At 43.5% G+C, this 265,361-nt stretch overlaps 6 protein-coding genes and 2 pseudogenes across 8 annotated transcripts in view; 5 read left to right on the top strand and 3 right to left on the bottom strand.

The window, feature by feature from the left end:
* The window catches only part of stard10 (StAR related lipid transfer domain containing 10), a 59,833-nt gene extending 15,993 nt beyond the window's left edge, over nucleotides 1–43,840 (bottom strand). The window contains exons 1-4 of the mRNA XM_080730854.1: nucleotides 42,876–43,840; nucleotides 16,998–17,145; nucleotides 8,527–8,630; nucleotides 118–235 (exon numbers count right to left, since the gene is read on the bottom strand). Coding sequence (XP_080586980.1) covers nucleotides 118–235; nucleotides 8,527–8,630; nucleotides 16,998–17,145; nucleotides 42,876–43,034 — 529 coding nt within the window. The 5' untranslated portion in view covers nucleotides 43,035–43,840. The remainder of the gene's footprint in view (nucleotides 1–117; nucleotides 236–8,526; nucleotides 8,631–16,997; nucleotides 17,146–42,875) is intronic.
* A 9,638-nt stretch (nucleotides 43,841–53,478) lies between these two features.
* On the top strand, nucleotides 53,479–56,550 carry LOC308290174 (FACT complex subunit SPT16-like; the record flags this gene model as incomplete). Its single annotated transcript, XM_080731949.1, has 1 exon — nucleotides 53,479–56,550. The coding sequence occupies one exon, from the start codon at nucleotides 53,479–53,481 to the stop codon at nucleotides 56,548–56,550; it is 3,072 nt and encodes a 1,023-aa protein (XP_080588075.1).
* Nucleotides 56,551–59,255: 2,705 nt separating this feature from the next.
* Nucleotides 59,256–60,008, top strand: LOC308290173 (14-3-3 protein beta/alpha-1-like; the record flags this gene model as incomplete). The annotated part of the gene is made up of 1 exon (XM_080731948.1): nucleotides 59,256–60,008. One exon carries the CDS (start codon nucleotides 59,256–59,258, stop codon nucleotides 60,006–60,008), a length of 753 nt encoding a protein of 250 aa, XP_080588074.1.
* A 29,287-nt stretch (nucleotides 60,009–89,295) lies between these two features.
* On the bottom strand, nucleotides 89,296–90,093 carry LOC308290172 (E3 ubiquitin-protein ligase RNF13-like; the record flags this gene model as incomplete). The annotated part of the gene is made up of 1 exon (XM_080731947.1): nucleotides 89,296–90,093. The coding sequence occupies one exon, from the start codon at nucleotides 90,091–90,093 to the stop codon at nucleotides 89,296–89,298; it is 798 nt and encodes a 265-aa protein (XP_080588073.1).
* A 6,168-nt stretch (nucleotides 90,094–96,261) lies between these two features.
* On the bottom strand, nucleotides 96,262–256,763 carry ryr1b (ryanodine receptor 1b (skeletal); the record flags this gene model as incomplete). The annotated part of the gene is made up of 107 exons (XM_080730859.1): nucleotides 96,262–96,357; nucleotides 96,907–96,958; nucleotides 97,185–97,285; nucleotides 97,429–97,493; nucleotides 97,619–97,775; nucleotides 98,333–98,467; nucleotides 99,079–99,225; nucleotides 99,723–99,783; nucleotides 100,402–100,538; nucleotides 100,655–100,697; nucleotides 101,191–101,321; nucleotides 102,124–102,393; nucleotides 105,113–105,199; nucleotides 105,635–105,803; nucleotides 108,686–108,783; nucleotides 108,974–110,280; nucleotides 111,384–111,465; nucleotides 112,823–112,852; nucleotides 134,240–134,344; nucleotides 134,523–134,651; nucleotides 135,128–135,216; nucleotides 135,855–135,935; nucleotides 141,704–141,777; nucleotides 142,702–142,778; nucleotides 143,778–143,857; nucleotides 144,313–144,412; nucleotides 147,768–147,845; nucleotides 148,021–148,072; nucleotides 149,669–149,778; nucleotides 149,907–150,003; nucleotides 150,511–150,623; nucleotides 150,963–151,097; nucleotides 151,435–151,494; nucleotides 152,197–152,367; nucleotides 157,778–157,870; nucleotides 159,863–159,950; nucleotides 160,589–160,829; nucleotides 161,492–161,812; nucleotides 162,240–162,370; nucleotides 162,983–163,064; nucleotides 163,246–163,354; nucleotides 163,503–163,629; nucleotides 164,066–164,126; nucleotides 170,674–170,723; nucleotides 171,178–171,299; nucleotides 171,621–171,688; nucleotides 172,650–172,765; nucleotides 173,062–173,185; nucleotides 173,568–173,643; nucleotides 174,170–174,247; nucleotides 174,591–174,740; nucleotides 175,067–175,156; nucleotides 175,760–175,838; nucleotides 176,375–176,535; nucleotides 177,527–177,667; nucleotides 178,948–179,038; nucleotides 179,563–179,783; nucleotides 185,520–185,689; nucleotides 186,087–186,207; nucleotides 186,757–186,868; nucleotides 187,012–187,195; nucleotides 187,882–188,017; nucleotides 188,338–188,432; nucleotides 189,335–189,467; nucleotides 190,739–190,856; nucleotides 191,384–191,657; nucleotides 192,226–192,366; nucleotides 192,739–192,850; nucleotides 193,247–193,447; nucleotides 194,012–194,212; nucleotides 194,870–195,166; nucleotides 196,344–196,788; nucleotides 197,915–198,141; nucleotides 198,455–198,541; nucleotides 199,167–199,329; nucleotides 199,835–199,995; nucleotides 200,346–200,481; nucleotides 201,477–201,826; nucleotides 202,530–202,735; nucleotides 203,241–203,415; nucleotides 204,176–204,381; nucleotides 205,031–205,178; nucleotides 205,522–205,681; nucleotides 205,794–205,877; nucleotides 208,257–208,360; nucleotides 208,917–209,021; nucleotides 209,226–209,442; nucleotides 209,779–209,971; nucleotides 210,607–210,848; nucleotides 211,356–211,489; nucleotides 211,946–212,064; nucleotides 213,179–213,274; nucleotides 213,883–214,018; nucleotides 215,057–215,243; nucleotides 215,769–215,890; nucleotides 216,799–216,963; nucleotides 217,594–217,750; nucleotides 218,196–218,270; nucleotides 219,413–219,509; nucleotides 220,238–220,337; nucleotides 220,851–220,963; nucleotides 221,489–221,567; nucleotides 222,327–222,401; nucleotides 226,413–226,430; nucleotides 229,184–229,285; nucleotides 229,722–229,841; nucleotides 256,716–256,763. 107 exons carry the CDS (start codon nucleotides 256,761–256,763, stop codon nucleotides 96,262–96,264), a joined length of 15,186 nt encoding a protein of 5,061 aa, XP_080586985.1.
* LOC308289403 (solute carrier family 15 member 2-like) lies at nucleotides 114,028–118,389 on the top strand (annotated as a pseudogene). The gene is made up of 3 exons: nucleotides 114,028–116,119; nucleotides 116,812–117,651; nucleotides 117,748–118,389. The product of its transcript is annotated as a solute carrier family 15 member 2-like (transcript).
* Nucleotides 120,533–124,896, top strand: LOC308289402 (solute carrier family 15 member 2-like; annotated as a pseudogene). The gene is made up of 3 exons: nucleotides 120,533–122,624; nucleotides 123,317–124,156; nucleotides 124,255–124,896. The product of its transcript is annotated as a solute carrier family 15 member 2-like (transcript).
* On the top strand, nucleotides 127,043–129,148 carry LOC308289401 (solute carrier family 15 member 2-like; the record flags this gene model as incomplete). The annotated part of the gene is made up of 1 exon (XM_080731094.1): nucleotides 127,043–129,148. The coding sequence occupies one exon, from the start codon at nucleotides 127,043–127,045 to the stop codon at nucleotides 129,146–129,148; it is 2,106 nt and encodes a 701-aa protein (XP_080587220.1).
* Nucleotides 256,764–265,361: the final 8,598 nt, after the last annotated feature.

Here is a 265,361-nt window from a genome sequence, read left to right as displayed (position 1 = left end):
TATACAGCCCTAGTGTGTGTGTGTGTGTGTGTGTGTGTGTGTCTGTGTGTGTGTGTGTGTGTGTGTGTGTGTGTGTGTGTGTGTGTGTGTGTGTGTGTGTGTGTGTGTAGAGTATACCTTTAGGGTCCACCTGGGCCAGGTAGGTGAGTGTACAGTGACTGGGACCCTGGCTCTGTACCATGTAGCCAGTCTGGTGGGACACGGCCCGCACCAGATCCTTCTTGGGAGGGTGTTTCTAAAACACACACACACACGCACACACGCACACGCACGCACGCACACGCACACACACACACACACACACACACACACACACACACACACACACACACACACAAAGCAAATCAATTACACACACAAAGCAAATCAATTACCGGTAGTTTATTCTCACGCTTCGAGTTAGAATAAAAGATGCATATACCAAATGATAATTATACCAAAAGAAACCAAACGATTAGACCAGGGGTCTTCAACGTTTTCAGGCCGGGGACCCCCAAACCGATGGGGAGATGGAGCAGGGACCCCTACCACCTCGTAGGGTGGGGGGGTCGGGGCTACGACATATTTTTTTTATTTTAAACATGTACAAGTTACAGCGAGCAGGGTGGGCCGTACCACTACCATTTTTAAACATACTACTTATTAATTGAGAACCAATGTCAATAATATCAACAATCTGTCAATTGCATAGTAATCATGTATTCAAGCTATTCAAAATGGATAGAATCATGATTTATTTTTAACATAAATGTGAAAAATGGCAAAAAAAAAAAAATCTTTTTTTTTTAAGCAATAATTTCGCGGACCCCTGCAGTACCTCCGCGGACCCCCTAGGGGTCGCGGACCCCTGTTGAAGACCCCTGGATTAGACCAATTTAACCCATTTCCACACACCGAGTGACGCTCTGCGAGCTTGTTAGATCTGCTATTTTTTAAAAACCATTTGACCCGATTCCATAAATGTCTTCTAAAATCCTTCTTCTAAATCAGTGGTTCTCAAACCTTTTCATGTCAAAACTACATGTATTTGGCCACAGACCCCCATCTCAAAATATGTTGTTCCAGGGACCCCCCAGAAGCAAATATTTGAGTTACAAATGTTTGCTTTTAGAAAGATAATATTCAAAGACTCAAGCTACAAGCTCGCAGCCGCGCTGTGAGCTTGTACATCTGCTATTTTTTCAATATTAAAGCATTAAATAATTCCAGCCCAGTCCTAAATGGGCTAACCTGTTAAGACCTGGAATGTTTTAACCACTTTAACCATTATTTTATGCTTTAGCTATTAAAAAATAGCATATCTTTTTTTTTTTTTTTTGCAAATCTTTGAATATATATATATTTTTAAGCGAACATTTGTAACTCAAATATTTGCTTCGGGGGGGGGGGGGGGGGGGGGGGGGGGGTGCCTGCTGCATAATATTTCGAGATGGGGGTCAGTGACCCCCATATAATTCTAGGGGGTCTTGACATGAAAACGTTTGAGAACATGGGTATTTTGAAAAACCCTAGAGGGATTTAGAAGACATTTTACAGAATCGGGTCAAAAATATCCAAAGACTTTCACGAATGTTGTGGAGTTTGTGGTCATCAGGCGGGCCGGAACCGCCAACCGGAACCACCGTTGCCGTGCACCCCCAGAATGATTACCCTGGGTTAGAAAGTAGGGCTGTCACCATTATGACATTTACATTTCTGTTTGGCTTGTAGGCTTTGAAGTTGCACATGGCAGTTATGACACATTAACCTAAATTTACAAAGAAATTACTGGCATAATTGACAACTTTATACTTAAAAAGTGCAATGTTTCGTTTTCAAGAGTCAGTAGCATTACAATGAACCTGAAAACCTACCACTTCCATACAGAATGGGATGAAGACTTTTTTCCACACCATTTCTCATTCCAAGTGTACATGTCTTTTTGGATGGATAGATCATGTTGCGATTTTAGATTCAAGACTGCTTTTGAATATATATATTTTTATAGTTTTTGAGATATATTGGCCTATTCAATTGACGTCTGCATCCTCACAAAACCTATATAAAAAAAAAAAAAAACACCTTGAAATCACACAAAACGTACCTCACTTCATCACAATGCTTTTGTGATGTTGGTGCTCTCACTCACAGATTTAATAATTTAGGTCCATTGTGCCATAATCCGTGAGCAGGTGGAGGGAGATAAGCTTATCATAATCATAATGGACCGAAATGACAAAATCTAAGTAAGAAGGGCAACGTCAGGGTAGCGTTTTGAGCTGATGTGATTTAAAGGTGTTAACCCATTAAAACTTGAGGTCCATTCTACAAAAAAACAGTAGTTCTCAAACGTGTTCATGCCAAGGACCCCAAAATATACAGTTTGACGAAAATGTCGCCAGGTGATGAGATGACCCCTGATCAGACATAAATGGTGCATTTATATGGTAAATGGTGCATTTGTATAGTGCTTTTCTGTTTGTGCATTACACTCACCCATTCACACACACATTCATACACTGATGGCAGAGGAAACCATGCAGAGCACCAACCTGCACATCAGGAGCAATTAGGGGTTCAGCGTCTTGCTCAAGGACAATTCGACACAAACTCTGGCATCTACAACAATCATGAATAGGCCAATATATCTCAACAATATGCCAATTTAACCACATAAAGGGATATTCCACTTTCAAAAAAACATTGGTCACTTTATCATCTAATCAGGCTTTTATGAACACCCTCAACAGATTTGAATTTACTTCATTCAATATTTAGATATTTGATGTAATTGTTATCTGCCCCCCCCCCCTCTCCACATACACAGCCATTGTGTATACACTCCATTTTAACCATGATAGATTCATTGAAAACACCCATTATTTTTCTGTTGACTCATACTACCCTCCTAATACGTGAGCAGGCCGTGTTTTCTCAATAACCCCTTTCATTTATTTTTGAGCGGTGGTTACACCGTCTCCTATACGTGGCCGTGTGTGTATGCGTGTGTGTGCGCGTGTGTGTGTGTGTGTGTCTGTATGTAGCCTGCAGGCCTGCAGTACCTTTTATGACCACACATGTTAAGGGAGGGGCGCTGTTGTTCAGGCCAGGCCAGACCAGGCACACACACACACACGCACACACACACACACACACACACACACACACACACACACAGGGGGGAAGGGGGGGGGGGGGGTAAACCACCGCTCAGTTCACACGGGTGTGATTTTTAATAATTCTTTGGGAAAATGAGAAAAATTAAATACAAAACAAAATTATTAAAAAATAAAAGAAAAATATTATCGAAAAAACACGGCCTGCTCAACGTATTAGGAGGGTAGTATGAGTCACCAGAAAAAATAATGGAAGTTTTCAATGAATCTATCATGGTTAAAATGAAGTTTGAAGTTATAGTGGGTGTGTATGTGGAGAGAGGCCCTGAGCCTGGGGAGGCAGACCCATGCAAGGCAGAGGTTTTTTGAAAGTGGAATATCCCTTTAAAGTTTAAACAGTACCGGTACATCGTCTCTGTCAGGTGTAAACCTGATACCTTTCAGGATTCAAAACCACAAAACATCAAAAGTAGCACATCTACAAGGTCAAAACGGGCCGCTTCAAGCCGCGTTTCCGGCTTGCGGATCTGCTACTTTTGAAGTTTTTGCGTGACAATGTAGTATGATCAAGTGGCATGAAATTACGACAAAACACAAAAGGTTATAATATGGAGATAGGAGGTTTCTGCCCGACAGCAACGATATATGTTGACTGGTAGGGCTATATGACATTTTACATGACGATTAATTGTCACTCAAATAATTGGCGATTAACGATTTAATTGTGTTTTTGTCATGGATAATTACATTTCTGTTTGGCTTTTAGGCTTTGAAGTTGAACATGGTAGATATGACACATAACCTAAATTATGGACATATTTGACAACTTTCTACTAAAAAAATAACATTGATAGTGGAAATAGCCGATCTACAAGCTCTCAATGCGTCGCATTCCACTATTTTTTTACTTTAAAAAGAATATATATGAAACATTTCCAACATTCACGATTATGAAGATTGTGAAAAATAATCGCGATTAGGTAAAATAATCGCAATTAGACAATTATGTAATAATTGTGACAGCCCTGTTGACTGGAGCCCACCAAAGGTCTCTTCCTTTTCTCCCTCTATAGCAAATACCTTTGTCGGAAAAAAACGGTTGCCAATATTGGCCTCAGAATATGGACACTACTGTCGGTTTCATTGATTGATTGATTGTTTGAATGATTGAATACTTATACTTATACTATTAACAGTTCGCATAGGATAACCACGTGAGTTCAGATACAAGTAGGGCTGTCACGATATGACATTTTACATGACGATTAATTGTCATTCAAATAATTGGCGATTAACGATTTAATTGTGTTTTTGTCATTGATAATTACATTTCTTTTTGGCTTTTAGGCTTTGAAGTTGTACATGGCAGATATGACACATAACCTAAACACACAAATACATTACTGACATATTTGACGACTTACTGCTTAAAAAATAACATTGATAGTGGAAATAGCAGATCTACAAGCTCACAACGCGTCGCATCGCGACGCGTTGTGACATTTTTCAACATTCACGATTATGACGATTATGACAAAATAATTGCGATAATGTCAAATAATCACGATTAGGCGATTATGTAATAATTGTGACAGCCCTAGATACAAGGTCTACTAATAGGATTTGAAACCCAAGAAAGCACTATGGCTTGTTTACATTGGGGTCCTTTGTGCTCAATTCATTGAGATCAAGTGGTTAATTCAAGTAGTTAAAGAAGCCAGGCCTCTTTAGAAAAGGGCTTCATTCTTTTATTTGCCCAGGTCTGCATTTTACATGTTATATTTTAGGGTTTTTTGCTGATGCTCCGTGAAATCCAGGGCGTGAAACTGGAATAACAAATGGATAAATATAAGCACAAACTGAATTAGCATTCACGAGTCAGCGAGTTTTTTTGCGAGTAGCAGCCATGTATGAAACATAAAAGGAGGAGGTTGGGAGCATGAAAGAGATGAATGCAGTGGTGTGTGTGTGTGTGTGTGTGTGTGTGTGTGTGTGTGTGTGTGTGTGTGTGTGTGTGTGTGTGTGTGTGTGTGTGTGTGCGCGCGTGTGCACGTGCGCGTGGCCTTGTGCAGTGTGCACAGTAATATCAACTGAAAGTGTAAAAACTGCCAATTATTACAGTTGAATTAACACTCAGGATCAAACACAAATTAACACTTCCTGTAATATCAGCTAATTTCCAGAAAGCATGAAGCTCGAAAGTATTTTTTGGTCTTTCGCAGATTTCGCAGAGTTGACAGAATTTTACTCACCAAAAGCTATAGTTTTACTATCATTAAAGGGACTACACCATGAATTTCAACCCCAAAAAACCCAATTCATTAACTCTAAGCATTGCCTTTCATTTCAGTGATTTTATGAATGGGCGTGTCTGAACGCTACTCTTTCGAAATCTTCCCACAGCCTAGGTAGGCAGTGGGCTCATTTCCTCGAGAAGTGGGCGGTACTTTTTGGGAGACTATATTCTATTGAGACTATTATATGAGGTGGAACCATGAGGTAACGTGGTGCTAAAATTGGAACGATACAGAGACGATTACGACTGACTCTACATGGTTCTCATCATGGTTCTCTAATATTCTCTGTATCGTTCCAATTTTAGCCCAAAGACAGCGCCCCGTTGCCAACAAAGGGCATTTTGGTATTGCATCTGAAACGGCTTGGAATTAGAGACAGAGAGAACATGACATTTCAATATCCGAGTGGTTGTTTAGGCTAAAACCGGTATAAAACCGTATTATGGAACAATATTTATAGAAAATATATATTTTGAAAAGCATGGTGTGGCCCCTTTAAATCTGATTTACATTTAGCCGACACTGCAAGACGGTGTCCCATGCCCAAATTAGGTGACATACATGCTCACGGTGTGCCACGTCGTGAGCTTGCAGGTCGGCTATTTCAGGCACGGGACGGATGGAAGTGGAATCCATCATTATTAATGGAATCCCTGGCCTGTAAAATGGGCGTGTTGTTTTTTACCCTCGTCAGTAACTTACAACCGAGGAGAACCGAGTCGTCATTCATTACTCGGCCTCCGCTCTCCCTCTCTCAACTCAATCTGCCCATGTTTACTGATGAAGCGTGCGCGCGCATGTGTACGCACGCACGCTCGCTTACTGACATTTTAAAAGGACACGAACGAACACATGCTGTAGGTAAGCAGTCTCACTAACTCATTCCCAACCACTTTGTGTGTGTGTGTGTGTGTGTGTGTGTGTGTGTGTGTGTGTGTGTGTGTGTGTGTGTGTGTGTGTGTGTGTGTGTGTGTGTGCGTGTGTGTGTGTAGGAATGCGGAAGGCCGACCGTCAACAGCTACCAGTCACATGAGAAGTCTTATCCTTCAGTAAACATTTAATTAGTGAGAGAGAGAGAGAGAGAGAGAGAGAGAGAGAGAGAGAGAGAGAGAGGGGGAGAGAGAGAGAGAGAGAGAGAGATTATGTCACACCAGCATCCATATTCTGGGGGGGGGGGGGGGGTACATGAACCAAAATCAGCAGATCTACAAGTTCACAACGTGTCACATTTTGGCAGCATGTTGTGGGCTTGTAGATTGGCCATTTTTGGGGGAGAAGAGGTTTTAGTGTAGACGGTCCAGGTACAGTCTAGAGCAGTGGTTCTCAAAGTAGATTCCGGGGACTCTGTAATAGTCCAAAGTGAAGAGCTATCACCTCACCGCAGTGTCGTTTTCTAGCTATCACCTAAAATGTTTAACAAAGCCTAGGTGATAGCTAGAAAACTACACAGCAGTCAGGTGATAGCTCTTCACCTTGGACCATGATAGAGGCTTTACAAGTCTGTAACTCTGAGAGTGTACAAATGGAACCAAATGAACCCGCTGTACACTGTCAGGGTTAAGGGGAAGACCTTGAATTTGAAAGTTTGAGAAACACTGTTGCTACAGTGCATTTGGATGAGTCTAGAGAGGAGTTGCATGTGTTTAAGGACTGAGTCTAGAGAGTTTCATGTGTTTAAGGAGGACTGAGTCTATAGAGAGTTTCATGTGTTTAAAGACTGAGTCTAGAGAGTTTCATGTGTTTAAAGACTGAGTCTAGAGAGTTTCATGTGTTTAAAGACTGAGTCTAGAGAGTTTCATGTGTTTAAAGACTGAGTCTAGAGAGTTTCATGTGTTTAAGGAAATGAATGGGAGAAAACACACGAGCGCAGGGACAGATAAGAAACTGTGTGCGAGGTGGACACGGAGAGAGAGAGAGAGAGAGAGAGAGAGAGAGAGGGAAAGAGGGAGAGAGAGAGAAAGAGGGTAAAATAAAAATCAATCATTTCGTTAAGCTATACCCTGTGTTTGTGTGTGTGTGTGTGTGTGTGTGTGTGTGTGTGTGTGTGTGTGTGTGTGCGTGCGTGCGTGCGTGCGTGCGTGCGTGCGTGCGTGCGTGCGTGTGACTCAACAGCGCCACTTGGTCACCCAAGGCCTGCCACTTGTCACCCAGCGGTATTGCAGCTCATGCTACGTACAAACATACAGACAAACATAGTAACATACATACACACACACACACACACACACACACACACACGCAGTCACGCTTTGTAGAAGGTGTGACCATTGCTCATAAAGAAGTGAATCATGCATCCTGTTATACAGGATGGTTCTCGGCCCGCTTCCTCTAATTGGCAAAATCTAGCCGAAATCTGGGCCTGTGTCCAACCTGGAACCTGAAACTACTGTGGGCCACATTCCAAACTGAAATATCCCCCCCCCCCCCCCCCCATCCTTTTTCCTTGCCTCCATCATTTACACTCGTTTGCGTTGGCTGCCATTCGGGGAGCTGTAAATTTGTTCGGATAAATAAACTGGAGGTTGAGTGAGTGGGAGGGGAACGTTGACATATGCCCTTGCCTGGCGGGACGCCTGGCCTGGCCCGGCCGCTTGACTCCGGACAAGGTGCCACGGGCAGGAGATAAGGGAGTAGAGTTTCAGTTTGGAAGGCGTCCAAAATGTCTCCTTCGATTCCTGGATGCTTTAGTTTTCTTAACGGTAGACGTGGACTTTTAGACGGTGCTGAGATATGAGTCTGGGTCTTATTATTCCTTGCACGCACGTGCACGCGCACACACAGACACCGCCTAAAAATCTTCCTTCAAACATTTAAAGATTATTTCACGGTCTGCACTCCGCCCACGAGTACACACAGTAAAGTCCTGGGAGTTAGTTTAACTGGGAGAGCGTACAAATGGAACCAAATGGACCCCGGCGTCCAGAGTTCACTTGCAGTGTGTTGTGAAAGGTTAAGTAGCTCGCCCACAAAACCAATGCGATTGGATATGGGCCATTCATTCCATAACGGTATTACCAAGTGCTCTTACTCACCCATACAGTACTATACCTTACATGCACTGTTCAAGGTCTGCGGCAGAGCTGTGTGTACCGGTATGTGTGTGTGTGTGTGTGTGTGTGTGTGTGTGTACTCACGATATGTTTCACAGAGTAGTTCATGATGATGTAATCTTTCCCGATCTGCAGCCAGGAGCGGAGAGTGATTACATCACGGTTGCGGAGGGGCTTTGGACACTTCCCTGTGGCACAGAGGGATCAAACACATAAAAAAAAAATCAGTTCTTTGGTCAAGAAAAACTTTTCTTTTTTACAGTTAGGGATACAATTATGAAAATATTTGGGTTGGGGTTAGGGCTAGTCATTTAAATGGTAAATGGTAAATGGTGCATTTACATAGAGCTCTTATCCAAAGCGCTTTACATAGATTGTGCATTACATTCACACACCGATGGCGGAGGAAAGCTGATGCAAGGCACCATAACCTGCACATTAGCAATTAGGGGTTCAGTGTCTTGCTCAAGGACACTTCGACGTTAACTCTGGGGGAGCCCGGTATCCAACTGGGAACCTTGCAGGATATTTCACTTTCAAAAAAACTTTTGGTAATTTTATAGTCTAATCAGGCTTTTATGAACACCCTGTTTTTTCGATAACTCTTTCATTTTATTTGGAATAATTTTGGGAAAATTGAAAAAGTTTAATACAATAAAAATAAATTAAAAAGGTCATGCTCACGACCTGCTCACGTATTAGGAGGGTAGTATGAGTCACCAGAAAAAATAATGGGTGTTATTAATGAATTTATCATGGTTAAAATGGAGTTTGGCCCAAGGCCTGGAGGGCCTGATAACATTTACATCAAATATCTAAACATTGAATCAAGCAACTTAAAATCTGTCCAGGGTGTTCATAAAAGCCTGATTAGACTATAAAATGACCAAAAGTTTTCTCGAAAGTGAAATATCCCTTTAAGTAAAAGTATCAATACTGCAATGTAGATTTACATAAAAAGAGTTACAAGCAAAAGTCAGGAATTGAAAATGTACTCGAGTAAAAGTATGAAAGCGTTGGCATGTACTTAAAGTACCAAAAGTAAAAGTACAAAATGTTTCAAAATAGGCGATCTACAAACTCACGTGTCGCAGTATATTTTTAAATAGCCATGGTATAAAATAGGGCTAAAGTGGTTTATATGTTTTATAATATTATAATTTATATCTGCAAAGTAACTAGTAAGTAATTAAAGTTTTCCAATAAATGTAGTGGAGTAAAAGTACAATAAAGGGATAAAAAAAGAAAAGAAAAAGAAGATAAAAGTACAAGTAAAAGTATAGAAAATTGCAAATACTCAAGTAAATTACAAATACCTCAAAACTGTACTTAAGGACACTAATTAAGTTAAGTAAATGTACTTAGTTACTTTACACCACTGCCACCCGGCCGCTCTACCCCTACCCCTTTTATGCTTAAAAAATTGTAGATCTACACTTGTAGATCAGCTATTTTTTGGAGCGGTGAAAGCGCTCCCAATAGACAGGTATGTCCGTGGGTATGTGGGTGGGTGGCTGGCTGGGTGGCTGGGTGGCCGTGTCCGTAGCCTGGCAATACCTTGAGTGGCCACACACAACACACTAGTTAAAGGAGGGGCGCTGTTTTGTGCAGGCCAGGCACACTCACCACTCACTCACAGGCACAGTTTACTCACTCACTCACTCACTCACTCACATAGGGTACAGCTGCTCAAATTCACCGCTCCACTTCGAACCGAGGTTTGATTTTTAAAGAAATATTCAAGTCTTTGAATATTTTTGACCCAATTCTAGAAATGTCTTCTAAGTAAGCAATTTACCCCGAGTGAGAGGACATTATGCTCTGATAATGTCCTGTGTGAGGGGGTGATCGGACGAGGCGAAGCCGAGTCCGATAACACCCTCACACAGGACATTATCAGAGCATAATGTCCGACCCCGAGTGGTAAATAGCTTTTCTACCACTTTTTCCCTTATACATGAAAGAAAACACATAGTTGTAACTTGCAAGGATCTTAAGTTACAATCATTATTGCCTATAAAACTTCCGCGAGACAGCAGATAGTTCCACCAACAACATCTTCTACTCACCAACAGATGGCGCCAACTCCATACTAATCCATGCGTCTAGCTTACAGCTAAGCTAACGTCAGTTAGAAGTACCGTTCCGGCCGTAAATAGAGGCTGTTCGCTTCCAGAAAGGCATAGGTTCAGAGAAAAGGGGCTTTAAAGTTGGCGGATTGCATTGGATCCAAATAAATCGGCGACTATAGCATGCACGTTAGTAAACATAGGACCGTTGCCACGGTCATTTGTTGGTTGGGGGAAAGGTGTTCCGACTACCTCCTGAAGTCCCCGGATGTACACTGAGGCGCATTGATCTCGGACAAGTCCTCACACAACTTTGCGGCAGTTGTTCTGTCATAACCTCCGGAATTTAGCCAATCAGAATCCAGTATTTGAACACGTGACTCGAAAAAGTGGTAGAAATCCTTCTTCTAAATCAGTGGTTCTCAAACTTTTTTCATGTCAAGGACCCCCAAAATGACATGTATTTGGCCACGGACCCCCATCTCAAAATATGTTGTTCCAGGGACCACCCAGAAGCAAATATTTGAGTTACAAATGTTCGCTTTTTTTACATTAAAAGACTTGCAAAAAAGTAAGAAAATCTATATTTTTCAAAAATAACAGATCTAGTGCTGTGAGCTTGTATATCTGCAATTTTTGAGCGGTGGTCACACCGTCTCCATAGCGTGGCCGTGTGTGTATCCGTGTGTGTGTGTGTGTGTGTGTGTGTGTGTGTGTGTGTGTGTGTGTGTGTCTGTCTGTCTGTATGTAGCCTGTGGTGTATGTAGCCTGCTATACCTTTTTTGACCACACATGTTAAGGGAGGGGCGCTGTTGTTCAGGCCAGGCCAGGCACACTCACACTCACATTCACACACACAAATACACACACACACACGCACGCACACACACACAGCCTCCACCGCTCAGTTCACACAAGTGTGATTTTTTCAATAGCTAAAGCATTAAATAATGCTAGGACTAAATGGGTTCATTAACGTGCGGATATTCTTCTTCAACCTTAATGTCTATATCGTGTACAGCAGGGGTCAGCAAGCTTTTTGAAATGAAGTGCCATGTTTTTATTTTCTAAATAGTCAGTGTGCCATGTCAACATTCATTTTAATGACACCACATCAAAATTCGGACATATTTTGATTGTCAGGACATTATTATAACGATCATTAGACTCAAGAGAGCAATAACCTACCAATCTCCCCAAATCCCTCCCCAGTCAAAATTCTGAATTTTAATGAATGTAGAATGTCATGTCCAGGATGTAATTTGCTGCAAATTAGGTGACTTTCGTTTAAAACAATATGAGTGCCAATGACGTCTCATGACGTCTTTTTTCAATTGGCCCTGGGTGCCAATGACGTCTTTGACGTCTTTTGATCAAAGGCTATAAAAAAATAAAATAAAATAAAACATTTTTTTTCTTTTTTAAGATGTCAAAATGACCTGAGATCAGAGAGATGCTTTTCTCGGTTTGTGTGTTGGCTCCCTCGTTTAGCTGATTGAGAAAATGTGTGTTCATTCTAGTGGATGGACCCTTTTTGGAGCGGTGAAAGCGCTCCCAATAGACAGGTATGTCCGTGGGTATGTCCGTGGCTGGGTGGCTGGGTGGGTGGCTGGCTGGCTGGCTGGCTGGCCGTGTCCGTAGCCTGGCAATACCTTGAGTGGCCACACACAACACACTAGTTAAAGGAGGGGCGCTGTTTTGTGCAGGCCAGGCACACTCACCACTCACTCACAGGCACAGTTTACAGTTTACAGTTTAGGCATTTAGCAACACACACAGGGTATAGCTGCTCAGATTCACCGCTCCACTTCGAACCGAGGTTTGATTTTTTGATTCAAACAGCTCTATCTATTTTTTTTTTCATTGCATAGTAAAGAAAAACATACAAAATCCTGGCACAAATACCTTGGGGCCATTTTGGCCCTTGGCACAGTTAAAATATAATTCCTCTCTCTCACACTTCTGCCAGTGTGCCAGTGATCACACTCCCCTGTGCCAATGGCACCCGTGCCTAAGGTTGCCTACCCCTGGTGTAGAGTACAGTATATACCAACCGCTGTGCTCAAGCACCTTATGTCTAACCCCCATGTACAAACTGTACCGGACGGATATGCCATAGGTAAATATGTAGATAGCTAATCTATTTGTGTATGATCTTTGCAAAGGGAATATTTGCACATCCACTTAGCTCAGAAGCAGACCTATGCGTTTGCCTGCCTGTGTGTCTCAAATGACCGCCAATGAGGAAATATCCCGCACTGACTCTGCTCTGGCTCAGCAGCTTCAGGTTCGCTCAAACCTTGACTGTTTCCGTGTCTCTGGACCTGGTGTGTCGAAACATTTAAAGGAGTAGTTTCAACCCCAAACTGACTTTTTAATCTATTGATTACTCACGCCATGGAGACTTGAGTTCAATGATATATTTTTTTTTGTATTTGTCGCATTCCTAAGACAACAATTTGATTATATTAAATTTGCCCCCATTGATTCCGGATGGGATGATTCTGGATTGGTCCGAATTGTCCGAATGGGGACCCAAATGAATTTGGGTCCCCATCCGGAATCAATGGGGGTACATTTATTGTAATCAAATTGAGATACGAGTTATAGGTGAGACAACATTTACGTTCACAGAAAAAAGCGTGAGAGCGTTTTCTACGGTCCACATTTCACAGCATGCCTGCCTATCGCTCGCTCGCTGGCATCTAACCCAACACGCTCTTGGAGGTGTGCGTGGAGGAATACAAGTTAGACGGGTCCTGCCAGATAGTCAAATACGTCTTATATAATTATATGCAATGTAATCATTGAGCCGTTATTTGAACGGTATTAGCACAGCCAGGAAAAAAAAATTTCTTTTGGAGTGCGTCTAGGAACCGATATATGGCACCGAAATTAAATTATTTGTATGGGACAATTTTGGTCCACTCCCTTGTCACTTCCCACCTGGACTATTGTAATTCCCTCCTAGGGCTGTCACAATTATTACATAATCGTCTAATTGTGATTATTTGACATTATCGCAATTATTTTGTCATAATCGTGAATGTTGAAAAATGTCAGAAATAGTGGAAATAGCAGATCTACAAGCTCAGTGAGCTTGTAGATCGCCTATTTCCACTATCAATGTTCTTTTTTAAGCATAAAGTTGTCAAATATGTCAGTAATTTCTTTGTATATTTAGGTTATGTGTCATATCTGCCATGTGCAACTTCAAAGCCTAAAAGCCAAACAGAGATGTAATTGTCAACGACAAATACACAATTAAATCGTTAATCGCAATTATTTGAGTGACAAATAATCGTCAAGTAAAATGTCATAATCGTGACAGCCCTAGTTTTGAATCAACTCCATTGGCTTCCCATCAAACAACGCATTGACTATAACATTACCTTCAAGGCCATCCATAACCTCGCCCCTCCATACCTGTCTGACCTCATCGATACCCGGTACCCGCCATTTCTTTATCGGTTCCTGCTTGGAACCGAATTTCAGCACCCATCCCTACTGTCCAGCCTTGCTGAATGACAGTCAGCCCCTGACAACACTGGCCACCTATCACACTGTTACAAAACCTGTATATCCACACATTTTGAGGCTAAACACGATAATGACATAACCTACCATGCATGTTTAAATCATGGATGCTTTAGTTTACATTATTCCCCAATTCTTTTTTAAGACTTAGGAAACAAATGCCTATTTAACATTGAGCTGACAACAATGTTTAGCTGCCCACTGGACCTGTATCTGTCTGGGGGTACAGGGGGCTTCCACATAGTGGAAGTGGCCAAACACAAAATACACCACTAACAAATGACTAAACATCGGCTTGGCTTCATAGATCATTCCAAAATGTACAAAGTGCATCTCAGATGCCTGCCTGTACAGTATAATCTGACATGGATGACTCTGAACACATCCATGACATCAGATAAGACACATCACACATACCAGACATTCTTATAATACCTACTGTATCCTGTTAGACTTAGAGGCATCTCAGGATACTGCAGCTAAGGTCTATGTGTGTGTACAGTATGTGTAGTGTAGGGCTGTCACGATTTACATGAGGATTAATTGTCACTCAAATAATTGCGATTAACGATTTCATTGTGTTTTTGTCGATGACAATTACATTTCTGTTTTTGACATGGACACGATCGTGGCTTCCGGGGCTCTTCAAAATAAAGCGCAGTAAATGGTGGCACTCTGTATCCAAATAATTAAAAAAATTATTGCGACCGTAGGTCGCATTTACTATCAAACCCTGCACAAAGTGTAAGTCCGTCCGTCAGTCCGTCCGTCAGTCAGTCTGTCTGTCACACCTCACACTCTTGCCCTGCTCATATCTCCGCAACCGTTGCCCCGATCCATGCCAAATTTTGCACACACCTTCCTTACCTGCCAAACTACAACCTCCAAGGACCCCCGGAGCTCCAGGGACCCCCAGGTCCCTGGGGGACCCCCAGATGTAAAAAATGACCAAATGTGCTAAACTGACCAAATGACCACCCCCACGGGGCAGCTCACGGGGAATTCCCGGGGACCACCCACTCCTGGTGCTCCAGAACGGATGCAAAAGTGGTGGCGCCCCCAGTGGAGGACCCCCTACACTGCAGCTCACATAAAATGCCGTAACTCCGGCTAGGAGCGACCGGGACAGCCGGGGCCGGTACCTATTCGTCCGCCTTGCCGGCGCGGAGACCCCACCCCTCATTTCTCACATGGCCCTCTTCTAGCGCCACCATGAGGCCGATTCTTGCAAAACACATTTTTGGACACTGCTCCTACAATTTTTGCCCTAAAATCACGCAAATCGGTACACAGTATGTCTACACTCATCCCATCAACATGAATCTCTCCCATATAGCGCCACCTCCAGGCCGATTTTTAAAAACACATTTTTGGACACTGCTCCTACAGATTTTGCCCTAAAATCACGAAAATCACTACACAGTATGTCTACACTCATGTCATCAACATGGATCAGGAAGATTTTGGCAAAACACATTTTTGCCCTATTTGTGGAGATAAGTGACCTACGGTCGCTTATCTCCCGATTAGGGAGTGTTACTGCTGTCTGTTACCCTGGTGCCTATTATCAAAGACAAAGCTGGCAAGGTTGGGAGCTTGGACAATTACAGACCTATTGCTCTTGCTAGTGTAATGTCCAAGGTCCTTGAAAGAGTTTTATTAGATCGACTTTCTTCTTTTTTTGATACTACTGACAATCAGTATGGGTTTAAGGCAAAACATGGTACTGATCTCTGTGTGTATGCTCTGAAAGAAGTCATTGAAAAATATAAAAGTCAGAATTCCTCTGTTCTAGTGGGGTTGGTTGACGCGTCTCGGGCCTTTGACAGAGTCAATCATCATAAACTGTTTTTAAAGCTTAAAGAAAAGGGTGTTCCTGATAGCATAATTTGCATCTTGTCATACTGGTATGCTAACCAGAGTATGCAGGTCAGATGGGGTAGTGGGGTCTCTGCTCCCTTCTCTGTTAGCAATGGCGTCCGCCAGGGGGGATTAATTTCGCCAGCCCTGTTCAATTTATATATGAACGATCTCTCTGTGTCTTTAAATAAGTGTAAAACAGGTTGTAAGATTGGGGACACCCTAATTAATCATTTTATGTACGCGGATGACCTGGCAGTAATATCTCCCAGTAGTGCTGGGTTTCAACAGTTGCTCGATGTTTGTACAGCGTATGGTTTATCTTTTGATGTCAAATATAACGCTAAGAAGAGTGTTGTCATGACCTGTAGGACGAGGGATGATAAAAATCTTTCCTTTCCATCTTTCTACCTGGCAGGCCAAGTGTTACCTGTATGTAGCAAAGCCAAGTACTTGGGACATGTCATAAATGACCAGTTGACGGATGATGATGATCTGTATAGGCAGCGACGAGCATTATATGCTCAAGCTAACATGTTGGGGAGGAAATTTCATTTCTGCTCTGTTAATGTGAAAGCTAACCTCTTTAGAGCATATTGTACTCCTTTGTATACCGCCCCCCTGTGGGTTAAGTTCAAGAAGACAAGCATGCATAAACTTCAGGTTGCCTATAATGACTGTTTACGTATACTTCTGAGAAAACCTAGGTGGAGCAGTGCTAGTGAGCTGTTCTGTAACCTGGGTATAAGCACTTTTCAAGCTCTTCGGAGGAATTTAATGTATAGATTTATGTGTCGTTTGAATGAGTCGCAAAACTCTATTATTGGGTTGTTGATCAACCCCTGCCTCAGTACTACCAGGTACCAGTCTCCTTTCTGGGAACACTGGTATGATTGTCTTGTGTATAGATGATGTTTTATTTATGATTCTGTACAGTTTTTAATTTTTTTTTTTTTTTTTTATGTGTTTTTATGTGTCTCGTTTTTAATGGACCCTGTGTCTTCTAAATAAAGTTGATTGATTACTGGTAATAAAAGTGTGTGTGTGTGTGTGTGTGTGTGTGTGTGTGCGTGCATGTGCGTCACTTACACGAGTAGTAGCCCACGTCTGCGTTGACGGTGAGCTTCCCGATGTCGAAGGTCTCGATGACGTTGGCGTCCCACTTGCGTCTGTACTCGGTGTCGTGCAGCACGTCGTACATGGACTCTGCTGACACGTCCTTGCACACCATCCGACACTAGAGGAGACGGAGAGACATTAATGGAGACATGACAGACACTGGAGGACACAGAGAGACATTAATGAAGACATGACAGACACTAGAGCAGTGGTTCTCTTCTCAACCTTTTCAGGCTGTGACCCCCAAAATAATCATATTTGAACTGGGGACCCCCCAACCTGATGAGCACTAAGAGTTGAGCCATTACATTTACATCATCACAGTTCTATTGTGAAAATAGCAGATCTACATGCTCACAACGTAGATCGGCTATTCTTTTGCAATTTCTGCCTCTAAAATTTGACAATTTGACCAATGTTTAATTTGGCATTTTAGAAGTATCAAAAAGTCCTTAAATGTGCAGATACCCTCTATACACGTAAACGTTATGTTGGTTTGTTTAGAGAGAAAACAATGTGGCACATTAAGTTAATCATCTGGGGACCTACCCACAGGTTGAGAACCACTGCACTAGAGGACACAGAGAGACATTAATGAAGACATGACAGACACTCAATTGAGTATGAGTTTCTTGTGGCGTTTATCGCTTTAGTTGACATTAAAGGGGAATACCACTATGTCATTAACTCAATCAGCGCCTTTCACGGGATGTCGCGTGAAAAGTAATAGAGTATCTATAGAGCCATTCACGCGATGTCGCGTGAAAAGTAATATATTACTGTAACGGCGAGTAAAAATACCTAGTACAATGGCCGACGCTCCGGAGACGAAATCCGCGCTGATTTGTCATCATCACGGCTCCACGAGCACACAATGGTCATCCCATAACATTGAGGTGGACGGCCGATCTCATCTTTAATGTCCATTATCTCAAAACTACACTTTAGAAGCTAGGATGGAGGCAGATGCTCGCTTATTTTACACAGTTATAAAAGCTCCCGGTCGGCCATTACACAACTCCACGTGGACACGCATCGGTTCCGGCGCACGATCCGATGACGTCAGACCGGAAGTACTTCCGGTCTAGACTTCTGGCCTTCAAAATAAGACAGCGGCCGTTAATGGGGCCGGGAGGGGGCACTCTGGACCCCCTAATCCGTTAATGTCCTGGGCTCAGAATGAGTTAATATACCTTAGGAGTTGTTGTTGTACCTTAGAGTCGAGGAAAACGTTTTTGAATAATCCTGAATCCTGAATTTGAAGTCATCTCCCCAGTAATTCAACATTTTAGACACAAATTCTAATGACTTGGATGTAGAGTTGTGTTGTAAATTAAAGGAGCTATAGTCAACTTTTTCTTGAAAAACGGATGCTAAAATAAAAATAATGTTTCGAAAATATTTTATAAAAAAATAAGCTTCATATATGTGTTTCTATTCAAAAATGACCACAAAAAGCGTAAAATAATGATAAAATAATCATTTTGGCCATTGTCAGACCGACACTTTGTTTACATTCTAGTATATAGACTAGGATGTAAACAAAGTGTCGGCCCTACAATAAAAAAGTTGACTATAGCTCCTTTAAGTTTAATAGCAAAACCTGAGGTAAATGCACCTAAATTTAGTCTGTACTGTAGCAGCACACAAACAGGCCTCTGCACATGCCTGCGAGCCCGCGCGCATGCACACACACCCACACCCACACCCACACACACACACACACACACACACACACACACACACACACACACACACACACACACGCGCGCGCGCGCGCGCAAACGCAACAAACACATGTTCATTGTTCACACCCTGCAGCTCCAGGGTAATACCGTTACTACAGTTACAACAGCCTCAGGGGGAAAACAGCGTTAATTATAATGCAGAGGGAACGTGACGCAGAGAGAGAGAGAGAGAGAGAGAGAGAGAGAGAGAGAGAGAGAGAGAGAGAGGGGAGAGACAGAAGGAGTAGGGTCTTCCTGTCCCCTTTCCAGCATCTTGGACACTCTACTGTCAAATGGACTCGACAACTAGTGCTTTAGACTTTAAATTCTCTTCTGCGATTGCTTAGGTTGCACCAATGCACAATGTTTGTATTCTGTTCAGAAAAGGCTGGAAATGAACTGAACTGAACTGAACTGAAAGGAGGGAGAGACAAAGACATAAACTTTGTTAGTGTGCGTCAGCGAGACAGAAACCAAGTCCAAGACAGACAGACAGACTGACAGAGAGAGATAGAGAGAGAGAGAGAAACAGAAAGAAAGGGGAGATTGTGTGACCCAGATGATGCTCACTCATTACGCGTCAGTCCAAGATGGCTATCGTTTCATCTTCTCCTCGTTCCCCCCAGGGCCTCATTTACAAAGACCCTCGCTGACTTTTATGCCATATTTTTAGCTCCCCTGGCTGCACTCAATCGTGTATCATCAACTGCTGATGAAAACTTATATCCGTGCATGTCTCTGAGTAGGAAAACTAATCGCTGTTGTCGGGTGGAAACCCTGTACGTCCAAAACCGTTTGTTTTGTACTTATCATTTAAAGAATTATTTAAACTAGTGAAAATAGCCAGGTGTTGTGTGCTTGTAGATCTACAGTTTTCACTAGTTCTGTGCGATAGTCTTGTACGATGAAGCAGGGCTTTACTTTATTTTAAAAAGTACAAATTTGAAACTTGGAGATGCAACGTTTCTGACAGTGACAGTCAGAAACTGTTTCAAAGAACAAAACTGAAAATATTTCTGACATTAGAAGAAGACCACTACATGAAAGTTTCTGAAATGTGCAAATACAAACATGTTTATAGACTTCCTCAGTTTTTAATTTTGTTTTTTGCTGTCGTTTCTGTTACAATATACTTCTGTGTCATCCTATTTTAAGCCGGCATTGAGAATATGTTTTTCTACTGAAAAGCCAAAAATAAATGATAAATCATGAAAAATACATGCAGTATACAAACACTGGAAAGATCCTCCCTAAATCGAAGGTAAAAGAGCTTTTAACCTCTAATACTGGAGAAAACAAATCTGTCAGCTACAGCTGGATATCAATATGAAGAATAAACAAATCACTTTGTTTTCCTCCACAAATCACATATTTTGGCTCTGCCTTTGCTGTAAAAAAGTAGATACAGATAGTATATTATGCGCCAAAGGTCATAAATTAATCCCCTGCTTAAAATGGAGCTTGCCTCACGGTGACGTAGGAAGAGAAGATGGAGGGAACCATGGGATAACATCCATATTCTAGGGCAGGGGACTTCAACAGGGGGTCCGGGACCCCTAGGGGGTCCTCAGAGTTACTACAGGGGGTCCTCCAAATCTTCAAATCCTTTTTATATTAACAACTTGAACCCTAGTGTCCATATTCTGAGAACTGTAATCTTCAAATCCTTTTTATATTAACAACTTGAACCCTAGTGTCCATATTCTGAGAACTGTAGCCGAAAATAGCAGATCTACAAGCTCACAACGCCTCGCGCTGTAGATCGCTATTTTCGGCAAAGAGGTTTGGTGTAGAGGGGAAAAAGAGCAGACTAAGTACAGAGTAAAAGGTCAAGTTCATTAGGTAATGTCGGCTCAAGTGGTTAAATATCTGAAAACACAAATTGACATGAATCCAAAATACACTGATGATTGTGCTGTCAAACGATGAAACTAGATGGAATCTATGAAAAGGTTGTGGGGGTCCCTGCTTCATCTCTCTCTCAACTAAGGGGTCCGTGGCCTGAAAACGTTGAAGACCCCTGTTCTATAGGGGGAACATCAGCCACAAATAGCAGATCTACAGAGTACAAGCTCACAATGGGCCTGGGACTCAGGTCCGTTCGACTCAGGTTAAAGAGGTTAAGTAAGGGTTCATTTGGTTTCATTAACACTCGGGGCGTTGGCCGTGCGGCCTGTGAGTCATTGAACACTAACACTTAGCTCTTTGAATCCAAATGAACACTGAACTCTTGACACTATAAACTGCATCTCTGAATTTCAATAGATCGAAAGGAGCTTAATTGCAATGTTTAACTCCCTTCAAGACTTTAAAGGTGTATTCAGTGATAATGAAAGTGGCCGGGGGTCATCTTGTCCCTTACTGGCCTTACAGCGTGGAAATGTTTAGTTTTTTTATAGATTTTTTTCACACCATTATAATGTTCTCGTTTTGATCATTAGACCAAATCACTGAATATCGGTAGGCCTACATCTCCAGATTCAGGATATGTATGATACTGATTTACCACGAGACTGTGGCATTTTATGAGTTCAGTAGTTTACAATCTAGGCATTTAGCAGACGTTCTTAATTCAGAGCGACTGTGGTTCTCAAAACTTTTATTTTGACCATCATAACTAAACATCATAACATAACTACGCCCATACTCTACCCTGATTGGTCGAGGACTGGCTGGCCACCTCTGAAAACCAAATCTAGCTATGCTCGTAACACGGGCCATGGTGAAAGTCCTTATATGGTCAGCACACATTCTAGTGAGGAGAATGAATGGAAAATGTACCAATTATATTTGTATTTGAATGAAATACAATCACTGAATATACCTTTAAACTTTGCAACTTTGCACAGAACATGATGTAGAGCCAGGGGTCTGCAATTGTAACTGTAACTGCAAGTTGAAGAAGTAAGATAGATAGATTTAGACTCTGTTATAATGTTCCTATTTTGATCATAATACCCAATTACTGAATGTCAATTCTCCAGATTTTCCTCAGAAACACGGATTCACGACGGCACTGTGACACATAGTGGTTCTCAAACGTTTTATTTGGAAGGACCTCCTTTGGTTCCATTTATACACTGTACAGGGGCCTTTTCCACCAAAAGAAACTTGGTTCCAGAACCAGTGCCAGTTCAACTTTCTTGGAACCTTGGTTCGTTCTTGCGAACCGTTTCCACCAGGTTGAACCATGATTGAACCAGAGGAACCAAGGATTTTGTGGTTTCCCGTTCGGAACCAACTTTTACGGTTCGGAACCAACTCCGGTTCTCAGTGGAAAAGCACACCTCTGGTTCATCCCATAGGTGGGATAAAGAACCAGAACCGGTTCTTTGCTGGTGGAAAAGGCCCCTGTGTGTCAGAGTTACAGACCTTATGGTCATTCAGGGCTGTCTCTTTATGTGTTTCTGGAAATATTATTGTCCACTCATTTTGAACGTCCATGGCAAAATTTGAATTTTGACAAAAATGTCCACCACAGGACATCATGGCGATGACCCCTGCATGGAGCAAATCTTAATGCCTTTTGTGTGTGTGTGTGTGTGTGTGTGTGTGTGTGTGTGTGTGTGTGTGTATGTGTGTGTGTGTGTGTGTGTGTGTGTGTGTGTGTGTGTGTGTGTGTGTGTGTGTGTGTGTGTGTGTGTGTGTGTGTGTGAGAATTAATGCCCTAATTGATCACACTACAGTGTCACACAAAAGTAACAAAAGTAGCAGATATTCAAGGTCGAGCTTGAAGATCTGCTGCTTTTGATACTTTTGAATTTGAATCCTGAAAAGTAACAATTCTTTGGACATTTCGTTCCGACCAGTGGTGGAAAAACTACTCGCATGTTTTACTTAAAGGTATATTCAGTGATTGTATTTCATTCAAATAAAAATATAATTGGTACATTTTCCATTCATTCTCCTCACTGGAATGTGTGATGACCATATAAGGACTTCCACCATGGCCCGTGTTACGAGCATAGCTACATTCGATTTTCAGAGGTGGCCAGCCAGTCCTCGACCAATCAGGGTAGAGTATGGCCGTAGTTATGTTATGATGTTTAGTTATGATGGTCAAAATAAAAAAAATTGAGAACCACAGTCGCTCTGAATTAAGAACATCTGCTAAATGCCTAGATTGTAAACTACTGAACTCATAAAATGCCACAGTCTCGTAGTAAATCAGTATCATACATATCCTGAAGCTGGAGACATAGGCCTACCGATATTCAGTGCTATAAAAAACTAAACATTTCCACGTTGTAAGGCCAGTAAGGAACAAGATGAACCCCGGCCACTTTCATTATCACTGAATACACCTTTAAAGGTAGGGTAAGCGATTTCACTTAAGTTTCAGTTTTCATCTAGGTGACAGGCCTTACTCCAATCATGATCAAGTGGGGTCGGGCCTTGGTGCGCGTAAGGCCCGCCCCCACCACATGATTGCAGGAAGGCCCCACTCTATCCTGATTGGAGGAAAACTTGTCACCCAGCAGTTTTGGTGGAGGAGCTCCACCAAAACTGAAACAGCTTTTTTCTCCTCACAGGGTATAAGGCTGAAGTCCAAATATGGACCAAACACTCTATAGTAACAAGTACTATCAGAACATACCCGCTGATGCTGGCCTTCAAAGCAGCCAAAGGTATGGCACCTCCATAAAAGCTTGATCAGACCCTACAACCCCACCCGTTCACACAGATCAGCTAACACAGGGATGCTGACAGTCTGACAGAACCCTCGCAAAAACCCCAGGACAACGATCCACTCGTCCTAGACTCTTTGCCCTCCTGGCCCCCAAACTGTGGAATAAACTCCATGTTGCACTTAGAACAGCGGAATCACTCCCTAGCTTCCGCCGTGGTCTGAAGACTCACCTCTTCAGACTCCACTATTGCCCATGGCACTTAACATAGCACTTGCCTACGCTCAATGTAGCACTTTCCTACGCTCAATGACCATACATGTATTTTTTTAGATAGCATCTTTTCTTTCTAGTTCTTATAACGTTCTTTTTAATTGAATAGGTGCCTTTTCTACCTATGTTCTTCTTAGATTACTATTGCTGTGCATCTGATGTATTGATGTATTATCTTGCCTATTGTAAGTCGCTCTGGATTAAGAGCGTCTGCCAAATGTCTAACAACAATGCCTGCGTGCGTGCGTGCGTCCGTGCTCGTGTGCGTGCGTGCGTGCTCGCGTGCGTGTATGCGTGTGATTCTATTACAGACTAATTTGGCGAGCTGGGCAGACAGAGGGAGAGCAGTAAACAGGTGAAAGGGAGGTCAGAGTTTTTAAAAGACATGGAGACAGACAGATGGGCGGGCTGAGCTCACATCTGCGTGTGTACGTGCATTCTGTGTGCGTGCGTGTGTGCGTGTGTGTGTGTTAAACTAATTCAGAATAGAGGGAGAGGGAATAAATAGAATAAATTGAAGGGTGTTCGTTGGATCCAGTGGCAGGTCTCTCCCTCTGTGGTAACTTAGCCCAGGAGTCCCCAGACTGTTTGCAGGGATGTGTGTGTGCGTGTGTGTACAGTGTATGCGTGTGCATGCCTGAGTGCACACGTGCATTTGTGTGTGTGTGTGTGTGTGTGTGTGTGTGTGTGTTAAGCAGGGGTGGGGTGATGAGCGATGGCCTGCCATCTGACGTTTCGTCAATCCGCTGAAGTAAACAAATCCTCCCACGCACGCACAAACGCACGCACACACACACGCACACACACACACACACACACACATACGCGCACACAGGTAACACACACACACACACACACACACACACACACACACACACACACACACACACAGTCTCTGCAAATAGCATAGTGTACAATGAGGATGATGCAGATGATGCTGCTGACTGGGGTAACGATGCTGGTCGTTATCATAGCAGGTCATAATAAGCGTGATTACATCCCTGCATGTATGGAAGCCATCATGGTCTGTTACGACGGTATGAACGTCGCAACGCCAACGAGAAGAAGGATGGTGATTGGCACGCTAACGATAACGACCATCTCAAGACGTAGTATAAGTATAAAGTTGTCAAATACTAGAAGGTCGGCCGGCTACGCCGGCCTCCCCTCTAGGTCGTCGCGTTGCGTCTATAGGAGTAAATATTCGTCGAAAACAAATCCCTGAGGTACAGGGTGGCCACGATCTGATGGTTTTTTTGAGGAAAAAATGTTTTTTGAGAAAAAAAAATTTTTTTAGGAAAAAAGTGTTTTGAGAAAAAAAAAATTTTTTGAGAAAAAAAAGTTTTGAGAAAAACATTTTTTTTGAGAAAAACATTTTTTTTGTGAAAAAACATTTTTTTGAGAAAAAACATTTTTTTGAGAAAAAAAAATTTGAGAAAAAAAATTTTTGAGAAAAAAAAATGTTTCTCAAAAAAAAATGTTGAGAAAAAAAAATCTTTTTGAGAAAAAAAAAATTTTGAGAAAAAAATTTTTTAGAGAAAAAATTTTTTTTGAGAAAAAAACATTTGCCCCCCCCAAAGCATTTCCCCCCCCCCCAAAGTGTGCATTTGCCCCCCCCCAAAGTGTGCGTCTCTCTCTGTGCATTTGGCCCCCCCAAAGTGTGCGTCTCTCTCTGTGCATTTGCCCCCCCCCCAAAGTGTGCGTCTCTCTGTGCATTTGCCCCCCCCCAAAGTGTGTGTCTCTCTCTGTGCATTGCCCCCCCCCCCCCCCCCAAAGTGTGCATTTGGCCCCCCCCCCAAAATGTGCGTCTCTCTCTGTGCATTTGCCCCCCCCCCCCGCCAAAGTGTGCGTCTCTAGCCCTCCCTCTCTGTTGTAAATGTAATTCGATACACTGCCCTGCTCTCTCTCTCTCTCTCTCTCTCTCTCTCTCTCAGTGCCTGGCCTGGCTTAGGCTTCACCACTGAGGCTTCACCACTGTCCTGTGTCCTGTGTCCTGTGTCCGTTGCTTGAAGTGGGCTGCGGCTTTAAGCCAATTGTAAATATAAGATGTCAGTAATTTTTTTTGTATATTTAGGTTATGTGTCATGATTGCCATGTGCAGCTTCAAAGCCTAAAAGCCAAACAGAAATGTAATTATCAACGTCAAAAACACAATTAAATCGTTAATCACCAATTATTTGAGTGACAATTAATCGATTCGTCATGTAAAATGTCACATCGTGACAGCCCTACTTCCTCCCTTATATTCCTTCCTGTCCAACGAGGCCGAGAGAGCTCTGCCTTCTCTAATGGCCCTGTCTGTCTCTCTCTCCCTCTCTCTCCCTCTCCCTCTCCCTCTCCCTCTCTCTCTCTCTCTCTCTCTCTCTCTCTCTCTCTCTCTCTCTCTCTCTCTCTCTCTCTCTCTCTCTCTCTCTCTCTCTCAGTCTCTCTCTCAGTCTCTCTCTCTCTCTCAGGATTCAATGCCTCAGCATTTCTCATGTCAATGTTCTTTAGCCGTGCCTCTGCTCTAGCACCCAGGACAGACAGACACACACACACACACACATTTTTTAGCGAGGGTTCTGTCCTGCATCCCTGTGTTAACTGATCTGAGTGAACGGGTGGGGTTGTAGGGATTGATCAAGCTTTGGAGGTGCCATACATTCGGCTGCACACGTCGTTATATGGGGCTGTTAAGTATGACATCATTTTGTAGGCAGAGGAGAATTTCTGCCCCCAGTTTCCATGAATCTTTTTACTATTTTTACTATTTACACATTTTTATTCTCTTTGTTGTTGAAAGGAAAGTGTTAGAATTATACTTTAGTCGTTATTTTTGTCTCGGATCTGTTGAAATAGCGAGGGACAGAAAATGCTCTGGGGGCAGAGTTCTCCTCTGCCTACAAAATGATGTCATGGCTTAAAAGCCCCATTGTTCTTATTTTGATCATAACACCCAATTACTGAATGTCATGTCTCCAGGTTTTCGTCAGAATACACTGTGGGGCAAAGAACCGGTTCTGGTTCTTTCTCCCACTTATGGGATGAACCAGAGGTGAGCTTTTCCACCGAGAACCGGAGTTGGTTCCGAACGGGAACCACAAAATCCTTGGTTCCTCTGTTTCAATCATGGTTCAATCTGGTGGAAACGCAAGCCGGTTCGCAAGAACGAACCAAGGTTCCAAGAAAGTTGAACCGGCACTGGTTCTGGAACCAGTTCTTTGCCGGTGGAAAAGGCCCCACTGAATGTTTTATCTGCAATGCCAAGGACCCCCATAACTCTGAAAGTGTACAAATGGAACCAACACTCTCAGAGTTACAGAGTTATGGTGATTCAGGTCTCTTTATGTGTTTCTGGTAAATGTAATATTATTGTGTGCATATTTTGTATGTCCATGGCAAAAAAAAAATAGGCCTAATCATATCTGAACTGGGGTGGGGATTGAGGCATGACACAGCAAATAAACAAGCTACAGGCGACGCGTTGTAGATTGTTGTAGTTATTTCCGGCAGCGTAAGATATACTTTCATACGAAGATGTACAAATCTGGGTGCACATGTTCACTCACCACTCATGCATCCGCGAACTGAGCATCCATGCTTTTATTTTTACTATAAATAGAAGTATCTTTATCTATCGCTTCATTGCACACACACACACACGCACACGCACACGCACACACACACACACACACACACACACACACACACACACACACACACACACACACACACAAGATGTACTGTACATTGTTTCAAGGCATTCAACTGGGGGGGAATAGAATATTGAATGAAATCAACGTGTTCTTTTATGCCTTTATGCCTTTATGGACAGTAGACTGACAGGAAATGGGGAGAGAGGTGGGGAGTGACACGCAGCAAAGGCAGTTGGGATCTGGAATCGAACCAGCGACACGCTGTCAGGCTACACTGAGCCTATACTGTATGGGCTGGACCGGTAGGCCAGCGGGTGCCCGAAATCAGCCTGTTTTAACTGTCGTGTTATTTTATCCTAATGTCTCCTCGCTGTCTCTGTTTGTAGAGGGGGAAACACACCTGTCCTCTTTGAACACACACACACACACACACACACACACACACACACACACACACACACACACACACACACACACACACACACACACACACACACACACACACACACACACACACACACACACACACACACACACACACACACACACACACACACACACACACACACACAATACAGTGTCAGTCCCTCCTTGAGCACACATAAAATACACTCCAAGGGATTAGGCAAATAAGGACAACTTACTCAAGTTACACACACACACACACACACACACACACACACACACACACACACTCACAGACAGAGTTTTAATGTGCTAAGCAACGTACTGTACCTATCCAAGAACATTCCGTTGACTTATTACTACACACACACACACACACACTCACAGACAGAGTTTTAATGTGCTAAGCAACGTACTGTACCTATCCAAGAACATTCCGTTGACTTATTACTATATTCGTTTCCATAACTGCATATCTTTGGCTCTCTCCAAGCGGTATGAATTTACAGGTGATAAATGGATGACTTTCTCCACAAGCACTGGAGGGTGAGAACAACGCAGCTGCATAGCAGCGCGTCTGGAAGACACAGACATGGTCTACCTCTACCACAGTGGTCCTCAACCTTTTCAGGCCGCGACCCCCCAAAATAATCCTATTTGAACTGGGGACCACTCCACCCTGACAAGCCTCAAGTCCAAGTGGCTTGAGGCATTCAACAATTAGTTTGACTTGGTTCCACAGATAAATGCTGTGAAAATAGCAGATCTACAAGCTCACAACACAAGGTGTGTTGCCTCTTTGTTATCTATACTATAATTTTGCGAATGTCTGAGTGAGTGAGTGAGTGTTTGTCTGTCTGTCTCAGCGTTTCTCCTCAGTGGCTGGAGCAATTGATCTGAAATCGCATCACCATCAGCATATGAACACACCTGACATAACTGTGAAGCCCGTTTGTCACTTTCACAAATCGTATGCTGTATATTAGCATTTTTATGGTGTATCTATATCTATTTAGCCTACAGTACCTTTTGTGACCACACATGTTAAGGGAGGGGCGCTGTTGTTCAGGCCATGCACAATCACACACAAACCCACACACACACACACACGGGGGGGGGGGGGGGGGGGGGGGTGTGCAGGCAGGCGGGCGGGCGGGCGGGCGGGGGGGGGGTTCTGGCCCGGGTATTTCTTACATTGATGCTCCTACATATTAGCATGCAAGCACCAGTTAAAGTTACTTTCCATCCCTCATATACTGTGTGCACAGTGCACATCCCATAACCCACACACTGCACATCATTTCGGAGCTCATATCTTTGAACGGGTAAGGGCTAGTTATATATTATTTGACAATTTGGCTAATGTTTGACGGGTTTTTATGGTATAGTTTGTATAGACCAATTTCTCAGAGTGGATGGTGAAAAGGGGAGGGGATGATATTATGTTGTCATTATATTGGTGTATTTCAAATGGGCCTTTTCACTCAGAGGCTTTCAGATTTCAGGAAGTAACCAAAAATACACAGGGAAGATATTTGCATAACCTGGGGGTCTATTAGAGTAATGTTAACTCCATGGACACAATACATACATACAAAACTATGGCACCACCTCTTTAGGGTATTAAAGGAGTAGTTCACCCCCAAAATGACTTTTTTTCTATTGATTAGTCACGCCATGGAGACTAGAGTTCAATAATATTTTTTTGGTTTTTGTCGCATTCCTAAGACAATAATGTGATAACAATAAATTTACCCCCATTCGTTCCGGATGGGGACCCGTTTTGAAACGGGTCCCCATCCGGAATCAATGGGGGTAAATTTACTCGAATCAAATTTTTGTCATAGGAATGTGACAAAAACCAAATAAATATTATTGAACTCTACTCTCCATGGAGTGACAATCAATAGAAAAAAAGTCATTTTGGGGGTGAACTACTCCTAAGGTCTTAAAGGTCTTTATATGACTTCAGTCTTTAAGCCTATATATATACATATATATATATATATATATATATATATATATATATATATATACACACCCCCCCCCCCCCAGATGACTCTACCAAACCAGGAAAGCATTGACCACTTCAACCCAAATGGACCCAACAACAACAACCGAAGTTGTTCACCTGCTGGCCTGGGGTTGAAGTGGTTAAAATGGACACGCACTGTAAGGGTCCACTGTCGGAGTTGAATTAGCACTCAGGATTTTGCTGTGTGTAGCTGAGTCCTGGCTCAGTGCGCACCTGGAACTGAAGTGTACACACACACACACACGCGCACAGCCGCGCACGCGCACACATACAGCAAAATGCAGAAGGTACTGTAAAACTACCCGTGCCACATCACCCACACTGTAAAAGCCCTGAGTGGTAATGTGAGGTACAAATGGACCCCAGAGGTTGTTTAGTTTTTTTGTTTTACAGCGCAGCTGAATAATCACACGCCTTTCACATCCTGTTCCACACAGACAGACACACGTGCACGCACATTCATGCACATATACAGTACATGCGCACACGCACACGCACACGCACACACACACACACACACACACACACACACACACACACACACACACACACACACACACGCAAGCGCACACACGTGTGCACACGCACGCACAGCACATACACACACAAGTACTAATTATGCAGAAAGTCCTGTGTCAGGTTTCAAAAGGTATATATATATTTTTTTGAAAATAGCTTATAAGTATAAAATGAGGCTTAGTTGGTTAATGTATGTATAATCCAAATCTGCAAATTAACTAGTAACTAAAGCTGTCAAATAATTGTAGTGGGGTAAAAAAGTACAATATTTTTGTCTCTGAGATTTAGGCCTATAGTGGAGTATAAGTAGGCTATAAAGTATATAACAAAATAGAAATGCTTAAGTTAAGTAAATATATCAGAATTGTACTTAAGTATGGAGTAAATATACTTAGTTGTTTTACACCACTGAAAACTAAAATTAAGTGCACACAGACAAAACATCTTTTCACCCACTCTCCTTTTACACCCATAAAAACCTGTGACGTGACAATAAATAGTAATTGTATATCTTCTGCTAGAAACAGGCAGAGCAGGACTTCCACACCAATGAATATCAGCTGATGTCATCAAACAAACGGCCGCTTCGTGCCAGCTGCAGTTTCAGTGTCAGAGAAATGAGGAACTGGCTCATTTTCATGGTCTGTTAAGATTCTACACCAACACATGTGACAAAAGTGGGCCGTCAGCATGTGCAAGTGTAATTTAATTTAATCGTCGCTGTGGGGTGGAAACCTTGTATGTTCAAAAGCGTTACTTTTGGACATACACAACCTGTGTTCCAATGTAGTTATTATCTAATCACAAGCCCAGGGCTGAACTGGGACATAAATTCGGCCCTGGCATCTTGCCCCAGACCGGCCAACACCACCACCAACCGGCGCGAACCGAAAGTCGACGATCTACAAGTCTTGTATCAGCTGTTATATGTTTGGGTGGGACTAGGCTGGGCTAGCTCTGGTCCATAGCGTTAGAGGAGCGTTCACCCTAATGCTATGTTTCTCTACCTCTGCTGCAGCTTAGCAAAACCGTAAAGCCCTCTTGTCTGGTCCAAAAATAACAAAAACTGTTTCGCTACACACCAAACCAAAGGTATCTGTGGCGGGTTGAAAGCTTACTCTACTTAGTGGACGCACTCTGGGCCCCCACCAAAGCCAGTATGCCAATCATGGGATGTCTCTCTGCTCTGTCTCTCTGCTCTCACAACGCGTCGCGATGCGATGCGATGCGACACGTTGTGAGCTTGTAGATCGGCTATTTCCACTATCAATGTTATTTTTTTAAGTATAAAGTTGTCAAATATGTCAGTAAATTCTTTGTATATTTAGGTTATGTGTCATGTCTGCCATGTGCAACTTCAAAGCCTACAAGCCAAACAGAAATGTAATTGTCAACGACAAAAACACAATTAAATCGTTAATCGCAATTATTTGACAGAAAATTAATCGTCATGTAAAATGTCATAATCGTGACAGCCCTAGATGATGTGTATGATGTTTACTAGTAAGACGCCTCAGGGCGACATGCGAAAAGGGCGAGGTCACGCCATTTCTTGGCCATCTGGCCAGTGACGTATATCGGACCAGTTACCCATGGAGACCCCTAATAAAGGATAGAAGCATGGACTTACAAGATGTTCTCAATACTCATCAATAATGCCAGAACGCACAGCTGTGGAGACTCCTCCACATGCAGCTCAGCTGGTGTAGTGAAATGACTGATAGCAGAAAGGATAGAGTTGTATGCATCCCCAGGATGCATTGATACTTGGTTTAATGCGTCCTTTCAAAAAAATATGCGTCAGGGACGCTGGATGCAGGGCTAGTTTCATCACTGGAGCTCCATTATGCCTCAGTCAAATTGGAACTCCCCAATGAAATGCATTGGAAAAACGTGGTGCCCCAAGTCAAAATTGTTGAATGTTGCTGCTAATATCTGGTAATTGTGTTATAAATCTCACAATAAGTTCATAGCGCAGCGTAAACAGGTGTTTAAGACACTCTGCTTCATGCCATTGGAAAAACACATGATACTAGTCACATTATAATATGAGGATCATCAAGGAGCCAGCAATGGGCAAAGAAGACGGTGAGTTCTCCAAGAAGTGGCAGTCAATCCTAAACAAATGCTCGTTTGATCTGATGCTGCTGATTATCCAACACTCGGATACTGAACTGTTTAAAATACGATCTGAAAAAACAGAAGTGGAGAATGAAATAAAAAATAAACTGAATGCAACTGAACTACAAGAGCTAACAGAAAAATGCGCAGCACTGAAAGCCACTTATGAGAAAGAAATAACTGAAATGAAAATGTCCAAATTTCGCAGAGACACTTTGGACTACAAACATGACCGCGTCTACACCTGGTGGAAGACAACAGAGGGCCGCAGACCACAATATCACCACCAAGAGCGGAGACAAGGATACTTCTCAGCCTCCAGTGGACTTTCCACAGATGACTCGGGTAGTGAGGGCCCACCATCCACTGCACCAAGGCGAGGAAACCTTCGTTTTTTAGACCCAACTCCGGCCACGGGCCGGTACACCACCAGATCAAGAGACGGCGGACCAGGCGGGGGGGCAAACGCCACCACCCAAAGACTCAACAGCAGCAGACGGGGTCAGAGGTACTGAATGTAATTAATTTATCAAACAGAACATTGACAACACAGGAGGTTGGGATCCTGTCTAAAGGCTTGTCATTCGTTCCATTCACCAGAGCGGACTCGTTCACGACGAGGATTGAACTATTTAAGTTCTTCAGATCAGTTAAATTGAAGGCCTTCTTTGCGAAGGGGGCTACAAACATTCCTTCTACGTCTCAGCAGTCTGTGGGGTCTCCCCAACCGACTGTGAATCCTCCTCAGCAGACTTTTAGTGATGCCTCGGCATCTACATCCTATATGGATAGAGTTAAAAAACTGAAACCTAAGAGTACGTTTGTCCCACCTGCTTTCAATCCCTCAGTAGCCACATTTTGCAGAATGGTGGAACAGGATGTGTCTTCTAACTTGGTTGTCAAAAATAAAGAAAAGGTACACTCTAATATAGAGGTTGATGAGAAAAATGCTTTGTCTGACTTGTGTAAAGACACCAATATTGTAATCAAGAGTGCAGATAAAGGGGGAGCTGTGGTTGTACAAAACATAGAGTCATACAGAAAAGAAATATTCAGACAACTTGCTAACACAGACTTCTATACTCCTTTAAAGGGGGATCCCACTGTGAAATTTTCACAAGAAATAGAGGTATTCTTAACTAGAGCATTGGATGAGGCATTTATTTCTCAAGACGAGTTCAAATTTATGTTACAGAAACATCCTATCAGACCTGTTTTCCATACTTTGCCAAAGATCCATAAATCCTGTGTCGAACCTGTACCTGGCAGGCCAATTGTAGCAGGAATACAATCATTGACAGAACCCTTATCTCAATACATAGATGTGCACATCAAGGATTTAGTCTCTCATCTCCCCTCTTTTTTAAAAGACACAACTGATTTCTTAAATAAAGTAGATGCTATAGAGAACATCCAATCAGATGATTTTCTTTGCAGTCTAGACATAACCGCTTTGTACTAGGGCTGTCTTCGACTCGGAATTTATGAAGTCGATTCGAGTCGCGGGGGTTAATCCGACGCGTCGACGAATCGTTTTATAAAAAAAAAAGGAAAAAAAAGTGTTGCTTTAAACCACGCCAATAGGCCTACAATAAAACAGTAACATGAACATTGTTTTAAGCATTCAAACTTGTTTTCAAAGCGAACTAAATCCATGAACTTGACGGCCGTTAGGCCTATTGCCGTGCATATGAGACACTTAACCTGCGGGCGGACATTAAATGATTGATGAAAAGATTGCGTCAGGCCTAATTGTGAATTGTGAATCATCAATCGCGGGGCAGAGAAAGAACAGAGACGAGAATAATGTATCTCTTTGACAACACAAATGCGTGTCATTTATTATTTTCACAGCCTCAGGTTGTAACTATTTTCTTTGACACAGAACAGTTAGGCCTACAGGACCTCAATGTAAATAAAATAAGTAATAATAGCCTATACATCTGTACCTCTGCTTTTTTTGTGCAAAAAAATCAAACGAAATGTTTCTTTTCTGTAAACAGCATTATTTAAGAACAAATTAAATGACAACATGACAACAGTGTCATAACGGTGCGCACCGCGCCGAACGGCTGAAGCTTTCTTTTTCAGATCGGAGGCCTTAGTAGTACACACATCACACAGACAGTAGCCTCTTTTCTTTTATATTAAAATAAAATCCAAGTGTTCAAATTCACTTCACACTGTTCAGTGGTTAAAAGAAAACGAATACTCAATTCTGACCTATCGTTGTAAACAAAATGATTAATAAATAAAGCCTCACCAGCCTACACTAGGCTATGAGTGTATTCATTCATACATAGAAAAAATAACACAGGCTACTGACCTTGGCTTGTATCCCCCCCACCCAAAACAAAAAAAAAGAAAACGCGAAAAGAGAAAAAGACAGCTTGTTACAGTGAGTCCATTGTTCTATTTGTCCTTCTTCTCCTTAATCCGTAGCTTTGGGTTTAGCTGTCTTAGGTTGTGGGCGAGAAACACAAGTTTGTCCACGTTTTTTGGAAGAAGTGAGCATCGGGATTTGTTAACAATAAAGCCAGCCTTTGAGAATATTCGCTCGGACGGCGTGGATGTGGAGGGGACGCAGTGCAGCCGTCTGGCTGCCAAAGCCAGCCTGGGATAGTGGTCCTCGTTTTTTTTCCACCAGCGCAGGGGTCCGCAGTCGTCAGCTTTCGTTTGGTTCTGCAAGTAGGCTCTCATTTCATTCTGAATAGACTCCTCTTCTTGTCCATCTTCTTCTGTTGACATTGACATTAGCATGGCAATCTCTTTCTCCTTTTCCTCCTTTTTCTTTTTTTGAGTCGGCTGACTTTCCTCTTCGGAACTTTCAACCTCTTCACGTACCGTTGCCGGTGTCGCGTCTTGTTTCTCCTGAGACAAGAATGCAGCCAGATTAGTCACCGTTACATATGCCTCATCTCGTTGAGCATCCGATAGGAATGTCAACTTTTTGAAACGTGGGTCGAGCACTGCGGCTTGCACATAGAGGCTGCTCTGTAGTTGTGGCCCTGTTAATCCCCATCTCTCTTCGAACTGTGCAGTAATCTTTCTCTTCAGGGTTTTGATGACCGCACTGTCGTCCTCGCACACTTTCAGGTGGCGTGTTTTCATATTGATGAGCATAGGTACAGTAGCAGACAAGGATGCATTCAGTTCCTGTGACAGCAACTCAGTAAGAGTAATCATGGGCTTCAGAACTGAAACGAGGTCTTCTGCTACTCTCCACTGTACCGATGTCAAGTCTAGGTCACGATGTGCCTTCTTGGTGATGAGGGGGTCAGAGAGCACTGCAGTAACTGGCCATCGCTGCTCGACAAGGCGATCGAGCATTAAGTACGTGGAGTTCCATCGTGTTTGCACGTCTTGGATTAGGCTGTTCTCTTTCACTTTCTGTGTGTTTTGTTTATCTGTAAGTGCTGCAGTGGCCTTCGCACTTTTTTTAAAATGACTGACGAGTCGCCTAGCAGCTGCGATGGTGCGGCAGGCCGGTTCCTCCTTTAAAGCTGCGTTAATGCACAGTTGCAGCGTATGCCCAGCGCAACGAACCGATTGTACTCTTCCCCAGGATGGATCGTCGGCTAACTTACTCATGCAGAGAGTCATATTTGATGCATTATCGTGCGCAATAGCAACCCGCTTCTCTCCTGGAATCTCATATTCATCCATGACTTCGCTGAGTCTGTTCGCGATGTTTTCTGCCGTGTGACTCTCAGTCATCTCTTTAGTTTCCAAAACATACGACTCCGGTTCCCAGTCAGCAGAGAGCGTATGTGCCGTCACTGTCATGTACGCTTCCATTTGCAGCGACGTCCACATGTCAGAAGAGAAACTTGTAGCTGCGCTGTCATTGATTTTCTCCTTAATCACCTCTTTTGTTTCGTCATATTTCTTCACAACATGCTCCATTACAGTCTCTCTTGTGGGCATCGTGTATTCTGGTTCCAGCAGTTTAATTAGATTTTTGAATCCCATACCCTCTACAATGTTCACGGGCCTCATATCAAGAGCAATGAATTCTGCAATAGCGTTGGTAATAGCCCTCCTCCGAGCCTCTGTGAACGGCGGTTTGAAGTCCAGTTTTCTCTGTGTTAACTTCGGGGAGTCAGTACTGTCATCACTGCTCGCCTCTACTGCATGGGCCTGTGGCAGAATGTTTTAAGTAATTAGACTTATTATTGTAGTAGTCATAATTAAAATATTAGGCTACAACGAGCCTATATAATAATAGCCTAATTAATCATAGCAAATGACAGCTGTGCAACTAACAAACTCACCCGTTCCAAATGTTTTGCCATGGATGTTGTTGACGAGTGGAACGCAAATTCTTGATTACAAAGTAAACACTGGACCTTTTTAGGGGCCTTGTCCTTCATAAGCTCAAAATGCTTCCAAACCTTAGACTTTTTTTGAGACATGTTTGCTTTTTAGTTGACCTTATAGCTGCGACTGTGCGATACAAACGCTCCTGCACGCATGGCCTTCCTGCTAGTTTACCGAGCATGCGCACCCCCCAAAAAAATAAAAGAAAATTAGGAATCGACGCAGGGAATGTGAGTCGACGCCAGGCTCATTTTCCGACGCGTCGATTCGTCGATTTTTAGAAGACACCCCTACTTTGTACACTAATGTACCTAACCATGAAAGCTTGTTATCTTTAGCATATTATTTGAACCAAAGGGACAACCCTATTCCCCCTACAGACTTTCTGGTAGAGCTCATGAAGCTGGTTTTGAACAGGAATTATTTTAAATTTGAGAATTCTTACTATCTACAATGTCAAGGGGTCAGTATGGGGAGTCCCTGCTCGCCTAACTACGCAAACTTGTTTATGGGGAAGTTTGAGGAAGACTTTGTGCACAATAACAATCCTTTTTCTACTCTGATAAGATGTTGGTACAGGTTCATAGACGATGTGTTTTGCATCTTCACTGGGTCCTTAGAACAGTTACAAGAGTTTAAGTCTTATCTAAACGGCAGAATGCCTACCATTAAATTTACCTCTGAGCACAGCCAACAGTCAATTTCCTTCCTTGATGTAGTCATAACAAAATCAGAAACACTGGATACTAGAGTATACAGGAAAGAAACAGATCGTAACAGTTTTCTGGATTTCACCAGTTATCACCCCCCAGCCCTTAAAAAAGGGTTACCATATAGCCAGTTGGTGAGAATAAAAATAATTTGTAGTTCTGAAAACACTTTTGAGGAACAGGCGGCTGACTTATGCTCAAGGTTCAAGGTCAAAGGCTACAGGCCAGATATTCTGTCTAATGCTCTACAGAGAGCAAGAGCTCTGGATAGGAAAAAACTGTTGACTCCAAAACTACATGGAGCCAGTAAGTCAAATAGAATCGTGTGCGCCACAACTTTTTCACCTGTCTCTAGAGACATAAGACAAGCCATTGAGAAACACTGGCATGTTCTAGCTAGTGACCCTAGCATAGGCCAGGCCTTCAAAGAGAAGCCGGTGTTTGCCCATAAGAGGGCCAAGAACTTAAGAGATACACTGGTGAGAGCAGATCTTTACAATCCCCCAAAACACTTTTTGTCCACGTTACCTTCAGGGAATTTCCCATGTCAAAACTGTATACAGTGTAATGCAATGATCAAAGGCGAGTCATTTCTACATCCACACTCTGGGAAAAAATACTTGGTCAAGGGCCGCATTTCCTGTAAAACCAAACATGTTGTATATCTACTAAAATGTCCATGTGGACTGTGTTATGTGGGCAAAACGATCAGAGAAATCAAAACCAGGTTCTCGGAACACAAAAGTTCTATTCGAAACAAAGACGAAAAGTCGTCAGTAGCCAGACATTTTAACAATGTGGGTCATGATGTTTGCACTCTGCGGTTCATGGGGATCGAAGTGGTTAAGCCACTAAAAAGAGGTGGTGATCGAGATAAAGCTTTGTTGCAGCGAGAGGCATATTGGATACACACACTCCAAACTGAACAGCCTAAGGGCTTAAACGAAGAGCTCCTACTGAGCTGCTTCCTGTAAATGCAGTATCTTGAATTTTCTTATTACTACTTTTCTTATATTTGTCTAATACTTAATACTTAATACATTGGAGTCCATCAAGAGGTTCCTACTTGGAGGCTTTAAAAAGACAGTGTGTCCAATTGTCCTCTTCCTCCGACTAACTTTTTACAATTTATATCTTTACTCTTTATATTACTATTTACTACTTATAGCACTATTCATCAGTGTCATTTTGGTCTTTACAAGACATAGGACTGGCCAGTCCAAGACCCCTAGGGGGCGCCTTGTCATAGCGAGTTGACTCTGTCATTATAAGTGGTATTGTATTTTGGTATTTTTGTATTGTACATTCAACTGGTTTTTAAAAAAGAAATTATACACATATTTGTCTTTGGTACCAAAGCATGTATGTAATTGTATTGCAAGTTGTTTATTTTTTATTTTTTGTGATAACAGCTTTGTCAGCTGACACGAATCACAGTGATTGTAACACAGCATACTTATATACGTCACTTCCAGTTTACATGCATGCAACGCTGAGGAAGGCCTAAGGGCTGAAACGCATCCGTACACTGTCCATCCATTGAGGTAAATAAAATCATGCAAAAAGGATATTCCTTGAGTGCTGGCGACTACTTCTTTCTCATTATGCTTTATTGAGCCGTGCACCTAAAAGCCTTCATCTAACTTGGAGTGTTGCGGGCTGTCTGCTTTATTGCAGATATCTTTCTCTACATTATAATATATACCATGGCCCCTCATGTATTATTGCGACCATCAAGTCGCAAGTTACTTTGGAAAGCTCCACCGGCTGTCTGTCTGTCTGTCTGTCCGTCTGTCTGTCTGTCCGCCACGTCACACTTTTGCCGTACTTTTATCTCCGGCACCGTTGCCCCTATCCATGCCAAACTTTGCACACACACTCCTTGGATGGCAAACTCACAACCTCCACCCCTCATTTCTAACATGGGCCTCTTCTAGCGCCACCATCAGGCCGATTTTTGCAAAACACATTTTTGGACACTGCTCCTACAGATTTTGGCCTAAAATCAGACAAAGCGGTACACAGTATCTCTATAGTCATGTCATCAACATGGATCTGTCCCATTTCCCATATTCCCTCCTGATTGGCTACGATTGCCTTCTAAAGTTTGTGTATGCAACCTGACAGTTGCTTATCTCCCTATTAGGGAGTCATAGGCGTCATTCACACAGGCACGTTTTATTGCGATTAAAACGAATCCTCTAACGTATTGTCAGAAAATACACAACGTTTGGGCATGTGTGAAGATGCATCCGTATTCTTTTTCGAATCAAAGAAACGAATGCAAATCCACAAAAAAACGGTGGTTTCGATTCGCTACAGCAAACGCTTCACTGTTGGTGTGAATCCATCCGTCTCAAATACAGGCAATATATAGAGCCATGTGCGGGTTAAATCCATAGTTATTTATAAAAGGTTAAATCCCCCTCCAGACCGTCCGTTCTCATTAGATTTTTAACCATTCTGGCCGCCTCCTCCCCTCATTGATTCAATTTCTGATCACCGCTCCCTCGATCGCACATGGTGTATTATTTGTGAGGAGTTGCTCACAGTTAGATAAAAGGAAAGTGCCACATGAGTCACTTGTATATCATAGGCTATAGGCCTAATATAATATAGGCCGATGTGTGGGTCTCTCGCCCTTGCTCGCGCGCGCGGCTCTCTGTGCCAAATAATGTCCAAATGGAGACGCTTCATGCGCGGAGCGCAGAGAGGGAACCAGCGGAGGGCAAGACGAGGGGCAGAGAGAGAGAGAGAGAGACAGAGAGAGAGAGAGAGAGAGAGAGAGAGAGAGATAGAGACGTTGATGTCCTCCTCTTCGTAGATATTCATATCTTGCTATTAAAAGTATTTGCTGTCTGGTTTATTGCTGGTAGATTTTGCGAGTCCCTCCAGCCGCAGCTGGTTTTATTTTTTGATCGCCCGTTTACGACCGTCGACCGCAGATAAATAGGCTGACGCCTGCGCCTCAATTTTGCGGCGGTCCTGCGGTTACATTGTGAGTTGAACTTGAAGAATTAATAAACACAGGGAGATGGAGGGGGCATTATTATGCAGCTTGGATACATACATGTCCCATGGACAGACGTGGACGATTCCTTGTTTCGGATAACAAAGTGCAGTGCGAGCGCAAACGTATCAATTAAATATGCAAGAATGTAGCAACTTCACCCCTCCCATTCGCACGACTAAACCGAATTATATTATGAGAATGTGGCCTTACTGGTTGGTTAACTATACTCTTTAGTTTCAGTCTCAGTTTAAACTATGCCCTAACAGTTAAAACTAACCTTATTCTTAACATTAACCTCAGTGAAACGGTGCCAAAACCTAACCCTATTCCTAATCTTAACCTCAATAAAACTATGCCTTACCCCAAAGTTATCTCCAAACTTATCCTCTGTAAAACAAATACTACAGAGTGGGCGGCGTGAGGTCAAAAAATGTGGGCGAGCGTGTATTGGGGCAAGCGATCTGGTTACCTTATGTGTCTGTGTTGTAATGATATAGGACTTCCCTGTTCTCACAATCAGTCATTATCAGTGAAAGTGACAGACAAGTAGAGACAACACATGGTGATGTGGCAGGAAAGACCAAAGAAATTGCATCATACGTGATCTCATCACATGCATCGAGGCTACATATGGTGTGAAAATAAACCAGCAGCTTACAGGATGGATGTGTTTAAACGGCAGCGTGTGTGTCACTGTGTGCGCGTGTGCGTGCATGCCACAAGAACTGTTACAGTAGTGTGCTTACAATCTGTAGGCCAGGGGTCTTCAACAGGGGGTCCGGGTCCGGGACCCCTAGGGGGTCCTCAGAGTTACTACAGGGGGTCCTCCAAATCTTTGTGTGATAGAAACTTCTTTTCTCTTTATTATATCAACCACTTGAACCCTAGCGTCCATAATATATTCAGAGAACTTCAGCCAAAAATAGCAGATCTACAAGCTCACAGTGCCTCGCCCTGCGAGGCGTTGTGAGCTTATAGATCTGCTATTTTTGGCAAAGAGGTTTGGTGTAGAGGGGAAAAAGAGCAGACTAAGTACATAGTGAAAGGTCAAGTTTATTAAGTATTGACGGTTTAAGTGGTTAAATATCTGAATTTGACATGAATCCAAAATATACTGAGGATAGTGCTGTCAAACAATGACACTATGGAATTTCTGAAAAGGTTGTGGGGGTCCCTGCTTCATCTCTCTCTCAGCTAAGGGGTCCTTGGCCTGAAAACGTTGAAGACCCCTGCTGTAGACACTTCAGCATGGCATTTCAAAACCATGTGCCACTGTTTTGGTCCGTTTATTTCATACTGGGGCAGCATTTAGGAACTTATTAACTTTTATGTAGGATCAGCATATACTGTAACACTGTCTGCAATCATCCATTTGCTTAGATGCCTACAATGTGTACACTCTACATGTGTACACTCTGACTCTGAGTTAAATTAAAGCTGCAATCATTCAAATGTCCTGATACCCTGGATTCAAACTTGTCTGAGCAGTATTAAGTTGCTTGGTACCGCTCAGCCAAGGCAGGTGGAATCCCCATTTGGCCATGGGGCTATGAGCTTCAAGCAGTAAGCCTACTAAAGTACTCAACCACTAGGTGTCCTACCCGACACCAGGCTCTCTAAAGGGCTCAATGGAAGAGTATAGGGGAGGGAGACCACCCCAAGCCACTGTAGGCTACAGTAGATCATGTGTTGTAGCCTAGGTAGTGCATTCATTATTAAAGTAAGTTCTGGATAGAAGCTTTAAAGGAGTAGTTCACCCCCAAAATGACTTTTTTTCTATTGATTAGTCACGCCATGGAGACTAGTCAAGAGTTCAATAATATTTTTAGTTTTTTGTCGCATTCCCAAGACAAAAAATGTGGTAACAATAAATTTACCCCCATTCATTCCGGATGGGGACCCGTTTCGAAACGGGTCCCCGGTCCCCATCCGGAATCAATGGGGGTAAATTTGGCATGACTAATCAATAGAAAAAAAGTCATTTTGGGGGTGAACTACTCCTTTAAGGGGCCCAGCCATTTGAGCCATATGGACATGACTTTTGATTGATCGAATACTTTAGAACAGTAGTTCTCAAACTTTAAAATGTCATGGTCTCAAAATGAAACCAAATGGACCCATAAGGGTCCATGGGTCCATTTGGTTTCATTTGTATGCAGTCAGAGTTAAATACTTGTAAGGGTCAATTTAGACCTCCCAAGGGACCCAGAAAGTCCCTGGACCCCACTTTGGGGACCACTGCTTTAGAAGTTCGCATAGGAAAAGCACAAGACAGTATACAGTTCGGATACAAAGTCTACTGATAGGATATAAACCCAAGAAAGCACATAATATGGCTTGTTTACATTTGGATCCTTTGTATGCTACTCAATTAGTCGAGAACATACTCAATGCGTTATTGTCACCGCTGGCGCTGGATGGCTTTAATAATAACAACGAGGAGGAGGAGGAGGAGAACTTACTTTGATCTTGTGGATGGACTTCTCCTCGTCCATGGACATGGTCCACACGGTGATGCCCGACTTGTTGTAGGTGAGCACCCAGCCCTCCTCGCACAGACACTCCGCCTTGAAGCTGGCGAAGGCCCGGTCGTCCGGGATGGTCACGCTGTCCCCTGACATGGATGGAGGTGATGGTGGTGGTGGGTGATGGTGGTGGTGGTGGTGGTGGAGCAACTCAACCAAACGGATGGCTGAATCGATGGATGATGAATGCAGAATGAAGCGACCAACCCAGGGGGAAAGGGGGAAAAAGAGAGTCCAGTCCCAGTCGTGCTCCTTGTAGCTGTTCCTTCTTCGGGTTCCTGCTGGGAATAACTTCTCTAATTGAATTTTCTTCTTTTGCAAAGAAGCTTTTGTAGCCCTTTTTATAAAAAGCCACCCGAGCCGCGTCTTGTGATGATGATGATGCGAGTGCGTGTGCTGTGCTGTGCCGGCCGGGGCGTGCGTGCGTGCGTGTTCCTCCTTCTTTAAACCACCTCCTCTCCTCTGTCTACTAGTACCTACCGCTATTCCTCAACAACAAACTGCGATCAAACAAAACAACACTAAAGTCCCCCCAACCCGACACAAAGCCTGTCAGAGGAGATCGACCTCTTCTCTCCCATTGATCCAAGCGTCGATTAGATAAGTTTCAGTCCGCAGACAGCAGTCGCTTTTCCACACAACCATATGGTACGGTTTCCGCGTCTCTCTCTCTCTCTCTCTCTCTCTCTCTGACTCTCTCTATCTCTCTCTCTCTCTCTCTATCTCTCTCTCTCTCTCTCTCTCTCTCTCTCTCTCTCTCTCTAATACAAAGCACAGTGCGGATAGATGTTAATATCTAGATAAATAGATAGATAAGGCTACACTACAGTGGAGGTAGAATGAATGGATCGGATCAGATGGAGCGGCTCTCCATGGTCGCTGCGTTGCGGCTATGCTTGCGGGCATAGGTTGTTGCAGGTGGTCGGGGATGGATGTGGTGGGTGGGAGGGAGGGAGGTATATGGAAGTGGGCGACCGACGCGTCGACGTGGAGGCTGGATTGACAGCCAGGGTGGGACCGCCTCCTCCAACACCTCCTCCTCCTCCGCAAGGCTGTGGTTTTCACACAGTGGTCCGGGGACCATCAGTGGACAGTGGTCCTTGAGGACATGGTGGTTCCCTAGCCTGATTTCAGAGAGTGGGCGGGTCTATGGGCTGCCTGGATCCCGAGGCTAGGCTACTATCGAACCTACGGTTCGCCACAGCAGCCAAATCAAGTTTGGCTCCCATGGTTGCATTTGTAGTCCTAAACCGGCCATATTGAGGACCAACACAGGTGTTCAATTTGTCTGATTGGCATAGATCCAATGTTCTAAGTTAATCAAAACACCTGTGTTGGTCCTCAAAATGGCTGGTGTAGGACTACAAATGCAACCCATGAATAGACCCGTTTCTTGTTGAGCGGTGGTCACAACCAGTGGCGGAACAATTCAGAACCGGGCCGGTATGCGAGCCACAATGCTCGGGCCCCCTTACCCGTCTCACACCAAACCCCCCCCCCCTCGGGGGGGGGTTGCCATTCTAGCTCTCTTAGGCCCCCGACTATACTGGTCAGAGAGTTAGAAACACATACTTCCCAGCACAGATTACACACACCCAAAGTAAAAAAAAAAAAAAAATCCCATAGGCTATAAAAGAAGACTAGACTGGAATGCAACCTAGGCTACAAACCATTTATTGACATCTAGACCTACTGCACATACAGTATGAAACAGAGCTGCTACCTGAGTTTTTGGAGCTGTGTGGAACACAAGCTCCCTATACGTGGCCGTGTGTGTAGGTATGTATGTTTGTATGTGGGTCTGTCTGTATGTAGCCTCAAGCCTGTGGTGTAGTACCTTTTATGACCACACATGTTAAGGGAGGGGCACTGTTTTCAACTGCAATACACACACACACACACACACACACACACACACACACACACAGCTCCACTTCGAACAGAGGTTCGATTTTTTTCTTTTCTTATACTATTTAAATTGTTATGAGGAAAACAGTTACAGTTTACAGTTTAGGCATTTAGCAGACGCTTTGTTTACACAATGCTGTAGCCTACCCTCTCCAACTGTTCCCCATTTCAACTGTTTTTGAGCGGTGGTTACACCGTCTCCTATACGCGGCCGTGTGTGTATGCGTGCGTGCGTGTCTGTCTGTCTGTCTGTCTGTATGTAGCCTGCAGTACCTTTTCTGACCACACATGTTAAGGGAGGGGCGCTGTTGTTCAGGCCAGGCCAGGCACACTCACTCACACACACACACACACGCACGCACGCACGCACGCACGCACGCACACACACGCGCAGCCTCCACCGCTCAGTTCACACAAGTGTGATTTTTGACAATGGCAATGTAAACGTATGTTTTCTCATGCCAATAAAGCTCCTTTTAATTGAAATTGAATTGGTTCCCAAACACTGGGTCGGGACCCATTTTGTGGGTTGCCGACACATTTTTGAGAGAGTTGGTAACCAAATGGACGGGGTCCATCATTTTACGCTCTGAAGAGTTAGGCTACATTGTTAAACATCTGCATGACTGCATTACTTCATTTAGAAAAAGTCACAATTCTACACGATTAGAAAACTGTTGTTTTGGCCTGGTTTCTGTATCCGATACCAATCCCAGTCTTAACTCAGAACCTTTTCAGACAAAAATGTGTTGGAAATGGGTTCATTTAAACATATGGGCATGGTTGACATCTGCTGGTGAAATGGGTGTATTGCAGTCATGTGTTAGCAGCGTGCTGCTGCATATTGTGCATGCATATGCCATAACTTGAGTTTGAAATTCAATTTGACTGAACTAAACATAATAGGTTCTTGTGAAATGGGCTCAACAACTAAATAGATAGGCTACAAGCTCGAAAGAGTTACCGTACAATACACACGGTATATAGCGTGCTTAGGAGAATAAAGTGCAACAGTGGATAGGCCTACATCAAAAGTGTCAGAAGTGACTCTCTGCATGGGCCTGGCCTACCTCCCACCAGTGGATAATAGTGACGTCGTAAATCTGTGTCATAAATATTTTTTGAAGAAAACCTGGAGATTTGACATTCAGTAATTAGTGGCCTCTATACTTGTCTGACTATTTCTTTACGGATAGATTTCATAATTTGCCTCGCTACTCCTCCCACAGTTTTGGTGGCACGCACTTGGGCCAAATCGACCAGCTTCATCGGGACACGCAGGGGTGCATTTTGCTAAGAGATACTTATTATAGTTTAAATGTATTTGTGAATTAGTTTTCTCAATTGACTGAAAAATAAACGTTTCCCAAATATGGAGATGACTGACATGATAGATGTCTGACATCATAGACCACATGAGACTGACCCGGTACGTCCATATATGGGCATTCCAAGATATGGGCTTAATATTGATGACATCAGGGATCTCCATATATGGGCATAAAAGGACTGACACAGAGATCTCCATAAATGGCCATTCATTAGGGGATTCATTTGCAAGTGTGACTCGAGAAGTGCCTATTTATTTTATATATTAAAAAATAAAGTATATTTATATTATCAACAAATCAATGGACGTTAAGCCCCACCAAAGCCACCAAAGAAGGTACGGGGGGATGAAAGCAATCCCTTCTATGAAACCTGGGAGGTGATGGCTTTGTAGATCAGGTATTCACCATTTTGACTTTTAGTTTTTAGTTTACATTTTTGCATTTATTGGCATGCCCAAAATAGGGATTGATTATTAATTGATTATTTTATAAAATTATCTATCATTAATGTTTTTGTTTACTGTAACCTAGGGGTCTTCAACGTTTTCACGCCAAGAACCCCTTAGTTGAGAGAGAGATGAAGCAGGGACCCCCACAACCTTTTCAAAGATTACATATAGTTTCATTGTTAAGACGGCACACATATTTTGGATTCATGTCAATTTGTTTTCAGACATTTAAGCACTTGAACCATCAATATTAATAAACTTGAACTTTCACTCTGTACTTGGTCTACTCTTTTTTCCCCCTCTACACCAAAAATCTTTGCCGAAAATAGCCGATCTACAAGCTCACAACGCTGCGAGGCGTTGTGAGCTTGTAGATCTGCTATTTTTTGCTAAAGTTCTCAGAATATGGACACTAGGGTTCAAGTGGTTAATATAAAAAAGGAGAAAAAAACGTTCTATCACTCAAAGGTTTGGAGGTCCCGGACCCACTGTTGAAGACCCATGCCCTAGGATACAACTAGTCTCGCATGGCCAGCCGCTATGCCTACTCGGCTGTGGAGGGGCCGGCCATGCAAGATTAGTATAGGATCCAACTAGGCTGGATCAATACCATGGGTCGTACACGGACAAATGTGCCCGTGGCAAGACTTGACCTCGTCCGTGGCTCTAGAGTTTGTTTTTACAGACTATTATTATTATGTTCTTATTTTGATCATAAAGCCTCAACGTCAGTCTCCAGGTTTTCTTCAGAATATGTATGACACTGATGTACAATGACACTACACATGATGGCACATTAGGAGTCCACTAGGACAGTGGTTCTCAAACGTTTTATTTTCAAGGACCCCCATAACTCTGAGAGTGTACATATTACACATGGAACCAAAATGGACCCGTAAGGCTTGATAATTGTGACTCCAACTGGTTTACGAGACTATAACTCCAACACAACACCTGAGCAGAATTATTTGAATTAAAAATTATATGGAGTAAATAAAACATTTGTCATCATATATTCAAAGATATCATGGCTATAAACCAAATAATCTGTGAACGAAGCAAATCATTCAAATCACACCCAAATTAAGTCATTGTCTTGTTGACTATTGGTTTATTGATTTATCCATTAGGACACTGATTGGCATGTGACATCAAATCACATGCAGCAAGAAAACACAGACTTCCAAGACGTACATACAATACACATAGCGTAGCACTATGACTTAACCTTACATTACATTCGCACCTTTCTTCCAATTGGTCTCGCATAGCCAGACAACTATTCCACAATCTCCGAATGCTATATAGTCTGGAACTACTGTAAATCCGAGTAATGGAAGCTGGCATTCCCGTTCACGAAAATATATTTTAAAATGTCTATTTCTGCTAAGCAGCAAGCTATATGCTAAGATGATATTCATTTATATCAGGGCAACATTAAAGATGAATGTGGTGAGAAGCCTTCACATACGCTTTATTTATTACTCATGATCAGAGCTTCAATGTGAGCATGTAAATTAGTCTCCACCATGATGCTTCACTAAAGAAAGCAGTTATGGTGAACAATGTTACTTGCCTGGCCACCAATCCACCATTGTGGTTTGTTTGCATGTGTTCACCAGTAAACTGCTGTTGCGTCACACGTCGTTGGTTGCTTGGTCACACGTGTCACACAACCATATATGGTCGCGACTTGCCCCTCATGACGTAGAGCATTTGACGTTGCATAATTCGGTCCATAAAAGGTAACTTCACAGCAATCCAAGTGTCAGTGTGCCAGCGACAAAGAAGAACAGAGGACGTAAGTGGACGTGTGATACGCCAAAGAAGGAGAACGGAAGACAAAAGTGAAAAGACTTTTGCCTGGTGTGTTTATAGATGTTGTTGAGCCAGTCTGGATTGCCACAATCCGGAAATGGGTCCTTTTTAGAGGTGGGTATGGGTCACGTTCCAGGAGCTGCCGAGAGTGGGATTGATGTTCAGGGAGTCGTGTTGGTCCCGGGTACAGATAGTACGCCAGCATACGGCAGGTCCGAAAGTGAGTGCAACAAGACGGCAGATCACCCCATGGGTGCGACTGCAGGGGACAGCTGGAGAAGTGTGACAGAGCGTGAGAGAGGGGAGGAGGCAGCATTCCCACAAGCGAAACGCAAAAAGACGCGTGGGCGTGTGAAGATAGAAATAAAATTCATCCAGGAGAAGTTTAAGCGTCTGACAACCTTCAGCAAGCGGAAGAAGTATATCATAAAGAAGGCCGAAGAGCTCGCCACGCTGACGGGGACCCAGGTTCTCGTGCTGGCGGCTAGCGAAACGGGACACATCTTCAGGTGGGCCACCCCTAAGTTCCAGCCCATAATCGCTGACGATCAAATTGCCCAGATCGAAATGTACCTCAAATCCTCGGACGTGCCACTGCAAAACGACCCGTCCACGTACCCACCTGAGAGCCCCGCAGGCTTCCAGGTGTCCGAGACAGAAGGCCAGGGGCACACTCTGGATGCCAGTCTGGCGGGCAACAGCAGCAGCGCCCAGCCTCTGGTACAACACACAACTACCACCACCATGCAGATGAGCAACAGATCATACTACCCAGTGTCTGTAATGCCACCAAACGTTCCATACCCATACACCTTCATCCCCTGGCACCACAACGTGAACGTACCAATGGTGAGTGGGCAGCAACCGCAGTAACATGACTGCTCTAGAGATGGTGAAGATGCACAGAACCTTTATTATGTTAACCACCCCTCTCGAGTAGTCGTAAAGTAAACTGTACGTGAGTTGACTGTGCACGGACCGTCTTTTTTCATCGTCTGCATCGCATTCCCTGTGGTGTCACAACATCATGCATTGTGAGCTTGTAGGTCTGCTATATTTGTTCCAATGTTCTGCCCGGGAATACGGATGCTGAGGTTGAAGTCATTTGCAGGGAGCAGCGGACCTGCCATATTTCAGACCTTTAAAAGGTAGGTCACAACCAATACAAAAATCCCCTCCAGTCCAAAACAAGCCCAGTGTCATAAAAGATGTTACAAGCTCCACGACTCTCCCAAAGTGGTGGAAGATGAAGACAATCACCATGAATAAAATCATGTGAATCAATATGTGAATCATTAATAATAAAATACTTCTGGAACCCTTATAAGGACCACCTATACAGTAGGAAAGAGTGAGTGGTGCTATTCTTGAGTTCATTTCATGAAGCGTCCCATGAAGCTTGGTTAATGTGACCGTGGGTGTACATCAAACTTTGGACACTTTGTGCAAAGATGTAGGCCAGATGTAGACCAGGATTCGCATCCTGGACAAAGCCATGCAGATATTGGCGCATCGCTGCTTCCAGGAGCACCCCTTAACAAACAAAACAAACTAACAAGAATGACTAGTTTTAAAGCCACAAAAACATGAATGAACAAACAGATATAAATAAAGTAATAATAATTAATTATTACTGTAGAGATCAGCCGAATATGCAGATATCAGTGGTAATGTCAGCAATGTATACCACGCTGTTGTGACGAAAAGGGAGCTGAGCCAGAAGGCAAGGGTCTCAATATGGTCTCAATATGCATGCATATGTGTGGCTCATGAAAAGAATACGATTTTCTCAGACAGGTGGCTTGCATCTCCTTTAAGGATAGCCTATAGGGTGAGAAATTCAGTTCAACCGAGATAGACAAAGATCTATGCACGGACCGTCTTTTTGTAGGCCATGGCTACACGGAGCTGGATATTTCTGTATCTAGACATTTTTTTGTGCTGTTGGGGCTTGCAGCCACATGAAGCTGGATATTTCGGCCGCGAAGCTGGATATTTTTTAAACCAGATAAAGTGGAGAGATTGAAAAATATCCGATTCACTGGATCCGTGTAGACAGGGAACCCGGATATCTGTGAAAACTTTACTGTGTGTGTGCTTGTTAGACCTAGATATCTTTGTCGTGTGGACCTAGATATTTTTCTATGTGGATATCTGAAAAATCCAGCTCCGTGTAGCCATGGCCTAAGAGTAGAGCCACTTCTTCACTTGGATAGGAGCCAGCTACAGTGGTTCGGGCATCTAGTACAGATGCCTCCAGAGCATCTCCCTGGGGAGGTCGATGCTGGCCTTGGAATGCCTTGGGATCCCCAGGATGAAGTGGGTAAAGGGAAGGCCCAACTACGGATTAGTAGTTGAAGATGGATGGATGAATTAATAATTATAAAAGGCAGGGTCGCGTGGCTTCAAGGGACCTCGGGCTGTGTCTATCTATTACGTCGGTTTTCTGTGATGTATCCATATTTAAGCAATGTTTCAGTCCACTGTTAGTTTTGGAGCGGTGCCTGCCGTTCCAACATTTGACCGAGTGTGTTTGTCCATGTCTCTATGAGCGCGGCAACACCAACTGCAGCCACACAGCGGTGCTGTTGAGCAGCCTGCACCGCTCACTTCACACTTCTTTTTCTTTTTTTTTTTTTAAATGGGGCTTACGGAGAACCTTGTGCCTCCATTTACAGACACACACTAGCCTTGTCTTCCTCTTAGGATTTTGCTGTATGCTGTGCATATCGCTTTGAAAGACAGAAGGGCTCAAAGCTTTTCCTTTTTTTGCTGTTCTTGTTCAAGGTGTTGGACAGCACTGGCAGAGCAGAACAGAACCCCTTTAAGACCCAGATGTAGGAAAACATCATAGCAACATAAGAAGACATGAAGCACAAGGTCTTTTTTTTCACTTTCATTGTTGTAGTCCCCTTGTTTTCAACCCTTTTCCTATCAAGGCTCATTCTTTATTCGGCATTTGAGCCATGGACCACAATGTGATGAGATTTAGCCTCTCAAATCCCAAAAGCATATTTTGTTATTGTTGGGTTAGATTTTGTCCACAATTCCATGCTGATAACTGATAACATGTCAATCAAAATAACAATTCTTCTACTTTCTGTAATTGTGTAGACTTCTTGTAAATCAAGTAATGATTTAACTCTTGAGAGCGGAAAATGAAATAAAATGTACGGGTACCATTAGACCTCTGTGCTCTGTGAATTTTATGTGGTTTACATAAGTTTTGTTTAAATAAGTGCTTGATAAACGACAAACTTACTATGCAAATGTGGTGCAACATTAACCTGATATAATAATATATAATATAATAATAACAGAACCCAATGGTGCTTGGATTGTCCAATCTTTATGATATACATACAGTATGACATCATCAATACATTTAACGTATAGCAGCTTGTTAGTGGGCAACACATTATAGTTCTGGCCTGGGGAAACTTTATTTACTACTAGGGTAACCTTTCCGCTGCCATTAGAATTTGACAAACAGTGTTACCTAGTGGGAATGTAGAGAGGCTTAAAAGTCAGTGAAAACCCATAAAAATGTCATTAATGGACATGAGGCAGATTTGCAGGTAAAAATAAATGTATTTATTACATGCCAGGCCTGAGCAACAGAAATAAACTGGAACTCAAAACATACAGAAACTCAAAATAACAACTTAACTTTTAACAGCGACTTAGGCATGTGTCAGCCTCTCCCCTCAGCAGCGCAGCCCAAACTCAAATGAGCTCAGCTCAAGTTATATAGACACAAGACTCCACCCTCTGACTCAAATTAACCAACCCCGGTGTAGTAGCAATCTACCCCTGGTGCTCCCCATGTAGCAATCAACACTTCAACAGTAATCTATTACTTGTAGCACCACAGTTAGGCTTCAAGGCAAAATAGACAGATAGGCTTCAAGCAGGATCCCCATACAGCATCTGATGAACAGATAAACAAAACATTAGTTTCCAGTCTGTCACAAACAGACAGACATCTGTCCGGGATAGGGAATCAATAGAATCAATGGGAGTGGGAATCAGTAGGGAATCAATGGGAGTGGGAATCAATAGGGAATCAATTGGTCGGACTTCACATGCAGTTATTAGCTTACTGCAGAATATAGTCACGTCAGCAACCACACTCTAATTTCCAATTGCATCTTTTCTAGTTATCATAATTAGCCAGCCATCCTCATTGAGAGTCAAGCCGTCTATTAGAGGAGGAGTGAATGGTGGTCAAATAGCCTTGAAATCTTGCCCAAATATGGAGTCACACATCACAGATACATCATAGACGACTGGCGTCACAGACTGGCCACATGAAGTCAGAAATCCAATAAAGCCACGTGATGTTCTTTAATCCGCATCTAGTTAATCTTACATAGCCTACTGCTGGACTGATCAGCACCACATTTCTTGTGCATGCTGCCAGTAGGGTAAGGAAGTAGCCTACCTCCACCCATTATGGACGGTACTTGTGCTTTTACCCCTCAGGCAGGGAACACATTTTTGTGTAGTACAGTACATGTACAGTATGTGGTTTTATCATTTTTGAAAAGGTATTTGAAGTTTTTCTGAAATGTTTCCATGAAAGCCAAATGTGTAAGCTATCAAATAATTTGGGAATTTTGTTTCTAGCTACTACAGAAGCTGAGTAGCCTAATACGTTTTCCAGAAAAACGGGGTAATTTTCAAATCGACCATATAGGTTTTTAAGGCTCAAATCTGACTTAGGCCCAAATGGGTTAACCAATAACGTATAAATAATGTAACATAACATGCCTGGCGTACTTGCCCTTGACACCGGGGGCTTTGTCAGTATATCCATACTTTCACATAGGCTGAATTCCATTCAAACCTGTGGACCTGGACTCCATATTTGGACATGCACCTTGTATTTGGGCAAGTCCGATAAGGAACTCCATATTTGGTCATGGTTGACACCATAGTGACTTCATATTTATTATGTGAGTGTCGAGGCTGGTTAGCTTAAAACCTACACTAGTGGGAGCAGCTTCTACAGATAGAGTAAAGCAAAAAGCAATGGCTCTCTACCCTGACAAGGAGGCGTACTACCGCCGGATCAGGCGACTGTATAGCAACTGGAGGAAAGGAGATGATTTCGCTAAGGTGGATGCCATTGTGGTTTCTGTCGGCGTGGTGGATGACATGGTTGTGTATTCCAAATCCACAGCTCTACAGACATGGCTGTTTGGCATTGAGTTGACAGACACCATCATGGTTTTCTGTGAAGCCAGAATCATCTTCCTGGCCAGTAAAAAGAAAGTGGAGTTCCTTAAGCAGGTGGCTGTCACCAAGGACAATGAGAGCGTTAATGGTGTTCCACCCATCACTCTGCTCACCAGAGAAAAGCATGGGAGCAACAAGGCCAACTTTGACCAGATGATTGAAGCCATCAGAGACAGCAAGGAGGGAAAGACGGTAGGTGTCTTCAGCAAGGACAAGTTCCCTGGGGAGTTCACGAAGAGCTGGAATGACGCAGTCACTGCAGAAGGACTACAGGAGGTGGACATCAGTGCGGTAGTTGCCTACACCATGGCAGTGAAGGAGGATGGAGAGCTGACGCTGATGAAAAAAGCTGCAGCGATCACTAGCGAAGTCTACTCTAAGTTCTTCAAGGAGCGAGTAATGGAGATTCTCGATACAGACGAGGAAGTGTGTCACAGTAAGCTGGCAGAGTATGTGGAGAATGCTATAGAGGAAGATGAGTACCTGGGTGGTGCAGACCCGTCCTTGGTGAAGATGTGTTATGCGCCTATCATCCAGAGTGGAGGGAACTACAGTCTGAAGTTCAACATTGTCAGTGACGAAAACAACATGCACTACTTTGGAGCCATCACGTGTGCCATGGGTGTCCGTTACAAATCTTACTGTTCCAACCTGGTGCGTACGCTGGTGGTGGACCCCACGCAAGATATGCAGGACAACTACAATTTCCTGCTACAGGTAGAGGAGGAACTCCTGAAAGAACTCAAAGATGGGGTGAAGATCTGCAACGCTTACAACGCTGTCCTAGAGCACGTCAAGAGAGAGAGGTCGGACCTCGTGCCCAAACTTACCAAAAAACTTGGTTTCGCCATGGGAATAGAGTTCAGGGAGTCCTCCTTGATGCTGAATGGTAAAAACCAGTCTAGACTAAAGACAGGAATGGTGTTGAGCGTCTGTTTGGGATTTGAAGACCTGATGGATAAAGAGGGGAATAAATATGCCCTTTTTATTGGTGATACGGTAAAGATCAACGGGCAGGAAATGGCCACGGTTCTGACGCAAGTGAAGAAGAAGATCAAGAATGTGGGAATCTTTCATAAGAATGATGACGAGGAAAACGAAGAGGAAGTCATGGACGTAGATGCTGTGGAGCTGCTGGGCAGGGGAACGAGGCGCAGCGCCGCCCTGCAGGCAGACAGAACCATGAGCGAGATGACAAAAGATGAGAAGAGGCGGAGCCACCAGAAGGAGTTGGCTATTCAGGTGAATGAGGGAGCAAAGCGTCGTCTGATGGGGCAGAAGGGAGAGCTGCAGCTTCAGAAGGCCAGGAAGTCCAACGTGTCTTACAAGGATGTATCTGAAATGCCCAGAGAAAGGGATATCAGGGACATGAAGATCTTCATCGATAAGAAGTTCGATACAGTCATCATGCCCGTCTTTGGCATCGCCACACCGTTCCACATCGCCACCATCAAGAGCATCAGTGTGTCAGTAGATGGAGAGTTTACCTACCTGAGGATAAACTTCCATATTCCTGGCAACAGCCTGGGTCGTCGCGAGGGGAGCATCTTCTCTAACCCCGATGCTACCTTTGTCAAACAAGTCACGTACCGAGCGTCCAACTTGAAGACGCCTGGCGACATGCCGGTCCCCTCCACTAACCTACAGAACGCCTTCCACGTCATAAAGGAGGTGCAGAAGCGCTACAAGACGCGGGAGGCAGAACAGGAGGAGAAGGAAGGTATTGTCAGCCAGGACTCCCTGGTCATCAGCCTGAATCGCAGCAACCCTAAGCTCAAAGACCTCTACATCAGACCCAACATTGCCCAGAAAAGGATGCAGGGCTCACTGGAGGCACACACCAATGGTTTCCGTTTCACGTCGGTACGTGGAGACCATGTGGACGTCCTGTACAACAACATCAAGCATGCTATCTTCCAGCCCTGTGAAGGAGAGATGATCGTTGTACTGCACTTCCACCTCAACAATGCAATCATGTTCGGCAAGAAGCGGCACACGGACGTGCAATTCTACACCGAGGTGGGCGAGATCACCACGGATCTGGGCAAGCACCAACACATGCTCGACCGCGATGAGCGCGATGCCCTGCATGCCGAGCAGATGGAGCGCGACATGAAGCACAGGGTCAGGTCTGTCTTCAATAACTTCATAGAGAAGGTTCAGGCGCTGACCAAGGACGAGCTGGAGTTTGAGGTCCCCTTCAGAGACCTGGGTTTCCATGGTGCCACTTTCAGGAGTACCAGTCTCCTACAGCCCACGTCTAGTGCTTTGGTCAATGTTACTGAATGGCCGCCGTTTGTGGTGACCCTGGACGAGTTAGAGCTAGTCCACTTTGAGCGAGTGCAGTTCAACCTGAAGACCTTTGACGTGGTCCTTGTGTACAAGGATTACAACAAGAAGGTCACCATGATTAACGCTGTGCCTGTCAGTTCTCTGGATCCTATCAAGGAGTGGCTCAACTCCTGTGACATCAAGTACACTGAAGGACTCCAGTCTCTGAATTGGACCAAGATATTGAAGACCATCGTTGATGATCCCGAGGGCTTCTTTGAACAAGGTGGTTGGTCCATCTTGAACCCAGAGAGTGAGGGCAGCGGAACAGAAGAATCAGAGGACGATGACACGTTCAACGAGGACGAGGAAGAGTCCAGTGAAGATTATGAATCGGAAACGACAGAGGAGTCCTCTGAGTCTGGTTCTCTGAGCAGTGATGAGGAGAGAGGTAAAGACTGGGATGAACTGGAGGAGGAAGCCAGGATAGCGGACAGAGAGAGTCACTATGCAGAACCTGAGGGGAGCAGCGGGAAGAGGAAGGTTCAAGCACTGTCCCAGCTCCCATCCAGCAAGAAGAAACTAAGGCAGTAAATGTGTCTGTTTTGCTCGCTCTCTCCCTCACGCACACGTGTGTGCAAGCCGCCACATCTCGTACATGCTGGCAAGGCTTGGGAACCAACTGTTCCCAAGCTATGTGGCCTATCTCCAGTTTCAATAGCATGAGGCGGCTTGATGTACATTTACATCCCCTGGACAAGACACTAGTATGTTGCAAGGTCTTTTCCCCAACCCAACCCTTAATAAATGCTGAGTTTTAAGCAGGGAGGCATTGGATACCATTTTTATAGTCTTTGGTGTGACTCGGCCATGGATTGAACCACAACCTCCCAATCTCTGGGAGGACACTCTAACCACAAGGTCATTCTTTTTTTCCCCAACGTATTATATGAGCCTAAATTGTTGTAATGTTAGATGCACTTTCAGTCAATGAGGCAATGAGGCTGAAACCGTTAGTTATTAAAACGCTAGCCTTGCGTAGCCAGACCAAAAATCTGCCATTACAAACACAAATTGCTAATATATATCAACGCAGTGATATTGTCTGGCTCTAAAAACTATAAAAAAAACTGTCTTTTTCATTTATATCCCGATACGAGTGGTGTTATACCGTATATTTCCTGTGTTAACAGGCTTGTAGGTAGATGAAAATCAAAACAAACTGGCAGCCAGGTGCTACAGGGGTAAAGGTAGGTACCTTTACCCCTGTAGCGCCTGGGTGCCAGTTTTCTCCACAGTAGAGGACTATGGAGCCTAGTAGTTTTAACGCATAGTTCCTCTAGCTTGGCAGTGTGTCTACAAATATGGTGTATATTTTGTTAGAAACAATTTAGGCTATTCAAGTTATATTATAAATCACATAATACTTTTCCGGTACATTTCTGGTGCCTTTAGCACAAGTGTTGTGGGCAAACTGGGGAAATCGCGCTCTTTCGAACAACCATCATTTCGATGGTTGTTCAACCTCTTCAAGATGAAAGAGGTTGAAGAGGTCCCTGAGCAGCCATGCAGGGCCGCTAGCTGCTCTATTAAGAATTTAACAGATTAAAAACTTCTAGTTTGTGGTTTACAGTCTGGTAAAAAAATATCTACCCAAAATGTTAAAATATGGACTGTTTATCATCTCAGGTACTCATTTATTGACAATAAACTTTTGGAATAAATAACCAATTTACCATTGAGGTGCCTATGGATTTTCTATCTAATCAGCAGTTCCTTGTTTTCCAAGGCGACCATGTCGTGCTGGGGGGACGCCCAGCGCAACACTTGTGGAACACTTCCAGCCGTCTGTAAACAAGGATATACTTTGTTTTGTTTTTAGTTTTGAGTCAAATTATACATTTTATTTAGTAGCCGGGTAATACGCGGGATAATGAATGGCTCCTTGGTGAATGACGATATATAGCATCCCTTCGGCCTGATAACGGCGCCTCTGGGAGTTATCAGGCCGTCGGTCTGTTATATATCGTCATTCACCGCGGAGCCATTCATTATCCCTTACGTATCACAGTCGAGCTCAAATGATAAATAAAATGACAACAATAGTGTAGAATCTGCCCAAAGATGGTGAATGAAACAACAGAGAGCTCTTCTCTCATTCAAAGGTTTGTTTGAATCAATTAAATATCAAATAGGTGTCTTATCTTCACCATCACAGAACAACCAGGAATGTTTTATCATTGCAGGTACCGGCCTTGCACACCACTTTCAATGGGAACCTTGTCTTTCCCCTGTGAATACAGACATGCAGGCAACCAATGTTTCTGTCACAATAGGTACTAACACTTTCTCAGATTAAAGAACTGTTGTATTGTGTCGTTGATGGAAATTAACATAATAATAATAATAATAATATATACCTATATATATGTATATATATATATATATATATATATATATATATACACCGGTAGAAAGATGCAATAGTGCAAAATTGCAAGTGTGGTTGCCATGACGCGAGTCACACTGGCAAATGAATTTTGTCTTACCATTAGAATTTTCCCCATTCAAGTCAATGGGGACAATTAATTCACTGATACATTAATGGCCATATATGGAGATCTCTGTGTCAGTCCTTGTCCCTTTTATGCCTGTATATGGAGATCCCTGATGCCATCAATATTAACCCATATCTTGGAATGCCCATATATGGACATACTGGCTTCCTATTTGGCTTCCATGTCAGTCTTACTGTGTGTGGTCTATGACATCAGACATTTATGATGTCAGTCATCTCCATATTTGTGAAAAGTTTAATTTTAGAATTTTCCCTTTCAAGTCAATGGAGAAAATGAATTCGCTAATACATTTATATAAATTAAACTATATTAGTCAAATGCAAGCACACGATTCCTGATGAAGCTGGTTGATTTGACATATATGGCTTGAGTGCATGCCACCAAAATAAAGTTTATCCGGAAAAAAGAATAAAATATACAAACTATAATGTATAGTCTGGTAGCCAAACACTCAACACAATTAAATGTGAGCATAGCAGCAGGTGTATGTAAGTTGAGCATATCACAACTTGCCCTTTGTGATACAGCGGTGACGTCACAGTGTTAATGAATTCGGTCCTTATAAAGCAAATCATAGGGCATGGGTGGAGTTTACAGGAAGCATTAATTGTAACAGCTAGACCCTATTACTCATACTGCGCTGAATATTCCGAGCACAGTGCGAGCAGCACTAGGACCTCCTTGATATCCTCCCACCGTTCAGAGAACAAACAGCAGAGGATGGATAAGGACGACCTGGTTCACAAGGCCAAGTTGGCGGACCAGGCCCAGCGCTACGACGACATGGTGGCTGCCATGAAGGCGGTGACGGAGCAGGGCCAGGAGCTCAGCGGCGAGGAGCGCAACCTGCTGTCCGTCGCCTACAAGAACGTGGTGGGCGCGCGTCGCACGGCCTGGCGCGTGATCTCCAGCATAGAACACAAGACTGAGGGCAGCGAGAAGAAGCAACAGATGGTCCGAGAGTACCGGGAGAAGATCGAGGCGGAGCTGCAGAGCATCTGCAACGACGTGCTGCGTCTGCTCGACAGCTTCCTCATCGCCAACGCCGGTCAGGCCGAGAGCAAGGTGTTCTACCTCAAGATGAAAGGCGACTACTACAGGTACCTGTCGGAGGTGGCCTCCGGAGACTCCAAGAAGGGCACGGTGGAGAACTCTCAGAGCGCGTACCAGGAAGCCTTCAGCATCAGCAGGAAGGACATGCAGCCGACACATCCAATCAGACTGGGTCTGGCGCTCAACTTCTCGGTGTTTTACTACGAGATCCTCAACTCGCCAGACCAGGCCTCCAGCCTGGCCAAGTCGGCCTTTGACGAGGCAATCGCCGAGCTCGACAACTTGAACCAGGATTCCTACAAAGACAGCACTCTTATAATGCAGTTACTGAGAGACAACCTGACTCTGTGGTCACCAGAAAACCAGGGTGAAGAGGCCGGCCCCGCAGAAGCAGAGAATGTGAAGAAATTAAGAAGTTAAAGGCCTGCTGGGTTTGAGTTTGTGTCACTGCCTTGAGCTATGTGATGTTGAAAATGGTCCTGACTCGCTGATCGTATGCATATATGTCTGAATGTGTAGTTCATAGTCGGGATCTACAGAGTTTATAATGATTAGTCCTAGCTCTTGTCCTCTACTGGTCCTGCCCTGCCTCTATTAGTGTAACATATATTCTACCTGCTTAGGTCCTTACAGAACTTCCATGACAGAACATTGAGACGAACAACACTGGAGAGTGGAGATGATGGACCATCAGAAAGTCTGTCTGTTCTTAATTATCCCATGACACGACTAGCAACCATAATATTTGATTTGACATATTATGTAGAAAAACACTGGAGATGACGAATGAAGAATGGCAAACAAAGCGTATTGGGTAAAATTATAATAAAATAAAATAAAATAATCCAAGGGCCAAGCAGTAAAACAAACAAAAACTAAAAACCCACAAATCACTGGAAATGATGGATCATCAGACAAGAATGCCAAACAACGCTTATTGGGGAAATAAATAAATAAGGCAAACAAAAAGAATCCAAGGGCCATGCAGTCAAAATTAAATAAAGTGTCATTTTAAATGATAAATTGTGCAATTATAGGAGCTTTACGAATACGATTGTGTATTACATTCACCCATTCACTCACACATTCATGCACCGATGGCGGAGGAAACCATGCAAGGCACCAACCTTGCTCATCACGAGCAATTAGGGGTTCAGCCAGCGTCTTGCTCAAGGACACTTCAACACTAATTCTGGGGGAGCCCTGGATTGAACTGGGCATCCGCTCTACCTCCTGAGCCTTGATTCTTCATGTCAGGGACATGCTGGGCCCCTGATTCAGCCCGGGAAAAAAAAAAGAGTTGGAGAGGCCCTCATTGCGCGCTACAGAGAGAGATCTCTCTCTATAGCGCTGCTGCTACTCATTTCAGATCATGACAAGTGGCATGCCAGTGGGACAATTACTGTACATGATTTATATTTCGTCGTTGTCGGGTAAAAACCTTGTATGTCCAAAACCATTTGTTTTGTATTTATCATTTTAAAAATGATTTAAACTAGTGAAAACAGCCGATCTGCAAGCACAAGTACAAGGTTTCTGCTCGACAGTGACGATTTACTTTGTTGGCCGCTCAGCCCCCAAAATGGAACGAATGCCGACGTTTTATTTTAATTTTTTTCATAATGGCATTCCCGGCCGTTCGGGAGCTTTTCCCAATGTCCCTGCTTCATGTGTTTCCTGATTAAAACGGATGGGCAAACGAGACTCCAGAAAAAGACAGGCGTCTCTATCGGGGTCGGTGACACAGTTCCCGTCCTGTACACTGCACAACAAATATGTTTTAGGGGGTGGGACATAAAATTCCATAAAAAGGTGTTTAAAGGTGTTTTCTTGGATTTTTTTTTTAGATAAGTGTTAAATAGCTCTATATTCTCAGTAATCATTGCTATAGTGTTTGTTCAATGTCATGGGTCTCCCATACTCTCCAGCAAAAGAGGAAACTACTAAAGGGCAGTCCTCAGAGCACCAGTCTTCACCAGGCTGGGTGGCCTACCCAGGGCTCTGAACATCCCGGCCACAAATCTTTTAAGCCAATTAGGCCTACATGCAAACTATGAAATATCAACACCCTGTTTGACGGTCATTGTTAAATGTCTTAAGACCATTGTACTTAATTGTGTGGAAACAAATGGTATTTGTAGCATTTGTGGTCCACCCTATGGTGGGGTGTGAAATTCTGTAGGAACTTTTTTTTGTAATATGAAAAATGGGGTAAAATACAAACAGCGAAAAAAGAAACTCGCAATTGGCCAAAGGGTTGCGCTGTAGCAGCAAGCCTTTGAAAGTGCAAACTTTGAACAGGTATAGCTTATGCCCTGTTTGACCTACAGCCATGCAACCTTTATACACATATGCGTCTCCTCATGCCGAACAAATTTGCCACTCTGACTTTTGACCTTTAGATCTCCCACGATTTTGAATTACTAGCCCTTACCCGTTCAAAGATATGAGGTCCGAAATGATGTGCAGTGTGTGGGTTATGGGATGTGCACTGTGCACACAGTATATGAGGGATGGAAAGTAACTTTAACTGGTGCTTGCATGCTAATATGTAGGAGCATCAATGTAAGAAATACCCGTTCCATTTAACAGCTACAGAGATACTGTGTACCGATCTGCATGATTTTTGGACAACATCTGTAACAGGGCCAGAACCCCCCCCCCCCCACCCCACCCCACCCCCCCGTGTGTGTGTGTGTGTGTGTGTGTGTGTGTGGGTTTGTGTGTGATTGTGCATGGCCTGAACAACAGCGCCCCTCCCTTAACATGTGTGGTCACAAAAGGTACTGTAGGCTAAATAGATATAGATACACCATAAAAATGCGAAAATACAGCATATGATTTGTGAAAGTGACAAACGGGCTTCACAGTTATGTCAGGTGTGTTCATATGCTAATGGTGATGCGATTTCAGATCAATTGCTCCAGCCACTGAGGAGAAACACTGTTTCAGACAGACAGACACTCACTCACTCACTCAGACAGACAGACAGACAGACAGACAGACAGACAGACAGACAGACAGACACTCACTCACTCACTCACTCACTCAGACATTCGCAAAATTATAGTATAGATATGAAAAACTGTTCAAATCCTACTCCTCCTGGGATCTTCGCGCCACATGCACGGAACTTTTAATACATGAACTTTGGACCAATATCTAAGGTTCTGTCTGAGCGGATTTCTTTTAAATTGAAACAATATTTTTTAATAATTCAATTAATATTGCAGTTTTATGAAAATTATTCTTCTAACCCCCTAAGATGCAAAGTCATATTTTCACAACACCTGGCAATAATGTGTCTTTGTCAAGTGAGCTCCGCCCTTATAGTTTTTTGAAAGTTAATTTTGTCTTGAATAAGAATCCACTTTATTCCGGTGAAGAAAAAGGGTCCTATTTTTATTTTTTTTCCCTCTGCCAACATGGCCTAAAACATGTATTTTAGGCACCGTTAAGATTTTCATGTAGATTTGTCTGTGTTAACAGGAAACCCTTTATGAGGAAAAGTCGGCATTCAGCATTTTTTGAAAGTTCAATGTGTCCCGATTCCAAATAAGAATCCACCGTATGCCGGTAAAAAAGGATCCAGTTTTTTTTGTAATTCCTCTGCCAACCTGGCCTAAAACATGAATTTTAGACACCGTTTCAATCTTTATGTAGGCCTAATGTAACTTTGTGAATGATATATAAGACGTACAGTTTAACACTCGGTAAAGTAGTTCTGCAAAGAAGAATGGTCAGACACTATAGTTTATACTGTGTGGCTTCAAGGCCTCTTGGACGAGCTGTACCATAACCAGATAGGCTTAACCAAAACAATAGCTACTGAGGTCTGGTGAAGGCCTCTCGACTCCTTAATATCAAGTATCACGTATCAGTATCATTATGTTTCATAAAGAACTAGATATCCCATCCCAACTACTAATTGAAGCTGAGGCCGATGGGCCCCGAGTCGCATGAACAGGGTCTCACAGCACAAGGTTGGTTCTACAGACTCCAACTTTCACACACAGAAAGGACTTTGCCTACATTAGCTACTTCCCCTGCCATTAATGTACTTGCATGATGTACAGTTGTACAACATTTCTCAGTAGAACCGCCGATCCAACATGCCCATAATTATTTTTCAATATAATTACTAATAACGTCACACATAATCAATCATGATAATAAAATCAAACCTCGGTTCGAAGTGAAGCGGTGACATTTTATTCTATGTGTTCTAGAGCTATGAAATCTGTGTTCTAGATCTATACATTCTGTGTTCTAGATCTATACTTTCTATGTGCTTTAGTTCTATATTTCTATGAATTCTGAATGAATGAATGATTTTGTCTGCAGGGCCAAATTGTCATGTGAAGTTTGACCAATCCTCAATTCTGCATGCACGGGACATGTACTGGACACACAAAGCCACTCCTTGGAAGCAGCTTTCACCGCTTAAAAAAACCACACAAATATGATGTTTATAGGCACTTCTGATAGCACGTGAAACCAAGTCATCAGGTGAGGTGGTCAAGCTGTCCATGAATAATGGAAGTATGTTCATCTCCATGCTGACTGTAGCGAAAGGTCTAATATGTATATATAATGTATTTGTATTAATTCTGAGTGGATGAATGGTTTTATCTGGAGGGCCAAATTGTCATGTGAAGCTTGACCAGTCCTCACATCGGGACGCACGAGACAGACAAAGCCACTTCTTGGAAGCGGTTTTCACCGCTTCAATAATGTCTTCTACAGCCACCCTCTATACAGTGCTTGGCTGTGTGCTCGTCACGATATATCAGCTATGTCATGATATATGGAGTTCTACATTAGACTGATTCCAGCACTAGATGTCTTTGCCAGCTCCATATATGGAACTAAAGATCGTCCTGGTCCAAATATGGAGTCCATGAGGTCAGGCCCAGATAAGTCAGTAGGATGTGTCGGGTAGCTCCACATATGGAGTACCAATATTTCAGGGAGCATCTCAGTGGGCGTGGTTTACTGGTCCCACTAAAAAGTCTCCCGTTCATTTCCTCTCCCCCATGCCTTCGGCTGGTGGAGACAACAATTATGTTAAAGGACAACTTTAGTTTTTTACAACAAGGTTTCATATCCAGGATGGCAGGGAATCATGAACATGAAACCTTTTTTTCTATGAAAAGAACATTTTGAAAATGGCTAAACAAAGGGTATTTATTAAATGTAGTTTATCAAATAATTAAATATTAAAATATGTTTTCATATAGGATCAAAGGTTTTATGGTCATGACTCATGGGGGACCAGTAAACCACTTCCACTGTGATGCTTTATACTTCCGCGTCTTGAAAGCCTTGGATCGGCTGCTCGCACCCGCAGGCCTAGAATGAGCCCGGCGAAGCCGAGCGAACTTCTAGTGTACTACATTTCTGGTGTGAAATGGCACAACGTACCCCCACAAAAAGACCACCCCAAAAATGTGCCATTTTCTTGGGTTTGAGCACCTGCCCTCTCAGTGCTCTCTGTACGGCCCTGGAACCTGCTATTGCTCACAGCCAACAATAGCACATCTACAAGCTACAGAGGCAAAGGTCAGTATCGTGTGCTGACGGTTTAAGTGGTCAAATGCCAGGAAGTCACTAGCCTGATTTCAGACTCAGCGCTGCAGTTCGCTCAGAGAGTGGGCGGGTCTATGGGCTGGAGCCAGGCAAGGAAGTCACATGAACATAACATGTTAATAGAGAAGATAATGTGCACATTGATGACAGTGCTGTCAAACAAGTGTGTGAAGCTATCTATTGGATGTACTGGTATGAAAAGGTTTAATCTGCTACACACTGTTATGCAATATGTAGTAATAATAATAATAATAATAAACTTTATAGAGCACTTTTCAAAACAAGGTTACAAAGTGCTTTCCAATGGCAGAATAAAATACAGTGCAATAAAATTCAATGAGACAAGACAACAGTAAACAGTAGAATTTAAAAGGTAAACAACTAAACTAAATAAGTAAAACATAATAATAAAAGAAAATATAACATAATACATCAAAGGCTAATTAAAAGCCTTGGTGTACAGGTGAGTTCTCAGTTGTGTCTTAAAAGAATACAGTGAGCCAACTAATCTTAGAGCCGGGCCTCAGGCAGGGCATTCCAGAGCCTGGGTGCCCGGACCGAGAAAGCACGGTCACCCATGGTGACAAGATTAGTTTCTGGGATTTTCAGTAGAGCCTTGTTTGAGGACCCGAGGCTGCGCACCTTGGGGGTCCCTGCTTCATCACTCGCTCAGCTAGGGGTCCTTGGCCTGAAATAAGGCATTAACTTGTACATTGGCTGTTTTCACTATATTTCAAACAGGGCTTAAGTGGTAATCACGTTTTTTATGTGCAATGAGTTTGAAAAAAGATAACACTTAAATTACAGTACTCAAATAAATAAATAATTACTGTTCATTGACTGTACAGTATGTGTTTTAAAAGGTGTGTATCTGGTGGTTCAGTGGTTCTAAAATGGGGGTACGTGTACCCCTAGGGGTAAGCAGAGGTACTACGTGGAGTACTTGAGATAAAAATGGCGAATGGAAACATTTCTTTTACTGTTATGTTTAATTATAAAACATTGACACATGTATATGAACATGCTACTCTGTATGGCTTTAAACCAAATTAAGTATGAATTTTAACTAGCACTACTGTTATTGAATAGAAAACAATAGGCTATATTACTTATATTTTCAACATATTGACATAAGAACTAATCAAAATGTTGCTGTCGATTAAAGGGGGTAGAGCAAATAGGAAAAGGGGGTACTGAAGCCCAAAAGGTTTGAGAACCACTGATCTTGTATGATCTGCTCAATGTATGTGTTTTATAAATCTTCTATCTAAGCCATAGTTTATACTTTGGCGATTTGTGACATTTTGTGTTCTTTTGAAATGAAATAACGGCACAAAAAAATTAAGGTTATAATGATTTTATTCAAGGCACACAGAAAGGCTTGAATCGCCCACACGTGTCATTGATGACTGATTGATGAATGAGTCCATGACACTCTTGGTTTCCCTCTGGGGCTGTGGAGGACACACATGAACACGATACGAACACGTTAATACAGAAATAATGGCAAATTAAGTGACATCACTGTGATGTCAGGAAATCCAAATCCCTTTTAGGCCCATATATGGAGATCCTTGTGATGCCAGGGGAACCAAATCCCTTTAATGCCCATATATGGAGATCCCTATGTGAGAGCTGACTACCATCACTTGGATCTCCATATACCGGTATGTAAAAGTCCATATATGGGTATTCCCCAGAATTATTTTTATGCCCATATATGGAGATCCCTGATGTAATCAATATTAATATGGTCCGATATACAGTACGATGGCCAAGACATGGCGCAACCTCACGTTTTGCCCTTGGGCGTCTTACTGGTTATTATTACAAGACATACATTAACCACTTCAGCCATATACATTTACATATACATTTGAAAATAGACGATCTATACAAGCTCAAAATATGTTGCAATGCAACGTATTGTAATCTTGTAAATCTGCTAACTGAAATAGGTATTGTAATCTTGTAAATCTGCTAACTGAAATAGGACATTGTGCATAATGAGAACTTCATAATTTTATTAATTAAAGTACAGGAACAAGAACAGGAATTTAACTACGTGGACCATTTCAGTGCAACAATGACAAGTTGACTTTCTGTCCTCACCTTAAATGTCGTAGTCTGCCTCATTCTCTACCATCCTCCTCCAAATAAGAATAATCCTCCTCGTACTCTGCCTCGTCCTCTTCCATATCATACTCCTCCAAATCCTCGGCCTCTTCAGCCTCAGGCAGGTCTTCAACCGCTGCAGGTTCAGGGAGGTCTTCATCAACCACTGCAGGTTCAGGGTGTTCAACCGCTGCAGGTTTGTCTTCAACCGCTGCAGGTTTTGGGAGGTCTGCCGCCTTCACGGCAGCTACAGCAGAAGAAGAAGAAGAAGAAAAAGAAGAAGAAGAAGAGTTTTGCTGGGTAAGTTTACAGTGTACATTTTTTTTTTATTTTTTTTTATGTTTTTTATCCCACAATTTTTACAACCCATTTTTCTCACCCGGTGACTACCTAACCTGTAGTCCTGGTTTCTGCTCTCCCCCTGCCGTGCCAGGGGACATTGGGGAGTACCCGGCTGGCTAGGGGGAGGTAGTATAGAAACCAGGACTACTGCATGTTTTTGTGTGAGGGCCTATGCCCAAGGAGACACGGGGAGAACATGCAAACCCTCTCACTCAAGGAACACGCCCCCAGCGCCCACAGCTTTACAGTGTACATTTAATGAAGGATATCGTTGTCATATATTGGACCACCCTTGGACTACCCTTTCAGCATATTGGACCACCCTTGGGAAATGTTTGAATATTGTTCGGAAAGTGTCTAAATTGTCTAAAACGGGGGAGTATTTAGACAAAGTATTTTTCAAAAGCAAGTACTTGCCATGCCTTGATATCACATCAGGTAAAAGGACTTCTTATGAAACTTAAACTATAGTTACCTGGCTTGTCCGCAGCTTTCACATTTTGCACTGCTGCCGCATTGATAGTAGCCAACACAGTCAAAAGAAGGATCACGATCTTCATTTTCTGTGAGAATGTAAAACAAAAGCTGTCAGTAGTTGTAGGACTCTGTATGTTGTTGGATCTGCTACAGTGACAGTTATATAGGTGACATTGAGTGTAACTGATACTGGAAAGAAAATTGGGCCCCTCCTTACTTCCTTCACAGGTGTTATGAGGTGTATGATACTAATGAAGGCTCTGTTCCATTCTGGTGTAACAGAGTCAGTGTGTTACCAATGATACTTATGAAGGCTCTGTTCCATTCTGGTGTAACAGAGTCAGTGTTCTAGTCTTCAGTAGTTTAGTATCTATTAGTCTTGTGCTTACCTTCAGTAGTTTAGTATCTAGTAAAGTCTTGAGCTTACTTTCAGTAGTTTAGTATCTAGTTGCGACCGTAGGTCGCAGTTACTTTTACACTCTCATACTATCCAAACCTCCACCAGCCGTCAGTCTGTCTGTCCTTCCTTCCGTCACGTCACTCGTCACACGTCACACTTTCCCCCTACTCATATCTCCGCCAGCGTTGCCCCGATCCATGCCAAAATTTCCACACAAACTCCTTGCCTGCCAAACTACAACCTCCAAGGACCCCCGGAGCTCCAGGGACCCCCAGGTCCCTGGGGGACCCCCAGGTGTAAAAAATGACCAAATGTGCAAAAATGACCAAATGACCACCCCAACGGGGCTGCTCACGGGGAATTCCCGGGGACCACCGACTCCTGGTGCTCCAGAACGGATGCAAAAGTGGTGGCGCCCCCAGTGGAGGACCCCCTCCACTGCAGCTCACATAAAATGCCTTAACTCGGGCTAGGAGCGACCGGGAGAGCCGGGGCCGGTACCTATTCGTCCGCCTCTGCGGCGTGGAGACCCCACCCCTCATTTCTCACATGGCCCTCTTCTAGCGCCACCATGAGGCCGATTCTTGCAAAACACATTTTTGGACACTGCTCCTACAATTTTTGCCCTAAAATCATGCAAATCGGTACACAGTATGTCTACACTCATGTCATCAACTTGGATCTGTCCCATATAGCGCCACCTTCAGGCCGATTTTTTAAAACACATTTTTGGACACTGCTCCTACAATCTTTGCCCTAAAATCACGCAAATCGCTACACAGTATGTCTACACTCATCTCATCAACATGGATCTGTCCCATATAGCGCCACCTTCAGGCCGACTTTTTCCAACTCATTTTTGGACACTGCTCCTACAGATTTTGCCCTAAAATCACGAAAATCAGTACACAGTATGTCTACACTCATCTCATCAACATGGATCTGTACCATTTAGCGCCACCTTCAGGCAGATTTTTTAAAACACATTTTTGGACACTGCTCCTATAGATTTTGCCCTAAAATCACACAAATCGCACAGTATCTCTACAGTCATGTAATCATCTGTCCCATCTAGCGCCACCATCAGGATGATTTTGGTAAAACAAACTTTTGGCCTATTTGTGGAGATAAGCGACCAACGGTCGCTTATCTCCCGATTAGGGAGTCTTACTGGTATGTAGTATCTAGTAAAGTATTGTGCTCGCCTTCAGTAGTTTAGTATCTAGTATCTATTAGTCTTGTGCTTACCTTCAGTAGTTTAGTATATCTAGTATCTAGTGAAGTCTTGTGATTACCTTCAGTAGTTTAGTATCTAGTATCTAGTAAAGTCTTGTGCTCACCTTTAGTAGTTTAGTATCTAGTATCTAGTGAAGTCTTGTGATTACCTTCAGTAGTTTAGTATCTAGTATCTAGTGAAGTCTTGTGATTACCTTCAGTAGTTTAGTATCTAGTATCTAGTGAAGTCTTGTGATTACCTTCAGTAGTTTAGTATCTAGTATCTAGTGAAGTCTTGTGATTACCTTCAGTAGTTTAGTATCTAGTATCTAGTGAAGTCTTGTGATTACCTTCAGTAGTTTAGTATCTAGTATATAGTAAAGTATTGTGCTCACCTTCAGCAGTTTAGTATCTATTATCTAGTAAATTATTGTGCTCACCTTCAGTAGTTTAGTATCTAGTATCTAGTAAAGTCTTGTGCTCACCTTCAGTAGTTTAGGGGAAGTCCTCAGAGCTGAGAAGAACCACGTCAGTGATGTCTGTAAGGTGAAGTCTATCTGCCTTACTGTAGCTACTGGAATATATACTGTATTAACTGCCCCGAGTGTTTATTGAGGGGAGTGTTTATTGAACAAGGTTTAGGGCTATTTGACACTCGTCACCTTAACTGGGCTCACAGCTGAATGACACGTGTCGTGAACAAGTTATTACATAGAGTTTCCAATATTCATTCAGCAGAGCTGCCAACTCGCACGCAATGAGCGTGAGACACACGCAAACGACCCCCTTCACATGCACTCACACCACACACCGTATCTCTCATGTTGCCAAATCACCACACGTGGAAAACTGCGTCAACACGTGTACCACTGAGACATCCACTTCTGACGCGATATGAGCGACAGGTCGAGGGCATAAAATATTGTATTTGACAGCGTTGAGTAGTGGAAAGAAGAAATGATAGATGCGTGTTACAATATGATCGTCGCCGACAGGAGGATCTACAACATACTGTCTTTAGATCGGGCAAGTGGGCATGACCTTTGGGAAAGCAGGCATGACCTTTGGGCAAGTAGAACATGACCTGTACTTGCATGACGGGCAAGTGCCTCTGAGACCTTAGTGTCAACCCCTGTTTAATGAAAAAGGAAAGATTTTGGACGTACATTGTTTCCATCTGAAAGAATTGATATGCAAGGATAATTGGCTGTGATGGAAAAAAGGGGGAATGCCCCATGGTTCGAACTCCTGTTGGTCCAAACACCGTCAGCAGGTTAGCTACTCACCAGTGTCGGCAGGTTAGCTACTCACCAGTGTCGGCAGGTTAGCTACTCACCAGCGTTAGTTTTACTGAGGTTAGGGTTAAGGTTAGGTTTAGGTGGTTGGACCAAAGGGAGTTCGAAACAAGGATATGTTACCGGAAAAAAGTAGTCCTATATAGAAATACTCTGTTACAAGTAGAAGTCCTATATTCAAACTATTGACATCAAAATTAATAATACACTTTAATCAATAATATTGAAAGAATTAAATAAAAATAAAATCTACAATTAGACTACACATTGTGTTTTGTAATAATAATCTAAAATATGCTAAGTTAAAACTCATGACTAAAGTTGTAATGTCTGTCACATGCTACACATGGAACACTCGTTGAGGCATTAAGCTACACAAACATGACCAACCCTGTATCTGTTGGCTGATGCAATGATACCTCTACAAATGACTGTAGGCCCAAAACTGTCAGTTTCTGAGGAGCAAATATTGCCCTCCACTCCACTAGCACTATGGTATATGCTTATAACGTTTTTTTTTGTATTGAATAGATGCCATGTTCTTCTTAGATTACTATTGCTGTGCATTTGATATACTGATGTATTATCGGTAGAAAGCACTGACAGAGCCTTTGGAAACACAGAATTAGTGTTGAGAGAAACATGTCCATACACTGTGGCAAATTCTAAATGTTCTTTTTTTAATTATATTGTCACATTATAATTGTCTTATTTTCATCTTAAGACCCAATCCATTTTTTTTCTTTCTTTTCAGAATATGTTTGACACAGACTACCTATTTACTATGACGTACGGCATGTTAGGAATCCACTAGTACCAGTGGTTCTCAATTATTTCATTTGCAAGGACTCCCATAACAGTGAGAGTGTACAAAAGTAGGTGTTATAGACCTGTTACTGTCATTCAGGGCTATGGGCTCTAATATCGTCCATGCCTTACTTACCCCTTATCCCTAAACTTCTTTGCCTTTTTTACTATTCTGAATGTTAAATCAATATGTATTATTATTAATTCATAACTGTACAGATTATAAGCACAAATAATATAGGGCTGTGTTGGGGCTATTCACTGTTTTGTACCCTCGGCTCCTGGACTCAAAGGAATCAAGCTACACAAATACATACAATTTACAATTTAGGCATTTAGCAGACGCTCTTAATCCAGAGCGATTTACAATAAGCAAGGACAGCACAAGGTAATAAATACATCAATACTAAGAAGAACATAGACCAAGCACATGTTCAATACAAAAAAAAACGTTATAAGAACCAGAAAGAACAGATTAAACTGCTATCCAAAAAACATGTATGGTCACTGAGCGTAGGCAAGTGCTACGTTAAGTGCTATATGGGCTAAGGTGGAGTCTGAAGAGATGAGTCTGAAGAGGTGAGTCTTCAGACCACGGCAGAAGCCAGGGAGTGAGTCAACAGGGAGTTTATTCCACAGTTTGGGGGCCAGGTGGGTGAATAGTCTGGGACGAGTGGACCGTTGTCCTGTGGTTTTTAGCGAGGGCTCTGTCAACCAGCCTCCCTGTGTTAGCTGATCTGAGTGCACGGGTGGGGTTGTAGGGTTCGATCAAGCTACTTACATGTACATGTGCTGGGTCTGTCTGTCACATGCTAGACATGGAACGCACGTTTAATTAAGAGGCATTAAGCTACACAAACATGACCAACCCTGTATCTGTTGGCTGATGCAATGATACGTCCACAAATGACTGTAGGCCCAAAACTGTCAGTTTCTGAGGAGGATCTGCAAATATTGCCCTCCACTCCACTATGGTATATGCTTATATTGAATAGGTGCTTGGTCTACCTATGTTCTTCTTAGATTACTATTGCTGTGCATTTGATGTATTGATGTATTTATTACCTTGTGCTGACCGTAAATCGCTCTGGATTAAGAGCGTCTGCTAAATGCCTAAATTGTAAATTGTATGTATTTGTGTAGCTTGATTCCTTTGAGTCCAGGAGCCGAGGGTACAAAACAGTGAATAGCTCCAACACAGCCCTATATTATTTGTGCTTATAATCTGTACAGTTATGAATTAATAATAATACATATTGATTTAACATTCAGCTGACGGTTTTTATTCATTTTGGTAGAATAATTGTGTTAAATGGATCAAAGTACTCTTTCAATTCCTACCAAAAGACTATTCATTCATCAGAAACATTGATTGATTGATTGATTGATTGAAGACTTCAGAAGTTTGCATAGGAAAAGGTACAGTTTCATGACAGAAAAAAAGAAAAAGAAAAGAAAGATCAGGGGGAGGTGGGGATATACTTTGTTTTCCTCTACTAGTTTCGAGTAGCAGCTGCCAGTAAGTGGCTTTTGACCGTGGTTTTAAAGGAAGATAGGGATTTACACTCCTTTAAGGCCTTTGGTAGGGAATTGCACATTTTAGTGGCATAGCAGGAGAACAAATTTGACCCTTTGCTTGAGCCAAATCTGGGTTAGTACGTGATCTGCGGAGCTGCCTCTGGTGTTGTAATTGTGAACGTGATTATGAAGACATCTTGATGAAAGTCTACATTTTAGGGTTTTGATTTGAGTATTTGTTGCATGAAATCTCATAACCCTGTTTTTTTTTATGGGAAATGTTCTGTGGATGGAGGATGCTCAAGATACGGCCCAAAAAGTACAAGCTCACAACGTGTCCATGTAGATATTTGAAGTATTTGGATAGTTAACCTGAAAAGCAGGTATTATTAGCATGTGACAGACAGCCCCAGAACATGTGAACATATACAGTATACTCAACATACTGTGTACACACCGTAGCTTACCTTTTGTGCACAAAATGTTCTACACACAAACTATGGAGCATTATCTAAAACCTGAAGTTGAAGAGAAACGTGTTCTTGAAAAGAAGAAGCCCCCATGAGCCGAAGAATATTGCAGAGGGCATGGCTTCATGAAAATATGAAGAATATTCTAGAGCAGGGGTCTTCAACAGGGGGTCTGGGACCCCTAGGGGGTCCTCAAAGTTACTACAGGGGGTCCTCCAAATCTTCTAATCCTTTTTATATTAACAACTTGAACCCTAGTGTCCATATTCTGAGAACTCTAGCCAAAAATAGCAGATCTACAAGCTCAAACTTTGGTGTAGAGGGGAAAAAGAGCAGACTAAGTACAGAGTGAAATGTCAAGTTTATTAAGTATTGACGGTTCAAGTGGTTAAATATCTGAACACACACATTAACATGAATCCAAAATACACTGATGATTGTGCTGTCAAACAATGAAACTATATGGAATCTATGAACAGGTTGTGGGGGTCCCTGCTTCATCTCTCTCTCAACTAAGGGGTCCTTGGTCTGAAAACGTTAAAGACCCCTGTTGTAGAGGGCATGGCTTCATGAAAATATGAAGAATATTGTAGAGGGCATGGCTTCATGAAAATATGGGCTCAGGGTTCATCGCCATGTTGGCTTGTGGATATTTTTTGTCTTCTTTTTTTGCCACGGATATACAAAATGAGAATTAATGAGTATTACAAGAAACACATGAAGACATACAGCTATATTATCCATGCCTTATTATATCCCTAAACCTCTTTGCCTTTTATTACCATTTAGAAAAATATCTTAAAATGCTTCAAATAGCCAATCTACATTGAAGCGTTGTGAGCTTTTAGATCAGCTATTTGAAATATTCAAAATGTTTTTCAAAATAGTAAAAAATAAAAGATCCCACCCAATGTGAAGTGAGCGGTGGTCGTGCTTGCATAACGTCTTCAGACTAGGATTTAGGTCTAGGATGTGTACAGGCTATGCTACACACACACACAATGCTATTAGCCCAGCAGATTAATGGGTCATTTCATCAGAATCGTTCACTTTGTGATACAAGCGTGAAACTTGGTACATATACTCTTCAAATCCCTCTCTTTTCAAAAATAGCGCTGGCCACACAAAATTCCAATATGGCGGCCCCCGAAATCCAAGATGTCTGTCCAAAAATCTTGTTTTTCCTTTATAACTCGAGTTGCATTCATTTTAAGACCCATATATGTATTGAAGTTGAATATAAAGATGGATATTGCAGATGTTTTGGTACCAAGTACATGTCTATATCTATTACGGTTCTTGAGATACAGCATATAGTCGGAGCAGATTAATGGCAAATTTCATAAGAATCGTTCACTTTGATGCAAGCATGAAATTTAGCGCAAATACTCTCTAAGGGCCACTCTTATAGAAAAAGGCGCTGGCCACTCAAAATTCCAAGATGGTGACCTTTTTTTTCAAAATGGAAGCCACCTTTTCAGAGGAGATCTTGATATAATAAGAATAAGAATCGTTCAATTTGTGATACAAGGATGACATTTGGCATATTTACTCTGTAAGGGCCACTCTTATGGCCTTTATAACTCGAGTTGCATTCATTTTAAGACACATATATGTATTGAAGTTGAATATAAAGATGGATATTGCGGATGTTTTGGTATCTATTACGGTTCTTGAGATACAGCATATAGTCGGAGCAGATTAATGGCAAATTCTGAAAAAGGAACAAATGATTCAGTGGCCAGTGCCTTTTTTCATAAGAGTGGCCCTTACAGAGTAAATGTGCCAAATGTCATCCTTGTATCACAAAGTGAGCGATTCTTATTCTTATTATATCAAGATCTCCTCTGAGAAGGTGGCTTCCATTTTGAAAAAAAAGGTCACCATCTTGGAATTTTGAGTGGCCAGCGCCTTTTTCTATAAGAGTGGCCCTTAGAGAGTATTTGTACCAAATTTCATGCTTGCATTACAAATGAACGATTCGTATGAAATTAGCCATTAATCTGCTCTGAGTATATGTTGTATCTCAAGAACCATAATAGATACAGACATGTACAATCCGCAATGCCCATCTTTATATTCAACTTCAATACATTTATGGGTCTTAAAATGAATGCAATTCGAGTTATGAAGGAAAAACAACATTTTTGGGCGGACATCTTGGATTTTGGGGGCCGCCATCTTGAAATTTTGAGTGGCCAGCGCTATTTTTGAAGAGAGCGGGATTTGAAGAGTATATGTACCAAGTTTCACGCTTGTATCACAAAGTGAACGGTTCTTGAGATACAGCATATAGTCGGAGCAGATTAATGGCAAATTTCATAAGAATCGTTCACTTTGATGCAAGCATGAAATTTAGCGCAAATACTCTCTAAGGGCCACTCTTATAGAAAAAGGCGCTGGCCACTCAAAATTCCAAGATGGTGACCTTTTTTTTCAAAATGGAAGCCACCTTTTCAGAGGAGATCTTGATATAATAAGAATAAGAATCGTTCAATTTGTGATACAAGGATGACATTTGGCATATTTACTCTGTAAGGGCCACTCTTATGGCCTTTATAACTCGAGTTGCATTCATTTTAAGACACATATATGTATTGAAGTTGAATATAAAGATGGATATTGCGGATGTTTTGGTACCAAGTACATGTCTGTATCTATTACGGTTCTTGAGATACAGCATATAGTCGGAGCAGATTAATGGCAAATTTTGAAAAAGGAACAAATGATTCAGTGGCCAGTGCCTTTTGGAGCTGTGTGAAGCACAGGCTCCCTATACGTGGCCGTGTGGGTCTGTCTGTGTGTCTGTGTGTCTGTATGTAGCCTGAACTTCCTAAACTTCGGCACGCTACTAGTCCCACAGTTTTGCCACCACACACTCGCGCCATATGTCAAATCGACCGGCTTACTCGGGAATAGTGGGCTAGTAACTTGCTAAGAGAAAGGTTCAATAGTTTAATTGATATTAATTTATTAGTGAATTAATTTTCCCCATTGACTTATAATGGCAATCGCAAAAACTCACATTCAATTATTTGTCTCTCGCAAACCATAGGGGCTAGAGTTTCAAGACTTGGAGAGGAGGTTCATAATGGTTTCAAGGATTAAATAAAAAATAATTGTGTCATTTGGGCGCATGGTGGCGCCATAACACCCCACTTTACGTTTTGGCCTGTAACTCTTGAACCGTAGGTCGGAAAATTAAAAATCTTTTTTCCCTGGATTCCTTGGGTCATGACGCATCTCCCCATATAGGCCACGCCCATTTGCGCCATGATAGATTTTCCGCCATCTTGAATTTTCTCCAAAACACACTTTTTGCTCCTTTTCCTACATATTTTCTTCAAATGTCACAAAAATCGGTACACATGATCCACACACACACACACACACACACACACACACACACACATACACACACACACACACACACACACACACACACACACACACACACACACACACACACACACACACACACACACACACAGCTCCACTTCACACGGGTGTGATTTTTGAGCGGTGGTAGACCGCTCCATAGCATGGCCGTGTGTGTATCCGTGTATCCGTGTATCCGTGTATGTATGTGTGTATGTAGCCTGAACTACCACTCAGTGACCAGAGAGGGTGCTCTTGAGTCTAGTCTGAGCATCAACTGCAATACTCTCTCTCTCTCTCTCTCTCACACACACACGCGCACACACACACACACGCACACACACACGCACACACACACACACACACACACAACCACCGCTCAGTTCACACGGGTGTGATTTTTTTCATAAGAGTGGCCCTTACAGAGTAAATGTGCCAAATGTCATCCTTGTATCACAAAGTGAGCGATTCTTATTCTTATTATATCAAGATCTCCTCTGAGAAGGTGGCTTCCATTTTGAAGAAAAAAAAAGGTCACCATCTTGGAATTTTGAGTGGCCAGCGCCTTTTTGGAGCTGTGTGAAACACAGGCTCCCTATACGTGGCTGTGTGGGTCTGTCTGTGTGTATGTAGCCTGAACTTCCTAAACTTCGGCACGCTACTAGTCCCACAGTTTTGCCACCACACACTCGCGCCATATGTCAAATCGACCGGCTTACTCGGGAATCGTGGGCTAGTAACTTGCTAAGAGAAAGGTTCAATAGTTTAATTGATATTAATTTATTAGTGAATTAATTTTCCCCATTGACTTATAATGGGAATCGCAAAAACTCACATTCAATTATTTGTCTCTCGCAAACCATAGGGGCTAGAGTTTCAAGACTTGGAGAGGAGGTTCATAATGATTTCAAGGATTAAATAAAAAATAATTGTGTCATTTGGCCGCATGGTGGCGCCATAACACCCCACTTTACGTTTTGGCCTGTAACTCTTGAACCGTAGGTCGGAAAATTAAAAATATTTTTTCCCTGGATTCCTTGGGTCATGACGCATCTCCCCATATAGGCCACGCCCATTTGCGCCATGATAGATCTTCCGCCATCTTGAATTTTCTCCAAAACACACTTTTTGCTCCTTTTCCTACATATTTTCTTCAAATGTCACAAAAATCGGTACACATGATCCACACACACACACACACACACACACACACACACACACACACACACACACACAGCTCCACTTCACACGGGTGTGATTTTTCTATAAGAGTGGCCCTTAGAGAGTATTTGTACCAAATTTCATGCTTGCATTACAAATGAACGATTCGTATGAAATTAGCCATTAATCTGCTCTGAGTATAGACAACATGCCTGGCCACGCCCCCTACTTCCGACCGGAAGCCCTTTTTTGGGCTTGATCGTAGCGCGATTTCCTGTTTACGTTCATCTGATCTGATTCTCCTCTTAACTAATGAGACGGGATTGTTTTACTTTGTAATTTTACTTTGTAACTTATGTTAACAATGTCACTTAATGGCAACACTCATCCACTCTGCTGATAAATAAATGAGTTGTGACGATACACACCTGTTCTGCCATCATTCAATGTTATGAGTTGGAGGAAAAAAAAAAGAGATCTCAATTGAAACAATTGCCATAGGCTTTCTTGGGCGTATGCTTTTAGTTGACCTTGTACTAGTGTACTGTCATGAAACTACCTTTTTTCATATGCAAACTTCTTAAAAAATAACGCTATTTAAATTGTTTCAAAAGCTTTATACCCTGTATATATATATATAAAATGTCACAATGCGACATAGCTTTTTACACAATGCTGTACTCCCTCCAACTGCATGTCATATTATATGTTCGCCATTTTAAACTGTTTTTATTTTATTTGACACTTGCTTTGGCAATATAAACATGTCTTCTCATGCCAATAAAGCTCATTTGAATTGAATTGATATAGGCCTACAAATAAACAGATTTGTGTATTTGAAAGCAAGCATTGAACCTAATCAGTATTTCATGGAAGCGAATGTTGTATGATTTCTAGCTAGCAAACCTTTTCCCTTCAGAACGCTGGTTGATCATGTCAAACGTTGTCATCTCCATTCTCCTCTGTTCTGGGATGAAGTCACAGTTGGCTTGTGTTGTGTGATATGCATTAATGTTTTTACAAATAGGCCTGTCAACAACTCAACCCACTCCAGAATAGACATAATACACAATAGCCCACCTATTATGTGCATCCTATGCTGTGTTCATTTCACTATATCACTGTAAATCATCGATTTAATCCTAATCAAGGCAATATAAATATCCATTCATATTTAATGCTCATTTAATCATTAAATCCTAAACTGTCACGTCAAAACAATGAATACATTTGGCTTTAATAGATACAAAAACAAACTGGATTAATTGAAAATGACAAGTGTTTAAAAGCATTCCTTCAAAGCATCATTGGGAACATTCCTTATCTCAATAACACAATATACAGTACAACATTTGAAACCCTCAACAGTTAAAAAAAAAGGCATGGACAAGTCAAAGAAAAGTGTGTATAAATATTTTATTGCAATAAATATGATGAGGAGACCCTCACATCTGGCTTCATTGGTCCTGGACGTACAGTACAGGTCTGAAAGACAGAAAACAATTGCATTCACAGATACAACACAACAGCGAAGAGCTTGTATTTCAATTATAATCAATGTTGTGTTGTCACAAGTGAAAATAACTTGTACTTAGTTGTAACAAGAGTAGTCCCCATACAGTAAAAGATCGTAGCTAACAAGGCTAATTAGCTAGCATGAGAGTTTTACCTTGTTGTTGTTGTTGTTGTTGTTGTGAGTCGTGCTGCTTCTCTGGGGAGTTTGCTGAGTTTAGGATATGTTAAGGATGTCATCAATACTATTAACTGGTGTAGATAGAATAAAAACATCGAAGATAGCGGTGCGCTTGCATATCAAGAGACCATGACCGCAGTCACCGCACCATCTGACAGCTGGAAAAAAATCCTCCGTTGGTTTAACCCTTTCAGTTCATTGTCATAATCTTTTACTGCAGCGCTGGGCAGTGTTGCCAAAATTTGTGAGAGAAATAAGCCAAACAAGCCAACTCTTGCAATATAAATAAGCAAAAAAAACAAGATAGTTTAGGTAAATAAATTGACTTGGCAACACGTTTATATGCATGCCTGACAGAGAGAACCCGGAAGTTCCCTTTCGACTTGGGGGCGGGGCGTCCCTCCTGCAATCGGCCAGGAATGTTGTCTATATGTTGTATCTCAAGAACCATAATAGATACAGACATGTACAATCCGCAATGCCCATCTTTATATTCAACTTCAATACATTTATGGGTCTTAAAATGAATGCAATTCGAGTTATGAAGGAAAAACAACATTTTTGGGTGGACATCTTGGATTTTGGGGGCCGCCATCTTGAAATTTTGAGTGGCCAGCGCTATTTTTGAAGAGAGCGGGATTTGAAGAGTTATGTACCAAGTTTCACGCTTGTATCACAAAGTGAACGATTGAACCATTAATCTGCTGGGCTATATAGCAAAACGCTGAGGAGAAATGGCTACAGACACACACCCAGCCACTCTATGGAGCGGTTTACCACCGCTCAAAAAAGGCAAAGAAGTTTAGGGATAAGGAGTAAGTAAGGCATGGACTAAAATAGAGCCCAAAGCCCTGAATGACAGTAACAGGTCTATAACAGTGTGTACAAAAGAGTGTACACTCTCAGTGTTATGGGGGTCCTTGCAAATGAAATAATTGAGAACCACTGTTACTAGTGGACTCCTAAATATGCCGTAGTGTCATAGTAAATAGGTAGTCAGTGTCAAACATATTCTGAAGAAAACCTGGATTTGGTCTTATTTAAGATGAAAATAAGACAATTATAATGGTGTGTAAACATTTTTTTTTTTAGATTGCCACAGTGTACGGATGTTTCTCTCAACACTAATTCTGTGTTTCCAAAGGCTCTGTCAGAAAAGAAAAGGTTTCTGGTTCAAACCCTCACCCTGACTACATTTTTAATTTGCTGCACAGAAATCACCACTTTTATGACATAATTTCCACCCGACAGCATTGATATGCAGGGGGTGGAAGAAGTAGAAATACTCTGTTACAAGTAAAAGTCCTGTATTTAAATTGTAGTAAATGTACAGACTTGTAGACATCAAAATACACTTTTATTTACTTTTATTACCATAGTAAAAGTACACATTCTTTTCAAAATGTTCACAATAAAAAAGAGATATTAAGCAGATCTACAATTGCAACATGTCACAACGTCATATTTAGTAATAATCTAAAATCTGCAAAGATAAAACTAGTAACTTAAAGTTTTTGCCAGACCCATGAAATGGGTAGGCCTACATAAGCAAATGTCGGTCTGTCCCTTTTCTATATAAAGGGTATATATGATGATGACATGATGATGACATGCGGAAGGCCAGAATTCTTTATCATACCACCACAGACAGCCTATAAATGTACCATTAAATTTATAGGCCCAGAGGGTTGGCAGAAACGGGGTCTGGCACAACCAGGTTGACCTGGTCTAGTTATATAAGCGTAGTGGAGTGGAGGGCAATATTTGCAGATCCTCCTCAAAAACTAATAGGTTTGGGCCTACAGTCATTTGTGGAGGGTTGGTCATGTTTGTGCAGATTGATGTCTCTTATTTAAATGTGCATTCCATGTGTTAGTAGCATGTGACAGACAGACCCAGAACATGCACTGTAGCCTACGTATGCTCAACATACTGTGTAGGCCTACACACTGTACCTCACAAATCTAAGTGCAACATTTGCAGATAACCCCCCCATATAATTGTAACTGTACTGTATGCGTTTGTCTGTTGACTTGTAATGTATGTGTTTGTCAAATTGTCATGGCCATCTTGGCGATGACAATTTGACAAACAAGGCTGATTTTTGCTGAGCAGGGAGCAGTGTCCATTAACATTAATGGACACTGCTCCCACAGATCTTGCTGTGCCACGATACACACAAAGCCACTCCTTGGAAGCGGCTTTCACCGCTTCAAAAAAAGCCTTTTCTTTGCAATTAGCCACGAACATTCCCTCAACACATAGGCATACATGCCACTTAAAATCTTCACATTTACCTGCACACATGGGCCACTATGAGGCTGATTTTTCCAAAACACATATTTTTATCTCCTGCACCGTTGGCCCTATCCATGCCAAACTTTGCACACACACTCCTTGGCTGGCAAACCACAACCTCCGCCCCTGATTTCTCACATTCCACTCTTCTAGCTCCCAATTCGGGAGTCTTACTGGTTATTTATATATCAGGTCGCACTCGTTGTTGGTGACGTCACCAAGAATGCTGGATGACGCTGTAGATTGTATCCTTTAAAGGGCAACTCGAGCCACTGAGGTCAGAGTTTTGTCCCGTTTTGGTCAGATTAAACAGGTTAAATACGGTTTTGTCACTCAGGAAGTCATGTTCAACCCGAATAATAGTCCACCTTCGCGCAGGTCCGAAACTGCATCGGCCTCTGCTTCGACAGTTGACGACCCAATGGGTTCAATTGCGGACAGCAGGAGAGGGCTAAATCGTGACAGGGGGGAGAAGGAGGCAGTGGCCCCACGGCTAAAAGGCAAGAAGACGCGTGGGCGTGTAAAGATCCCAATGACATTCATTAAGAACAAGTTGAGGCGATGCACAACCTTTAGCAAGAGGAAAACCGGCATAATGAAGAAGGCCAATGAGCTCGCCACGCTGACAGGAACCCAGGTTCTCCTGCTGGTGACTAGTGAGACGGGACATCTCTATACCAATGTCACCTACAAGCTCCGGCCTATGATCACTAGCGCGAAAGGCAAAGCCCTGATCGAAACGTGCCTCCGCTCCGAGGACCCATCACCGCTACACTATGATGCGTCCACGGACCCGCGCATAAGTATCGGCGGTTTCGAGGAGCCGCCCCTAACCAGCAGCCAGCAGCCAGCCGCGTCTGAGACGGAGAGCCAGGGGCACGCCAAGGATGCCGACTTCCAGCTGACTTTCAACGAGGGCAGTCTGCCGGGCACCAGCAATGTCCAGTCCATGGCACCCGCAACCCCCTCCACCCTACAGGGGAGCAGCATGCAACAACCGTACTACCTGCAGCCTGCAGGCAGCAACTATTCCTACCCTATTGTGCATGAACAATGGTTCCAGCAGTACAGACCTGATAAGGGGTATACCTATTCCCAGGGGCCCTCTCAGCTGCAGCTGACTCACCAACAGGCTCAGGACACTCCAGTTTATCAAGGGTACTACAATGTTCCTCCACCAGGCTCAGTTCAGAACTCTGTCCCAGTGATGCAGGAAGATCCGATGGTGAGTGGATGGAGGCAGCCGTAATCTGACAGAGCTCCAGGCAGTGAATATGAACACAACACGCAACTTATTACACATTTACAATGCCAACACCGGTTCAATGGTTTAAAACAGTGGACTCACAACCACTGGGCCTCGACTCATTCTGGTCAGCGAATGCCGGTCCACATGGAAAGAGAGTTTTCTCGTTTTTGCAGGGGAGGTCTTGTGCAGTCATTGGATGCCGATGACGCACCAACATGTCAAACTCTTTGATGTCTCCCAGTGCCCACAACGCGTTTGACACGTTTTACTGTACAAGGCACCCGCGCTGAAGAGAAACACTCCAATTCCCGAAATGCAACGGGGGATCAAGTGACCAGGAAGCCCGGTTTCCTCATAGTGTTATGAGATTCACAAAAGTGCATTTATCTCCTAATCTAACTTTTACATCACGTTCATGTTTAAAACGAGCCCTTCTCTACCGGCCGTTACAAAAGCACTGATGTTGTTATTTTTCTGTTCAGAGTGAAATACTCTGAGCCTCCGAAATATGGTAAAATCAATAGAATATTGGGCACTCAATGTGTTGTTAAGCACTGTGTCATCCATAAAGATGTTGTCTAGAAGATGGTCAACACAAAGCCATCAACTCATTTTATGAGATGAATGCAGAGCACTAACGGCTTCTCTTACATACCAAGGTCAGGGGATCAGGGGAAATCTCGCTTTTTCGAACACAAATCCTTTCGACAACTGAGCGTCGGCAGGTATCGCTACTCACCCCGCGGAGGTTAGGGTTAGGTTTGGTTGTCGAAAGGATGACTTGTAGAAATAGTGACACGCTCCCGGGGATCATGGAGAACAGCTGCAGAATAGTCCCAGCTGGCAGCACATTTCAAAGACGAGGATACAATCCGTGAACCCGTATGAGATGTTCAATTAACTCAAACTGTCACTTCAGGGGAGAATGCAGCTGTATTTAAGGTGGCAGATATAAAGCATTTGAATTCAAAGCCAAATTTGGAACTACTGACACCGAAAATGGCCTACTCGAGAACATGCAGGTTGGTCTGTCTGTCTGTCTGTCTGTCTGTCTGTCTGTCTGTGTCCCTTTTATGCCCATATATGGAGATATCTTATGTCATCAGATATAGATTGGTCAGATTGGGATCTCCATAATACCTATGCCTATATATGGACTTATCGTTTGTATCGGCAGTTCTGGACACCCGCCTATACATCTGACTCGGTACCAGGCATGCACTCCAATGGTGCGTAGTGTTGTTCCGACGTATCATTACTCTGTATGTTCCACACTTGGCTCATTGGCCAAGCTTTGCGGGACGCTCAATGAAACCAACTCATAAAAAGCACCTCTCACTCCATACTGGGTGTGATTTTTTTTTTCCAAGATCAACATTGGAGTCACACGAGACTAACATCATAGGAAGTAGAGACCGACATCACCACAGCTGATGTCACGGACAGAACGGCCCATACAAGGAGATAGTGAGCACCGCTCATTTCGCACAGGTGTTTTTTTTTTTCTCTCTCCAAGGCTTCATCATTGAGAGCAGCATTATTGAAAGACAGGGTGCTCTAGGTAGGTAACGTAGGATGTGAGGGGTCTAACTAGGGGATTGCCATGATGCTGAATCCTTTGCAAGCATTTGTTTTGCACAAAAAACATTCCTTGGGCTATAAATGGCCCAAGAAAATGCCCACAAAACGGTGAAAAGTGATGACTCATCACTTTTCATCACTAAACCATCGTTTTCTGTGGCCATTTATAGCCCAAGGAATGTTTTTCGTGCAAAACAAATGCTTGCAATGGATTCAGCATCATGACAAACCCCTCACATCCTTAATTTTTTTTTCTGGAGCCCAACTTGATTTGGCCGCTGTGGCGACCCCGAAGGTCGCCGACTTGGGCGCCCTAGCTAAATCATTAGAGCATGCCCTGGGCTACATCTGTGCAACATTTGGCGCTTTTAGACTAACTAGTCCTTACCCGTTCAAAGATATGAGCTCTGAAATGATGTGCAGTGTGTGGGTTATGGGATGTGCACTGTGCACACAGTATATGAGGGATGGAAATAACTTTAACTGGTGCTTGCATGATAATATGTAGGAGCATCAATGTAAGAAATACCCGTTTCGTTTAATGGCTACAGAGATACTGTGTACCGATCTGCATGATTTTGGACAAAATCTGTAACAGGGCCAGACAACCGGCCCTGTTACAGGGCCCTGTTTGAGAGTGCAAAATCAAACTACCGGTAAATGGACGGTTCCACGCATGGTTTCATTTTGCACTATCAAGAGTTAAAGATCTATAAGGGTCCATTTGGTTACCAAATCTCCATCTTTAGCTGGGGACCACCTGGAACCCCCTCAAGGACCACTGCCATAGAACAGTGGTTCTCAAAGGGGATTTCAGGGACTCTCTAGTTTCCTTTATGGGGGTCTAAATTGACCCTTACAAGTCTATAACTTACAATGCTATGCTATGAATATGATGATATCAAGACCCTGATGGTGTTGTGCTTGATTTCACAGACCTCATTTGCAACACTTGTCTGCGGAGGAGGTTCACCATGCTGTAATACTGGATGTCCTGGAATACAGTCAGAGCAGCAGGGTGGCATATACCCTAGGAAACATAAATACATGAATTGCAATGGATGACATACAAGACATGATAATATACAGTACACATTCATGCTGCCTACATATACTGTATACAAAAATGTGCGGTGCTATTTATTAATTAGGGTTAATTAGCCAGTAGCTATGCCCCTCCCAAAAAGCTTTTGTCCAATGCTAGCTTAGAATAACTTCCTGCTTGCCAAGGTTTGCCTTGGCAACAGCCTTGGCAAGCTGCCGGTTGCTAAGCTAGCATTGGACAAAAGCTTTTAGGGGAGGGGCATAGCTACTGGCTAATTGTGGGCTCGCTTTTGTTTTTGAGCTGCAAATTTCATTCAAACTTCAACTTGTTCAGCTTTACACCGTTATCATTGCTTGTATTATATATTGTTTTCATTAGCAATTTTTATACTTTTTGAGAGTTTCCCAGTGAATTCCTATATGGGATTTTGTCTTGGCACAATTAACTAGTCCACATCTTCTGAGCTACAAAATACAAATGTCGTTCAAACTTCAACTTGTTCAGCTTCACAGTTATCTCTGCTTGTATTTTTCTCAATACCAATTTTTTTGCGGTGGTCACACCATCTCCTAAGCGTGACCGTGTGTGTATGTAGCCTGTGCATGAGCTGCAATACCACTGGTACGCTGTTGCGTCACATGCACACGCATGCACACATGCACATTGCACACACACGCAGGCACACACACGCATATGCACACACAGGCTTGAGATTGATTTTTTTATGCATTTGTTATATTGATATATTGTTGTTAATGTACTGAGATATTATCTTGCTTATTATATGTGTATTACCTGCGTAATACACATATAATAAGCAAGATAATATCTCAGTACATTAACAACAATATATCAATATAACAAATGCATAAAAAAATCAATCTGGAACATACAGTAGGTAGACCACACACCTACTCTGTAAAAAACTTATAATACCTAAAAAAAATGCTATCTAGCTTCATGTATGGTCATTGAGGGAAGGGGGAGTGTTACAGTAGTGCTATGGGTTTAGGTGGAGTCTGAAGAGGTGAGTCTTCAGTACACGGCGGAAGCTAGGGAGTGAGTCTGTAGTTCTAAGTGCGACAGGGAGTTTATTCCACAGTTTGGGGGCCAGGAGGGCAAATCTAGGACGAGTGGATTTTTTGTCCTGGGGTTTTTAGCGAGGGTTCTGTCAGCATCCATATGTTGGCTGATCTGAGTGAACACCTGGGGTTGTAGGGGTTGATCAGGTTTTGGAGGTATGGAGGAGCCATACCTTTGGCTGCTTTGAAGGTTAGCATCAGTGTTTTGTATTCAGTGCGGGCCGCAACCGGAAGTCAGTGGAGGGAGCGGAGAGGGGGGGAGACGTGTGAGAACTTTGGCTGGTTGAAGACCAGTCGTGCCGCTGCATTTTGGATCAGTTGGAGAGGTTTAAGTGCACATGCTGGGAGGCCAGTGAGGAGAGAGTTACAATAGTCAAGTTTTGATATGACAGATGTCTGGATGAGGAGCTGATTGAAGAGAAGCAACCTGCACTCACGTTTTAGTTAAGAGTCTTTTTAATAGTGGAACAGCAGCAGAAGTAGTCAGCACAGGAACAGACGCGTATGGGCCCTTAGGCCATCATCAGTGTTACTAAATGGCTGGCTTAGGAAGTGACGTATATATATAGGATACATTGCTTTGTATATCTTACAATTAATACAGCTGTCTCATTATTAAATGACATCACTAGATAGAAAAACGAATGAGAATAAAAACAACAATCAATGTATAGGAAATACATAAGCAACAGATCCCACAAAGAAATCACACAAATGCAGTTATAGAAAACAGTTTAGCATTAATTCTTCATTTAAACCTTTAGGGAACTCTGTGTTCATGTAGTGGATCCAAAATGCCAGGATGAGGAGCTGGGCTGACTCCTGGGTGAGGAAGGGTCTGATTTTACGGATGTTATGAAGTGTATTTATCGTCTTTGCGGTTCAAATGAACATACCATGGAACATTGCAGTGTGTTTCTTTCTGTGTCTGCCTGGTAAGAACGGTCTGTGTCCTCCTGTCCTGTGATGATCTGATCTGATTCTGAATCTGCTGATTACTACACCTGTGACCCTTAAAGGGCCAGTTCACCTCTGGGACAACCATATCTTATTTTATTGTTGTTTGGAACACAATCAACACAATCCTGAGTTATTTTTTGTGTTCAATCTGTGTTTTGAGATATTTTAGCATGAATGATGATGCATTTTGCATCATATGATGCAGCATGATGAATCATATGATGCAAAATGCATCATCATTCATGCTGAAATACTAAAATATCTCAAAACACAGATTGAACACACAAAAAAATAACTCAGGATCGTGTTGATCTTGTCCCAAACAACAATAAAACTAAGATCTGGTTGTCCCAGAGGTGAACTGGCCCTTTAAGTAAACTACCCAGTGCTCAGAAATCTAAAGCCCGCCACCAAGTGTCCAATAAATAATATTACAACCAACAGATAATATGCCAACCTCAATAATGGCTCCCAGAATGAATCTTTGGGGAAATGACTGAGCCCATTGTTCTGGACTGGAGTGTGTTGTCCAGAGCCTTCTACCTACGGAGAGTTGCGTCACTCCCGTTCACTTCATGGGGCCAGGTCTTCTAGGCACACATCTATTGGTGTATAGTGACAAACGGCGAACCGGAAGTTTACAAAATGCATTGAAGTCTATGAGGTGTAAAGTGACAATGAACCACGTGACCAGCGTCCAGCGCTGTTTCTGACCCCGCAGTGGCAGGACTCTCTGATTAGACGACTCTGGTGTTGTCTTCTTCAACTCTCATGTGTGTAGTCGACAAGTAGGCCATGCATGGCCTACTTGTGAAGGTGCAAGTTGGCACCTCGACAGAGTGCAGTTCTAGTTGGCACTGCTGTTAGCCCACTGACCACCACATGCTCCTTGTGAGCCGTGAGGACCCGAGTTTGATTCCGAGTATGTCTCCTCTCTGCCCAAGGTTTTCTGTTCCTCTTCACCCTCCTATATTATCTTAAATAGGGCATAAATGCCTCGCCTACAAAAAACAACAACACACACAATTAAGGTTACATCTTGTATTCCACCTTCTGCGTGCAAAAGGGGCACGTCATCTTCTTGTTGGTCAGCCAGTAGTCTACGCACTCCCTATGGTAGGCATGAGAACATGGCAGGACCCTGAGTGCGTCTCCTTCCACGTACTCGGCGAGGCAGATGGCGCACACGTCGTACGGGTCCCCCGTCTCGTACTTGTGGACGGGGAGTTTCTTTAGAAGGTCCTTGCTCACTCGGACCCGGTGGAGATACCGCATGAACGCGGCGATCCTGAAAACAACGTAGGCGACGGCGATGATTTTGCAGTAGATCACCAGGATCGAGAAGACTCTTGAGAAGACCATGCCGTTCAGGAAAGAGAGCTTTCGATCTGCCAGCTCACCGTGGCCCCCCTTGTCATAAGCGTCGTTCTCTTTCAAAGAGTCGGTCACCTCCTCATTTAAGAGCATCCATTTCATAAGCCATATCATTTTACAGATGGGCCGCATACTGATCGATTCATTGGATTCCATGATGCCCAGTGCCTCGTGCCCAGTGTCCCAGTGTCCACTGAAGACCTTGATGTCAAAGATGCTGTCAAAGATGCTGTCAAAGCCCCAGGGGACGATGGAGAGGAGGAAGGAGGCTGCTGGGTCAATGGGCTCACATGCATTCTCGGAGGCGAGCGTGCTGAAGAGCTCACGAAGGTGCTCAAAGTGCCTGCTTTTGTTGTGGAATGAGTAAGCAGCGACGTCGTAAGCCTCTGCGGGCAGCGGGGTGAGGAAAGTAAAGAGCAGGACAGTAAGGATGGTGGTCTTTGTGGGTGACAGCATTGCTATGAACGCAATTCTGTTGAAACAATAGTAAAACATTTAACTAACTGTAAAAATCTAGTCGGCACACTTGCTCCCTATTTATATACCCACATATCCCATGCTGGTGTAACGCAGCTGCAGGCTGATTGGAGAGATCTCTGATGTCATGCTCATGTCACCATGGCTCAGCCATAAGGAGTTCCCAATGCAGCCACGGCCAAATATTGAGTGTGTGTTGTTTAACCTCATATCAAATCAATGTGTCGCCGACTCGTCATGGCATCAGGCACAAACAAATCCCTCAGCTCCATACGCATAGGCTACGGTATATGGGCAGTTTGGGCACAAACAGGGGGCCCATATGTGCATATACTGGTTAGCCTTGCATAGCATGACACTATCAGGCCGCGTGTTTCATTCACACACACATTCATACACGGACGGCGGAGGAAACCATGAAAGGCACAACCATGCTCACCGGGAGCAAACTGTAGGGGTTCAGAGCATGTGGCATCAGTTCAGCAAAAGCTAGGGTATGGCAAAGATGGGAGTCGGAGTCCTCATCGGGTTTTGTCTGTTTTTCCCCCGGGTTTCTATGGTTTCTTGGGCTGGATATGGCAGCCTGGAACGGTTGTTCAAGTGCAGCTAAATTTGTAATGTTAGTAAACGCGTCACAATTAACAATAATGCATTGCACCTGTGCAGCTGACCTCGGCGTGCACTAAATGTGCGGGGGTATTGCACATGCAGTGTAACTGGAGCTGTGATGGTGGAGTGTTCCAGCAGAGGCGCCAGATAAAAAAAATAGATCATGATCCGTTCTCAGTAGAGCGAGGTGTGTGTTTGTTTGTTTTGTTCTCTCTCCACTCATCACCTAAACAGCTGCAGGTTTTCTTTTATTTTCTGCATAGTGCTGTGTTTTTTTTTATTTTTTTTATTAAAGGACCCCAATTGAAACAAGCCCAAGGCTCTTTGGAGGTGTTTATCCTTTTAGTTGACCTTGTACCAGCTGTTATGAAACTACATTTTCCTATGAAAACTTCTAATAAAGTTTTAAATCAATCAATTGTGGGAAATAATTGGTCTTCAGAGGGATGCTTTTATCCACGAGTTTCCAACGCCCCATAGTGCATTGCGCAGACGTCTGCACCGAGCTTCCGCCGCCGATTTACAAGCTCACAACGGGTTGCATCTGCGACGTGACGTGAGCTTGTATGTCTGCTGTTAAACCAAGGAAGATCAAAGAAGGAACGGACACCAACGTCATTTTCGTCATTTCAGGCTCCATGGGACGCCGCCATGACACTTTGGCCACCCAAAATTAACATTAGCGTCTATGAGCACTTCGTCACTTCCGCCACCCAAAAGTGGCCACCCGGCGTGCCAACTTCCGGGTGTTGTCTGTTCCTTGTAGATATTCCTTGTGTTAAACCCGGAAGTTTGGTCCTGATAGTCTCCAGTAAACTCCCGGGGAAACTTGTGGATATAATCCTGTACTTTGAAGTAGTCTATGTCTTAGAACTTGTACTGTGTGCCGTACTTGTAGTCAGACTAATGTATGGTGCAAAAAAAATCAACAGACTGCACAATTTAATTTATTTATTATAAGTACTTACACAAAAAAAAAGTAAAACAGCAGTAGATGAGAATCCGATGGATTTCTATAATTTATGTGCTAATATTCCTTCAGGATATGCAACATATAGTTGTGCCTATTAGGGCACCAAATAAGCCTACTTGTTTTGTGGCATAAGAACATTTAATTTGAGCAAAGAGCAAGTCCCCAGCAGGCACTTAAAGTAGGACAAAACAAACACTACCATTTAATGGTCGCACGCCGCCATCTACTGAGCCAAAGTGTAGGTGCTGGCCAGATTGTACTGGGCATGTGCAATACCCCCCCACATTTTGATACACACCCTTCTGCACATTCCTTTCTTTTCTTCCTAGGCTGACCTGCGGAACCTGGGAATATACCATTTTGTCAAGATGGGGAGAATAGGTCTACAAGTGGGGAGAAGTAAAATTTTGCATTTGTAGTTATTTTACTGTCATTTAACAACATAATAACCAGCACAGCTAGACAAAGAGACATTCATGGATTTATATTTAAAAGTTACTTTTATTTTCCCCTCTGGACCCAGGGTATGGCAGCTGCATATCTCTGCCACACCCAATTGACACTCCTGGTTCAGAGTTTTGCTCAAGGACACTTCAACACTAACTCTGTGTCAGCCCGGGATTGAACTGGGAACCCTCAGTGTTTTAAGACATCCGTTGTACCCCTGAGCTAACTCAATCCGATTTGGGGTGTGGGAGAGTAGCCTACTAAATAAAACGTCCGTTCACTTCCGCTTAACCGGGTTGTGGTAGCCAGTAGTAACTCAGTCAGCACGTTTACTCACAAGCACTGTAATTAAGCACAATTTGGAGTTATTTGTACTTTACTTGAGTATTTCCAATTTCCAATACTTTTACTTTTACTCCACTACATTTATTTGAAAAAGTTATACTACTACTAGAGAGAAAGAGGACATGGTCGAGGGACCATCCCTTTGCATTGAGGCAGAGGGGAACCTTCTCTGTGTTGTCTCGTCGGTGTGGCTGCATCCAAAAAACATGTAAAAAAAACATTTTATTCTTAGTGGATCAAGGTGAATTCATGGGGTTCAAGTTTGGGTCCCTTCACTTACTACAGGAAAAAAGGACCTCCAAAGAATCTTCTCTAAGTAGCATGTGAGGGGTCTAACTAGGGGTTTTTCATGATCCTGAATCCATTGCAAGCAATTGTTTTGCACGAAAAACATTCCCCGGGCTAAAAAGGGACACAACAAAACTGAGCTGACCCCAGAAAAGTGATGACTCATCACTAAACCATAGTTTTTGGGGTCAGTTTTTAGCCCAAGGAATGTTTTTTGTGCAAAACAAATGCTTGGAATGGATTCAGAATCATGAAAACCCCCTAGTTAGACCCCACACATGTTACAGTACGTAATGAAGACTTTTGGGGGTCTTTTTTTCCTGTATTGTAAGTCAAGGGACCCAAACTTGAACCCCCGATAAATGGTAACCATGAACCATATTGAAATTTCTTTTGGGTCCCCTTTTTTTTTTTTTTTTTGCTTAGATTGACTGGCCTACAAGCCCCCTTTGATGTCTATGTGTGCAGTGCCCGTCACAGACCCATCGTGCCAGTGGAGATATGTTTTGTTTGAAATGTTTCTCTCTGGTGTAGATATGCCATCCTTTGTGGTGTGATGACCCAAGTTGCAAAGTAAAGCCATGTGCTTCCTTGACACACAACAAAACAAACTCAATTTCTCTGTTTTTCTGTTTATCTTTTTAGATTTGTAACCGTAATATCAGATAATATTACGGTTCATTTTTTACAACTTTAAACTTGATTTATTTCCTCTCTAAAACACTGTCATACTAAAAATAGTCTTTAAAAAAACATATAGACTATCTATTTATCTATTAATGTATTTCAAAACACAAGCATATGTTTTTGATTATTTTGAAACGCATCGGAAGGAAATCAGCAATGAATTTGACATACTCTTCCTAGTATTGCATTCAATTTACCAGGGGCACATCCCAAGTGCAAGTGATAGCATAATTTGGGCAAAAGGACTGCAACAATGCGACGCTTTGCTCTTTTCTATGGAACTGAATATCATTGTGGCACATGTATTGACAGACAAAGACACTCATGCTGCTCACACAAATCACACACACACCCCAGTCGTCTTAAAATATTCAGTTTATTATATTCTGTATTGAAACACAGGGTCAAGTCAGAGTCAGGTGTAAATCAGTGACCTCTATTCACTGGTATAGAACTCTGAGCGGCATAACCAGGAAAACGCACGCGTCAGCTTCTTATGCAAAACCAACACTGGCATATGCGGTCACTCTGGCATAATGAGTGGCAATAACAATAACAACTCAAGATGGGGAGAGAGTGTGCACGTTTGCGCTTAGGCAGTCTATTCGGAAGGTCACATAGTTTTACAAAACCGTTAAAACATCCCGTGCGACTTCATCGGTTGAGAAAAATAATCAATATGCACTTTTTTCCCCCTAGAAATTGCTATTGTAAAAATGTAACTAGCAAAAAAAAAAAAAAACACACACAAAAGCTCCCCCTGCGCCTCTGACTGCAAACTGGGCACATTCTTCAAATTCTTCACCCATGTGAATTTCCCAAAAAAAACAAGTACACATTTAATTTTTACTTTCAACAATGTAGCATGGATCGTTTTACATCTTCAAAGCCCTAAAGAAAAAATATATATGTATCTATCATTTATGTAAAATATGTAATTTTTGCCAGAAGGCCTCTAAAGCAGCCTTAGTCATTACGCCGTCATTACAGATGACACTTTGGCCACAATGTATACATCAAATACATTCCTTAAGCAATTCAATGCACGACAAAAACAAAAACGTATTTTGTGCATAAACTAAAGTGTCAGAATCTATTTAAACTTTTGACGCCTGTCGTCAGAGGAACAGGGCTAAAAGAGAGTCACACCTCAGAGGTTTACAGTAGACCTGTGTATCAGTAATAAATAAATATAACCTTGGCATCGTCCTATGAGTGTGAGGTTGTCGTTGCCATCGATCAGCGGACGGCACAGAGACACTGCCCGAGGAGGGGGGGGGGGGGGGGGGGGCACACTGCCAGGGACGCCTCGTAAGACTTATGAGTGCAACGTGATTTTGTTTACGCAAATGCGTCCTGTTAGTATACATCATAATAGATCATGACTACTCCATCTATCATGGCCGTCAAGAGAGGATACGTTTTAGTCATTTGAAGATGCACTGTATAAAGAGGGGGGGGGTAGAGGGAGCACTTTGCAGTGCCCTCCCACCACCGTTTGAATTATGCATAAAAAAGGAAAGGGGGGGTGGGGTGGGGGTAACTATGATCCGTGGTCTATCGGATGACAGACTAGTTGTCGTTACAAGAGGAGCAATAGTCCATGTTATAACATAAACTCACGTCACATTATTTGCACTTGTGATGCTTGCTGACTATTTAATCAGTAAATAAAGGCAAATAAGTTAAGAGCAAAAAAAATAAAATAAAAAAGCAAGCGTGTGGGCCTTCTAAGATTGGCCCCTAAAGTAACCATGGTTGGCCCTGGTGGCGGAAGACCCCCTGACCCCCCCACAACTCCTCTGCTACAGTCTTGAGAGAGGGAGGGAGAGACCAGAGCCTGGTGGACAGACATGTGTAACTGCTTGGGTTAGTCGAAGGCACTGCCGGGGAGTTGCTCTCGTTCCAAAAAATCAAAAACCTTTCGAATGCTCCCTACCGACTCCAAAACAGAGCGCCGTTAAGTCAGAATGAAAAGAAAATGCCACACAATACTGAAAAGAAAGCATGTAAAACTTTTGTCATCCTCGCAGAACGGTACCCATACAATGCATTCAACCGGCGATCTCAAATAAACATAAATGTCCATGGTTTAAAAAACCGAAACTACCACACAAATTAAAGCGCTTAAAATTATTAACTCTAGGCACTGGAAATGTGTGCAGCGACAGCTTCTGAGTGAGGCAGCTGGATGTACGTGCAGAGACGCAACTTTGATATGCTGGACAATTAATATTTTACACCAAAAAAGAAAAGGCTGTGTAGTGTATTTACAGAAGGATCCAAAGGCCCAAAACTCCTCCAGTCATATATTAATGTTAGATCTCTCTCTCTCTCTCTCTCGCTCGCTCTCTCTCTCACACACAAACACACACACACACACACACACACACACACACACACACACACACGTTCACTTCCCCTCTGCCTCTCTCCCTCTCTCTCTCTATCTCAAGTAAAATCCCTCAGAACTCCCCACGGCGATAATAAAGTGCAGTTGGAAGAGAGTGCATAGCATTGAGGACAGAGAGAGAGAGAGAGAGAGAGAGCTACCACAGATCAAGAATCCTGTTCAACACAACTACGGTATATATTATGTCCAGATTTCCATCTCTCCGTTTTGAGACTCAAGACAAAGACAAAGCGAAGTCTGAAAAATCTGAAATGCAATTATTTCCTTTCTCTAATGTCTGCTTAGTAGTGTTTTTTTCTCCTTCACTTCCTCCTCCTCTCCCCCTCTGTCGATCTGCTTCCGACGACGCACGACCGTGATGTGACGTGACGTGACGTGACGCTCTCTATCCGAGCTGATCCTCATACTGCTTCCTGAAGCAGTCGCCGGCAGGGAAGAAGTCCCAGCATCGTTCCGAGTACATCTTCCACACGTACGACTCCTGAAAGCAGAGTTTTGTTTTTTTAGATTTCATTCATGTAATCATCAACAACAGTGACTCCCATAACTTTTACAGAGAATAGTACACACAGTCCCATATATTCTTGAACGCTTATTTAGGGCTTGTTGTGTTGTGGCTCATCTGGACCCCCTAATTAACATGTATTTGTCTGCAGACCCCCATCTGAAAATACTTTATGCTAGGGACCCCCAAACATGATCCGTTTAAAAAATAAAAAATAAATATTCAATTTTTCACATTTTCTTCACGTCTTTTTTTGTTGTTGAGAGATTGTAGATCGTCTATTTTCAAATGCAGGTTTAAAAAAAAACTTGGGCTTGTTTAAATAGACCTAATTGCTTGTTTCTCTCGCAAAATCTGGCAACACTGCAAACAAAGGCTTTTCTAGATGTCTGGCTTCTTCTGCGTCACACAAAGCTTCTGCGTACGTATGGTACACACCAGGGCTTGATTGGTATACAATGCTAACATTTAGTGAACACTGTAGAAGGTTCAGGATAATGAATGTGTTTTGTCATTTGAACTGACCTGTCCTGTGTGCTCCGTTTCATCCTTATTGATGAGATACATCAAAAAGAACCTGCAGGGAAAGAGAAGGAAAATTACTTAACACTGAGTCTCTCTGTCACACACGCGCCTGCACACACACACACACGCACGCACGCACGCACGCACGCACGCACGCACGCACGCACGCACGCACGCACACACGCACACACACACACACACACACACACACACAGTTTACAATAAACAGAAAAGGCCTCATTCTAGTGTTTCATGCATGTTAACTGTAGATAACTCACATGTAGTTGGCTAAATTGTGCTCTTCTAAGGTGTGCGTCTCGAAACCGTGCGGAGTCGTGTCAAAGTAGTCGCTGCCGATCCCACAGATGAAGCATTTTGTCTGGACAAGAGGACACAGATGGACCAGCGTTATTGTCAACCGGGGATAACATTTAAGCTGGCAAAAAAGAATTACGGTGGAATTTGAAGGCAAAAAAAAACGATGATGATTTGTGTAAAAAACGGTGTAAAAAGTGGTCTTACCTCCATGTCCTCTCTGACTTGCTCCTGTTGATCTCTCAGCTCACCAAAGGCATCAATGATCAGACCTGATAGACAGACAGACATACAGAGTATTACATGATGTTGTAACTACTGGAACTTCAGTTTCATAGAAGCGTCATAAGAGCGTCTGCTAAATGCCTAAATTGTAAATTGTAATTGTAAATTGTACCCTGGATGATGGCCAGCAGGATGACGATGACGAAGAAGAAGAAGGTGATGTCAAAGACCACACGGTAGAGCTCGAGCTCGTCTCCGGCCGGGTCCTCGAGCTCGTCTCCTATGCCGCCGCCGGCACGCACGCCCACGTACATGTGGAACAGGTAGCACTGCAGGACACAAGGACACAGCTCACATCACACTCTGTGTTTAAAACTAGCCTTTTAGAATGCAATTCTTTTGTATTTTTCTTTGAGGACTTGGCAGGCCGGACTGAGATGGTCAAAGGTCCGGGTCCAGTCCCCGGGCCGTATGTTGCCCATGTGTGGACTAGACTCTAGTGTTTCCCGAACATTTCAGGTCGAGACCCAAAAGAGAGATTTGACGTTTGCCCAGGACCCAAACTAGTGAAAACAGCAGCTCTACAAGCTCACAACGCGTCGCTTCACGCCAAGTTGCGAGCTTGTAGATGGGCTATTTTCAATACTTAATTAAAATGTAAAAAAAAAAAAAAAAGTTGTTTAAATATATATATATATTTTAAATATAGGAAAAGAAACTCAATCAGGGCCCATAAAAATGGGTTTGTGACCCACGGGTCCCGACCCATGGGAAACAGTGGACTAGAGGGTTTAAGAGGTTAACAGAAAGTTGAAGGTTGAATTGTTAACTGTGGGGTGACCCATGACTGTGTGCACGGTCAATGGTCGACATCATCACCACTCACAGTCATCATGTCGTCACACTTCATGTCCGGCTCGTCCTCGTCCTCGCTCATGTTGTAGAACTTCCTGAAGAAGTTGAAGGCCACCACGGTGTAGAGGTACACCACCACCGCCAGCAGGCCCACCGTCATCATCAGCTGCAAGGCACAACGGCACAACCAGGGTTACTTTCAGCCAGCGTTGGACAAAGTACGCCAATGTATCAATACAATCAATGTAGAAATACATCTGTCGCAAGTAGAAGTCCTGAATTCTAAATGTACTTATGAGTAAAAGTACACAAGTACTGGTATCAAAATGTAAATTAAGTACCAGTAGAAAGTACTCATTAAGAAGGTCCCTTTTCACAAGTTTTCAAATGTATAAAATGTATAAAAGTCCTTTGAAAATAGCATATCTACAAGCTCACAATGTACTTGAGTAAAAGTACAAACGTATTGGCATCGACATGTACTTAAAGCATCGCGACGCATTGTGAGCTTGTAGATCGTCTATTTTCAAATGGCCAAAATGTATATCGGGCTGAAGTGGTTAATGTATGTTTTTTAATAATAATCAAAACCAAATCAAATAAATGTAGTGGTACAGTATTTGTCTCTCAGATGTAGAGGAGTAGAAGTAAAAGTACTGGAAATTGAAAAAATGTCTGTCGAGTACAACTGAAATGTTACGACTGCTTAAAGTTGGACAAAACACCACAGGGATGTGGTTGATAATAACGTAGAAGCGGTTCAAACTTCAGCAGCACCTGTTTGCCGTTGTGGGTGACGGAGGACAGGATGGTGCGGAGCGTCTTCACACCCATGGCGATGTCCAGGAGATGGGTGGCGTAGAAGAAGTTGTTGTAGTGTCCCAGAATGGACATCAGCCAGTACCAACACAAGTACAGGAAGGTCTAGGACAGAGAGGCAAGAGGTCTCAGTCAAATACAATCTTCACCAAAAATACCCGATCTACATAGTGGAGGTACTAAGCCCAAAAAACAAGCTGTTAACTTCAAGTCATGATGCAAAGGTCCGCTTTGGTATGGAAGTACCTTAGGACCATAGGAAACAATTTATCCAAAGAGACAAGTTAGATCACCCTTAAAAATCAAATGTAGTAAATGGAGGGTGATCTAACTTGTCCTTCGCATCATGACTTGAAGTAAAATGTGTCTTAGTGCCTCCACTAACAAGCTTGCAACGCGTTGCAACAAGACACATTGAAAGCTTGAAGATTAGGCTATTTTTGCCAAATGTTCGCGTATCATGGCATGCCCAGAATAATGTACCTATTCTGGCCATGTTGTAATAGGTGAACATTCTGCAAAAGTAGGCAATGAAATAATACTTCCAATGAAAGTCACCTTTTCTCAATTTCCACAATATACAATGCTGCTATAGTACTTACATTGTCAGTGAACACAACTCCGTTCTTCCAAATCTGATACTTGATGTCAATAGATGTTATCCTGTAGAGACAAGATCAGAGATGATGTTCCTTTCAGCTCTGATGCATACAATGTACATCATTTTACATTTAAAAAAACAGGGTCCATGAGGTTGAGTGATTTAAAAGCAGATACAGTATTAGTTGAGTCTGTATTGATTGCATTTAGTGTTGATTTAGACTATTAATAATAATCAGACAATTGATTAACATTCAATCTAGTTTTAATCATATTTTAGGCATCTGAAATGTTTTAGTTTTAGTCTAGTTTTAGTCAACTAAAATACCATAAGATTTTAGTCGACTAAATCTACAGTTGATTTAGTCACTAAAATGTATTTTGGCCGGCCATGATGCCGTTGAAAAGCGTGATTTATACTCAGCTGTGTGCTGAAAATAGCAGATCTACAAGCTCACAACATGTGGCTATTTTCAGAGAGTGATATCAAACACAACCAAACATAAAATGACTTGTCTTTAAGTTCTACTGGATCTCTTCTCCCTAACATAGTAGATTTAGTCTTAGTCATCATAGTATAGTTTTTATTTTGTTTTTGTCAGTGAAAAAAAGGTAACCCATTTTTCGTCAACTAAATGAATACTGAATGTATTCCACATTTCCATAGACGCCAATGCTTACCAGGTCAACATGGTCACAGGTTCAGGTTCAGGTTTCTTGTCATGGGTCATGGCGCTGACATCCAGCGAGGCCAGGTCCATGCCCAGCAGCTCTGCGATCCTCTCTCTGCCATAGATGTCTCCATACTTATCCAGCACCTAGAGAGAGACACGTTGCACAAATACCTTTAACTTATGCCCCAACTGACAAAATACAAACAAGATGAAACAAATGTTCTTCTGTGTGAATATAAAGCACACTTGAAGCCCCTTACCTTCCTCTTCACGAACTTGTCCCAGTAGTTGTTGGGGAATGTGCTGTGAAAAACGACAAGCAAAAGTGGTATTTAAAGGCATGATCCAACGCAGTTAACCAAGACCTGAGGCTGAATCTAAAAATGTCTTCTAAATACTAACAGTTTTCTGAAAAACGTATGTTGCTATACTTGCTATATCAGTGCCAGTGGTGCTGCTCAAACCCTTTGCATGTCAACGACCCCCCAAAATCATATACCGTATGTACAGTATTTGGCTGCCATCTCAAAATATTTTGTTCCAAACAGGGACCCCCAGAAGCATATAAAATAAATAAATAAATAAATAAACCCAAAGATATTGGAAAAATAGCAGATCTACAAGCTTACAGCACAATTGTTGATTACCACATTTTTGCAGTTCTTAAATTTACTAAAATTTGCTGTTTTGTTTATCCACCCGACAGAGGCGACGTGCAAATTAAGCGATACATATTTGGTCATTTATGAATGTTCCGAGTGGCGGACATGACATGACGGTGCCAGCGGTCACTCACGGTGTGTTGAGCACCAGTCTGTCCCATTGTCCCTTGATGTCGTCGTCCTCGGGCTGCTCGGTGACGTAGAGGCCGTCAAACTCCAGCTTCCTTGCCAGCTCCTTCTCTCTCTTGAAGATGACCAGAGGAACCTGGAGCAGCATGACATCAAACAGGCTGTTAAGAGGTCCAACTACTTCCTTTTCCTTGCCGTCCACATTGGGTAGCGACATAAACCAACGATGAAAGCCAGTAATGTGGTTGATTCACGAGATGATTAACTTAATGTGCAACATTGTTTCCTCACTCAACAGTAAACAAACCTGTGTATAGAGGGCATCTGCACATTTCTAATACCTCTAAAATGACAAATTAAACATTGGCCAAATTGTCAAATATTAGAGGCAGAAATTGTGAAAGATCTACATGCTCACAACACCTCGCAACGCAAGGTGTTGTGAGCATGTAGATCTGCTATTTTCACAATAGACCTGTGTTATACAAAATGTAATGCCTAAACTCTTAGTACTTGTCAGGGTGGGGGGTTTCCAGTTGAAATATGATTATTTGGGGGGCGCGAAAAAAAAAAACGTTGCAGATCGAAAGAGGATAATTCACGCTTATCCACTATATCCAGCTATAAAGTTGGTGAGTTTAACATCATTTAATACAACCAGATAGGACTTTTCCATTTAGATGTATGGGCTGTCCCGCATAACTTCCTGGTATGATGTTGTCACACACATAGCCTCTATAGACCAATTTCTCAGGACGGCAACCATAACTGTGGTGTCAAGCGGCACCGCTTTACACTGCGACAGCGCAGCTACAGTACATGGCAGCGCTCTGGAAAAAGGTCCATGGTGAACTGTAGTAGGTCCATGCCCAGAGTACGGACTAGGGATGCTAGAGTCCATGTGGTTAGATTAAAATGTGTATTGGGTGGATGAGCACCTTGAGGCAGTTGTAACCGATGATGCACAGGAAGGAGATGACGGTGTGGAAGATGGACAGAAAGCTCAGGCAAGGCTGCATGTAGCCCGTGCTCTCCTCCAGGTAGAAGAAGAAGACTCCCTCCTCGTCCTCCTCCTCCTCACCAGCACCCATGTCGTCACCCATTCCCCCAGAGCCCTCCTCCTCGGCGCCAGAGCCCTCAAACAAGCCGGAGCCTTCGAACAAACCGGAGCCCTCGAAATCCTCATCACCCTGGGGACTGTCCGACACCTGGAAGTGGAGAGAGGACAACACAGAGTGACTAAACAATGGTCCCTATCAAGCTTATACTGTATATCTCTGCTGTCGGGCCGAAACCTCCTAACTCCAAAATGTTCATTTTCGGGAAAATGAGCTCAAGTGGAGTTTTGACTGAGGGGCTTTTTACTACTTTCCATTGGTTCAATATTATTTTAACCAACACACAGACGTAAAGGGTGTTCAATAGCACATATTTATGAAAAAAATCACACCCGTGTGAACTGAGCGGTGGTTTACCCACCTCATAGATCATGTGTACCGATTTTTGTGACATTTGAAGAAAATATGTAGGAAAAGGAGCAAAAAGTGTGTTTTGGAGAAAATTCAAGATGGCGGAAAATCTATCCTGGCGCAAATGGGCGTGGCCTATATGGGGAGATGCGTCTTGACCCAAGGAATCCAGGGAAAAAAGAATTTTAATTTTCCGATCTACGGTTCAAGAGTTACGGGGCAAAACGTAAAGTGGGCCGTTATAGCGCCACCATGAGGCCGAGTGATGTAATTATTTTTCGATTCATTCTTAAAATCATTATGAATCTCCTCTCCGAGGTTTGAAACTGTAGCTCCTATGGTTTACGAGAGAAAAATACTTGAAAGTGATTTCTTGCATTGTCCCATTATAAGTCAATGGGGACAATTAAGCGTAGTTTTTTGCCGATTACGTCGGCATGGTAAGGCGGATCGGAACGAAAGGTAATAGAACACCATTCCCGGCCGAGCCGCACATTTTGATGTATATATTGCGCGAGTGGCGTAAATGGTGCGGCACTAGTTACGCGCCGAAGTCAGGCTACATACAGACACACACACAGACACACAGACACGGCCACACACACGGCCACGTATAGGAGCGTTGTGACCACCGCTCAAAAAGAGAGGGCCAACTGGGTGGAGTTAGCTGGTTTGGCAGAAAGTGTGGAGTTAGGAGGTTTTGTCCCAAGCACTTTTTACTACTTTCCATTGGTTCAATATTATTTTAACCAACACTCAGAAGTAAAGGGTGTTCAATAGCCCTGATTTATGCCAAAAAAAATCTAAAACCTAAAAAATGAAGTTTAAGAGGTTTTGGCCAGAATGTGACAATATATTATACTGTATATATATATATATATATATATATATATATATATATACTGTATATTGCCTTTATTTAGTTTCCAAAGTGGGTTTGCTAGTTTGGTTTAGTTTTTACAGCTTGGTAACTCTCACTTTCTCCCTATTGGCTAAAGCCCAGCCAATGAGTCCCATACTCTGAACTAAGCCCCCAGAACCGCGGTAGAACAGTGACGCTGCCACCGCCCGGTGGTCAAATCTGGGATTGCAATGCTACATGCGCTGTGCTTCTTCTATCTGAAACCCTAGTGCTGCTGCTTCAGTGTCTCAAGTCTCCTGCATTTGGGCTAAACTAATGCTTCTAAAATGTGCTGTTGGTTGTTTTCTTTACATGGCTGTAAACAGACATTTCATGTCAAGTCTTGTTATCTTGTGAAAAGACATAGTATTCGTATAGTTTTTGAGCAGTGCTCCTGTTAACCGCTTTAGTGAAGATCCCGAGAATACTCGTGAAAAATACTCGAAAAATACATGGTGCCGATCCCGAGTATACTCGTGAAAAGTAATATATTACTGTAATGGGCGGGTATCCTACCGAGTACAATGGCCGAAGGTCCCGAGTCCATCTCCGTCGCTGATTCATCATCATCACGGCTCCACGAGCACAAAATAGTAATCCCATAACATTGAGGTGGACGGGGGATCTCATCTTTAATGTCCATTATCTCAAAACTACACTTTAGAAGCGAAGATGGAGGCAGATGCTCGCTTATATAACACATGGTGAAAAGCTCCGATGCGATCCAGCATGGCACCACGTAAACATGATCGCTTCCTGTGAATGATGCGATGACGTCAGACCGGAAGTGTTTACGCTATCGACTTCTGGCCTTCAAAATAAGACAACGCTAGTGAATGGGGCCGGGGGGAGGCGCGCTGGACATTTTAACCCGTTAATGTCAGGAGCACTAAATGGGTTAAGGAACCAACCGCTCCTACACCTGGCTTTGAAAAGGGTCGCCCGACGTAACATGGGCCAAGCGTTGCGGGACGTTTAACGAAATTAACTCATAAATAGCACTGCTCACTTCACACTGGGTGTGAATTTTAATAGTTGGGCGGTCCAATTATCCCAACAAATTGTATGTGTTTACCTCAAGGGTCTTCAACAGGGGGTCCGGGACCCCTAGGGGGTCCTCAGAGTTACTACAGGGGGTCCTCGCCTCCTCCAAATCTTTGTGTGATAGAAACTTTTTTTCTTCTTTTTTGCATTAACCATTTGAACCCTAGTGTCCATATTCTGAGAACTTTAGCCAAAAATAGCAGATCCACAAGCTCACAACGCCTCACTGTGAGCTAGTAGATCGGCTATTTTCGGCAAAGAAGTTTGTTGTAGAGGGGATAAAGAGCAGACTATGTACGGAGTGAAAGGTCAAGTTTATTAGGTAATGACGGCTCAAGTGGTTAAATGTCTGAAAACACAAATTGACATGAATCCAAAATACACTGACGATCGTGCTGTCAAACGATGAAACTATGTGGAATCTATAACGGGTTGATGAAGTAGGGACCCCTACTTCATCTCTCTCTCAGCTAAGGGGTCCTTGACCTGAAAACTTGAAGAGCCCTGGTTTACCTTGTAGAAGAGCAGGATGAAGTTGAGAGCGAAGGCCACAAACAGTGCCAGCATGCGCAGGTTGTAGAAGTTACGAGACAGGTAGTTCTGGGAGGAGAACAATGGAAACATCTTTAGCCATATCAACGGAACAAAGATTTTTGTTTGTTTTTTTAATCCGTCATCTTGCAGATAAAAACGTTGATGAGTTGATGGAAGTTATCCTTGAATTAATGAATGTCCAATGGAACTTGTACTTAAGTACTTAAGTAAATGTACTTAGTTATGTTCCACCTCTGTATTATGAGTGATTTGAGTACTTGAGTAAATGGCGGTCACTTATCTCCCGATTAGGGAGTCTTACTGGTATATTTAAGGTATGTGTCATATGATATCTGCCAAAGCCTACAAGCCACACAGAATCGTAATTGTCAACGACAAAAAACACAATGAAATCGTTAATCGCAATTATTTCCGTGATGTAAAATGTCATAATCGTGACAGCCCTATGAGTGAGAGAATGAATGAATGCGTTGTAGTTACCATGAACTTGATCCTCTGGACCTCCAGCTCGTTCCACAGCTCAAAGCCTCGCTCTGTTTCTTTCTTCTCCTTCTTGGCTTTGGTGGGGAACAATTCCTCTTCCTCCAGAGGCTCCTCCGCCGCCTTAGCCTCGGGCTCAGCCTCCGCCGTCTTCTCTCCGTTCTCGGCACTGGGGAAGAGGTGGTAGCGACATAATATTGTTTATTTCAACCCAACGAGACCTGAGCCCGATTCTAAAAATGCCTTATTTTTTTATTTTTTTAACACACTTAGTGCCTAGTTCAGGATAAATCGGTGCCGTTATTTGGCTGTGGTGCCGATCCCGAACTAATTCGGGAAAGGTTAAATAAACACCCGAAGGCCTTACCGAAGCCCCGGGCTAAATTTTCGAGCAGTCCGTTGGCCGCGATCTGTTTACATCGGCATTGGATTCAATTGCCATTGAATCCAATGCATTCTCAGATCTTTGAAGCTCATTTTCTCTGATCTATGCTTTTATGGAAGAGGACAAGGTTTATTCACGGCTAAATCGTCGAAAATTGGGCTTCTAACAGTAGTGTTATCCTATGGGTAACTTCAAGCTAACTTCATCCGGGTCATATTCATGACACTCACGAAAGTGTTCACGCGCGTCACGGCTGCGCAAGGCTTGTGCATATACAGCGTATCCCTATGTGGATTTTCTGGTCACCCAGCAGCCTCTGGCGCCCTCTAGCTGGCAATGTATGTGTATTCAGAGTAGTAGCCGATAATGTTTTACTCCCCTTTTCTACCAAATTTTGTCATTATGCCAGTTGATTCCTCCCCACACAACATTTCTGTGTTGCTGCTGCTGTCTTATCCTAATGGCCTTCATCCTACTCCTCCCCCCAGACCATAGGACTATGCAGGCACGTGCACACACTGCCACACAGACATCAAAGGGGGCTCGAGCCCCTGCCCTTTTATCCGTCAGTCTCCGCCCTCCGCCCTCTCCCAACCATGAATTCACCATTTGTCAGCCTTCTGATTGGTCCCTGAGACTCCCTGACTGGCCAACCAGAAAAAAACATTCACTTTTTGCTATCGGGGGTGGAGTTTGTGCAGTGGAGAATATTGAATGTGGCTTTCAACAACTGTCCGCAGTGCGCGACACGGAGATCGGCCGGTACGGTGATAGCGACGGCAAGCGTCAAGCGATCTCGCTCATCATAACGAATAAGCTTCAACAAACTAGTTCATATGGACCTTATCAATGGTCTAAGAGTCACGATTGGGTACATATAATTTAAATGGGCAGAATTACGAAAAGCCAGCCTATTATGTGAGGAGAAACATTCTCTCTGTCCTCTTCCTAGTACCCAAGATGCAATGCGCTTCTCTTTCTATCTCTGATCCAGAGGATTAAACTAATTAAAACATTTATTTTTCGGGGGAAAACTACTGTTTTGCTATGTAATTACTGTACCTTTTTCTTCCCTTTTTATTAATATCACGTAGATGTGGTTTTTTTGGTACTTTATATAGCTGTAATGAGGCTATGAAGAGAAAAAAAATCCCATCCACTACCACTATAAAAGAATCTGCAAAGAGGATTCTGTCCCACTGGGATTAAACTAATTAAAACATTTATTTTCGGGTAAACCCCCTGTTTTGCAATGTAACTACTGTACCTTTGTCTTCCCTTTTTATTAATATCACCTATATGTTTTTCCTTTGGTACTTTATATAGCTGTAATGAGGCTATGAAAACATAAAAAAATCCCATTCACTGCCACTATAAAAACAATCTGCCCAGCATATGTCCCAGCATAGTAACAGGGCAGAATGGGGCGGGATTTGCAAAGTGGTGGATTCCATGCCATACCTGAAGGCAGCATCCTGAACTTGAATGCAGCATCTTATGTTGAAATCAAGAAATGGGTAGAAATCAAGCATCGAATAGCCGACCTCCAATCTCACAACGCGTCGCAGTTGGAGGTCTGCTATTTTCGATGTTTTCACCGAAAGGCCCTTTTAGAAATTTCAGCCCCTGCCTCTCTAACATTCTCTGCACGTCCCTGGGACTACGCTATGTGCATTTGTGCAAAGACCCCGCCTGGCTTCCCTCCCCTGAACACGGGCCAATTGTGTTTGTGTACACGCCAGACAAAGCCTGATGTAGCGCGGTGGATTCGAACCCACAACCTTCATGGGCACGGAGGTTACAAATGCCTTCTAAATCAGTAGTTCTCCCCATAGACTGTAAAAAAATATGGACGTTGGACGGTGCTAAGCCATTGGTTTCTATGCTGCGAAAATTACGCTTTTTTGTCCCTTGTACGGGTGCCGCCATCATTGTAGAATCAACGTTCATTGGTAGAAATGGTACCATCTCGAATGCTATTGGCTGCCAACGGTCACATGCAACCGCAGGGATACTTGGGAGAATGTGGTGTTGAGCTTGCCAAATAAAGCACACGAAGAAGAATCATCACAAGCCTATGATCACATGCCCCTTTAACAGCATACCCTGCTTTAACATCAAATATAACTTAAATTGGACCATATTTTCACAAAACGCTTATCATGGTGATTGAAACAAGGCTTTAAACTAGCGACAGGAACCATAAAGTACTTATGACAATGTTTATTAAGGTAAGAAAATCAAATGTAAAAGTTCGGGGGAATAGAATGGAATCCTATGGAGAACATGTTGCTTCTGGTACCAGAACAGCGCAACTAGCGGCCAATGATAGGAACTTTCAGTTCTGTGTTCTTCATTTTCAATCCTGACGCCTGCCCCCCTGGTTCTCACACTTTCAATATTTTTGTTTTGTTGCGCAAGCGACAAAGCAAATATGAGCTCCCGAAACTGCCCTGAAAGTCATGATCATGATGCGCTCGATAAATTAGACAGAAGGCGGAGGCTAAGACGGAGCAAGGCTCACAGCACATTCGTTTCAATTGAAGGCGGTGCCGTCGGCTTTGCAAGGGATGTGAATTCGAGCGCTCCTGCTCTTTTGGGGGGCTCTAGTTTGTTTTTAGCAGCCCCGCCTTGTTCCTCTTTCATATGAAGACGAGAGAACTTACTCTGCCTTCTCGGCCTCTTGAGGGGGTTCCACCGCCGCCTGGGTCTCTGCTGCTGCTTCTCCTTCCTTTGCTTCTCCTCCTTCTACCGTTGCAGCTAACTATAAAAAAACACAAGCCATTGAAAGTTATTGGGTCTTCATCCAATGAAGAGAGCTGACAGAGCACTGAGATCCGCTGCTTTTCTTTCACACCGTTCCTGCAAATCAACAACCCAATCAAATCAACAAGACAGTAGTTACAGTAAGACTACAGCTGCTCCAGAATGCACCAGTAAAACGTTTGTCTTACCAGCTTTCTCTTGAGCAGGGGAGTGCCCTCTGGTGTTGGGGGCTCCTCGGCTGTTGTCTCACCAAAGTCCCCGAGACCCCCGGGGGTGTCGAAACCAGGCATTCGGCCACCTTCCCCTTCCTCTCCGTCCTCCTCCTGTTCCTCTTCACCTCCCCCTTCAGTTTGTTCCCCTGCCCCGTCCTGCCCGTCTTGCACCTGCCTGGCCCCTGGCTCAGGGGGTAGGTCCCCATGGACCTCATCCTGCGTAGGGTCCGGCATGCTGGCAAGGATCTCGGTCACTGTCATCTTCTTGGCACCTTCCACTAAGCCACCGCCAAACAGAACCTTCCATATAAGTATGAAGAATCCCTTGCATATGTTGTAGACGAACATCAGGATGCCCATCAGGACCGTGTAGAAGAAGGTGACCAGTCCGACCACCATCTCCTTGATCGTCATCTTCCGTAACTTGCGGTAGCGCCGCCGCAAGTTGCGGAAGGTGAACATGTTAAAGAATTCGACCACGCTCTTCAGGAAGTCTGCGAAAGCCGAGCTGGACTCCTCTGCCTTCTCTTCTCCGTTGGCATCCTCGCCCTCTCCACCTTCTTCTCCCCCTCCACCTCCCTCCTCCTCCTCGTCATCCTCCTCTTCCACCTCGCCCTCCGGCTCAGAAATCGACGCGGCAATGTTCATCTCAAAGATGGTGTCCTCGCAGAAGTTGACAAACATCTCCATCTTCTCGCTCTCCGCGCCCTCGTTGACCACGTCAAAGATGAACTGCCGCTTGGACTCTCGCACCTGGGGCATCTCCCACTGGTTGCGGTTGGCCTCGCTGATCTCAAAGTATATGCGCTCAATCTTCCTGCTGGCGCCCATGATCTCGATGCGTCCCAGGAAGGGGCGGAAGTAGTTCAGCACGTTGTCGGCCTGCTCTATGAAGTTCTTCAGCCGGGTGTCGTGGGGGACGTGCTCCGACAGGTTGGTCAGCAACACGGCAATGTTGAAGCCGATGTCCTTCGCCGGCTCCTGGAAGCGGTCGGCAAACTCCTCGAAGTTGATCATCTCGTTCTCGTCCGCCTCCGAGCAGGACAGCAGGAACTGGATCTCTCCGGGAGAGTACTGCTTCTGGCTGTCCATGGCCTTGGAGAAGTCCTTCTTGGAGATCAAGCCGCGGGGGTCGGTCACGTAGTCGCGGAAGGCGTCCGATGCGCAGATGTCTTTGAGCTTGAGGAACATGTCGAAGAACTTGAGGATCATCTCCACGTTGCTGGAGGACTCCACCAGCATGTCCACCATCTGCCTGGCAATGGTGCCATTGACAATGTTGCCTAAGAGCAAAGAGAAGAGAATTTATGGAAAATATGAACACTAGGAAATCATTCCTATTCATATGAATTCATTATTACAAGAAAGATGACACATGTCTGTGTTACATCAAATGATTCCCCCTTCACAATTTTGGGAAATACTTTGTTTCTATTATTAGTATTATTATTATTACCCATATTGTTATGAACAATAATAGTTATTATTATTGTTGATAACTAACTAATTTTATTTGTGCAAATTCAGTGCGTATAGGAGTGGGCGTGGTTTACTGGTGCCACTAAAAAAAACGGCCATTGATTTTTCTCATAAGCATTTACAAAAATATTTATATCAATCATTTCAAGCCTAGAATCAAGCCATCCAGGATCCTGGTGAAACATGACCATAAAATCTTTGATTCTGTGAAAAGAATATTTGAATATTTAATTATATGACAAACTACATGTAATAAATACCCTTTGTTTGGCCGGTTTCTTTTTTTATTATTATTATTATTTTTTTTACAGAATCAAAGGTTTTGTGGCCATGATTCACCAGGATCATCACAAGTCTATGGGAAAAATGAATGGCAGATTCATTTTAGTGGCACCAGTAAAACCTATGCCCTATAGTAAGTATGGTCGCGATCAGGGGCGTCACACCAAATTCTGGGCCATGGGTACAAGGATTCACTGCGGGCCCCCCATGAATGTTAACTATTGAAAAATAGCAGATATACAAGCTCACAGCGCGGCACCGAGTGCTGCGCTGCGAGCTTGTATATCTGCTATTTTTGAAAAATCTTGAAAATGTGTGCAAGAAACCTATGTCAAGGACCCCCAAGATGATAAGTATTTGGCCACGGACCCCGATCTCAAAAATGTAGTTCGAGGGACTCCCCAGAAGCAGAATTTGAGTTAGAAATGTTCGCTTAAAAAATACATATATTCAAAGATTTTCACACATTTTCACAACTTTCACAAATAGCAGATCTACAAGCTCGCATCTGCTATTTTTCAATAGGTAAAGTTATTAGGGCCCCTCCACCTTGGGCCCCAGTAACTCAGTCCCACTTTCCTACCCCTTGTGACGCCCCTGGTCGCGATGAGAAAGCCAAAGTTACCTTCAAGGAGAGACAGCAACATCACCACCATGTCTTTCTGCAGGTCCAGCAGTTCCTTGAGCAAACCCAGTTGGCTGGAGTCCTGGAAGAGAGTCCAAACACCCATCAGGAAGATACACTTACAAGTACAAGGTTATAACCTGACTTTGCCAGATGGTGGCAGTATTGTGTTCACAAGGTAAGTTCACAGAAGCCTCGGGAACCCAGGCGTTTCATTCAAGAAATAAACGTCTGGGTAAAGCCCCCGGTAACCTTGGCTCAGCCAATCACAAGCCGCGGCTGTCAAGGCATCGCCTACGGATGCAGATCAAAGACAGACTGATCAAAGATAAAATAGGGAGCTGCCGTTTGAATCCACCGGCAAGTGTACAGGGCGGGGCCCTATGCCTTGGAATGCACAGGGGCTCTACCTGTGTAAATTCACAGTGTTGTGAACTTGAGAACTCAATACAGCCACCAGTCAGGCTAATTTATACTCCATCACAATGGTTTTGCTTGCTGACACAAACAGATCTTCAAGCTACCAACACGTTGCATGACAGCGTGTTATAAGCCTGAACATTATTTGTTCCTGCGGGCAACAAGCAACACCGTGGCAGGACTACGGCGTATACATTAGGTTTTAGCTGCTCCTGTCTGGAAGGCTACTGCTTTAAAAATGAACTGAGTAAAGTTCATACATTCTAAGAGACAAAACAGTAAGGTATTACGTATTACCTCCGAGTGTGTTCTACTCCACCAAAGATCCTGGGTTTGCATTTTTGAGATAACAAAATGTGGATTTTTATTTAATTGTTTTAGCATTGCACGACAAATACCTTAACTACCACAGACACTGAATGTGATGGACAGCCAGACACAACGTGGAAATGCACAATGAGGCGGGTACTCAGTAAAATGTGGAGTGAAGATTGAACTATGAGGCCTCAAGTTTACGGGCAATGACGTTTGTCAGCAGCACGATTGTTCAGAGATTTGACCCAGCAGAAGAGAATTGTAATGAAAAGGGACAACCGACCACAAGAACACTTGACTTCTATTGCATTTCAGCTTACTGACTCCACTTGACCATGAAATAATGTGAGATTTTGGCAATGAACTGTAACCACTCGAGGGGGTGTGCGCTTTCGAGCAACAGATGTGGTGTGGTGTGGTGTGGAGAGGGGGGGGGGGTGTAGTGTCACATCCAGTGCATAAATGTTATCTATTGGCACCTTTAACGTGATCAGGAGAAGAAAATGAATAAAAAACAAAGAGGACATTCCAAGGTATGCAATACGGAAGAAGAAAGAAATCTGAAGGGAGAAAATGCAAGCAGAGAATAAAGCTGAGGCCATGCATAAAGCCAGGTGTTAAACTGTGAGATAAAGCAATATTTCATATATTGCGGTGCCTAAAAATGAAGTGACATGGAAGTGAGCGACACAGATTCTTCTTACGCCATTTCGTTGTCCGGGGTCAGGGTGCATCTGACAGGGTCACACACAAGAACCAAAATGTTACCCATCAACATTACTTCATTTTGAATTCCTTTTTGGTTTTGTTTTCACCTACAGTATTGTATAGTACAGTATGTTCCCAAAGGAAAACCAATTGTAGGTTAATAGAAGCCATTTATACATGATCCTCATCGAGATCCATAAAGATTGGATTCGGTTTCTGGTATTAATGTTTATTGTTGTTATCTGTGAAATATGTCGGTTGGGCTATTTGTACTAATAACGCAGATGATCAAACCTATTAGATAGTGATAGCTATTTAAAAATCAAACCTCGTTTCGAAGTGAAGCGGTGAACTTCTATTCTATGTGTTCTAGAGTCATGAACTCTGTGATCTATACATTCTTCATATATTCTGAATTCTACATTCTTTATATATTCTGAATGAATGAATGATTTTATCTGGAGGGCCGAATTATCATGTGAAGCTTGACCAATCCTCAAAGTATCCAATCATCAGACCGGGAGGGACACTACACACATATTCTGGACGTACAGGACAGATAAAATCTGTTCATTCTGAACTGAAATGGCCATATATGGACATGGGACACACATTTTGCTTTTTAAAAAAGCCTATTCATTCTGGACTGATATTCTGGACGTACGGGACAGATAAAACCTGTTCATTCTGGACTGAAATGACCATATGGACATGAGGTGACAGACATTTTGTTTTTGAAAAAACCTGTTCATTCTGGACTGAAATGACCATATATGGGCATGGGACACACAAATCTACTCATTGTAAGCGGTTTTCACCGCTTCAAAAATGGATATCACATTTAGTATTATTACCCTTATTATTATTTATTATTACCCTCATAATTTATGACATTATTATTGTTACCCTAATAATTAGTGTGGTTGCTATAGGCAACCAGACTATTGTTCTATGTCAGAGAACCTTTGTCATCTAAAGTAACCCTGTTTTCAGTTAAGTTCAATGGGGTTTTTTGGTAACCTTTTCTGTAACCCCACAGCGAGTTAATTGATGATGTAATGCCATCGTCACAGATGGACCAGGCTGGTTTATAAATACCAAGTACATTTCAAATTACTTCTTTGACGACAGTAAGACGGATTTGGATGTTCAATCAAGATTTCATATTTGATGAGACGGTAAGAACCTAACAACTGTAGTCATGGCGAAGAAACTATTTGGGACCAATTACCCGCTCAGCGCCGTGTTCATAGTGGTGAATGAGTTCTGCGAACGCTTCTCCTTCTATGGCATGAGAACGGTGCTGATTCTCTACTTTCTGAGCTACCTGAAATGGAGCGAGAACACCTCCACGGCTGTCTACCACGCCTTCTCCGGCCTCTGCTACTTAACACCTATACTGGGGGCTATCATCGCCGACTCCTGGATTGGCAAGTTCAAGACTATCATCTACCTGTCCATAGTCTATGTCATCGGCCACTTGTTCAAGTCCATGGGGGCCATTCCCACGGTGGGAGACAGCACTGTGCACGTAGCCCTGTCCGTTTTGGGTCTGATTCTCATCGCTTTTGGCACGGGAGGGATCAAACCATGTGTATGTGCATTTGGAGGAGACCAGTTTGACGAGGACCAGATTTTGGAGAGGGGTAGGTTCTTCTCCATTTTCTACATGTCGATCAATGCTGGCGGTCTCCTATCCACTGTCGTTACACCACTGCTGAGAGGCGATGTGACCTGCTTCGGAGGTGACTGCTACGCTCTGGCCTTTGGAGTTCCTGCAGCTCTAATGATTGTGGCTTTGGTCGTGTTCGTTGCTGGCAGTGGGATGTACAAGAAGGACGCACCTCAGGGAAACGTCATGCTGGAGGTCTGCAAGTGCATTGGGTTTGCCATCAGCAAACGCTGGAATAATAAGATTGACCCACCAAGGGAACACTGGCTGGACTGGGCTGAGGAGAAGTTCTCGCGCCGTCTGATCGCGGAGATAAAGATGATTCTGAGGGTTTTTGCCCTCTTCCTCACTTTCCCCATGTTCTGGGCTCTCTTTGATCAGCAGGGTTCACGTTGGACACTCCAAGCCACCAGGATGAACATGAATTTTGGAATTTTCAACCTGAAACCTGATCAGATGCAAATGATCAATCCTCTGCTCATTCTTCTGATGGTGCCCATTTTTGACTTCCTCATATACCCCTTCATTGGCTTCTGCAAAATCAAGGTGACACCCCTAAGGAAGATGGCTACTGGCATGATCCTTGCAGCGTTGGCCTTTTTAGTAGCAATGATGGTGGAGGTGCACGTTGTGAAAACAATGGTGCAGCCTGCACCTCCGGGGGCATGTCTCCTGCAGGTCTATAACCTGGCAGGGAACGATGTCACTCTCAAGATCCCAGAAAGTGACCTGTTTAAGCTGCCAATCGGACACCTGCAGGACCCTCCTGGATACAAAATGCTTACATTAGGGGAAGCCATTAGGGAAATGAGAATGGAGGTCACTTTAAACGGCGTCAATGGAACATCAGAGTGCACTCAGACCTTCACAGAGCAGGAAGCCCACACTCTCATCGTATACCGCGGAGCCACTGGAGTCTCGTGTAAACTTGTGAAAGACGTCACCGAGAAAAGTGCAAGTGGGGACCCAGTTGTGAGGTTCATCAACACACAGTCTGAGAAAGTGGCTGTAAATGTTAGGGAGGAGGACTTACAGGTGCCTGCTAACTATGAGCCGTCTCCTTACAAGACCGTGCCCAGGACCCGGTACCCGGAAGTCGAATGTAGCATGGAATCAGGGAGATGCTCCTCTCTTGACCTCGGCCTGCTGGACTTTGGAGCCACCTATACTGTGCTCCTGTTGGAGAAATCAGGTAAGCTGGAGGCGCACAGGATGGAGGATGTGAAGGCCAGCGACGTCCACATCGCGTGGCAGGTCCCCATGTACGTCCTGATAACAGCCGGAGAGGTCATGTTCTCCATCACAGGCCTGGAATTCTCCTACTCCCAGGCCCCGGCTAGCATGAAGTCAGTCGTGCAGGCTGGCAATCTGCTCACCCTTACCTTTGGCAACATCATAGTGCTAATCGTGGCGGAAGGGGCGGGTCTGGAACAGTGGTTGGAGTTCTTGTTGTTTGCCATACTCTCGGTGGCCGTGTGCATCATCTTCTCCATCCAGGCCTACTTCTACACCTACGTTGACCCCGATGATCCCAGCCAGAAGCTATCGGTGAAAGAGGAGGAGGACGCCACCCCCAAGAAGAACCAAACGGACGAGGTAGATTTGAGCAAAATAGAGGGCAGCAACCAAGTATAACCATATCAGAACCGTGGTCCGGCTTTTAATGGTTCGTGAAGCGAGCACTGACATTTACTAGGCAGCCATTTTGGACATGTAAGTTGGAAATGAGTTTGTGTTTGGTTTGTTTTGACTTCCAATTAGCACAACCAGGGCATAAAGACAAACAAGACAATGTCCAATATAGTGTTGCCATTGATAAGGACACCAGCCAGGAAAACAATACAAAAAAATATATAAATAAAATATTAAAAAAATAATATAAAAGAATATAAAATGTGTAAAAAAAAGTTGTCAAGTCTTATATTGGTTTGGAGAACTATCCAATTTGCTACCGATAGCAGGGAGTAAGTGGGCGAAATACATGAAAAATATAAAGAGTGGGAGAAAGAGAGCTGGTTTAAAAGAATGTAAACCTCGAGTGTGGGACCATTCAAATTATAAGGCCCTGTGTCCAACTTGGCGCTTTCACTTATTACATCTAATTGTGCTAAAGAACTGCTAAAGAACCCACCATTATTCAGACCAAATGCGCTGAATTAATGTTCGAATATTTTTTTTTTCCTTTTTTTTTTAAGAGGGTCACTTTTTTCTCCTGCAACAGCTGGTTTCAGCCTGATCCTAGCTCTATGTGAGAAAATAAAGTACCGTAGACCCCATGGTTCATGAAAGCACAGTTATTTTCTCTAACTGCAGGCGATGTGACCTGCTTCGGAGGTGACTGCTACGCTCTGGCCTTTGGAGTTCCTGCAGCTCTAATGATTGTGTCTTTGGTCGTGTTCGTTGCTGGCAGTGGGATGTACAAGAAGAACGCTCCTCAGGGAAACGTCATGCTGGAGGTCTGCAAGTGCATTGGGTTTAACATCAGCAAACGCTGGAATAATAAGATTGACCCACCAAGGGAACACTGGCTGGACTGGGCTGAGGAGAAGTTCTCGCGCCGTCTGATCGCGGAGATAAAGATGATTCTGAGGGTTTTTGCCCTCTTCCTCACTTTCCCCATGTTCTGGGCTCTCTTTGATCAGCAGGGTTCACGTTGGACACTCCAAGCCACCAGGATGAACATGAATTTTGGAATTTTCAACCTGAAACCTGACCAGATGCAAATGATCAATCCTCTGCTCATTCTTCTGATGGTGCCCATTTTTGACTTCCTCATATACCCCTTCATTGGCTTCTGCAAAATCAAGGTGACACCCCTAAGGAAGATGGCTACTGGCATGATCAGCAGCGTTGGCCTTTTTAGTAGCAATGATGGTGGAGGTGCACGTTGTGAAAACAATGGTGCAGCCTGCACCTCCGGGGGCATGTCTCCTGCAGGTCTATAACCTGGCAGGGAACGATGTCACTCTCAAGATCCCAGACAGTGACCTGTTTAAGCTGCCAATCGGACACCTGCAGGACCCTCCTCGATACGAAATGCTTACATTAGGGGCAGCCATTAGGGAAATGAGAATGGAGGTCACTTTAAACGGCATCAATGGAACATCAGAGTGCACTCAGACCTTCACAGAGCAGGAAGCCCACACTCTCATCGTATACCGCGGAGCCACTGGAGTCTCGTGTAAACTTGTGAAAGACGTCACGAGAAAAGTGCAAGTGGGGACCCAGTTGTGAGGTTCATCAACACAGTCTGAGAAAGTGGCTGTAAATGTTAGGGAGGAGGACTTACAGGTGCCTGCTAACTATGAGCCGTCTCCTTACAAGACCGTGCCCAGGACCCGGTACCCGGAAGTCGAATGTAGCATGGAATCAGGGAGATGCTCCTCTCTTGACCTCGGCCTGCTGGACTTTGGAGCCACCTATACTGTGCTCCTGTTGGAGAAATCAGGTAAGCTGGAGGCGCACAGGATGGAGGATGTGAAGGCCAGCGACGTCCACATCGCGTGGCAGGTCCCCATGTACGTCCTGATAACAGCCGGAGAGGTCATGTTCTCCATCACAGGCCTGGAATTCTCCTACTCCCAGGCCCCGGCTAGCATGAAGTCAGTCGTGCAGGCTGGCAATCTGCTCACCCTTACCTTTGGCAACATCATAGTGCTAATCGTGGCGGAAGGGGCGGGTCTGGAACAGTGGTTGGAGTTCTTGTTGTTTGCCATGCTCTCGGTGGCCGTGTGCATCATCTTCTCCATCCAGGCCTACTTCTACACCTACGTTGACCCCGATGATCCCAGCCAGAAGCTATCGGTGAAAGAGGAGGAGGACGCCACCCCCAAGAAGAACCAAACGGACGAGGTAGATTTGAGCAAAATAGAGGGCAGCAACCAAGTATAACCATATCAGAACCGTGGTTCGGCTTTTAATGGTTTGTGAAGCGAACACTGAAGTTTACTAGGCAGCCATTTTGGACATGTAAGTTGGAAATGAGTTTGTGTTTGGTTTGTTTTGACTTCCAATTAGCACAACCAGGGCATAAAGACAAAAAAGACAATGTCCAATATAGTGTTGCCATTGATAAGGACACCAGCCAGGAAAAAAAGACAAAAAATAATAATAATATAAAATATTTAAAAAATAATATAAAATAATATAAAACTTGTAAAAAAAGTTGTCAAGTCTTAATATTGGTTTGGAGAACTATCCAATTTGCTACCGATAGCAGGGAGTAAGTGGGCGAAATACATGACAAATATAAAGAGTGGGAGAAAGAGAGCTGGTTTAAAAGAATGTAAACCTCGAGTGTGGGACCATTCAAATTGTAAGGCCCTGTGTCCAACTTGGCTTATGCAAAAGAACTGCTAAAGAACCCACCGTTAATTATTCAGACCAAATGTGCTGAATTAATGTTCAAAAGAATATATTTTTCCCCCCTTTTTTTTTAAGAGGGTCACTTTGTTTCTCCTGCAACAGCTGGTTTCAGCCTGATCCTAGCTCCATGTGAGAAAATAAAGTACTGTAAAGCACCGGTGTTTATTGTTGTTATCTGTGAAATATTTCGGTTGGGCTATTTGTACTAATAACGGAGATAACCTATTAGATAGTGATAGCCATTTAAAAATGGATATCACATTTAGTATTATTAGTATTATTAGTGGCCAAGCCACGCAGTGGCAAAGGCCACTCATTGATATTGTACTTCCATCAGTTCTATTCTTCCGCCACTTTTTCCCTAGTGGCTTGACCATCCAGTCGCTTTTTACAGACATGACGGATACAGAACCAGTGGCTTTCTAGTGTAGTGGTTAGAGCATAATGCCTTTCATGCAGAAGGTTGATGGATTAAATCCTGCCTGGGGTTGATATAAACATAAAACCATGACATTTTGTAGACATGTACAGCATCATAAACTGTCCAGGTGAATAGTATCACAGTATTTTATGTCTGTTGCATATATACAGTCTTTTGCATACATGTTGTGTAGAAGCCAATTTGTGCTTTTACCTATAACTCCACCGATTAGTGTAAAACGTTGTATGCATACTTCCCAGAAGCCAAGGAAAAAACTGTGCCCTGCATTTTTCACATCTGCCTTTTATAGCGCCACCAGAAGGCCGACTTACAGTATGTAAAACACATTCTTCGATATTACTTCTTCAGATTTTATCCAAAAATCACACAAATCAGTACACAGTATCTCTACAGTGATGTAGTCATGACGGATATGTCCGATATGTCATATTTTCTATCTAATTGGCTAACATAATATTCCAAAGTTTGCAGGATTGCTCCTTTTTGAGCAAAATGCCTCAAATCATGAATGCAGCCTGCTATGTGTGTGACATTTTGCACACACATTCCCACTAGGCCAAGAAACAGATGCCACTCTTCTCACATTGGCCTGTTATAGCGCCACCAGCAGGTCAACTTTTGCAAAACACATTTTTGGAACAAAATGCCTCAAATCCCGTATGCAGCGTCCGATTGCCGTGAAAGGCCCAAGAAAGCGTGGCACCCTTTTCACTTTGGCCTATTATAGAGCCACCAGGAAGCCAAAAAAAAACTACTTTACCTGCCAGAGACCTGTTCTCAGTGCTCGTTGCTCACTGCTTCCAGTTTTCTTTTTTTTTTCTTTTCCCACTTTTCTTGCTTTTCCGGCTTTTTCTGGCTTGGCCACTTTATCGCTGCTTGCAGCTATATTTATTATTTATTATTATCATAATTTATGACATTAATATTGTTATTATAATAATTAGTGTGGTTGCTATAGGCAACCAGACTATTGTTCTATGTCAGAGAACCTTTGTCATCTAAAGTAACCCTGTTTTCAGTTAAGTTCAATGGGGTTTTTTGGTAACCTTTTCTGTAACCCCACAGCGAGTTAATTGATGATGTAATGCCATCGTCACAGATGGACCAGGCTGGTTTATAAATACCAAGTACATTTCAAATTACTTCTTTGACGACAGTAAGACGGATTTGGATGTTCAATCAAGATTTCATATTTGATGAGACGGTAAGAACCTAACAACTGTAGTCATGGCGAAGAAACTATTTGGGACCAATTACCCGCTCAGCGCCGTGTTCATAGTGGTGAATGAGTTCTGCGAACGCTTCTCCTTCTATGGCATGAGAACGGTGCTGATTCTCTACTTTCTGAGCTACCTGAAATGGAGCGAGAACACCTCCACGGCTGTCTACCACGCCTTCTCCGGCCTCTGCTACTTAACACCTATACTGGGGGCTATCATCGCCGACTCCTGGATTGGCAAGTTCAAGACTATCATCTACCTGTCCATAGTCTATGTCATCGGCCACTTGTTCAAGTCCATGGGGGCCATTCCCACGGTGGGAGACAGCACTGTGCACGTAGCCCTGTCCATTTTGGGTCTGATTCTCATCGCTTTTGGCACGGGAGGGATCAAACCATGTGTATGTGCATTTGGAGGAGACCAGTTTGACGAGGACCAGATTTTGGAGAGGGGTAGGTTCTTCTCCATTTTCTACATGTCGATCAATGCTGGCGGTCTCCTATCCACTGTCGTTACACCACTGCTGAGAGGCGATGTGACCTGCTTCGGAGGTGACTGCTACGCTCTGGCCTTTGGAGTTCCTGCAGCTCTAATGATTGTGGCTTTGGTCGTGTTCGTTGCTGGCAGTGGGATGTACAAGAAGGACGCACCTCAGGGAAACGTCATGCTGGAGGTCTGCAAGTGCATTGGGTTTGCCATCAGCAAACGCTGGAATAATAAGATTGACCCACCAAGGGAACACTGGCTGGACTGGGCTGAGGAGAAGTTCTCGCGCCGTCTGATCGCGGAGATAAAGATGATTCTGAGGGTTTTTGCCCTCTTCCTCACTTTCCCCATGTTCTGGGCTCTCTTTGATCAGCAGGGTTCACGTTGGACACTCCAAGCCACCAGGATGAACATGAATTTTGGAATTTTCAACCTGAAACCTGACCAGATGCAAATGATCAATCCTCTGCTCATTCTTCTGATGGTGCCCATTTTTGACTTCCTCATATACCCCTTCATTGGCTTCTGCAAAATCAAGGTGACACCCCTAAGGAAGATGGCTACTGGCATGATCCTTGCAGCGTTGGCCTTTTTAGTAGCAATGATGGTGGAGGTGCACGTTGTGAAAACAATGGTGCAGCCTGCACCTCCGGGGGCATGTCTCCTGCAGGTCTATAACCTGGCAGGGAACGATGTCACTCTCAAGATCCCAGAAAGTGACCTGTTTAAGCTGCCAATCGGACACCTGCAGAACCCTCCTGGATACAAAATGCTTACATTAGGGGAAGCCATTAGGGAAATGAGAATGGAGGTCACTTTAAACGGCGTCAATGGAACATCAGAGTGCACTCAGACCTTCACAGAGCAGGAAGCCCACACTCTCATCGTATACCGCGGAGCCACTGGAGTCTCGTGTAAACTTGTGAAAGACGTCACCGAGAAAAGTGCAAGTGGGGACCCAGTTGTGAGGTTCATCAACACACAGTCTGAGAAAGTGGCTGTAAATGTTAGGGAGGAGGACTTACAGGTGCCTGCTAACTATGAGCCGTCTCCTTACAAGACCGTGCCCAGGACCCGGTACCCGGAAGTCGAATGTAGCATGGAATCAGGGAGATGCTCCTCTCTTGACCTCGGCCTGCTGGACTTTGGAGCCACCTATACTGTGCTCCTGTTGGAGAAATCAGGTAAGCTGGAGGCGCACAGGATGGAGGATGTGAAGGCCAGCGACGTCCACATCGCGTGGCAGGTCCCCATGTACGTCCTGATAACAGCCGGAGAGGTCATGTTCTCCATCACAGGCCTGGAATTCTCCTACTCCCAGGCCCCGGCTAGCATGAAGTCAGTCGTGCAGGCTGGCAATCTGCTCACCCTTACCTTTGGCAACATCATAGTGCTAATCGTGGCGGAAGGGGCGGGTCTGGAACAGTGGTTGGAGTTCTTGTTGTTTGCCATACTCTCGGTGGCCGTGTGCATCATCTTCTCCATCCAGGCCTACTTCTACACCTACGTTGACCCCGATGATCCCAGCCAGAAGCTATCGGTGAAAGAGGAGGAGGACGCCACCCCCAAGAAGAACCAAACGGACGAGGTAGATTTGAGCAAAATAGAGGGCAGCAACCAAGTATAACCATATCAGAACCGTGGTCCGGCTTTTAATGGTTCGTGAAGCGAGCACTGACATTTACTAGGCAGCCATTTTGGACATGTAAGTTGGAAATGAGTTTGTGTTTGGTTTGTTTTGACTTCCAATTAGCACAACCAGGGCATAAAGACAAACAAGACAATGTCCAATATAGTGTTGCCATTGATAAGGACACCAGCCAGGAAAACAATACAAAAAAATATATAAATAAAATATTAAAAAAATAATATAAAAGAATATAAAATGTGTAAAAAAAAGTTGTCAAGTCTTATATTGGTTTGGAGAACTATCCAATTTGCTACCGATAGCAGGGAGTAAGTGGGCGAAATACATGAAAAATATAAAGAGTGGGAGAAAGAGAGCTGGTTTAAGAGAATGTAAACCTCGAGTGTGGGACCATTCAAATTATAAGGCCCTGTGTCCAACTTGGCGCTTTCACTTATTACATCTAATTGTGCTAAAGAACTGCTAAAGAACCCACCATTATTCAGACCAAATGCGCTGAATTAATGTTCGAATATTTTTTTTTTCCTTTTTTTTTTAAGAGGGTCACTTTTTTCTCCTGCAACAGCTGGTTTCAGCCTGATCCTAGCTCTATGTGAGAAAATAAAGTACCGTAGACCCCATGGTTCATGAAAGCACAGTTATTTTCTCTAACTGCAGGCGATGTGACCTGCTTCGGAGGTGACTGCTACGCTCTGGCCTTTGGAGTTCCTGCAGCTCTAATGATTGTGTCTTTGGTCGTGTTCGTTGCTGGCAGTGGGATGTACAAGAAGAACGCTCCTCAGGGAAACGTCATGCTGGAGGTCTGCAAGTGCATTGGGTTTAACATCAGCAAACGCTGGAATAATAAGATTGACCCACCAAGGGAACACTGGCTGGACTGGGCTGAGGAGAAGTTCTCGCGCCGTCTGATCGCGGAGATAAAGATGATTCTGAGGGTTTTTGCCCTCTTCCTCACTTTCCCCATGTTCTGGGCTCTCTTTGATCAGCAGGGTTCACGTTGGACACTCCAAGCCACCAGGATGAACATGAATTTTGGAATTTTCAACCTGAAACCTGACCAGATGCAAATGATCAATCCTCTGCTCATTCTTCTGATGGTGCCCATTTTTGACTTCCTTATATACCCCTTCATTGGCTTCTGCAAAATCAAGGTGACACCCCTAAGGAAGATGGCTACTGGCATGATCAGCAGCGTTGGCCTTTTTAGTAGCAATGATGGTGGAGGTGCACGTTGTGAAAACAATGGTGCAGCCTGCACCTCCGGGGGCATGTCTCCTGCAGGTCTATAACCTGGCAGGGAACAATGTCACTCTCAAGATCCCAGACAGTGACCTGTTTAAGCTGCCAATCGGACACCTGCAGGACCCTCCTCGATACGAAATGCTTACATTAGGGGCAGCCATTAGGGAAATGAGAATGGAGGTCACTTTAAACGGCATCAATGGAACATCAGAGTGCACTCAGACCTTCACAGAGCAGGAAGCCCACACTCTCATCGTATACCGCGGAGCCACTGGAGTCTCGTGTAAACTTGTGAAAGACGTCACGAGAAAAGTGCAAGTGGGGACCCAGTTGTGAGGTTCATCAACACACAGTCTGAGAAAGTGGCTGTAAATGTTAGGGAGGAGGACTTACAGGTGCCTGCTAACTATGAGCCGTCTCCTTACAAGACCGTGCCCAGGACCCGGTACCCGGAAGTCGAATGTAGCATGGAATCAGGGAGATGCTCCTCTCTTGACCTCGGCCTGCTGGACTTTGGAGCCACCTATACTGTGCTCCTGTTGGAGAAATCAGGTAAGCTGGAGGCGCACAGGATGGAGGATGTGAAGGCCAGCGACGTCCACATCGCGTGGCAGGTCCCCATGTACGTCCTGATAACAGCCGGAGAGGTCATGTTCTCCATCACAGGCCTGGAATTCTCCTACTCCCAGGCCCCGGCTAGCATGAAGTCAGTCGTGCAGGCTGGCAATCTGCTCACCCTTACCTTTGGCAACATCATAGTGCTAATCGTGGCGGAAGGGGCGGGTCTGGAACAGTGGTTGGAGTTCTTGTTGTTTGCCATGCTCTCGGTGGCCGTGTGCATCATCTTCTCCATCCAGGCCTACTTCTACACCTACGTTGACCCCGATGATCCCAGCCAGAAGCTATCGGTGAAAGAGGAGGAGGACGCCACCCCCAAGAAGAACCAAACGGACGAGGTAGATTTGAGCAAAATAGAGGGCAGCAACCAAGTATAACCATATCAGAACCGTGGTTCGGCTTTTAATGGTTTGTGAAGCGAACACTGAAGTTTACTAGGCAGCCATTTTGGACATGTAAGTTGGAAATGAGTTTGTGTTTGGTTTGTTTTGACTTCCAATTAGCACAACCAGGGCATAAAGACAAAAAAGACAATGTCCAATATAGTGTTGCCATTGATAAGGACACCAGCCAGGAAAAAAAGACAAAAAATAATAATAATAATATAAAATATTTAAAAAATAATATAAAATAATATAAAACTTGTAAAAAAAGTTGTCAAGTCTTAATATTGGTTTGGAGAACTATCCAATTTGCTACCGATAGCAGGGAGTAAGTGGGCGAAATACATGACAAATATAAAGAGTGGGAGAAAGAGAGCTGGTTTAAAAGAATGTAAACCTCGAGTGTGGGACCATTCAAATTGTAAGGCCCTGTGTCCAACTTGGCTTATGCAAAAGAACTGCTAAAGAACCCACCGTTAATTATTCAGACCAAATGTGCTGAATTAATGTTCAAAAGAATATATTTTTTCCCCCTTTTTTTTTAAGAGGGTCACTTTGTTTCTCCTGCAACAGCTGGTTTCAGCCTGATCCTAGCTCCATGTGAGAAAATAAAGTACTGTAAAGCACCGGTGTTTATTGTTGTTATCTGTGAAATATTTCGGTTGGGCTATTTGTACTAATAACGGAGATAACCTATTAGATAGTGATAGCCATTTAAAAATGGATATCACATTTAGTATTATTAGTATTATTAGTGGCCAAGCCACGCAGTGGCAAAGGCCACTCATTGATATTGTACTTCCATCAGTTCTATTCTTCCGCCACTTTTTCCCTAGTGGCTTGACCATCCAGTCGCTTTTTACAGACATGACGGATACAGAACCAGTGGCTTTCTAGTGTAGTGGTTAGAGCATAATGCCTTTCATGCAGAAGGTTGATGGATTAAATCCTGCCTGGGGTTGATATAAACATAAAACCATGACATCTTGTAGACATGTACAGCATCATAAACTGTCCAGGTGAATAGTATCACAGTATTTTATGTCTGTTGCATATATACAGTCTTTTGCATACATGTTGTGTAGAAGCCAATTTGTGCTTTTACCTATAACTCCACCGATTAGTGTAAAACGTTGTATGCATACTTCCCAGAAGCCAAGGAAAAAACTGTGCCCTGCATTTTTCACATCTGCCTTTTATAGCGCCACCAGAAGGCCGACTTACAGTATGTAAAACACATTCTTCGATATTACTTCTTCAGATTTTATCCAAAAATCACACAAATCAGTACACAGTATCTCTACAGTGATGTAGTCATGACGGATATGTCCGATATGTCATATTTTCTATCTAATTGGCTAACATAATATTCCAAAGTTTGCAGGATTGCTCCTTTTTGAGCAAAATGCCTCAAATCATGAATGCAGCCTGCTATGTGTGTGACATTTTGCACACACATTCCCACTAGGCCAAGAAACAGATGCCACTCTTCTCACATTGGCCTGTTATAGCGCCACCAGCTGGTCAACTTTTGCAAAACACATTTTTGGAACAAAATGCCTCAAATCCCGTATGCAGCGTCCGATTGCCGTGAAAGGCCCAAGAAAGCGTGGCACCCTTTTCACTTTGGCCTATTATAGAGCCACCAGGAAGCCAAAAAAAAACTACTTTACCTGCCAGAGACCTGTTCTCAGTGCTCGTTGCTCACTGCTTCCAGTTTTCTTTTTTTTTTCTTTTCCCACTTTTCTTGCTTTTCCGGCTTTTTCTGGCTTGGCCACTTTATCGCTGCTTGCAGCTATATTTATTATTTATTATTATCATAATTTATGACATTAATATTGTTATTATAATAATTAGTGTGGTTGCTATAGGCAACCAGACTATTGTTCTATGTCAGAGAACCTTTGTCATCTAAAGTAACCCTGTTTTCAGTTAAGTTCAATGGGGTTTTTTGGTAACCTTTTCTGTAACCCCACAGCGAGTTAATTGATGATGTAATGCCATCGTCACAGATGGACCAGGCTGGTTTATAAATACCAAGTACATTTCAAATTACTTCTTTGACGACAGTAAGACGGATTTGGATGTTCAATCAAGATTTCATATTTGATGAGACGGTAAGAACCTAACAACTGTAGTCATGGCGAAGAAACTATTTGGGACCAATTACCCGCTCAGCGCCATGTTCATAGTGGTGAATGAGTTCTGCGAACGCTTCTCCTTCTATGGCATGAGAACGGTGCTGATTCTCTACTTTCTGAGCTACCTGAAATGGAGCGAGAACACCTCCACGGCTGTCTACCACGCCTTCTCCGGCCTCTGCTACTTAACACCTATACTGGGGGCTATCATCGCCGACTCCTGGATTGGCAAGTTCAAGACTATCATCTACCTGTCCATAGTCTATGTCATCGGCCACTTGTTCAAGTCCATGGGGGCCATTCCCACGGTGGGAGACAGCACTGTGCACGTAGCCCTGTCCATTTTGGGTCTGATTCTCATCGCTTTTGGCACGGGAGGGATCAAACCATGTGTATGTGCATTTGGAGGAGACCAGTTTGACGAGGACCAGATTTTGGAGAGGGGTAGGTTCTTCTCCATTTTCTACATGTCGATCAATGCTGGCGGTCTCCTATCCACTGTCGTTACACCACTGCTGAGAGGCGATGTGACCTGCTTCGGAGGTGACTGCTACGCTCTGGCCTTTGGAGTTCCTGCAGCTCTAATGATTGTGGCTTTGGTCGTGTTCGTTGCTGGCAGTGGGATGTACAAGAAGGACGCACCTCAGGGAAACGTCATGCTGGAGGTCTGCAAGTGCATTGGGTTTGCCATCAGCAAACGCTGGAATAATAAGATTGACCCACCAAGGGAACACTGGCTGGACTGGGCTGAGGAGAAGTTCTCGCGCCGTCTGATCGCGGAGATAAAGATGATTCTGAGGGTTTTTGCCCTCTTCCTCACTTTCCCCATGTTCTGGGCTCTCTTTGATCAGCAGGGTTCACGTTGGACACTCCAAGCCACCAGGATGAACATGAATTTTGGAATTTTCAACCTGAAACCTGACCAGATGCAAATGATCAATCCTCTGCTCATTCTTCTGATGGTGCCCATTTTTGACTTCCTCATATACCCCTTCATTGGCTTCTGCAAAATCAAGGTGACACCCCTAAGGAAGATGGCTACTGGCATGATCCTTGCAGCGTTGGCCTTTTTAGTAGCAATGATGGTGGAGGTGCACGTTGTGAAAACAATGGTGCAGCCTGCACCTCCGGGGGCATGTCTCCTGCAGGTCTATAACCTGGCAGGGAACGATGTCACTCTCAAGATCCCAGAAAGTGACCTGTTTAAGCTGCCAATCGGACACCTGCAGGACCCTCCTGGATACAAAATGCTTACATTAGGGGAAGCCATTAGGGAAATGAGAATGGAGGTCACTTTAAACGGCGTCAATGGAACATCAGAGTGCACTCAGACCTTCACAGAGCAGGAAGCCCACACTCTCATCGTATACCGCGGAGCCACTGGAGTCTCGTGTAAACTTGTGAAAGACGTCACCGAGAAAAGTGCAAGTGGGGACCCAGTTGTGAGGTTCATCAACACACAGTCTGAGAAAGTGGCTGTAAATGTTAGGGAGGAGGACTTACAGGTGCCTGCTAACTATGAGCCGTCTCCTTACAAGACCGTGCCCAGGACCCGGTACCCGGAAGTCGAATGTAGCATGGAATCAGGGAGATGCTCCTCTCTTGACCTCGGCCTGCTGGACTTTGGAGCCACCTATACTGTGCTCCTGTTGGAGAAATCAGGTAAGCTGGAGGCGCACAGGATGGAGGATGTGAAGGCCAGCGACGTCCACATCGCGTGGCAGGTCCCCATGTACGTCCTGATAACAGCCGGAGAGGTCATGTTCTCCATCACAGGCCTGGAATTCTCCTACTCCCAGGCCCCGGCTAGCATGAAGTCAGTCGTGCAGGCTGGCAATCTGCTCACCCTTACCTTTGGCAACATCATAGTGCTAATCGTGGCGGAAGGGGCGGGTCTGGAACAGTGGTTGGAGTTCTTGTTGTTTGCCATACTCTCGGTGGCCGTGTGCATCATCTTCTCCATCCAGGCCTACTTCTACACCTACGTTGACCCCGATGATCCCTGCCAGAAGCTATCGGTGAAAGAGGAGGAGGACGCCACCCCCAAGAAGAACCAAACGGACGAGGTAGATTTGAGCAAAATAGAGGGCAGCAACCAAGTATAACCATATCAGAACCGTGGTCCGGCTTTTAATGGTTCGTGAAGCGAGCACTGACATTTACTAGGCAGCCATTTTGGACATGTAAGTTGGAAATGAGTTTGTGTTTGGTTTGTTTTGACTTCCAATTAGCACAACCAGGGCATAAAGACAAACAAGACAATGTCCAATATAGTGTTGCCATTGATAAGGACACCAGCCAGGAAAACAATACAAAAATATATATATATAAAATATTAAAAGAATAATATAAAAGAATATAAAATGTGTAAAAAAAAGTTGTCAAGTCTTAATATTGGTTAGGAGAACTATCCAATGTGCTACCGATAGCAGGGAGTAAGTGGGCGAAATACATGAAAAATATAAAGAGTGGGAGAAAGAGAGCTGGTTTAAAAGAATGTAAACCTCGAGTGTGGGACCATTCAAATTATAAGGCCCTGTGTCCAACTTGGTGCTTTCACTTATTACATCTAATTGTGCTAAAGAACTGCTAAAGAACCCACCATTATTCAGACCAAATGCGCTGAATTAATGTTCAAAAGAATATATATTTTTTTTCTTTTTTTTTAAGAGGGTCACTTTTTTCTCCTGCAACAGCTGGTTTCAGCCTGATCCTAGCTCTATGTGAGAAAATAAAGTACTGTAGACCCCATGGTTAATGAAAGCACAGTTATTTTCTCTAACTGTTATTATTATTTTTTTTTTTAAGAAGTACTTTTTTTGGGCTTGTTATGATGGACTTGGTCACTTGTTTCTCCCACAAAAGCTGGTAATACTGGATTCAGCCTGAATCTGTCGCAAAGGAAGCCAAAATATATCTAAATCTTTTAAAATGCTGTTCTAACTAATGGACCATGTCACCATCTTGTTCACAGCTCCAGCCATTACAGCGCTCAACCATTGTTCATTATTCCATCAATGCTCATCTTGCCCCGATATGGCAACGTGGCAGGGCGGTGTACAGTATGTGAATTATTATGAATTCACCAAATGTGAAACATATTCACATTAAATCGTAACAGAGCAGCAACAAAAAAAGAGGAAAAACACAAAATGTACTTCCATTAAAAAATGTCCGGGCTTAAGTAAACTGAAGCGAGGCTACAATGTCAGGCCTACATCCTGGCACAAACAGCTCAAGGTTTGTTGTCCAGTCGACAACCGGGGGAAAACGTGTAAAAGAAAGTCCGCCTTCCGGCGTTTGTTTTACGCCAGGGTTCCATTGGATATAAGCTTTGCATGACGCAACGTGATTGGCTAGTGGGACGCTTGATGAAATTAACTCTTCTCACATTGACACTGCTGCACAAATCACAGCACTGCTCGGTAAGAGAGAGAGAAACATAAAATAGCCTAAGACCTACCCGACACGGCCAATTTGCATCAATTGGCGGCACGAACCCAGCCAGAGAGATAAAGGGAGTGCTAGAGAAATATTGGACACGGGCCCTGTGTCCAGCTTGGCGCTTTCTGAAAACGCCAAGGTGCTCGCTCGCCTAAAAACGCCCTCAGGCGCTCCAGTTGAAATAGTTGATCTTCCGGCAGGCAGAGGAGAAGCGCCTTGCATGCACGCACGTTTATTACATCTAATTGTGCTAAAGAACCCAAAAGTATTCAGACCAAATGCGCTGAATTGATAAACCATGTAATTTCTCCATGCATGTTCAAAAAAATAGTTTTTTTCCCCCTGTTTTTTTTCAAGAGGGTCACTTTGTTTCTCCCGCAACAGCTGGTTTCAGCCTGATCCAAGCTCCATGTGAGAAAATAAAGTACTGTAGGCCCCATGGTTAATGAAATCAGTTATTATCTCGAACTATTATTATTTTTATTTATATTTTAAGAGTACGTATTTTGGGCTTGTTATGATAGACTTGGTCACTTGTTTCTCCCACAAAAGTAGGCAACAATTGTACAGTATGTGAATTATTATGAATTCACCAAATGTGAAACATGTTCACATTAAACCATAACAGAGCAGCAACAAAAAAAGAGGAAAAACACAAAATGTACTTCCATTATAAAAATATTAATTATATATAATAAAATGAATGTAAAAAGTTGAAAAGGGGCACGTTTTCAGACGGACAACAAGCTTGAATGCACCGCGGTGGATTGGTGTGTTTGACTGTCAGTGTCCCTGTGCAGCCCTTGTGTTTCACTTGCCTTGCACTTTTTTTTAACCACTTTTTTTTTTTTTTTGAGCGGTGCTCCTAGAACAGGAGCTATAGCTCCAGCATCTGGCTTTGTCCGGTCAAAAACCAATGGGAAAACATGTTAAAAAAGGACATATATTTTTTCTGACCAATTCATGGGTTGCATTTGTAGTCCTAAACCGACCATGTTGAGGACCAACGCAGGTTTTCTTTTTTTTTTTTAAAGATTTGTTTTTGGGCTTTTTGCCTTTATTGGATAGGACAGTAGTCTGACAGGAAATGGGGGAGAGACAGGGAGTGACATGCGGCAAAGGTCACCCGGATCGGGAATCGAACCGGCAACGCCGACAGGCATTGATGCCGAAATGGCAATGCCTATATGGTATGCGCCTGGTCCACTAGGCCACCAGGCGCCCCCCCAGCGCAGGTTTTCTGATTGGCGTTGAACATTAGTTATATGCCAATCAGACAACTGAAACACCTGTGTTGGTCCTCAACATGGCTGCTGTAGGACTACAAATGCAACCCATGAATTTGCATAAATTGTTGGTCTGAACCCAGCCAGAGCCTGTAAGTTGAACTCGACCTGCCTGTCTGGATAACTGACGCTGAAGCTACAGACCTTCGGAGTCACTCCCTTCAACATGAACCATGCCATAATCTGAGTGCTGGCACAGGGCCCAACAAAGACATTGAGGCTGTACAGGAGCCTCAACAGTCAAATAGACAAGCCAAGAAGAGAATAAAAGAAAAGCAGGGCAGGAAAAACACAAGAGGGCCGTGCAGGAACACTTAGAATTGAGTCATGGCAGGGTCACATGCAGTGAGAAAACACAAGGGAGGAGATTTCATAATGAAGTCAATGGCATTTGGATCGGCCTGAAACCTTGCCCAAATACTAGAGATGGACAATTAATCGGTCATCATATCGGTATCGGCCGATGTTGGCCTTAAAATGCAATATCAGAATTGAATCGATAAATATAAAATATCAATATATTAATAATATATAATACTATATTTAGACGATATTTTATTTTATGATAATTATGTTGAATTTCTTATTTTTTAAGCCTGAAAAAAAGCCTTTTGTGATGATGAAGGCTGCAGATTCTATCCGTGTTTTCTGGAGAAGCTTTCAAAAGTTTCAACACGTTGGAACATTTTTAAATAGAAATACTACCTACCGAGCTCTTTATGTTGGGATATGGGCCATCATTTCAATAACGACACATCCCTAGTTTTGGAATAAAGAGGCATTGCTTATTCAATGTCAGTGTTTTTTTTGAGCGGTGCTCCTAGTAGGAGATAAACTTCAACATCTGGCTTTGTACGTTTGTACTGTACGCCCAGGGTCACATTGGGCAAGCTTCGTGGGCACTTAATGAAATTAACCCATGAATAGCACCGCTCTCTTCACACTGGGTGTGTTTTTTAACACAGAATTAGATCATAATCGACGGGTTCAAGGAAGTCTAAGATCCACATGAAGCCATGGCGTTCCTGTGCGCTGTCTTTTTGAACCATGTAAACCGCTCCTACATTTCTCTTTGTGTGCATAACGGATCATAAAGTAACTGACGTCACAGACATAATGGCCCATACTAGGAGATGTGTCATGTTTGCGCCGCTCACTTTGCACTGGTGCGATTTCTTTTCCCCTGGCTGTCATCCTACACTTTATTTATTTATTTATTTTTCCACTTAGAGCTTTGCTTGTGTTGAAACCTAGACCTTTAATTTTTTTTATTTTTCACTTTTTATATTCTTTGATATATTTAGCTAACATTATATATATATATATATATATATATATATATATATATATATAGCCTAGGAACTTTGACAGAATACTGTACCAACAATATTGTTCCTAGCCAGGCTGACAGGAATACGAAAATGCACTGTAGAAACAGTGAGTTGTATAGAAAGTGTTAAGTGTTAATTTTTGTTATTTTTTATAGAAGATTGTTATAAGATAAGAGCCAGCAGCTCTAGCATAGCTCAAGCAAGTAATTGCCAATATGGTTAAAGAGGAAATATTTACACAAAACACATTACTATGGAAAGAAAGAAAGAAAGAAAGAAAGAAAGAAAGAAAGAAAGAAAGAAAGAAAGAAAGAAAGAAAAAGATAAAACTGACACTAAAACAATTATGCAGAATCATAGTGTACAAAGACAAAATGAGATAAATGTTTCAGATAGTTTTAAAACCACTTGTTCCTTACAATTTCATTACTTCAACACATGCTTTAATCTGATGGGGAACACATGAACAACAAAACGCACAATTAGATAAATAATCTGTATGATCAAATTAATTCAAAATGGATAATTGTATGACGAGCATTAAAAATGAAGGAGAAAAAGATTATACATTGTGGGGGTAAGAATAAGAAGATTTGTTAAGATTATAATTTTTTGGGCTTTTCTGCCTTTATTGATACGGTATTAAGTGAAGACGGGGAGAGACACGTATGCAGCAAAGTTCGTCGGAAACGGGGACTCGAAAGCGCGAAGCGCTGTCAGGCGACATTAGAGCCTCGGTGCTCGGACCGCTTTTCCAGCGTTCCAAAGACCAGGATGAGTTTGACTCTTGCAGAAATGTAATGCATCAGCTCACACCGTACGACTTTCCTGAACAATCTACATTGGTCTATGTCGTGTGGAAAGTGGAAATTAACCTCATACGTTACTTTTCAGGATTCAAAAAATCGAAAATGGCAAAAGTAGCACATCTGCTTCTTTTGATACTTTTATGTGATGCTGTATTGTGTTCAAGTAGGACATTCATTTATAAAAAAAAGTTAGAATATGGAGATAAGAGTCACTGCCCGACAGCAACGATGCTGTCCTAGCATGTGTATGTATATCAGCTATGTGGCAAGCAACCCCACGCACACAGAGTGTAGGAATGTACAGTACTATACGTCACTAGTCTTACCTGAGCCAGTTTCATCATCAGGTGAGCGAAGACGTGCAGGAATCCCACCACCGCGTCCCACAATCTGCTGTGAGCCAGAGACTGCTGGTTGCCCGTGCACGGACCCTGACAGAGAGAGAGAGAGAGAGAGAGAGAGCAATTAAACATAATATTCAAGAGACAGGCTAATACAAAACATACATTAACAACTTCAGCTCTATATATACTGCTGAAAGAAATGAAGGGAACAAAATGTTCCCTTAATTTATTTCAAATAAATTCAAATAAGTGGTACATTCCTTACCTGGATGTACTCTGTCAAGCTGTTGAAGACCTGCTTCGCCACGGTCATGGCCTTGGAGAAGTTCCTCTTGCCCGGCTCGTCGATGATGTCTTTCCCTGAGTAGTACCAGTAGAAGTCACTGATAGACTCCTACATCAACGAGGAAGGAAGGAAGGAAGGAAGAACCATGACACGGAGGACGGCAGAGGACATGAAACAAAGGAACACATTTTGTGGCATCGATTCCTTTCACCAGCGCTGCGACACGCGTTGTGAGCTTGTAGATCTGCTACTGTATTTTCAGGAGTGCAACACCTGAGCGCAACCAAACATAAACTGGATCTTTTCTCCACTAACTCCCTAACATTTTAGTCTAGTTTTTATTTGTTGACGAAAGTGACAATTCGTTTTATTTTTTATTTTTTTATTATTTAGTATTCGTCACTGAAAAAAGGTAGTAGACAAATATTTTTCGTCATAGTAGTTCTATGACGGAAAGTCGGAAAGGTTTGGTGGTCAGAGACAGTATGGACAGGCCTATAAGTTAAGGCATAAGAGCTGGCAAACGAAATACAACCATATGAGTATAAATTAAGCAAGAATGTGTGTGTGAGCGGCAGTGTCACCTGCAGACGAAGCAGGTAGTCCACGGTGCAGATGATGACATTGATAGTAGTGGTGCTTCCAGTCTGAGTCCTCAGGTAATTCTGGAAATCTGGAGGTGCACAACGGAAACAACAGACAAAGTCATTAAATACTCCAGCACAGGATTAAAAGGCCTGTTTTAGCATATAGTTATGCGGCTTCATTAGGCTAATAGAGCAGTGGTAGACAACCGTAGGCAAGGGTGGCACAGGGGAGGGTGATCACTGGCACACTGGTGTAAAATTAAACTAGTCCTGTGCCCAGAGGGGGGTGTATACAGGGGTGTGCACAGTATCTGAGGGACTGAATGTAGGAGTCTCAGAAGTAGTGTTAGAGTGCCCGTTGGGCAGATCTTTATGCCCAAACATGGTGTTCCGTGCCCAGGCCAGTCTGTGATGTCAGTGTTATGACGTCAGAGTATGATGTCAGAGTACTGCAGACAGACGGCGGACATACTTTCATTAAATAAATAGTTAAATATTCAAAAAGGACTAGTAAGTCAGTTAAATTAGGTCTGCTCACATCTATATACAAATTACATCCTGCACATAATTTGACATTCAGTGGGAGATAGGTGGGGTCATTGCTCAGTTGGAGATATTTATCTAATGTTGATATAATGGCACACTGACTATCAGGCAAATGAAAACATGGCACTTCGTGTCAAAAGGGTCGCCGACCCCTGGTATATAGAGACGTGTCACTCACCGTTATTGTGACCCTCGCACAGTAGCTGCAGGAAGCGGAAGAGGTCGCAGGTGAATTCATCGTCCGCCATCACTTTCTCGTCTGGTGGCAGAGGGGCGTGCGAGATGGACGTTAATGTGGGATTATCTCATTTTTTTTACAGTGCAGTGTGTTTGGTGTGAAGAGTACAGCCTATAGCCTACAACAGTGGTTCTCAACACCAGTCCTGTCTGTGGAGCCAGACCCGAGGGCTGCAGGACCGAAGAAGTAAAGATGGGGGGCCATGATTTTTTTACCCAGCTGAAGTTAGCCACACCCACAGTATTGGGTGTATGGTAAAAGGGGAGTGGATGATTTTATGATGCCATTAAATCTGTGTTTTTCGATCGGGCCTTTTGACTCAATGGCTTCAGCTTTCAGGAAGCAACCAAGAATACACAAGGAAATGTGCACATAAAAACCCACCTGGGGTCTATTAGAGCAATGTTAACTCCATAGACACATACAATACAGAAAAAGTACAAAACTATGGCACCACCTCTTTAAGATGAAACCATCGTGTCCATGTATTCATTTATTCATCTTCAGTCCATGTCTTTTGTGTCCATGTTGTGGAAATTCACTAAATCCGGATGTAGACGGGGTGTTTACTTTCACACGGAAATGAAAAATTCTAACTGCGGCCGAAAAAAAGTAGGGCACTTGATGGGTAATTCCCATCACGTTCCTGGACGTAATTGGCATCGGAAGTGTTAATAAACATTGTAATAAATACTTTATGCTTCCAGTCGCTAGTTTAAAGTCTTGTTTCAATCACCATGATATGCGTTTTGTTAAAATATGGTCCCATGTATTTTAAAATTGATGATAAAGAAGGCTATGCTATAGGAGGGGCGTGGCTAGTTTGATTGACAAACTCCCAACCAACAGCATTTATTAACCCACCTACCACTCTAACCAATAGAATTTTGGTTTCATTTCCATTTCAGGACAGGAAGTAGAAAGATGGCACTGAGTGCCGGGCTATGAGCTTGTAGATCAACATTCAAGTAGGCCCTGATCCAGAGAGGGTTGGGGAGGGTGCTGGTCTAAATTGGAAGCCAGCAGAAGCCTAGATCCCATCACGACCAGAGTTTAGAACCACTTTTGTCAGCTGGATTAGAGTTCGTGGGGATAAAGAAAATCTAGAAGGATAGGTTTGTTTAACAGAAAATGCCAGCGTCTTTTACTTTTTACGGTGTGCCTGTTTGTATTTGGCAGAGGATACTTTTCCATGACCCTGTCAGGGTATCTTGTGAGCTGTGCCATGTATGGGTCCAGAGTAGGGATGGGACAATAAGCGATATTATCGTATATCGTGATAAAAAAACACTCAAGATAATCATGATATCGTCTTCCGTCATGCATTGGGTTCAATTCACCTTTTATTTGCTGAGCTGCATATCTGGTATCACTTGAACCCTCTAGAATTGGTAAAAGGTACTTATGTCGTATGAGATAGTCTTTTTTTTCACTCTCTATCAAATGTCTTGATAGAGAGTTGCGATGCGCTGTGAGCTTGTAGATCGGCTATTTTTTGGCAAATGTTCTGCCCAAGGATAATGGATTTTGATTATCGCGATAATATCGTAAATCGCGATACACAATAACAACATTTTTTGTCACAATAATCGTGATATGAAATGTTCATTATCGTCCCATCCCTAGTCCAGAGTACCCACTGGCTGAGAGAACCACATGTCTACATTTATGAATGTAGCTGAATGATGATTTGGAGAATCTTGAAACACTGGCACATTCCTTTACTGGACAGGGGAGGGCGGGAGACCTACCTGTATCACAGGTGTGCTGATGTAATTAATGGTTCAGGCGGATTCTTTTTTTAAATACTGTCAACTCATAACACACCACTGCTAAGCCCCTTGTTAGAATGTGTTAGTAAGTGCCCACGCAGCGACAGACACAAAAGACTTCAACGTGGACAAAAGACATGGACTGAAGACACGTATAAATGAACGGATAGAGAGACACATATAATAACTGGATATGGATCCAAAACAGACGGACAGACTTGTGGACACACAGAGATGATGTGGGCTGGGATCCAGCCTGATTCGCTGCGTTCCTCTTTTTCCTCACTTCACTTCTCAGTCTGGCCATCGGGGTCCATTTGATTGGTATTTCCATTACATAGGCAAGTCGGGAAGTGACTTGAGTAACGATACGCCGAACGAAGCAAGCAGGCTCGATCCCAGGCAAGAGATGACGAGCCATGAGGACAGCTTTTGTTTCATGCAGGACAGATCTACTGAACTCCACAAACTCTGGTTCAATATGTGCGTGTATGTGTGGGTGCCGTGGATGGGTGGATGAATGGATGGAGGGGTGGATGAATGGATGGTTGATGGCTGGAGGACGCGTAGCGCTATTCCGAGGTTCTGTTGTTTTCGAGGTCCCATGTAGTCAGAGGCTAACCTGCCAACGCTGGAGAACGCTAACCTGGCGACGCTGGTCAAATGCTAACCTTGGTAAATGCCGACCCTAACCCTAAACCTAACCCTAACCGGACTACTGGGAGCTCGAAACAACGGGACCTCGGAATATCGAGATTTTGCCATGGCTGGATGGATGGATGGATTGATGGAGGGGGTGGCAGAGACAAGAGTGTCCACTTGGGAATCTGAAGCAGTGGTGAAGCAGTGGTGTAAAGTAACTAAGTACATTTACCTGTGAGTACAAATAACTCCATTTTGAGTTATTTGTACTTTACTTGAGTGATTCCAATTTCCAATACTTTTACTTCTACTCCGCTACCTCTCGGATCCAAATATTGTACTTTTACTCCGCTACATTTATTTGAAAAACTTAGTTACTTTGTAGATGTTGAGCTCACAGGCCATTCAGTCAGCATGTGAACGTACAGGGGATTAGGGATGGGACGATATGATCATGTCACGATTATGGTGACCAAAGAAATTGTGATTTACGATGTTATCGCGATAATCAAAATATCCCCAACATCTATTATCCTGGGGCGGAACATTTGCCAAAAATAGCAGATCTATAATCTTTGAGTAAAAAGTAAAAAAAAAAGACTGTTATTTCCAGATCCGTTTGACCAATTATAGAGGGTTTAAATGGTACCGGATATGCAGCTCGGCAAATAAAAGTTGAATTGATCCCAATACATGTATGACGGAGAATAATTCCACAATAACATTATATCTCCACGATACGATTATTATTATTTTTTTTAATCACGATAAACGATAAAATCGTCCCATTCCTATTAGGGGGCCATTCAATCAGCATGTGACGGTGGAGGGAAAGATTCAGAGATGCTATACAGTCAGTATATGAAGGTAAAGGGGAAGCTCAGAGGGGATTCAGTAAAGACAGAAAACAAGTCAAAACAATTTGTCGACAACATAATTCAAACAAGCCGCTCGATCGTGGTTGTAAATGACAGTTAAAAGCAAACATTAGTTACAGTAGGAGAGCTTTAGTAATAAATGCCGTTGCTGATCCTGGCACTTTAAACCTGAGGATACAATTAATTAGAGTGAATACAGGAGATACCTGTACTGTAGAGCAGTGGTTCTCAAACTATTTGGGCTTCAGTACCCCTTTTTCCTGATTGCTGAATCCAAGTACCTGTACCCCCTTTAATCGACAACAACATTTTAACTAGAAAATACTGACATCAAAAGTCCAGTTTTGTGTTGAAGTAGCCTGTTTTCTATCCAGTAACAGTAATTCTTAGTTCTTACATAATTTGGTTTAAAGCACGTTCACATACATTTGTCAATGTTTTATCATTAAACATAACAGTAAAATAAATTATGTTTCCATTTTCCATTTTTTCTCAATTACCCCCCGTAGTACCTCTGTACCCCTAGGGGTACACGTACCCCCATTTGAGAAACACTGCTGTAGACGATAAAGACACAGGCAACAGTGGCATATTAGCAGGGAAGGAAAAGTGTATGGATTAGTGTGGCAATTCAACAACAATTTGTTAACCTCCTCGAGATGCTCTCTGGTAAGTAAATTCTACAAATCTAACTGTAATACAAATGTATAAGTTATAAGAGTCGCTACAGTATTAAGCCTTCAATCACCCTTCATGCCTTATGATGTCCTTTTTGTACACCTTTTGCTCCTCAATTTAGTAGTTTATGCCAATTAACTATGCATTATAAATACAGAATACATTGTCATTTTACGTACAGTATAGGCATGACATTGGTGTGATGGCAGATTAATTTTTCTCCAGAGAACATCCTTTGGTGTCATAAAGGGAATGTTGACGAGTAGAGTAGTAGTAGTAGGTTTGGGCAAAAGGGTGGTGGTTACATCTGGTGGTGAACGGGTGGGGTTTTAGGGGCGTGGGGGTTAGGGTATGTGTATAGGGTGGGGGCCGGGGGGGGTTACATGTGATGGTATTAGGCAGATGGCTTAGTAGCCAGTATACTGTAGGTACCTTTTGAATTTTTGGCCATGTGGCTTTTGTGGAGTGATGTGACTGTAGAGTCAAAATATTGTGGGGTTTGGCTGCAATTCATTTCCGTTTCTAGGCTCTGCAATCTCCTTGAGGGGGCTGATCAGTGAGCAGTCACTGATCTAACATGGATGGAGTTACAGTAGATCTGTTCTAAGAGCACTCAAGGAGACAGAATCCAACTTGTTCATCACCATGTAAGCAAAGAGTAAAAGAGCAAAGATGAGTTAAAGTGTATGAGTTACTGTAGGCCTGGGCGATATCTAAAATGTATTATATCACCATAAAAACAACATTTCAATATATAGCATACATATATTGCGTTCATGTTATTGGGTTGTTTTATTTTATTTCAAATGTTGTTGAGTTGTATAAATGCTTTAAATATTATTCTCATGTTAATCTTCAATGCCTTTTATTGTTGCTACAATGTTCTAGGAGCCAAAACGACATAACTCATATACTGTCCTGTACAGTACATAAATATGAGATCTAGACTACTGGATGACATGATACCATTTATACATTTCAATATTGTGATTATCAAAATCACGAGTCAGCTATTGGTTTTAATGCTATGCATCTATTCAACTGCTATGGTCACGAACACCGGTTCAAGGAGGGTCGGGATATTCAAGAAACGATCGGGATATTCAAGACTATAGAATATCGGCCCAGGCCTAGTTTTAGTAGGGGAGGCGACGTCTACATTTTAGGTTTAACCTCCTTGAGGTGACTTCAAAGTTGGATTTTGTGAGGTCCTTGAGAGCGAAATGAAGTGCAATATTGACTACTACACAGCACAGGAAGGTCGATAGAAACTAAAAGAGACAGCGACAGAGGTAGCGACAGGACAGAGAGAGAGAGAACGAGAGGGGGAGAGAGAGACAGAATATGAAAGCCGGTTTTTATTTACCACGTTCCATATCTGAGTACCACGAGAACAGCGGAATGGTTGGTTGTAGGGAGAGGTGTTGTGAATGTGGTGTGGAGGTGGGGAGAGAGGGAGGGAGACAAAGAGACAGTGAGTGCACCGCTGTCGGGATGATGAACAGGTTCATACGGGTCAACAAATAGGGTCAAAAAACACTCTGATGATGCAAATTAAAATCACGGCAAAATCCTGTTCCAAGTGTTAATATATCTCCTGAGAGTGTAACAAAATGGACCTGCAAGGGGGGGGGGGGGGGGATGACAGACTGGAACAAGAGTGCAACATAGAAACAACAAACTTCTACAACAAACATTATACGACAAACTGGAAAGGGGCCAATCTGTTCCAAATGTGATAGGCAGGTTTGTGTGCAAGTGTACGTTTTTGTTCTTCTTTTATGTCCACGTGACTGTGTGACGGTATAACGTTACTTACTCGTGCCTTCCTCCGAAACCATTCCCAGTCCCTCCGCCTTGTTCTGTCTTTCAAATGCATTCAGGTCCAGAACACTGCCAACACACACACACACACACACACACACACACACACACACACACACACACACACACACAAACGCTCACACAAATTAAATATATACAGTATACAGCCTCATACTATACAAATACAAGAGTACTATTTATTACACGGCTTGGTTGAATGCTTGATTCTGATTGGTCAATCACAGAAATCAGCGGTGTGTTATTTCTTGATAACAGACCGCTCAGCTCTATAACAGACCGCTGCCTAATCAAAGGCTCAGAGCACCTGCTGCACTCATGCTGCATTGCGTGAATTTAGCGCCGTATCCAACGTGAGAGCCATGTAAACAAACACAAAGCGTCATTTACAACTACACGTTGCTCTCAAGAATGTTTTTTTAAATATTTGAAGCGAGAAATAGACGACGCAGTATCAGAACATTTTCCAAGGCGACCCGTGTTGCGCTGGGGGGACACCCATCGCAATACTTGGGGAACACTTTCAGCAGTCTGTAAACAAGGAAATACTTTTTTTTTTGTTTTTAGTTTTAAGTAAAATCATTCATTTTATTGAGTATCCGTGTAATAATAAGTGCGATAACGTCTCGCTGCTTGGTCGTTATGGAGAAATAAAGGTCCCTTCAGTCTGATAACCCCCTCTGCTCACAACACGCATCATGAACTTGAAGAGTGGCAAGTTTTGCTACTTTTTGAGAGATGAAAAAATATATGTTTTTGAAAATCAAATGAAGCGTGTCTTTGGGTTTTGTAAATATTTAACCAATGAAAAGTATTAACTAGAGCTTGTGGCTAAATACTATCTAACATGCTCTTCTTTCCATTTCCTGAAAAGTGATGGACAAAGGCATTTTAATCTGATCGGTGTCAGATTAAAACAAATAATACATGAATAAATAATGAATCAGAGCATGGTTTCCCAGAAGGTGAACTCACCTGCAGGTCTGCATCAGAGCCTGAATGCTAAGGAAGAATCCCACATCCTTTTTATCCCTCAGATATTCCAGCATCCTCTGTGCAGAAGAAGGAGAAGAAGAAGAGAAAAAGAAGATTATATTTCAATGACAAAACTAATCTTCCACTCCAGCTCATGTGAAGTCCCCCAGGGCTCAATTCTAGATCCATACTCTTCTCCAAATATTATGCTAAACCAGGGCAAAATTATAAAAAAGAAAACACATTACTATAATGTCACTGTTATGCAGAAGATGCAAAAGCATTTTAATCCGATCAGTGTCAGATGTTCTCATAGAGTTAGAATATATCAGATCACAACATACACCTCAACCGATAGGGTTGCGCACCTGAAAGCATACGGAGAGAATCTGACACCGATCGGATTTCAATGCTTTTTATTGAACTATAAGGAATATATGGGGTATGGGGTAAGCACTTGACATTTGAAATCTGAACATTTGTGTAGATGTACTAGGGCATTAATGAAAAAGTCGACAAGTCGACTCAGTCGACTTCATTACACAAGTCGACTCCCACCAGAGAAAGTCAAAAGTCGAAGTTGAAAAAAAAAAAAATCTATTGTGAAAATAGCAGATCTACATGCTCACAACGCGAGGTGTTGTGAGCATGTAGATCGGCTATTTTCACCATTTCTGCCTCTATATATTTGACAATTTGGACAATGTTTAATTTGTCATTTTAGAGGTATTAAAAAGTCCTTAAATTGGCACTTTAGAAATGTGCAGATACCCTCTATACACTTAAACTTTATATTGGTTTGTTTACAATTGAGTGAGAAAACAATGTTTCACATTAAGTTAATCATCTGGGGACCCTCCAAAATAATTGGGGGTCGTGTGTGATGTGATGACGTCTTCAAACGATAAAGTCGACTTCAACTCAACTTTTTACTGAGTCGAGTCGACTTGCAAAGATCACAAGTCGTTAATGCCCTAAGATGTACACATGGACCCCAAGTGTGGAATCCCTAAGACTATTTTGAACTAACTAGGGGTGGAGGTAAATAAAAAGGCCACAAAGAGCTTCCCACAGACCATCTGAACGGCACAGTTGCCTCCGTTGAGGATGGAGATTCCCAGCTTGAGGGTGGATGAAACCATGACTCCTGGCTCACCTGGAGAGGAGAAAAGTGTGTTAGAATAAGTGTTTATTCATTTGAAAGTATGAGGTAGTCATTCCAGCCGTTTAATGCATATGTGTCATTTTATTCCAAAATAGCAGACAATCAACATCTCAATAACAAGCAGGTAGTCAAGACGACCTGCCTTACCCACCAAAAATGGCTTAAGTTGATGCCGAATGCCGGGATTACAAAAACAATTTGATTGCTAAGTATTTATTTACTGAAGTCGGAGGTAAAGCCGTGTGTTTAGTTTGTGGGGAGCACATCTTGCGGGGAGCACTGCCTTTTGGCACGGCCCTCCACAATATGTTCTGTTGTTCATGTGGCCCCATGGAGAAAATAATTGCCCACCCCTGATTTAGAGGGCACTTTGTAGAATCGGCCTCAGGCCTTAATGGGTTTAATGAAAATCTCTTTTACAGTGGGAGGAGGTGTTAACTGTGTACCTTTGCAGGCGCTGATCATCTGCAGGACCATCTCTGCAGCCCCGCGGTTGTGCAGGCGGGACTGCTGGTACAGAAGCCTCTGTTTCTCCATCTCCTTTTCCTGTGGTTGGAGGAGAGAGAGAGAAGATGTAACCCTGCCAAGCAGGCCTGCACCGCCCCCTTCCCCCCCGCACCTGCGCTGCACTTACTGTACAGACATACACAAACATACAAAGCACACACATGACCTGGTACAAACTAGACCTGCGTGACACTGGTGGAAGACATGTTGCTTCTGCTTTTGGGGGGGGGGGGGGGGGGAAATGAATGTTGTGTGATTGCAATAAAGTTTTTTTCTCCATTTTGACTGTTGATTTCATATTTTTTGGGAGGGTTTTTTGTTTGTACTGTACTCTACTTAGCAGTTAGCAGTGACTAAGTACATCTCCACACTGGCCGAGTAACGCCTCGGGATCCCCCCGGAGTAAGTGGATAAGGTTTCTCAGGAGAGGGTACACTGGAAATATCTGTTGGAACTTTTACCCCCCGCGACCTGATTCTGGAATAAGCGGTTGAAGATGGATATGGGACTATAATTCACAGGGAATTGACATAATGACTAAATTGGGAAGGGGGGGGGGGGGGAGTTTGAATCTACAGAGGGAATATATTGCTAACTCACTTCTAGGTTTTGGGACTACAACTTGTAACACTATTTGGAAATGTTAGAATTTTTTATTCATTTGAGTGTAATTGTGCAGCTCCAGTGTACGCTCAGAAACACGCACACACGCGCGCACACACACATTTATATTCTCCTTCTATTGTAACACAATAGGTGTTAGTGGTGGAAGTCGTTATTTTACAGCTCTTCATTAAGTCAGCGGAAGCAAATGTTTTGACCATACGGCAAGCAGCAGGGCCCATCTGCTCTCCTCAGAGTGGACACACAGATCACACACTCCTTATTATTATGCCGGTACAGTAGTAGACCAGAATCTCAACATTACGGACAGCATGCACTCCAACAGCATGGTTGGTTGCTTCTTACTGTATCATAGCTCCAGAATGCTGCTTCACGGTGAAGCAGCATTCTGATTCCACGGGCCGAGAGCTTGGAATAAGCTCTCATTACACCTAAGACAGTAGATAAGCTTTAAAGCTCAAGACCTATTTCTTCACTCTTGCTTTTAGTTGATTTTTAAATCTGTGTTGTTAAACATATTCATGTCCTCACTGTTTTTGCCTGATTCACTGCCCTTTTTGCTATTATTTTAATGTTTTCTTTTTGGCTTTATTGTTAATTATTTGTACTTTTGTCTGTAAAACACTTTATTCTTGCTATGTAAAGGACTTTGAGCTGCATTTCAAGACATGAAAGGTGCTATACAAATAGAGTTTATTATTACTTTGGGTGACGAGTATTCTCCTCAGAAAGGAATAATTCTTTCCTCTAAGTCATTATCGATTAAGCTGCGTAACTAATAGGCCTGAGGTTTTAGTGATGCTGACATTCCTGTAAAATAACCTTTGAACTATCATAAAACGTGAGGAGCTAGAGGGCTTTCTACATTTGTGACTCATTTTAAAAGTATACACATTAGTGCAATGCAAAGAATATGATATTTGATATTATAGACAACCATCCTGTTGACAAAAAGAGATTAATACACATATAACCAAACCCACTCATAGCACACAATGCCAAGGACCCAACCCGAAGCATTCTATCTACACCTCCACCCCCCACCCCCCACCCTTACCACCCAACCCCCACCCCCTTCCTACCCTATGCCACCCACCCCCTGATGGATGATATATAGGATGATCCTTCTCTGGATACAGAGCTCCTCCGTGTATCGTGTTTATTGGCTAGTATGTACTGTATGTGTGAGTGAGTGTGTGTGTGTGTGTGTGTGCATTTGAGTCTGTGTAAAAGTGCTTGGGTGCTTGGTTGTGTGTGCGCGAGTGTAAAGAAGTTGTCTGCTCGTGTGCATGTGAGGTGTTTCGGTGAGGGAAATGGAGTCTGTCTGGTTGACCGTGCAAGGCTTTTACTGTGGTCCTGGGTGAGTACAGAGAGGCAGACTTTGTTAAGTCAACGAGGTCCAATGCAAAATAAAGACAAACAAAACCGCCAGGTTGCCCCGAGGAGAGTGGTTGAGGTTATTGTCTCAAAAGCAGACGTTAATGGATGAGTTGAGGTCATGATGTGAGTACAAAGAGGTGAGTAAGACTCAGGAAAAAAACAGTGATGTGAGTCGAGGTTTGTTTTGCAGAGTGTGAGGTCTTGCCCGTCGTTTAATGCGTCCGTTGCGTGTCAGGTCATGAGATGGGACCGGACTACAGATTGTTGTGACGTCTGCTTTCGTGAGCGCTGTATAAACGTCTCTCACTCAGCCAAAGAGAAATCCCCCCCCCCTCCCCTGGGGAAGGGAGATGTCGAGGCTTCTGGGCTACTCTGCTATAATCGCCCCCTTTTGGAATCCCAAAGTGATTGAGCTACTAATTTAACCACCTTGATTTAAAGGCAGGTCTCCCACATGGGAAGCAAACATCTACCGCTGAACCAAAGGGGGATCCCCCTTGGCCAGGGGAGATATTAGGCTCCTGGATAAAGCTAGGGCTATTATGCTACACACATGTCCAAATATTTAATGACGCGCCATTGCTGAATCAGCAGAAAATGAGCCGCCCGGCCTGTGTCAAGCTACTGTAGTGACTTTTGTTTTTAAGGCATGGGGACCCAGGGACGACCCATCTAGAAGAACGTTTGTCCGTATATGCTATATGATTTACAAAAACAACGAAGCGCAATGCTAGTAGCCAAATTTACCTATAACTACGACATAGCGCTTTCATATACACATATATCATATATCACAGTATCCATCCCTGACTTTTGGAATCTTTCACGGAAGAAGAATTAAGAGTGATTAATATTAAGGGATTAAGAGTGCGCGCCATTGTCGTGCAACTAAGTGAAACTGGGCTATTAGAGAGACATTTATCGCCCTATCATTTAGGGCAATAAATGCGACTCATTTCTAAAAAGGTTGAAGTTGGACGGGGCGGCCACTCAGTTGCATTTATTTTGTTGTCTTTAGCTGCAAGATCTCTCTGCACTCGTTTCTCATGCAATTTAGAATGGGAGAGAAAAAAAGAACACAAATTAATCGATCAGACATTGATCGGAAACATTGATCAGACTACAAGACGACAAGAGGTCCAGCAAAGGAATGCACGAGTCAGTCCACCGCATTGCAGGACAGAGAGACAGAGAGAGATAGACAGAGTGGTGTGAGTGGACGAGAGAAGGAGAGAGACGGATAGAGGGAGACAGAAAAGAACAGGACAGTCATGTGACAGCGAGGGGGGATGTGCGGGTGTGTGGCGGCCTGGTGTGGTCTCTGATTGCGCGGGGAGAGCTTCCGTCTTCGGCTGTCTCCCCTGTCCCCCTTCCCCTGGCCCCCCCATACCATCTCTGTCTGAGCCTGTCGCACCTCAAAGGAAGACCCCTCCTCTCCCCCTTCCTCCTCATCACCAATGTGGCAGCTCTGTGGGGAGACAACAACAAAAACACAAGATGACAACGGGGACAACAGACTCCGTAGTGTTGAGTTTGACAGCAAATTTTGATTTGATCTGAAATGTATTTTGGCAGGCCTTGATGACTGATTTTCATAACCCCTCCTCTCTCCCCCCCATTTTAGCCAATGAGAAACCACGTACCTGTGCCATGATATGAGCATAAGACATATAGAGGTAGTCAATGTCCAGTTTACTGAAAGAGAAAGGAAGAAAACAGAACAGAACTTGTGATGAATAAGTTACAGCGTATTTTCACGCTTTCAGACCCATTATGTTAGGAAAATATTTACAATAGCCTTAGTTCAGGGGTCCTCAATAGGCAGACCGCGGTCCATGTCCGGACCGCGAGGCACCGCCGACCGGACCCAGGACGAATTATAGTAAAAAAATAAAATAAAAAGGTGGAAAAATATCTCCACGTTTTGTTTCCACTTCTCGTTGTATTCATTCACTTTCATTGCATGCGCTGAGTGTGTGTGTGTGTGAGAGAGAGAGAGAGAGAGAGAGAGACAACGACACACTGATTGGCTGATGCCGGGCAACAGAGTATTATGGGCTGTCATCTCTATGACAACGATGCGCTGATAGGCTGTTGCCACAGACCGCGGAAGTTTTCGGAGCAGCAGCAGCAGCAGTAGCTTCAGCCACCAACAATGCAACTAGTTATAAATCAGTGGGGTTTCATTCACGCAAAACATCCTCAACGTGAATACGTTTGCAGGATTGTAATCTTATATCCAGAGTTTGTCGCGACGTGCCACGGCCCGACGGCCCGTGACGGCTGCCTCTCTTTCTGCATGGATAAGCAGCGAGCGAGCCGCACGCAGTACTCGGTACAAGAGTGAGCCAAGAGCCGCTTCGTCTCTGACGCGCGACACCTTGTTTTCATATCGATATTCACGTTGCGACACAAGCATAAATTATTCGAAGATTATCCCAGTTTGTTAAAAGAAACCAGAGCACTAGCGCAAAATATCTCTGCTCCACTTTGAACATTCTGTTCTCCCTGCTTTAATGGGTTGTTTCTCTTCAATCAAGTAAGGCCCCCAAATGATTTTGGAGGTGTCCCCAGCCCAGATGACAGTGAAGTCATAATTTAAGGACCATTTTAATAAAGAAAGAAACGGAAAAAGACCATTACTGCATCAACAAACTACTAAAAAAAAAAAACATTAGCCATTGTAAAAATAAAATAAAAAAAGGGATCCCTAATTATGTAAAATTAACAATAATGAGGGCAAGTGGCCATGACCTGAGGGCAAGTAGAACATGACCTGTACTTTCCAGACGGACAAGTGCCTCTGAGACCATAGTGTCAACCCCTGGTTGGTACTTTTTTGTATCTTAGCCTACTATTTAAGATTGACCGACATAATAAAAATAAGCGAATATAAATATATATATATACCGGTATGTATATATATATATATATATATATATATATATATATATATATATATATAATATATATATAATTGTTTTATTTTTTTCCCGGACCCGGACCTGTTTCAAAAGAATATTTGTGGACCTTCAAGATTTGTATTTGAGGACCCCTGCCTTAGTTTATTCAACAGAACTGGGTTCATCATTTCTGTGTAGTGTGTACACTTTTATGTATCTAATAGATCTTCGGGAAAAATTAGATACCGGTCGGTATTTATTACATTTTAAATATTTATTGGGTCCCATCGCAAAGTGAGATCAGCTATTTTTGCTACTCCTTGTACGACTCAGTATAATAGGGCTAATATAAAGTGGTTGAAGCTGCCATCATTCAGAGTTCCCTTACGTCTTTTCTGTGAGCGCGGTGCGGCTGAAATGTAGGATGAGCTGGTGCAGGGGGTCGGGCTTCGTCTCCGTCTCCTCTTCCTCTTCGTGCTCTTCCTCCTCCATGGCTTTCTAATCGTTGAGGACACACACAGGCACAGGAATTAACACACAATTCGGAACAGACGCCCGCTTCCCATTATGCAGAAGAGGCTGGCGATATGCCACCGCGGTTCGAGGTGGGGCAGCGTGTGACTTACCGACAGGTCGTCAATCATTTTGTCTTCAAACGAGTAGCCCTCCGTCCCCAGCCAGTTACGCTTGTATCCGTCCAGGAACATGTTGGCCGCTCTGTGCCTGAGGGGAGAAAACATTACATACATACATCATGTACATTTTTATCAATCGCTCTCAACTCAAGTGGATGGTGTTAATGCCCACATAATAGAGGGTATGCGCATGCATAAATTGAATGGCAAATCGGGTGGCAAAGTGAGTGGAAAAGTGAGTTTAACGTTGTTTAATGTTGTTTAATGCAATCAGGTAGGACTTTTCTGTTTGGATGTATGGGATGTCAAAGCCATAAAGTAGTTTTTTGACACTCTGTAGGCGTTCCCGCATAACTTCCGTGTATGATGATGATGTCACACGCATACCCTCTATTGATGTGAAGTGAACGCCAACATCGTTATAGTTATATTTATCGTGCCCGGTGGGAATGACGCTTTAGACATAAAAAAAAAATAGTGTGCAAGAGGTCATAGAGAAGCGTGTTGTGTGTTTGCTTAAATGTGTTGTTGTCTGTGTGCAAGGGCCATAACCCACAAACACACTGTGTGGGACGCATTCGTTCAGAACAGTTACCTGGGGATGTTGTAGAGCGGGGTCATCCTGAAACAAGCCACCACAGCCCTGCGTCGCTGTTTAGACAGCAGCTTGTGCCACACCATCTTCTTTGACTTGTAGGGATGCTCCGTCTGACAGGAGAAGAGACAATATGATCATCATGTCATCTGCTCTACCACTGAGAACATAAGAATATTATTAGTATAGAAGGTTCAAATACAAACCAAGGGGTTTGTATTTGAATAAAACATTACATTTTTTCTGAATCAGGAAATGTGGATCTGGTCAATGTACAACGAGTTCACCTGTTTTCTCAAGTCAAGGCATTCTCACTCCCAAGACGGCAAACGGGTGACTTCTTGGGACGGATTTGACCGAATGTGTGTGTGTGTGTGTGTGTGTGTGTGTGTGTGGGTGTGTGTGTGTGTGTGTGCGTGCGTGCGTGCGTGCGTGCGTGTGCATGTACTCACCACCTCAATGTGGTAAAGGACGGCAGACACCTCCTGCACTCTTTTCACCACCTTCTCGGGGTCCTCTGCGTCCTCGGCCTTCCCAGACATCTCCTTGTAGAGCGCCATCTGCCAGCGCATGGCGGGGTCCTCCACCTGCAGCACCACCAATGGTCCAGACATCAGTAAACATGCACTGACATCATTTATACTCTGTAGCCGTGTTGATTTCGTCAACTAAAACTATGGTGAAAAATTCATCACCTAGCTTTTTTCACAGACAAAAAACTATATAAAAACGAATTTATGATGACTAAAACGTGACAAAATATACTGCCAATTTTGTCAATAAATAAAAACTAGACTAAAATGGCAGGGAGGGACTAGTGGAGGAGAGATCCAGTAGCAATAAAAGACAAGCCATTTTAGGGTATAGTACACCCTCTTGACAGTTCAAAAATAACAGCAACAAAAAAAGCATGCATATACTCACTTTGCCCTGAAGATGCAGGTTATTCTGCAGGAACTCCCGTACCTCTTCATCTGTGTCTTTCTGCGAGGGGAAGACATTCATTTAAAAACACACTCCTACAGCACAAAAACAGCTACTCCCAAATGTCATTGGTATTCTCAAATGAAAAATGTTCCTTAGTTTAAATACTGATTAACCCGAAGCCTGTCAGGTCGAAGTCAGATCGAATGTGACTTTTTATGGACGGCTAGGGCTAGCCCCGTGAACACAGTTTACAATAGCAAAATGGTGGAAGATCTAAAACGTATTATCATGCACTTTCACTTTCAATGGGGCTAAAGTTATTCATTAGTTACAGTAGTGTGGGTCCCAGGGAGGCCCTATAAGAGCTTCCATTCAGTCTACGTTCAGCGTTTTTCGCCCGTGACCCAAAAAAGAAATCAAGACATTCGCCTGGGACCCAAACTAGTGAAAACAGAAGATCTACAAGCTCACAAGCTCACAAAGTTGAGAGCTTGTAGATCTGCTATTTTCAACACTTCTTTAAAAATTGGTTTTCAAATTCATGGTTTTCATTTATTTATTAATGAAATTACTTAGATTCTTTTTCATAAAAATCATAGCTTTTTGGGGAATGTTTTTTTTTTTTTTTATTATTTGAAATAATAATAATTAAAAACAAAAAAATTAGGAAACAAAACATTAAATGTGTCCGAGACCCACAAATGGGTCCCGACCCCAGTCAGTGTTTGGGGACCGGTGGTCTAGGTCCCGTCACAGTACCAGTGAGTATCGGATCTTGGCCAGGTTGATGAGCTCCTGGTCGGCAGGGGAGCACATGTTCAGTCCGATGGGCAGCAGCTTCTTCAGGGCCGCCACGATGAGCGACGTCTGCACGGAGTAGCGGTCCCCGCGCTTCTTCTTCTTGGAGCGTTCTTCGTTCGACCCTCCAGACTAGAAAGGGTGGGGGGAGGCGGGGAGCGGATACAGTAAGCTCACACTGATCGCTGAAGGCTAATTTATACGCTTCGCTCGAGGGGAAAATAGCAGAACTTCAACTGAGCGAATGAGTCGCTGCACTTTTTTTTTTTTTTTTTTTTTTTTTTTCCAGTTTTAGATCTGTTATTTTCCTCTAGCCCAGTGGTTTTCAACCAGTGGTCCGGGGACCACCAGTGGTCCTTGAGGGGGTTCCAGGTGGTCCCCAGCTTAGTGATGGAGAGTTGGTAACCGAATGGACCTTTATAGATCTTTAACGCTTGAGAGTGTAAGAATAAACCAAATCCATTGGGCTTAATTTTACACTCTGAAGAGTTAAATTATTGTTAAACATTTGCATTACTTAATTTAACAGAAGTGTACATAAATAGAGAATGCAAAAGAATTGTTATTTTTGATGAATGTTTGCCTGTTATCTCTCCTACGGTACCACATCAATACTGCATGGAATTGTGGGCAAAATCGTATCCAACGATAACAAAATATTCTTTTAGGTTTTGTGACTGAGAGACTAAATCTCATCAAATGGTGATCCGTGGCTCAAAAAATGCCCAATAAATAATGGACCTTGAGATGAAAAAGGTTGAAAACCATTGCTCTAGCCACACGGACATGAGACCACGTATAAATTAAGCGATATGATGAATAAGTCCTCCATCCACATGCCTAGCACCTCACAACTTACCTTGATCCGCAACCCTTTTGTTAAGGCTTGGGGATGCTAGTGACATGAAAAAGCTTCAGAGGGGATTTAAGATGAATTTATAGTCCATCACACGAGCGTTTCACTTTCCAAAAATAACTGATCTACAACCTAACAGCGTGTTATGTCGCGGCGCATTGTTAGCTTGTAGAGCAGTTGATGTCTTTTCTACAAACTAGCAACGTGTCATGTCACAACACGTCGCCAGCTTGTAGATCAGTTATTTTTGGCAAGCAACGTGGTCGTACTGAAGAGAATAAATTAAGCTATGTGATTAGTGGTGTCCAATCGTCTGCAATGCAAGTTTTCACGTCAACACTACAGCAGGAGATTTCACTGCTATCACAGCTTTAGCCAAACCTCATGCTGTAGTGTTTGGTCATAGTGTAAACCTGCATACATATTCTACTCCTTATGCTTATTGGTCATACTCGTATATAGTTCTACATCTACGTATGCGGTAGAACTACTCTTTACATGTTGATGAACAAACAGAAGACGGTGGAAGGATAAAACATGTCTTCTTTCCCCCAAACGTTCATCATGTCAGCTTTTGGGAGCTTAAGTTTCTTTCCCACGCAATGCCACAGCATGCTAAAAATTTTACAAAAAGTGAATCCACAACTTAAATGACAAATCAACCAGCATCTACACAGAGCTACTGCAGTCTCGTTGCCCCTAAGAAAAAAAAGCCTTTGAAAATAATGGGCTCAAAAGTGCAGCTAGGTCCACATGGGTGCTTCAGGTGGAGCATTGCTGCTTCAGCTAAGGACACACAATGCAGCCTGTGTGTTAGTAGTGCAAGTGGGCCTGGATAAGATACGTCAAACATCCTATCCCCTGCAGTCTGCACAGCACACGGACACAGCTAGCGGAGCCCCTTCTCACGCACTCCTCTTCCTCACACATGTCAAAGGTCATTACTGACTGTTGTCTGGTCTCACAGCATTCCCTCTCTGCCCTGTGTGCATGTATGTACAGTATGTGTTTGCATTGTCTGTGTGTGTGTGTGTGTGTGTGTGTGTGTGTGTGTGTGTGTGTGTGTGTGTGTGTGTGTGTGTGTGTGTGTGTGTGTGTGTGTGTGTGTGTGTGTGTGTGTGTGTGTGTGCGCGCGCAGGGGCGTCACAAGGGGGGGAAAGTGGGACTGAGTTACAAGGGCCAAGGTGGGGCCTTAATCACTTTAGCTATTGAAAAATAGCAGATATACAAGCTCATAGCATGGCACAGAGTGCCGCGCTACGAGCTTGTAGATCTGCTATTTTTGAAAAGTTGTGAAGATGTGTGCAAATCCTGCAGTGAATCCTTGTACCCAGGGCATCAGAATTTGGTGCGACACCCCTGTGTGTGTTAGAGCTTAAAAGTTCAGCCCGAGCCCGACGGGACCCGACGGGTCGGGCTTTGGGTCGGGTCGGTCTTTTATAATCCGGTAGGCAAGCGCAGCACGGTAACGTGATGTCTCTGTGACTGTGTAAGCTGCGCTGCACCGCTGCGGCGCAACTTGACACAGTTGAGCGTGTGTGACTGTATGTGCGCTGCTGCGCAATGTTCAGACAGTTGAGCAACGTTCAGTTGAGAGTGTGCTCCCGTGTGTGTGTGTGTGTGTGTGGCGGTGGCTGCTATGGCCAGTGGGTGCTTCTCGTTCTCGCTGTGGCAGAGCGGAGCGGAGGAGATCGTTGAAACCATTCACAGACACTTTTGGATTTCCTAATAATATTATAGACGTAGTGTGAATGTTGTAGCTATAATAGCCTGTACGCCTGCTTCGTGATTCAGCGACGGCCGTCAGCTGTGTTTTCCAGCGAGGCTCCGACGTTTTTTTTTCTTCCATAATTAGGACGGTGCTTGCTACAATGTCTTTTATATATAGGCTCTATAAAGACAGTTGGAAAATGTTAGAATGACACTGTTCTTAACGAATCACCAATATTGTATGAGGGAAAAAAGGATGCTGCCGTCTGCATCATATAAGCTTGTTGTTTAGAATGTGTGTGTGTGTGTGTGTGTGTGTGTGTGTGTGTGTGTGTGTGTGTGTGTGTGTGTGTGTGTGTGTGTGTGCGTGCGCGTGTGCGTGCGTGCGTGCGTGCGTGTGTGTGTGTGTGCGTGCATGTATGTGCGTGTGTGAGCGCACGCTGTGGGCCAGAGAGTTCTATTGTAATGATCAGGCAACACAACTACAGTAATGCCCACCTGAAAGCTGAGGGGAGGAGGTTGTCTACTAACCAGGATGTGTGGGATGACATTAACAACAGAATGTTGTCGGTTACTTAGATAATGAAGAGAGAAATAAGTGACAAGTTAGTCAAGTGTAATAATGGAGGCCGACTGGCAATTATCTAAGCTCGCTGTAATTATTCCAGGATTGAAAAACACGCTAGCTATATGTATGAGCTAATGGTGGAGTAGCAGGTGAATAACTACCAGCTAGTGAAAACAAAGTTTAATATTATAGAACGGGAGTGAGAAGAGAGACATAATTATAATAATCCCACGGTCCCCAACAGCTCAGGAATCTTTCCCAAAAAGCTGAAAGAAATCCAAGCGTCAATTCAACAACAACAACAACAACAACAAAGAAGGCACAGTAGCTTAAAGACTCCAAAACGTACCACAACAGCTTTCACCTTCGAAAAAGAAAAGGCAAACTTTTTTATTTTCTTTTTAAAGTCAAACCAGCGTAAAGGGTGTCGATGGAACTCGGCTGAGGCAGCGAGCTCTCTCGGTTAAATCAGAATTGGATCCGCTCACTGCTCAACCGAAGTGCCATGGAGCCAACCCTCAATCACAACACTACAATCTACTGCAGAGAAGCTTTCATCAAGCCACTCCCAATGCCTACTCCCCCACACACACGCACACACACACACAGGCGCGCACACAGACACGCACAGGGATAATTCCTCCGATGCAATTGTATAAATAAATATACCCACTTCAAGAGCGTTCCTTCGTCTGAGTTGTTTACAGAGTGCATTAGTATCATGATCTGTCTGTCTGTCTGTCTGTCTGTGTATGTACAGTACATGTATGTCACTCTGTCTGCAGATCTGTCTGCCAGAGGGTGCTGGAAATATACCTCTGAGTTGGCTTGTTTCAACAGCTTGTACTCTAGTTTACTGTAACCCACAATCACTACCAGGGAAAATGTTACGAGCGTGTGTGTGTGTGTGTGTGTGTGTGTGTGTGTGTGTGTGTGTGTGTGTGTGTGTGTGTGTGAACTGGGCTCTCTGTTTAAAGGTGCTCCAGTGCGGTAGCCCATGGGAGAGCTTGATGAAAAGGCCTCCCTGTAAACTGGGGGGTGCCATGCGGTCAGCACAGCGGCTCGCTTTGCGTGCACAAACACAGTCTAACCTCTCCGTCTCCGCCACCCTGACACACCGCGTCCACCCCGAACACAGGACACATGAGGAGAAAACACAGTTAGCCAACAGAAGGACAGGACTCTACAGTCGCCTGGTCACAGCTAGGACTCTGCTCTAACGTTACGTACACTATGCGATGTTTATACCGCTTTGCTTATAAGAGATCTACATCAGAGGTTCTCAACCATAGATATAAAAACCTAGATACCTCATTCGCCGGCCACTCAAAGTGACTACGCCAATCACGGCGTGTCTTTTGTGGGACTCCAGTGTGTGTTAGAAAAAACAAACGACCGGCCGAGATGGCGGCCGAGATACAGGCGCCCTAGAGGTGTCTACCTTTTCATGTTTATGTTCTTAACAGCTTGTTTACAAGCAACCGAGCGGGGAGGACTCACTTCCAGATGGGGTCCCATGTAGAGGTCTCTGGTTCCAAATGATCAAAGTTAAGAGCCAGTTTAATAACTGGTCAAATAGAAAAAACAATCATACAAATATTCGGATTCCTCCGGAAACAAAGATTGAGAACCGCTGATCCATAGTAATGTCTATCATTTATTTGTGTAGAACTGCTTCATGGCGTTCCGTCTCTAGAGATGGAAGAACGTTAGTGAATTATTCATTATGAGCATGTTACTGCTTGATGTACATTTATTAATGAGAGGGTAAAGCTTTTAACTTATACTCCATGGCATGATGGTGACGCTTGCCGAAAAGCGGTCCTTCTCAGCAAGTGACAGCATCTTATTATACGGGGCAATATAAATAGAGCTCCGAAGTCCTGCCGTCATGCCGCTAGATGGCGCTATTGCCCCGGTTCCTGTTGTTATTTTTTGTATTGATATCCCCCTGTCAGGGGGGTGGCTCTGCATTGTTTATGATATTCATTCATATTTGATATAGCCTGATTCTGAAGAAAATATAGTTAATTCTGCCGGAAAAAGTCTGAAAATACACTTCCGGGACACTTCCGGGTCTTCCCTATACCAGCCTCGTTCATGAGAAATGTAGTTGTTGGGTTTTGTTTGACTTGTTTCTAGCGTTTATTGTGTTACTCTATGGGGTAAATGTGTACATTTCCACCTTTAGTCAATGCTTCATATCCATATGAGTAAAATCACCCGACGAGGTGTGTTTATTTTTGGAACACAGTTCTTATATGAGGCGGTCTAAGAATCCGCTATGGGGATATCAATACAAAAAAAGAACAATGGGAACTGGTGTAATAGCGCCATCTAGTGGCAGTGACGTCAGACTTGGGTGGTCTATGAGCTGTAGCGTATGTGTCTGCTGTTGCCGCTCTTACCTTGCTCATCTTACTCTTACTGTCGGCCGTCAGGAAGGACATGTTGTTGATCTCGTTCATCACAACAAAGTTCTGCTCCTCTCTCTTGAAGTTCTGCAGTAAAGGGAAGACATGTAATTACATTAATAAATAAAAGAAAAATCTTAGAAAATTCACACATGCCTGGATGGACGGTAATGCTGTGGTTCTATGGAGTCTGTAGGTGCGGTCCCATAGCACGGATGGACGGTGGGTGGAAATGCGGGTATATGAGACTAGTGACTCTTTATTGTAAAACTCACACGAGGTGGGCAATTGCGATATAAAAATAAATTAAATAGGCCTACATATTGTAAATAATAAATACAGTAAATATGTGTATGAAGCATGATTATATTTTAAGGTTGATTAATCAAATCAAATTAGATCAACTAGTCCTTACCCGTTCAAAGATATGAGCTCCGAAATGATGTGCAGTGTGTGGGTTATGGGGTGTGCACTGTGCACACAGTATATGAGGGATGGAAAGTAACTTTAACTGGTGCTTACATGATAATATGTAGGAGCATAGGCGATTTTAAGGGGTGTCCTAGGGTGCACGTGCAACCCCTGGCCGCCAGGCGGCCATTTTGATTTTTTTTTTTTTTGTAATGTAACTTTACATCCACTCAGACCGAATACAACAACACCCCCTAGTGGTAGTGATAGAGGCTGGCAGCTCCAGGCAGCCCCCCCCTCCCCTCCTGATGTGATGTCATATCCACGCGCCAGTATTGAAATTGAAAACAACATCTGTTAAAAATAAAGCATGGAGTTCGAGCTCTTCACTACTATAGACGTGACTACCGGTAGATATTATAATATAGCTGCTTGCCCTGAAACATCACATGGAGAGGATCATTTTGTACCTGACTTTCCTCTACAAAACACAGACCTCAGGCTCTATCAGCCAGGACTCTTGTCTCACTGTGCGTGACTGAACCATTTCCTCCTGACCAGCCCAAGGTAAGACTAAGACAGTCAGGTCATGCTTTTATAAACCCTATTATATTAAGCCCAAAATGGTTCTGACCTCTATTACCTCATGCACGCGCGCTGCGCGCGCGTGCATGAGGTAATAGAGGTCGTGCACCCCTTGCTGGAAGAGGCTAGAGTCGCCTATGTGTAGGAGCATCAATGTAAGAAATACCTGTTTCGTTTAAAGGCTACAGAGATACTGTGTACCGATCTACATGACAACATCTGAAAGAGGGCCAGCCAACACACCCCCCCCCCCCCCCCCCCCCCCCGCCCACCCACACACACACACACGCACACACACACGCACACACAGAGCTGGTTAAACATGTTGCCCCATGCTAGATGCAGAATAGATATGCCTCATGCTAGATGCAGAATAGATAGTAGTTACACCATAAAAATTCTAATATACAGCATACGATTTGTGAAAGTGACAAACGGGCTTCACAGTTATGTCAGGTGTGTTCATATGCTGATGGTGATGCGATTATGGGATGTGCACTGTGCACACAGTATATGAGGGATGGAAAGTAACTTTAACTGGTGCTTGCATGCTAATATGTAGGAGCATCAATGTAAGAAATACCCGTTCCATTTAACGGCTACAGAGATACTGTGTACCGATCTGCATGATTTTGGACAACATCTGTAACAGGGCCAGAACCCCCCCCCCCCCCGCCCGCCCGCCCGCCTGCACACACCACACTCCCCCCCCCCCCCCCCCCCCCCCCCCCCCCCCGTGTGTGTGTGTGTGTGTGTGTGTGGGTTTGTGTGTGATTGTGCATGGCCTGAACAACAGCGCCCCTCCCTTAACATGTGTGGTCACAAAAGGTACTGTAGGCTAAATAGATATAGATACACCATAAAAATGCTATTATACAGCATACGATTTGTGAAAGTGACAAACGGGCTTCACAGTTATGTCAGGTGTGTTCATATGCTGATGGTGATGCGATTTCAGATCAATTGCTCCAGCCACTGAGGAGAAACGCTGAGACAGACAGACAGACAGACACTCACTCAGACATTCGCAAAATTATAGTATAGATGATGGAACCAGGGCAGACAGGAACAGGCAATACTCACATGAGACTTGGACCAGAAAATGAAGACCTCCCCCACCATCCTGAAGAGCTCTTCAGCGTCTGGGTCGGGACAGGTCAGCCACCTTGCCCTGAGTGACATTTACCACAGTAAACCATTAACCACCACTTCTAGTCATTAACACCGTATCATAATTATGACGGTGTCACAGTGCGAAAGAAAATCTGCGTAAGGGAAGACAGTATTTGCCGGTTCCCGGAGTAGGGTTATGGTTCTTTTTTATGTATTCTACCAGCAGATGGCTGATCAGATTACTCGCGTAGCCAGACTAATCTGCCATTGCAGAGAACAATTGCCCGCGGCAGATTATAGGTCTGGCTCCGCTCAGTTATTCAAATATTTCACAGCTCACAAGTCGTGAGGAACCAACCAGGGGCACAGTATACTAATGTAGGACGGGCGTATCAATTTTGCGCTACTCGGATTGGTTGCAGGTGTGAATCTTTTTGTAACCGCCCCTTGGGAGAACAAATATATATAACACTGACTCCAACCAAGGCCCAGTATGCAAATGTATCACCTTTGCGCTATGGCTGACTGGTTGTAGGCCCTAACCAATAGTCTGTTTGAAACTTGTCGAAACCCGAACCGAGCTTGTATATCTGCTATTTTTCTAAAGTTAAAGCATAAAATAATGGTTAAAGTGGTTTAAATCTAACGCGACTCAGGCGCGTTCCAGGTATTTGAGAGATAAGTATATAAGTGTACCTGTTGTTGTCCACGTAGCGGATGAGCAGCGGGTACAGGGCGTACAGGTCCCTGCAGAGCACGGCGAACTCGTCCCGGATGGTGCCGTCCTCGCTGTCCACCTCCGACTTGCCCTCCATCCTCAGGTGCTCCTCCTCCGCCACCACCTTCCCCGAGCGCTTCTTCAGCTTCTCCATGGTGGGGATGAAGTGAGACTTGAGCATCTCCGGCAGGGCCCTGCTCACGATGGGCTGGGAGAACACTGGGAGACACAGGACACGCACGCACACACACAGGACATAATGGTAAAACAACAGCACTGGAAACACTTGCTCTGTACTACTCTGTACCATGCCAGCATCTCTTATCTATGTCTGAGCCGGGCTTTTATCGAGCCCACAATTGAGCATTTTCTTATATTTTGTGGAAAGACGTGAGGCGACAAATTCTGAACAGAATTGGAATCTTTTTTTTATTGTCCGGTTGGGAGTGACTGAGTTTGTGGCTGACAATCATCTAAGATTAAATGAAAATGACAAAAGTTCATAACAACCATTCATTAATGTACAATAAGTGTTAAATAGCTTCATATTATGAATAGTAGTACTGTAATAATGTCTGGAACACCTCTTGTCGTGATAATTTAAACATAACGTCATATGCTCGATAACATGCTCGATAACATGCTCAAATATTTATTTATACATTTTATACATTTGGAAACCTGTGAAATGGGACATTCTGCATAATGAGTACTTTCTACTTTTGGTACTTTGACTTTGCTGTGGTACTTTAACTTTGCTACTAATACTTCAGTACTTTTACACAAGTAAATTTTGAATTCCAGACTTTTACTTGAGTGTTTATACTTTTACTTAAGTAAAACATTTCAGTACGGTACTTTTTTCCACCACTGATTCTTACCTGCCAGCCTCTTCATCCAGGAGGCCTCGTCGATGCCCAGGTTGTTCACTACGATCTTCATGATGCTGCCCAGGAGCTGGTTGAGCTGCTCCGAGGTCACAGACGTGCACGCCTGCCCTTCCAGCTCGGGGAAGTTCTCCACTCCCCTCTCCCACCAGCGGGGCAGGTAGTTGCACAGCATGGGCAGGGTGATCTCGATGACGTGGGGCATCTCGGTGTAGCGGGCCCCGGACTCGGCCAGGTCGTGGATCTCCTTGATGAGGATCTCCAGCTCGGGGATGTCGGGGCACAGCTCCTCCACAGCGCTGGGAAGACCCAGGACTGGGAGGGAGGAAGACAAGAGGGTTCTAATTACTTACTACACACACAGGAGGATGAAACCCACTTTCTATTGTACTGCCCTTTATATCATGATTTAAGAAAAACACTATTTGACAAAGTACATGCATGTATGTCCCTGGATAGTGATTTAGTTAAATATTTATTTGATAACCATACATTCGGAATCAATGTTCTTTTTAAAGTATTACGTTGTCAAATATGTCAGTAATTTCTTTGTATATTTAGGTGATGTGTCCTATCTGCCATGTGCAACTTCAAAGCCTAAAAGTCAAACAGAAATGTAACTGTCAACGACAAAAAACAACAATTACATCGTTATTCGCAATTATTGGAGAAGACAATTAATCGTCGTGTAAAATGTCATAATCGTGACAGCCCTAATTGGAGGCGGAGGGCTGGGACTTACTGGTTCTCTCTCTGGGGGTCTTGGTGGTGTAGACGGAGAAGGCGTTGTACTCGTTGAGGGCGGGCTCCAGGTAGGCCACCGGCATGGCTGCCGCTAGGTGGGCCAAACACTCGCCCAGCGCTGGCCTCTGCCTGGACATCACAACAATACAGTCAATACAGTTGATTCTGAAGCCTAGATTATCCCCCGGCCCATAGTATAAGCTAACACAAGGTGGGTTTAAGAACTTGTTAAAAACAGCATTTGTTTTGTCAGCATTTTGTTTTATGATGTTTTTATTATTTTATTTATCTTACTTTTACCTGACCCACTTGTGCGGGTCATTGATTGTTTTATTCTTGTTGTGTTACGTCTCTGTAACTTTGTAAATAACTGTATACTGCTGTGCTTCTACTGGACAACTGAATTTCCCCCTTGGGATAATAAAGGTATCTATCTATCTATCTCCTATGTGCCTTGTTTTTAATTTGATTGTGTATACTTTTGTCCATTGTACAGCACTTTGTAATTCTTATTTCAAAAGGTGCTTTATAAATAAAATGGAATTACTTACTTACTTACACACAAAATGTGTGTGTGTGTGTGTGTGTGTGTGTGTGTGTGTGTGTGTGTGTGTGTGTGTGTGTGTGTGTGTGTGTGTGTGTGTGTGTGTGTGTGTGTGTGTGTGTGTGCGTGCGTGCGTGTGTGTGTGTGTGTGTGTGTGTGCGTGTGCGTGTGTGTGCATGCGTGCGTACTGTACTCACTTCTCTACATGTGGAGTCTTGACAGTTCCCAGTGAGTAGATGCTGCACATGATACGGTAGCAGGAGATCTGCAAGTCATCCACTGAACAGGGAAGAACAATAATGTCAATACCAGCACGCGTAACTCTTACAGCATACAGACTGAATAACACAAAGGAGTTTAATATTTGGATTGGGGGACCCAGAGATCACAGTTGAATCAACCCCCCGGGTTGTCCTTTAAATGAAGCGTTATTTAACAGATGGTGTGAAGATCTACTCACACATGACGTCGTCCCCAAAGCCATGCTGGGCGATGTGGTCGAACAGAGAGGTGAGCACTGGAAGCAACGCAATGGTGGTGTAGTTGATGTTCTGGGACACGCCTTTCACCTGCACAGACACACAAACACAAACACAAAGGAACAAACGCGCGCACAAGGACGACGAACAAAAGCATTAGACCAATTAATGATAACAGAAAGAAGGAAAGAAAGAAAGAGAGAGAGATAGAAAGAAAGAAAGAAAGAAAGGTATTGACCTGGTTGCGGCTGGACACCTTTCCCAGTTTGAGGTTCTCCACCATCTTCTCGATGTCATCGGCAGCGCTCTCAAAGAACTGACGCAGTCCTGCCTTGACGATCTCTGGGCCAGACTTCATCACTGTCCTGTGACGGACAGAACAAATGAACAGCTCACAAATAATGTCATTGTCACATGACATTTCATCTTTCTATTACATCCTATGATATACAATATGGTGCCGGGCAACAGACCTTCTGTAAAAAATACACTTGCTTGTATTCTTTTGTTTATAAGTGTCCTTATGTAAAGTACATTACATTTCTTTGTGGACGAAAGGTGTAACGCAAATAATGTTTGAGGTGATTTAACTGCAGTGTCACTCTGAACAGATCTCTCAATGAGATTAACTAACAAAGTGAATATTTGCTGTCCGGCTATTGAATGCTGTGTGACATGAGCTTAGTCAGACTAAATCAAGCAATTCTCTTAATGTACTGTACCTGCAATCGTAACTATATCACTTTGTTGCAAAACTCATGATACTGATATTATTACGATCAAGTTGTGGTTTATCTTTACCTGGCATCCAGTGATCGAGACAGGATGTGCAGACAGTTAACCACTGCACCTGCATCCGTTCCTGTAAATGCAACATAACATTAGATGTTATCAGAGAGGTTTCCATAGAATCCCGGGCTAACAATGCTGTGAGATGAATTCCAAATGAAAGGTTTATTACGATAACTCAAAAGTAAACACAATGGTACGTTAGAGCAGAGTACGCTATAAATATTCTTTCTTTTACATGAGTTTAACCATGTAAAGCTAACTAATGATGAGTCTCTGGGTCTCCCGGTACGAGACCCAGTTGAGAACAACTGGTGTAACTGGGCTAGAAGTGCGTTGTTAGACTTTGAAGTTAAAACCACAACACAACGCTGTCTCAGTGCTGTCACATTTAAGTCAATGATGTACAGTGACTCCATGTGTTATATATATATGTTAATTTACAGATACCGGATTAATTAATGAACACCACAGAAATTCTAATCTCAAATGGAAATAGTCACCAATTAAATAAATCGATACAAACCAAAGATTAATCACACAAGTTTAGTCACACGAGTTTAGTGAAAGCGATAGTTGTTTTTAAAACAATTTAGTAAATTAGTACATTGAATCGACTATTAATATTAGTATCAAATACATACGGTATATCATAATTCCTAATCTGGACATGTGGTATTAAAGGTACAGTACAAATATAATATATATGACCATATATAAGATTAGTTTGTACATCAAATTATTACATCATATAAAACATAGATTAAAACATTCTTAAAGTACTGCACTAGCTCTTGAGTCAAAGTTAAAGTGGCAGCAATAGAGATTGTTTGGGCAATGTGTATCCTTTTCAATTAAATGTTATGTCCTTAATAAGGCTGGGACTTTAACTGATTAATTGCGATTAATTAATTACAGAAAATTAATGTGATTAAAAAAATTAAAGCATTTTAATCGCACTTAGTTTTTGCACCACAGAACCTTCAGTTTCGGGCATACCGATCATAGCGATGCACCAACCAAGAAGAGACAACAAACGCAAAGGGAGAAGTAGCCGAACAGAGCGCTTTGCTTGGCCCAGTGGATGCGAAATTTAGATTTAAAAAAACTCACTTGTTGATTCACTCGTACAACAAAATGTGTTTTACTTGAAAAAAATGCTTCTCAGGTCAAAAATTTATATGCAATTAAACATGCGATTAATTAATTACAAAGCCTCTGATTAATTAGATTATTTTTTTTAATCGAGTCCCAGCCCTAAACCATATTCTGTTGGAGATGTTGCCCAGCACATAGAGTAATGAATCTGTAAGCCACATAGCAAAACCCTCAGCATTAATTGAACTCTGAGAGTGTAACCCCAGGGCTCCACAGGCGGCGTCGCGCTGCTCTGCGTCTTGACGGCGTCATTGACGCCGTCACTTTGACGTCCGACCGGCTCCACCGCAGCGCAGCGGCTGTGACTGTGAGGTATTCATTCTATGGCCAATATAGCCCATTTCCAAAACAACATGAAAATAACTTTCAAACAGGAATATAACTATTTGTGACCTGAATGTGAACGTATAGAGCACACTATGTTCACAGCAGAGAGCAGCAATGCACCACTGATAATCCAGTATCTGGCTTAAAGTCCTGTTCGCAATTTGGTGTTAGGGGAGTTTCTCACCTGAACTGAGTCAGTGGGTCCCTAGACATGAAAAATCACAGAGGTGCTCGTCCGCCATAGTGCCAGGAATGGCGCAATGGCCAAATCAAATATGGCTGCCATCGGCTATGATGAAAATCCAACTTTTCTGTTTCTGGGTGTATATGCACATGTAATACCTCTATTTGGACTAATTGTGGTGTGGGGAATTCATTTCTGATATTGTTTTGACCATTTTGGGCGATTTGGACCTCAAAAGGTCATGGTCAAGGTCATTTTGCTATTCCGAAGACCGTGGGCCATAACTTGGCCATTGTTAGGAGTAAAAACAGGTGCAGTAGGTCTAAATCAACTAATGCTGACATGTATAATTCATTTCTGACATTGTTTTGACCATTAAGGATCATCTTGTCTTTGAAATATCAATGTCAATGCCATTTTCTAAAAACGATTTTGTTCATTACTTGCACTTTTATAGTATTTTTTGTAAGTTTGTTACTATTTTATAGTAAGTTTGTTTTGTTTATAACAAAAGACATACTAGTGGGAAATACAACAAGTAAAAATCCACATTTAACTTCAAAGGGGTGTTTTAAATGGGTGTTTAAATGAGCAAATAAGACTATTTACGAATAAAAGTGACAAATAAAATCACACAACAAAAGCACACATAAAATTAAATAACAATTTCCAAAGTGCACCATATTGGGATTGTGTGCATCCAAGTTAGTATGATGTGTTTTTACAGGATGTATTCAGCAAGGCAGCCATATCCTCGAGAGTCGAATCCTTGCATCCGTCCATGTTCCATTGGTTCTAGTCTTTCCTCAGGTTCCTTGGCTGTTGCAAGCAGGTGGCAAGACATGCACTAGAAAGGTGCCTTGTTGGTCTCAGGCAGCAGTTGTACTTCTCTGCTACCAATGCTGTCTTGTTCTGTCAAGGTCTTTGCCTCTCCAAAGTTTGTTAGATATTGTATTCGGTCAGAAGCCATAGCTGCATGCTTAGTCCCCACCTGGCCCATGCAGTCATCTCCAGTTTCCAAGGCATATGTCCCCTGATCACTGTCTTGGCTAGTGGTGCTCCAAGATGAGAGACTGCTTGATGCTGTAGAAGCATGTGCCGCTGCACACCTAGTGCCATACTGCTACCAGATCTACTTAATCCCCAGTGCTTGGAAGTACAGTATCACTACGACAACTCTCTGGGGTCCACTCATAATCCTGGCGACCCATTACTCCCTCCATTAGGTTAGGGTTATGGGTAGGTTTAGTTATAATAGGGCCAGTTGACTCCACATGTACCAGCAGCTTGGTGACAGCCTCCTCAATCTAGTTCAATCTTTGGGATCTCTTCACCTCCAGCCCCTTTTGCAGGGAGCCACTCATCATCATCAGAGATAACAGAGTCGATAGACGCACCCATCCCTCATCAACTTTACACATTCTGGGTGTCTGAGGTGAACAAACAGCTCTCCAGCTGTGTGTTCGGAATATGGTGGCCATTCAAGCTTGTGGCGATATAGGTAGAACGGCTGCCTTGGAATCTGAAGGTTCCAGGGTCGATTTATGTCTCCTCCTGCTTATTTGTCGAAGTGTGCTTAAGCAAGACACTGAACCCCTAACTGCTCCCGATGAGCACCTTGCATGGTTTCTTGGTGTGAATGTATGTGTGAATGTGTGTGTTAATGGGTGAATGTGAAATACATTGTACAGCGCTTTGGAGAAGAGCGCTATATACTGTAAATGCAGTCCATTTACCATTATCAGCTCTGTTGTCTCTGTTGATGATGTCGCTAGTGGAGAAGAGATCCCAGACATCTTGAATAGGATTGAGGAGGCTGTCACCTGGTGCATGTACAGCCTCCATTATAACTAAGCCTATCCCTAACCTTCACTAACCTAATGGTCAGAATAATGGGATGTCGGAACTATGAGCGGACCCCAGAGAGTTGTTGTCTCCTTCACATTACTGCTATACTACACCCCATATTTCCAAGCACTGGGGATGAAGGAGATCTGGCAGCAGTATGGCACTGGTGAGACTCACTTGCACTGCATCAAGCAGTCTCATCTTGGAGCACCACTAGCCAAGACAGTGATCAAGGCACATATGCCTTGGAGACAGGAGATGACTGCATGGGCCAGGTGAGGATTAAACATGTAGTTATGGCTTCTGACCGAGTACAATGTCTAACAAACTTTGGAGAGGCAAAGACCTTGACAGAACAAGACACAGTATTGGTAGCAGAGAAGTACAACTGCTGAGACCAACAAGGCACCTTTCTAGCGCATTTCTTGCCACCTGCTTGAACAGCCAAGGAACCTGAGGAAAGACTAGAACCAATGGAACATGGAACAGGGCATGACATAAAGGCTTGTCCTGTTGTCCGGGACAAGTGCCCATACTATGGAGTGGAGGTAGCAAGGGGGGTCATTAGCCGTCCTTTTGTTATTATTTCAATGTATTAAATTTTTATCCGGACAAGTGACTTTTGTCTCCGGACAAGTGAATGGGAAATATACTTGTCCAAAGGACAACTGCCTCAAAAAGTCAATGTCAAGCTCTGATGGATGGAAGGAGCACTTTGACTTTAGTACACTCCTGCCATGTCTGAAGCAAGATACTCGACACTGATGGAGTTCTGTGCATCATATTTTGCCATGGAACAATGCCAAATCAATCCTGTAAAAACACCTCATACTAACTTGCATGCACACAATCCCAATATGGTGCACTTTGAGGGAAATTGTTATTTAATTGTGTGTGTAATTTTATTTGTCACTTTTATTCGTAAATAGTCTTATTTGCTCATTAAAACACCCATTTTAAACCCCAATTTAAAGTTAAATGTGGATGCTTACTTGTTGTATTTCTCACTAGTATGTCTTTTGTTATAAACAAAACAAACTTACTATAAAATAGTAACAAACTTACACAAAATACTATAAAAGTGCAAGTAATGAACAAAATCGTTTTTGAAAAATGGCATTGACATTGATATTTCAAAGACAAGATGATCCTTAATGGTCAAAACAATGTCAGAAATGAATTATACATGTCAGCATTAGTTGATTTAGACCTACTGCACCTGTTTTTACTCCTAACAATGGCCAAGTTATGGCCCACGGTCTTCGGAATAGCAAAATGACCTTGACCATGACCTTTTGAGGTCCAAATCGACCAAAATGGTCAAAACAATATCAGAAATGAATTCCCCACACCACAATTAGTCCAAATAGAGGTATTACATGTGCATATACACCCAGAAACAGAAAAGTTGGATTTTCATCATAGCCGATGGCAGCCATATTTGATTTGGCCATTGCGCCATTCCTGGCACTATGGCGGACGAGCACCTCTGTGATTTTTAATGTCTAGGGACCCACTGACTCAGTTCAGGTGAGAAACTCCCCTAACACCAAATTGCGAACAGGACTTTAAGCCAGATACTGTATTATGACCACTTTGTTTTGTCATGATTATAGCCTGTTGTGTTTATACATAATTGTATCAAAGTAGACCGCTGTAATTACATAATTACATTTGTGACATCTAGTCACCCTTGTGAATGGATAGCCAACAGCAGAAACGCACGTATATAGCCTACATTTAATACACAAAGCATTTATTCATATTTTATACATGACTGGACGTTGTGGACGCCGTCAAAAAATTGAACCGGGGCGATTTTTGAGTTTGGACGCCGTCAAGGGAGCGTCCGACGCGGACGTCGACGTCGGCAGTGGAGCCACCCTTCATTGATTAAAACGGGAGCGTTCCCAGCGTTGACGTTGACGCGACGCTCGACGCGCCCGGTGGAGCCGGGGGGTAAAGAATTTTACGCTCTCAGAGTCAAATCAACACTGAGGATCTTACAGTGTACAATGGGGAGAATGAGGATTTCAGAGCAGCCAGCCTGAGAACACACAGAAGCTACAAAACAATACTACTGATATACAGCAATCCAGGCTTTACTCAAACATGACATTGTCTCGTCTTCTTTTTGAAGAATCTTCTCTGTAGCAATTCTGTTTTCTTTTTATCAATATTAGTCCCTTATAGAGTTGGGATCCTTTAGGATTTTAACGATTGCGCTTCCTTAACGATATTCCCTCTTAACGGATCCGATTCATTAACGGCTCCCTGTAAGGGGTTCTAGATGGACACTTAATGTTAACTCTGAGAGTTTACAAACGGAACCAAACGGACCCGTCATTTGTACACTCTCAGAGTTATGGTGGTCCTTGAAATTAAAAGGTGGGTGGGCACTAGGCAGGAACTTTACCCCTGTGTCACCTGTGTTCCCCTTTACTAATGTGAATACTCTATGTCTGAACACATAAGACTTAGGAAGAACCACTTAGCCAGGTGCAGAAAGCGTTTACAAAAGACAACGTGACGAGCGCGCGGAATCAGACATTTTTGAAACCTGACTTTTGTAAACCGAGATTATTGCCATGAACGATGCTACGCACGCAAACACTTCAAACGAACACTCATGCTGCCCCCTGTGCCATATCATAAGTGGCATATATATGACTTTATCGAGGCCTCACAAAAAGCTGCTCACAGGCACAACCAACCAAACAGAGACCAGAAAAGCTGTGGAAAAAAATGATAACAATAAAGAGACAAAACAAGAGACGACAACGGCAAAGCAAAAGCACAGCTGAGGAGAATGAGAAGAAAAGATAAGAGTTATAAATAGGCTCTATGTGCAGCAGCCATATCATAAAGACATTGGGACCCTTCCTTACTTCCTGGTTAAACAGAGTCAGGGTGCATATTGGCTCACTGGAAACACACTACTACACCAGTTGGAAGAGGCCCAATTTCATTCCAATATGGCTGTTGGGCATATAGAGCCTATTAGGCGTTAGATGAGTGGAGGGGATACAGGAGAGTGAGAGATAATGTGGAGGCTTGGTATAGAAAACAGAGATATCATCATTCCACCATGCAGGTTCCTTACCAAACAGAGAGACTCGGTGTCTCACCAGAGCAGCCAACTTACAGAAGATACTGAGGTAGAGAGGGAGAAAAGGAAATAAAAGAACAAGAGAATGGACAGGGATGACGGGTTCCCACACACAATCAGAGTTCAGAGTGTTCGTTTAAGTGTGGAAGTGTACAAATGGGACCCTGACTGGCGGGTCCATTTGTACCACTTTCACACATAAATGAACACCCCGGATTTTGCTGCGTACGGAAGACAGGGCAGGGAGGGCATCTGAAATCACGTTAAAGCAAAAGAAATGGAGGGTAATGTGGGAGTTAAGGGTGCTGCACTGAAAATAGGCAAAGATAGAAAAGAAATGAAATGTACGTTAAGGGTGGGGACAGTATCACTCACGGGACAGTATTAAAAACAAAAATGTTCGTAAAAAAAAAAAAGCTAAAAAGAGTTGAACTTTTCAGAGATCACCTGAGTTCTTTTGGTTTGCTATTCGTAAGCTTGTATAATCGCCACCCTTACCTCGCGATCATCTCTTTTTCCTTATTGGACGAGTGGCCTCCGGGACCCAGCACTTTAGCAGGGGTGGAAAGGAAGTACAGGCAGTGATTCTTGAAGTACTGATTCACCAGTGGCAGGAGAATCTGTCACATAAACGATAAGCGTTCGTTATCCAAGACAAAGTCGATCTCTATGACACAGAATCATGCCCATGTACATGTTAGTTATTGGCCATAACAAATAGCTGATTGTTCTGCAGGTAAAATGCACGAATGAGAGCTTTGGAAATATATAAAAATTATGTTTTTGTGTAGCCAAGGATGCATTCATAACACAATTACTGGCTGATAATGAAATCCGGCTATTACTGTATATGCTGATACGTGGGAGATGCACGAAGTGAAACCAAAAGTACAGTACAGTATTTGAGAACGGGATTCCACCATTAACATTTTTCACCTCACCTTGGCAAAGAATTTGATCTCCTGTTCGTGTGGCGATTTCTCCACTCTACCGCTGCTAACCACAGCCTCTGTAGAGGAATAGGAAGCAGAAAGAATTAGGACCCGTCATCCCAGACATTCTGAACCATGACCTGACCAAGGATCAAAGTATGCTACAATCTCTTATAAATGTAACCTTTATTTAACCATGAATAGCCTTTGTCCAGTCTTTGCCCCCCTGTCCCTTACAATGTCCCCATGTCCCCTACACTGTCCCCATGTCCCCTACACTGTCCCCATGTCCCCTACAATGTCCCCATGTCCCCTACAATGTCCCCATGTCCCCTACACTGTCCCCATGTCCCCTACACTGTTTCCATGTCCCCTACACTGTCCCCATGTCCCCTACAATGTCCCCATGTCCCCTACACCGTCCCCATGTCCCCTACACTGTCCCCATGTCCCCTACACTGTTTCCATGTCCCCTACAATGTCCCCATGTCCCCTACACTGTCCCCATGTCCCCTACAATGTCCCCATGTCCCCTACACTGTCCCCATGTCCCCTACACTGTCCCCATGTCCCCTACAATGTCCCCATGTCCCCTACAATGTCCCCATGTCCCCTACACTGTCCCCATGTCCCCTACACTGTCCCCATGTCCCCTACACTGTCCCCATGTCCCCTACAATGTCCCCATGTCCCCTACACTGTCCCCATGTCCCCTACACTGTCCCCATGTCCCCTACAATGTCCCCATGTCCCCTACACTGTCCCCATGTCCCCTACACTGTCCCCATGTCCCCTACACTGTCCCCATGTCCCCTACACTGTCCCCATGTCCCCTACAATGTCCCCATGTCCCCTACACTGTCCCCATGTCCCCTACACTGTCCCCATGTCCCCTACACTGTCCCCATGTCCCCTAGACCTTCTCCCTATACCAGTGGTGGGCCTGGGACCTGACTATACATAAATACAATACGAATGAACCACTTCAGCAATTTCAGAAATTGTGAAAATCGTCAGTCCAAAGCCAGGCGACCGTACCAAGGTGGGCGATGAACTCCTGAGCGATGTCCATCCATTTAAGGAGCTTCTGCAGGAAGCCATAAGCAAAACGCTTCTCGATGGATGAGATGTCCTGCTCCATGTCCTTAAGGCCCCTGAAAAGGAGGAAAGAAAGAAAGTAAAGGAGGTATCCACAGCTGTTAGCAGTGGTTTAGTGCAGGGGTTGGGGGTGTCATACAGTTGTTTAGGTTTCAGTCACTGGCAGAGCTATGTTGAACGCACTCCTTAGATTTTATGCAGTCACGACAGTGCCTGTGATGACCGCACTAAATCTAAGGAGTGCGTTCTGTGTTGCTGAGAGTACATTTACGCCGTTTTTCTTGCCCCCCCCCGGGGGTCCCGACCCATGGGTTGAGAGGCTCTGCTCTAGGGTGGGGGTGTCATACAGTACCTGGTGACAGCGTAGCCGTTGAGCTGCAGGAACTTGAGCAGGTCCTGGGCCTTCTCTCTGTCCCTGGCCTTCTCCTTGGCCGTCAGCGTGTCGTACGGCACCAGCAGAGGGTGGGTTCCACCGCCTGACAACACAACGCATTCACCAAAGGAAATACTTAAAAACTACAATACTTTCATACTTCACCCTCTCCTGATGCAACGATGTCCGAACTAAAATAAAGATGTGCAGCACCATCTGGAGGGCTATCTGCTTCAAATAACTTTGCAGACATTGTCAACCAGTCACTAGGGTCTTGCTCAATGCAAGAGTAGGGGGCCACCTCCAAACCCTGCAGGTGTACTAGTTATATTGTATTAACTTACTCTGCCAATGTAGATTGATTAAACTTTCATTCAAATATGAATCAATTTCTAGATTAGGACTGATGATAGAGAGAGGAACCAAAACAAATAAGTCATCAACGTCAACGACTTGAAAACCTGTGCCATCGTATCCCCTCTCACCTTTAGACTGAAGCTCAAGCTTCTTCTTTCGGCCCCAAGTGTTGTGGTAGTTCTCAGCTAGCTGTTCAGCCATTGACTGGAGAGAGACAGAGAGAGGGCAAGAAAATGATACATCAAAAATCAATCTGCCAGATTCCTTCAAAATACAAAAAAAATACACAGAAATAGAGCAGCGTACCGCACATTTGACAATACAAAACAGGGAGGCTAAAACAGTGGGAGTGAGCTTAACTCCTATTGGATAAGCACCCTGGAGATACGCACCGCACGTGGAGGGTGATCAGGGTTGTGTCACAGGACACGTTATCCATCATTTGTGGCTGTGTCTATAGCCTGTTTTGTCCAAAAGTTCCAGGAACTTAAAAGGGGTTGGAACTACAGAGTTCCTGCTACTGCTACGCTGTAGTTCCTATAATGCATTAACGTTTCGACCTCACTTCAAGAAGTGAAGGTTAGTGAAGTGAAGGTGACGATCGAAGCATGGCAGCCAGGCTCAAGACACTATTCCTTCACACGACAACGACAACCACACGCCTCTATGTGTATATGATTGACGACCGGCACAACAAACTTGTGCGGTCGTCGGTGGTGTTGCCACCTACCTGCAGCTCTCTGGACAGGGCCATTCCACTGTAGTCCACTGGCTGAGGGTTGTAGCCGTGGCTGGGGTCGTAGGTCGCCTACAGTCACACACACAAAACAATTAACACATGGTACATGATTCTCAGGGAAACGTCAAGGATTACAAAAAAAAACAATAAAGTCAGTGACTTATTTCCATTGTTCTTTCCATTGCCTGTTTTGGTCTGAGACAAACAGGCAATGCAACAATAAACTAAATAAAACACTCTAGTCTATAAAACCGGTCACGGCCTAAATAAAAGATCTGATAATAAATAGAAGTGCTATTTGGCAACGTTTTCTAAAAGCCATGCCTTGACCCTTTGAAGATGACCGCTGAGGCTCTTATCCCTGCTCCCCTCCCCTCTCACCCCTCTCCTATCTCCCCCCCCTCCTCCATACCTGAGCAGTTTGAGAGATCTTGCGTGTGGAGGCGGCGGCGGCTTTCTTCTCTGCTTCTCCCTCCCCGTCTCTGGCTTTGTCCAGCGTCCACTCCCATGCCAACATGGCTTTGATGGACTCCTTGATCGGCCATCTGTAGATTTCCTTGTCCTGAGTGGCAGAGAGAGAGAGAGAGAGAGAGAGAAGAGAGAGAGAGAGAGAGAGAGAGAGAAGAGAGATAAGTTCTTAACAAGCTTTAATCTGTGGAGAATGCTAGACATGACAAACATCCACTCAGATCAAAACATCCACATCTCAAACACACCTCTGTGTGTGGAACAGTTCAACCCCATTTATTTCTTATGTGTGCACAAAATAGAGGTCTAGGAGGCAGTGAAATATGTGTTGTTAGTTAAGTTCATTGTGGGTAGAATGACACCACAAACATGGATCACATAACATGTTAAATTACATCATTTGAGATCACTATTCCTTACCTTCTCAGAGAAGGTCTTGTAGGGCCGCAGCATGGGGTGAGTCTTGGCGTTCTCATCCAGCACCTCTCCATACGACCAGTTGTTCTGGATCTGAAAGAGGATAGCGGTGTTACTTTTGACAGCAATTCTTGATTCAGCTTTAGTCTTAGTCATTTGAATAAAACGTTATTTTAGTCATATTTCGTTTTAGCCTTGTTTTAATCGACTAAATATCATAACATTTTAGTCGACTACATCGACAGTTGGCAGGCCTTGATGGAGTCGTAATGCCTGATTTTATACTTCCATGCTGACAATAGACGATCTACATACAAGCTTGACTCATCGGCACGATTGATCGGACATACTACTTATAAAAACGTGTGTACCACTGTTTATAGACAGAATGCATCTCAGAATGCATCAGAATGCATGTTTTCTAAACAGCATATCGTCGTTGTCGGATGGATACCTCGTATGTCCAAAACTGTTCATTTTGTACTTAAAAACTATTTCAACTAGTGAAAATAGCCGATCTACGAGCACACAGTGCGAGGCGTTGTGTGCTTGTAGATCTGCTATTTTCACTACTTTTGTGCGACAGTCTTGTATGATGAAGCAGGGCTTTACTTTACAAAAAAACATACAAATTTGAAACTTGGAGATACGAGGTTTCTGCCCGCCAGTGACGATATGAGACGCGCTGTGACTGACCTTTTCAAAGGCCCACTTGTCGTGGGTGTGCTCAGCATACTTGTTCATGAAGGTGTCCAGTCTCTCTGGGATGATGGTGCTGTCAAGAAACAAACATTATATTAAAGCGTTCAACCCCTCAAATACATTCAATCTGGGTTCCACTCCGTCTCCTACACAGTAAAATCATACAGGCCCATGTTAGTCTCATAGTTAACCACTCTCAACCTGGTGTCCCTATGTTGGGTATGTCTAAATGTCAGATTTTCCAAAATTCTACAAGCTCACGTGTCACGTTATGAGCGTGTAGATCAGCTATCTAAACTATTAAAAAATATATATTGTTACTTTGCCACGGACATGCAAATGAGCGGACAATAATATTACCAGAAACACGAAGCGCTAGCCCTGAATGACCATTACAGGTCTGTAACTCTGAGAGTATAAAATGAAACCAAATGGGCCCCTAAGAAAATGTACCGGTATGTAAAACTATATCTATAATTTGTGGTAAAAAATGCTTACACATTTTCTAAAATATGGAAATCCATTACCTCTGCTAATAAATGAACATATTTTACTATATTATTATGAACTCTAACAACGAGTGAGATCTATTTCCTGCGGGTTGCTCACTTGGCCGTCTCCACTGGCTTGGGGTCAAAGTTGCCCTCGGCGTCCACAGAGGCCTTCTTCTCTGTGGCGGAGTAGCTGGCGTCCACGTAGTCCGGAGGGATGGCGCCCCCTATGGCACAGAGGCAGGGCATGGCGATCTTGAAGAGCTCGTTGTCAAATTTCTGTCCGTGGAGAGAGAAAGGAGGGCAGAGATGTCAGGACTGAAACGCAGCGACGTCCGGACGTTTTCCTTTCCAATACAACAACACTACAGCAGTTCAATTCACCGATTCGTTAGCCCTCTGCCACAAAGTAAAATAGTCAAAATGTCAAGGAACCACCAACAGAACGGGTACACATTATTGTGTATTATTATTTTATGCTTTAACTATTGAAAAATAGCAGATATACAAGCTCACAGCGCGGCACCGAGTGCCGCGCTGCAAGCTTGTAGCTGTTGCTTGTAGCTGTTGCTTATAGCTATTTTTGAAAAATCGTGAAAATTAGAATTTTGACCCGATTCTATAAGTGTCTTTTGAATCCTTCTAAGATTTTTTGAAAAACCTAAGTTTCTATGTCAGCAATCTGGCCAGCCATTGTCAAAGAAAAGGTCCTTTTCACTTAAATGGAGCTCAGTTACAGTAGTCTGTTCTTGAGAGACTACTATGTCAGAGGTTCTCAAACCTTTTCATGTGAAGGACCCCCAAAATGATATGTATTTGGCCACGGACCCCCATCTAAAAATATTTAGTTCCCAGGGACCACCCAGAAGCAAAATTTGAGTTACAAACGTTCGCTTTGAAAATACATAATATTCAAAGATTTGCACACATTTTCACGAATTTTTCAAAAATAGCAGATCTACAAGCTCGCAGCGCGGCACTCGGTGCCGCGCTGTGAGCTTGTATATCTGCTATTTTTCACTGGTTAAAGCATTCAATAATTCTAGGCCTAAATGGGTTAATGCATTTGGCCGGGGATTCCCATCTGAAAATAATAATAATAAGTATAATGGTGAACGATATAGTTATAGCTATCGTTATAGTTATCGTGCCCAGTGGGAATGCCGCTTAAGGGTTGGAGGTCATTCCACAGTTTGGGCGCCAGGAGGGAGGTATTAAAAAAAAAAGTCATTTAAGTGTCTAGTCAGGGGTTTTGGAGGACGACTCTCACCTTGTGCGCCAGAGACTCAAAGATGCCGTAGAAGAGTTTGCGGGACAGATGCAGCTCCTCCTCTGAGGTCACGCCGAAGTTGGCCCAGCCGTTGGGCAAGCAGTAGTACTTCCAGCAACGCTCGTAGTGATTCGTCAACAGCTAAACCAATTAAAGAAAGGCAGGGGGTTTTAACACATTTTGCAAGTGGCAAAAAAAATGGCAAATGAAGACAAAACAGAGACAATGATTTCAAACAGGGATGGGATGATAATTATTATCGTTTATCCTGATTTTTTTTTTTTTTTTTTTTTTTTTTTAACACTTATGTTGCAATGATTTTTTCCGGCCAATGTCCCGCGTTGCCATGGTTACCATAGACTTCCATGTAATTGTGCAAGTGTGTAAAAAGTGCACGCCCATGCCTAGATGATGCACCACGTGTGTAGATGCTGTTCACAGCTTTCAAACAAAAAAATCCGCTTGGAAATCCGTGCAGGCATTCATGATTTATCAGCCATTATGTTTTCTTCAGATGTAAACAAACATGGCTGCCATGTTTGAAAGAATGGGTTGGTATGGGGGTTAAACATGCAATTTTGCGATCGCGATCATGCCTAATACATTTCTGGAGGTCCAAAAGAATTTTTTGAAAAAAAACGTTTTGAAAATTTTTTTTTTTTTTTTTTTTCAAAAACGGCCCAAACTCGGGAAACTCGGGGTTGGCACAGCACTAGTACCAATACAAACTCGGGAAACTCGGGGTTGGCACCATATGTGTTAAGATACACTCACAATAATCGTAATGGAGATTTAGATTTATTGTAAAACTGTCCTCCACCATAATACCAGGAAGAATTTGCTTTCGTTGAGCTGCAAATTCAATACCGCTGTGTACTTGATAAAATGGAAATCAATTTGTCAAAAAAAGCAGATCTACAAGCTCACAGCGGAGCTTGACTATTTTTTGGCAAACGTTCTTCCAAGAAGGGGTTAAAGAGGTTAAAAAGTGCCATTTTAAGTTTTAGGTATATTTTGATTATCGCAATATTATCAGAAATAACAATTTTCATATTTTCCTATCCCATACAGGGACGTGCTGGCCATTGGGAAAAGCGGGACAACTCCCGAACGGCTGGTTCATTCTCGGCCGGTCCAGGCCGGGCCATTAGGAAAAAATTAAACTGTTTGCACAAAAGTAAAAATTAAACTGTTTGCACAAAAGTAGTGAAAACAGCAGATCTACAAGCACACAACGCCTCGTTTAAATCATTTTTTAAATGATAAATACAAAACAGACGGTTTTGGACTATAGAGAGAGATCTCTCTCTATAGCGCGCAATGAGGGCCTCTCCAACTCTTTTTCCCGGGCTGAATCAGGGGCCCAGCACGTCCCTGATCCCATACATCTCAAATCAAACTAATAATGTTAACAGTCCAACCTTCAGAGGCATCTTGGCGAACTCGTTGAGGATGGGCACGTCAAACACCAGCCTTCTGAGCAGGTGCTGCAGCATGGAGGGACGCAGGTACCTGGAGACGTGCACGCACCGTTAACATTCACGTTTACAAGAAAACACATTCGCGAAAATATGAAACTTCAGATTAAATGAATGCCTTTTTAACCCTTTTAGATCCCATCAAATGCCTATGCAGAATTTTGAGATGTAGATGCTCTCATGTCATGCCGTTTCATCTGGGCTTTAAAAAAATAATGCATTGAATGCATATTTGTCAGGGCATTAATGCATATTTTTCTACACAAGGTAAAAAATAATGAGTTTGTAGATCGTCCATCTCCGATATATAAACTGGGCTGGGCAACAACACGACACAGTCAAATCTGGAGAGCTGATAGGCTCTGAACATAAAGTAACAGTAAGACCGGAAACACGTTATGAAAATGTCATATTATTAGTTTAAAGTTTGGGAGGCCTTGATTTACAGTGTAACGGCAATCAGATCACCCTATAATTTAGCTCCATTGTACGGCATTTTGGACTAATTTATGACGACATTCAAACACAAGAGGGGGCAAACAGAGGACATGAACTGACTTGCAGAGGGACATGAGACACTCCTCGATGACGTCCCTCTGGGCCTTGGTGAGGGCTCGGCCGCGGGACAGCCGGTAGATGGTGTGCAGCATGGAGTCGATCATGATGGCGCGGTGCTCCGTGCCAGCGAACAGCGGCGCGCACTTGGTGCACAGAGGGAGCACGGCGGAACACAGGTAACGGTTCAGCGCCAACGCCATCTCCGTGGTGCTGAACGCCACCTGTTGGCGAGGAGGGGTAAGAGAGAAGGGAACAGAGAGGGGTAAGAGAGAGGAATTCAAATCTGGTCTGGATTTAGGAACCATAAGGAATATCCAAACGACTGCATCCAGAACAAAAGGCAACAAATAAATAACAAAACATATACAATAGATTTAATGATACTGATTCCTTCACCATAGTTAAAAAAAAAATTTAAGGAACTTTTAACACCTCTGAAATGACAAATTAAACATTGGCTAAATTGTCAAATATTAGAGGCAGAAATTGTGAAAATAGACGATCTATATGCTCACAATGCCTTGCGTTGCGAGGCGGTGTGAACATGTAGATCTGCTATTTTCACTATTGAACTGTATTATACAAAAGGTAATGCCTCAACTTTTAGTGCTCGTGCAGCTGTATTACAGCGTTCATCAGGTACACTCTTGGCATAGGCTGTAGAGGCCGAAACGTTGTATGCAGACTGTTGTATTCTCGTAAAGGTTAGTAGCAAAGAAGGACACAAGGACACCAGCTTCATGCCATCAAGTTCAACAGTTTACTTCCGCTTTTCTTCACCTGGTACACACTACACACCTGGACTCACTAGAGCCCCTCACGGCTAGTTCAGTGCAGCGCATCTTATTATTTCAATTCACATTCAGTATATAACATCTTCCCCCTTTTTAAGAGTAAAGCATCACTCAATTCAAAATAGCTTCAAATATTCCAAACAGCTATGCAGGGTAAGAATCATTGTGAAAATGTAATAGTATGGCATATCAAAATATTCAATTCAATTTCAAATAGCATGCAGCAAAATATTAAACCTTTTCTTTTTTTCAAACACAAGTGAGCAATCACTGGCACAGTCTTAACCAAACAAATCAATTCTTCCTTGGTACACTTCTTATCAACATGTCATTTTTTTTCTTCTTTTTCTCAGAACAAATAACGACCATGTTATCACAAGCATGCAATCAAAGTGTACTCTGTGTTCACAGTCTCTAAGGCACACAGTCCTTGAGCCATAGTGGCTTGTTTCTCACCCTCTGAGGTCTGCCCTGGGGATTATCATTTGGCTGTGTTTGTGCTCTTACTATGGGCCCAGGTACAGGGAGTGGATCATCAGCTAGTGCAGCGCTGTTGGGAGGTGCAGGTGATACAGGTTGGGTGATGTCACCTGGAGCAGCGCTGTCAGGGAAAAGTGACAGGTGGATTGCATTCCACTTTCTTCCATCCTCAAGGATGTATGTGTTCTGTCCAGTCTTTTTCATTATCTTGGTAGGCTTTCCGAATTTTGGATTTCCTTTCATCACATGTAGTGGATTTTTGACACGAACCATGTCCCCCTCTTTGAAGGACGACTGCTTGGCCCGGCGTCTGTCATCAGTGTACTCCTTTGACTTTTGTTGACTAGCGAGGACGCGCGCGCGCACCTCTGTGTCCACGGGAGGCGGAGTTGGCTCCACCAACACACTGTTCAGTTTGGTGCGCATCTTGCGTCCGTGCAAGAGCTCAAACGGTGAAACACCAGTTGTTGCATGTGGTGTCGCTCTGTAGTTCTGTAGAAAGTCAAACACGTAGATTTTCCATGGCTTCCGTTCCTGATTAGCGCACTGAATACAGTCCTTAAGAACGCGGTTCCAGCGTTCCACGGCACCGTTAGCTTGCGGATAATACACTGAAGCTTTGCTGTGCGTAATGTCCCTCTCATTAAGGAACGCGGTGAAAGCAGCAGCAGTGAACTGGGCCCCGTTATCACTGACCAAGTCCAGGCAATTTCCATGCTTGCTAAACACAGTAGTCAGGAACTGAATAACAGCATTAGTAGTAATGGTTGGCGTAAAAGCGACCTCAGGCCACTTACTGTAGTAGTCAACCAAGGTCAGTGCGTAACGGCAGTCCGGCGGCGCTGTTTCGAACGGTCCACAGATATCAATTCCCAGTTTCTGCCACGGCCCGTCTGGAAACGGAACCGGCTGCAGTGGGGCAACGTGTGTTTTTGTACTTTTGTCCGTCAGCTGGCATGTAAGGCAGGAGGAGATGGCAGCTTGCACACAGGCGTACATGCAGGGCCACCAGTAGAGATCACGTAGGCGCTGTTTAGTGCGCACTATTCCCTGGTGACTCTCATGAGCCAATGCAACGATGGGCTGTCGGAGTGCGACAGGAACAATGAGGCGATACGGGCCCCGGTAGACAAGCTCGCCATGTACTGACAGTTCATTTCTGATGGAGTAGTATGGGGCCAGCTGGGGATGAACAGCTTTCTTAGAAGGGGGCCATCTCTTTTGTATTTGTGCCTTGAGTGCGCACAGCTCTGGGCACGCAGCGCATGCAGCAGTAAAGTCAGATGCAGAGATAGCGTGTAGATCAGTGGTTATGTAGGCGACTAGATCCGGTTCAGTTTCATCATCCTCACAGCAGGGCAACGGGAGGCGAGATAGGCAATCAGCTGTCACATTCTGTGCTCCTGGACGGTAGGTAATGTCATAGTTGAAACACAGCAAACGAGCCGACCACCTCGCTACGCGCATGCCAGCGCGCCCTAGCCCCTTTGTAGCGAGGAGAGTGGTAAGAGCCTGGTGATCTGTGCGTAAAATGAAATGAGTGCCCCAGAGAAACGTTCTCCATCTCTCCGCGGCCCACACGCACGCAAGAGCTTCTTTTTCCACAATTGAATATTTCCGCTCTGCGGCTGAGAGTGATCGTGAGGCAAACGCAACTGTGCGCTCTGTTTGATCAGGGTGAATTTGGGCAAGAACAGCACCCAGCCCGTAGTCGGAGGCATCCGTGGAGACAACGGTTGGGAGAGCTGGGTCAAACATGGCTAAAGCAGTACTGTTCACAATTAGTTTCTTGACCTGCTCAAACGCGTGTTGGGCAGCATCAGTCCATTCAAAGTCCTGTTCACCCCTCAGACACGCGCGCATTCCCTCTACAAGGGAGGAGTAGTGTGGCACAAACTTTGAGTACCATGACGTCAGTCCAAGGAAAGAACGTAGCGTAGTAGCATCTTTTGGAGCAGGTGCTTTGAGAATAGCACTCACGTGGCCGTCATCGGGCAGCAGTCCCTCCGCTGTGATGACGTGCCCGAGGAAACGTAGGCTTTTCTTGTTGAAGTGGCACTTGTCTTTATTCAGCTGTAGTCCTGCGTCTTTCAAGGCTGCAAGAACGGCTCTCAGATGGCGGTTGTGCGACTCGACATCTTTTCCGTAGATAATCAAGTCATCCAAGTAGGCCTGTACGCCAGGCAAGCCTTTCAGGATTGTTGCCATCATTTTTTGAAAAGCAGAAGGAGCCGATGCCAGTCCGTATGGGACACGGCAGAATCTGAATAATCCCTCGTGCGTAATGAACGCTGTCATGTCACGGCTGTCTTCGTGGAGAGGCACTTGGTAGTATGCTGTGGCAAGGTCTATTGTGGAGAATACTTTAGACCCCCGTAGTTCAGAAAACAGGTCCTCCATGTGAGGGAGAGGGTAACAGTCAATGACAATAGCCTTGTTAGGCTCACGTAGATCAACACACATTCGTATGCTGCCTGTTTTCTTCTGTGTTACCACAATGGGTGAAACCCACGGAGACGCATCAATCTTTTCAATGACACCTTGTGTCTGTAAACGATCCAATTCGTTGGTCACGTCTTCTTTGACGGAGTAGGGTAGCCTGCGTATTTTTTGTTGTACAGGAGTGACTCCATCCTTCACTTTTACGCGGTGCACAAAAGCCTTTGCGCGCCCCAGTGTAGGAGGTGCAGTTGCTACTTGGCGGACAGGAGCGCCCGGAGGCGGCATGTCTTTAGTAATCACCTTGTTGCCAACCACACGTAGGTCGAGTGCCATAAACAAGTCCATGCCCAGTAAAGGCGTCCCTGCTTTGACAACGTAGATTTGGGCAGGCGCTGTATTGCCATCATGGTGCACAGTAGCTGGCAGACATCCAAGGGACTGTATTTTGGATTTGGAGTAGGTCAGTAGCTGAGCAGGTGGTGCAACGAGAGGGGTACAGCAGAAGTGGTCAAGGTACATTTGACGGGGTATGATGGAAGCAGATGAGCCAGTGTCCACCACTAGGTCGACAGCGTACGGAGTGGACTCTTTTGTATGTATTGTGACTCGGCACAGGATTCTGTCCTTTCGCTCCGACTCATCCTGTAAATAAAGGATTGTAAGTTCTGGAAGCTCATTCTCCACCTCCTGAACTGTCTCCTTTTTGGAGGAGCGGCATACCCGTGCGTAATGCCCTTTTTTGTTGCACTGTTTGCATGTCACCTTCGCTGCAGGGCATCCTGGAGAATTAGCGAGGTGATCACCGGATCCACACCGGTAGCAGGAGGAGCGGCTTGACTCCTTTCCTTTATTTTCTGTTCTCCCCTCACGTCTTTTCTGTGCACGGAATGGTTTTGATTTCACCGCCTGTACTGGCAGTGTCGGGTGGGCATCGAGAGACTGAGCATGCGCCCTAGCAGATTCAATTTGGCATGCCAGCGTAATGGCCTTATCCACCGTGAGCACTCCATCAGTATGCATTAAGAGTCTTTCCCTAACTCTTGGGCACGATGCCTTCTCAATCAGTTGATCTCTCATCATTTCGTTGGCTTTGTCACCGAACTCACAGGTTGCAAGTAGTTCTCGTAGTGCAGACACGTAATCCGTAATCGACTCGTGTGGCAGCTGCGCCCTCTGTCGGAACTTGTGGCGCTCCACCACAACATTTACTGTCGGCGTAAAGTGCTTTTTTAATGCAGCTACGGCATGATCATAGGTGGTACCTGTTTCAGGAATACTGTAGAAAATCCTTTGGCCTTCTGCGCCTAGGCAATGGAGTAGAGTAGCACGCCTTCGTTTGTCCGGCCAGGCGTCCCCTTCCGCATGAATGACAAGCATGTAATTGTCGAAAATCTTCATCCACGTTTCAAATGGAAAGGAAGGTTGACCCGGGCAGGGCAGGAACAGTGCAGGTAGATGTACAGCAGATGATACAGCCATCCTCGTCGCCAAATATTTTGTATTCTCGTAAAGGTTAGTAGCAAAGAAGGACACAAGGACACCAGCTTCATGCCATCAAGTTCAACAGTTTACTTCCGCTTTTCTTCACCTGGTACACACTACACACCTGGACTCACTAGAGCCCCTCACGGCTAGTTCAGTGCAGCGCATCTTATTATTTCAATTCACATTCAGTATATAACACAGACCTTCTCTCTCTCGACATTATTATTCATTCTGATCTAGCAGCTGTTGAAATAGCAGACAAGCGGATGTGCGCGCACCTCTTGACCGCCATTGTTACTAGGGCTGTCACGATATGACATTTCACATTTTACATGACGATTAATTGTCACTCAAATAATTGGCGATTAACGATTTAATTGTGTTTTTGTCGTTGATAATTACATTTCTGTTTGGCTTTTAGGCTTTGAAGTTGTACATGGTAGATATGACACATAACCTAAATATACAAAGAAATTACTGACATATTTGACAACTTTATACTTAAAAAAGAACATTGATAGTGGAAATAGCCGATCTACAAGCTCACAACGCGCCGCGATGCGACGCGTTGTGAGCTTGTAGATCGGCAATTTCCACTATTTTTGACCTTTTTTTTAAAATATATGAACATTTTTCAACATGGAAACGATTATGACGATTATGAAAAATAATCACGATTATGTCCAAAAATCACGATTAGACGATTATGTAGTAATTGTGACAGCCCTAATTGTTACTGCTCGTAGGCTTGCTTACCGTGTCCAGGGAGGCGGCAGCCCTCATGTCCGGCAGGAAGCCCACCTCCAGCACGTGAAGCAGGAAGTCCTGGTTCTCGATACCGTAAACTCTGTCCAGGAAAAGCACCATGGAGGCCTTGTGGTCCGGCACGAAGCTGGCCGACATCTTGGGCTCAATGATCTGGGTTTCTGCGGACATGCACACCATTCAACATGTTGTTAGACACCCATCATCCAGCACATCAAGTGATGTATAGTATGCTATACCGTATGCTGTACATGTTGCTGTACACCAGTGGTTCTCAAAGTGGATTCCATGGACTTTCTGTGGGTTCCTTTATGTCTAAATTGACCCATACAAGTGTGTAACTCTGACAGTATGCGAATGGAACCAAATGCATTTGGTTCCATTTGCATACTGTCAGAGTTAAGGGGAGACCTTGAAATGTAAAAGTTTGAGAAACACTGCTGTACCCCAGCTTGAAAGTGTTCCAGAGTTTTACGGTACATTTACTCTGGATAAGAGCGGCAGCAAAAATAAGGCAAAAGCGTATCTGCTAAATTCCCCAATATGCTTTCTGAATACCTTTTCCAAAGGTGGGAATCTGCACGGGCAGGCTGATGACTCCCACCAGGTCCTCGATGGGCACCAGAGACCTCAGGATGGCTCGGATCCTCAGTGCTTCACCCTTACCCGCTTGGATCAGCTGTGGAAGGAGAACATTTCAGGTCATCATCAGAGGCTTCTACCATCCTCAAAGCAGCAATGTGAGATATGTTGCCCGCTTTTTTTGTATTGTATCCTAATGTCATTTTATAATGTGTTTTCTTTGCTTGATGTTTAATAGTATGCAAAGCACATTTAAAAACTGTTTGGAACTGTTTGCCTGCTCCCTCTGACTCCCCAATCCCTTGTCTAGTAAACAAGATCCCACATCAGGCATGTAAACAAATAGACATCAAAGCCCAGTGCTTAATGTGTAAATTATTAGGTGTCGGAGCTTATGAAGTCTTGATTCAAGTTGTATAAGGAGCTCAAAGCTATCTAGCAATTGTATTGGCTATTACTTCACTGTGGAGACTAGGAATTAGAATCCTCAAACCCCTAGTCTCAATCTACAAGCTCACAACGCATCGTGTTGTGAAATTGTAGGATCTGCTATATATTTACATGTTCATCTATAATGATATGCCCAAAATAGGGACACCCGGTTGAAAGTGGTTCATAACATGAACAGAGAGCCATGTATACTCACATGCATCTCAGGGGCACAGCGGCCCAGCAGATCGATGAGGGCAGAGTAGAACGACATGATGGCGTTTCCCAGGTGAATGCGGTTCTCTTCCTGCTGTCCCTCACCGCCAAACCTGGCAACCAGGAACACGAGAAAAACTCACTCGGATTTCATCAACCAAAAGGGACCAACCCTCCTTCAAAAAAGCAGAGCTACTTGTGCAACATTCACAGACGATAGGATTTCCCAGTTCATCTCCTCAGCATGTTTACTTACATGAAGCGTCTGTCCTTCTTGACGGTGGGTCCGTCCCTGGCGGGGTCCTCGGAGATCTTGATGGCCTCCTCGATGGCGGCCAGCAGACCGTTGCCGCCCTCTCCTCGGAGGGCGGGGCCAAAGCACTCAGGACGGCGGATGAGCAGACGGACCACCACGTTGGCGTTCTCCTCCACGCTCTCCCCTGTGAGGAGGAGGGTGCAGGTGTCAGCAGTGGTGGAAGAAGTGCTCACATTATTGTAACCTGACGGTCGCAAGTTACTATGAAAAGGGTGTCTGTCTGTCTGTCCGCCACGTCACGTCACACTTTTGCCCCTACTCTTATCTCCACCACCGTTGGCCCTATCGATGCCAAACTTTGCACACACACTCCTTGGATGGCAAATCACAACCTCCGCCCCTGATTTCTCACATGGCCCTCTTCTTCTCTTCTAACCATCAGGCAGATTTTTGCTAAACACATTTTTGGACACTGCTCCTACAGATCTTGGCCTAAAATCACAGAAAAAGCGGTACACAATATCTCTAAGGTTATGTCTGTCCCATTTCCCATACTCCCTCCTGATTGGCTACGATTGCCTTCTAAAGTTTGTGTATGCGACGTGACAGTCGTTTATCTCCCAATTAGGGAGTCTTACTGGTTGTGTACTTGAGTAAAAAAGTATCAATACCGCAAGGTAGAGACATTGAGGTTCTCTCTGGGTGTAACAAGGATGGATAGGATCATTAGAGGAGTACGTTAGAGGGACAGCGCATGTCAGATGTTTTGGAGATAAAGCCAGAGAGGCCAGACTAAGATGGTTTGGACATGTACAGAGGAGGGATAGTGAGTACTAAATCTAAAGCGTTCGACTGATATGACACACCCACCGTTGACAAAGACAGCGAAGCGGAGGAAGTCCAGGTATTTCTCTCCTCCACAGGGGTTCCAGCTGATGTCAGGGTAGCCCTTGGACAGCAGCATGGGACAGCTCTGCAGGCCACAGCCTGCCAGGTACGTCACCACCTACAGCACAACATCCATCACGCAACGGAAGGTTCAGTTGGTAAGAAAATACGCTATGTTTCTTGTCTCTATGTCTTTATGACTTACTATACGAAAAGTTCTTATTTATCCAGTGACATATCCATGCAACAAAGTATAACTTAAATCCTGTACAGTATGTCGATGTACTACTACAGTATGTTAAACGTTCCAGTTAATCATTTAAATATGCAAGTTGTCAGTGTAACACCGCACTAAAGCAGGTTCCTCTTGTTATCTATGTATATCATTTCTTAGAGATATAGTGAAAAGGTGCAGAAGCGTAAGGTGTTTCTTCCGACCTTCTCCAGGTCCTGCTCTTGGAGGGCCAAGGCCAGCTCGTTGTTGTCGATGCAGGAAGCAGCAGCCACGTCCAGGGGGGTGGAGCCACGCATGCCTGCAGCATTTTAGCACAAAGTCAAAACCAACTTCTGTTTATAATTCCATAACCATAAATTCACTCAATTCGCTCAACTCAATGGTTCTCAAAAGTGGGGTCTGGGTACCCCCAGGGGTCCTTAAGGAGGTTCCAGGGGGTCCCCAGCTAAATAACTGACAGTCAGAAAGCAATAATGGACCCTTACGGGTCTTTAAATCAAGAGTGTGTTGAAGTGGAACCAAATGGACCTTTATACAGATCCATTTGGTTCCATTTGTACACCCTCTGAGTTAAGGGGGTCCTTGACCTAAAAGCACACTGTATCAAACTGGGTTTCCTTTGAAATGTAAATGTTTGAGAACCACTGCTTTAAGCAACATCAAGAAAGGGGACAATTGTTCTGTTTATAGACATTAGCTAGGAATATGAGTTGCTACGGATAGGATTAGGGCTGTCACGATATGACATTTTACATGACGATTAATTGTCACTCAAATAATTGGCGATTAACGATTTCATTGTGTTTTTGTCGTTGATAATTACATTTCTGTTTGGCTTTTAGGCTTTGAAGTTGTACATGGTAGATATGACACATATAAATATACAAATACATTACTGACATATTTGACAACTTACTACTTAAAAAATAACATTGAAAAAAATTGTGGAAATAGCCGAAAAATTGTGGAAATAGCCGATCTACAAGCTCACAACGCGTCGCGATGCGATGCGTTGTGAGCTTGTAGATCTGCTATTTCCACAATTGTTGACCTTTTTTTAAATATATGAACATTTTTCAACATGGAAACGATTATGACGATTATGAAAAATAATCACGATTATGTAAAAAAAAATCACGATTAGACGATTATGTAATAATTGTGACAGCCCTAAATGAGTGTTCTGGAGCCTCCACTGACCCAGGCCGATGCCACTGTTCTGCAGCAGGTAGCTGAGGTGGTCGAACATGGAGCGCTGGTTCTGCCTGCTGATGCGGCAGAAGTAACACAGGAAACGACAGCAGTTGGTCACCATCTGGGGGAAGCGGATCTCCTGCAGGGGGAAGAGCCAGGGAATGACACTGTGAGATTTACTCATTTTAATTACATATCTTTGGTATGTGTGTGCTCTAAGGGTCTGTTTTAACCCATTTAGGCCTAGGATTATTGACTACTTTAACCATTGAAAAATAGCAGATATACAAGCTCACAGCGCGGCACCGAGTGCCGCGCTGCGAGCTTGTAGATCTGCTATTTCTTTTTAAATCATGATTTTTCTTTGCAAGTCTTTGAATATTTCTATTTAAAAGCGAACATTTGTAACTCAAATATTTGCTTCTGGGGGGTCCCTGGGACAACATATTTTGAGATGGGGGTCCGTGGCCAAATACCTGTCATTTTGGGGGTCCTTGACATGAAAAAGTTTGAGAACCACTGATTTAGAGGAAGGATTTAGAAGTCGGGTCAAAGATCGGGTCAAAGATATTCAAAGACTTGCACACATTTTCACAATTTTTAAAAAATAGCAGATCTACAAGCTCGCTGCTATTTTTCTAAAGTTAAAGCATACAATGATGGTTAAAGTGGTTAAAATCTAAGGCGACTCGGGCGCGTTCCAGGTATTTGAGAGTTAAATGCACACACATGAGCCCCCTTTCCACGGCGAGGTGGAGACAGAACTTTCTAGAACCTGAACGTATTTATTTTTTTCGTTCTGATTTTGTTTCCATAGAGTACGGCCCGGTTTCAGACGATGTTCCGGGAACCTTTTTTAGGTCCTGCTCTTGAGGTAGTAGGCTACTAAACTTGAATTCTGGGAACACATGGGCGGGGACAACAGCGCTGCTGCTCTCGATTCTAGACCTTCCCGGTTGAGTCTGGTTATATGGAAACTTAAGCAGAACTTGTTCCCGCAACCTCACAGGTTCTTGAAAGTTCTTGGTTCTGGAAAGTTCTGGTTCTAGGTCTGGTTCGGCCCTGTAGTGGAAAAGGGGCTTTAAACACTCCCCAATAAAGACATGCATGATATTTCTTTTAATTCAACAGACATGTGAAAATACATATTTCACCTGGGTGTATTTTCCCCTTCCTACTTCACCATTGTCATTATGATGCTTTAAGACAAGCGCTCTCTTCTCCACTTATTTCCACACGCATGTTCCTACTGTCTGTCCCTACACAGTCTTTCTCTCATCTTGGCTACTGTATGTCTCTCCTACACGGTCTTTCTCTCAGCTTGCCTACTGTCTGTCTGTCCTATACTGTCTCCTTCTCAGCTTTTCGTGCTGTCTTTCAGCATAAAGACAAAGGGAGTGTTAAAGTCACCTTGGAGTCCCCTCCGCCTCCCAACACATTGACCATGACCTCCATGACCGTCTCGTGCATCCCCAGGGCTCGCATCAGGTTGGGATGCTGGTAGAACACCTTGTTATTCATGATATTCCTGAAAATAAAATAAAAACATGACATCACGGAACAGACGTAAGACCCAAGATGGAAGTTGAGGTTACATAAATGTTTTAAATCCCAGTCTATAATCTTTCCTTCTACACAGTCTTTACCGTGGCAATAACTTAATGTGCAACATTGTTTTCTCACTCAACAGTAAACAAACCAACATAAAGTTTAAGTCTATAGAGGGTATCTGTACAAATTACAATTCTAAAGTGACAATTTAAGGACTTTTTAATACCTCTAAAATAAGAAATTAAACATTGGCCAAATTGTCAAATATTAGAGGAAGAAATTGTGAAAATAGCAGATCTACATACTCACAACGCCTCGCAATGCTATTTTCACAAAAGAACCGTGTTATACAAAATGTAATGCCTCAACTCTTAGTGCTCGTCAGGGTGGGGGGGGGGGGGTCCCCAGTTAAAATATGATTATTTTGGGGTTGCGGCCTTTAAAGAACCACTGTCGTAAAAGACCTGGGCTATAACACAGCCCATGTTTCAGAACCACACTGACCCTATGCTCTGGATCATCAGCCTCTCCTCCTCGGGCCCCATCTGGACGATGAGCAGGGAGCGGATGCAGCCCAGGCACTCCAGCAGGTCCATGGTGTCCTGCACGGAGATGGCGTTGACGGTGTAGGCCTTGGGCAGGGCGCGGATCAGCTCTCCCAGGCCGTCGTACTGCCGGTGCAGCAGGCTGAACATGATCCTCACCAGCTCGGGGTTCTGGATGAAGGACTCCTGGGCCCAGTGGATCATGGTGTGGGAGATCAGCTCCTGGAGGGTGCCTGGAGAGGGGGGCAGGGAGGTCCAGACAGGGGGACGATTGTACAGGTTTGTCCGTCTTTGACCCAGTGAGACCTGAGGCTAAAAATGTCTTCTAAATCTTGATGATTTTCAGAAGAAAACGTATGTTTCTATATAAGTGGTGCTCAAACTTTTTAATGTCAAGGCCCATAGAATTATATGTATTTGACCGTGGACCTTGATCTCAAGATAATGTTGTTACAGGGACCCGGAGAAAGAAGGATTTGAGTTACAAATGTTTGCTTTAAAAAAATATATTTTCAAAGATTTGCAAAAATGTTTGCGCACAAGATTTTTCAAAAATAGCAGATCTACAAGTTCATAGTGTGGTGCCGTGCTATGAGCTTGTACATCTGCTATTTTTGAATAGCGAAAATATAAAATAAAAAATGGTTAAAGTGACAGGCCTAAATGGGCATTAAACTGTACCTCGTCACAAGACTGCTTCGTGTGAGAGAAATCAGTCCTGTTTTCAAGTGAACGAAGTGTGATGCTGACACTTTGTTTTTTAGTTTTCTTGCTGTAGTGTCATTGGTCTTTTAGTCTTACTGGGTTTAGGCTCCTCCTCCGGCTCCGGCTCTGGCTCTTCCTTCTTGCGGAACTTCTTGACCTTGTCCACCAGGCTGAGCAGCCTTCCTTTCAGAGAGGTGTCCACCTCCTCCTCCTCCGCCTCCTGCTCGATTTCGATACCTAAACAACAGAAAGGGGAGGGGAGGGGTGTTGGTTTGGATGCAGTGGTTGTTTCTGAGCCGTGCTCCTGGAACATCTGGCTTTGTCCGGTCAAAAACCAAGGGGAAAACATGTAAAAAGTAAACTGAAGCGCAGCTATATCAGGCCTAGATATGGCCTACATCCTGGCACAAACGCCTCAATGTTTGTTGTCCGGTCAAAAGGGGAAAAACTTGTTCAGGACGCGATGTGATTGGCTAGTGGGACGCTTGATGAAATTAACTCTATATTAACTCTATATAATACACTTAAGATTTTACAGTGATTTTCTTTTTCTTTTGTGCCATCATTGTGAACAGAAACACAGTAAAGCAGGTCATCATCAGTCCTCACCGCAGTGCAGCAGCAGGTCATTGTGGAAGTTGAACAGGGTCTCCTTGGTATCCTCTGGAACGGGGCAGTCATCCTCCTCTGGACCATGCTTGAAGTTGGTCAGCAGAATCACCTGGACGCACATGCACACACACACACACACACACACACAGGCGCAAATTGTATCAATAGATCAACAGACTGTAGCACCCAAACTGTGGAACGAACTTCCACCCCATGTTAGCGTCTCAAACCCTGCCTGTGTTTAAATCACTTTTGAAAACATTTCACTCATTTTTCAATGCTTTATACTTCTTGTAATCCACTCCAATTATTAGAAAACTTTAGTTACAAGTTACCCTCTAGATTTTGATTATCATTACCAAAAAAAGCCCTATTTTATACTTTCTCTAATCAAAAATATCTGATCTACAACACAACGGGTTGTATCACAACGGGTTGAGAGCTTGTAGATATGCTATTCCCGAACAGTTCAATGCAAAACACCTCTTTAACAGCCTGTCCGTACCTGGTCTTGTGGTGGCGAGCGGAACTCGCGGGTCCTTCGAGCCGTCTCGGCCGCTGACATGGTGAAGGCTCTCATCAGCTGGGCGTAGCGCACGCGCTGGTTGCTCTGGATCTCGCCCACGAAGGAGTCAGAGTACGCCACGATGGCCTCCACGCGGTGCCTCAGCTCGCAGTCGCAGAAGTACTGCAGCAGAGTGCACATCTGAGGACGACGGCAGAGGAGGAGAGGATTGAGTTTGTTTGGAGATGAAACGAGCGCAATTCTTAATGTGTTTCGTCCATACGGACCTGAGGCTGATTCTGCAAATGCCTTCTAAGTCAGTAGTTCTCACACTTTCAAGATTTTAAAAAAATAGCAGATTTACAAGCTCACAGTGCGGCACAAAGTTGTGCGCTGTGAGCTTGTTTATCTGCTATCTTTTAATAGCCAACGTGAAAATCTAAAATTACCCGGATGCTTTCCCGGTTTTAATGGGTTAAATAACAGGCAAAACACTTTACAATTACAATGACACTACCGACACTGTGGGGCAGATGAAAGCAGCTGTTGGAGTTCTAGCAAACCAAATAACTAAATAGATGAGAGGAAAATGGAAAAACTAAGAAATAATGAAAGAGCAAAAGAATGATGGAAGAAACAAAGAGAAAAAGAAGGGGGAAAGATAAGAAGAAAGGGTGCGAAGAAGGAAAGAAAAGAAGGGATAAAGGAAACGGGTAATAAAAGACAGAAACATTCCATATCGTGTTAACATTTGCAGAAGCTGACCTGCAGTTTGACCGACTCAGGCAGCTTCATCTGGAGCAGGCCCTCCTCGGGCAGACCCTCCTCTTCCTCGGCGGGGGCTTCCACCACCTCCATCTCCTCCTCCGTCTTCTCTCCCTCCGCCTTCTCCTTCTCCTCTCCGTGGCCCTCCTCCTTCTCCCCCTCTGGCTCTTTCTCCTCCTCCTCTTCGCCCATGCCCTCGTCCTCCAATTTACAATTTTACAATTTTAGGCATTTAGCAGAAGCTCTTAATCCAGAGCGACTTACAATATGCAAGGACAGCACAAGGTAATAAATACATCAAATACATCAACATCATACATCAAATGCATAGAAATAGTCTAAGAAAAATCTAGTCAAGTTAAGACCAAGAACCTATTCAGTAAAATCTATAAAAATCGAAACAGTCAAAATCAATCATTTGTACATCGAAGCTATACACACTATAGCTTCGTTGTACGATAGGATGAGTTTAAAAAGGCCTGGGATCGTTCTATATAAAAAACGCTATTTATATAGATATGCACATGCATAAAGGGAATGGCAAATCGAGTGACAAAGTGAATGGTAAAGTGAGTTTAATGTTGTTTAACGTTGTTTAATGCAATCAGATATGACTTTTCTGTTTGAATGTATGGGGCTGTCAAGGCCAGAAAGTCGTTTTTTGCCACTCAGTAGGCGTTCCAGCATAACTTCTGGGTATGAAGATGATGTCACGCGCATACCCTCTATATTACATGTATGATCATCGAGGCAAGGGCAAGTGCTACGGTAACTGCTATGGGCAGTATTGGACTAATGAGATTTCAGACTTATGGGCAGCCCCCCAGAAAAGTCTTCAGACCACGGCGGAAGCCTCACCTCTGCCTCCTCCTCCTCCTCCTTCCCCTCCTCGCCTCCTTCCTTGGCGCCGTCCTCCGCCACCTCCTCCACCGTGGCCTCCTCCTCCTTCTTGGCGGCGAAGACGCTGGGGTCGATCATCTTGAGGATGTGCATGGTGTCCTCGTCGTTGAAGATGCCCATGATCAGCAGCGTGCTGATGAGCTTGAGGATGGGCACGAACTGGAACTCCACGCTGCCGCCCACCGGGTCCCGCATGGCCTGGCTGCCGTCCAGCACCGCCTCCGTCAGCATGCTGTTGGCCTTGGTTTTCAGCTCCTGCGCACACAGTCACATGGTTATGGGACGCTAAGCGATATTATCGTTTATTGTGATTAAAAAAACACTCATGATAATCGTATTGTGGAGATGTAATTTATCGTGAAATCGTCCTCCGTCATGCAAAGGGATCAATTCACCTTTTATTTGCAGAGTAACATTTAAACCCTCTATTGCAGGGGTCTTCAACAGGGGGTCCGCGACCCCTAGGGGGTCCGCAGAGGTACTGCAGGGGGTCCACGAAATTATTGCTTAAAAAAATTATATATATATATTTCAAAAAATGTTTTTTTTTTGTTTGTTTGTTTTTTTGCCATTTTTCACATTTATGTAAAAAAATAAATCATGATTCTATCCATTTTGAATAGCTTGAATACATGATTACTATGCAATTGACAGATTGCTGATATTATTGACATTGGTTCTCAGTTAATAAGTAGTATGTTTAGAAATGGTAGTGGTATGGCCCACCCTGCTCGCTGTAACTTGTACATGTTTAAAATAAAAAATATGTCGTAGCCCCGACCCCCCCACCCTACGAGGTGGTAGGGGGTCCCTGCTCCATCTCCCCGGCCTGAAAACGTTGAAGACCCCTGCTCTATTGGTAAAATATCAAGTAAGTATAATATACCTACTTGATAGTGATACAGTCTTTTTTTCACTCTCTACCAAATCTCTTTGCCAAAAAATAGCCAATCTGCTATTTTTTGGCAAATGTTTTCCGCCCCAGGATAATGGATGTTGGGGATATTATTTTTATCGCGATAATATTGTAAATCGCATAATATTAATCCCATAAGGTAGACAAACACAAGCTCATTCCTTCATTGATTCATTAATTCAGTCTGTCAGTCATTCAGTCTTTCATTCATTAGAACCTCTAGAAGTATGTCTGGTCAAGCTTACAGATAACAATAAACACGGTTACATGCATTTTGGCATGGCGGCTACCGTTAACTTTCCACCCCTGAACTAAAATGGGTCTCTCTTACCAGCAGTGGGAATATGGGACTGAGGGTGTACACGTGCACATGCTTTAACTATTAAAAAATAGCAGATGTACAAGCTCACAGCGCGGCACCGAGTGCCGCGCTGCGAGCTTGTAGATCTGCTATTTTTGAAAACGTTGTGAAAATGTGTGCAAATCTCAGATTTCGCTCAAACGGATCTCTCTTACCTGCAGTGGGAATATGGGACTGAGGGTGTACACGTCGGGGTCCGTGCCCACGAAGCCCACGGGCGAGTAGTGGTTCTTGGGCCGCAGGCAGGTGGTGAGGCCCACGCCGGGCAGGGAGTGGGACTTCTCCTCGTCCGGGTACAGCTTGATGGTGAGGGTCTCCTCGGTCATGGGCACGATGAACTCGCAGTTGGTGGCCAGGCGCGCCCGCTTGGCCGACTCCAGGTGGATGCTGATGAGCAGGTCGAAGTAGCCGCTGCGCAGCGGGCCGGGGAGGTAGGTGTTCTCGATGGCGTAGAAGAGCTGCGACTCGTCCACGTGGCTGCAGAGGGCGTGCGCCACGCGGTTGTTGCCCAGCGCACACACGGCGCAGTAGAGCATCAGCGTGTGGAAGTGGAACTTCATGAGGTCCTGCCGCTCGGCCAGCTCCAAGACGTCGATGCACCTGGTGAGGTGAGGGGGATTTGGAGACAAAATGTTTATGTGTGATTGTGAACTATGTTAGCGATCAAAGTAGGGCTGCAACTGTTCATTATTTTCTATGCGATTATCCTATAGATTACTTGAAGAAGAGGAGAGATTCGAGCACTCGTAAAATAGCGGAGGAGAGGGCGTAAAATCAATGTACTTTAAGCATGTTTACAAAAAGGATTAAAAGCGACCTGCAACTGGTCTTCATCAGGGCAAGTATGCGATACTTGATTACATTGATTTTACGCCCACTTTGATTAATTGCGTTCAGTTATTTGAATAATTAGATAAGCATGTTTTTTCTAACAATAAATTGACGCAAACAATTTCTAAAATATGTTTTTGAGAACAAGTGAATATATCAGTCTGAATAACCACTTAACGTATATGTCACGGTTTGTTAGAGAAACAGTACGGTCGAGAAACGGAGCACTCGCCGTGCAGCACGGGGCGGAACAAGCGGTCGCCCACAACAACGTCCTCCAGGCGGAGCCGCTCGATTGTCCACGACATTGCAAGCGGCGCGAAGGCCGCGCGGCCGGCGGAGCGCCGCGCGAGTTACGAAGCCGTGGTGAATGCAATCGTTATATTTATGCCCAGGCCGTAAGGCCTGGCCAAGGCCACGATAAACGCTCATAGTAAGCTAATGGCTAAGCTAATGGCTAAACACCGCCCAGCTAGGCTAGTAAATAAAGAAAGAGAGTCGCAAACGAGTGATGTCAGCGCCTGCACTAGTGAATGGCTGTCTATGGGCTGTCGTCGCCATCTGGTGGTGATTAGTGTGTGCATGGTGAACGACAAAACAAGCGCTCTTACTCTTACCGTCCTGAGTTACCCAAACATACTGTAACATATACATCTTAATACAACAAATAGAGAAAATAGCCAATCTACATGATCACAACACATTGTGACAATGCCTCTGGTCTAAATGAACAGAGGGGCATATCAAAAGCGTTGGTATGATCAATTAGGGCGTTCATTTACGAGAAAAAGTTAAAATATAATAATCAGTTACTGCCTGTCAGCAACGATATGTTGTTTTACAGCCCCAGAATAAAATAAAAATAAAGTAAAGGGCTTGTGTGGGTCTGACTGACCTGTTCTCCTCAGGGATGTGCAGCGCCATCATGGTGAGGGGTTCCACACACTCCACGGCCCAGCCCAGCCTCTCGCTCACCCGGCCCACCGTGGGGTTGAGGAAGTCGTTGGGCATGCGGCTCCAGATGACCGGCGTGAGGAGCTGCACGTCCAGGCGAGGAGGACACTGGGGCACCGGGTTCTTGCGCTCGCTGCGGAACATGGCCGCCGAGATGGGCATGATGTTCTGATAGAGAGAACCAAGACCATGGGAGACAGAGAAGACAATTCAACCGCTGTTTTATTTTGATTTAAGATGGCAACCAAGCCAAGTATTTGAGGTACAAATGAACCCATTGAAACTCTTTGAGAAAACAGACATGAATGTGAAAGCGATTGAGTAACTCAAACCATTACCACTGACTGTACAGAGAATTACAGAGAGACGTGCGTGTGTGTGTGCGTGCATGTGTGTGCATGTGTGTGTGTGTGTGTGTGTGTGTGTGTGTGTGTGTGTGTGCGTGTGCGTGTGCGTGTGAGAGCCAAGGAAATCTTGTGACCTTGAGTTTGCCCAGCTCGAACTGCACCACGTTATTGTTGGTCGGCTGAACAAAGACAGCAGGGAACAGCTTGGTGTTGGGCTCCACCTGAACACCACATCAGAGAGAGAGAGGGAGAGGGGGGGGGGGGTTAAATACCAGCAGGATGGACTAGATACAGAATCCAGGCCAGTAAATGTGTCTTATCTGTGTCATGTAACCACTTTAACCATTATTATTCATACTTTGGCTATTCAAAAATAGCAGATATACAAGCTCATAGCGCGGCATGTAGCTTGTAGATCTGCTATTTTTTAGGGAAACAACGTGAACATTATTTTGTGAAAATCTTTGAATATATATTCTTTTAAAGCGAATTCCTTTTACTCAAATCCCAAAATATTTTGAGATGGGGGTCCACGGTCAAATACATATAATTCTAGGGGTCTAGGTGAATAACTTTGAGCAACACAGATAAAGAAACATAAGTTTTTCAGAAAAAAGAATTAGGATTCAAAAGATATTTTTTTCTGTATTACTTAATTAAAAATCATCATCAAATATACTCTAGTCTAGTGGATCGAGTCGCAGCTGCAAATGAGTATAATAGAACAAACAAACAAACAAACAAACAAACAAACAAACAAAAACATGCACAATTGTATTCAATTCCCAGGTCAAACCACACATAAAAAAACAACGTTGACAGAGAAGAATCTGATTGGCTCCTCACCTGGAAGAAAGTGTTGATCTCTTTCCCATTGGCTGTGAAGGTCATGAGGCCGGTGGCCAGGTCCACCAGGCAGCCAACCACCATGTCCTCCTGGCTGAAGCGCGTGGTCTGGTTGCTGACCAGATCCCCTCCCCACACCATGTAACAGTTACTGTGCTTCATGCTGCAGAGACAGTCAGGACAGACAGCACTTTTTAAAGTGGCTTCCAGTGTTGATTTCATCGACTATGTGGCAAAAAAAAATCGGCGACTATTATTCTTTCAAGAAAATAAATAAAAACTAAGCTATTATGACTAAAACTATGACTAAATATATTGACAATTTCGTCAACAAATAAAAACTTGTTAAAGTGGTTACGTGACTAAAATGTAGGTACTAGCGGAGGGGAGATCCCGTAAAGAATGTTCCGAAAATAGCCACTGCTATTTTGCAGCTAAGTACAAATCAGGCATTACAACACCATCAAGGCCTGCTAAGATACATTTTAGTCAATGAAATTAACTGTAAATGTAGTCCACTAAAATCAGACTAAAGCTAAAACATTTCAGATGACAAAAAAAATGGACTCAAACTAAATGGAATTTTAGACTATGACTGAAACTAAATCAAAATTTGCTGTCAAAATCAACACTGATTGGTCATGCGGCGTGGTGGAAGGATGACTGACCTGTCGTGTATGTTGCCTTTGTCGTCTCCCACCGTCACGGTGACGTTGCGCACTTTGGAGAGGTCGAAGTGCTGGTCGAACTGATGGTAGTCCGGCGTGACCCAGCCTATCCACACACCAGGAGGCTCCTGGCCAGCGAAGATCCTCACAGAGTAGTAGTACTAATGCAAAGAAGAGCAAAACGGAACAGCCAGTGAGTACAGAGATGAACTTGAACTGCACTCTGTCGAGGTGCCAACTTGCGCCTTGTGCACAAGTAGGCCATACATGGCCAGGAGAGCGCGCCATGCAGTGTGCTCACCACTGCCATCACCACTGGCGATGTCAGTGACATCACCACTGGCATCACCAGTAACGCTGGTCCCTCATTGGCTGTTAATGATGACGTTGCCAGATATGCTGGTCCCTGATTGGGCTACAGGCTTAAACACGGGCAGACGCTGACATACATACGCAGCTGAACGCAGTACTTGCGCGCTCTGCTGACACAAGTAATAATTTAAGAGCTCACCGTGGTGGTGTAGATGATGGTGTCAGGGTCGTCTCTGTCATCGGGGACGACGTCCTCATTCAAACGAGTCACTATGGTTGGGGGTGGGGGCGGGGACATGGTTGTCGTGGCGACCTTCTTTGCCCTTTGGAATAATCTGGTAACAAGTACACGAGTACAGAGAATATCGTCAACACAAGTGACCCTTAATAACATTAGACGTTCCCCAGATTTAGGCGTGGCCGGGGTTGAGTGGCTGGCTGGGTAGTGGGAAACAGGAACGTAGTAGTCACTAGTTTGAACCTCGTTTCACAAGACACGTGTCCCCTAACAGCTAACCATGTGCGCTCATCTGAGCCACCTGAGCAGACATCTGCTGGCCGCGTGCAGAAAAGTGATACTAGCGATCGAAAACAGAAAAATGTATAATGAAAATGTTTACTGAAGTGATAAATCGATTGAAAAGTAGGGTCATTTTCCCATTGACATACATACAGTATAATCTAAATGCTTTTTGCAATGAGAGAGAGAGAGAATGCAGCTTTAATCAAGACACTTCTGCATTCGCTTCCCGCATATAGATAACTCAACTCAAATGAATGTGTATAGCTTCATTTATACGCTGCTGGCAAGTGAACAGGTCGTACTGTAGAGTATACTGTAAATGTAACTTTCTTCTTTTCAAATATTTTTATTATTCGGTTTTTCACAATGCCCAGGGGTGAGTATACATTGTCTTGAAACTGAATATATCACAAAGATGTAAAAATATATCCCACCCTCCCCCCACCCTCAACGCCCCAGGACAGTTGCAATACATGTATCTTTAATCATTTCTCAAAGGCTTTAGTTTACACTACAGGCCCACATTAAGTATTCAGCATTCAACAAAGACACACCGGTCAATCAGGGGACGGCATTTACTGTTCCATCCAGGGCCATCCAAATTACTGATTTGATTCTTCTTTCTTGTTTGTTTTTGTCGCTCGGCTGTACAAAACAGTCCTTTTATTTTTTCTTACTGTCCTGTAACCTTTAACTGCTGTACCTTCTGGGTGACTTAATTTCCCCCTTGGGATAATAAAGGTATCTATCTATCTATCTATCTATCTATCTATCTATCTATCTATTTACAACACCCGCACAGCTCACCCTTTCTTCTTGCCCTTCTCCGACATGGTGTCCTTCTCGTTCTCCGCCATCACGTCCTTGGGCACCGAGGGCTCCTTCTTGTCGTCCTCCTGCTCCTTGCGGCTGGCCGACTTCTGCAGCAGCTCGTACTCCGTGTCGGGCTCGCGGATGACGGTCACCTCCTCCTCGGGGATGATGAGGCTGTGCGTGAGCGGCGTGGCGCCCGGCACCACCTTGAAGGTCTCGTGGAACTCCACCGGCATGCTGAGCCGCAGGAACAGCATGTCCATGTTGGCGTTCTGGGAGCCGAAGGTCTTGTGGGTCAGCTTCAGGCAGGGGGCGCTGTCCACCGTCCCGTCCACGCGGGACACCTGTGTGCCAAAGACAGAGAGAGAGAGATTAGTTTGCTGAACGTACATGGCTCCCCATTAAATAAACAACAAATGACTAACAAAAATGTTGATTATAGGGCCCTCGTCGGGCCAAATGCGGTTATATTTGTAGTGTAAGTGATGCACATAACTTCTAATGATTGATGACAATTTCACGTCTCTACCATTTATTTCCAATCTCATGACGTGACACATTGTGAGCTTGTAGATCTGCTATTTTTGTGATTGTTCCCCACAGAATAGAGGGTATGCGCATGCATAAAGTGAATCGCAAATCGAGTGGCAAAGTGAGTTTAAACATCGTTTAACGTCATTTAATGCAGGTAGGACTTTTCTGTTTGGATGGATGGGCTGTCAAGGCCAGAAAGTAGTTTTTGCCACTCAGTAGGCGTTCCCGCATAACGTCCGGGTATACTGATGATGTCACTTGCATGCCCTCTATAGGAATGCTGCGGTTTAAGTGGTTAAACGCCAAGTATAAATTTAATTTTTCAGTCTGTCGTAATGGAAACAAATATTCTCTCCAGTTTAACTCGTGACATACTGTATCTTATTTACGTAATGTTAAAATGACAAAAGGTGCTGTAAAGTAACAATGTAATTCAGGGGTGCCGTGGATGAAAAGGTTATTTAAAGGGGTGACCTGAGCCAAAAAGAAGAAGAGAACCACTGGTCTATTTACCTCGATGTGGTGATCGGCAGGCATAGGCACATACTGAGGCAGGCTTTTACTGAACCACATGGTGGTGTCCCTCTTCATGTTGATGGCGAAGGGTTCGAAGCCCTCCTGAAGGCCACAGATGGCAAAGTAACGCAGGCTGCTGACATTCTGGCCCAGGTTGATCCTGCCAACCTGAGACAGTCCCAGGGTACACACCGGGATGAAACCTGTGGAAAGACATGTCACAGATAACACATGTTATTTACCCTACTACCTACAGTACATCAAAGCATATAGCATAAACATTTAACTTTGATAAAGTGAATGAAGGGCCACACATTGAACTATTTGAGCATTATGCGTTATAAAAAAAGTAATCATTAATTGGAGTTGAGGGCCTTAGAGGGCCGGAATGAGATGGCCAAAGGCCCGTGTCCGGCTCGCTCCATATGTGAAAAGCAACTAAGCGAGAAAGTATTTTACCACACAGCTCGAGATTGAATGTGAATGTTGATGTGAATTTGCCACTACAGTTAATGTGAAATGACTGAATGAGCAAGTATCCGATACTGGCCCTTTGTATCCAGTAACATTGCAAAAAAACTGTTTTGACAAGTACCGTGGGATGTGTGAGATCAATAACAATATATCACACAAAGCTCTCCATATGAAGATAAGACAACACGTTTGTAACTGAACCACGTATGATCGATGATGATTCATTCTCCTTACCGTCGCCGATCTCAAGGTCCTTGAAGGCCATATCCGAGCCCGAGTCGCTGATGAGCATCTCTCCGTTGAGGGTGAACATGATGTTCATCTCAGTCAGGTCAATCATGCATCCCACCACGTCTCCTGACAGCCACTGGCGACCAAACGGCTCGTTGCCAACATGCCAGCGCTGGGCCTGTAGCAGGTCAAAGTCCACAATTCAAAACAGTGCTTTCAACTTTTCTACAAAGTGTGCTACAGCAAACCAAAACATTTGTTTTGCTTGCAATCATTGTGTATGGCTGTAATTAGAAATAATCATTTCGAGCACAGCAATTGATTGAGTGACAGAAAAGAAGGCCGAAGGGTTGCGCAGTTCTGCAAATACAGCTACAGTCACAAAGTTGTTGTTTTTTTTTCTTATCAATTATTTTTATTTTTATTTTCCATAACATGAGTGAATCAAAATTATAGACATACATATGAGCAGAACAAGAAACAAGAAAAATGCAATTAACAGACAAACAACACAAACAATAGCAAAACAAGAAAAGGAAAAGAAAACCCACCCACCCCCATTCCCCGGACCAACACGGAATGTATAGTGCATGCCTGTGCTAGGCTATTACCACTATATAGTGAATTCTTGAATCATAACCTTAAGCTTATCTGCAATGTCCGACCACATATTAATGTTTTCTACAGTCACAAAGTTGAGTTGACTAGTGTATACTGCATATCCAAATCACAGGAGTATGTGTGGCAGTGCTGTTCAGAATCTCAGCTTAAAATTTAATTGCGTTACAAATGGAAATCTCCAGTGCCGTTAACAAGTTTATGCAGCAAAACAGTATTCACATACTCACAGTACATAATGTGCCACATAATGCAGTACATATCTCAGATACCATGCGACCCCATCATACCCACAGGGAGCTATAGCGTGGATGACTGACCTTGTTGCCGTTGAAAACCCAGGACAACTCGTCCGATCCGAGCTCGGCGTCGGCGCGGACATTGGGCCGAGCCCAGCCCACTCGCATTTCACCCGTGGTCACCGCCTCGAACTCAAAGTACCACTTGCCCGCCGTGACTGCGTACGACCTCTCCGCCCTGAAGACGCGCACCTTGTCCCCGCGGCCGTCTTCAAGGCCATGACCTGCTGCAATGACGGGAAAAAGTATGTTGAACACTGGATGTTCTGACATGTCATGTGGTCTTTTGTTTTGCCTTTGTTTATAATCTACCACTGTGAAGCTAAAGCAGGGGTCATCGCCACGCTGGCTTGTGGTTGACATTTTTGACAAAACGTTTTTTTTTTTTTTTTTTTTTTTTTGCCACAGACATACAAAATTAGTGGACAATAATATTGCCAGAAACACATAAAGAGATAGCCCTGAATGACCATAACAGGTCTGTAACTCTAAGTGTAAAATGTAACCAAATGGACCCTTACAGATTCATTTGGTTCCATTTGTACCCTCTCAGATTTAAGGGGTCCTTGCAAATTAAACATTGAGAACAACTAGTACTAGTTGGAATCCTAATATGCGATAGTGACCTAGTAGTAAATCAGTGTCATACAAATTCTGAAGAAAACCAGGAGACTTGATTTTCAGTAATTGGGTCTTATGATCAAAATAAGAACATTATAATGATGTGTGAAAAAGAAAATCTAAAAATTTGCCACGGACACATAGTCTGTGTACGGACATATTGATGACCCCTGAGCTAAAGGAAAAATTACACTGGCAATGGAAATGCATTTGCTTCCATCTCATGTTGTAGCATTTCATCTCAGGTGAACTTACTGCTCTCCTGGTCCGGAGGCTCGATGTTGTAGCCGTAGCCAATGAGAGTGCGGACAGCGTTGTTGACGCTGTCTCGGTTCGTCTTCTTAGTTCTCTCGTCCAGCAGGTTGTAGGGAACCAGACGAGGGTTACGCTTATTCAAGATGTCCTGCATACAAAGAAACATTTATCTTTTAAGCAAGTGAAGTGTTCAATTCAAGTTCATTATTTGGTTAACCAATTTAGACCTGTTGCAACCTTTCAATCCGGGTGCCACCTCTGTGTCTCATTAGTTGCTATATATATAGCAACATAATATTTTTTTAAAGAATTATACGAATTTGAAGGTTTTCAGGAGGCGTTTTTAGAATCGGCCTCAGGTGTAAATGGGTTAATGAAGTCGCTGTGATATTTACAGAATTCTATTCAAATTAAATATGTGTTATGAAAATACCAATAAAGAATCCTTGAACAAAATAATACAATAATAAAGAAGTTGACGTGATATTTACCTGCACAATACTGTAGGTCCATCCCTGCTTCACGCGGTCCCTGGCCCACACGTTGTGCCCGTTCTCCGCCAGCTTCTCCACCAGCTGGTTCTGGTTGGGGGTCAGCTTGACATGGTTCAGGTCCAGCGGGGCGGGCTTGTATCCACTGGTCATCACGTATCTGCAGGGTGGAGAGAGGCCAAGCACAACGTTAAGGCTAACAGAAGAAACGCAGTGCTTACATGGTAGTACCTACTACTACTACAGCTGAAATATGATGGTGTTGTCCGTACGTCTTGGGCAGCTTGATCTTCTTGAGGTTCTCCTCTGCTTTCTCATCGCCCATACCCACGTGACAGCCAAGGGCCAGGAGGGTCCTGTGTGGGACAACACAGGGGAATCAGAATCAGAATCAGAATCATCTTTGTCGCATCACTCAGTATAGAGGGCCTGATTTATCATTGCGTCAAAAATAAGCAACAAACTATACCAAAATCAAATGTCAGACATTGGCCAAATTTCAAATATGACCTAAGAAAGAGGCAATTTCTTTTGAAAATAGACGATCCGCAAGTTGTGGTGGAATTCAGATCAATCAATAATCATGAGAAAATGAGGAGACAAGACAATTATATTAGGTGGTGGTGTGGTCAAGTTTATGTAACATGATATCATGGACAGAAGTACAGTTTAACACTCTGGGCAGTGGTAAAGTAGTTCTGCCCAGAAGAATGGTCAGACACTAGAGTTATACTGTGTGAGCTGAAAGGCCTCTGGGAGGAGGCGTACCATAACAAGATTAGCTTTACCAAAACGATAGTTACTGAGGCCTACTGAAGGCCTCTCTACTCCTAACTATCAAGTATTAGTATCATCATACAGACCTAGATATTAATATAATCAATGAATACATGATCTACTCTATAACGTCACACATAATCAATCATGATAGCCTCTAATCTACCACACAGTCCAGTCATCTCCGGAGTTGGACAAAGTTTCAGTCCAATGCGACCTACATTATAAAATAAAAGTTGAATATTTTAATATATTCAGGGAGTAGTTCCTTGGCCTCCTTAGCAGCCTGCACAATAATGCTGGTGCTCATCGGGTCCAGTGGTTTTGTCTGTGGCCTAAATACTAAGGGGACAAACGTCTGGAGCTGAGCGTGCTCTGCTGTCAGTTGATTAAGAGAGGGACCGACGGGTGCAGACTCTCAGAGAACGTTCTACAGAAACAGCCGAAACACGTCTGTAAATTAAAAAAAAAAGGTTGAGAATCACTGCTTTCTAAACCAGTGGTTCTCAACCTTTTCAGGTCGCTACCCCCAAAATAATCATATTTTAACTGGGGACCCGCCCACCCTGACGAGTACTAAGTGTTGAGGCATTACATTTTGTATAACACGGCTCTATTGTGAAAATAGCAGATCTACATGCTCACAATGCCTCACAACGCAATTTCTGCCTCTAATATTTGGCAATTTGGCCAATGTTTAATTTGTAATTTTAGAGGTAGGCTATTAAAAAACTCACTCAATGCCAAATGCCAAAATGGCTCCAAGGTAGATGTGCCATGATTTTGTATGTTTTTCTTTACAATGCAATGAAAAAAAATGTTTTTTCTTTTATAATTTATTCCCCCACAGAAACAGACACAGTTGTTGTGATTCGGTGGCAAAAATAATTTTGTCAATCAGACAAATGGTTCCAGAGATAGAGCTGTTTGAATCAAAAAAAGTGTCCATCCACTAGAATGAACACACATTTTCTCAATCAGCTAAACGAGGGAGCCAACACACAAACAGAGAAAAGCATCTCTCTGATCTCAGGTCATTTTGACATAATTAAAAAAAAAAAAAAATGATTTTTTTTTCTATACAAAAAACACAAAAGACGTCAAAGACGCCATTGGCACCCAGGGCCTTTGAAAAAAGACGTCAATAGACGTCATTGGCACTGAGTGAGTTAAAAAGTCCTTAAATTGTCACTTTAGAAATGTGAAGATACCCTCTATACGCTTAAACTTTATGTTGGTTAATTTACTGTTGAGGGAGAAAACAATGTTGCACATTAAGTTAACCCTTTCAAAGCCACGGGGACCCCCTTAAAAACAGGGGTACAGAGGTACTGCCGTGCAATCTTCTATTTATTTATAAACATGTTTTAAAAAAGCAATGCACCAAATGATAACAACACGCTCGGATCGCTCAGTGCAAGCCAGCAAACCGTGCATGAAGAACGTTTTTTGGTCGGCCAACCTACTTTGATGCTGCTGAAGGCTGTTTTCGTCCGTTCATTTGCATGGAGCGAGACGGGGTAAACCGCGAGAAAAAACAGCGCCCGAAAGTACATTACGTCCTCGTTGCACGCACAACGATGTAATCCACTCATTCGGAAGCCTTGATTTCGTCTTTCGTCTGATCGAAAAAGATGAGGAGACGCTCTGGCCAACTGCCCATACACAATAGAATGGCACGTAATGGCGGCCTGTGGATCCCAGTTTCTCCGTCGCAGAAGACGTCATCACGTCTCTGACGCTTTACCCCTTTAGATGCTTTCTTAAAGAGACAGAGCACGACCGGCGACTGTTTTTTTTTATTTTATTATAATTAATTTCATTTTTACGATAAAAGTACGGGAAAGTACGAGCGGCTGTTGCGTGGTCCGGACAAGTACGGGCAAGTACGGCTGGCTTAGAAAGTGTTGTTAATCATCAGGGGACCCCTCCAAAACCATTTCTCAAGTCACACTCACTTGAGGGTCTCTGCAGACATCTGGAGGTTGTAGTTCCTCTCTGGCTCAGGGAGGCTCTGGAAGTCCACTAGACAGGGATGAAGCTTCTTGTTGTCGTCCCTGAACTGTGAGAGAACACAAGGAAAGTTAGGCGCTGTACAGACATTTGCGTGAAACATCTTCTCCGTATCGTCTGAGAATGGCCACTGGGAGCGCAGTACTAATGCATTGTCAATGGAAGGTTGTTTGGTTTTTTGTCGTTGCCGTGTCTCTTGGCCAAAAGACAGGCTGCGGTTGAGCTAGAGACACGGCAACGACAAAAAACCAAACAACCTTCCATTGACAAAGTTTCCAGTGGCCATTCTCAGACGATACGGAGAAGATGCGTGACGCATATGTGTGAGTCCAGCCTTAGAGGCTACTCATTCCAGCAACAGACAGCTTGAAACACTATTACCACTGTTGACACACACACACACACACACACACACACACACACACACACACACACACACACACACACACACACACACACACACACACACACACACACACACACACACACACACACACACACACACACACTTAGTGCATACATGCCGTTGTAGATCACACGGTAAATAGGTTTTAAGAAGTGATTCACAAGCTTTGACTGAGCCAAAGAGGTGTCCTGCTACTCACCGATCCATAGGTCCAGCCCTGCTCGATGCGTGTGACCGCCCACAGCTCGTGGATGTTCTCTGCCAACTTCTCCCGGATACGCTCCAAATGGGGCGGCAGCACGATCTACGATGCAAAGCACAACATAACAGGTAGGTAGGTACGCCAGCGAACAGGCAAACAGATATGGACCTGCCGATTTAATGCTTTAAGGCTTATCACAGACCCTAGCAGATGCTGCCATGTTGTGCTGGTTACGCAGCTCACTCTATATGAATCAAACTGACTGTACAGTATGTTGTATTGTTGTGGTTGATGTTTTTTTTTTACCTGCACCGTGTCCACAGGGCAGGGTGTGAAGGAGGTGTGGGTCAGGGACTGGGTGGGGCCCAGCAGGTTGCGGACGCCGTCGAAGTCATGCTTGTACTCCTTGATGGGCTCGATGCGCATCCTGTCCTTGGGCAGCAGGGCCTCGTAGCACGGGGCGTAGCCTGGAGGGGGCAGGAACTTGAAGTCTCCGTGTCGGCCGCCCAGAAGGAAGCGAGCCCTGAGAGGTGAAGGAGAATGCAAATATGTAAAAGTCCAAGCCGTGTTTGAACACAAGGATAGGATTTACGGGTATGATATGCTTAACACTGAGTGTACACATGGAACCAAATAGACCTGTAAGGGTCCATTTGGTTCTATTTGAACACTCTCAGATTGTCATTCAGGGCTAGCTCTTTATTGATCTAAACTGACCCATACAAGTCTGTAACTCTGACAATGTACAAATGGAACCAAATGAACCCTGGTTCCATTTGTACACTGTCGAGCTAATGGGAGACATTGACATTTGAAAGTTTGAGAAACACTGCTGTCAGGTCTACGTGAAGCCACTTACTTGATTCCGGCAGAGAAGCTGATGACGGGGAAGAAGAGGCCGTCCACGTTGAAGTTCTCAAACATGCCCTGGACGGGGTGGCCGTTGATGCGGAAGGAAATGCTGGGAACGCTCAGGTCCAGGCAGCACGAGACCACGTCGTCCGCTGCCAGGGTGTGAGCACCAGGGGACGCCACCTGGCGAGGGACTGTCCCTGTGTGTCGGGTTACAAAGTAAAAGTCAGTCTGGATTCTCCGGAATTCAAAATTGACTTGAAGTACAAAGGTATTGGTATCAAAATGTTTGAAGTACCAAAAGTGGAAAGTACTCCTCATGCAGAATGTCCCATTTTACAAGTTCTCAAATGTGTAAACTGTATAAAAGTCTTCGGCTATTTTCAAAAGTCACTTGTCCGGATAGAAATTAGACATTTCACAGTAATTTCTTTCTTAAATGCATGCATAGGAGTCAGACATTGAAATAGAATAAATAACAAAACGACCCCCCTTGCTCTCTCCACCCTCCACTCCATAGTATCACCAGTCCATAGTCTGCATACAGCACAAAAGCTGCTAGAAAAAGAGCCACTTGTCCAACGGACAGGTACATTTTTAATGAGCTTGTCCGGGAGGAGTTATTACTTGTCCCAGACAACAGGACAAGCCTTAATGTCAAGCCCTGATATTGATGTCAAATCATCATTAAAATCGTAGTATTTTGCTAATTATTTGGGAGACCACTTGCAGTATCCTCATGGCCAACCAGTAGGCACCCGACCCACAGTTCGGGCATCACTTTATTTGGAATTCTTTTGCAAAATGTTTCATTCGTTTTCCCTTTTCCTCTCACCTGACCACAGGTTGAGGCCGTCATAGCCGTAGGAGTAGAGGTCATCACCCACTCCGTTGCCTCCCCAGCCCTCTCCTCCTCCAGGGTAGGGGCTGTAGCCCTCCGTCAGAGCCCAGCCCACACGCAGGTGGGAGGCCTGCGCCGTGACGAACGCCTCCACGTGGTCCACCATCACCTCAAAGTACCACTTCTTAAACTGCGTGGACCCCTCACACGTACCCAGGAAGATGTTGGGCCTCACACTGAGGGATGAAACGGAAGAGAATCTGTATCCCTCACTTTGACACATTTTCAGACATCAATTTTTCAGCTGCTATCGATCGCAATTTTCAACCTGATTGCTGTGTTGTAGGGCAAACATTTCATTCGCCAGCCATAACATTCTGAAATGCCGCTGAAGTCGTGCAGAAAACATCGATAAAGGTGAAAACTACGACTCCTGCTTCCTGTTTTCCTTTGCCATTACCCTCAAAGGTTGTCCTTGTTCCCTGTGATAATGTCAAAATAGCGATCTGGACTTCAGAAAATCTCAATCAGGTTTGGGGACATAAACCATATGGGTTTGCCAGGCCATGCATGTCTGTGAAATGCATTGTGGGAATTGTAGGAACACAGAGAATGTTCTCTTCCGATATACAGTCAACTTTATCCGAAATATTGTTGACCAGGAAGACCAGGGACTGCTGGATTCTGTGTGTTTCGACTAACTGTACTGCCCTCTGGTGCCCCAGCGACAGAAGTGCAGATACCTGGTTACGTAGTTCACGATGGCGGTCTGCAGCAGGAGGTCACGACCCGGAAGCAGGTTTTCCGTGATGAGGTTCTGATTGGACCTCACAGCCACACCGTTACACACACACAGAGAGCGCAGGACGTCCAACACCTAGGAGGAGAGAGCGAGAGAGAGACGGGAGGAAATGATGTCCGACTGCATGAACATTGACACAGTATGCCACCTTCAGCCTGATTTAAACTTTGTCGTACAACGTACAAATTAGGTTTTCGGTGGCGCCGCAAAAGCAAATTCCTGGCGTGCATTTCATAATTTATTTATTTTTTATTTTTTATCTTTGTATCTCTGCAACTGTAGAGCTTAATTACTTTTTATTTTTATTTTTATTGAGTATTGTGTATCTGTAAAGCACTCTGTGCACTCGTGCTGTGAAGATGTGCTATATATAAATAAAGTTCATTCATTCATACTTGGCATTGAAATGTTTGAGTGTGTGTGTGTGTGTGTGTGTGTGTGTGTGTGTGTGTGTGTGTGTGTGTGTGTGTGTGTGCGTGCGTGCGTGTGTGTGCGTGTCCGTCCGTCCGTCTGTCCTAAGAAAAGACCAACCTTGTGGTTGCGTCCATGTTTGTCCAGTAGAGAGATGATGGACTTGATGTGGTTCTCCTGGATGATGTTGAGGACTTCAGGACTCTCTATCAAGACACAGTACAGCACCTCCAGAATACCTGAACAGGCCAACAACAATAATGATTAGTTTGTTTGTTTTTTTAAATATTTTAGTGCGACCTGAGGGTCGCAAGGTTCCCTCCTGATTGGCTACAATTGCCTTCTAAAGTTTGTGTATGCGACCTGACGGACGCTTATATCCCGATTAGGGAGTCTTACTGGTAGATATTGAAGTGGAGATGGACAGGAAACAGGGAGAGAGAGATGGAGAGAGGCATGCAGCAAAGACTGTCGGGAACGGGACTCGAACACGCGATGCTACATTAGAGCCAAAGTGCCCAGACCGCTAGGCTAGCTGTCCGGGCCATGATTAGTTACTTTAATTGTGTTGTTTAGTATGATCCATAATGTGCTTCACATTGAATACTGTTTAAAGTGCTTGTAAGCTAATGTTTGCTCTACTGCTAAAAGCGCTCGTATGCATCAGAGTTCAAGTAAATGGCACAGCCACAGGATATGTACTGTTCCTGAGGCAAAGATGTCCTACATCTGAAACTGTGGAATCTCCTCCCAGAGGGAAGGGATTTGAAGACAGAGCTATAGCGGGCTGAGAGGAGTCCACCATCACCTTCTGTTGTCATTGCGTCTGATACGTGTGACATATGGAGCAGACACAGGGAAGGTCGCAGAAAGTGATGACGATCTCAGAATCTGTGCGTATACAACTCTTTCAAACTGTTCACCCTCTCAAGGGCAGTTGTGTTGAAGCTTTTCAAGTCTAGCCTCTGATGTTCACCTCCCACTTCAAAGCGTGCAGTGATTCTCAATCGACATGGACCCCCGTTATTTGATATGATCTTTATCTCTCAGACACCAATATACACTGCAAATTCCTTGAGTGAGCACTGAGCAGTGCTATTTATTAGTTAATCCTCCTGTGAAGCTTGGCCAATGTGGGATGGGGCGATACCTACGTATAAACAGACGCAGGACATTATGTACAAACAGACATGGAGAGATGTAGGAGCTGTTAGCACTGAAAACGAAAAAGGGGGAAAAGCTACTGCTGAGCCTTTAGTTCGTTTTTGTCCCTCTTAGTTTTATGTTAGCTATAATATCCCTGGTATGTAGTTACTGTGAGAACAAGTGAGTCGCAGTAGTAGCGTGCAGTACCTGAGGAGGCCTCCAGGCGGTCCAGCTTGCTGACCAGCCAGTCCAGGTTGTCACAGAACAGAGCACAGTTGGAGCGGTTCCCTCTGATCAGAGAGGCTGTTGGTTGGAGAAGACACACATTTGAATAATGATGACATAATGTCAGCAGCACTGTATTCTAACTGTTTGAGAAGAAGGCACTGCATCTACAGAAGAACTGGTTAGATTCTAGATTCTTGGAACCTTGGTGCTTTGATGGAACCAGCAGCCATTTTTTGGTTCCAGTTCCGAACCAACTTTTAGGGTTCTGAACCAATTCATTTTCAGTGAAAACACTGAACTGGTTCGATATTAGGCAGGAAAAAATAACTGAACCAGTTCAACCCTGAGATGGTAAAAGGCAAAAACGATGTGTTGTGAGCTGGTAGATCTGTCAATTTCACTATTCTTGATACTTTTAGAAGATTCTTTTTACATTCTGGCCTATATGATGACATAGGGACGGCTAGGCTGAAAGTGGTTAATACTTCATCTAGGTTAGGGTATACTCTGCACATCAGCGATGTAATGAACTGCACGCAATGAATTATATTCAAGAATTGGGAACGGCCTTATCGAGATGCGAGTCGCGTCCGAAGACAGATGGTGGCGTGGACAGGTTTCTGGTTTCTTTTTTAGACTCTTGGACAGCTGCTGCACAGCAGAGGACAGAGAGGGCGTCCTACCCAGCAGCTCGTAGAGGAGGTTGACGATCTCCTTCCAGGCCTCTCCGGCCTCCTCTCCGGCGAACTCGGAGAAGTGGGCGGCTGTGTTGTAGACGTTCAGCCGGTCCACGCACTCCAGCACGATGGTGATCATGCCCTGGTGACGTCCACAAGAGAGAAAGAATGATCAGTTTGTGTAGCAAGATCATCAATGTTTGCCTATTTTAGCTGAATAAATGGTAAATGGTGAATTTATATAGCGCTTTTATCCAAAGCGCTTTACAGAGATTGTGCATTACATTCACCCATTCACGCACACATTCATACACCGGTGGCGGAGGAAACCATGCAAGGCACCAACCTACTCACCGGGAGCAACTAGGGGTTCAGAGTCTTGCCCAAGGACCCTTCGACATTAACTCAGGGGGAGCCCGGATTCGAACTGGGAACCCTTCGTGCTCTAATAACGGTTTCTCTACCCCTGAGCTATGCCGCCCCTGGCCGAATACTGGCCTATTCTTGCGATGGGCCTGATGTACAATATACACTACACTAGACCACTAAGATACCCATGTACCTGACAAAATACTTCCAAAACGTCAAGGATGTCCACAATTACAGCACCACAGGCAGCGGCACAGACCATGTTCAAACCAGAGTCGGCTCAAACAAAGGGTCAAATTTGTTCTCCTGCTATACCACTAAAACGTGGAGCACCCTACTGAGAGTCTTAAAGGAGTGTAAAACCAACTTCCTTTAAAACCACTCTGAAAAGCCACTTACAGGCTGCTGCCACTCGAAACTGGTAACAATAAACCTAGCCTAACCTTACACTCCCCCTTTTTTGCATTTTTGTTTCTTTTTTGTTTTTGTTTTTTTGTTTACAACAGTTTTTTCTGATGATATCTACTGCATAGTACTGTGTTCTATCTGTCATTCAATGTTCAATTCAATTCAATGATTTAAAGAGAAGGATCTCAGTGGAAACAAGCCGCGGTTTACCTGAGTTTCCTTTTAGTTGACCATGTACCAGTGAACTGTACCTTTTCCTATGCAAACTTCTAATAAATACTTCAGTCAATCAAAATGATGACATTAGGAACGCTGTATAGGGTTTAGGTGGTTAAATAAAGGTGTGGGTGAAATACATTAGGAATAGACAGCCTAATCTTTTTGTGTGAAGAAGACATGTCACCTCCTCCTGGAAGAGGTTCTGGCGGTTGCGCAGCGAGCGCAGCTTGGTCTGCTTCTCCTCGTGCTCCAGCTCGTCCTCAGGGGGCCGGAAGTAGAAGACCAGGTCCTGCAGGGACAGGATCATCCCCTCCAGGGGCAGTGACACGGGCCCCGGGGCCTTGTTCTTCCCACTGAGAGAGTCCAGGCCCCTGGGACACAAGCACACACACACACACACACACGCACACACGCACACACACACACACACACACACACACACACACACACACACACATATAAACGGCATGTACTGGTTGCGCTAAAACAGCCATTTTCACATAGAAACTCTATAGTGTAGATCGCTGTTTCCCAAACAGTGGGTCGGGACCCATTTGTGGGTCGGGAATCAATTTGTATGGGTCACGACTCAAGTAAAGATTACATTTTTTGTTCCTACTCAAAAGATTTGTATTAAATAATGTATTAAATAATTGTAAAAATGTTAAAACAGACAAACAAACCTAAGAAATTCCATAATAAAATAATAATTAATGAAAAATAGTAGTGAAAGTAGCCGATCTAAAAGCTTGCAACGCTGCACAAAGTGACACGTTGTGCGCTTGTAGATCTACTATTTTCACTAGTTTGGTGGTAGGAGACATTATGGACAGGCCTTTAAGTTAAGGCATAAGAGCTGGTACCTAAGACAATCAAAATAGAAATATTGTTCTTACTTATTGAAGGCCCTGAAGAGGCCTGTGGTGCTGTAGATCATACGGGCAGCCTGTGACTCCTCAATCTGGGAGCGGGTCACAGTCAGGGCATCGTCCATGTGGCCCTCCTGGTGCAGGATGGCCTGCATACACACATGAAACATGTCACACATACTGTTATACAGTTTACTAGACTGTACATAGCACACAGTGTACAGCAGACCTGGGCATTGTGCGGCCCGGGGGCCATATACGGCCCTTTGGTTCACCCTGACCGGTCCTTGTAGGGTTAATGGCAAATTACAAAATAAACACATTTTCAAATTTCACTTCATGCATGGACTAAAGCTGCATTTTTTTATTTTGACGTTTTTTATTCACGTACATATGGACGCAATGCGTACATCAGCAGGTGTGCGTGATCATTGGATGTTGTCTCAATAACAAGCAGGTGGTCAGACTGGTCACAAGTCAAGTCGACCTGCCTTACTTTACCCACCAAAAATGGCTAAAGTGGCTAAAAAAAGAAAAGTCGGTGCCGAATGCCGGGTTTTCAACAAAAATTGGACTGCTAAGTAAAGTACATTTATAGTACGGTAAACTTTATTTATAGAGCACAATTTACACAACCTTAGCTGACCAAAGTGCTGTACAGATGAAACAGTTTAAAAAAGACATCAAGACAAAATAAAACAGTTGAACAATCAAAGACTTCAAAGGCAAACAAGGAATATAAAAACTAACATTTAGTAGGTATTAAAAGCCATAGAAAAAAGGTGCGTTTTTAGTAGGGACTTAAAGATTTCAATAGATTGGGCGGATCTGATATGGAGGGGTAAATTATTCCAGAGCTCTGGAGCCGCCACTGCAAAAGTGCGGTCATCTTGCGGGGAGCACTGCCTTTTGGCCCGGCCAACACAATTGCACGGCATGTAAATCCTGCTTATAGGCTGGGTATGTGATCAAAAGGATACACATATCACAATGTGTTGTGTCACACGTATTGGAAGCAAAACAGTGCATGTGGCCAATGCAGCCAGAGGGGACTCACCCTCCTCTTCATGGTGCCCAGGCGAGCAGCCTTGGCGTCCAGGGCGGCGTAGGTGAGCCACAGGCCTGTGGACACGTGCTGCACGAAGCACATGGACTCTCCGTACTTGATCTCTGGAATCCCCATGCCCTCCACGTCACGCTTATGAGGCGTCTCCACCTTCTCCTGCTCAGGGACACATCGGGAGAGAACATACATGAGGAGAGGAGAGGAGAGACAGACAGACAGACAGATACATAGATAGATACATAGACCAGTAAAGCCTCTATCATAGTCCAGGGTGAAGAGCTATCACCTCACCGTGGTGTAGTTTTCCAGCTATAAGGTAAGGTGATAACTCTTCACCTTGGACTATGATAGAGGCTTTAGAAAAGCGAGGTCGCGCCATGTCTTGGCCATCTGGCTAGTGATGTATGGAGACCCATGGTACCCATATATGGAGATCCATCACAGATATGGCCTTAATATTGATGACATCAGGGATCTCCATATATGGGCATAAAAGGGGATTTGGTTCCCCTGGCATCACAGGGATCTCCATATCTCCATATATGGGCATAAAAGGGATTTGGTTCCCCTGGCATCACAGGGATCTCTATATCTGGGCATAAAAGGGATTTGGTTCCTCTGACATCACAGTGATGTCAAAGCGTGATGTCAGAATGTGAGAGTCAATCAACAAAAAAGTACATACCCACACATACAGATACGGTCAAGATGTGACGGTTCTGATACTAAAACTGCGACCTACGGTTGCAATAAAAATGAGCATTAAAACAGAAAGGTGGCTCTGACCTTTGACACTTTGAAGCTGAAGGCAGACAGTTTGGTGTTGGCTTTCTCGGGGTCCACCACCAGCAGGCCTTTCTCCTCGTCCAGGGCCAGGTAGCGTCCCGTGGTGATGTGGCGGACGCGGAACGACTGGCTCCACTTCATGTGGCTTCCGCTCCAGCTGCGGCCGCGCGGGAAACAAACACACTTACTTAGTAGGTGTATTTATATACAGTAGCACCTTTCAAAACATGCTTTTTTTTCCAGAAACCTGGTACCAAGTTTCAAATGTGCACGTTTCCTCGTAAAGTAAAGCCCCGCTTCGTCATACAAGACTGTCGCACAAAACTAGTGAAAATAGCAGATCTGCGAGGCGTTGTGTGCTTGCAGATCGGCTATTTTCACAATTTTAAATCATTTTCGTTTAAATCAACGGTTTTGGACATACAAGGTTTCCACCCAACAACGATATTTGTCAACAGAGCAACTTAAACAACAGCAATATAACAGTCAACTGACTCTGCGTTTGTTCTTTTTCATAGCTAAAGGTAAAGTATTCCATAGAGTGGGAGCTTGGTGTTTGGGCAGTGACTGAGTGAGGACCTGGACAAGGAGAGGACACCCACCTGATTCTGAGAGGCTCCAGCCTCCACAAGGACCTGGCCTGGCTGCACACAGCTCCCCCCTCATAGTGAGCCATCCTGCGCACACGCACGCACGCACACACACACACACACACACACACACACACACACACACACACACACACACACACACACACACACACACACACACACACACACACACACACACACACACACACACACACACACACACACACACACACACACACACACACACACACACACACACACACACAGTGTTTGTTACAAACCATTCCATTACAATCATTTAATCAGGCATCAACGTTTCACACTGGAATTGTTTGTTAGCCCTAAATCCTAAATATATGTTTTATTTAAATTTTTCAAACTTGATAGAAAACAACAACAATCTGGACAGGCCATGAATCAGATTTGGGCTGCTAGTACGTGGACAAAGCATTAGTGATTTTTATTTCATTTTTTACCACACAAATGTAATGGACCTTATGACATCATATTCACCCAGCTGTGTTAAATCATAAATCAACCATTCACAAACGTTTATTTTCCATCATTTGTAACAATGTGGGTGTGCCTTACATGTATCTGGACACTAGGGGACAGTGTCTGAAGCAGCAAGAAATTCAGCAAAGAGATTAGATGAAAGAGTCAGGGGTTTTCAAAGTGGGTACCCTGGGTAGCCTGGGGTGCCGTGATGGAAGTCCAGGGGCGCCGCGAGATAATGTGATAATATTTGGAATTCATGCTACGAGCCACGAACCAGTAAGCCTCCTTTGCCCTGTGAAGTTATCTAATGCAGCGCTGGTGCCAAGTAATGTGATTTACTCAATAAAACACACATTCATTCAGATGGTTGTCATCATCTTATAATAATTAATAACAAAGTTTTATATTTTTGATGAACAAATTGTTAGATCATACTGTTAAAGGTAATAGTAAAATATGCCATAAATATAGGTGCTGGGAGTGAACATTATGAATAAAATCTAGGGGTGCCTCGAATGGAAAAAAATATATATTTATAGGGGTGCCCTCAGCCAAAAAAAAAAAAAAAAAAAAAAGAAAACGTTTGGGAACCCCTGGTCTAAGTGGTTAAACTGAAGTGATATGGATACATTCCAAATACTATGAAATTCTGGCGGCACCCCTAGAATTGCATCACGGCACCCACTTGAGAGAAACCCTTGCATAGAGCAGACCCTCTCTCTCCTCCTCACCTTCGCTTCTCCTCGCCTTCCTCTGGCATGCCGATGCCCAGACACTCGTCCATGTGGCCGTGGAACAGCCTGAGGACGTGGCCTCCCGTCAGATACCCTGAGGGGAGAGGAACACATCAGCCCCCACATGTGAGCCAGCGGCACGCGTGGTGTGCATGCTCTGTTTGTGTCAATGACTATGTGACTGTGTTTGTACCGGTATACCGTATACACCAGGGTTCCCCAATTAGTTTTCCCCAAGGGCCGAATTATGTCTAGGGTGCCAAGCCGAGGGCCACAGCATTGTTTGGGGCGACGGTGGTGTTCCCGCTACTCCAGCGACAGTTCAGATATCATCGTTGTCGGGTGAAAATCTTGTATGTCCAAAACCGTTCGTTTTGCATTTATCATTTTAAAAATGATTTAAACTAGTGAAAACAGCCGATCTAAAAGCACACAACGCCTCACGGTGCGAGGCGTTGTGTGCTTGTAGATCTGCTGTTTTCACTACTTTTGTGCGACGGCCTTGTATGATGAAGCAGGGCTTTACTTTGCGAAAGAACGTACACATTTGGAGATACATGGTTTCCACCCAACAACGACGATATACTAGTGTTGTTGCTACTCTTATGCCACCATTATTACTGGGGTTGGTGGGGGCCAGACAGTAGCCCCCCGCGGGCCGCAAATGGCCCGCGGGCCGCCTATTGGGGAACCCTGGTATACACTCTGCAAGCTCACTCACTGTATGCATGCGTGACGTGTGCTCGTGCTTGTGTGTGTGTGTGTGTGTGTGTGTGTGTGTGTGTGTGTGTGTGTGTGCGTGCGTGTGCTGTGTGTGTATACCCTCAGCCAGCTCGCACCCAGAGCACACTGGGTTCATGTTCCAGAGAGTCTGCATGAAGGACGCGTCTACCATCAGGTCTCCACTGGCATAGGACAGATGCTAGAGAGAGAGAGAGAGAGAGAGAGAGAGAGAGAGAGAGAGAGAGAGAGAGAACAATTGCATAATAGCACAACAACATACAGTACAGTAGGTAGAGCGGTTCTTAAAGTGTTTCTGCTTTTAACACAAAGCATATCGTTGCTGTCAGGCAGAAACCTCTTAACTCCATATTTTAACTTTTCGTAAAATTTCTCAAATTAACGTCTTTACTTGACCATACTACCGGGTCACACAAAAGCATCAAACGTAGCAGATCCACAAGCTGGAAATGCGACTCGAAACACGCCGTGAAACGCCGCATTTTGAGCTTGCGGATCTGCTACTTTTGCTGTTTTTGAATTTGAATCCTGAAAGGTGTTGGACATATGAGGTTTCCACCCGACGATATCAGAAAGACACAAGGAGAGAGAGAGAGAGAGAGAGAGAGAGAGAGAGAGAGAGAGAGAGAGAGAGAGAGAGTATTGTAAATCGCTCAGAAATCCCATCATCTTGACGCCGGGTAGCAGGCCTTACCAGGTATCTCTCGGAGGACACGCTGACCAGGATGAGGTCATCTCCCACCCTGACCTTCTCACCCTCGGACCTCTGCTTGGAGGCTGGGTGGATGGTCCACCAGCACGCCTCACCTGCAGGGAGACAGACATCCAGCATGGTCCATCAGTGAAGGAAACTTTATTTACATGTCATGTTTTGGAGCGCAGTCAGGGGTAGAGCTTCTTCTCGCCTTTGGAACCACAATGTCATGGGTTTTTGATCCTGATGGTGGTGGTAGGCGTGGGCGCTCCACCTCAGCAATCCATCTCCCAGGTGTCTAGCGCATTGTAACGGGGATAGAGACTCCCGCGTTCTCGGCTGATACCGACAATAAGCCTCTGCGATCTACTACTACTGTTTGACACATGCTACGTTAATACAATATAATGTATGTAGTGCATAAGCAATGGTTGGAACTGGAAGCGGTTTCCCTACTCTTTCAATGAAAACTTTAGACTTAAAATACAACAATACACTACAGTTGAAAAGTAGTACAATTTTACAAAATAAAATGAAATTAGTGATAAAACCAACACAGTATTAGTGAATATAATAAAGTGGAGAATATACAAACACTTTATTTCAAAGCATTGACACCACGTGAAGTTGGTTCTCACCTATAGAGTCTTCCTGTAAGCCCACGTCGAAGGCCAGCTTGTCTGTGAGCGAGCGAGATGTAGTCAGGCAGCTCAGGTACTGGAGACAAACATTCATATGATTATCATCATTATCAAAGCACCATAAATCACTGACTGAATACTGGTTGAGGTGTAGTTACAGTCTGTATGTTGTGTACCCAAGCAGGTCTAGGATGGAGTTTTAGACCTTTTTTGAGTTGCTGACATTTTTATCTGTCTATCTCCCTCCCAGTTCGCGTTTTGCCCTTGTACAGTAGATCGGGAATTTGTGAAAATGTTGTGAAAATATTGATATTCCCAATATAAGAACGCCAGGTTTATAGTGATTAAGCATAATTTTCTATTCCATAGTACACCGGTGTTTAGTTTACTTTACTTTACCATTAGCACCTATGAGCATGGCTGGCTATTCTTCCTGGGGCCTGTCACATCCAAATACATATCATGCACAACAACATACTACAGATACAACAGGCAACAGACAATTGTTCACTTACAAAGGTTATACGTTATAAGAAATACATTTCAGAATTTTACAATTTCACAATATTGTAAATGTCAGGATAAATGGGTTACAACAAATCATACATTCATTTATTTTCCTTCATTATATATTTTTTCTTCTTTTCTTTTTCTTTTTTTTTCTTTCTTGTGTTGCTTGCCGCATCCCTTGCGTGCCTAGATTGATATTGAAAATCGGTTTCTTTCTGCAGACAACACACTCGCTCTCAGCTTCCCCTTCTCAGTGTCTCTACCGTCTACCTTTGAACCACGGTTTCCCTCAACAAAGATAGGACGTTGTGAAAGAGCGACTCACCATCTTAGAGTGGTAGTGTCTCAAGAGGATGGCATGGCCATACAGCAAGGTACGATGGCCTCCACCTTGGGATGACTGCAGAGGAACAGGACACAGAGTTAGCGTTCAGTTATATTTACATCCACATTAGGTGCTGGACAAGACAAATAATGACAAAGTTGAAGGAGTTTAAGTCTGAACACTTAATGCTCTCAGAACACTGAAACAATAACACACAGGTGTGGGTGGTAGTCTCTCGATTACAGACTTCTGCAGTGCTGCAAAAGTGAAAAGAGCGACCGAACTTTTCTTTGACGATGGCTAGCCAGATTGGGTGGGTGGTGAAGTACAAAACTATGGCACCACCTCTTTAATAATTCAAATACCCACACAGAACAATAAAGAATTGTCCCGACATTGAGCACAATGTGTGCAGATTTTGTCTCTTTCTACCTTAACAGACTCCCAGACACCACCTGGGCCCGCTTCACAGGACAAGACAGGGACACACAGTACAGTATAGTTCAGAAGGACCAAGACAAAGATACACATCCACCTCAGGGAAGCACCATTATAAAAGCTATTGGCAAATACAGTGATCGTGTAGCAAGACATCATTATCAGACCACCGTTTTTAGTTTCACCTGTTGAATGATTATTTCTATGCCAATGTACAACTAGATATTCCAATGTCTAATATATCAATACTGGTGCATCCCTTGTCCACCTTTGAGTTGGATGGGGAATTAACACATGCTGTACCTGGAAAGCGAGACTGAAAAATACAGAAATTAAAAACGATAACGCGACATGAAAACTGTGTGTACAAAACCACAAAAGAGTATCACATTACAGTATGGCACAGTGCTAACAAGGGGATAGATTAGACACCACATAAAACTAAAGAACTAAAGAACTAGATATGCCGCACCGCGGTTGTATGCCTCCACCGACCATTTACTGTTTACATCCACGCCTGTCCAGACTCATATACAGTAGTATTTTAGAGAAAAAAGACTTTGAAGGAATTTAACAAACTTGTTTTGTAACTTTGACATTTGATCACCCATTGTTAAACTGTTCATCCTTGAGTCATTCTGGACCCCAATTGAAAAAAGCCCAAAAGCTTTTTTGAGGTATCCTTTTAGTTGACCTTGTACCAGTGAACTGTATACTGAAACTGTACCTTTTCCTATGCAAACTTCTAATAAAGTCTTCAATCAATCAATCAAACCAAGTGGACAATTGTACAGAATGTCATGAAATTCCATCAAGTCATTCCTGAGATATACTACATGTATTGCTTTCAAAGTTGGGACAGACGGACGGACAGACGGACAGACGGACGGCTGGACGGACGGACGGATGGACAGATGTACATGCAACGTAAAAACATAATGCTCCTGCGTACGGCTGACCGCCGGTGGAGGCAACGTTTTCATCCTTTCACCATATAGATCACAATCCACCACAGAGGACACAGATGCAACACAGAAATCCCCCCTACCTTTTCTCAACATCCAGAGAAGTTTTAAAAATGAGGAAAAACAAAAGTACTGTTGTAGATACAGGTCAATGTATGGAACAAATCAACTATAGCCCTGACATCAAGTAGTACAGGGTAATAAATACATCAACCTCTCCAATATGATAGATATATTATTATTTTGAGGCATATCAAAGATTCCGTATCAAGATAATGAAAAGATCTATCACAAATCCAAAGGAAAGCATCGAAGTAATGAAATCATATCCTCTCTATCTCTCTGTTACAGTCAGTTTCATCTACCTCATATAAGAACAATATATCTCTTTAATTTTGTTTGGTTTATAATGTTTTTTTTTTTTTTTTTCAAATATATTTGATAATAACATTTATTTATGGTAATCTGCTTCTCAGTAGTTTGCATGTTATATGATTTCCACAAATAAAGACACAAGATAGAGGTAGATTGGTAAATTAACAATCGATTAATTACGTTTTGAGAAAACGTGACAATATGGACATATGTTGATGTTTAGTCAAACAATATGGTTTAGTCAAACAATATGGTGATGTCACTCTTTGAGTCCCTCATGTCCATCTCGACCAGCAGTATGCTAATAATCATAGAACCTGTAGGCTAGACAGAGAGCTGATAAAAACCTATAGGCCAGTGTTTCTCAAACGTTCAAATTTCAAGGTCTTCCCCTTAACTCTGACAGTGTACAAATGGAACCAAATGGACCCGAACGGGTTCATTTGGTTCCATTTGTACACTGTCAGAGTTACAGACTTGTATGGGTCACTTTAGACCCCCATGAAGGAACCCACAGAGTCCCTGGAATCCACTTTGAGAAACACTGCTATAGGATAGGGTTAAGTAATGATATAGGCTTGTAGGCTATGTAGGCTAAGTTAACTAAAGATAAAAACCTATAGGCTATAAAGGTTAATTAATGATAAAACATAAGGTTAACATTATGATAATGATAAAACAAGCTGTGGGCTAAACAGGGTTAAGTGCACCTAATCTACTGGGATCAACCAAATGGTGCGTGGGCAGGTACGGAATGTAAGTGGTATGTAAGCACTCCTCATCCATTAACCCTCATCCACATTAGCAATAGGCTCAGCTGGGACAGGTGTGTGTGTGTGTGTGTGTGTGTGTGTGTGTGTGTGTGTGTGTGTGTGTGTGTGTGTGTGTGTGTGTGTGTGTGTGTGTGTGTGTGTGTGTGTGTGTGTGTGTGTGTGTGTGTGCGTGCGTGCGTGCGTGCGTGCGTGCGTGCGTGCGTGCGTGCGTGCGTGCGTGTGTGCGTGTGTGCGTGCGTGCGTGCGTGTGTGCGTGCGTGCGTGCGTGTGGTTGGGGGGTGTTGGGTTTCCCCTAGTTGACGCAGGCAGTAGGGACTCTCCACTGGCTGCATGCCATGCTATTCTCATCCACAGCCACAGTCAGTGGAAAAGGCCAAGCTTTCGCTCCTATAGCAGCGCCACGGAGCAGAAGGCTCCATGATTAAAGCCAGGCGCTTCTGAACGAGGCCCGATAACACGGCCCATAAAGTGCTACTAACACCCCCACCCACCCCCTAGCTAAACCAACGCTAAACGGACCTGTCCGCTGTTCTGATTGAGGAGAGCGCTCAGCTCTAGCCATTAAAAGTCTATCGCAGCTTTTACGGACCTTCACCATATGGTTTTGTAGGGTTAGTGTAGGCCTAATAGAGAAAATGATTGCTGTTTTTAGGTTTGTGCTGTGGTACAGTTTTGAGGCAAAAAGACAAGGCGTGGAGGAACGCGTACTGGAAATGAAAATGAGAGAAGAACGTAAATTAAAGGATGAGAAAAAAACATGCTAAATTATGACAGGGATATATAGGGTTGCACAAAACGATATGAACAATGGGTTGTGAAATTACATGAATATCTAAATTTGCTTTTTGCAATGTTCTATCACTCACTGCAAAATAATCTGCAGTGTGGACTAAAAGAAATTAAAAAATAAAACAATTATAAATATATATATATATATATATATATATATCAATTTAACTGCCTCCACAGATAATTAACGGTAATTCCTCAGGTACAGAACTAACAAGTTCAGCTCAGTGACTCTAATGGAGTTGTCTGCTTGAAGGCTTGCGGGGATCCCAGTGGTGACGTGGTAAAAGATGATGAGTGACAGGAGTGCTGATGTCATAGTACTGTTGTTGGGGTTGCTGTGAAGCAAGCGGCTGTCTGCACTTTGTTCATTCTGCGGTGGATGGCAGGAACTTTACCCCTGGGTGTGCCACCCATGTGACCTCTTGCTTGCCAATCTCTCTTCCTGATATTGTTTCGTTTCTCTTTCGTTTCTCTTGTGTCTAAATTTGTATCTAAGTGTTACTTATTAAAGCACTTTTATATATTATTTGTATGAAAGGTGCCATAAATATAAACTGTTTAAATGAATTTCATTAACATTATTGGTGTAATACATGTTTTTAAAGGACTTGTGAATGATAAGAGGATATTTCATTGAAGCAGACAGAACAGGAGCGATGGATGTTTGTACAGAATGGGTTGGTGGGCTGGCCTACTGGTAGGACACGCTACAGGATAATGAGACACGTTACGTGGAGACATACCCATTGGTCCAAATCAACCTGTTCGGCAAGATAGCGGAAGGGGGGGGGGGGGGGAGAAAGGAATATTGACAAAACAGCAGGTATGGAAAAGCCACGAATAACTTGCCCATCTATAGCAAAGTTATAGGAAACCTTCACCGATTTTCAACCTCAATCCCATTGTTTTGATGTGAGGAAATCGATGATATAGTGTGGCAAAAGATATGAAGGGGGCATTCAGGCCCCTGAATCAGCCCGGGAAAAAGAGTTGGAGAGGCCCTCATTGCGCGCTATAGAGAGATCTCTCTCTCTATAGCGCGCTGCTGCTACTCAAAGATTTGTGACAAAGTGACAAGCCAGTGGGCCAATTACATGAGTTATATTTCGTCGTTGTCGGGAGGAAACCAAAACCGTTTGTTTTGTATTTATCATTTTAAAAATGATTTAAACTAGTGAAAACAGCCGATCTACAAGCACACAACGCCTCGCACCGTGAGGCGTTGTAGATCTGCTATTTTCACAACGTTTGTGCGACGGCCTTGTATGATGAAGCAGGGTTTGCTTTGCAAAAACATTTACAAATTTGAAACTTGGAGATACGAGGTTTCTGCCCGACAGTGACGATTTACTTTGTTGGCTGCCCAGCCCCCAAAATGGAACGAAGGCCGACATTTTATTTTTATTTTTTTCCAAATGGGAATGAACCGGCCGTTCGGGAGTTGTCCCGCTTTTCCCAATGGCCAGCACGTCCCTGGGGGCATTCCATAGCTGAATGGTTAGAGAGAGCCTGCCTGGGGAACCGCAGCCCCCAGTTGTCGCAGGTACGATTCCAGGCCTGTGTCGAATGTGACTGGTCGAATTGTCTTTGAGCAAGGCACTAGGGATGGGACGATAAGCGATGTTATCGTTTATCGTGGAGATTTAATTTATCGTGAAATCGTCCTTCGTCATGCACTGGGATCAATTCATCTTTTATTTGCCGAGCTGCATATCCGGTACCATTTAAACCCTCTATTGGTAAAACGTACTTATAATATACATCTTTTTTTCACTCTCTATCAAATGTCTTTGCAAAAAAATAACCGATCTACAAGCTCACAACGCGTGGCTTGTAGATCTGCTATTGTTTGGCAAATGTTCCGCCCCAAGATAATGGATGTTGGGGATATTTTGATTATCGCGATAATATCGTAAATCGCGATTTCTTTGGTCACAATAATCGTGATATGAAATTTTCACATCGTCCCATCCCTAGTGGCCAGTGATCAGCTGGGTTGAGCTGAAACCAAATTTTCCCCGCGGGAGCAAGTTGAGAGCAAGTTTTCTGTATATTTCTTTGTCATTTCAGGTCATTGAGTGTATAGAAGGGTATTCTGTTTTTGTTGCCATGCGATATTATTGATCCCCTCACATCAGAACAAAGGGTTGGAAATCGGCTACGTTTTTTCTGTTAAATCAACATTAACATCAACTTGACATGCTCTATTTCTTGTCTCGTCTGTACCTGCATGCAGGTTTTCCTTCTGAGCCAATAACAGGACAGTGGCTGAGATGTGGTTCAGCTGTGCAATGAGCCGCTGTAGTGTTTGTGTTGGAAAGAAAGCCTGCATCTACACAACTCTCCAAAACACTGGTGTACTGTACTCTACTGTACTCTACTGTACTGTACAGAACATAATCACTGCTGACAGGAACGGATATGAGACTCTTCCTACAAATACGACCACTAATCTATAGCTATTTTAATTTAAGTACCTCCAGTTTGATATCCATTAGGCCACGGACGCCCATTTAGACGATTTGTATCTAAATGATACAATATGAATAATAATGTTAATATGAATAAATTCAAATTATGTATAATGTAAGCCCTCCTAGAGTTTCTTACCTCACCGGCACAACAACTATCGGTCATCTTTCCTATAGGAAAGAACTAGTAAAAACTAGTATACTATGCATAATACACAGTATATATATCCTGTTGTGCCAATCAGCAAATCGCTGGGACCCCAATCAACACTGTGATTGGGGTCACAAAAATGTGTTCACCTCTGATGGCCAGACCGCACCAATGCACCTGTTCGCAACCCCTTGCAACATGCAAGTAGCTGCATGTTGCAAGGGGTTGCGATCAGTTGCAAGGAGTTGCATTGGCGTGGACTGGCCTTAACAGAGTACGAATGACACTTCTGCACTCTCAGAATTAGTTGACATGCAAGGGCCCATTTTTCTTCCTAACTACTGTATCAATCATTTAGCTATTTAGCAAGTAGTAGGGGGGTCTCCAGAACCCCACTATTATATGTCTATAATAACCTCTGACATAATCACCATCATGAATTCATCATGAAACCAAAGCAACGCCATATGGTGTTAATCTGCTGAGCTATAATCATGAATCGCTATTGATGTTAACGTTAACTTTAATTGCATCGCCTCGAGCCCTACGTGACATTTTGTTCTCTCACATTCATAGGCAATCTCTGTTTAAGGAGCAAATGTGTGGGAACCAAAGTCAGCCAGGTTCCACGCATTAATGTAAATAAAACACCATCCAGCACCATCACTATTACAACCATACTGACAACAATGCGATAGACTATACTTTATTATGTTTCAAAAGTGTTGAATTTTGTAGTTTTTTGTTCATCAACTTCAAAATAAGACAAACTAAACAGAGCTACTATAATTCGGAGTCGGACCAATTAGCAATGACTATTAAGACACAATTAGTTAACAACCGGTTAGTAAACGACACATTTTTCAACACATTGATTTGATTGGACCCCTACCTCTGTCATGTCCATGGTGTTGGCCAGCATCTCCTGCAGTGCTCGGACCGACAGAGACTGCTCCAGGATGAACGCACAAATGGCCAGGTCTGGAGGCACATTCTGACAACACACACACAATGTTAGAGATTCAGTATCATAATAATAATAATACACTTTATTTGCATAGCACCTTTCATACAGGGTTGCAGATGAAAGTGCTTCACAGGAAGGACATAATTCAAATACTTCACAATCGATAACTCAGACATAAAATGTTAATAAAGCAAGCAACAGGAAAAAAACCGAAAAACAATTCTGTCATGTTCCATAATTTAGTTGCATAGAAGGAAAAAGCTGCCTCTTTGTATTTGAACACAAAATGTGTATTTGAACACAAAAATAGCAGATCTACAAGCACACAACGCCTGGCAAAGCGAGGCATTGTGAGCTTGTAGATCAGCTACTTTCAATATTTTAAAATGTAAAATGAATAATGAAAAACATACAAGGCTTCCACCCGACAGCAACCATATTATACAGTACTGTCATCTCTTACCTGAGCATTGGAGGTGGTTTCCAGAAAACACAGGCGGTTTCCAAAGCCCTCGCAGGAAAGACATAGTTTGATCTGTTCCTTCAGCACGGAGGCAGTGCACTGTAGAACTACCTGGTCATCCTGGAAACAGATCACAACAACACCAACACATCAGACTTATGGACACTTCACATGGTACATAAAGACCTTATTAAAAGCACAAGAAAGAAAATAACCCCCCAAAAAACAGGAAAGAAACTAAACAGCAGTGACAAAAAATGTCATTAAAGGGGAAGACCACCCATTTTCAATATTTAAATATGTCATTAATATACCTTAGAGGAGTTGTGTGGAAATAAAAAAAAGTTCCCCCCCTTCTGTGTTGCCTAGAACTGGAGGATTGATTTTGGGGTTTGTATTGTAAAGTACAATGTGTGATGTCATCAAGTTGTACTTTACAATACAAACCCCAAAATCAATCCTCCAGTTCTAGGCAACACAGAAGAGGGGGAACTTTTTTTATTTATTTCCACACAACTCCTTTAAGGTATATTAATGACATAGTTCAATATTGAAAATGGGTGGTCTTCCCCTTTAAGCGTCCCGCGAAGCTTGGCCAATGTGGGATGGGGCGGGACATACGTACGAAACAACAAAGCCAGATGTGAGAGCGGTTAGCACAGCTCAACAATACGGAGAAAAAAACTAAGAAGACGAGATTAGGTTGGGAAGTGAAGTTTGAAGAGGTGGTTTTGAGAGCGGCTTTAAAACAAGAGAGGGTTGGGGGCTGCTTTGATGTGAGTTGGGGAGAGAGTTCCACACATCGAAGGCATGCGGCTGAGAAAGCCCTGTCTGTCACCCCAGGTTCAGCGCTTGATCCTGGGGATTTCTATCCAGGAGGCTGGCTTCCCTGGAGCTGAGAGAGCGGAGCGGGGACACGATGGTGGAGGAGGCCAGAGAAGTAAGGGGAGCAAGGTGGTTGAGGACACTGTTGGTACGTATGCACAAACACGCACACACACAAACACACGCACGATTGAGCCACCTGGCCATCCTGTACATGGTCATCCTCCACAGATACACACACACACACACACACACACACACACACACACACACACACACACACACACACACACACACACACACACACACACACACACACACACACACACACACACACACACAATCTCTCTCACACTCCGAGTCACGCATCTGTGCAACTTCTACTGCTCAATGATAACTAAGTGCTGAAATAAGTCCTGAAATAATCAAAAAGGTATTGACAGGCTATATTTTCATTCTCAGCTGTGTGGTAACAATCTAATGCTAACAGAACATCGCCACAGGGAAGCTGGACCTTTATCTGGTTGAATCAGTACTGGTCACACAGATAAAGGTCAAGTCTAAAAGATTGATGTATTAGCACTCATATGGCGCAGTTTAGAATAATAGAGAATGTTTGTCGGTCACAGTAGGAAAGGTTCTTAATTGCACATTTTGCAGTAACTGATGTTCTCTGATTCTTGTTAATTCATGAAAAGGCTAAAGTCTACTATCTAACAATTCAATTAATTTCAACATGGATGAAAGTTCATGTGATTACATTTTTGGAGCTGTGTGAAACACAGGCTCCCTATACGTGGCTGTGTGGGTCTGTGTGTGTGTGTGTGTGTGTGTGTGTGTATATGTAGCCTGACTTCGGCGCGTAACTAGTGCCGCACCATTTACGCCACTCGCGCAATATATACATCAAAATGTGCGGCTCGGCCGGGAATGGTGTTCTATTACCTTTCGTTCCGATCCGCCTTACCATGCCGACGTAATCGGCAAAAAACGACGCTTAATTGTCCCCATTGACTTATAATGGGACAATGCAAGAAATCACTTTCAAGTATTTTTCTCTCGTAAACCATAGGAGCTACAGTTTCAAACCTCGGAGAGGAGATTCATAATGATTTTAAGAATGAATCGAAAAATAATTACATCACTCGGCCTCATGGTGGCGCTATAACGGCCCACTTTACGTTTTGCCCCGTAACTCTTGAACCGTAGATCGGAAAATTAAAATTCTTTTTTCCCTGGATTCCTTGGATCAAGACGCATCTCCCCATATAGGCCACGCCCATTTGCGCCAGGATAGATTTTCCGCCATCTTGACTTTTCTCCAAAACACACTTTTTGCTCCTTTTCCTACATATTTTCTTCAAATGTCACAAAAATCGGTACACATGATCTACACACACACACACACACACACACACACACACACACACACACACACACACACACACACACACACACACACACACACACACACACACACACACACACACACACACACACACACACACACACACACACACACACAGCTCCACTTCACACGGGTGTGATTTTAATATATGGCTTTGTCTAGTCTGGTAAAATCCTCGGTGTTAAGCCCAAACCATACCAATGTGACTTTGGAGTACTTTGGAACTCCTTGCAACAAAACACTTTTGACACTCCACACCAATGCAACTCCTTGCAACTGCCATTGGGGATAATGGTTGCGAGTAGTTGCAGCTAGTTGCATGCAACTGTTTGGATGCATGGCAAATCACTGGTGTGGTTTGGGCTTTATACTAGTTTAACAATACTTTATCCATTTATAGCTAAGAGTTAAAGCAGCACTATGTAACTTTTCTTTCCAATGTTTTAATACATTTTAATTTTGGTATGGTTGAGTATAGGGCCCTACAAACAGGCAGCGGTTGCCGCGGGGGCTCCCGCTAGGATCAGCGGCGGCCGCACCGCAGTGAGACACAAAGTAACACACTCGCTCAATGAGTAAACGCAGCACGGTATTTCACAAAGATGAACACAATCTAGCTCTTGCCGCCCGCGTGCGCATACACAAATGAGCACGCTTGCGGGGATTTCATGGGACTGCGCCTGCTCGCCTCACCGCCACTAAACTTCTCTGCGCGGCCGAAGTAGCCCGCCCGCCTCTCATTGAAATGAATTGTGACCGTGTATCGTCTGGAGGGCCCTTATGTTAACACAGAATATCTTTGTCTCCCTGCTCTTCTATCGTGTCAAAGGTCATGTCTCACCTAGAGACAGAATACGTCACGAATTTTGAACTAATGGTGAAGATTCAATTCAATTTACAATAAGTAAGGACAGCACATGGGAATACATCAATACATCAACATAAATGCATCAAATGCATAGAAATAGTAATCCAAAAACATAGACCAAGAACCAATTAAATACATTTCAAAAATCAATAATCTGTTCATCAAAGGTATATACACACTATACCTTCAATGTAGGATAGGATGCCAAGTCAAAAATGGCCTGACATCGGTCTATATATGCTATCTAAATGACATGTATGGTCATCGAGGGCAAATGCTACGGTAAATTCATCCCCCTGAGAACTTGCAGAGAAAACCGGGCTCAAATATTATATACATATATGTTACATGGTGCAGCTTTAAATTAACATTCAGGATTTTACGGTGTAGGTGTTTTTTATAACACAAGAAGTTAACACTTCCTCACAAACAATAGAGGGTCAGGCACACCAACAAAGGCCCCAGACAGACAGGTCAGAGCAACAGAATGCTAACAGAGGGTAATTTGTGGCCCATCAGAGACTGATGTAAGTGTTGCGATAAACACCCCCCCCCCCCCCCCTCCCCCACCCCCCAGTTGAACTCACACCTGACACCCTGCATTCCCAGCTGCTGCCTGTACTCAGCTATTATCACTTAAACCTCACTGACTTCCCTTCTCCCCCCCTCCAGCTCTGTTTATGTTACAGTACGACTACTTCCATCACGCCAAAACCTATATCTGCTTTGTTTCCTCTTCGGTTTATAGCGAACACTGTTGAGCTTCATTTTGTACTCTTTCGCACGACTGTGTCGCCTGTCAAAAAGCTAACATGGCATCGCGTCAGCTAGCCTAGCGCAGCTAAACTCTATCTGCCATTGTTAACACAAGGGAGATATATCCACGTCTGGCTAAAAGCCAGGCTAGTGTGTCACATGGCAGCTCACTGTGTCCTATGCTATGATCATCAAATGTATAATGTGTTCTTAACCTCACTGTTTGCTGTTATTCTTAATTCCTTCCTTTTATCATGGTTATTGTTGCTACAATGTCGAGTAACCAAAATAAAACAATCTCAGCTTTTTTCTGTACTCGTAAAATATGTAGTTTATTTGCAACGCATCTTGAAATCTTGACTTATATCATGACGTATACTGTATGTTTTAAAGAGTCCATGTTTTATTTCATCCATTATTTTACTTGTTTACTATACTGTCTGATGGGTTCCATGCATTACTACTAAACCGAGAACGTCAAGTCTAACCCCCCGACCCGCCCCCCCAACACGCACGCACGCACGTACACACGCACGCGCACACAGACACACACACACACACACACACACACACACACACACACACACACACACACACACACACACACACACACACACACACACACACACACACGCCGTCTCATGTACATGATCATTACCTACACAGGTTGTGAATGGGAGTGCAGTGCAGAACTTTGTGTGCACATTACAGCACACACACATAGCAGGATGGAAAGCGATGCCGGGTCGCTGACCTCATAACACTCATAACTCCCTCTCTCTCTCATCCCCCCCTCTCTATCTCTTTCTCTCTCTACCCAGAGGCCTCTGCTGCCTTATCCTCTGGCTCAAGCGTGTCCCACCTCTCTTCCTTGAGTCAGGGCCATTATTTATCTCTCCTCAGACCTAGAAACGTCTCTGCTTGTGTCCTGCGTGTCCCCTCGTTCTCTGGGAAAGTGGAGCACCGTGCCCTGTCCTCTCTCTCTCTCTCTCTCTCTCTCTCTCTCTCTCTCTCTCTCTCTCTCTCTCTCTCTCTCTCTCTCTCTCTCTCTCTCTCTCTCTCTCTCTCTCTCTCTCTCTCTCTCTCTCTCTCTCTCTCTCTGCCTCCACTCTGGACCACTAGAAACACCCTGCACAATAACACCATGTGCAACTCCAAATAACCAGAACCCACGCAATACTATGCAGCACATACGTGCATCACAAAGACAACATCAATAACGGACAATAGTATACGACGCCGGTATACAACCTCCTATACAATAGCCTGCACTATGCAGGACAAAAGAATTGCAATCACAGTGTTGTTACAGTATATTTTACTTTATTAGTTTATTCCTACCTTCCTTTAAAACCGCTCTGAAAGCCACTTACAGGTGGCTGTTACTAGTAACTTGTAACAGTAAACTTATCCTAACCTTACCTCCCCCTGACCTTTCTATTTGTATATACCATTTATTTTTTAGCATTGTGTCTTTACGACTGTTTTTTTACGACTGTGTCTTTACTGTAAGTCTAGCACTTACTTATGCTTATCCTTTTAGTTGACCTTGAACCAGTGAATTGTACGATGAAACTGTACATTTTTCTAAGCAAACTTCTAATACATTCTTCAATCAATCAATGTGTTTATTTACGGGACAGGGCACAATAATTCAATCAATTGAACATGATCTCATGTAAAGATTTAGCTAGAAGGTCATTTCCATCCGTCCCACATAATACAGTAAAAACACCACAATAAGAAATTGACAAAAACTGAAAATACAATATACAACTGCAGTACAACTGCCCACACAATTAATAAATAAAGTAATAGTAACACCCTACCTACTACAAAGTCTGATATCTCACCAATACAATATCTAAAGCCTATTTTGACATAGTGAACTATAGTCCCTGCCCTATGCTTAGACAAATATGTAAACAAACATATGTATAAACAGCAGTATAGATGCTGTAGAGGGGAGGCTATTGCCTGGCTATTGCCTGCACTATGAAGAACATAAACACACACAGTCACAGCGTCATTACACTGTCCCTCCGGCGGAGGAAACCAAGCAAGGCGCCAACCTGTTCACCGGGAGCAATTAGGGGCTCAATGTCTTGCTCAAGGACGCTTCGACAGTAACTCTGGGGGAGTCCGGGATTGAACTGGGAACTTTGCACCACACTGGGTACAGTGACAACGGGTACAGTGAGAGCTCAGACAACATCTACAACCGGTATTACATAATTGGGTGGGGCATGCATTCCCAACTTCAGCATCATTCCAGGCTTACATTCAGGGTTCCCACACATTTTTACCAATTAATTTCCAAAACTTTTTCAGAATATTTAACCCGATTTCCAGGACTATATAACAATAGTTCAGCTCAATAACAAGTCGCTTACTCCTACGCGCAATGCCCAAACACAGGTAGTGTTTGCCAGTGGTTCTCAACCTTTTCAGGCCGTGACCCCCGAAATAATCATATTTTAACTGGGGACCCGGCACCCTGACAAGCACTAAGAGTTGAGGAATTTTGTATAACACGGTTCTATTGTGAAAATAGCCGATCTACATGCTCACAACGCCTCGCGTTGCGAGGCGTTGTGAGCATGTAGATCGTCTATTTTCACAATTTCTGCCTCTAATATTTGACCAATGTTTAATTTGTCATTTCAGAGGTATTAACAAAATCAATAACCAAAGACAATGCATAGCTATTTCTTCCAGGACCCTTGATCAATTCCAAATCTTTTCCAGTACTGGAAAAATATTTTTTCTAATTTCAAAATATTTCCAGGAATTTCATGACTGTGGGAGCCCTGTACATTGTTCCCGTCTTGCATGGTCCCCAAGTAGGCCGGTGCCCATGCCCATACCGACTGAACCATACTCCTGTGTATGGTTATCATTCATATGATAGGAGTATGGTTATGATAGGTATGTTGCTCAGTGAGTAAGTGTGTCAGTCATCTATGACATAGGGCAAGGTTTCAGCATGAGTGGACAGCTTCCATTATTATAAAATAAACTAATATGTGAAAAGTGTGCTTCCTCGGCCTAATGGCACAAGAAATCCAGTGCTGGTCGTTCCAGCAGTTTGCAAGATTAGCCCCAGACAGTCGTCAGTCAAATGTAAAGACATGGGCGAAAACAACATAATCTCTGTGATTGCCCTCTGCCAGGCAGAGATGATGACATCACCAAGAACACTATCAACAATGTTATAGTGGGAGAGATAGAGAGAGAGAGAGAGAGAGAGACAGAGAGAGAGAGAGAGAGAGAGAGAGAGGGGGAGAGGGATCTCTCCTGTCTCAGTCGTGCTATGCAACCTTAAAAAAGCAAAACAGCCTTCGGAACAATAGCTATGCTCCCAGTAATGTGCACCATTTTTCACTTGCTTCCTTCCTCGCACCTGACTGAATGCAGACCGAGACTGTTCTAAAAGCGGGGAACGGCTGTGGACTGGAGCAAAGCCGGCTGCCATGTCGTGGCGGGGGTGATAATAAGAATCTAAATCGGTCTGAATTGGGCTGAACGCGGCTGAACTGGGCTGTGTGACGGCTGTGTTTTGAGGACAGTGAGAACAGAGTCACGGCGCGGCCCCCCGATAAGGAGATGGGACTGGGGCTTGAGGGGGGCTAAAAGAGGGACACAGTGACTCACTGCTCTGAGACGAACCCGGCGATCGGATGACACTTGCAGGCCTGCAGACCAAACGATACACGTTACATGCATCACATGACATCCCATCTTGTTCATAGGAATATCTACACACACACACACAACCGACACGGTCTCACACTGCTGCAGACTGCTGCTGGCTCCAGTTAAAAGTCCCTCGACAGTTGAATCACTTTAACCCTAGTGTCCCTGTCCTGGGCATGATGTCATAACAGGCGTACATTCAGCCAAAACCGGCAGAAATAGCTGATAGCGGATTGGCTATTTTAAGTGGTAAGGTAAAAATCACACCCAGTGTGAAGTGAGCGGTGCTATTTATGAGTTAATTTCATTACGTGAAGCTTGGCCAATGTGACCCTGGCCAGACGTAAAAACAGACACCAATTGACCAATGAGAGTCCGGACAGACACAGGACAAACAGACCGAGGCAGATGTAGGAGCGGTTAGCACCGCTCCAAAAGGAGGGGGCCAAGTACAGACCCCTGGGGTGCCCTGTATACCGTATAGGGTTTAAGTGGTTTAAGACAGGACAGAGCTATGGATCTCACAGATTCTCATATGGATTTTGGGCCAATTTTCTGTTGAAAATACATCCGTCGTGTCAAGCAAAAGCCCTATCAAGTCTGGTCCAGCAGGAATACAACTGCTAGCTTCCACCTACCTGTTGTCCCAGGTTTAAATACGTCCCCAGACAGCAACACAGCTAGAGTGGAAACCAGCAGGTCTCCCTGTGTCTCAAGCACTGAGCTAAGAGATGAAGTTATCTGTCACCCTGACACTGCCAACCATAGACCTTCTTTCTTGTTGTTTCTTGTTAATAATACTATGATCTCTGGGCCCTGAATACTAATGACCCCATTTTGAGAACACATTTAGTCCAAAACAAGTACAGCTGTAGTAGGTAGGGTCTAGAGGTGGACAACGCTTTGATTGTGTTCATGGTTTGTAAACATTGGCAGCTGAAGACATATTTTGCCCCATTGTGAAGACCAAAAACGACTCACAGATTGGTTTATTCAACACAAGCTGTAATTAATACTGGTGATGTAGTAGCTGTAACTACATACATTTAAGTTATGGTCAGTGGTGGACTATGGGGCTCTAAGCCGTGACATAATTTTGTAGTCAGGTGCCAAGCAGATTTATTGTCAATATGGGCAGTGCTGTGTCCCTCGCTATTTCAACAGATCCGAGACAAAAATAAAGACTGAAGTATAATTCTACCACTATCCTGTCAACAAGAAAGAGAAGAAAAATTAGCTTATAGTAAAAAGATTCACAGGCCTCTTGGCACCAGAATTTGTCCGCCGCCTACAAAATGATGTCAGACTTAAGAGGCCCATAAGTACTTGAGTCAGTATAGAAGTATAGATACTCCTGGTCAAATATTACTCAACTACAAGCGAATGTTGCTCAGTACTTGAGTTAAAAAGTACCGGAGTACTTGATTTTAAAAATACTTAAGTATTCAAAACAACATATTTCAAAGTAATACAATTACAAATTATCTTTAATATCAATGCCTTGCTGTATTAACAAAATATTACCAGAAACATCAATAATAGTGAAAATAGCAGATCTACAGTTTCACAGCGTGTCACATCGGGGCACCTTCTGGGCCTCATTCACTAAGCTGTTTGTAAATGTCCGACAATATCAGTGGATAAAGGGGTGTGTAATGTGTATATCTCAAATCTGACATGCGATTCGTGAAAGGAGGTGCAGAGCCTTGATTTGTGCGGATCACAGCTGTATCTGTTGATGAATCTGCGGATGTACGGAAATCACAGGCGGGCTCCGGTGTGCCTCATTTAAGACCATAAAAGTTAATCTGATATAGTCAATATTATAAATGAATAGCGTGACATTGGAGTTGGCATGAGACATGAAACTGTGGCCACACTTGCAGAAATGGCAAACAAGCTGAGGGACCTAATAATTCAGCTCTAAATACGTCAATTGAAAATAAATAAAGCAGTACATCATTTGACATATTTTTTCTTTTCTTTTATATGTGATGACAATGTTGAGCACAATATTTTATTTTGCACTTTGCATTTTCTATTGTCACTTGAAATATGGCATAAGTGGTTCATGTAAGTCAAAAGTACAATAATTGTCTTTGATGTGTAATGAAGTAAAGTACTCAATTAAGTACTGTACAACTAAGGGTACTGTATAAGTATGTATGTATATCTGGTAATGCTTGTCAAATATGGAAGCTTTAAACACATACATTTAAGTTGTAATAGTTCCCAACGGCAGCTTGTTAAAACTGCTGAAATTACATAAGATTCTGCTGCCAAATATAGATAGACCTTGTCAGAGGAATTGCGTTGCTAGGGAACAGTTTGGGTCTAGTAGTCATTTTTATTTATTATATAAGAAATAAACCTGGACCCACTTAGAATACTCATTATGTCAAGTATGAAAAGGTAGAAGATCAATGTAAGCCAGGCGAAGGTAATTAAAGTGACCGATGGCTTCACAATTCATAGTTAGGAATCGAATGAACCCTGTAACGGGTCTGTACCTCCGAGAATGTACAAACGTACACTCAGCAAAGTTAACACAGAGGATTTTGCAGTGCAGTTTGGGGTCCCAGAGATTAATAATAATAATACTTATTATCATTATTATTATATTATTCCTTATAATCATCCTCATCATCAAATGTGGGTCTGTGGCATAATGCATTGTGATTGATTAAAAGGTTGGAAGTCACAGATCTGGGGTGAATAATGACATAATGTCATGCGCCGAGTAGCGCAAAACAGACTATACTAATGACTTTGTCATACAATGGCCGAAAATAGCAGCTCTACAAGCTCACAGCGGGTCGGCATGCACTGCATTGTGAGCTTGTAGATTAGGCTTCAGTGTGCGACACCAGCACGCAACTAAGTATACATCAGGCTCAAAGTGCAGAGTAACTGTAAAGTGCATGTCATCAGATAAGAGTACAAACATCATCCCCCTCTGACCATGTGAAAAGCTTGTGGAGGAGACCTGACAAACCTCTCAAACCCAGGGGCTTAACTCCCCCTCATATTAATAGAAGCAGCCTAATGACATGTTGGTGGGGGCCTCCTGCTTGATTCTCAGCCATCCACAACTATTGTATAAGCTGCTAATTTTATACAATGACGCAGACAAGACAATGTAAAGCAATCTGCAGGGGACGCCAGGAGGTGTGGGGTATCACAGAACCACGCACTGACCCAGTGAACTTGTTGTACCTGGGTGCCAGACAATGTTCTACATAGTGTTAGGGCTGTTAACGCTCGCATCAAGTTGGCAGGTGTAGCTTAACAGCTGCACCTCATTAGAAGTTGGCATTTTCTGTGCAGAGCCAATCAGAAGGTTTGTAAACAAACTACTAGACCGATGCCCGCTGGGCACAAAGGTCTACTCGGAAATGATGCTAGTCGGGAACAATGCAAGTTGTGAATGCATGCTTCCCATTGTAACCATATAGAGATCTCTGTATATGTCTGTCCAGCTGTGTCCCTTTTATGCCCATTGTATTTACAGTATCTACCGGTATCTACAGTATCTAATGTCTATCTCTTCGCAATCTAACATAAAGTGTCCAGTACATTAGTACAAGTCTAGTTTGTCAACCTGCGAATATTTACAACATAAATATTTCTAAAAATCAATAATAATATCATGAGTGTTTTATTTGTTGTTCCAACAATAAGGTTAATGGATAATGCTGCCCCAATGTGACACTGCCAGCGTTATCCAGTCCAAGTCTTTTTGTTATTGTGGTGATGTCATGATGGTTTGACGTGTGGTACATAGAAATGCACTGGACAGTGCCGTCTATTCTAAAGCTTAAATCACAATTAACTTTGGTAGAGGGAATGGGAATGGGAATTGTGTTGTGTAGTTACTCTGCCATGATGTAACTCTTGCTCTATTGATTAAAGATTGATCATCCAAAACAGGCCCCAAAGTAGCACTTTTAGCAGTAGCACATAAACAAATGTGGAAAAAGTAGATTCTGCCAATGTATAAAATTACAAAACTCAATATAGTTACTCAACTAAAATGAATATATCAACTTTGTGTTGATTTTTCTATTGGAATTAAGAAGAACATCCGGTAGGTATATCCGTGACCTAATAACTGTGTTTGTTATTGTGTGAGTAAGAAATGAAGGTTTTGTATACATTGGCACTTTGCGTTTGTCTATGTGCTATTATAGGTGTGACACCTGTTTCACAGTGAAGTCAATGTGCAGACTATTTTGGATCATCAATCTTTAAATCAAGAGAGCAACTACTGAATATATTTCACCAATATTTGGAGTTACGATCAATCAAGGCAAAGTAACAACACAACATCTCAGCATCTCTCTGAGACAATTTCTAGTTTCAGTATTTGACTGAAAACACTTCATGTTTATAGAGTGTTACTTAGTATGTGCCAGCCACATAATCATGATTTATTAACACTTATGTTGCAATGATTTTTTCTCTTCAATGTCTCGCGTTGCCATGGTTACCATAGACTTCCATGTAATTGTGCAAGTGTGTAAAAAGTGCACGCCCATGCCTAGATGATGCACCACGTGTGTAGATGCTGTTCACAGCTTTCAAACAAAAAAATCTGCTTGGAAATCCGTTCAGGCATTCATGATTTATCAGCCATTATGTTTTCTTCAGATGTAAACAAACATGGCTGCCATGTTTGAAAGAATGGGTTGGTATGGGGGTTAAACATGCAATTTCGCGATCGCCATCATGCCTAATACATTTCTGGAGGTCCAAAAAAAATTTTTGAAAAAATTTTTTTTGAATTTTTTTTTTTTTTTTTTTTTTTTTTTTTCAAAAACGGCCCAAACTCGGGAAACTCGGGGTTGGCACAGCACTAGTACCAATACAAACTCGGGAAACTCGGGGTTGGCACCATATGTGTTAACATTTGTGCTCTCTCTCTCTCTCTCTCTCTCATATGCTTTGTGTTCATGACAGAGTTAAACTGCAACTGCACTCTGTCGAGGTGCCAACTTTCCCCTTGTGTACAAGTAGGCCATGTATAGCCTACTTGTGCGCCAGCTCAAGTAGGCTCACCCCTGGCGATGCCAGTGACATCACCACTGGCATCACCCGGAATGCTGGTCCCTCATTGGCAGTTAATGATGACGTTGCCAGATATGCTGGTCTCTGATTAGGCTACGGGCTTAAACACACACAGCTACCTACATACATACGCAGCCGAACGCGGTACTTGCGCGCTCTGCTGGCGCAAGTAATTACCACTCAGGACTTCACAGGGTAAAGCCCCTGACCTTTGGCCTGATGCCACGGTGATCAGAGTGTTGCTGATGCGGGCCAACCCTCCCTGTCTGGGACATCGATCAGACCAGCACAGCAGACGCAGACAAAGCCGAGGGAAAGCACCTTGTCCGCCGTGTGGGCGGAGGAGACAGATGGGCTGATGGAGAACACGCAAGGGGGGAGGAGGGGAGATTTCCTTCTCTGGAGTAGGTTCCATGTGGGTCCATCCATCTTTACACTTTCTCAGTGAACCGCACAAGCCCTATGTATAGGCCTGTCACAATTATAACACAATCGTCTAATCGCAATTATTTTGTCATAATCGTCATAATCGTTTCCATGTTGAAAACATTTCATATATTTAAAAAAAATTACAAAAATAGTGGAAATAGCAGATCTACAATCTCACAACGAGGTATAGGTTTAAGTAGTTTAAGGGTAAGGTAGCGTTCAAAACCCATTATTGGGTGTTTTAAATACGTACAGAACATACAAGAACATCTTAGCCACCAAACTAAAAACATGTGACACAAGACAATGACTCAACAAGGATGAGGCGCATTTGTCTGAAGGAAGCCCCCCAAAAGAATACTGTTTACTCTTATACCCTTATACATAAGATGCAACAATATAAGCACAACCTCGAACCTTGATCATTCTAGACACTACAATCAATGAGACAAAAAGTCTGTGACTGTGACTGCTGTAGCATCTTGTTCAAGGATACAAGATGGACACAATATTGGCTATAGTGGGGACGGAACCTGTGACATTTAATTACACTGACCTCTCTGGTCTAATCTACAGTACTTGACCGCACAGGTCTGCCCTGAGCAAAAATCCAATTGTGGCAACCAAGGGCACCAAATCAAAACCACTACAACACCACTGGTTATATAATACACACGGACGGTCGTGTTAGGCCTGCTTTTGGCCATTTTCTATCATGGATGAGGCCAGAAACTGTAATTCCCTCTGGACATCTGGGGCTGGTAAAAAAAAGAAGATGTAATCATCATTATCACTGCAAATCAGACAGATCATTTCTCTCTCTCTCTCTCTCTCTCTCTCTCTCTCTCTCTCTCTCTCTCTCACGTTCACACAAGAGGGCAATACACAGCATTACAAAGATGGAATGATTTTGCACGTACTGTATGAGAAGGTCATATGCAAGCTGTGCGACACCAAGTTGGCCTATGCCACAAATCAACAACCATTGCACACACATTTGAAGATGAAGCATCCAACAGAGATGCGTAATCAGACCTCACAAGAGCTGCCCACAGCGCTAATCACAAAGGTGGGTACATGGAATACATGATCCTGTGAAAAAGGTTACCACTCAAATTGAAAAGCTCTACGAGGAGACTGTACAAGAGCATAGGCGTTCCACCCTGCCTCAAGCCAAATTCAGGCTGGTACGGTGCATCACAGGAGCGGAGACTGGTAGGTATGAAGAAGGCAGGCATCTGACATGTTCATCAGGTCATGACCTGGCATCATGCCTGGGCACCTAGGCTGGTAATCCAGCGAATCCCGATCCCAACAGCCTTTGCTGCGTGTCACCCCTCCCATCTCTTTCCCCATGTCCTGTCAGTCTACTGCAAATCTATCAATTAAGGCAAAAACGGCCCAAAAATATATAAAAAGAAAAGAGGAAAATAAATGCTTTCTCCAGTGCCTTCCTTCTCCATTGAGACTGGACAAGACATCTGCAAAAGTTTAATCAACTGTCCCAAAGCTGGCTTTTTATCACCATGACCTGTGAGAGTATTTTGATTTACGTCTGAGCCAATCAATGTTATCAAGGATTATTCTGAAGTGCCAGTTTTTGTGGAGTAGCCTTTCATTGCTCATTATACGGAAGAAAATGTGTTCTAACAAACTAATGGCGCAAAACCAAGACAGCTTATTTTGCACGCACGCAGTGTCATAATCGATCTGTTCAGTCCTCCTTTAAACTGCCTCAAAAGATAATTAGTAAATTCATCAACCAACACATTCCTGGACACAAAAACATGCTGCTAATGGCCCACGTGAAGAGAACCACTCACACGTATTGCAATGGGAAGCTGACACCTTTAAAGTGAAAACAGAGAAGGTTTAAAAACGAATTTGTGCCGTACTCAATAAGCCTACTTAATTAAGTGTAACAGTAGGTCAGCGCAATATAAGGACTGTGCAATATGATATTAACCTTTGACTTGTCACTCGTGGGATTATGTCATATCAATTATCCTATATACTGTGTGTCTATCACTCTATAAGAGATGAAAATTAGGTCTTTTAGAGATAAACGTCTTTTCAGTTGGAAGCATCAATGTGGAATTTGAATAGATTCTATTCCAGCTACATGCGTGAAATAATACTGAAAGAAACACATAAGCACAGTATACAGTATAGTATTTCCTGATCTTTAAAAGTCAGTGTTTCTCAACCAGCAGGATGCCCTATTATAGGTCATGATTGGCCTCAGTACCCAGGCTTTTATTTTAATTCGCGTTTGGCTCAAAAAGAAAAGCCTAAGCTAAGCTGTTGACATTTCAGGCATAGGAAGTGGGAGTCAACCTTCCATTTTCCAACCAACCAGTCCGTTCAGACAAGTCATGATCTGACACGAAAATAAATGTGTATTAGGCCTACATCCTGTCCTATTCCTTGGTATGCATGGTCACATTCATTCATGGTCATGGTGTGAAACCCGCTTGGAACCTCTAATTCAACCGTCCGTCCGTCCGTCCGTCCGTCCGTCCGTCCGTCCGTCCGTCCGTCCGTCCGTCCATCTGTCCGTCCGTCCGTCCGTCCGTCCGTCCATTACATCCATTCACCCATCGAATAAAATGTCTGTCTGTGTGTGTGTGTGTGTGTGTGTGTGTGTGTGTGTGTGTGTGTGTGTGTGTGTGTGTGTGTGTGTGTGTGTGTGTGTGCGCGCGTACAAGTTTTACTTTACTTGTGAGCACCAAACAATAGTAATATTTAAAAAGACTACCCCACTCCTTTGGAGTATTTTTAGAAACGGTATAAATTTGCACATACTGTACATGCATTTACCCAACTTAATGATTAGGAGCAGTGAGCTATTAGCACAGCAATCAGGGAGCAGTTGGGAGTTAAGTGTCTTACTCAGGGGCAAACCAGGGGCCGGGGGGCTCGCGACTACTGCATACGACGTGCATGTGTGTGTTTATGCACTCTAGTTGAGGCTCTGAACAGCACAAACGCAATCTCAAGCTGTCTCTTCTTATTCCCTGCATCTTCCCTTAACTTCTCTTTCTCGATGTCTGGCTCATTCTCACACCACAGAATAATAGAATAGAAAGACATGGGGGGGTGCTGTTGCATGGTGGGAAATCCTCTATATGCGTGAGCAACTTGACTTGTCAATCCTTTTGTCTTTTTTTTTTCCTTTAAAGTTTTCCAGTTGAGAAGATTCACACCTCGTGATTTTGCTTACTCTGCTTTCCATTTATTCTTCCTCCTTCCCTCTTTCCTTCTTTCTTCCTCCACTGCCCCCCCCCCCCCCCTCACCCACCCCCTCCCCAACAACTCCTCTCCTTCTATTTTAAGGGGTTGCACCTGTTACTCTCACATTCCCTGCTTCTGCTGACCAGCAGATAGTCGGAGCCCTCTCTTGCTATGGGCCAACATAGACTCTCTGCAACAGGACCAGACATGACCACTGACCAATAAGCAGAGCTGGACAGTAGCCGCAATTTAATGTCGTTGCTATCGGGAAGAATATTGTAACTTTTTGTGTTTTTTTAATTTATTTTTTTCATTGTGGGTGCCGCTGTGGCACAAGTCCAGGTGTGCCTCGTTGTGACACGGTTTGAGCTTGTAGATCGGCTTTTCCCCCTCACAATAGGGATGCTGTGGTTAAACGTCAAGTAGAAAGTTCTTTTCAATCTGTCCTAATGGAAACGGATATTCTAAGTTTTCCTAAGTTGTGACATACTGCTGTATCTTGGGGGGAAAGATTTACATATTTACGTACCGTAATATGACATAAATGTGAAGTTTCTATAAAGTATAAATGTAATTCAGGGGTGCCTAGGATGAATAAGTTATTTGCAGGGCTGACCTGAGACAAAAAAGTTTGAAAACCACTGATTATGCCCTACTTGATCATACCACACTACAGAGTCACACAAAAGTATTTTCTGCAAGCTCGAAACTACCTTACTTTGTCCACCACTGGGCCCATGTATACTTTTCAGTAAAAATCTCACTACCTAATCAGAATGCCTACCAGCCAAATAGTGTGTCTGTGCACCTGCTCGCAATTCTAGTAATTCCGCGTCCAGCAGTTGTTCAATTGCCTAAAAAACATAATACAAAAATCCATAATGCTTCTGCCTCGCTGACCATCTACTTTTCCACCTTCAGATCTGTCTCTACTTCTCATAATCACAAAATGTTTACAAATTCTCCCCAAATATTGGCCTGTAGGCGGTGCAGGGTGTGAGAAGTACTGATTTAGAAGGTCTTAATGGGTTAAAACTAAGGACACGTCACTTGTCAAAACAGTATTCCAGGAAGGCCTGTTGAGCCTTGATCACTGCACAGACTCTGCATATTCTCTCCCCCCTGGTGCAGTACTCTGTCTTTATTTATAAGGTCGCCAGGACTGCTCGCATCTTATTTATATGATATATTTATATAACACTGAAATGCCACGTCCGTCTCAGCAAGTTCAAAGCCACGCATGGAGCCCAGGAGGGCAGACCACCGGGGGTTGTATAGAAGCTGTCCGTCTACAACAGGGGTCTTCAACGTTTTCAGGCCAAGGACCCCTTAGTTGAGAGAGAGATGAAGCAGGGACCCCCACAACCTTATCATAGATTCCATATACGGTAGTTTCATCGTTTGACAGCACAATCATCAGTGTATTTTGGATTCATGTTAATGTGGGTTTTCAGATATTTAACCACTTGAACCGTAAATACTTAATAAACTTGACCTTTCACTGTACTTAGTCTGCTCTTTTCCCCCTCCAAAGCTCTTAGCCAAAAATAGCAGATCTACAAGCTCACAACGCCTCGCAGTTATTTTTTTTTTCTTTCTACCAAACACCAAGAGATTTCAATAATCTATACCCATTTAGACCCGGAATTATTTTATACTTTAGCTATTGAAACATAGCAGATATACAAGGAGATCTGCAAGTCTGCTATTTTTGAAAAGTCGTGAAAAAAATATGTGCAAATCTTCAAATATATTTTTTTAAAAGCAAACATTTGTAACTCAAATATTTGCTCCCGAGGGGGTCCCTGATACATAATATGATACAAAAATATTCAAAGACTTGCACAAAATGTTCAAGATTTTTCAAAAATAGCAGATCTACAAGCTCGCAACGCGTTGTGAGCTTGTATATCTGCTATTTTTCAATAGCTAAAGCATAAAATAATGGTTAAAGTAATAATGCGTAATAATGCGTTCACGGTCTTAATAAAAAATCAGTCTCAATGGGAATGGAGCGTTTTTTTTTGTTTTTTGTTTTTGCAGAGATCCACAAATGGCAGCAAACCACTACATTCCCATTGAAATGCATTGGCAGAATCCGCCCTCATAGGTAGTCAAACCCTAAACCATTGGTTCCTATAAAGTGATCACAAGTTCCCAACATGATCATTGCATTTCAGCAATTCCAATATTCATTAGTCAAAATCGCTTTTTATTTCCAGACTCTCATGAGTCATATTTTACTACTGTACTGAGCACTCGCTTCAGGCTGTCGAGAGTCGAATTCTAAATTATGCAGATCCTACTGTAAACAGACTTAAATCCAGGTTGTTCATTTAACTCAGAGAAACCCTTACGCGTCAATTTTTATATTCTCAAACTGAAATTACTGCGCTCTGGATTTTGCTGTGTGATTGTAGACACAGGCATAATTGTCTTGCACGTTCCAGCCTGCCAAACATTAAACGTGTGCTGTCGCTTCAGGCAGCCACACTGAACCATTATGAACTATCATGAAGATTCAGAAGAAAGAAAGAGAGTGATTGTGTGGCGTAGGGGATAAAGTACCTGCCCACAGTTTACCACAACTCAAGGAAGACCTGTTTAATATCTCCCTAAAAAAGAATAAAAGAAGAAGACCATTACTGCGTCAAAGGTAATCAACAAACTGTACTATTCAAACTGGTAAACATCGGCTAAATTGTCAAATATGAATATTTTGGGGGTCACACAGCCTGAAAAGGTTGAGAACAGGTGAGCCATTAAGGTACAACAACAGCTGTGGCAAGCAGTGGGAGGAATTAATTGACACAAACTCGGGAGAAAAAAGGGGTCAAATGAATTGCCTACTCAAAAAATATATTTTTACGATAATGCTGTATGTTTCCAAATAATTGCCCGGGGACAAATAGCCGCCGTGCACCAAATACCTGCTGGGGGTCTGACACCCAGCAGAGCACAACCATGAGGTGCGCTCACCACTGGCATAACCAGGAATGCTGGTCCTTCATTGGCTCTTAATGATGACATTGCCGGAAATGCTGGCCGAACGCAATACTTTCGTGCTCTACTGGCACAAGTAATAAAGAGAACTGTATTTCTAATGTACCGGTATCTTCATGAGCCCAATGCATAGTGTCCCAACAGGAGGGAGAGATATGTCTCACTCCTTCCCACTGCTCTCTTTCTGCAGGGTTGTCCTCAACTAATGACATTCCTAGTTAATCTATTGGTTCAAGCTAATCTATTGGTACTTAACTTTCTTTAGCCCATTAAGACCGGGAAAGCATCCGTTTCATTTTAGGTTTGAACCGCTTGAAAATAACAGATATACAAGCTCATAGCGCGTCACTTATCATTTAAACAATCAATTAAATCAATTGCTTCAGTTAACTGTTGCACCCCTGGAGTGATGAGAGGACCACCCCTCTCTTACCCCCGTCTTGTGTACCTAAGGGACCACCTGTTTATTGTGTTAAACTGCTGTGGTGTCCGGGGGCACAGTGGCAGTCAGCTGAGGGCAGGCCAACAGGTGTGTGTGTGTGTGTGTGTGTGTGTGTGTGTGTGTGTGTGTGTGTGTGTGTGTGTGTGTGTGTGTGTGTGTAGACGTGTTCATCTCCTTGGCTCAGCACTTCTAAAGCCGTGGGCTTTTCTTTGCACCCCTCCACAACCTGCTGTCATGTGCTGTCATCTCTCCCTACTCCGCCCTAAAAGCCCCCGCCAGGTCCTGTGAGTGTACCAACACCCTGCTGGACACAGTCTGTCTGGCACGCAGCGCCACACGACTTTGGCTCTATTTGAGTCTATTGATGTTTAGTTTTTTACTGTATTTTTACTGTAACCTTACTGTATGCCTGTATGAGTTATAGGATGTCTGAATTTCCCTATCTGACATGCTGTTGAGTTCTCACATTCTGCCCGAACCCGACCCTACCCGACCAGACCCAGTGTTTTTTGGGCCGGCCAAGCCTAAGATGTATGCAAATTAGTCGGGCCAGTCCAGTTAGGGCCCAGTTCGGGTCGGGCCTTAATTTTCAGGCGTATATACTGTAGTTTGTGGGGGAAATTTTCCAGTTCTTCACAAGAGTTGTTTAAAGGTTGTCTTAGGGTCACAAGTTGTGAGCTTGTAGATCGGCTTTAGGCTTCGGGTGAAAAATGTTAAAATATCGTAAAAATTGCATTCATAAAATCGCTGTCCAAAAATGTTGATGTCCTCACAAGTATAGTGATAAAAAACGTGTGTGTGTGTGTGTGTGTGTGTGTGTGTGTGTGTGTGTGTGTGTGTGTGTGTGTGTGTTTGTGAGCCTATGAGAGAGAGAGAGACAGACAGACAGAGAAACAAAAGGGTGTAAGGGAGAGAGAGAGACAGACGGAGGGAAAGTAAAAGAAAGAGAGGTGTCTGCATTTCTTCACATCATCAGAAAGTGTCTGTGCACCAGATTCATCTACTCTCTACTGCATCAATTACACCCTCCACCCCAATCGCACACAAACAATGCCCTGACGATAAAGCAAGACAATTGTGTATCGATTGTGTGTCTGTGCGTGTGTGTGTTTGTGAGGGGGGAGGGGAGACAGAGAGATTATATATATATTCGTTCTTGAGATAAAAGAATAGTTTGATTAGATAGATTCACCACATTGTACAACTTCATTATTTGCTATCCTTAAGCATACTTACTAAAGTGCCTACTGTGCTGTTATAGATGTACTATAATACTTTACCATGCTCTTTTCAATGCTGTACTATACTTTACTATACAGTATTACTATGCAATAACTTTAATGTTTTCTTCTTGTTTTTTTGCTCAGGAAAACCTTTCTATTATGTAATCAATCCCCATTCACACAGCCGACAGTTGGCTTGTGTGTATACAGAGAGACAACAGCCAATCCTATTATTTATACCAAACAACAAGCTGTCCCCATAGCGGCCTGGACAGTAACAATAGTGACAAAAAAACAACAACACACGGGTTCAACAACCAGGGCCAGGGTTGTCGACATGCGGCTCAAAAGTCACTGCTGGCTGCGGTCGTGTTCTCTTGAGCTACATGGATTTAATCTCAAACACATACACAGACATACTGTACAGCACGCACGCACACAGACATGCATGCACAATGCTCCCGATGGATGCAAGCAAGTAGGACACTGACTCTCCTCTCTCTCTGTCTCTTCTCTCTCTCTCTCTCTCTCTCTCTCTCTCTCTCTCTCTCTCTCTCTCTCTCTCCAGAGTGCGTGCACACACTTCTAGTGGCAAACTATAAAAAGAAAGTGCTGTTATAGGATGGAACCTGAACACCCCCGCGCTTCTCTCTGGATTCACGGCACTTAAAAAGCATTGTGAAACAATGACACAGCTTTTACGCAACCTCGCAGTTGGCATCGTCTTTGGGTTACCCATCCCCCGCACGCACACACACACACACACACACACACACAGCTTTTGGCTTTTGGTAACGCAAGCGAAACAAACAACGTGGGCTCACAAACAGACAGACAGACAGACCGCAGGGCACAGACAGACTGCAGGGTATGCCCACGCAACGCGTGCGTACATGAGGGGGGCGTTAAAGTGCAAGGTTTGCAGAGTCATTCAGAGTGCCGTGGGCCAACAGAACGCCTCCGTCTAGTGCTTGGTCAAAATTGTCATATGTGCGACTGTGCATTTTATCATACGCCTAGATCACGTTTCTCAACCAGTCCATCTAACTTAACCACTTAAACCCTCTTATACTCGATCAACTGGACCCGAGTCAGCTCTGTACTTGGACCTCTTTTTTACATCAAATCTCTTCGCCAAAACAGCCAATCTACAGGCCCACAACGTGTCACGTTGCAATGCGTTGTGAGAATGGTTAAGACAAATATTGAACACTAGTAGTGTGGGGAAAAAAGCTGGCAATGAAATAACAGTTAAGGACTTGATAGTTGTGCCCAGTGCCCACTGAAAATTGCTGATCTACAAGCTCACGACAACGTTGTGAGCTTGTAGATCTGCCGCTTCCGCTGTGCAACACAGGGCACGACAAGTATGAATCTGGCCTTTAGATCAGCAATGTTAAATATGGTTGAAACGTTAACAGACTGTTATGCATTCTTATATAGCCTACTAAGTACTGTGTGTGTATATATAGTTGTGGGGAGGTGGGGTGGGTGGGCCTTGAGGATTGCTAGAAATATGCTAATGGTCAAGACAGCTCCAACAAAGTTTGTGAGAGAACCCCTGGCCCAGCTCTACCTCCCTTGTTTGAATAAGAGGCAGGTGTAACAGATGGTGAGCATGACAGCTGGAGGCAGGTTGGAATAACCACCAGCCACAGCGCTAGCAGCAGAGCTCAGTCAGGGGCCTGCCCTGCTACGGACCGGAAAAACACAATTAAGCCTGAAACAATAACAGGAGCAGCCAGTTACAGACTATAAGCTCCATTTGGTATGTGAAAAAGAGATCGCTGAAAACTGGTGTTTTGCCCTTTCGCCAGTTGCCCAATTTTCATGTCTGCTATGGGGGAATTGGCGTCCATCTAACACAGTGGTTCTCGACCTTTTCAGGCCGCGACCCCCAAAATATTCATATTTTAACTGGGGACCCCCCACCGTGATGAGCACAGTTGAGGCATTACATTTTGTATAACACGGTTGGGTTCTATTGTGAACGCGAGGCGTTGTGAGCATGTAGATGGATTATTTTCAAAATTTCTGCCTTGAATATTTGACAATATGGCCAATGTTTATGTTTTTATTTCAGAGGTATTAAAATGGTCTTAAAAGTCCTTAAATTGTCACTTTAAAAATGTGCAGATACCCTTTATACACTTATACTGTATGTTGGTTTGTTTACTGTTGAGTGAGAAAACAATGTTGCACATTACGGTAATCATCTGGGGACCCCCCCCCCCCCCCCAAATAATTTTGGGGTCAGGTTGAGAACCACTGATCTAACAGAGTTAACAGGATCCTTTGCTGCTGCTGCTGCTGCTAATAAAATGTCAGTACACGGAAAAGGCTGACAGACGAACCCAAGAAAAATGTCCCCACACACACACACACACACACACACACACACACACACACACACACACACACACACACACACACACACACACACACACACACACACACACACACACACACACACACACACACACACACACACACACACACACACACACACACACACACACACACACACACACACACACACACACACACACACACACACGCTGCCCTGCTTGCCTGGAGGTTGGGAAATACGGCAATAATGCTGCTAGTCCTCTACTCTAGGAACAGACAGTCATTTCATATGATCACAGTGCACATTCCAGACATAGAATTGATCAGTATGAAATGCTTTTCCATTTCTATTATTATTAATAATGCATGATTCTACTCTGTATATTTATTCTGCTGTCGGGCAGAAACCTTGTATGTCCATCTTTCAACGTTTTTACCTTTTTTCGTAAATTAATGCCCTGCTTCGTTTTAGAAGTCACAACAAGAGTTTTTTTGCAAAGTAACTAAGTAAATGTACTCAAGTACTTTACTCAAGTACAATTCTGAGGTATTTTATACTTTACGGGGTATTTTCACATTGCAGACACATTGCATTCACACTACTTCATAACATCTCAGAGACAAATATTATACTTTTACTCCTCTATAATTATTTGAAAACTTTAGTGATTAGTTACTTTGTAGATTTTGATTATTATTACAAAACATTAACCCTATATACTTTTGGCCGTTTGAAAATATCAGATATTGTAGATCTACTATTTTCAAAAGATCTTTACACATTTGTATTTTATTATATTTGAAAATTTGAAATGATACATTCTGCATAATGAGTACTTTCTACTTTTGGTACTTTAAGTACATTTTGATACCAATTCTTTATTAGTAATTCATATTAATACTGATTGAATTGCAGACATGTTTGACACAAATCCGAGGGGAAAGACACACAGGGAAACATCTGAGCGTCATTACTATTATTACTGCTCGTCATCATCAGCTTCCAATGAATGATGCACTGACGTCTCTCTTGTTTCCCCTTTTGACACAGGCAGAATCCCAGAGCACGGGCCTACAAACACACACAACAACAACAACAACCAGGCACGTGCACACATAGACACCAAAGAGGGCTTGAGCCCCTGCCCTTTTACCTGTCTGTAAAAAGTGCCCTCTCCAGACCATGAATGCAGTTTTTACTCTGGTGAAAGAAATGCAAATGCCTTCTTTCCATGCCGTACCTGAAGGCAGCATTCAAGATCATTTCCTTGTCCAAACTCTCCTGAACTTGAATGCAGCACCTTATGTTGAAAGAATTGCCCTCACTGTGTAGAAATCCATGCTGTAAGTCACATCTCCAGTATTGACTTGATTATGCTTAGTGCTCAGTGTGGTATCAAGCACCGAAAATAGCCGACCTCCAAGCTCACAACGCGTCGCAGCGCGACGTGTTGTGAGCTTGGAGGTCTGCTATTTTCAATATTCTCACCAAAAGCCCTTTTAAAAATGTCAGCCCCTGCCTCACTAACATTCTATGCACGTCCCTGACAACAACAACATTGATTCTTGCTTGTGTGATAGATAGAGACACAGTTGTGATTATCGTGGCCTAAGCCCAGTCAGTACAGGCTTAAGAGGAAATTAGAAATCCTGTCCGTCATTAGCCCGGGGTGGGGTTCTGTTGTAGTACAGGTCTATTATTATTACACAGACAGATAGCCACTTTCGGTGTGTTAATTGGGCGATCAACCGCAGCACATTATTGTAAGAGTGTGATACAAAGGGGCGTAATGTCCTGATTTATACCCCATGATTGCATTGGCGCGCCGTGCACCAGAAATAGCGGATCGACAAGCTGACAACGCGTCGCGTCGTCGCGACATGTCGCTGATAGGTCTAAGTATGATCAAGCCTTTAGGCTGTGCATCGCCCCTGCCCCACTGCAAGCGTTCGGGATATTTCTCACTTTTGCATCCTCACTTCCAGGGACGTGCAGAGAATGTTAGAGAGGCAGGGGCTGAAATGTATGACAAGGGCCTTTTGGTGAAAATACTGTATCGAACATAGCAGACCTCCAAGCTCACAGCGCAACGCGTTGTGAGCTTGGAGGTCGGCTATTTTTGGTGCGTGCTACCACACTGAACTAAACATAATCAATTTCTTTCACCATAGTAAAAACTAGTTCATGGTCTGGAGAGGGTGCTTTTTACAGACGGGTAAAAGGCCAGGGGCTCAAGCCCCCTTTGATGTCTGTGTGTGCACGTGCCTGCTCACTTCTCTATCAATCTTCCTCTGCCCATCTCTCTCTCTCTCTCTCTCTTTCTCTCTCTCCATCTCCATCCCTGTCTATCTCTGTTTCAGCCTGGAGTTTTCCATTAGCTTCCCTAAAAGAGCCATGCATTGCATGCACGACTTCTTCAGACATCGTGTCTTGCTCTTTGAGAGTTGTGCGTCAATCACTGCTTGCGGCCCCTCAGCATGCAGGCCCTGGACAGCTGTCCCCCCCCCCCACACCCCCCCACACCCCCAGTCCAGTCCACAGGGCCCTTGGTAGCACCGTCTTCTCACCCACCCACCCCACATCGACAGGCTCTCCTTTCCCGAGGTAAAAATAGATAATGCTAACAGATGCACCAGCCCCTGTCTATCTACAGTACCCCCCCACCCCACACACACACACACACACACACACACACACACACACACACACAAACGCATGCACACACAAACGCATGCACACACACGCGCGCACGCACACACTGTCACCAACCGACTCCGAACATTCTAGAAAAAGTGGTGTAAATTAGGTTAAGGCCCAGAGACCCCGAGGTGAAAATTCTGAGAGGATCCCAACATTAGCGCTGTCACATCTCCGGACTAAAAGCTCTCTTAACAGCGTCCCCGCCACTCTCAGAGAGATTAAAAAAGGGATCAATTACCGAGTTTAAGGGGAGCGGAGCGCTGATAAAGCGGGTCACAGCACATTCGGGGCACGCCGGGCAAAAATAGTCCACTATATATACAGAACCACCGGGAGCTTGGCTTGGAGAACTGCAAGTGCAGACTGACTTAAATATCAGCACGGCCAGAATAGCAAAAGTGACAAAAATGAAGGCGTAGAGAGAGAGAGAGAGAAAGAAGAGAGAGAAGATAAGAGAGAAGAACTATAGGGAGTAATGAAGTTACTGTACAGAGCTGCTCAAGTTGCTTTTAGGGCAGCAACACCAGACTAGAGAGAATTAATAATAACCATGATAATATAATACACACAGGCAATCAAAAATGAACCGATGGACCGGTTCTAATTCTAGGGAATAAATCACTGCCTCCATCGATTCATCATTTCCCCATCCATAACTCTGATACAAACATTACCCCAAAACCCCTCTAATCACCCCCCCCCCCCCCACCCCACCCCCCCAAACATCCCAGGAGCAGTGGCTTAGGACAGGTTACCCCCACCCCCCAACACACGCACGCACGCACACACACGTTACACACACGTTACACACACGTTACACACACACACACACACACACACACACACACACACACACACACACACACACACACACACACACACACACACACACACACACACACACACACACACACACACACACACACACACACACACACACACACACACACACACACACACACACACACAGAATAAAAAGTAATCTGGACTCACCGTTCTCAGGAACTGAATCTCCTCCTCTCCCTCTCCTCCTTCCGCCATCCTGCGCTGGCGATTATTCGCAGCTCCTCAGGAGAAACAAGAACAATCCCTGTGATCTCCCTCTCTCTCTCTCTCTTCAGTCCGTTATGTCCTTCTACCTCTCTCGCCCCCCCTTTCCACACACGCACACCTCCACCTCCCTTTTCGTTCTTCTCGGTGCTTCCTCGTATCCCGGCTACGTGTCTTCCTCTCTCTCTCTCTCTCTCTCTCCACGCTACACCTCTCCTCTCTGTCTCTCTACCTCAAGCTCTCTCTAGAGTCTGTGCACGAGTGTGTGTGTGTGTGTGTGTGTGCGCTGGAGGACAGCCTGTGTGTCCAGCACCTCTCACAGTGTAAGAGAGAGTGAAAGGAAGAGCTGGGCTCTCCCCTGTCTCTCTGACACTCCACCCCTCCGACACCCCCCCCCCCCCCCAAACACACACACCCTTCAGATCCCACTTGCATCCCACACCAAGGGTGGGGCAGTGGTGGAAAAAGTACTCACATTCTTTACTTAAGTAAAAGTATCGATACTGCAATGTGGATTCTGTTACAAGTAAAAGTCCAGAATTCAAAATGTACTCTTGAGTAAAAGTATGAAAGTGCTGGCATCAAAATGTTTGAAAATAGCAGATCTATAAGCTCTTGTACAAGCTTACGTTGTGAGCTTGTAGACCGGCTATTTTTGAATAGCCATGCTATAAAATAGGGCTAAAAGTGGTTTATGTATGTTTTATAATATTATAATTTATATCAAGTAACTAGTAACTAAAGTTGTCAAATAAATGTAGTGGGGTAAAAGTACAATATTTGGATCGGAGATGTATAGTGGAGTAGAATTAAAAGTATTGGAAATTGGAAATACTCAAGTAAATTACAAATAGCTCAAAATTGTACTTAATTACATTACTTAAGTAAATGTACTTACTTAGTAGTACACCACTGAGGGTGGGGTCAGGCACATTATAACCAATTCACACCGCACCTATCACGCAGCCATGTTTGTATAAGTGGGCCACTCTTTCACATAGCCCCCATAACACCACCACCCCCTGCAACACACACACAAACGCACGCACACACACACACGCAAACACGCGCACAAACAGCACACACGCACGTCTCAGAGAAGCTATAAAAGGAAAGCGGCTGAGAACTCTCGAGAGGCGGCAGTGAAGCCACGCACAGAGGACCAAGCGTACGTACGTTCATGCACGGGCACACGTTATGTCTGCGTCTGTGCTCATTCCCTAGGTGTGCCTAGGGGTCTTCAACGTTTTCAGGCCAAGGACCCCTTAGTTGAGAGAGAGATGAAGCAGGGACCCCCACTACCTTTTCATAGATTCCATATAGTTTCATTGTTCGACAGCACAATCATCAGAGTATTTTGGATTCATGACCATTTGTGTTTTCATATGTTTAACCACTTGAATCTTCAATAATTAATAAACTTGACCTTTCACTCTGTATTTAGTCTGCTCTTTTTCCCCTCTACACCAAACCTCTTTGCTGAAAATAGCCGATCTACAAGCTGACAACGCTTGCAGGTTAATAAACCCTCCTATGCCGCAATAGCCTCTGAACGTACATCCAACATGTCCTGTAATGAATTTGCCTCCTTCAATGATAAAATTCAGAAAATGTAAAAAAAAGTACCGGTAGTTACTAATCAGTGACTCTATATCAGAAATAGGAGAGAGAATGAGGGATAGAGAGAGGTTGAGAGACTGACGGGGGGAGAAAGGCAGAGTGAGAGGGGGAGAGAGAGGGGGAGAGATGGGCGGGGGAAGAGCCCATTTCACCCAGATCGACGGGTAAGAAAGCAACTCATTGTCAGCACAATCACTGCTATGACAATGCGCAGCGTTTTCTACTTTTAAGATATTAAGATATGTGTCTAAACTAAAGTCTCTCAGTTGGCACAGAGAGGCACAACTGTAGACCATAGATCAATGATATCACAGGCAACCGTTATTAAAGACTAGGCTACAGGATCAAGATGTAGGATCAGTGATGAGCTTAGAGATCAAACAGAAGGGAGGTGCTATAATGCTTTATGTCAGGTGTCGCACAGCTGTGAAAAAAAACTACCAAATATTCGTCCCAGGGGATATAACATCACAGTGCTGTTCTATGACAAATGGTGTTAATTTAACTCTCTAAAGGTGTAGAAATTGACCCATGAGGGATGGACCTCTATGATAGGCACATGTGGACATGACTTTACGAGCAAAATGAGAAATCATACACAAAGGAATGGCATCTCCCTCGTGAAGCCTTCTTGAACAGTATAGGTGAAAATAAACTTGCAAGGCAAGTTGATTTGTAGTTAATTAAACATTTAAACAAGGCAATTCAAAGAGCCTTACAAGAAAGCATTAAGACAAAGTGCAAAATAAGCACATTAAAAGCTGACATTTTAATACTAAACAAACTGTTAAAGGTCACAGATAGTGCAGTACAATAAATGACTCTAAATTACAAAAAAAAGAAAAGATAGGGGCATATAGTATAACCTATAGTGGCTTTGATTTAAAGAACCAAGAGTTGTATCACAGTTGTATGGAAGAATGCTGCTTATATCATTTTCAGTTTTTACTGTAAAGCAGGTCTTTGTCAAATGACCTGTCTGTGATGCATGTGTTTTAGTCCTTGGACCATTCAGTGCTTTATAAACCAACAGTAGTATTTTGCCACACACTGATATGAAAAAAGTTGATCACTCCAGTTCTCAGATAGTTCCTGTGTGACAAAATATGTAATTCAAAATACTACTAAGCACTGAATGGTCCAAGGACCAAAACATATTTCTGATTGTGTGATGCATCACAGAGAGGTCATTTGGGAAAGATCTGCTTTGGACTAATGAGATGTCTGACTTATGGGCAGTCCCCCTGACTGTAACAGTGTCTTTACACGTTTCCCAAAAACAACCGACAGCTGCAGTTGATTCAGCACACTGCAGCTTGAATCCAAAGCCATGGCACCTACAGTCAGTGGGGTAAAGTAACACTGTACATTTACTCAAGTACTGAAGTAAACTTTTGAGGTATTACTTGTTTCACTATACTTCAGTATTTCCAATTGTCAATACTATTGTACTTTTACTCCACATACTCATGCATGTATAGGGCTGTCACAATTACTACATAATCGTCTAATCGCAATTATTTGACATAATCGCATAATCATTCCCATGTAAAAAAAAGAAATCATATTTTTTTTTAAAAAGTCAAAAATAGTGGAAATAGCAGCGTCGCATCATGACGCGTTGTGAGCTTGTAGATCAGCTATTTCCACTATCAATGTTCTTTTTTAAGTATAAAGTTGCCAAATATGTCAGTAATTGCGACCGTAGGTCGCAGTTACTTCTATACTATCCAAACCTCCACAGGCCGTCAGTCCGTCAGTCAGTCAGTCAGTCAGTCAGTCTGTCTGTCTGTCCCTCCGTCACGTCACTCGTCACACGTCACACGTCACACTTTCCCCCTACTCATATCTCCGCCACCGTTGGCCCGATCCATGCCAAAATTTCCACACAAACTCCTTGCCTGCCAAACTACAACCTCCAAGGACCCCCGGAGCTCCAGGGACCCCCAGATCCCTGGGGGACCCCCAGGTGTAAAAAATGACCAAATGTGCAAAAAAGACCAAATGACCACCCCAACGGGGCTGCACACGGGGAATTCCTGGGGACCACCGACACCTGGTGCTCAAGAACGGATGCAAAAGTGGTGGCGCCCCCAGTGGAGGACCCCCTCCACTGCAGCGCACATAAAATGCCGTAACTCGGCCTAGGAGCGACCGGGAGAGCCGGGGCCGGTACCTATTCGTCCGCTTCGGCGGCGCGGAGACCCCACCCCTCACTTCTCACATGGCCCTCTTCTAGCGCCACCATGAGGCCGATTCTTGCAAAACACATTCTTGGACACTGCTCCTACAATTTTGGCCCTAAAATCACGCAAATCGGTACACAGTATGTCTACACTCATGTCATCAACTTGGATCTGTCCCATATAGCGCCACCTTCAGGCCGATTTTTTAAAACACATTTTTGGACACTGCTCCTACAATTTTTGCCCTAAATCACGCAAATCGCTACACAGTATGTCTACACTCATCTCATCAACATGGATCTGTCCCATATAGTGCCACCTTCAGGCCGATTTTCTAAAACACATTTTTGGACACTGCTCCTACAATTTTTGCCCTAAAATCACGCAAATCGCTACACAGTATGTCTACACTCATGTCATCAACATGGATCTGTCCCATATAGCGCCACCATCAGGCCGATTTTTTCAAACACATTTTTGGACACTGCTCCTACAGATTTTGCCCTAAAATCACGCAAATCGGTACACAGTACGTCTACACTCATCTCATCAACATGGATCTGTCCCATTTAGCGCCACCTTCAGGCCGATTTTTTTAAACACATTTTTGGACACTGCTCCTACAATTTTTGCCCTAAAATCATGCAAATCGCACAGTATCTCTACAGTCATGTATTAACGCATCTGTCCCATCTAGCGCCACCATCAGGACGATTTTGGAAAGAGATTCTTTTTTGCCTATTTGTGGAGATAAGCGACCAACGGTCGCTTATCTCCCGATTAGGGAGTCTTACTGGTTTCTTTGTATATTTAGGTTATGTGTCATATCTACCATGTCCAACTTCAGTTCAAAGCCTAAAAGCCAAACAGAAATGTAATTGTCAATGACAAAAACGCAATTAAATCGTTTATCACAATTATTTGAGTGACAATTAATCGTCATGTAAAATGTCATAATCGTGACAGCCCTACGCATGTCTCTCTCTCCACTCTCATGAGGTCCCAGAAGTGGTGTTATCCACCAGACCAACCACCTGTCCCCAATTACCGCCCCCAATTAATTGTGGGGCGGCATAGCTTAGGGGTAGAGAAACCGTTATTAGAGCACGAAGGGTTCCCGAAGGGTTCCCATTTCGAATCCGGGCTCCCCCTGAGTTAATGTCGAAGGGTCCTTGGGCAAGACTCTGAACCCCACATTGCTCCCGGTGAGCAAGTTGGTGCCTTGCATGGTTTCCTCTGCCACCAGTGTATGAATGTGTGCGTGAATGGGTGAATGTAATACACAATCTCTGTAAAGCGCTTTGGATAAAAGCGCTATATAAATGCACCATTTACCTCCTCAAACCTCCAGACTAGGGATGGGCGATATTACATTTCTGGCTGATAACGATATAACAATTGCTGTTGTGGCCGATAACCGATATAAACCGATATTATCTCATTCTGTATATAAAAAAAGAATAATAACTTTCTGAAAAAGGCATACTGAATTTGTAAAAGCAATGCCTCTTTATTCCAAAACTAGGGATGCACTGTAATTGAAACAGCTTGAATGTAGTATTTTATTTAGATTATGTTCCAACTTGTTGACCCTTGAGCTTCTGCTTCTCTGGAAATTACTGATAGAATCTGCAGCCTTCATCATCACAATATTTTTATAAGAAATAAAGCATGTGAAGTTATATCATTGACAGTCTCTTATCCGAGCATTTTCACAAGCTACTGGAGACACTATAAACTCTTCAGTTTCTCTTCATTTCGTGCACAAGGGGCAGTGGCAGACCTTTGCTGCATGTCATTCCCTGACTCACTCCCCTGCCTCCTGTCTCTAGTCTAGACTATCAACACAGGTAAAACAAGCCCCCCCCCTCCCATCCCCCCTAAAGTATTCAATAATTCAAATTCAAATCAGATCCACTCTCCAAGTTGATTAAATATTCACAGACATTGACTCAGAAAGCTACCTCATTCCCTGTGCAATCTACCATCAAGGATAAGCTATGTGTCTATAGTGGCTCAGCCAGTTAGTGCACAGACCATTATGTTCCTTGCAAGTGGTCCGACCCAGGTTTGAATTCGATCCGTCTTGTCTTGCATATCGCTCCTCTCTCTGTCTTTCCTGACTCAAATGAAAAGACAATTAGGCTGTATGTTTTAAAGGTTTATTGTGACGTAGGTCGCATTTAGTATGAAAACCTGCAGATCATGTCCGTCCGTCACGCCTCATGTCACGCTATATATGGCCAAGATCCCTGATGTCATCAATATCAAGCCCATATCTGGGAATGCCCATATATGGACATATTGTGTCAGTCTCAGGTTAACCAGTGCATGTGGTTGTCGCGACGTGAGTCACACTTGCAAATTAATTCCGTCCTTGTCCCTTTATGCCCATATATAGAGATCCCTGATGACATCAATATTAAGCCCATATCTAGGAATGCCCATATATGGACATATTGTGTCAGTCTCTGTTGTTTAGGGCAAGGTTGCTTCTCTCCCTTAGGGCGTCTTATTGGTTATGTTGTGGATAATTAGGGAAAGCGGTTTATGGTGGAATGATGAATCATTCCAGGATGTCTAAGGCTTGATAGGCTTGAAGGTGATATATCTTAGCCTTGACCTGACTATTAGGCTATGAGCTTTGTCTGTTTGGGCAGTACATGTACTGAGCAGCTCTCATCTGTGCAAGCACATTGAATTTATACTTGTGACATCAAGGTCATTGCTTGATCAGGACACTGTATGCCCAACCCTACGAGATGCACCTGTTGCAGAACAACTCGTCTACAATGTAAAGCATCATTACATTTTATCGTGTACTTATTCATATCGTCTGCTACTTTTGTCACGTAGTCTCGCGTAGCCAGACAACTATTCTACAATCTCCGAATGCTATATAGAGTCTGGAACTACAGCTCCTGAACGGCGAGTAATGGAAACTGGCATTTCCGTTCAAGAAAATATATTTTAAAATGTCATTTCTGCTAAAGCAGCAAGCTAAATAAGCTGATGATTTTTATTTATATTAAGATAAATGTGCGCGATGTGAGACAGAAACGGAAGTGAGGAGGAGGCTTCACTTCCGCTTTAACCGGGTACTCATCATCCTTCTTACGTTATTCCAGACTGTATGACGGGAGCATTTGCAAATCACGGAGTCAACAGTCTGGCCACGCGAGACTACTCATCACGTAATATATCTATGCATTTAAAACTTGACAACTTGTTGCGTGATGACTGATGATACTGCCTGGGTGTCATCTTGCGCTCCGAGCTCATCAAACTGAATCATCACTTCCCGCCCTGAATTAGAGGGAAACTCCATAGATAGAATAGTCCCATAGTCACATTATTGTCACATAATATGTACAGTAGGGCATTCACCAAATATTCAAATATCCGAATATCAAAGTCACTATTCGACGTTGTTCACCGAAGTCGAATATTTGCTTTTCTTTTTTTCTCTTGAGTTGTCAATGCCCCTGGTGGATGAATTTGTTAATGCTCTATAACAGGGGTTCTCAAACCTTTTTAGGCCGTGACCCCCAAAATAAACATATTTGAACTGGGGACCCCCACCCTGACAAGCACTTGGAATTTTAGGTATTACATTTAATGTGACTAGGTTCCGCAGATAAATATTGTGAAAATAGCAGATCTACATGCTCACAACGCCTCGCAACGGCTATTTTCACAATATTCGCCTCTTGCTTACTTAATATTTGACAGTTTGGACAGTCCTGTCGAATATTCGACTATTCGAATACTTTGAGGTCGAATAATTCGAATACTAAAAATCCCTATTCGTGAATGCCCTAATGTACAGTATAAAAATGTATATACTGTATGCACGTATTGTAAGTGAAATTTGTCCTCTGCATTTACCAATCCTATAGGAGCAGTGAGTAGCCATTGGATTCTACGGCGCTCTGGGAGCAATTACGGGTTAAGAGTCTTGCTCAGGGACACTCATCGACATTGCTGGTCTGGCCTGGAATCATACCTGGGACAAACAGGGGCTATGGCTCCCCAGGCAGGCTTACTAACCACTCGGCTATGGCCGCCCCAACACAATGGTCTAATGAATTCACACCAGTTAGCAGGAAACCGATGGATTGTGCAGTCCAAGTAGGGAATGAGGCTAAAAGGTCTTTGCACACTGTTGTGTTTTTCGGACCGAATATCGGGGTGAATTTCGGAGCGCGTAAATAAAAAAAAGTGTGGATCATGTGTACCGATTTTTGTGACATTTGAAGAAAATATGTAGGAAAAGGAGCAAAAAGTGTGTTTTGGAGAAAATTCAAGATGGCGGAAAATCTATCATGGCGCAAATGGGCGTGGCCTATATGGGGAGATGCGTCATGACCCAAGGAATCCAGGGAAAAAATATTTTTAATTTTCCGACCTACGGTTCAAGAGTTACAGGCCAAAACGTAAAGTGGGGTGTTATGGCGCCACCATGCGGCCAAATGACACAATTATTTTTTATTTAATCCTTGAAATCATTATGAACCTCCTCTCCAAGTCTTGAAACTCTAGCCCCTATGGTTTGCGAGAGACAAATAATTGAATGTGAGTTTTTGCGATTCCCATTATAAGTCAATGGGGAAAATTAATTCACTAATAAATTAATATCAATTAAACTATAGAACCTTTCTCTTAGAAAAGTAATAGCCCACTATTCCCGAGTAAGGCGGTCGATTTGACATATGGCGCGAGTGTGTGGTGGCAAAACTGTGGGACTAGTGGCGTGCCGAAGTTTAGGAAGTTCAGGCTACAT

This window comes from Nannobrachium achirus, assembly GCF_963921795.1.
Source record: "Nannobrachium achirus genome assembly, chromosome: 8".
In the NCBI taxonomy this organism is placed as follows: domain Eukaryota; kingdom Metazoa; phylum Chordata; class Actinopteri; order Myctophiformes; family Myctophidae; genus Nannobrachium; species Nannobrachium achirus.
The sequence above is the reverse complement of the archived record's forward strand: the minus strand, read 5'-3'. Positions and strand labels throughout refer to the sequence as shown.